Source organism: Pleurodeles waltl, chromosome 1_1, assembly GCF_031143425.1.
Source record: "Pleurodeles waltl isolate 20211129_DDA chromosome 1_1, aPleWal1.hap1.20221129, whole genome shotgun sequence".
Lineage (NCBI taxonomy): Eukaryota > Metazoa > Chordata > Amphibia > Caudata > Salamandridae > Pleurodeles > Pleurodeles waltl.
Genome location: NC_090436.1, coordinates 610,148,165 through 610,436,522, shown reverse-complemented (window position 1 = coordinate 610,436,522; position 288,358 = coordinate 610,148,165).

Genomic DNA, 288,358 nt, shown 5'->3' with positions numbered 1-288,358 from the left:
GGTTTCCCCAGGTGCCGGCTGAGCTAGAGGCCAAAATCTACATGTAGGCACTTTGCAAAAAACACCTCTGTTTTCTGTCAAAAAATGGGATGTGTCCACGTTGTGTTTTGGGGCATTTCCTGTAGCAGGCGCTAGGCCTACCCACACAAGTGAGGGATCATTTTTATAGGGAGACTTGGGGGAACTTTGGGTGGAAGGACATTTGTGGCTCCTCTCAGATTCCAGAACTCTCTGTCACCGAAATGTGAGGAAAACGTGTTTTTTTAGCCAAATTTTGAGGTTTGCAAAGGATTCTGGGTAACAGAATCTGGTCAGAGCCCCACAAGTCACCCCATCTTGGATTTCCCTAGGTCTCTAGTTTTCAGAAATGCACAGGTTTGGTAGGTTTCCCTAGGTGCCGGCTGAGCTAGAGGCCAAAATCTACAGGTAGGCACTTTGCAAAAAATACCTCTGTTTTCTGTCAAAAAATGGGATGTGTCCACGTTGTGTTTTGGGGCATTTCCTGTCGCGGGGGCTAGGCCTACCCACACAAGTGAGGTATCATTTTTATCGGGAGACTTGGGGAAACGCTGGGTGGAAGGACATTTGTGGCTCCTCTCAGATTCCAGAACTCTCTGTCACCGAAATGTGAGGAAAACGTGTTTTTTTAGCCACATTTTGAGGTTTGCAAAGGATTCTGGGTAACAGAACCTGGTCAGAGCCCCACAAGTCACCCCATCTTGGATTCCCCTAGGTCTCTAGTTTTAAACAATGCACAGGTTTGGTAGGTTTCCCCAGGTACCGGCTGGGCTAGAGGCCAAAATCTACAGGTAGGCACTTTGCAAAAAACACCTCTGTTTTCTGTCAAAAAATGGGATGTGTCCACGTTGTGTATTGGGGCATTTCCTGTCACAGGCGCTAGGCCTACCCACACAAGTGAGGGATCATTTTTATCGGGAGACTTGGGGGAACTTTGGGTGGAAGGAAATTTGTGGCTCCTCTCAGATTCCAGTACTCTCTGTCACCGAAATGTGAGGAAAACGTGTTTTTTTAGCCAAATTTTGAGGTTTGCAAATGATTCTGGGTAACCGAATCTGGTCAGAGCTCCACAAGTCACCCCATCTTGGATTCCCCTAGGTCTCTAGTTTTCAAAAATACACAGGTTTGGTAGGTTTCCCTAGGTGCCAGCTGAGCTAGAGGCCAAAATCTACAGATAGGCACTTTGCAAAAAACACCTCTGTTTTCTGTCAAAAAATGGCATGTGTCCACGTTGTGTTTTGGGGCATTTCCTGTCGCGGGCACTAGGCCTACCCACACAAATGAGGTATCATTTTTATCAGGAGACTAGGGGGAACGCTGGGTGGAAGGAAATTTGTGGCTCCTCTCAGATTCCAGAACTCTCTGTCACCAAAATGTGATGAAAACATGTTTTTTTAGCCACATTTTGAGGTTTGCAAAGGATTCTGGGTAACAGAACCTGGTCAGAGCCCCACAAATCACCCCATCTTGGATTCCCCTAGGTCTCGAGTTTTAAAAAATGCACAGGTTTGGTAGGTTTCCCCAGGTGCCGGAGGTAGAGGCCAAAATCTACAGGTAGGCACTTTGCAAAAAACACCTCTGTTTTCTGTCAAAATATGGGATGTGTCCACGTTGTGTTTTGGGGCATTTCCTGTCGCGGGCACTAGGCCTACCCACACAAGTGAGGTATCATTTTTATCGGGAGACTTGGGGAAACGCTGGGTGGAAGGAAATTTGTGGCTCCTCTCAGATTCCAGAACTCTCTGTCACCGAAATGTGAGGCAAACGTGTTTTCTTTAGCCAAATTTTGAGGTTTGCTAATGATTCTGGGTAACAGAACCTGGTCAGAGCCCCACAAGTCACCCCATCTTGGATTCCCCTAGGTCTCTAGTTTTAAAAAATGCACAGGTTTGGTTGGTTTCCCTAGGTGCTGGGTGAGCTAGAGGCCAAAATCTACAAGTAGGCACTTTGCAAAAAACACCTCTGTTTTCTGTCAAAATATGGGATGTGTCCACGTTGTGTTTTGGGGCATTTCCTGTCGCGGGCGCTAGGCCTACCCACACAAGTGAGGTATCATTTTTATCGGGAGACTTGGGGGAACGCTGGGTGGAAGGAAATTTGTGGCTCCTCTCAGATTCCAGAACTCTGTCACCGAAATGGGAGGAAAACGTGTTTTTTTAGCCAAATTTTGAGGTTTGCAAAGGATTCTGGGTAACAGAATCTGGTCAGAGCCCCACAAGTCACCCCATCTTGGATTTCCCTAGCTCTCTAGTTTTAAAAAATGCACAGGTTTGGTAGGTTTCCCTATGTGCCGGCTGAGCTAGAGGCCAAAATCTACATTTAGGTTCTTTGCAAAAAACACCTCTGTTTTCTGTCAAAAAATGTGAGGTGTCCACGTTGTGTTTTGGGGCATTTCCTGTCGCGGGCGCTAGGCCTACCCACACAAGTGAGGTATCATTTTTATCGGGAGACTTGGGGGAACGCTGGGTGGAAGGAAATTTGTGGCTCCTCTCAGATTCCAGAACTCTCTGTCACCGAAATGTGAGGAAAACGTGTTTTTTTAGCCACATTTTGAGGTTTGCAAAGGATTCTGGGTAACAGAAGCTGGTCAGAGCCCCACAAGTCACCCCATCTTGGATTCCCCTAGGTCTCTAGTTTTTAAAAAATGCACAGGTTTGGTAGGTTTCCCCAGGTACCGGCTGAGCTAGAGGCCAAAATCTACAGGTAGGCACTTTGCAAAAAATACCTCTGTTTTCTGTCAAAAAATGGCATGTGTCCACGTTGTGTTTTGGGGCATTTCCTGTCGCGGGCACTAGGCCTACCCACACAAATGAGGTATCATTTTTATCAGGAGACTAGGGGGAACGCTGGGTGGAAGGAAATTTGTGGCTCCTCTCAGATTCCAGAACTCTCTGTCACCAAAATGTGATGAAAACATGTTTTTTTAGCCACATTTTGAGGTTTGCAAAGGATTCTGGGTAACAGAACCTGGTCAGAGCCCCACAAATCACCCCATCTTGGATTCCCCTAGGTCTCGAGTTTTAAAAAATGCACAGGTTTGGTAGGTTTCCCCAGGTGCCGGAGGTAGAGGCCAAAATCTACAGGTAGGCACTTTGCAAAAAACACCTCTGTTTTCTGTCAAAATATGGGATGTGTCCACGTTGTGTTTTGGGGCATTTCCTGTCGCGGGCACTAGGCCTACCCACACAAGTGAGGTATCATTTTTATCGGGAGACTTGGGGAAACGCTGGGTGGAAGGAAATTTGTGGCTCCTCTCAGATTCCAGAACTCTCTGTCACCGAAATGTGAGGCAAACGTGTTTTCTTTAGCCAAATTTTGAGGTTTGCTAATGATTCTGGGTAACAGAACCTGGTCAGAGCCCCACAAGTCACCCCATCTTGGATTCCCCTAGGTCTCTAGTTTTAAAAAATGCACAGGTTTGGTTGGTTTCCCTAGGTGCTGGGTGAGCTAGAGGCCAAAATCTACAAGTAGGCACTTTGCAAAAAACACCTCTGTTTTCTGTCAAAATATGGGATGTGTCCACGTTGTGTTTTGGGGCATTTCCTGTCGCGGGCGCTAGGCCTACCCACACAAGTGAGGTATCATTTTTATCGGGAGACTTGGGGGAACGCTGGGTGGAAGGAAATTTGTGGCTCCTCTCAGATTCCAGAACTCTGTCACCGAAATGGGAGGAAAACGTGTTTTTTTAGCCAAATTTTGAGGTTTGCAAAGGATTCTGGGTAACAGAATCTGGTCAGAGCCCCACAAGTCACCCCATCTTGGATTTCCCTAGCTCTCTAGTTTTAAAAAATGCACAGGTTTGGTAGGTTTCCCTATGTGCCGGCTGAGCTAGAGGCCAAAATCTACATTTAGGTTCTTTGCAAAAAACACCTCTGTTTTCTGTCAAAAAATGTGAGGTGTCCACGTTGTGTTTTGGGGCATTTCCTGTCGCGGGCGCTAGGCCTACCCACACAAGTGAGGTATCATTTTTATCGGGAGACTTGGGGGAACGCTGGGTGGAAGGAAATTTGTGGCTCCTCTCAGATTCCAGAACTCTCTGTCACCGAAATGTGAGGAAAACGTGTTTTTTTAGCCACATTTTGAGGTTTGCAAAGGATTCTGGGTAACAGAAGCTGGTCAGAGCCCCACAAGTCACCCCATCTTGGATTCCCCTAGGTCTCTAGTTTTTAAAAAATGCACAGGTTTGGTAGGTTTCCCCAGGTACCGGCTGAGCTAGAGGCCAAAATCTACAGGTAGGCACTTTGCAAAAAAAAAACACCTCTGTTTTCTGTCAAAAAATGGGATGTGTCCACGTTGTGTTTTGGGGCATTTCCTGTCGCAGGCGCTAGGCCTACCCACACAAGTGAGGGATAATTTTTATCGGGAGACTTCGGGGAACTTTGGGTGGAAGGAAATTTGTGGCTCCTCTCAGATTCCAGTTCTCTCTGTCACCGAAATGTGAGAAAAACTTGTTTTTTTAGCTAAATTTTGAGGTTTGCAAATGATGCTGGGTAACCGAATCTGGTCAGAGCTCCACAAGTCACCCCATCTTGGATTCCCCTAGGTCTCTAGTTTTCAAAAATACACAGGTTTGGTAGGTTTCCCCAGGTGCCGGAGGTAGAGGCCAAAATCTACAGGTAGGCACTTTGCAAAAAGCACCTCTGTTTTCTGTCAAAATATGGGATGTGTCCACGTTGTGTTTTGGGGCATTTCCTGTCGCGGGCGCTAGGCCTACCCACACAAGTGAGGTATCATTTTTATCGGGAGACTTGGGGGAACGCTGGGTGGAAGGAAATTCGTGGCTTCTCTCAGATTCCAGAACTCTCTGTCACCGAAATGTGAGGAAAACGTGTTTTTTTAGCCAAATTTTGAGCTTTGCAAAGGATTCTGGGTAACAGAATCTGGTCAGAGCCCCACAAGTCACCCCATCTTGGATTTCCCTAGCTCTCTAGTTTTCAAAAATGCACAGGTTTGGTAGGTTTCCCTAGGTGCCTGCTGAGCTAGAGGCCAAAATCTACAGGTAGGCACTTTTAAAAAAACACCTCTGTTTTCTGTCAAAAAATAGGAGGTGTCCACGTTGTGTTTTGGGGCATTTCCTGTCGCGGGCGCTAGGCCTACCCACACAAGTGAGGGATAATTTTTATCGGGAGACTTGGGGAAACGCTGGGTGGAAGGAAATTTGTGGCTCCTCTCAGATTCTAGAACTCTCTGTCACCGAAATGAGAGGCAAACGTGTTTTTTTTAGCCAAATTTTGAGGTTTGCTAATGATTCTGGGTAACAGAACCTGGTCAGAGCCCCACAAATCACCCCATCTTGGATTCCCCTAGGTCTCTAGTTTAAAAAAATGCACAGGTTTGGTTGGTTTCCCTAGGTGCTGGGTGAGCTAGAGGCCAAAATCTACAAGTAGGCACTTTGCAAAAAACACCTCTGTTTTCTGTCAAAATATGGGATGTGTCCACGTTGTGTTTTGGGGCATTTCCTGTCGCGGGCGCTAGGCCTACCCACACAAGTGAGGTATCGTTTTTATCGGGAGACTTGGGGGAACGCTGGGTGGAAGGAAATTTGTGGCTCCTCTCAGATTCCAGAACTCTCTGTCACCGAAATGTGAGGAAAACTTGTTTTTTTAGCCAAATTTTGAGGTTTGCAAAGGATTCTGGGTAACATAATCTGGTCAGAGCCCCACAAGTCACCCCATCTTGGATTTCCCTAGCTCTCTAGTTTTAAAAAATGCACAGGTTTGGTAGGTTTCCCTAGGTGCCGGCTGAGCTAGAGGCCAAAATCTACAGGTAGGCACTTTGCAAAAAACACCTCTGTTTTCTGTCAAAAAATGGGATGTGTCCACGTTGTGTTTTGTGTCATTTCCTGTCGCGGGCGCTAGGCCTACCCGCACAAGTGAGGTATCATTTTTATCAGGAGACTTGGGGGGACGCTGGGTGGAAGGAAATTTGTGGCTCCTCTCAGATTCCAGAACTCTCTGTCACCAAAATGTGATGAAAACATGTTTTTTTAGCCACATTTTGAGGTTTGCAAAGGATTCTGGGTAACAGAACCTGGTCAGAGCCCCACAAGTCACCCCATCTTGGATTCCCCTAGGTCTCGAGTTTTAAAAAATGCACAGGTTTGGTAGGTTTCCCCAGGTGCCGGAGGTAGAGGCCAAAATCTACAGGTAGGCACTTTGCAAAAAGACCTCTCTTTTCTGTGAAAATATGGGATGTGTCCACGTTGTGTTTTGGGGCATTTCCTGTCGCGGGCACTAGGCCTACCCACACAAGTGAGGTATAATTTTTATCGGAAGACTTGGGGAAACGCTGGGTGGAAGGAAATTTGTGGCTCCTCTCAGATTCCAGAACTCTCTGTCACCGAAATGTGAGGCAAACGTGTTTTTTTTAGCCAAATCACCCCATCTTGGATTCCCCTAGGTCTCTAGTTTTCAAAAATGCACAGGCTTGGTAGGTTTCCCTAGGTGCCGGCTGAGCTAAAGGCCAAAATCTACAGGTAGGCACCTTGCAAAAAACACCTCTGTTTTCTGTCAAAAAATGGGATGTGTCCACGTTGTGTTTTGGGGCATTTCCTGTCGCGAGCGCTAGGCCTACCCACACAAGTGAGGTATAATTTTTATTGGGAGACGTGGGGGAACGCTGGGTAAAAGGAAATTTGTGGCTCCTCTCAGATTTCAGAACTTTCTGTCACCGAAATGTGAGGAAAACTTGTTTTTTTAGCCAAAGTTTGAGGTTTGCAAAGGATTCTGGGTAACAGAACCTGTCAGAGCCCCACAAGTCACCCCATCTTGGATTCCCCTAGGTCTCTAGTTTTCCAAAATGCACAGGCTTGGTAGGTTTCCCTAGGTGCCGGGTGAGCTAAAGGCCAAAATCTACAGATAGGCACCTTGCAAAAAACACCTCTGTTTTCTGTCAAAAAATGGGATGTGTCCACGTTGTGTTTTGGGGCATTTCCTGTCGCGGGCACTAGGCCTACCCACACAAGTGAGGTATCATTTTTATCGGGAGACTTGGGGGAACGCTGGGTGGAAGGAAATTTGTGGCTCCTCTCAGATTCCAGAACTCTGTCACCGAAATGGGAGGAAAACGTGTTTTTTTAGCCAAATTTTGAGGTTTGCAAAGGATTCTGGGTAACAGAATCTGGTCAGAGCCCCACAAGTCACCCCATCTTGGATTTCCCTAGCTCTCTAGTTTTCAAAAATGCACAGGTTTGGTAGGTTTCCCTAGGTGCCGGCTGAGCTAGAGGCCAAAATCTACATTTAGGTTCTTTGCAAAAAACACCTCTGTTTTCTGTCAAAAAATGTGAGGTGTCCACGTTGTGTTTTGGGGCATTTCCTGTCGCTGGCGCTAGGCCTACCCACACAAGTGAGGTATCATTTTTATCGGGAGACTTGGGGGAACGCTGGGTGGAAGGAAATTTGTGGCTCCTCTCAGATTCCAGAACTCTCTGTCACCGAAATGTGAGGAAAACGTGTTTTTTTAGCCACATTTTGAGGTTTGCAAAGGATTCTGGGTAACAGAAGCTGGTCAGAGCCCCACAAGTCACCCCATCTTGGATTCCCCTAGGTCTCTAGTTTTTTAAAAAATTCACAGGTTTGGTAGGTTTCCCCAGGTACCGGCTGAGCTAGAGGCCAAAATCTACAGGTAGGCACTTTGCAAAAAAAAAACACCTCTGTTTTCTGTCAAAAAATGGGATGTGTCCACGTTGTGTTTTGGGGCATTTCCTGTCGCAGGCGCTAGGCCTACCCACACAAGTGAGGGATAATTTTTATCGGGAGACTTCGGGGAACTTTGCGTGGAAGGAAATTTGTGGCTCCTCTCAGATTCCAGTTCTCTCTGTCACCGAAATGTGAGAAAAACTTGTTTTTTTAGCTAAATTTTGAGGTTTGCAAATGATGCTGGGTAACCGAATCTGGTCAGAGCTCCACAAGTCACCCCATCTTGGATTCCCCTAGGTCTCTAGTTTTCAAAAATACACAGGTTTGGTAGGTTTCCCCAGGTGCCGGAGGTAGAGGCCAAAATCTACAGGTAGGCACTTTGCAAAAAGCACCTCTGTTTTCTGTCAAAATATGGGATGTGTCCACGTTGTGTTTTGGGGCATTTCCTGTCGCGGGCGCTAGGCCTACCCACACAAGTGAGGTATCATTTTTATCGGGAGACTTGGGGGAACGCTGGGTGGAAGGAAATTCGTGGCTTCTCTCAGATTCCAGAACTCTCTGTCACCGAAATGTGAGGAAAACGTGTTTTTTTAGCCAAATTTTGAGGTTTGCAAAGGATTCTGGGTAACAGAATCTGGTCAGAGCCCCACAAGTCACCCCATCTTGGATTTCCCTAGCTCTCTAGTTTTCAAAAATGCACAGGTTTGGTAGGTTTCCCTAGGTGCCGGCTGAGCTAGAGGCCAAAATCTACAGGTAGGCACTTTTAAAAAAACACCTCTGTTTTCTGTCAAAAAATAGGAGGTGTCCACGTTGTGTTTTGGGGCATTTCCTGTCGCGGGCGCTAGGCCTACCCACACAAGTGAGGTATCATTTTTATCGGGAGACTTGGGGGAACGCTGGGTGGAAGGAAATTTGTGGCTGCTCTCAGATTCCAGAACTCTCTGTCACCGAAATGTGAGGAAAACGTGTTTTTTTAGCCACATTTTGAGGTTTGCAAAGGATTCTGGGTAACAGAAGCTGGTCAGAGTCCCACAAGTCACCCCATCTTGGATTCCCCTAGGTCTCTAGTTTTGAAAAAATGCACAGGTTTGGTAGGTTTCCCCAGGTACCGGCTGAGCTAGAGGCCAAAATCTACAGGTAGGCACTTTGCAAAAAACACCTCTGTTTTCTTTAAAAAAATGGGATGTGTCCACGTTGTGTTTTGGGGCATTTCCTGTTGCAGGCGCTAGGCCTACCCACACAAGTGAGGGATCATTTTTATTGGGAGCCTTCGGGGAACTTTGGGTGGAAGGAAATTTGTGGCTCCTCTCAGATTCCAGTTCTCTCTGTCACCGAAATGTGAGAAAAACGTGTTTTTTTAGCCAAATTTTGAGGTTTGCAAATGATGCTGGGTAACCGAATGTGGTCAGAGCTCCACAAGTCACCTCATCTTGGATTCCCCTAGTCTCTAGTTTTCAAAAATACACAGGTTTGGTAGGTTTCCCTAGGTGCCAGCTGAGCTAGAGGCCAAAATCTACAGATAGGCACTTTGCAAAAAACACCTCTGTTTTCTGTCAAAAAATGGGATGTGTCCACGTTATGTTTTGGGTCATTTCCTGTCGCGGGCACTAGGCCTACCCACACAAGTGAGGTATCATTTTTATCGGGAGACTTGGGGAAACGCTGGGTGGAAGGAAATGTGTGGCTCCTCTCAGATTCTAGAACTCTCTGTCACCGAAATGTGAGGCAAACGTGTTTTTTTTAGCCAAATTTTGAGGTTTGCTAATGATTCTGGGTAACAGAACCTGGTCAGAGCCCCACAAATCACCCCATCTTGGATTCCCCTAGGTCTCTAGTTTAAAAAAATGCACAGGTTTGGTTGGTTTCCCTAGGTGCTGGGTGAGCTAGAGGCCAAAATCTACAAGTAGGCACTTTGCAAAAAACACCTCTGTTTTCTGTCAAAATATGGGATGTGTCCACGTTGTGTTTTGGGGCATTTCCTGTCGCGGGCGCTAGGCCTACCCACACAAGTGAGGTATCGTTTTTATCGGGAGACTTGGGGGAACGCTGGGTGGAAGGAAATTTGTGGCTCCTCTCAGATTCCAGAACTCTCTGTCACCGAAATGTGAGGAAAACTTGTTTTTTTAGCCAAATTTTTGAGGTTTGCAAAGGATTCTGGGTAACAGAATCTGGTCAGAGCCCCACAAGTCACCCCATCTTGGATTTCCCTAGCTCTCTAGTTTTCAAAAATGCACAGGTTTGGTAGGTTTCCCTAGGTGCCGGCTGAGCTAGAGGCCAAAATCTACAGGTAGGCACTTTGCAAAAAACACCTCTGTTTTCTGTCAAAATATGGGATGTGTCCACGTTGTGTTTTGTGTCATTTCCTGTCGCGGGCGCTAGGCCTACCCGCACAAGTGAGGTATCATTTTTATCAGGAGACTTGGGGGGACGCTGGGTGGAAGGAAATTTGTGGCTCCTCTCAGATTCCAGAACTCTCTGTCACCAAAATGTGATGAAAACATGTTTTTTTAGCCACATTTTGAGGTTTGCAAAGGATTCTGGGTAACAGAACGTGGTCAGAGCCCCACAAGTCACCCCATCTTGGATTCCCCTAGGTCTCGAGTTTTAAAAAATGCACAGGTTTGGTAGGTTTCCCCAGGTGCCGGAGGTAGAGGCCAAAATCTACAGGTAGGCACTTTGCAAAAAGACCTCTCTTTTCTGTGAAAATATGGGATGTGTCCACGTTGTGTTTTGGGGCATTTCCTGTCGCGGGCACTAGGCCTACCCACACAAGTGAGGTATAATTTTTATCGGAAGACTTGGGGAAACGCTGGGTGGAAGGAAATTTGTGGCTCCTCTCAGATTCCAGAACTCTCTGTCACCGAAATGTGAGGCAAACGTGGTTTTTTTAGCCAAATCACCCCATCTTGGATTCCCCTAGGTCTCTAGTTTTCAAAAATGCACAGGCTTGGTAGGTTTCCCTAGGTGCCGGCTGAGCTAAAGGCCAAAATCTACAGGTAGGCACCTTGCAAAAAACACCTCTGTTTTCTGTCAAAAAATGGGATGTGTCCACGTTGTGTTTTGGTGCATTTCCTGTCGCGAGCGCTAGGCCTACCCACACAAGTGAGGTATAATTTTTATTGGGAGACGTGGGGGAACGCTGGGTAAAAGGAAATTTGTGGCTCCTCTCAGATTTCAGAACTTTCTGTCACCGAAATGTGAGGAAAACTTGTTTTTTTAGCCAAAGTTTGAGGTTTGCAAAGGATTCTGGGTAACAGAACCTGTCAGAGCCCCACAAGTCACCCCATCTTGGATTCCCCTAGGTCTCTAGTTTTCAAAAATGCACAGGCTTGGTAGGTTTCCCTAGGTGCCGGGTGAGCTAAAGGCCAAAATCTACAGATAGGCACCTTGCAAAAAACACCTCTGTTTTCTGTCAAAAAATGGGATGTGTCCACGTTGTGTTTTGGGGCATTTCCTGTTGCGGGCACTAGGCCTACCCACACAAGTGAGGTATCATTTTTATCGGGAGACTTGGGGAAACGCTGGGTGGAAGGAAATTTGTGGCTCCTCTCAGATTCCAGAACTCTCTGTCACCGAAATGTGAGGCAAACGTGTTTTTTTAGCCAACTTTTGAGGTTTGTTAATGATTCTGGGTAACAGAACCTGGTCAGAGCCCCATAAGTCACCCCATCTTGGATTCCCCAAGGTCTCTGGTTTTGAAAAATGCACAGGTTTGGTTGGTTTCCCTAGGTGCCGGCTGAGCTAAAGGCCAAAATCTACAGGTAGGCACCTTGCAAAAAACACCTCTGTTTTCTGTCAAAAAATGGGATGTGTCCACGTTGTGTTTTGGGGCATTTCCTGTCACAAGCGCTAGGCCTACCCACACAAGTGAGGCTAGAGGTCAAAATCTACAAGTAGGCACTTTGCAAAAAACACCTCTGTTTTCTGTCAAAATATGGGATGTGTCCACGTTGTGTTTTGGGGCATTTCCTGTCGCAGGCGCTAGGCCTACCCACACAAGTGAGGGTTCATTTTTATCGGGAGACTTCAAGGAACTTTGGGTGGAAGGAAATTTGTGGCTCCTCTCAGATTCCAGTTCTCTCTGTCACCGAAATGTGAGGAAAACGTGTTTTTTTAGCCACATTTTGAGGTTTGCAAATGATGCTGGGTAACCAAATCTGGTCAGAGCTCCACAAGTCACCCCATCTTGGATTCCCCTAGGTGTCTAGTTTTCAAAAATACACAGGTTTGGTAGGTTTCCCTAGGTGCCAGCTGAGCTAGAGGCCAAAATCTACAGATAGGCACTTTGCAAAAAACACCTCTGTTTTCTGTCAAAAAATGGGATGTGTCCACGTTGTGTTTTGGGTCATTTCCTGTCGCGGGCGCTAGGCCTACCCACACAAGTGAGGTATCATTTTTATCTGGAGACTTGGGGGAACGCTGGGTGGAAGGAAATTTGTGGCTCCTCTCAGATTCCAGAACTCTCTGTCACCAAAATGCGATGAAAACATGTTTTTTTAGCCACATTTTGAGGTTTGCAAAGGATTCTGGGTAACAGAATCTGGTCAGAGCCCCACAAGTCACTCCATCTTGGATTCCCCTAGGTCTCGAGTTAAAAAAAATGCACAGGTTTGGTAGGTTTCCCCAGGTGCCGGAGGTAGAGGCCAAAATCTACAGGTAGGCACTTTGCAAAAAAGACCTCTGTTTTCTGTGAAAATATGGGATGTGTCCACGTTGAGTTTAGGGGCATTTCCTGTCGCGGGCACTAGGCCTACCCACACAAGTGAGGTATAATTTTTATCTGAAGACTTGGGGAAACGCTGGGTGGAAGGAAATTTGTGGCTCCTCTCAGCTTCCAGAACTCTCTGTCACCGAAATGTGAGGAAAACGTGTTTTTGTAGCCAAATTTTGAGGTTTGCTAATGATTCTGAGTAACAGAACCTAGTCAGAGCCCCACAAGTCACCCCATCTTGGATTCCCCTAGGTCTCTAGTTTTCAAAAATGCACCGGCTTGGTAGGTTTCCCTAGGTGCCGGCTGAGCTAAAGGCCAAAATCTACAGGTAGGCACCTTGCAAAAAACACCTCTGTTTTCTGTCAAAAAATGGGATGTGTCCACGTTGTGTTTTGGGGCATTTCCTGTCGCGGGCGCTAGGCCTACCCACACAAGTGAGGTGTCATTTGTATCGGGAGACGTGGGGGAACGCTGGGTGAAAGGAAATTTGTGGCTCCTCTCAGATTTCAGAACTTTCTGTCACCGAAATGTGAGGAAAACGTGTTTTTTTAGCCAAAGTTTGAGGTTTGCAAAGGATTCTGGGTAACAGAACCTGGTCAGAGCCCCACAAGTCACCCCATCTTGGATTCCCCTAGGTCTCTAGTTTTCAAAAATGCACAGGTTTGGTAGGTTTCCCTAGGTGCCGGCTGAGCTAGAGGCCAAAATCTACAGGTAGACACTTTGCAAAAAACACCTCTGTTTTCTGTCAAAAAATGGGATGTGTCCACGTTGTGTTTTGGGGCATTTCCTGTCACAGGCACTAGGCCTACCCACACAAGTGAGGTACCACTTTTAACGGGAGACTTGGGGGAACATAGAATAGCAAAACAAGTGTTATTGCCCCTTGTCTTTCTCTACATTTTTTCCTTCCAAATATAAGAGAGTGTGTAAAAAAGACGTCTTTTTGAGAAATGCCCTGCAATTCACATGCTAGTATGGGCACCCCAGAATTCAGAGATGTGCAAATAACCACTGCTCCTCAACACCTTATCTTGAGCCCATTTTGGAAATACAAAGGTTTTCTTGATACCTATTTTTCACTCTTCATATTTCAGCAAATGAATTGCTGTATACCCAGTATAGAATGAAAACCAACTGCAGGGTGCAGCTCATTTATTGGCTCTGGGTACCTAGGGTTCTTGATGAACCTACAAGCCCTATATATCCCTGCAACTAGAAGAGTCCAGCAGACATAACGGTATATTGCTTTAATAAATCTGACATCGCAGGAAAAAGTTACAGAGTAAAACATAAAGAAAAATGGCTGTTGTTTTCAGCTCAATTTCAATATTTTTTTATTTCAGCTGTTATTTTCTGTAGGAAAACCTTGTAGGATCTACACAAATGAACCTTTGGTGAATTCAGAATTTTGTTTATTTTTCAAAAAAAGTTAGCTTTCCGGGATCCAGTATTGGTTTCATACCCATTTCTGTCACTATCTGGAAAGAGGCTGAAAGCACAAAAAATAGTAAAAATGGGGTATGTCTCAGATAAATTCCAAAATTGTGTTGAAAAACGTGGTTTTCTGATTCAAGTCTGCCTTTTCCTGAAAGCTGGGAAGATGGTGATTTTAGCACCGCAAACCTTTTGTTGGTGCCATTTTCAGGGGAAAAACTACAAGCCTTCTTCGGCAGCCCTTTTTTCAAATTTTGTTGAAAAAAACTGCATTTTTGCTCTATTTTGGCAAATTTCTTGGTCTCCTCCAGTGGAAACCACAAACTCGGGGTACCTTTAGAATCCCTGGGATGTTGGAAAAAAAGGACGCAAATTTGGCATGGATAGCTTACGTGGACAAAAAGTTATGAAGGCCTAAGCGCAAACTACCCCAAATAGCCAAAAAAGGGCTCAGCACTGTGTGGGGGGGGGGGGGGGGTGAAGGAGAAACGGCCCAGCAGCTAAGAGGTTAAACTACTCCTAATGAAATGTTGTTTTTGTTTTCTTTTTTTCGTCAAAATGTATTTGCCAGATTACATGGCTCTTTGCCTGCACCTGTGTGGGGGTTTAAAAGGAATGTCAATGTAAGTCTCGTAGTCCACAAGGTATGGTGCATAGTACGTAAAAGTGTAGATAAGTAAAGTTACCATGTCCCCCCAGTGGCAAGACAGTGAATGGCTAAAATATTGGATTAAAAAAACTGTGTGAGATCCTGCATATTGTAATATCATGCACATTGCGTCAAAAATATTGTGACTACTAAAATATTGTGGAACAGAATGCCAAAGGTACGAATATGATAGTTGGTATATAATATTGTTTTTAAGAATATTGTTTTATTCAATATTTATTACTTTAAAATAATTTGTAAAGATATTGTTTTACATTTTATATTAGTATATTAATTTCTACTGCTGGTATTGCTAATTTAGTTTTTTTTTTTTTTTTTAATATTGGGCCTCATTACGACCCTGGCGGCTGGCGGTTAGCTGGCGGAACACCACCAACAGGCTGGCGGTGTTCCAACAGCTATTGTGACCGTGGCGCAATAGCCACAGCCATACTGCCGGCCCCTCCAAAATACTGCCAGGCGGAAGCCTGGCGGTCATAATCCCCAGGGCAGCGGTGCAAGTAAACACCGCCATGGAAAGTCTGGCGGTAAGAGGGACTTGGGGTGCCCCTGGGTGCCCCTGCACTGCCCGTGCACTTGACATGGGCAGTGCAGGGGCCCCCAGGCATAGCATTTCCATGTACGATCATTCAAATTTCATGATATTGCTTCTGGGAAGAAGGGAATCATAGAAACACTTGTCGATTTTAACCAATCATATAAAACACAGTTTCTGTCCTTCTCCCATGATCTTCATGATGTGATTTTAGGAAAGGCATAGAAAGATGCCTAAACACAAAACTGTGGGGTTCTACAGTATTTCTATGCTTCCTCTTCATCTCCAGAAAAGCATAGACCGGAGACAGAGAAGCTTAGATGGTTGAAACACCAGTAACATGTAATTGACAAATTATGAGAATTATGTACCCTGCTGAGTGCCTGGATCTCTGGCTGACCCAGACAAAACAGGTAAAATTAGCACCTGAATGTCAGGTCTGCAGCTCACAGGACAAAAGCAAGAGTCCTGATCTCCCTAAATAAGTGCCAGTGAAGATCACCATCAACCACAGGCACAAATTAAGTACTGGTGGCAGACTGTTGTAATGGGCCATTGAACATTATAAAAGCAATTCATATGAATTACAGGGCTTTGCACTGGTCCCATTGTTAGACCTTAGCAGTCGAGTTGGTATGGCTGTATGGGCTCTGTCACAGGGATGCGGTTCCATTTTCAAGTCCTGGGAGGTGTCCACCAAGGGGTGCTTCACAGGAAGTACATCATTCACAAGTGCTGTAATTTTTCATACACTCCATGGCCTGGAAGAGGAGGGATGTGGAGGCCTTAGATGCAGTGACTGCAGTGTCAACTAGGACACTTCACTGAAGGGGCTTCTGTACAGTGAATGGTTCTAACAGACACTACTGGGTCCAGCCCTTTCAAAGTTTGAAGCATAACAGCAAACTGCTCAAGTCCTTTCCATTTGCCATGATCAATTTCCAGATGAGTGATGTTGTGCCTGTGCTTTACTCTTTCAACCTTGAGACTGAAAGAGCAATGACAGTGATGAAGTGTTGTTTTAACAATGCTCCTTGAGGATTGTTGGGAGCCTTCAGGATATAAAGGTCCCCCACCTCTACTGAATCCTAGAGGAAAGATAATTGAGGTAGATAATATGTAATATTAAGAACTGCATACATATATATATAGCATTTAACAATTCAGTATGATTAGAATCAATGATGAGAGTTTGGGTTCTATTTTCAAGATTGTATTAAATCATTAGTTCATCAATATCCTTGTGAGAAAATCATTTAATCTCAATGCAAATTACAGAACAGGGCATATAGCATGTCCCATAAAGATCTGTCCCTAATCTAGTCTAGTTTTGGGCAATCAAAGTTCAGTAGAGCCCATTAAGACTTCTTGTCTCAGATGTGAAAGCATATTATTTCTAATAGAGCATCTCACTGAGAATTTTCAGTAGAATCTCTCAGCAATAAGTTCAGGCAAGATAACGTTAGTCTCAGAAAGAATCCAAGACACATCCTCAAAGAGAATAGGACAGAATGTGTCAGAGTCAGAGTGCTCTCTCCCAGAAGCTAAGTAAAGAGTCTAGTGAGTTCTGCTAGTCTAACAAGTATGGTGAGTCTAGGCCCCATGGAGAGGAGACTGCCGCAGTGCTTGCGGTCCCCCCCCCAAGACCGATTACAAGGTTTCTACTGGGCTGAATGGCAGAAACCTCAGAAATCTGAGGTTACCGCGGGTCAGCCCAACAGAAACTGTGCGGCAGCAATGGCCTTTGTTCCCAGTACCCTCTCAATACACACTGTCTGCCATAGAAGACAGTGCTCATTCTGAGGGTGCTGGGTGGGGGGAGGGGCAGCACTGGCTTTCTGCCAGCCTTTACATGGCAAGGACCCTGCCATGAAAAGGCTGGTGGTAAGTGCACCATGGCAGCGCTGATCCCAGTGTCGCCATGTCTGACCACGAAGCTGAACAGTGCCACCCCGCTAGGAACCATGGGCCAGATGTAGGAACCGTTTTGCATGTTGCAAACTGCTAAAATCGCAGTTTGCGCCATGCAAAACGTCCATCGCGATGCTCATTCACATTTTGCGAGTCGGTACCGACTCGCAAAATGTGAATCCGACTCGCAAATAGGAAGGGGTGTTCCCTTCCTATTTGCGACTCGCACCGCGATGCAGAATTGCTTTGTGACCGCGAAAGCGGTCGCAAAGCAATTCGCAGTTAACACCCACTTGAAGTGGGTGGTAACTCATTCGCAAAAGGGAAGGGGTCCCTATGGGACCCCTTCCCCTTTGTGAATGTCGCTAAAAATATTTTTTCAGAGCACGCAGTGGTCCAATGGACCACTGCCTACTCTGAAAAAATGAAACCAAATGGTTTCATTATTTTTTTGTATTGCAACTCGTTTTACTTTAAGGAAAACGGGCTGCAATTAAAAAAAAAAACTGCTTTATTAAAAAAGCAGTCACAGACATGGAGGCCTGCTGTCTCCAGCAGGCCACAATCCCTGTGAGTGCAGGGACTCGCTATGGGGTCGCAAAATGCGACCCACCTCATTAATATTAATGAGGTGGGTCTTTGCGACCCCATAGCGAGTCGCAGACGGTGTCTGAGACACCGTTCTGCATCCGAGATTGTGACTCGGAAATTGCGAGTCGCACCGACGTCGCAATTTCCGAGTCGCAATCTCGGACCTTGCTACATCTGGCCCCATGTTCCTCGCAGTGAGGGTGGTCCCCTGATGGTCGGACTGCCAGGGTCGTAATTTGGCAGTCGGACCGCCAGGAGTGCAGTAGTCCGACCACTACCGCCACTCTGGCGGATGAGGCCCTTAGTCTGCTAACACACTTTTATAACATTATACACTTCAACAAATTATAAAGCTTGAGTAGATAATCTTTGGCTCCAACCAATCAGACCCTGAAGTCTTCACGTGAACAGGGCAGCTTCCCTTGAGATGGCAAGTTTTAACAAAGAACATTCTAAATACAAGATACATTTATCTTTTATCTAATTAGCAATGAGACACTCAAGTTTCTTTCCACCAGTTAATGTCGCTTAAGCAAATAACAGTTAGGTGACCATGACACATATTTCACATAACGTTATTTCCATTCTCACATATCTTTCTAACAAAGCCTATTCATAAAGAAACAGGTTTAAGATTAATCTAACATTGCAGTAATTATTTTCATAGGTTAAATGGTCATGAAACAGAGATCTAACACTGTCTCTATTCATTTATTTGTGACCATAGAACATTTGAGTCATGAAATGTTATGCTTATGACCATGACACAGGTCAAAACTAACAAAGAGGAAATAAGGAAGGAAAATAAAAAAATAAGAATTTGTCCTTGTCTGTAGTTCAACCAAGTACATGTGGTTGTGCAAGCTTCAAAAGCAAAACCCATGTTTAAATGGAGTGTTTAGTTAAGACCTACAAAAGCCTTTCATACAAGTTAATAATATAATGTTTTTAATCGTATAAAAGACTTTCTCTCAGCAGTATAAGGTTTGCTGGTGTTCAAGTTATGTGTCAGGCTTACATTTGATGTAAAAGGGTAGTCGGACTCTCATTTCTGCTGAGTTTAACAGTATTCTACGTAAATGGCAGAGCAGCCGATAGGCCTAAGGAGTTTAGGGCCACATGTACAAAGTTCTGGTTTTGTGACTCGGAAACTGCGAGTCTTAGCGACTCTCAATTTGTGAGTCGCAAAACGGGATGTACATAAGTGTACTTTACACTGTTTGTGATTTCCAATGGGGTCACAAATTACCTACCTCATGAATATTCATGAGGTAGGTCGCAATTTGTGATCCCATTGGGAATGGCCGCCCTCACAGGGATGGTGGCCTGCTGGAGACAGCAGACCACCATGTCTGTAACTGCTTTTAAATAAAGCAGTTTATTTTTTATTTTTTATGCAGCCCGTTTTCCTTAAAGGAAAACAAGATGCATTTCAAAAACAAAAATGAAAAGTTTTATTTTTCATTTTTTCAGAGCAGGCAGTGGTCTGTGTCATTTTGTGACATAAAAGTGGTGCAGGTTTACAAAATATAATTTTATTTTGTAAGTTTGCACTGCTTTTGTTTTAAAAAATGATGCAAAGGCTACACAAACTTTTCATAAATCAGGCCCCTTGTACTTGATCTTTTGTCTTTGTTGCACTAATGCACAGAACAAGACTTCTCTGTAGATGCTAGACAAAAGAGACACCTTTCAGTTCTGCTAAATGTCACCTTGCTGCACTAATGCACAGACCTGATATTTTGTCAGTGCACTGTATAAGGTCCCATAGATGCCAGGCTTTGTTCATGTGTGATAGCGGCAGACCTGTATAGAAACATTGTATGTCACCTTTTGTTCTTGCGCTACACTTATGTACAGGCCAGGGATTCAACCCGTGCACTGCACGCAGTCCACTGCATGCAAGGCACTGCATATTATTGTGATCAGCAGAGCTGTACAAAGCCCTTGTAGTTCATCAGATGCCTGGCACTGTACTGCACTACCGCTCTAGCGCTGGGAGGCCTTCAGGTAGCCATGCTCTTTACAAACTCCTAAACTAAACTACTGGGACCATGAATTTCCATGTCAAAATGTGGTTGTACATGTAGTAGCTTGTTTATATTTTTTTAAAAATGATTTGTATAGAATATTTCAAACTGCAGTTTTCTCATCTCTAACTGCTCAGGGGTTAGTTATTATTAACGCATTAAATAGTACTCAAGGTACAAACCTCAGAAAGAAGCATGCCTGATTTGACCTTGTTGCTATTCAAACTCATGATGAGTTTCACAGCATATGTTGGAGGTGAGCGTCTGATCAGCATATTTTTCACATGTGATATGTGATGCTTAACCATTGAGCCTTTTCTATGCATTTGAAACTTTGTTAGATAAAGATACAGTGGCACCAGGAGCTAAAGTGATTTGCCTAAGATCCTGCAATGTTGTCAAATGAGGAGTGCAGGAATTGAGCTTGTTTGCCATCAGTTTACCTTTTTCCCCTAACAGGCATTCTCAGCAGCAAATAGGAGATTGTTCTAGCGTTTGACCTTTTTTGTTCTTAACAGACATCCTCAGCAGTAATATAGGGGATAGGTGATTTGGGAGAACAAGTCATAAAGCCTGTGATGCCACCATGGGGTTTCAAAATGTGGGTTATCTAACTTCTGCTACCCAAGGCCTTGTGGTGAATCAATGGCTTTACACATTATAAATATCAACAGCAGGGTATTCTAAGAGCTGCCGCGTGCAGCTCCAACTGCACTGCGAGTTTAGATTTCACATCTTCCAAAAAGACTGTTGCATGTATCTAATGAATACATTGTCTTTGTAAAATATCCTAGTGGTCTTCTTGGAGAGATTAGAGCTAAGAGCTCAGTAATGCCTCACTATTGATCTCTAACCTGACCATACTCACTACATATTAGTGCAGTCACCTAGGTCCCACCATCCTTCGTTCCTTTTTTCCACAAGTGACATGTTAGTGTTGCAATTAGCCATAGGATTCCAGTATAGTTACTCATGACAAACTTCACACGTGGGACAAACGTGTTCTGGTCAGCCGGATGCAAGTAATTTTTCAAATTATATTCTGGGAAAGTTTAAATTATTGCTGTAGCTTCACTACTAACATAGCTGTAGAAAGAGTATGTTTTCCAAAAACCGTTAAGATATATAATCAGAAGACAATGCGGTTTTAGTGATCCATCAGTGGTAAGATGCAGGATCAGCTAGTCCAGTGGGAGTGGTACTCACTTCAAAACTTAAGGATGAGTGGACAGACGGATGGACGTATGAATGGACAAACCACATTTGCACAGAGCCTTTCTTGGAATAAGCTAGATCTTACTTTTCATGTTAAACTCGTTATCAGAGATTTCTAAAAGTAAGCCAGTCAAAAATCATTATTTGGGTGAATACCTCGCTCCAGGTTATCAGAGACACTATTTCCAGTCCTGGACTTTTAACCCACAAAACATTGCTATTAGGCGTGTTCGTCTAATAGGCTCAATGCAAGCTAACCAAGACCACGACACTCAAAATGTATCTGTTCATCACGCGAAGGCCAAGGAATAGAAATAGCGTTTGTGATAACATGGATAGAAGTGGCCAACCAATACATGATTTTCCAGGGCCTTGAACTGCTCTCGACTGTACTCAGAGTTAGCAATGGGCTGTTACAGACAGCACTTCATAATTTATGATTCATAAATCAGCAAACATCAAGCACATAGTTTTAAAGTCCTTCCATATGTAATCCCTTTTCAGCAGGCAAGATATTGCAAGCAGAGCTGACTGGGGCAGACTAATGCATCTTCTAAGCATGGCCATGTAGAAGTTAATGTGGTTCAGCCTAGAGCATAGTGCAGTTCACTGGGAATCACATTTATAAATGTATGTTGAATAGTCCAGAACATATTTCATAATTGTGGTTAGAATCACTTTTCCATCACAAATCACTTCGTGGTTCTGGTTGAGTAGCTTTTTCCACACTTACCCTCGATGTAGCTCCTTTAGCTTTTTGTTCAATTAATTGAGAGGTAAATCAAACCTACATCTGCAGAGAGGAGATTGTTGAAGCTTCTGCCTGTAAGGTTCAATTAAGAAAGTACCTTGTTTACAATTAACCTTTTCAGGCGTGGTTAAGCTTTCACAAATACGATTCTGATTAAATAAAGGGCACTAACAAAACTTAACTGAGTGGTTATGGGATGCCATTGTATAAATATACTTTGATTGTTGGAGACTAACTGAAGGGAAGTGAATCAGATTGAGACTAAGCCTAACGTTTGTTGAAATGTGCATTTCACAGGAATATGACGTCCTTTTGTGCTCAATCACCTAAAACCGTCCTGTGCCCCCATCTGAACCTTTTGTCCCTCAAATAATCAAGCCATGCAAAGACTCTTGCTGCACACTAGTCAGAGCTGTTTAACTCTTTAACGATCTCTACTCCCTCCTACTTCAAATTGACATGCTGGAAACCATTGCTCAAGAAAATGACAACTAACTCTCCTCTGTCAGCTACATTTTTTTGCTCAGTATCCTTTCTTCGCAGATATTTGAACACCCAACCGGTACATCCACTATGTTACTTTCTAAAACTATGCAACCTACTGACAGTCAGAATGCTGTGCACTCTTCTCCATCAAGGCCACTGTTAGAAATGGGGTCTTTGGTTGACAGTCAGGTTACCCCCTGGACCCTCACTCTAGTCAGGGTAAGTAAAAGAGAATCACCCTCAGCTAACCCCTGCTTACCCCCTTGGTAGCTTGGCAGAGCAGTAGGCTTAACTTCAGAGTGCTAGGTGTAGATTACTTGTACCAACACACACAGTAACTTACTGAAAACACTACAAAATGACACAACACTAGTTTAGAAAAATAGGAAATATTTATCTAAACAAAACAAGACCAAAACAATAAAACTCCGACATACACAAGTCAAGTTATGATTTTTTTAAGATTAAACTCAAAAATAGCATTTAGAAACAAAAAAATGCTTCGATGAGGTGTTAACACAGCGTCGTGACGGAGTCATTCCCAACAAGCCGACACCAGCGGCGCCAGACACGGAGTCACGTAGACCCCCAAGTACAGTACCTTTGGTGAAGAGTGAAGACAAGTCGATGCGCGAAGTCGGGGATCGTGGCATCTGTGCGAAACGTTGAATCCGCGCACTTCGAGCGGCGTCGGTCACGACGTGGTGCGGCAACTTCCACGGAGTCGCGGACTTTAGCGGGGTTGCAGCGGCGTCGGGCCTGCGAAGGTCTTCGCGTTCCAGCAAAGATCACTGAGTCGGTTGCAGGCGGCGTCACCGGATTCAGCAGCCGGTCCGAAGTCATCCGAAGTCGATTTCCTTGGATTTCCACCAGCTTTCCTTTCAAGGGCCCAGGGACTGGATAGGGCACCACTAATCAGAGCAGGAGTCTCTCCAGAGACTCCAGGTGCTGGCAGAGAGAAGTCTTTGCTGTCCCTGAGACTTCAAACAACAGGAGGCAAGCTCTCAATCAAGCCCTTGGAGATTTCTTCACAAGATGTAAGGCACACAAAGTACAGTCTTTGCCCTCTTACAGCAGCAACTGCAGGATAGCTCCACAAAGCACAGTCACAGGCGGGGCAGCACTTCTCCTCAGCTCTTCTCCAGGCAGAGGTTCCCCTTGTTTCCAGAAGTGTTCTAAAGTCTGTGGTTTTGGGTGCCCTTCTTTTACCCAATTTCTCCCTTGAAGTAGGCCTACTTCAAAGTAAAGTCTCTTTTGAATGTGAAATCCTGCCCTTCCCAGGCCAGGCCCCAGACACTCACCAGGGGGTCAGAGACAGCATTGTGTGAGGACAGGCACAGCCCTTTCAGGTGAAAGTGACCACTCCTCCCCTCCCTCCTAGCAAGGATGGCTCATCAGGAAATGCAGACTACACCCCAGCTCCTTTTCTGTCACTGTCTAGTGTGAGGTGCAACCAGCCCAACTGTCAAACTGACCAGGACAGGGAATCCACAAACAGGCAAAGTAACAGAAATGGTATAAGCAAGAAAATGCTCACTTTCTAAAAGTGGCATTTTCAAACGCGCAATCTTAAAATCAACTTTACTAAAAGATGTATTTTTAAATTGTGAGCTCAGAGAACCCCAACTCCACATGTCCATCCGCTCCCAAGGGGAATCTACACTTTAATCAGATTTAAAGGTAGCCCCCATGTTAACCTATGAGCGGGACAGGCCTTGCAACAGTGAAAAACGAACTATATGTCCTACCTTAACCATACACTGCACCCTGCCCTTGGGGCTACCTAGGGCCTACCTTAGGGGTGCTTTACATGACGAAAAGGGAAGGTTTAGGCCTGGCAAGTGGGTACACTTGCCAAGTCGAATTTACAGTTAAAACTGCACACACAGACACTGCAATGGCAGGTCTGAGACATGATTACAAAGCTACATATGTGGGTGGCACAACCAGTGCTGCAGGCCCACTAGTAGCATTTGATTTACAGGCCCTGGCACCTCTAGTGCACTTTACTAGGGTCTTACTAGTAAATCAAACATGCCAATGATGGATAAACCAATTACATACAATTTACACAGACAGCATATGCACTTTAGCACTGGTTAGCAGTGATAAAGTGTTCAGAGTTCAAAAGTCAACAGCAACAGGTCAGAGAAAATAGAAGGCAGGAGGCAAAAAGATTGGGGATGACCCTGCATAAGCAAAAAAGTCCAACAGCCCCCCTTAAGCACGCATCTGACATTGTCACCTTTACACATCATAGCTACCTCTCCTATCCGTATGCCCTTTGACATCTAAGCAGAAGTATAGACGGCCTATCAAGCGTGTTAGCTAACCTTGTCTACCTAAGCATCTCTGGCATTACAATGCACTAATATTTCTACCTCTCTAATAGTTCCTTCCTGACATATTAGTATTCCATTACCTTCCTGCCTATGCCTTTAGGGTTGTCTGTTCGACAAGACCGCATCCTGGGTCATCTCTTTTTTGTGACATCTGTTGCTGCCTTTCGAGACCCTATGTTAACAATACAGCATCCAACCTCAATATATACAACTAGATAGTAGGCTTTGGGTCAGTCCCTTTCAGTCATTGGCTGTTGGCATATTTTAAGAGTTGGCATTGCCTGGTGGGCTATCCTTAAGCCATGGAGTTTTATGGAAGGTTACATGAGGTTTTATATAGTCCCATATGTAACCTCTCCACTGTTGTGCCCCTGCTGTCCCACCAATGTGTCTCGGAACATCCTTCAGTGCAGAATGTGCCACTGACACCATCCGCTGTTGCCACTGCATACAGGGGCATAACTTACATTAGTGCAACAGGTGCAGTGACACCAGGGCTCAGAGGCCTAAGGGGGCCATTACACACTCATTATTGTATTTTATCATTTAACTAGCAGTCAATTAGGCCATTTCCTTACTTGCACTAGGACCCATGACACATTGGCTACGCTGCTGACCTTGTGCAGTGAACCTTCATCACTTTGCGGATGCTTGTTGAATTGAATTACAAGCATTGGTGTAGTCAAACAATTTCAAACTGGTGGCTGTGCATATGCACATTTTTACTCTGGCCATCTTGTAATGGAGTTTTCTTGTCCTGACAAACTGATCTAATAAGAGAGAGCATACCATCATCTACCAACTCATGGTCAATAAATCCTTTGAATAAAAATACCCACTAAGTTAAACTCAAAGGTAACTTTATTCATTGGGCTCAACCTCCATTGCCTAGGTTCCTTTCATACTCCACTCCCCAGAAGAGACCTGCCCTGCTAAGACTTCCACAAAGATACCGGAGGCTCAATTTTTATTTTCATTTAGGCAAAGCAAATAGCCCTGGCGGTGTATTAAAAGAAACACTTCCTTTTGTAGAATGCATGTGTTTTAACCCTGATTATTGAGGCAAGTGGAATATGATAGGATTGTGAAAGACAGTACTATGATGTCAGGCAGATAAGGCTGCATCATTCACTTAGTGGTCGAGGAAGAATACTGAGGATTCGCTGGGCCTTTGGAGTTTGCAGAATTTATGGTCTAACCTGCATGATGCATGTTGTGTTGTGTAAGGTAGATTTGCAGGGCGCAGCTTGTCACCAATGAGGTTATCCAGATGCTGGAGCAGGACCGTAGGCCCGGCAGTGCTCCTAGTTGAACAGTCAGGTATTTAGTTTCTTGTGAAGTTGAGAAGAGGATCGGCAGTCCTGATGTATACAGGAAGTTCATCCTAGCTTTTGGTGGTGACGAAGGAGAATGTGTGCCCTCCTGTCTTGCTTCTGTGTATATAGGAGATTTGTGCAAGGTAGAGAGACTGTAGCTATCTAGAGGGTTGGTAGAGTTGGAGGTGGTCATTGAGGTACGCTGGTCCTGTGTTGTGGAGGGCTTTGTAGGCATAGATGAGCAGCTTCAATTTGCAACGTTTCTAGGTTTGTCAGTGTAATTCAGTGAGGTAGGGAGTCATGTGGGTGCTTCTGGGGACATCTAGTATGAGTCTGGCTGAGGTGTTTTGGATGGTCTGGGGTCCTTCCTTGAATTGGTTGATGATGTCAACATAGAGTGTATTGCCATAGTTGAGTCTGCTGGTGATGAGGGCCTGGGTGACTGTGCATTTTGTGTGTTTTGGGAGCCATTTAAAAATCTTGTGGTGGCAGCAGGATGCATTCAAAATGTTGACCTGTTTGTTCATCGTGAGTTTGGCATTGAGGATAATGTAGAGGTTTCTGGAGTGGTCTGTGAGTTTGGTATGGGACTCAGGTCGAGTGGTCACCAGGAGGACTCTGAGAGGTACTCTTACCCCCGAAAATCACGATCTCTGTTTTGTCCATGTTGAGTATGAGGTAGTTCTGTCGCACCCAATTGGTCAAGTTGGACATGCAGGTGGTGAAGCTGTTCCTAGTTGTGTTGTTCTTGTCGGTGAGGGAGAGGATGAGCTAAGTGTCATTGGCATAGGAGACAATGTTGCTGCGGTGGAGTCTTATGATGCAGTCATATAAGTTGCTTTCAGTTCCCCTGGGCCTACCATACGCCCGGGACATTCCCTCGGTTTTACCTATCAGTACAAAGATTCAAAACAGCAACGGAAAGAATCCCCTTGACGATCAATGGCCCCATCCCTGCATCTAGAGTATGCCAAGGGCTCTCTCATCCAGCTTGCAGAACAGTCATGAAAGAATAGAGCAAACATACGATTGTATCCAGGAATAAGGAGGTACACTAGAGGATTCTGTCTTCTTATATGGCAGCCCCACTCCACACATTTAATTCCCATTTACTGGCTGCCACAATTAAAAAGAAGGAAATCATGTTCTCCTCCCTGATCTGCAACTGTAGGCACACTGCAGATCAGATATCACTGATCATGCTTACACTCTCTACCCACATCTGGTTCTCAGTCATTCAGTTATTAAACAGAAATATTTTTGGAAAGAGTTTCCTTTCTTGTATCACCAAAGTGTAAAGTTGGAGTTGGTAACTGCACATTGAAAGCGTGCTTCTCGGCAAAATATATGTTAAGTGCTATCCAAAAGTGTCATGCTTGCAGACATTATAACACATCAACTTAAAATGACAGGCTACCATGGCAAAAATATGTATTAACAATGAGAGAATTATTTTTAGGTATCTCCTCCGAACAGCGTTTGCTCTCTATTGGCGACTAATGTTTATAATACTTCACATATACTCAGAGTGGGCTTTAGGACAGCCCTTTACTCACTCATAAATGGGTGACTTTGTTGTCTATCTTACTTCTGTTTTATTAATTTGAGAACATTTCATCTATTCGTGTGTTTGTCCAACCTAGGAGAATTTTGGTGTCACAGTGTTTTGCTTATATGATGTATCTTTCCACTGCTGATGTCAGACCTTAATTTAAAGTGCTTGGAAGGGCCTATCACCCTGCTCCTCCTTCTAATCCTCCCCTATAGCCCCTCTATTTCTCCCCATTCTCTAATTTTTCCAATTATTTCCATTTTATGGCATTTTAAGAAATCCCAATAATCTATGATGGCAACCGGAGTTGAGAATTCACCATGGTTACCAAGGAGGCAAAAAATATTGGCAAAGCTATTAGCTTTTATAGCCGAGACCTATTGGCTTTGCCAATGTTTGTTTATATTTGTGCTAGAAAATGTTCCCACCTTTGGTAGAACAGGAAAAGGCTGCTGCTTGTTTTCCGGATTAGACTTGAAGAAATAATTTGCAAACAAGAAAAATAATGAATCACTGTGCTTTAAGACGAATAAGGAGTATGAAAAAGTGGAATAACGAATTGATATGTGATTAACGAGAAGGCGTACCTCCTTCTGGGAAAATATAACTGTTAACACACTGGTGGGAATGGGTTTGAAAGGACAGGCTGTTGATCCTTGTACCTCTATTTTTGATTCCAGCTAACTAAATGCCTACCTCGAAACGTCTACTAAATCAATCTCATGAAGGCAAGGTTACCAGACAAGTTCAGTGGCACACATAACAACATAACTTGTCTAAGACTATCAGTGTGGTTTATAACTTGTAGGAGGTACAGAAACAATGCTAGCTGTATCACAGACCAAATCCTAGACACCATGGACAAGTGCAACACAGTAGCGCATTAAGAGGCACATTTACAAGAAAGTGGCACAACAGTACAGATGCGCCACTTTTCTTGCGTCGCCGCTTCCCCAACTAATGACACCATGGTTGTGCAGTATTTAAACTACGGAGCACCATGGGAGTCGTTAGGACAATAGCATCAACATTTTTTAGGCTATTGTGGCGCTTTGCTACTAGCGTCAAAAAATGTAAAGCTATTGCAGCAAAGCACAGGGTGGCCCATTGCTTGAAATGGGTGCGTCATTTTAACGCCTGCTCTGAGCAGGTGTTAAAAATGATGGAAAAAATGGTGCAGTGAAATGTTGTAAATTTCACTATGCCATTTTTTAGGACCTCCCTACGTTGGAACACACTCCTTGCATACATTATGCCTGGGGAAGGCATAATGTGGCGCAAGGGTTTACAAACAGGCGCAATGAAAGAATTGCGCCACTTTGTAAATATGGCGCCAGAGAAAGGCCTCCTTAACGCTGCCCTAACGTAGAAAAACATTACATTAGGATGGCACAAGGTGGCGCTATGGGCTTGTAAATATGACCCTAAGGCCCATATTTATACTTTTTGACGCTAAACTGCGCTAACGCAGTTTAGCGTCAAAAAATTTTGCGCCGTCTAACGCCATTCTGAAGCGCCATGCGGGCGCCGTATTTATGGAATGGCGTTAGCCGGCGCTAGCAGACCGGCGCTGCCTGGTGTGCGTGGAAAAAACCCACGTAGACCAGGCAGCGCCGGCGTAGGGGGGAAAATGGCGTTAGGGCGTCTTAAAATGGGGCAAGTCAGGTTGAGGCAAAAAAATCGCCTCAACCCGATTTGCGCCATTTTTTTCGACGCCCAGACGCCAATTAAATGACTCCTGTCTTAGTAAAGACAGGAGTCATGCCCCCTTGCCCAATGGCCATGCCCCGGGGACTTATGTCCCCTGGGCATGGTCATTGGGCATAGTGGCATGTAGGGGGGCACAAATAAGGCCCCCCTATGCCACCAAAAAAAATTAAAAAAAAAAAAAAATTATACTTACCTGAACTTACCTGAATGTCCCTGGGATGGGTCCCTCCATCATTGGGTGTCCTCCTGGGGTGGGCAAGGGTGGCAGGGGGGGTCCCTGGGGGCATGGGAGGGCACCTGTGGGCTCATTTTGAGCCCACAGGCCCCTTAACGCCTACCCTGACCCAGGTGTTAAAAAGTGGCGCAAATGTGGGGTTTTTTGACCCGACCACTCCCGGGCGTGATTTTTGCCCGGGAGTATAAATACGACGCATTTGCGTCGCCGTCATTTTTTTCGACAGGAACGCCTTCCTTGCATCTCATTAACGCAAGGAAGGCGTTCACGCAAAAAAATTACGCTATTTGCCCATACTTTGGCGCTAGACGCGTCTAACGCCAAAGTATAAATATGGCGTTAGTTTTGCGCCGAATTTGCGTCGAAAAAAACGACGCTAATTCGGCGCAAACGGAGTATAAATACGGGCCTAAGTCTATACAGAATGCGCTCAGAAGAGATGAACATGGTATTCTGAAGCAGAGGGTGAAAAACTGGTCGGGAATCTTGGGATTAGTACCTACAAGGGCCCAGCTTTTTCTTCATAACAGTAGCAAGCAGGACAGGATTGGCAGACCGGAGTTAATAAGTCTGAAGATCTAATGTGCCATTTCACAGGGCTCAGCCCTTTCATCCATGTTCTGCAACTCCAACATGTTTCCTCTAGCCAAAGTGATTGAATTCTACAATTGTATATTCCACTTGGAAGCTAGTAATACTGAAATATATAAATGCATAGACGATGGATCAGGACCTCGAGGCCCAAGAGCAAAGTGCCTTGCCCATATGCGTTTCTGAAGAAAAATCTCATGTGTCCCAGCACATCCATAATTGAGATATTGCTACTGCGTGACACCAGTAACAATGGGATTCCTTTCAATTGTTCAACACAAGAAGTGACTTTGATCTCCTCGATAAATTGAAACACCTTGGTACATTGTTTAGTTCAACCTGACATTTTAACCCCACATCAACGAAATGGCCAAAATGCTAATTTCAAACTTTCAATGTTCAGAAAGTTCATATGTTTTTTTGAGAGGCGACACCAAACTCCTTTGATTGAGACATTTAAGTAAGGAGTGCTAGTACATAGGATAAATGACTTCCTTTTATTTCTTATTGACTCTAATCAATAGAGTAACCTAAACATGACCTCTGCTTACCACTACCTACCAGCACTCCTCAAGAGATACTCCTTTTTGCCTAGCCTCCCAACCTGTACCGCTACCTACCGTCTCCACCCTCATGTGTCTATACATAGTGACACATTCAACCAGTATTCTTTCTCCCCAGGTCCCTCTCCCCTTTCTGTCTCTCGAATGCAGAGTAACATATTTATGTGAAGTCCTTTGAGTGGCCACAAGGATGACACACTAGTGCTATTTAACACTACTGTAAATAGGTAAATAAATGAATCCTACGAGGTGCACCTGCGCAATATTGCTTACACAGGTGCATGGTACAGAATGCTTTTGAGACATTAATAAGGCTGCCCCCACAAGGGCATTCTTCTTCAGGTCAAGAAAGGCTTACCCCGTCCAGCAGCCCACCACACCAGCGACAACAGCTCGCATGTGTCATGTTTCTGACTCATTATGTAATGAGCAGGCGTGGCTGCCTGCTGTGAAAGATGGAGCCGCAGTTTGGATGTTATCCATATTTCACTGCTAAACATGCACAGGTGCCGGAGAGCGCAGGCTTGCTGTGCCTGGTCACTCTGTAAGGGATCACACCCGTGCAATCCAGGACTCTGCACTGATCGGTAATCGGCCTCCTTGTCTGTTTCAGTTTTTAGTAACAGCCATTCCCGCAATAGCATATAAAACCCATTGCACATCTATTTCACTTTCAAAGAAAATATTCCTGTATTCTGCTTCGCAATGTGGAGCCAAAACGGAGCACCAAGTATCCTCTCTTTTTAAGTGCAGTCATGAATTTTTGTTTAACTGTCATATGTCAATGCATTTTATTCCACGCAATATGTGTTAAAATATTCTGAAATACGTTTATCCGCATCGTACTTTACATTTTAAGTTGACTCTCGAAGTGGAAAGTAGTCTATTTTATACCTAGTGGATTTGCTTTAACAGCAAAACGGTTCTCACATTTATGATTTCTGTGTAAGATTGGATCTCCGTCGACCTGTATATATTTAGCCGGGTTGTATTTTTTATACATTGCTGAAACATATAATGGTTTATTTCAATTTTTCCCGAGCCTTTAAAATAGACGGCCTATAGCCTGATCCTCTTTAAAATTCATGCCTCACATGCGCCCCTGACTTCAACTGCTAGAGAAAGGTAATGAAAGAAAATGAATTTTCCAGCAGGAGCACTTCCAGGATCTCGGAGACAATTGAACTTGAGATGCAACTTCGGATACAGTGCAAGGAGTGAACATGAACTATGGAGGTGCTGCGCCTTCCATAACTATTTTCTGAAAGGTTGTAGTCGGATGCTGCAGTGTTAAAAGGAATTGCATGGGGGCAACCGCATTAGTATATAAGGCACAAAGTAATTGCCGTCATAATGAGGAAAGTGTCCCTGTTGCCTCTATTGCTGCAATGACTGAGGTCATGTTTTAGGAATTACGCTTGCGCTCTTTGCAATTCTGTATGTGTGCCAGAGCCATGGGAATAATATTTTTTCAAAAAAATAAAACGAAAAATACAGTGTGTAAGTGGCTATAACCTGGTACTGGGGCGTTAGCCAGTGTCGGAAAGGCGTTGACAGCAGAGCTAGATTTTTTGGTTGTTTTTTTGTCCTTATTTATATTGTAGTGGGCCGTTTTCATTGTCGATTTCTCTGATATTACCACAAACGTTGCCTGCAGCAGATACTAGTGCATGTAGTCTCCCATACTTTGCAAACCCCCCATCCATCTGGTCTTTTCAAGCCCAAAACTGCTCCGATTTGCAAATGGCCTACTTTTTTACCAATCTGATTCGTTAATTGGGGCAATTTTATATTGGTGCAGAGTCCTATTTTTCTGTTGCAGTCCGACTCTGGTGCTAGCCTGGAGTAATTATTCAAATCAATGTGTCTGCCACATTACTGGAAGTTATTTTGCAACATGGGTTGGCAGGTTATCAGTGAATGTGGACGAGCCTGAATTTCCAGAACGCTCACTAATTAACACACAGACATTGTCACAGAATTCTTTCTCTGTGAGAACTATATGGTATACCAGAGAAGAATGCTACTGAAGAGAACTCATGGTAATCCGGGGCCTACAGTGCAACATATGCCATACAATACTCGGATAGGAAAATGATATAAATGGGAGTACTCAACAGTGGATTGTGCAACCCAAATGTTGTTCTCACAAACAGCACTGCAGGTTTTATGTGTACATTGTGACAGCCTAGAATTAAAGCTATAATCGCAACATCAGCCCCTTAACATAGTCATAATGTCTCAGCTGAACCGCTGCCCTTTTGTAATAATGAGCATTGTATTTTAGGCCTATAGTAAATATGATACAAGAGCTCTTCCTTACTGTTGAGTTGTGAGTGGTGGATTGCGTTAAAAAGAGCATATCCAAGTTAGATGGTATGTGGGGAAATCCACTGTGTGGTGTGGCCTGTGGTGTGGGCTTCCAGCTCTGCATCATTTGGAGGGGGAGCAAGCTGTGCATGTTAACCTGGAGACCACTATAATGGGTATGGTCCCCGGGTGTGTGACTGGATCCTTAAAGACCCAACGGTTGGGTGGATCATACTAGACTGACCCCAACCACCAAGCAGCTTCCTTAGGGCTCACCTAGTTCTTCATCCATTCCTGCGGTTAAGACATTGGACGAATGTTGCAAAGTGACCCCTTGAACTCTATCATTGAGACACACTGCAATCTAGGCCCGATGTAAATGCTCCTACCACTAAAACAAATTTAAGACTGGCTTAAAATTATATTTGCCATATTTAGTTTTACTAAACAACCATTGTATACGGTGTTAAAACTACACCTATGGCATGCAAAGTTAAATGTTACATTTGGATTGAAGCACTATATTGTGCCATAAATTTTGTGACCCTGGAAACATGACACAGGCCTCCACTGGGCCCTCATCTCTTGCAAGCCCTCATGTCAGCAGACAGACTTTTAAAAATAAACTATTTTACCGGCCTAACAACCTGCTAAATAAGTCACTCCAAAAATTACCTTATTGTCCATAAGTTAGAGTGGATAGTGCCCAGAAGTAGTGCATGCCTTAATTAATGTTAGCATATACCTATAGTGAATGAATTACCAAAATATATTTTCACTGTTTTCAATGGTTTATAACCTTTCCCATAGGAAATACTGGAAAAGCAGGTTAAATAGCTATTTCTGCATATTCCTGTTTTTAAAATCAAGTTCATTGGTGAAGTCAGATTCTTTCTAACTAGTTAGATAATATAACTTACAGAAAAAAGAAAATTCATTTGCCTGAGTCACTAATGGCTAATTAGCTATAGTCTGCAGTTGCTGACTGGGCCGGTCCTGCCTGTATTGAGTGATGAAGGTCCTTCCAGGTGACATATATTAGACTGGTTTGATTGACAGGTTGACCAGAATGAAACCCATCTGAGCTCAGCAGAGTATTTAGGGTGCGGGCTGCTGCCCCTCCTGTTGGCACAGCAAACTCACATCCTGCATGACAGGCCTATCTGTGGCACATGCAACACCCTTGAGACCTTGACAGGGATCAAAGAGACCTAGATCACAGTTCTTGTGTATCTTTGATTTGGTTGCTGAAGGACCCTGTTTGTCTTACTAGATGTCTGTAGTGTTTTCTGTTATGGGTCCAGGTCCATTTCAAACTGGATTTTATGTTAGATGTTGGCGGGGGGACTAGTAATCCCCACAGTAAACTCCTCTACACAGCTCTACATGCCTCCAGCCCTCAGAGTCCAAGTTTTGTATAGCTGAAGATTTTTGCCATCTTGGATTTGCCTTGATGCAATATATTTTGGGCATGTTTGCAGTAAGGCAAACAGCAACTACTGAAATATTATAGTGGCCTGAGAATATTTACTCCATTGGTCAGTGTGGGGCTAGCACTGTCTTAGAGTGTCCTCCTCTCACAGGTTTGTGAGCTTTGCAAAGCTGGAACCTCAGCCAACCTTCCTCAGAACACTACAGGACGTGTGAAAGGACACCAGGTGGACTGAAGCAGGTGCACTTGGCATCTCTGACCCATGAGAAGGACCAGAGGGGGTTGGACATCCTTCCACTTGAAATCCAAAGACCGATAGAGTTCCAGAGATCATAAGGCTGAACCCCTGGTTGGCATCATAAACATAAACAAGCTGAACAAGACATGTGTGTGAAGAATCCCAGTGGACAAGTGGAAACAGGACTACAACTGGACTTTGTTGTTGGCCTCTGCCTGACACCCGAGAGTCTCTAAGTTTATTCCTCAAGTGACCTGGGGGATTTAGAAGTGTACTTTTGTGCTTGCTTGGACATCAGAAGAAAGTATTTGAGTAGCAGTTCCCCAGCAAATGATTGGAATTCTGCTTTGTCTCACACAGAGATCTCTGCCCTTTGAAAAAATGACTAAGCCCCTTTCTGTGCTCTGTTGTGGTTGTCCTGAAATTGCACCTTGGTCCTGTTTTACTGCATCTATTAACATAGATAGGGCGACTTATTTTTCTTGGCACTTTTTCACTTCATTTTTTAAATAAGTCACATCTCTGTTTCCCCTCATTGAATTTTCTTTTAATTTTAAAATTGGTTGTGGAGTTCTAATGTGTTTTGTGTGGCTTTTTGTAAGGTTTATGCACTGCTTAAATATTTAGGGCCATATTTATACTTTTCGACACACAACTGCGCCAAAGCAGTTGTGCGTCAAAAAAGTTAACGCCGGCTAACGCCATTCTGAAGCGCAATGCGGGCGCCGTATTTATTCAATGACGTTAGCCGGCGTTAGCCGGCGGAGCTGCCTGGTGTGCGTGAAAAAAAATGACTTATACCAGGCAGCGACGGCATAGGGGAAAATGGAGTTTGGGTGTCAAAGAATGGGGCAAGTCAGGCTGAGGCAAAATTTTCGCCTCAACCCGATTTGCGCCATTTTTTTTGACTCCCAACCCCCATTGAAATGACTCCTGTCTTAGCAAAGACAGGAGTCATGCCCCCTTGCCCAATGGCCATGCCCAGGGGACTTATGTCCCCTGGGCATGGTCATTGGGCATAGTTGCATGTAGGGGGGCACAAATCAGGACCCCCTATGCCACACAAAAAAAAAAAAATACTTACCAGCACTTACCTTAATGTCCCAGGGGTGGGTCCCTCCATCCTTGGGCGTCCTCCTGGGGTGGGCAAGGGTGGCAGGGGGTGTCCCTGGGGGCATGGGAGGGCACCTCTGTGCTCCTTCCGAGCCCACAGGTCCCTTAACGCCTGCCCTGACCAGGCGCTAAAAAACGACGCAAAAGCGGCTGGAAGTCATTTTTTCTTTGACCCGCCCACTCACGGGCGTCAGTTTTGCCCGGGAGTATAAATACGGCGCACATGCCTCAGAGTCACTTTTTAGACGGGAACGCCTACCTTGCATATCATTAACGCAAGGAAGGTGTCCACGCTAAAAAATGACACAAACTCCATGAACCTTGGCGCTAGATGCGTCTGACGCCAAAGTATAAATATGGAGTTTGTTTTGCGTCGAATTTGCGTCATAAAAAACAACGCAAATCCGGCGCAAACAGAGTATAAATATGGGCCTTAATACCTTTCCTTAGATTTAAGTCTCAATTCTTTACATGACATTAGCAGGGATTGAGTACAGGCTTATTTCTTTTCATTTGTGTGACATTTAAGAGTTGGTGGCCTTATCCTTTGAGGTGGACGCTTGTTCATCCCAAAAATAATCTCCTTCATGGGGGAAGGCAGAGAAGAGAGGTGGCAATATGGACACTTTCGACTCCTAGCTGTAAGGTAAATAGGCAGCATATAATGGGTCACCACAATAAGGCTAACCAGAGTGGGTGACAATAGATTAGATGAAACTCCACTGTTTTACAGAAGATGATCCACCACACATGCAGAATCTGCCATCATCTTCTCACAGGGAGAGTTGATTTACCAACAGAATTTCTAAGGGCCTCTTGATCACACAGGCTCACATAACTTTTCCAGCGTGATACATTTACTGGATCGAACACTGGAGCAGGTAAACATACATTGTTTAGGATTTATCTGGACGGTGGTTGTGCCCCAGTCCTAGGGTGAATGGATAAAATCAAAGGAATTCACCATTCTCAACAGTCATAAAGCAAAGAGTGCTAATTTGATTGCAGAAGTAACAATGCAAACTAAGATATGGTTGCTTTTGCTCATGACAAATTAATAATATGAAGACATAGTGGTGGTGGACAGATCCAATTGCAAATAGTGACCTCAATGATATAGGATAATCAAAACGGGATTGGGATATTATTTCTACAAAGAATTGTCATCGAGAGTTGGTGATGGAAACTGACATGTCAGAAAGAAAGAAAAGAAAAGAGAAAAAAAACCTGCCATATAGTCACATTCTAAATCTAGTAAAGTTAACCGCACACAGAAGAATCTCACGATAATGAGGCAAGGGAGAATGCTGGTGCATCTTCCTTATTTGCTGAAATCAAATTGCCCTATCAAAAAGTCACACTTAAATATGCTTTGACCAGTAATTGGAGTTACTGGCCTACTTTGGAATTTGAGTGTTGCGGGCTCACCGTAAGAGTGATATTTTCACCCCCAGACAGTTCACCTCCTAAAAACAATTAAAATGTGAGAGGGCGAAATGGGCCAAGACACTGAAAACCTGAAGGAACTGGTATGGAAATAACAATTTTCACAAGTTATTCACTATTTTCACTATTTTTCAAGGGAAATCACGCTGATATTACAGCAATGTGTAAGAACTAGCACCTGAGATATTGGTACTTTTCGGTCAGAGAATGCTGATTCTACAGTCCTACATCAGTCATAACCAGACATAGATGTCTCACCCTTTTCTCTCTGAATGCCTGAGAAAAAGGTTGGGATTCATGCATCATTGTCCAACTATTCCCCTTTGTTCCCAAAAGAAGAATGGGATATCTAAATATATCAGAAACCTCAGTATAGCAAATAATTTCCATGTGTTCAGGATTGTCACTTCAAGAGTTTTGATACTCGTCTCTATTTAAAATGCCAGTTGAACTAATGTGGAATGGACAGATGGATTTTGTCTCATCATTCACCATGGATTTTGTGGATTTACATCTTGAGATATTTAGGACATTGTGCTATTATTGGTTCCCAGGAAAAGTGACAAATTAGCAAATATTGAAAAGCTGGAATCCAAGTCTAGAAAAGGAAGTGATCTTCAAAAGCTGTATCTATATGTAGAGAAAAAATACGCACATTGCCTTTTAGAGTTCTTTCAAACCTTAGATAAAATCTCTAAGGAGGTAAGAATCTTGAAATATCATGGCAACGACAATTTGGATAATAAAGTGAAGGTGGAAACAGATACTTGTGACAGCCTGTGGCAGTAGATTCCTAGTTTTCGATTTAATTCTTAGAACTTCACGGAGAAATATGCCCCTTTAAATTCCTTTCATAGATTATTTCAGAGCTAGCTTGTACCATTTTGAAAAGTGATATGGTAGCCTATTTTAGGTCTCCCCCACATACATCTTTCACTGTCTGTTGTCAAAGACCTATTGTGTATAGTACAACATGTACAGGGGGCTTTAGGTCAGCCCCTTCTTCAAGATTGGATGAGCTTCTTGTCTACCTCAGTTCCATACTCCCGATTCAAGTGCTTTCCTCTTTATTCTTGTTTTTATCCTGCCCTTGGCCATAGCTTCTTTACCATTGTTTTAATTGGATAACGTGTATCCTCCCAATGCTGACATCAGGGAACTTTATCATCTTTTAGAACTCCATCGGAATACATTACTTTCTCGGCTCTCTCCCCTGACAGCTGTCTTTTTCGCTGCAGCACCCCTTCGCTCATTCGTTGCTCTGCCATCCTCATCATCCCACACCCATTGTATTGTGCTTTTTAGATAGTTATGGCCATTGCCCAACAGCATCAAATGACTACTAGTCGCTTACTGCTTACCACTTATCAGTTCTCCTCAGTCCATCCTCTTACTGTCCCCCCACTTTGCTGCCTTTTACTTTTTTGTGTACATGCTTTTGCTGGGGTCTGGCCCCTCCGCTCTGACAGTGGACCTCTTCAATCTCGTTTTTGATGTGGCATCACAATGCATACTTTATTTGCAGTGATTAATTTCTTGAGGTATGTATTGTGAACATTTTGGGATGGGGAAAATACGAAAGAGCGTTGATAAAGAAGGGTTACACAATTAATTCAGTATGATAATAGTGAACATTATTCCTGCATATTGTAACAGCCCTAAGAATTGGCATAGTGGAGCAAAAGATTGAGAATTGTTAAATAATTAAGGAACTTAAAAAAAACTCTGCAGAACACTGCTGAAGGAGCGATGTCTGCGTTTTAATTGCGTAGTAGGCTTATAGCTAAAACATCATCCCCGATGTTGGTTTGATGTATTAAGTGAAAGTTATGAGAAATCAGATGTAACGTATGGAGGGAAGTGTAATCAGTTGAGATTGAGGGAATTGTAAGTGATTTGGACAGAGGGAAGTGTGAATGGTTGGGATTGAGGGTAGTGTAAATAGTTGGGATTGAGGATAGTGTGAATGGTTGGGATTGAGGCTAGTGTAAATGGTTGTGATTGAGAGAAGTGTGAATGGTTGGGTTTGAGGGTAGTGTGAATGGTTGGGACTGAGAGAAGTGTGAATGGTTGGGATTGAGGCTAGTGTAAATGGTTGGGATTGAGTGAAGTGTGAATGGTTGGGATTGGGAGAAGTGTGAATGGCTGGGGCAATTTGATGAGATGCCCAATTAGAATAAATACGTAAGAGTGAAAAACATTTTGCAACACAAAAAGCACCTTTCACTAAAAACCATTGTCTGCATGTATAAGGGCATTCAAACAAAGGTTTTTGGATAATAGTTATTATAGGAGCCCTGTAGAAGAGATATCAGATATTGTCACTGATATCACTGATATTTCTGTTGAAAATGAAAGCTGCAGAATTAGTCTAGTTAATGGGGGTGTGGGTGAGCGCCAGCCAAGATGGCCGTCAACTAGTGGAGCTCCACTGCTAATGAACAATTCCCCCTTAAAATCCGACATTATATCCTCTGGGTGTGGTAGGGATGAAGGGGCACTGATGTAAGTGGCCCCTGGGACTCCAGGGCCGCCAAAGCCAGGAACGAGCCCAGCGGCCTCTTGCCGGCATCTGCCACATGGAACCTAACATGCGGGCGGATGGCGTGCTGCAGCACGACAGGGCAGTCAGCCCTTGGTGGGACCAGAGGACGGTGGAGGGGAGAGCGCCAGATCCGGTGACCTGTGAGTAATGGGGCCCCCGTGGCCCACAACAGGCGCAGAAAATGAAGGAGGCCTGCGGTGCCCCTCACCCCCACGGCCAACACCAGCGGCTGCCGCAGAGAAAGGGTGAGTGGAGGAGAGGAGGGCCCAGAAGCACGCTGGACGATGGCAGTGGACCGGTAAAGGTAGGGGAGAAAACTGAGGTGCCTGTGTCAGATGCCTACCCCTGGAAGAACTAGCTGGATCCCCCAGGGGCTGTCCCACCCTAAGGGGGGTCCTGAAGATGGTGGCAGTGGACCAGGTAACAGCGTGACGGATGCGAAGGAGGTGGCAGGTTTCTGACTTGGAGGGAGTGGCTGGGCCCTGCACCTGGACCATGCAACTTGTGACAGAGGGGCCAGGGCCCTGCTGGCACTAGCGGTGGAGGAGGTAGGACGCTGCTGGGCCAGAGCGGAGTGATCTCTCCAATGTGGAGGACCAACATTGGACATTGACAGTGAGGGCTGAGAGTACAGGAGGAATCCCAGCCGGAGAATCCTACACATGCCCTAAATGGGCCACGACACCGGGGTCCTCCAAATATGGTCAGAAACAAAGGGCAGCTGCCGCCGCAGAATAATAAAATGGACAAGTACGCTGTCCCGAAGCAGGCACGGGGCCCGCAACACTGAAGGAGGTGGGGGGACAAGTGGCGGAAGTTGCCCTCCTGAGTGAACCCTCGCTGATCTACATAATGGCAGCCATTCAAGACCTGAAGGGAACGTTGAAACCTAAACTCAGTGCAGTAACTGTGGATGTGACTCTCCTGTGGGCAGACCTCCAGAAAGTAGTGGAAAAAGTCACAACTGCGGAGACGGATATTGCCTGCCTGCAGTCTACATCCAAGAGATTCGCAGACCAGGTACAATTTCTCTCTACGGAATATGAGAGAATGGTGGCACGCTTGAAGGATCAGGAAGGAAGGACACAAAGAAATAATATCAGAGTGGTGGGGGTAACAGATGGGGCTGAGGGCCCGAGTGTTCAGTTCTTTCTGGAGTCCCTAATCACAGACCATCTATGCCCTAAGAGACTATCTACATATTTTACTGTTGAACGGGCACACAGGACACCAGTCCCCACCCTGAGACCGGGAGCCCCTCCGAGGACAAGATCACTGACTAAATGGGTGGCCGGTCCGGAATGGCCCAGAGTAGGGACTGGTGAGCTTGGACACTGAGGGGGGGGCAGTTTGCCTTCAACTGGAGGTAGTCTGGAAAATGTGTCTCCTTGATCCCCGGGCTGTGACAAAAACTGGAGCTAACGGCTGAAATCTGATGGTGGCTTCCAGCACGCTTGGACTGGCTTGCGGCCGTGAGCTGGGGCCTGATCAGGACAGGTGGTGGTAATTTAAAACAAGAGATATGCTGAGTGGGGGATTGAGTTGAATTTAATTGCTACTGGTTGGCTGTGATAGTCAGACTTGGTGGCGCAAGCACACCCACACAGCAGTTTGAGTTCTTATGGGCGACAGACACTCCATGGGTTGGGGGTGGGCAGTTCAAAGCCTACTTTGTGGGGTCACAGGGTAGGGAAGTTTCTAGAAGGAGAATGTTAATCAACAGTTCAATGTTATATGGCGTTTATATGCTTTTGCACAGCAGTATGATGACCTGGGACACTACTTGGGATAGAGGGACATTTAAGGAACATGTGGCGGGGGCCCGGTGCTGCAACCGTCTAAACTAAAAATGTTTCCCAATGGCAGGTACTTCAGTGCGCATCTTTACAGTCCTGATGTGGAATGTGAATGGGCTGAGTAATCGTATTAAACACACCTTATTTCTTCAATACATGTGCTGACATAGCCCAGATCTTATCCTGCTACAGGAAACGCATCTTAAAGGGAATCAATACAAGTCCCTAGATAGATTCGGCTCTCAGCTAATTGCGCATGTGGGCTATATAGCAGATTCTAGGGAAGTAGGCATCCTCCCAAAAAAATCTATACCATTTATACTGAGTCATACCTGGTGGGACACAACGGGGCAATATGTAGCAGTTGCGGGGGACTGGGAGGGGCAAACACTCAATTTATGTTCAGTCTACGCCATGCCACGACTACAGGGCCCCACCCTGGTGGATCTAGGGGCACTGTTGGTGGGTCTCCCAATGGGACTACTACTAGTGGGAGGCGATATGAATCTTGTGGTTGACCCGCGATTGGATAGAGTCTCACATGCGAGTGCACCGGACAATTCAGTGCTGATGCAGTCCATTTTGGACTCGTATGGCTTGGTGGACCTGTGAAGGGAGCGCAACCCATAGAAGCAGCAATTTACGTACTCCTCCGTGCCCCATGGTGGCTCTTTGAGGCTGGACTACCTGCTCACCGCACAGGCTCACATTGAGAGGTTTAGGGAGGCCACGCACTACCGTAGGGGCATCTCAGATCACTCCCCGGTGGGAGTCACTCTGCTGGGACCAACACGGTCCCACCTTCTGCTGCCTAGACTGGACCCCTGGCACTTGACGGATAAGTCCTTCAGTGATAAAATAAGGGAGAGGGCTATGCAATAGTTTGAGGACAATGTGGGATCTGTGAACCCAGGCGTTTGTCTTGTGGAAGGCATTCAAAACTGTAATCAGGGGACATGCACAGGATTTTATAGAGGGCAAGAGAAAGGTGCGTAACCTACAGTGGGGAAAACTAGAGAGACAAATTGAGGTCCTTGAGGCCTGCTACGACACAGAGGGGGATGCAGTTGGTGGACTACACCACCAATTGCGCCTAAAACGGCAGGAACTGCCTACACTAGCCGAACAACATGCGCTGGCTTATGCTTTAGCATCCCAGCTCCGGCTATATGAGGTGAGCGACAAAGCCAACAAGTCATTGGCCTAGTTAGGTAAGAGGGACTGTGAACAAACATGGGTCAGGGAGATTCGGTCCAAAGAGGGCGTTACCCATCGGTCAAAAGAGGCTATAGCGGAAGCCTTCACTACATATTATGAGGGAGTTTATGCCTCGGCAACACAAATGACTGGGTAGATTGCAGGGATCTTCTGCGAGACTTACCGCTGCTGGAGCTTTCAGAACAAGAAAGTGGAGTATTAGACGCTGAGTTAAGGAGGAAGTTGTCTCGGCATTACGGGTGTTGCAGGTGGGTAAGGCAGCGGGACCAAATGGACTCCCAGCTGAGCTGTTTAAGTGCATGGGGACTAAGATTACCAAGCACATGCTGGCTATGTTCCGGGAAGGAAGGGGGGGTGGGTGTCTGTCGACAGATCAGAGAGGAGTAACTATTGTGGTGGTTCCAAAAAAAGGCAGGCCCCCAGAGAAATGCACTTTTATAGGCCCATCTCCCTTCTCAATACAGAGGTTAAATTCCTGGCGAAGGTCCTAGCCACTAGATTACGTGCAGTTATTGTAAAATTGGTCCATCCGGATCAGTCCGGCTTTATGCTGTCCCGATGCACGCGCCTGAATCTGCCAAGGCTACCTAGGGTCCTCCATATGACACAAGACCAGACTGGTGAGCAGTCAGCGGTCTTGTCACTGGACACCAGGATGTCTTTCGATAGAGAGAAATGGCCTTATATTTTTGCCACTCTCAAGAGGTTTGGTGTGTGGCCGGGGTTCTTAGACTGGATCAGACTGTTATATTGGGACCCGGTAGCCAGTTAATGCCGCGCTCTCCCGGCCCTTTGCCCTACATAGAGGCACACCAAAGAGCAATGCAGCAGGGCAACAGCAGGGCAGCAGTCCTTTGCAGAAAAGCAGTCAGGTGAGTCCTCTGGGCAGCCAGGCAGTTCCTCTTGGCAGGTTGCAGGTTCTGGATCAGAGTTTCTTTACCAGTGGTATCTTGTCCAGAAGTGTCTGAGTTGGTAGGGTCAGAGGCCCTGTTTAAATACCCAAATGTGCCTTTGAAGTGGTAGAGACTTCAAAGAGTGGCTTAGTAATGCACCAGGTCCCCTTTCAGTTCCATCCTGTCTGCCAGGGTCCCAGTAGGGGGTTTGGCAGTCCATTGTGTGAGGGCAGGCCACTGTTCTTTGACATGTAAGTGTCAGGTCCTCCACCCTCCCAGCCCAGGAAGACCCATTCAGTATGCAGATGTGTGCAGGTGTCACTGAGCATCCTGTGTTTGGGGTTGTCTGAGTGAAATGCACAAGGGAGCTGTAAAGTAACCCAGCCAGGCGTCGATTGTGAGGCACAGAAGAATTTAAGTGCAAAGAAATGCTCACTTTCTAAGAGTGGCATTTAAAAAATAGTAATATTAAATCCAACTTCACAAGTCAGTAGGATTTTGTATTACCATTCTGGCTATACTAAATATGACCTTGCTACTCTTTTCAGATCAGAATCTACCACTCAAACAGTATATGAGGGTAGCCCTAATGTTAGCCTATGAAAGGAGCAGGCTTCACAGCAGTGTAAAACGAATGTAGGAGTTTTACACTACCAGGAGATATAAACTACACAGGTATGTCCCGCCTTTTGTCTACAGAGCACCCTGCCCTATGGGTTACCTAGGGCCTACCTCAGGGGTGACTTATGTGTAGAAAAAGGGGAGTTTTGGGCTTGGCAAGTACTTTTAAATGCCAAGTTGAATTGGCGGTAACACTGCACACACAGGCCTTGCAATGGCAGGCCGGAGACATGGTTAAGGGGCTACTAATGTGGGTGGCACAATCAGTGCTGCAGGCCCACTAGTAGCATTTAATCTACAGGCCCTGGGCACATATAGTGCACTTTACTAGGGACTTATAAGTAAATTAAATAAGTCAATTGGGTATGATCCAATGTCACCATGTTTTAAGGCAGAGAGCATGTGCACTTTAGCACTGGTTAGCAGTGGTAAAGTATGCAGAGTCCTAAAACCAGCAAAAACAGTGTCAAAAAGTGGAGGGAGGCAGGTGAAAAGTTGAGGGTGCCCACCCTTATGCTGTCAGGTTTAACAGTCACCAACCCTCGATGGTCCGTAGACAGGGTAATGCAGGGTCTCTGAATATTTGGGGAACACTCTGACTATCAGATCAATTGGGAAAAGTTGCTGGTCTTCCCCCTAGCCAGGCCCCCTCCCGTCCTGCCTCTTGATTGTCGGGAACTGATATGCTGGAATGGTTTTGAATATTTGGGGATATATGTTACAAGGACATAGGAGGTCTTCCTCCCAAAAAATCTCCAGCCACAACTGGATAGATTCGACAGAGACGTGGCTCATTGGAGGACGCAACCACTCTCCCTGATGGACAGAGCCGCCTTATACAAAATTATGACATTGCCACGACTTTCATATGTGTTTCAGAATACTCCATATAGCATACCGGCAGCAGTGTTTCAACAACTGGATTGAGAGATTAGACTGCTCTCATAGGACGGTGGCCGTTCCCGCGTAGCATTGCAGAATTCCCTGTCACTGATATGGCCTACCGCCATGGTTTTCCTGGCATTACAGACGCCACAGAAACCATGGTGGTAGGCGGGGTCATCATCCCGCAGGCGGAACAGTGACTGCCGCTAGGCTGGAGATGGATATCTCCAGCCCAGCGGCTGTTACCGCTGTGGCGGTTGGAGTGGTACATTGATGAGTTGGCTTCAGCCAACCCGCCAATGTCATAATATAGCGGTACGTACCCCCAGCCTGTTGGCGGTACTTACCGCTTATTAGCGCTGACCGCCGGGTCATAATGACCCCCAATATGTCTTCGAGCATTTTGCTGTCCGCTGTGTTGTGGAAGGATAGCACCCAACCCAACTGGGCTAGCATCAACAAAAACTTCAATATGTAGCTTTGGATCAAAATATGCCATTTCAGTAGCGTTTTCAATAGTTTGAATGAACATAACATGGAAACATCTTGTGGGAGACTGGCAGTTGACAATGCATGTACCTTAGCTGGATCGGGTGTCATGCCCCCATTAGAAAAGATATGGCCAAATGACTTTAGCTTTATCTCATTGAATTCACATTTCTTAGCATTTAGCGTTGAACCTGCATCAACAAGTAAATGACACAGTTGTTTAAAGCTTTTTCATGGTCCCTCTGTGTAGCTCTGAAAACTAATGTGTCATTGAGTTGAAAGCATTTACAAAAGGTTGTATGATATGTCTATTGACATCTTGAAAAATCTCAGCAGCTGATAGCTGTAGGAGGCTGGCCTGGCTTATAGTGGGTGCCTTGTGATACTTACACCCTGTGCCAGTTCCAGTTATCCCTTAAGAGTAGATTAGAGGTGTTCTAGCAACTTAGTCTGATAGAGGTAGCTATAGCAGAGCAGCTTAGGCTGAACTAGGAGACATGCAAAGCTCCTACTATACCACTTATATCACTTAGCACTATATCATAAGAAGACACAATACTCAGAGTTACTAAAAATAAAGGTACTTTATTTTAGTGACAATATGCTAAAAGTATCTCAGAGGATATACTCCCTTAGGAGGAAAGTAATATCCACAAAATATACACACACAACCAAAATCAGGTAAGTAAACAGTTAGAAAAAGTAGTGCAAACACTGTAGAACACACTAGAATGCAATAGGAGAAAATGGGCCTAGGGGCAACACAAACCATATACTCCAAAAGTGGAATGCGAACCACGAATGGACCCCAGACCTAGTGTAGTATGTAGAGGGTCACTGGGAGTGTAAGAAAACACTAAGGGTGTCCAAGATACCTCATACCAAGACCCTGAAAAGTAGGAGTAAAGATACCCTAATACCCCAGAAAGACAGTAAAGTCGAGATAAGGGATTCTGCAAGGACAACAACTGACTGCAAAGCACTGAAGACGGATTCCTGGACCTGAGGACCTGCAAAGGAAGGGGACCAAGTCCAAGAGTCACGCAAGTGCCCAGGGGGGCAGGAGCCCACTAAACCCCGGATAAAGGGCTGCCACCGGGTGGAAGAAGCCAAAGATTGTGCAACGACGGAAGGTGCCAGGAACCTCTCCTTTGGTCAGAAGATGTCCCACGGTGTGCTGGAGGATGCATAGTTGTTTCCATGCAGAAAGACAGAAGACAAGCTTTGCTAGCTGCAAGAGTTGTGGTTGAAGGTTTTGGATGCTGCCAGAGCCCAGGAAAGACCAGGAGGTCGCCTCTTGGAGGAGGAAACAGAGGGGGCGCTCAGCAACATGGAGAGCCCATGCAGAAGCAGGCACCACCTGCAAAGCACCTGAACAGGCATTCAGAAGATCTGAGCATGACGGTCGACTGAGCACAACAAAAGGGAGTCCCACGAAGTCGGAGTCCAACTCAGCGAGTTGGGCAATGCAGGGCGGAGTGCTGGGGACCTGGGCGAGGCTGTGCATGGAGGAAGTCCTGCAAAAGTGCACAGAAGCCTGAGCAGCTGCAGTTCACACAGTACACATGATTACTGTCTGGCGTGGTGAGGCAAGGACTTACCTCCACCAAATTTGGACAGAAGGGCCACTGGACTGTCGGGGACACTTGGATCCAGCTCCTGTGTTCCAGGGACCATGCTCGTCAAGATTAGAGGGGACCCAGAGGACCGGTGATGCAGAAGTTTGGTGCCTGTGTTGGCAGGGGGAAGATTCCGTCAACACACAGATTTCTTCTTGGCTTCCAGTGCAGGGTGAAGGCAGACAGCCCTCAGACTATGCACCACCAGGAAACAGTTGAGAAAGCCAGCAGGATGAGGTGCTACAATGTTGCTGGTAGTCTTCTTGCTACTTTGTTGTGGTTTTGCAGGCATACTGGAGCAGTCAGCGGTCGATCCTTGGCAGAAGTCGAAGAGGGAAGTGCAGAGGAACTCTGGTGTGCTCTCGCATTCGTTATCTGGTGAGATACCCACAGGAGGGACCCTAAATAGCCCTCAGAGGAGGACTGGCTACAGAGAAAGGTAAGCACCTATCAGGAGAGGTCTCTGACATCACCTGCTGGCACTGGCCACTCAGAGCTGATCATTGTGCCGTCACACCTCTGCATCCAAGATGGCAGAGGTCTGGCACACACTGGAGGAGCTCTGGGCACCTCACCTGGGAGGTGCTGGTCAGGGGAGTGGTCACTCCCCTTTCCTTTGTCCAGTTTTGCACCAGAGCAGGGCTGGGGGGATCCCTGAACCGGTGTAGACTGGCTTATGCAAGGAGGGCACCATCTGTGCCCTTCAAAGCATTTCCAGAGGCCAGGAGAGGCTACTCCTCTCAGGCCCTTCACACCTATTTCCAAAGGGAGAGGGTGTAACACCCTTTCTCTGAGGAAATCCTTTGTTCTTCCTTCCTGGGACTGGGCTGCCCAGGCCCCAAGGGGGAAGAAACCTGTCTGGGGGTTGGCAGCAGTGGTAGCTGCAGAGAAAACCCCAGAAAGTTAGTTTGGCAGTACCCGGGCTCTATGCTGGAGACCCGGGGATGCATGGAATTGTCCCCCAATACCAGAATGGTAGACATGTTACATGGCCATGTTCGGAGTTACCATGGTGACGCTACATATAGGTACTGACCTATATGTAGTGCACACGTGTAATGGTGTCCCCGCACTCTCAAAGTCCGGGGAAATTGCCCTGAACAATGTTGGGTCACCTTGGCTGGTGCCAGGGTGCCCTCACACTAAGTAACTTTGCACCTAACCTTCACTAAGTGAAGGTTAGACATATAGGTGACTTATAAGTTACTTAAGTGCAGTGTAAAATGGCTGTGAAATAACATGGTCGTTATTTCACTTAGGTTGCAGTGGCAGTCCTTTGTAAGATTTGTCTGAGCTCCCTATGGGTGGCAAACGAAATGCTGCACTCCATAGGGATCTCCTGGAACCCCAATACCCTAGGTACCTAGGTACCATATACTAGGGAATTATAAGGGTATTCCAGTGTGCCAATCAGAATTGGTAAAATTAGTCACTAGCCTGCAGTGATAATTTTAAAAGCAGAGAGAGCATAAACACTGAGGTTCAGGTTAGCAGAGCCTCAGTGATACAGTTAGGCACCACACAGGGAACACATGTAGGCCACAAACGTATGAGCACTGGGGTCCTGGCTAGCAGGATCCCAGTGACACATATGAAACACACTGACAACATAGGGTTTTCACTATGAGCACTGGGCCCTGGCTAGCAGGATCCCAGTGAGACAGTAAAAACACCCTGACATATACTCACAAACAGGCCAAAAGTCGGGGTAACAAGGCTAGAAAGAGGCTAACTTCCTACAACAGCACATCAAAACTGAGGGCCTGATTTAGATCTTGATGGTAATACCACCCTTCCACCAAGGCGGCAGTCCCAAATACTTTGTCAAGCTAACGGTGCTCCAACCTCTGTATTTAGATCTATGGTTTTTCAACTGCCGTCTGCTTCGAAGGAGTGTATTCCGTCGCACTAGCTGTATCCCGCCGGAGACGCAGTGGACTCCAAGGCTGGTGAGTATTACTCCATCACCATCGGCACTGCTACATTGTGCCAACCATATTTAGATAACACAGTCGAGCTGGCTGTGTACCAGCGATGGTCCCATGACAACGAGAGTCCATTGCAGGACCCGTTCAGCATTGCACTATGGCTGTGGCTATTGACTGGATGCTAGCAGTCCACACCTTATGTATATTGGATAATTGTGAAAACCTGCAAAACACACTATCAAACACACTCCATTTCAGACCATGATCCTCTGCTGTTCCACTGCAGAGCACCATTTTGCTTCTTATTTTGTCACACAAAAGTCAGATTTTGTTGTCTATTTTTCTCCGTCTGTTTTATATTTTACTTTTCTCACGTGTGTTTTATTTTTCATCAACTTTTGGGGCACTATTTTTTTTTTTAGACATTCACTATGGCAGGGAGGAGGAATACATGTTTACAGAGGGCGAATGATCAGTCATGGTGGATGAAATTATTAGAGTTGGACCACACTTGTTACAAGTACAAAATACAACCATATCCCAGAAAAGAGAAATGTGGACCAGAATAGTTAATAGAGTGTATGCTGTAGCTCACTATCTGTGCACACAGAAGAACATTAGGAAGAGGTGGAATGACTTGCAGAGGAGAGTGCACTCTCAGGTCTCCAAGCATCACCTAGAGGCCCAGAGCACTGGTGGTGGTTTTCCCAACACCCACTTACATTTCTTTCCCTAGGAGGAGAAGGTCATGCAGATCCTACATTCTGAAGGCTTGACAGGAATCCCTGGTGGATTGGAGACTTGTAAGTTGAACTTTGCAATGTCTCACTAATCACATAAGGACTTTTTGTCCTTAAGTTAGCTGTTCAGAATGTTCAAGACCCTTATCAAAACATAGGTATCTAAACACGAGTCTCCAAAATAGCTTGTTTCATCCTAATTACTAGCATCATGGTTGTATATCTCTTGTTAACAATAAGCAATATGTTTTGCCAGATTGTGTGTTGTTCTCCATGGATCATCCCTTTGCATTTGCCTAGTCCCTTGTTTCATCTCAATGTAGGCTGCTGTACTCCAAAAACAGGTTCCAAATTCCATCTATTTACACATGAAGGTATAATGCATGTAAGTGGTATTTTCATCTATTCACATTATACACATATGTGTATACAGTTGTAAATGTGTGTTCATCTCCACTTAAGTAATTTAAATAGGTATGTGTAACCCACTGTTTAACACGTATTATTGATGGCATTAACTGATGAGTACAACTATCATGATGCTCTGTTTTTATTTCTGGAAAACAATATTGCAATGTGATGTTGCTCAAATTCCCTTTTCTTCCATATGTGCACAAATGTCAAAGTTGTATGTATATGTCTTTGTCCATTTCATGGTATGTATGAAAATTCATCTGCTGTGTTGATCCAGTACGTTTTCACCTTCTTGTTGCTCCATTGAATTGATCTACATGCTCGCATACATCATAGTTTGTTGATTCAAAGGTTTCAAATCATGTCCTGTGGCATTGTGACTATAAGTAGTATGGATACACAATTTACTTTGCAGTGTTCATATGGTGACCAATGCCACTAATGCTAATATGTTGTGTCATAGCTTCTTTTTGAGGCTGCTAGGCTTTGAAATGGCTGGGATCTCCAATCTCCACTCTAATATGTTGAGTTGCATGTCTGGTACATGTACTGGACACTTTCTAAATAACAGTTCACATTTTAGGACATCTCTCCATCATTGTTGTTGAAGTTTGCATCTGTGTAAATTAACATACATGTGTAAAAGAAAAGGTAAAAATCACATAAAGGACTAATCATTTCATTAATTATTTTTTTTAGGTTGCTTCATTTGCAGTGAAAACACATTTGAGGTACAATACAGGAGTAGCCTCTAACCCCAGTCTCTGCGCCTCCTCTCCCAACTGCCACTGCCCAGCTACTTTTGTCTACTGCCTTGTTTGGAGCCCTTAAAGCTGCTGGTCCAGTCCTGCTGTCTTCCAGTCTAGTTATACTAATATTTTTAAAATTATAGGTTTTGTTCTTTGAAAATCACAATTGTATTTCCATTTGGTATTTTGTTATGTGCTTTACCATTTACTTTTAATTTGGCATCCTACGTTTGATTTGGCAATTTATTGCTCTCACTGTTTTTTCCCCAGTGTTCCTTTTCTCCCGCCTCCCGCCTCCCTACCAGCCCCATCTACCTTCCAGGACTACTTATGCTGGCTGCTGCTCAACCTCCAGTGTGTAGCCTCTGACCCCAGTCTCTGCACCTCTCCCACCCCTGCCACTGCCCAGCTTGTCTGCTACCTTGCTTACAGCCCTCAAGGTCACCAGTTCAGCCCCACTGTCCACCAGGCCAGTTATATTGATATTTTTGAAGTCACACCCAGAGAGTCCACCTTTCCCTTCACCTCGCAAGCCAGGAACACCATCTTCAGCATCCCCCAAGAATCTTCCCACAGCCCAACCCTCTTCAATATCTACATGACACCACTCGCAGACATCGTCAGATCACGTGACATCAACATCGTCTCCTACGCCTACAACATGCCTACCTTGACGAAGACCAACTTCCAAAACAGTATGAAGAACATTTCAGCCTGGATGAGGGACAAATGCCTGTAGCTCAACATGGACAAGACTGAAGTTCTGATCTTTGGCAGACACCCATCCCTCTGGAATGACTCCTGATGGCTGTCAGAACTCAGGCCCACCCCCACGCAGAAAGACAATGTCCGCAACCTCAGCATCATCCTCAACAGCAAACTTTTAATTAAAAATTAAAAATCAGGTCATCGCAGACCCCTAAGCCTGCTTCCACATGCTCCGTATACTCCGCAAATTTTTCAAGTGGCTCCCCATCTGCACCAGCAAAATAGTGGCACAGGCTGTCGAAGGCAATGCACTCTATGCAGGCAGTACCACTGAACTCATGCTAAGACTCCAGAAGATCCAGAATGCAGCCGTCAGAGAGGTCTTCAACCTACCCAAGAGAACCCACATCACCCAGCACTTGAAGGACCTCTACTGGGTTCTGATCCAGAAGAGATGCCATTTTAAATTCCTCACTCACGCTTACAAAGCCCTCCATGACCAAGTATCCACCTTCTTGAACCACCACCTCCACTTCCACTGACCTCGCAGGAACCTCAGCTCTGCACACCAGGCCCTTACGAGCTTCTATAACAGCTCAACCTCAGGACACCTCCACTTTTAGTGTTCAAAGGAATATTACACCCATCTTGTGCCCCCTAGACCTGCCTATGGTTGAGCAACTACCACCACCACCTCCAATTGTGCCAAAACCCGGTGGGATTGCCCACACTACCTCAAGGGCACAGGGTAGTGGGGGAGGGGTCATCGGAGGAAATCTGTGGGCCAGCAAAGTGAGGCCACTGGCATCAGTGTCACCCAGACCACCATCGACAGAGTCTCGGGAGCACTGCATTAGTCCCAAGATGTGATGGGCCAAGTCGTAAGAGAGCTCCGGATCATTAAACAGGTGCAGAGGGAGCACAATGTTGAGATGCAGAATATCAACTCCAATTTGTGCTCATTACCTGGGGTGATGTTTGACATCTATCATATGTGCAGGACTTTTCCTGTAGCATCAATCCCTGTCAGAGGTCCTTCAACATTAGAACAAAAATACACCTACCTCAGCCACAGACTGGGAGGTCCTGCCACAAAAGGAGACTGCTCCACCCACCCCAGTCTCTGAACCTCTACCCTCCACCATAGGAGGGGACTTTGAGAAAGTAGCCTCTTTCTAGCATGCTTACCCCCACTTTTGGCCCGTTTGTGATTGTGTGTCAGTGTGTTTTTACTGTCTCACTGGGATCCTGCTAGCCAGGACCCCAGTGCTCATAGTTTGTGGCCTATGTGTGTGTTGTCAGTAGTGCTTAACTGTGTCACTGAAGTTCTGCTAACCAGAAATCCAGTGCCTCTGCTCTCTCTACTTACCAAATTAGTCACTATAGTTTAGTGACTCCATATTCCAACTCCAATTGGCACACTAGACCCCCCTTATCAGTCCCTAGTATATGGTACTTAGATACCTAGGGCATTGGGGTTCCAGGAGATCCTTATGGGCTGCAGCATATCTTTTGCCACCCATAAGGAGCTCAGATAAACCTTTCTTCAGGACTGCCATTGCAGCCTGAGTGAAATAGTACCCACACTATTTCACAGCCATTTTCACTTCCCATAAGTAACTAATAAGTCACCTATATATCTAACCTTAATTTATTGAAGGCTTGGTGCAAAGTTACTAAGTGTGAGGGCACCCATGCACTAGCAAAGGTGCCCCCAAGCCGTCCAGGGCCAATTCCCTAGACTTTGTGAGTGCGGGGATACCATTACACATGTGCACTACATATAGGTGAAAACCTATATGTAGCTTCACAATGGTAACTCTGAATATGGCATTGTAAGGGGTCTAAGATCATGGAGGTGTCCCCCCATTCCAAATTTGGTATTGGTTGGCCAATCCCATGCATTCTGACGGGGTTCCTCCATGGACCCCCAGTACTGCCAAACCAGCTCTCTGAAGTTTGCACTGCAGGTCCAACTGCTGCCACCTCACAAACAGGTTTCTGCCCTCCTAGGGTCTGAGCAGCTCAGTCCCAGGAACGCAGAACAATGCATTTACTTTGAGAGGAGGGCGTTACACCCTCTCCCTTTGGTAAAAGGTGTTACAGGCTTGGGAGGGGTAGCCTCCCAGGAGCCTCTGGAAATGCTTTGAAGGGCACAGATGGTGCCCTCCTTGCTTAAGCCAGTCTACACCTGTTCAGGGACCCCCAGTCTCTGCTCTGACGCAAACCTGGACAAAGGAAAGGGGAGTGACCACAGCTCCTCCAGTGTGTCCCTGGCATTAGCCATCTTGTTTTTCAAGGTGTGGGGACACTCTGGAGATCTCTGAGTGCATATGATAGGTGCATACCTGGGTAGGTAGACAATCACCTTCTCAGGACTATTTAGCGTCTCTCCTGTGGGTGTCTTTTCAAATTCAGCTTGCAAGACTCCTCCAGGAATCCTCTGCATCCTCTGTTTCAGCTTCTGACTGTCGGATCAACTGCAGAGTGCTCCAACAACTGCTGTAACTGCAACAAAGTACCCAGGACGACTCCTGTGACCTGCAACTTCAGCTCTAGCCAGCACTTGCAACAGTTTCCAAGGTGTGCATGCTCTGAGGATTCCATGTCTTCACCCTGCACCAGAAGAACTGAAGGAATCTCCCGTGGAGTGCCAGAGTCACTTCCCTGTTTCTTCAGGAACCTTCTGCGATGACGACCGGTTCTCTGGGACTCCTCTTCTGATGACAAGCATGCTCCCCAGAACACAGGTGGTGGACCAACACGACCCAGTCTGTCCTAAGGTCCAGCTGTCCATGTTTGGTGAAGGTAAGAGCTTGCCTTCCCGCTTTGTAATAGTACCCCTGTACACCACGTCATCTCCAGCTCCTTGGGCTTCTGTGCACTTCTTCCAAGAATCCTTTGGGCACAGTGTAGCCGAGATCCCAAGCACTCCATCCTGCGACGCACAACTCACTGGCGGCGTGAGACCTTCTTGTTGTGCTGCAACAACCATACTTTGCATCTTCTTTGTACCCGTGTCCTGTGATTCCTGTTGGTGCTGCCTGGTCATCTGTGGGCTCTCTCCAGTGTTGGGAGCCCACTCTGCCTCCTCAGTCTGATTTCAGGCCCCCAAGTCCCTCCTGGGACACAAGCCACAATTTTGCTTGAGCCAAGGCTTGCTGGATGAATCCAGCCACGCAAAAAAACCTGCATCCAACCTCCCAACGTGGGACATCTCCTGCACCATGCAGGAACCCGCAGCCATTTTCTTTGGTGCTCTTCTGCAGACTTTTTCTAACCGGAGAATCCTCTTTTGCACCACCTCCTAGGTTGGCAGGAGCTCCTGTCCCTGGACCTGGTCTCCTCTCTTCACAGGTCTTCAGGTCCCGGAATCCACCATTTGTTGCTTGGAGTCTTGCTTGGTTCTTGCAATAACTCATTTCACTACTTGTAGTGTATCCTGAGGAAACTTGCAGTACTTTACTCCTACTTTCCTGGGCTCTGGGGGTATTTTACTTACCTTTGGTGTTCTCTTATCCTCCCAGTACCCATCTACACACTACACTTCTCTAGGGGGGAATTCATGATTCTCATTCCGCTTTCTTATTACATGGTTTGTGTTGCCTAGGTCTATTGCATTCTATTGTATTTTCTACTGTTTGCACTATTCAATGACTTTTACTTACCTGATTTTGGTCTCTAGTGTATATATTGTGTGTAATACTTACCTCCAGAAGGAGTATTGTCTCTAAGATACTTTTGGCCCTTTGTCACTAAAATAAAGTACCTTTATTTTTGGTAACACTGAGTATTGTCTTTCATTGTGCATAAGTACTGTGTTACTATAGTGGTATTGCAGGAGTTTTGCATGTTTCCTAGTTCAGCCTAAGCTGCTCTGCTACAGATACCTCTAGACAGCGTAAGCTGCTAGAACACTGCCTACATTTCACTAATAAGGGATAACTGGACCTGGTATAAGGTGTAAGTACCACAGGTACACACTACAAACCAGGCCAGCCTCCTACAGGGATGTTCAACCAGACCACCAGTAGAGGATGGCAACCACTACCACTTCCAAGAGATGCCGAACCTAATTTCCTCCAGTGTGTGTCTGCTATTCACACTGGACTATTTCATGAACACATGAACCTTTTTTGAGGACAGTTGTATTTTGTACATTGGACTCCAAGCTATTTTTGCTCAACGAATATAGGCCCTCATTACAACCCAGGCGATAAGTGCCGCCTACCGCTGTGCTGACGGCCACCAAGATACCGTGACCGTGGCGGTATACCGCTACAGGTATTATGACCCACCAAGAGAAATCTGCCACTGTACAGACACCTACACAAGTCTGCCATACCAAAGGTCAGTGATAAATTGGCAGCCTCAAAACCCACACCGTTACGCCAACAGGAATACCCCCACAGTATCACGACCCACGAAATTACCGATGCAGTATTTCAACCGCGGTAAACCATTGGCGGTACATACCGTCAAGCTCAAAATACACACACACTTACAAAACAACACCACATTGGACAATTCAAACTACACACACCTGACACACATACACACACCACATACCCAATCCAATATAGAACAAACACCCACATTACCCACAACACTTTCAATGAAAAAAAAAGTTTGCCAACAGAGTGAAACACAAGCCATGGGCACCCACTCAATCAGAACCACAGAACATCATCACCCATACACCATACACGCATCTCACAGCACATCACCCCATACACCACCCCACACATCCGCACACATATCACTCACACCACATCCATGGCAACCCAAAGACACCCCAGGTTTTCAGAGGAGGAGCTAAGGGTCATGGTGGAGGAAATCATCCGGGTAGAGCCACAGCTATTCGGATCATATGTGCAGTAGACATCCATTGCTAGGAAGACGGAGCTATGGCAGAGAATCGTGGACAGGGTCAACGGCGTGGGACAGCACCCAAGAACAAGGGATGACATCAGGAAGAGGTGGAACGACCTACGGTGGAAGGTGCGTTCCGTGGTTGCAAGACACCAGTTAGCTGTACAGTGGACTGGTGGTGGACCCCCAACTCCTTCCCCACAGCTAACAACATGGGAGGAGCAAGTCTTGGCGATCATGCATCCTGAGGGCCTCGCAGGAGTAGCAGGAGGTCTGGACTCTGGTAAGTCAAATCTTTACTACAATATCCCCCACCCTACCTGCATGCCATCACAAACTCCTACCCCTACCCCCATCCCATCACTCCACCACCTCACATATACCCCACTATCACAACCCACCCATCCCAATACCAAGCCGTGCATGCCACAACAATCCATGGACCCCCCTCACAGACCTGCATGGACACCCATCACCACAGCATGCCCATTAGAGAGAATCACCTAGGCCACAAAATCACCACTTACACAAGGCAAGGCTGACAGGGCAAATCATACAGGGAAACACACCCATGCACAAGATGGCACACGCAGACACAATAACAATGCATTTGCATCCCCATAGGACCCCTACTCAATGTCACCGGAGAGGATTTGCCAGCAACATCCAGTCGCCCACAGTGATGACGGCAGCTCTGCACACCTGGAGCTCGATGATCAGCCTGGCCCATCAGGGACCTCTGGACAGTCGGTTACCCTACCACAGTCCCAACCCACCACAGAGCATCCCCCCTCAGGAAACACCACCACAGCACCCACCCAGCGGACCCATGTCACTATCCCCAGGACACGTCAATCAGCAGTGTGTCTACCACTACAGGGACCCAAGGCAACCCCAAAAAACACAGGAAGATCAGGGACCTGGGGTTAGTGCCAGTGGGTACACGGTTCAGGGGACAGAGGCACAGGACAACAGGGAAGCTGGCAGTACTAGTGTGCGACAGGGGGAGGACAGGCCCAGGGAACCCACTCTCCAGGAGGCAGTCACCAGCATCCTGGGAGTATACCACCATTCCAATGAGACAATGGGCCAGATACTGGCCAAGTTGCAGGAGACCCAGCGGCTGCAGGAGGGATGGTACCTGGGGATCAGGGAGGACCTCAAACACATCTACACCATCCTGGGCACCAGTGCAGGGGTGCTGGCTGACATGACCAACACCATTTTGGAGCCACTGGCACACAAACGGGCCCTTGACACTGGCCACACCGAAGAACAGCCCTCCACCTCCGCCAGCGCTAGTGGGCAGGAGGCCTGCCACAGGAACAACAGGCCACCAGCACCCCACCCCCTGCAGAAGGAGAACCACCCTGCAAACGGTCCCTGCAATCCAGGCAGAAGCGAGAGAACATTGCCAAGAACCCCACCAGGAAATAAGACTGTCCTGATTGTCACCCTTCTGTCCCACTCTGTCACCCTGTCCAACTTGAACTTCCATCACTCCCCTTCCAATGCCCCATTAGACAATGCACCCTTGATACCAAGAGACTGGACTCTAACTGGACATTCCTCCACCATCACCCCAGCCCATTGCACATCCCCCTCTACTTATGAGGACTTAAATACACACCCTTGGAACAAATACAAATCTGGAGTCAGTCAAGTGATTGAAATATGTATTAGTGCAACATTGTGAAAACATTGCAAGTCATATGTACAGTTATATATACATTGGTGAGACCTTTAGTGGGCAGCAGTAAACATACCAGGAGCCAGAGTGGGCCACAGAGACCAGAAAATAGAGATGCCAAAGGGTACAGTAAGTGGCCATAGACATAGGGAAAACAGGCTGCCATGTTCAATGTTCAACAGAAAACTGAAAAGTAAAGTGAAGTTACAGTGTCTTACCTGTGTGTAACTGGAAATACTGCTGTATGATAATACTTCTGTTGTCCACGTCTTCTTCCTCTGCCTCCTCTTCCTCACTGTCCACAGGCTCCACCGCTGCCACAAGACCATCTCCAGGCTCATCCTCCTGCAGAAAAGGCACCTGGCGTCTCAAGGCTAGGTTTTGCAACATGCAACATGCAACGATGATCTGGCACACCTTATTGGGTGAGTAGTACAGGGATCTACCTGTCAGATGGAGGCACCGGAACCTGGCCTTCAGGAGGCCAAAGGTTCCTTCAATTATCCTCCTTGTTCACTCATGTGCCTCATTGTAATGTTCCTCTGCCTTTGTCCTGGCATTCCTCACTGGGGTCAGTAGCCATGAGAGATTGGGGTAACTAGAGTCACCTGAAAACATCGAGGGACAACTATTAGACACACACTAGCCCTTAGGGACAACCACATACCCAGACACCAACATATACTGGGTAGGGACTTTGGACACACCTATTAGCCACCCCCGGTGCCTCTGGAGTTGGCCCATCACATATGGGATGCTGTTATTCCTCAAGATAAAGGCATGATGCACAGAACCAGGATACTTGGCATTCACATGGGAGATGTACTGGTATGCCAAGCACATCATCTGTACATTCATAGAGTCAAAGCTTTTTCTATTCCTGAACACTTGTTCATTTCTCCGGTGGGGGGACAAATGCTACATGTGTACCATCAATGGCACCAATGATGTTGGGGATATGTCCCAGGGCATAAAAGTCAACTTTCACTGTGGCCAAATCCTCCACCTGTGGGAATACAATGTAGCTGCACATGTGTTTAAGCAAGGCTGACAACACTCTGGTCAACACGTTGGAGAACATTGGCTGAGACATCCCTGATGCCATGGCCACTGTTGTTTGGAAGGAACCACTTGCCAGGAAATGGAGCACTGACAGGACCTGCACTAGAGGGGGGATACCTGTGGGCTGGAGGATAGCTGACATCAGGTCAGGCTCCAATTGGGCACACAGTTCTTGGATTGTGGCCCAGTCCAAGTCTATAGGTGAGTATAATATGCCTGTCCTCCAATGTAGCCAAGTACACAAGGGGTCTGTACATGGGGTTTGTCTTCTCCTCCCATTCATCCGCAGCGGTGGGTATCTAAGGGTCACAAGAGTGTGTAGGCTGTCACAATTAGAACAATGGAAACACAACCTCAGTTTACATGTTGCATTTATGTGATGGGACAGTGGTAATGACAGGTATTTGCAATCTAGGCAGTGACGCAGCAAAGGTTAATCTGATGGTTGTCCATCTCCATGACATGGCTTCCGCCTGTCCTGTATATAGGGACAGGTGGAAGTGAGGTAACTCCGCTGACATTGGGCGTCGTGGCAGAAGGCGCTCTTGCACCCCTGTGCAATTCCTCATTGGATTATATGGGGCTCTATAGAGTACAGTGGCCTATGGGGATCAGCACTGGTGGCGACGGTGTACACCACCGCAGACGTGACCGCCATTTTCATCTGATTCCTCACTTGTTTCCTGACCTTCAACAGGAGAACACCTACACTGTGTCTGCTGCTGTGACATGTGTCTGGAACCTACCATGGCCCGTGTGACCGGGGAAAGGGCCCCTGCCTTCACTTTGGAGTAGTTGGAGCGATTGGTGGATGGGGTCCTGCCCCAGTGCAGACTGTTGTATGGGCCTCCAGACCAACAGGTGGGTACACCTTGGGTACGATGCATGTGGGAAGGATTCATGGAGATGTATGTGCAAACATTGTGTCATCGGGGGGATGTAATGTGGTGGTGTACATGGTGTGTGCCAGCCGATGTTTTTACCAATGGTGACATAATCAGGATTGGTGGGCCATATGTGTGACAGGCTAGATTGTATGTGTAATGGTGTCCTCCCATCTGTATCACCTCTGCAGGTCAGAGCCCATCAAAAGAAGGGATTATGGCATGCCATTGCCAAGGACATGCAGACCCTGGGGGTCTATGGCAGGCAGAGTTCCCACTGTAGGAAATGGTGGGACGACCTGAGATGCTGGGCATGGAAGACTGCAGAGGACCAGCTGGGGATGGCCTCCCAACGAGGAAGAGGTGCCCATCGGATCCTGACCCCCTGATTGCCCGGACACTGGCGGTAGCCTACCCAGAACTGGATGGGTGCCTGAGGGCATCACAGCAGCCACAATGGGGTGAGTACCGTGGTCATTACTACAATAATTGGTAGGTGGCATGGGATCCATGTGGTGGGTGTCAGTTAGTGGGTGGCCCTTAATGCCAGGCCATACTTTGCAGTGTGATCCAGCTCATGGGTAATGGTTTAAAGGGAAAATAAGGTAACCTAGCGTGGTTGCATTCCATGTCACACAGGGCTTAGTGGGACCCAGGAGGCGTGCAGTTGGCGGTGTTTGGCCCTCGTCTTGCTGTGATATCTAGCCAAATCAATGGCAGTGCAATGCATAGTGCTCGATCCTGATCCCTGTGTGTGACGGAGCTTTGTATGATAACAGTGGTGTTGGTGCAGTAATTGATCCTGTGTTCACTTGTTCTCTACCCCCCTTTATCTTCTGTCATTCTGTCCATGTGTGCATTAGCATCATCTGGCGGAGGAGCAGGGGCACCGGTGACAGAGGGAGATGCATCCCACAGGACCCAGGAGGCAGACTCTACTGACGCCAAGGGAACCAGTGGGACGGAAGGCGAGGGGAGCCCCACGGCTGAGACAGGAGGTGACAACACAGACTCAGATACCTCCTCCAATGGAAGTTCCCTAGTGGTGGCGGACACCTCTTTGACCACCCCAGCTGCAGGTTCAGCCGCCACCCCTGTACCAGCACCGCCATCCCAGTAGCCCCTCAGCGAGTTGCCCATGCCCACTCACCCAGGAGGGTGGGCATCTCCTTCGCCCCAGGCACCTCAGGCCCTGCCCCGGTGAGCCCTGCTGCCCTGAGTGAGGAGGCTATTGACCTCCTGAGATCCATCTTTGTAGGGCAGTCAACTATCGTGAATGCCATCCAGGCCTGGCATCCCAGATGCAGCAATGCAATGCATTCCTGGAGGGCATCCACAGTGGATTGACAGCCCAACAGAGATCGATTCAAGCTCTGACCTCCTCTCTGATGGCAGCCATTGTCCCTGTCCCTACCGTCCCCCCCCCAACTAACACTTCCCAGTCCCAGTCTCCTCAACCCCAACCCATCCCATGTACACATACAGATGAGCACAAGACAACACACAAGAGTAGCATAGTCAAACACAGGCAATGCACTTCAACACACAAGCACTCACACAAACACCATACATTTGCAGACACAACCACAACCACTGCCACCACAGTCTCCCCCCTCCTCCTCCTCCACCTTCCTCACAGTCACGTCCACACTCAAACCTGCATGCACTGCTTCAACATCCACCACCAGCATCACCACACCAAGCAGCACACACACCTCAATAGCAGATACCTCCACAAAATTCATGCATGCATCCCCTGTATCCTCTCCAACACTGTCTGACCCCCTCCTAAAGCACAGAAATGCAAGCACTCAGACACCCAACAGCTATCCACCTCACATCAGCACACTCCCCATGCGCCTGCACCCAAGTCCAGCAGACGTACTCCTCCAACAACCACTCCTTCAAACTCCACTCCCATCCCTCCTCCCTCTTCCCACCCCACTGTCCCTAAAAAGCTTTTCCTTGCCCAACTTGACCTCTTCCCTCCCCCTCGTCCTGCTTGTAGGAGCAGGGTCACAACAACTCAGCCCAGCACCTCAGCCAAGCAGTCCACGCGGACAGTGGAGGCGCCTCCTAGTCGTGGAGGCAAGACAGTGATGGTTCCCACTCCACCAGCCAGGAAGGGTAAGGATCCCACAGCCACTGCTATGAAGGAGAATAAGCCCTTGACTCCTGCCATGAAGGGGAAGGAGGCCGCACTTCGTGCCATGAAGGGGTAGAAGCCCTCGACTCCTGCCATGAAGGGGAAGAATCCAACACCTCCTGCCATGAAGGTGAAGAAGCCCTCGATGTCTGCCATTAAGGGGAAGAAGCCCTTGACTACAGCAGAGGCTGGCAGGGTGACAACACCATCACTGCCACCAGTAGTTACGGAGCCCTCACCTCCAGCTGAGGCAGTGCAGCCCACTCCTCCAGCAGAGGCTGCCCGGGAGGCACCTTCACCTGCTGATACAGTGCAGCCCTCACCTCCAGATGAGACAGTGCAGCCCTCACCTTCAACAGAGGGCATGTAGGCTACACTCCTGTGACTGCTGTACAATGAGCCCTCTGCAGAATCAGTGGGAGAGTCACCCACCTCATAGACTGTGGCCTTGCAATCCCCAGCACAAAGAAATGGGCATGGAGCCCCCTCTAGAACCAGTGGGAAAGTCACCCATCTGAGAGACTGTGGCCTTGCACTCCCCAGCACAGAGAAATGGGCATGGAGCCCCCTCCAAAGCCACTGGGAAAGTCACTTACTCCAGAGACTGTGGCCTTGCACTCCCCAGTACAGAGAAATGGGCATGGAGCCTTCTCCAGAACCAGTGGGAAACTCACCCACTCCAGAGACTGTGCCTTTGCACTCCCCAGCACAGAGAAACGGGCATGGTGCCCCCTCCAGAACCAGTGGGCAAGTGCCCCAACTCAGCTCAGGTGCCCCCACTCACTCCAGAGACTGTGGCCTTGCACTCCCCAGCACAGAGAAATGGGTATGGATCCCCCTCCAGAACCAGTCGGCAAGTGCCCAAACTCAGCTAAGGTGCCTCTCACCCTTTGCCCCTCCCCCCTGAGGTGTCTGCCCACTTACAACATGATGCCTCTGCAGAGTTATGTGCAGTTGATGTCAGGAGACAAGTTGAGCCTCGGATTGTGCCCTGTGGCTATTTGGGCCCTTTGTACTTTTGTCAACACCAGAGCAGTACGCGCTCTATTGGCGACATAAATGCAAAAACCCAGCACTCTCAAAACAACGTAATTTATGCATTGTGCTGATATGTTGTGGTTTAACCTTTTGCATTGCAGAGTTCAATCCTGAAAACTTATTTTTAATATGCTTACAAATACTGTTCCTTTGCAATGTATTGCTTCAGGTTTCAGAGTGTGTTAGGGTGTGGCCCCTTTCCAGGGCCTTCCAGAGACTTTCCCTGCAACATGCCTGGGGTGGTTCTGGGCTGGGCCAAGACTCTACAAAAGAGAGCCAGCCCAACTCCCAGTGCTCACTATTCAGAGGTCCCGGTGCAGAGCAGCAGCTTCTTCCTGAGCTCCTGTCCCGGTGGCCTATTTGGATCTTCCAGTCTTCTGCCCTTCATCCTTCATTGGTGATCATTGTTCCAGGCGGTAAGACGGTGGTTGGACTGTTCCGACACCATTATTGAGAATTTTCATATTCTTAGTTTAATTCTTAAATGAGTAACAGATTACTTGCGCGTTACCATTTCTTGACATTTATATGGTAGTTTACAAATAGGCAAGACACGCGATTTGTTTCATAAAGGTTTCACTTTGTTATTCATTGCGTGCTACCATTTCTTGACATTGGCATGGTGGCTTAAGAATCGGCAAGGCTTATAATGGTGTTGGCACCGCCCCGGAAATTGTGGCGGTGTGCTGTTTCATATGGTGGGCGGTACTTTGTTTTCCGCCTGGCTGTTGATGGTTACCGATGTGGTCAGTGGTGTTAACGCCCTGGGGAATGGTGTGGTACATTGGCTGTCTATGTTCTCACTGCCATGGTCATAATTTGGTGGTAATTATTGCCGGGCTGTTGGCGGCATTTCCACCACTTTATCACTCACCGCCAATATCATGATGAGGACCATTATAGACACCAACTTGCTTATAGGTTTTCCAATTAATAGAAAAGCTAGAAAAAGAAACAATGAAATCTCAATTTATTGGTGTCATACATTTGTAGGTAGAAAGTCTTTGACAAAATCATAGGTAATTTTCACAAACCATGCATAACTCAAATAGTCTGTGCCATTTAGAAGTTGACACTCCAAAACCTTGACACCATAGAAGAAAGGGAACATTTCATAAAGCCAAATTAAATAGGTAAACTATTATTGATTTGTGACCTCAGCTGGAACCAGACATCCTGCCCTCACTATAAGAATCCTACTTAAATAACACCAATAGTCTACATCATGGCAGTGGCAAACTATGAGGTCACACACCCATTTCAGTACACTGTGGCAGTATCTGGTAGAATGTCACAACCACCTTTAAGTTATCTGCTGCTAAAAGTTCTTTCATCTATGAGGACATATCAACAGCTTCACACAATGAACACAAATTGAAGATTTAGCCAATGTGAAGGGGGATCAGCATGCTATTGCTTGATATACACATGTGGTTAGACCAAGTTAAGCAGCACATATTGGCTGGGGGGCAACATTCAACAAAAAGCAGGTCCAGTACAATCTCAAGAACTTCCATTCAATCACAGTGCAAGTTGTCTCTGTACAAGATCTGTACACCCAAAGTGGGTGTCTGTCCCAGGATCAACCCATGTTCCCTTTCTGCTTTCCACAGCAACTTATCACTGCAAATGTCATAACTTTGAAATGTCCAAATGAATTAAAGATAACATGGTGAAAGATCCTAAAACAGAATAACAAGGGTAAAATGAATGATTTCACATAAAAAATTTGACTCAAATGATAAGTTAGGAGGACACCTCTACTTAGCCAAGCAAAGATAAACTATTACCATCACAGACTGACATGTTCACTATGTCACAAGTTGTTCTGACATTGGATCTTACAATATGTAAAGGTACACTTGCACTGAGGTGAAGAAGTGGTCAATAACATCTTGACATAGGACAGTTCCTTCCTCATCACCACTGTCATCTTCATTGAGCATTTCAATATTCACACCCCGTGGCTGTTTCTGGTCTCCATCCTCTGTGATGAGTGGGATGTTTGCAACATGCAGCAGGCATCTGTGATTTGTCATGCCTTATCCGCTGAGTAAAGGAGGAGGGCTTCACTGGTCATGTCCGGACAGTAAAATCTGGCCTTCAGGAGCCCAAAAGCCCACTCCACTACCCTCTGTGTTCTTCCATGGCCTCATTGAAGTGGATTTCCACTAGCACTGTTGGCCCTCTAGGCAGTGCCAGGAACCATGGTCAGTTATCATATGTTTAGTCTCCTACATGGAAGCAATACTCATGTCATGCCATTGTACTTCCCTAAACTAGGATTCAAGCAAATGATTTTTTAGTCACATTGTACTTACCAAGAAGCCAGGCCCTCTCAGGTCCATGTTGTGACATTTGCAGGGGTTTGGTGCTGTTCAATAGTACACAGGGATCATGTGTTGTCCCTGGAAAGCGGGCACACACAATTGACATGTAGAAATCAGGTATGTAGACAACTTACACATTGATGTAATGGAAGTTCCTCTGATTCCGATAGACCTGTTCCCTGCCTTGTGGTGGCACAAAGGCAATATATGTCCCATCAATTGTTCCAACCACATGTGGAAGGCCAACCAAAGCATAAACATGTCCCTTCACATTGGCCAAATCCTGATGACTTGGAAACTGAATAAAGTTGTTGATGTCTCTCATCAGTGAAGCAATGACTTCTTGTAGCACACCGCTGAAGGTTGCCTCCAGATACTGCTAAACTGTATTTAAAAGATTCAGTGGCCACAAAGTGAAGTACTGCAATGAAGTTCGCGATTGGTGTTATTGCTGTTGTATTCCTATTGTAAGGTAGGAGGTAAGTGTAGGAGGCTGGCCTGGCTTGTAGTGGGTACCAGAGGTACTTACACCTTGTGCCAGGTCAAGTTATCCCTTATTAGTGTAGAAGAGGTGTTTATTGCAGCTTAGGCTGATAGAAGGTAGCTATGGCAAAGCAGATTAGACTGGACTAGGAGACATGGAAAGCTCCTACTATACCACTTATATCATATGCACAACATCATAAGAAAACACAATACACAGAGTTGCCAAAAGTATCTCATTGAGTACCCTCAGTAAGAAGGTAATATATATACACAAGTTATATGTACACAAACCAAAATTAGGTAAGTAATAGCAAGAAAAGTAATGCAAACAGTGTACATAGGTATGGGGCAACACATACCATATACTCCAAAAGTGGAATGCGAACCACGAATGGACCCCAGACCTATGTGAGCTTGTAGAGGGTCGCTGGGACTGTAAGAAAACAGTGAGGGTTAGAAAAATACCCCAACCCAAGACCCTGAAAAGTAGGAGTAAAGTGCACCTATTACCCCCAGAGAGCACAGACGTTGTGATAGGGGGATTCTGCAGGAAGAACAAACACCAGCAGTGCACTGACAACAGATTTCCAGACCTGAGTACCTGTAAGACAAGGGGACCAAGTCCAATAGTCGCCACAGTGTCGAGAGGGGGCAGGAGCCCAGGAAATGCCAGCTGAAATGCAAGGAAGCTGCCACCAGTTGGAAGAAGCTTGGAATTCTGCAAGAAAGAAGAGGACTAGGAACTTCCCCTTTGGAAGACGGATGTCCCATGTTGTGATGAAGCTTGCAGAGGTATTCCCATGCAGAAAGACCCAAACAAGCCTTGATAGCTGCAAGGGTCGCGGTAAAGATTTTTGGGTGCTGCAGGGGCCCAGGAGGGATCAGGATGTTGCCACTTGGAGGAGGAGACAGAGGGGTCGCTCAGCAACTCAGAGAGCCCTCGCAAAAGCAGGCAGCACCCGCAGGAGTATCCCAACAGGCACTTAGAAGAAAAGTGAACTGGAGTCCACGTGAAGTCACAAAAGGGAGTCCCACGATGCCGGAGGACAACTCAGAAGGTTGTCCACTACAGGTCAGAGTGCTGGGGACCCAGGCTTGGCTGTGCACGAAGGAAATCCTGGAAGAGTGCACAGGAGCCGGAGCAGCTGCAAATCACGCAGAACACAGCTTTGCAGTCTAGCGTGGGGAGGCAAGGACTTACTTCCACCAAACTTGGACTGAAGAGTCACTGGAATGTGGGAGTCACTTGGACAGAGTTGCTGTGTTCCAGGGGCCATGCTCATCAGGATGAGAGGGGACCCAGAGAACCAGTGTTGCAGTCTTCTGGTGCCTGCGTTAGCAGGGGGAAGATTCCGTCGACCCACAGGAGATTTCTTCAGAGCTTCTGGTGCAGGGTGAAGGCAGGCTACCCCCAGAGTATGCACCACCTGGAAACAGTCGAGAAAGCTGGCAGGATTAGGCACTACAATGTTGCTGGTAGTCGTCTTGCTACTTTGTTGCGGTTTTGCAGGCGTCCTGGAGCAGTCAGAGGTCGATCCTTTGGTAGAAGGTGAAGAGGGAGGTGCAGAGGAACTCTGGTGAGCTCTTGCATTCGTTATCTAAAGAATTCCCTAAAGCAGAGACCCTAAATCGCCAGAAAAGGCGGTTTGGCTACCAAGGAAGGAGGATTGGATGCCAAGAGAGGTAAGAGCCTATCAGAAGGAGCCTCTGACGTCACCTGCTGGCACTGGCCACTCAGAGCAGTCCAGTGTGCCCCCAACACCTCTGTTTCCAAGATGGCAGAGGTCTGGGACACACTGGAGGATCTCTGGGCACCTCCCCTGGGAGGTACTGGTCAGGGGAGTGGTCACTCCCCTTTCCTTTGTCCAGTTTCGCGCCAGAGCAGGGCTGGGGAATCCCTGAACTGGTGTAGACTGGCTTATGCAGAGATGGGCACCATCTGTGCCCATCAAAGCATTTCCAGAGGCTGGAGGAGGCTACTCCTCCCCAGCCCTTCACAGCTATTTCCAAAGGGAGAGGGTGTAACACCCTCTCTCAGAGGAAATCCTTTGTTCTGCCTTCCTGGGCCAGGGCTGCCTGGACCCCAGGAGGGCAGAAACCTGTCTGAGGGGTTGGCAGCAGCAGCAGCTGCTGCAGTGGAGACCCCGGAAAGGCAGTTTGGCAGTACCTGGGTTCTGTGCTAGAGACCCGGGGGATCATAGAATTATCCCCCCAATTCCAGAATGGTATTGGGGTGACAATTCCATGATCTTAGACATGTTACATGGCCATGTTCGGAGTTACCATTGTGACGCTATACATAGATAGTGACCTATGTATAGTGCACGCGTGTAATGGTGTCCCCGCACTCACAAAGTCCGGGGAATTTACCCTGAACGATGTCGGGGCACCTGGGCTAGTGCCAGGGTGCCCACACACTAAGTAACTTTGCACCCAACCTTCACTAGGTGAAGGTTAGACATATAGGTGACATATAAGTTACTTAATTGCAGTGGTAAATCGCTGTGAAATAACGTGGACGTTATATCACGCAGGCTGCAGTGGCAGGCCTGTGTAAGATTTGTCAGAGCTCCCTATGGGTGGCAAAAGAAATGCTGCAGCCCCTAGGGATCTCCTGGAACCCCAATACCCTGGGTACCTCAGTACCATACACAAGGGAATTATATGGGTGTACCAGTATGCCAATGTCAATTGGTAAATTTAGTCACTAGCCTGTTAGTGACAAATTTGGAAAGCAGAGAGAGCATAACCACTGAGGTTCTGGTTAGCAGAGCCTCATTAAGACAGTTAGGCATCACACAGGAAACACATACAGGGCACATACTTATGAGCACTGGGGCCCTGCCTGGCAGGGTCCCAGTGACACATAGACTAAAACAACATATATACAGTGAAATATGGGGATAACATGCCAGGCAAGATGGTACTTTCCTACACAACCCCCCCCCCCACCCAAATGAAGGACAATAAGACTAGCCGTGACCTGATGAGTCTTCATTGTCTAAGTGGAAATATCTAGAGAGTCCATCTGCATTGGAGTGGGTACTCCAAGTTCTATGTTCCACTGTATAGCCCATTCCCTGTAGAGATATGGACCACCTCAACAATTTAGGGTTTTCACCTTTCATTTGTTTTAGCCAAAGTAGAGGTTTGTGGTCTGCCTGAACAATAAAGTGAGTGCCAAACAGGTATGGCCACAACTTTTTCAGTGCCGAGACCACAGCAAAGGCCTCCCTCTCTAATGGCAGACCAAAGCTTTTCTCTATGGGTCAACCTTCTGCTGATAAAAGCAACTGGTTGATCCTGGCCCTCAGAATTCAGTTGTGATAAGACTGCCCCTACCCCTAATTCAGATGCATCAGTTTGAACAATGAATTTCTTGGAGTAACATGGGCTTTTTAGGCCAGGTGCAGAGCACATGGCCTGTTTGAGCTCCTCAAAAGCTTTCTGACAGCTAGCTGTCCATAATACCTTTTTAGGCATTTTCTTACTTGTGAGATCATTAAGAGGGGCTGCTATGGAGCCATAGTTTTTAATGAATCTCCTGTAATACCCTGTGAGGCCTAAAAAGGCTCTTACCTGGGTCTGAGTTGTAGGGGAACCCAATCCATGTTTATCTGGCGGAGAACAGATTGCACCACTGCAGAGGAATACCCTGCAGTGGTGCAATCTGTTCTCCACCTACCAGGTGTCCCAGATAAACCACCTTACCCTGCCCTATCTGGCACTTTGAGGCCTTGATATTGAGGCCTGCCTTTTGCAGGGCCTCCAAAACTTTCCAAAGGTGGACCAGGTTCTCATCCCAGGTGGAGCTAAAGACAGCTATATCATCTAGATATGCTACAATAAAAGCCTCCAACCCTTGCAGGACTGTGTTCACCAACCTCTGAAAAGTGGCTGGTGCATTTTTCAAACCAAAGGGCATCACTGTAAATTGGTAGTGCCCTCCTATAGTTGAAAATGCAGCTTTGGGTTTAACATCTTCTGCCAATTTGATCTGCCAATACCCGGCAGTCAAATCAAAGGTGCTAAGATACTTGGCAGATGCCAATGCATCAATGAGCTCATCTGTACTGGGTATAGGGTGAGCATCAGTTTTTGTTACCTGATTGAGACCTCTGTAGTCTACACAAAACCTCATCTCCCTTTTTCCATCTTTTGAGTGAGGCTTTGGTACAAGCACCACAGGACTCGCCCATGGGCTTTCAGAAGGTTCAATCACTCCCAGATCAAGCATTTTCTGTACCTCTTGTTTTATGCAGTCCCTGACATGGTCAGGCTGGCTATAAATCTTACTCTTGACAGGTAGGCTCTCACCAGTATCAATTGTGTGTTCACACCAGGGTGTTGTACCTGGCACAATTGAAAAGAGGTCAGAAAATTGTCTAAAGAGATTTATGCAGTTGTCTTTCTGTTCTGCAGTCAGACAATCTGCCAAAACTACTCCCTCCACTAAAGCATCAGTTTCAGTGGTGGAAAAGAAATCAGGGAGAGGGTCACTCTTTTCTTCCTGTCCCTCATCTGTTGCCATGAGCAGGGTGAGATCAGCCCTGTCATAGTAGGGTTTTAGGCGGTTGACATGAATCACCCTAAGGGGACTCCTGGTAGTGCCCAGGTCTACCAGATAGGTAACCTCACCCTTTTTTTCAACAATGAGATGGGGTCCACTCCATTTGTCCTGGAGTGCTCTTGGGGCCACAGGCTCCAACACCCACACCTTCTATCCTGGTTGGTACTGGATCAGAACAGCCTTCTGGTCATGCCATTGCTTTTGCGGCTCCTGGCTGGCCTCAAGGTTTTTACTGGCCTTTTTCATGTACTCAGCCATTCTGGATCTTAGGCCAAGTACATAGTCCACTATGTCCTGTTTGGGAGCTTTTAAAGGTTGTTCCCAACCCTCCTTCACAAGAGTGAGTGGACCTCTTACATGGTGTCCATAGAGGAGTTCAAAGGGGCTGAATCCCACTCCTTTCTGGGGTACCTCCCTGTAAGCAAAAAGGAGGCAAGGTAACAGGACATCCCATCTCCTCCTGAGTTTTTCAGGGAGTCCCATTATCATACCTTTGAGAGTTTTACTAAACCTCTCTACCAGTCCATTAGTCTGTGGGTGATAAGGAGTGGTGAACTTGTAGGTAACACCACACTCCTTCCGCATTGCCTTCAAGTATGCAGACATGAAGTTGCTACCTCTGTCTGATACAACCTCTTTTGGGAAACCCACCCTGGAAAAGATTCCCAGGAGGGCTTTTGCCACTGCAGGTACTGTAGTGGTCCTTAGAGGAATTGCTTCAGGATATCTTGTGGCATGGTCCACAACCACCAAGATAAACCTATTGTCTGAAGCAGTAGGAGGGTCAAGGGGGCCAACTATGTCAACCCCTACCCTTTCAAAGGGCACCCAAACCACAGGTAGTGGAATAAGGGGAGCCTTTGGAGTGCCACCAGTCTTGCCACTGGCTTGGCAGGTCACACAATACTTGCAAAAATCTTTAGTGTCCTCTGACATCCTAGGCCAGTGAAACAGGGGGACAAGTCTCTCCCATGTTTTGATCTGGCCCAAATGCCCAGCCAAAGGAATGTCATGTGCAAGAGTTAGGAGGAACTCTCTGTACTGCAGGGGAATGACCAATCTCCTGGCTGCTCCAGGTTTTGGGTCCCTTGCCTCGGTGTACAAGAGGTTGTCCTCCCAGTACACTCTATTTGAGTCACTGACATCCCCATTTTGCAGCTTGACAGCTTGCTGTCTGAGACCCTCTAATGTGGGACAGGTCTGCTGTGCCACACTCAGCTCTTCCCTGGCAGGCCCCCCTCCACCCAAAAGCTCATCAGTGTCTGCTGCCGGCTCATCTGGTGAAGGTTCTGCACAGGGAGGAAATTTTTCTTCCTCAGAAGGAGAATCATCTGTAGAGGGAGGGATAGTGGGTAGGGATTTACCCTTGCTACCCCTAGCTTTAGGGAGCACTTGGTCCATTCTTCCAGGATCCAAGTTACCCTGTCCTTTTTGCTTTTTGGCCTGAGCCCTTGTCAAAGCAAAAATATTCCCAGGAATGCCCAGCATTGCTGCATGAGCCTCCAACTCCACTTCTGCCCAAGCTGATGTCTCTAAATCATTCCCTAGTAGACAGTCTACAGGTAAATCTGAGGCAACCACAACTTTCTTTGGACCAGTAACCCCCCCCCCCCCCAGTTGAGATTCACAACAGCCATGGGGTGGCTAAGAGTGTTGTTATGAGCGTCTGTCACTTGGCACTGCTGACCAAGTAGGTGTTGTTAAGGGTGGACCAGTTTCTCTATCACCATGGTAACACTGGCACCTGTGTTCCTGTAGGCCTGAACCTCAACACCATTTATTAGGGGAACTTGCTTGTACTTATCCATATTAAGGGGACAAGCAACCAAGGTGGCCAAATCAATGGCACCTTCAGAGACTAACACAGCCTCTGTGGTCTCCCTAACAAGACCAACCCCAACTACATTGCCAATAGTGAGCCCAGCTACACCCGTGGATTGGCTATTTGTAGGTTTGCTCCCACCACCACTGCTATTACTAGGGGCACTAGAATTTACAGCGGGGTTGTGGTAGTGGGAGGTTTGGTTTTTTTCTTTGAACAACTGGAATCAGTTGCCCAATGGCCTTTGACTTTACACAAAGAACACCAAGGCTTTTTAGGCTGATTATTGGAAGAGTATTTGGACCCACCACCCCTACCAGAGGATTTTTGTGGGCCTGATGAAAACTCAGTTTTACTTTTGTCCCCACCCTTGTCAGAAGACTTACCATCCTTCTCCTTCCCATCCTTGTCACCCCCTGTATGAACGTTTCTGTTCCCCCTTGTTCTGACACACTTGTCTGCCTTCTTTCCCAATTCTTGGGGAGAGGTCATATCCGAGTCCACTTGGTATTGGTGCAACAAGTCAGACACACAGTTATTCAGAATATGCTCTCTCAGAATAAGATTATACAGGCTTTCATAGTCAGATACCTTACTGCCATGTAACCACCCCTCCAAGGCCTTCACTGAACAGTCCACAAAGTCTGTACAGTCTTGAGAGGACTCGTTTCTGGTGTCTCTGAACGTAATCCTGTATTGTTCAGTGGTTAAACCAAATCCATCCAAGAGTGCATCCTTCAAATCTGTAAAAATGTTAGCTTTACTTTCTCTAACAGTAAGGAGCCTATCCCTACCCTTTCCATTGAAAGATAGCCACACAATAGCAGCCCACTGCCTTTGAGGGACCCCCTGTACCATACAGGCCCTCTCAAGTGCAGCAAACCACTTGTTGATGTCATCCCCCTCCTTGTAAGGGGGACTATCTTGTGCAGATTCCTGGAATCATGCTTTCTAACAGGATTACTATCAGGAATACTGCTGCTGCCACCATGGGGTCCTAACCCCAACCTCTGTCTCTCCTTCTCAATGTCTAGGGATTCCCTATCTAAGGCCAGCTGTTGCTGTATAAGCTTCAGACTGGTCTCTTCAACCCTCAACTTTTTGAGTTCCCTTTCTAACAAGTTATCCTCAGGGTGGGTGGGTTGGGAATGCTTTGACACAGAAGGCAAGTTGGAAACTACAGAGGGGGATCTGTCCCTAACTGACTGAACCCTAGAAACATGGCCTCTAGGAATAAAGGCTTCCCTACTGTGATGGGAACCTCCATTACTACCAACATTACTGGGTGTCCTGCTAAGGGGCAGACCCTGTTCAGAATCCTCCCCACCTTCCTCAAGGTGTAACCTCTCATCTGATGGGCCTGCTTGGGACTCATCATTTACAATAAGCATGTTAAACAGAAACTCTTTTGTAGGGTTCTTTCCTATAACTAAACCTCTATCTAAGCAGAGACTCCTTAGGCTCTTGTAATTTAAATTGTCATAAGTTGTATTGACAGTTTTAAGAGCTGAATCTACCACAGACATGATAGCAAAAGGTTTAGAGATAGTGAGAAGGAAGAAAAAGTTTCAGAACTTTTTTAAAGAACAGAGAAAACAACTTTTTCTAACATTTAGAAAACTTTTAGAAGTTTTAAGAAACTCTTCAGAACTTTTGTAAAAAGTTTGAGAGAAGAAAAGCAAAACTGTTTGGTTAAGTGTACATACACTGAACTGTTTTGTATATGATTCTCTTATGAAAAGTAAACAATGACAAAGTGGTAAATAGTTACAAGTACTTATCCCACCGCTGCACAACCAATGTGGGAGGCTGGCCTGGCTTGTAGTGGGTACCAGAGGTACTTACACCTTGTGCCAGGTCCAGTTATCCCTTATTAGTGTAGAAGAGGTGTTTCTAGCAGCTTAGGCTGATAGAAGGTAGCTATGGCGAAGCAGCTTAGGCTGGACAAGGAGACATGTAAAGCTCCTACAATACCACTTATATCATATGCACAATATCATAAGAAAACACAATACACAGAGTTACTAAAAATAAAGGTACTTTATTTTTATGATAATATGCCAAAAGTATCTCAGTGAGTACTCTCAGTAAGAAGGTAATATATATATACAAGTTATATGTACACAAACCAAAATTAGGTAAGTAATAGCAAGAAAAGTAATGCAAACAGTGTAGAATCACAATAGGTTGCAATAGGAGCACATAGGTATAGGGGCAACACAAACCATATACTCCAAAAGTGGAATGCGAACTATGAATGGGCCCCAGACCTATGTGAGCTTGTAGAGGGCCACTGGGACTGTAAGAAAACAGTGAGGGTTAGAAAAATACCCCACCACAAGACCCTGAGAAGTAGGAGTAAAGTGCACCTACTACCCCCAGAGAGCACAGAAGTCGTGATAGGAGGATTCTGCAGGAAGAACAAACACCAGCAGTGCACTGACAACGGATTTCCGGACCCGAGTACCTGTAAGACAAGGGGACCAAGTCCAATAGTCGCGACAGTGTCGAGAGGGGGCAGGAGCCCAGGAAATGCCAGCTGAAGGTGCAAGGAAGCTGCCACCATTTAGAAGAAGCTTGGAGTTCTGCAAGAAAAAAGAGGACTAGGAACTTCCCCTTTGGAAGGCAGATGTCTCATGTTGCGCTGAAGCTTGCAGAGGTGTTCCCTCGCAGAAAGACCACAAACAAGCCTTTCTAGCTGCAAGGGTTGGGGTAGAGGTTTTTGGGTGCAGCAGGGGCCCAGGAGGGACCAGGATGTCGCCACTTGGAGGAGGAGACAGTGGGGGCACTCAGCAACTCAGAGAGCCCTTGCACAAGCAGGCAGCACTCGCAGAAGTACCCCAACAGGCACTTAGAAGAAAAGTGATCTGGAGTCCACGCGAAGTCACAAAAGGGAGTCCCACGATGCCGGAAGACAACTCAGAAGGTTGTGCACTGCAGGTCAGAGTGCTGGGGACCCAGGCTTGGATGTTCACAAAGGAAATCCTGGTAGAGTGCACAGGAGCCGGAGCAGCTGCAAATCACGTGGTACACAGCTTTGCAGTCTAGCGTGGGGAGGCAAAGACTTACCTCTACCAAACTTAGACTGAAGAGTCACTGGACTGTGGGAGTCACTTGGACAGAGTTGCTGTGTTCCAGAGACCACGCTCGTCAGGATGAGAGGGGACCCAGAGGACCAGTGTTGCAGTCTTTCGGTGTCTGCATTAGCAGGGGGAAGATTCCGTCGAGCCACAGGAGATTTCTTCAGAGCTTCTGGTGCAGGGTGAAGGCAGGCTACCCCCAGAGCATGCACCACCTGGAAACAGTCGAGAAAGCCGGCAGGAATAGGCGCTACAATGTTGCTGGTAGTCGTCTTGCTACTTTGGTTTTGCAGGCGTCTTGCAGGCGTCTTGGAGCAGTCAGCGGTCGATCCTCTGGTAGAAGGTGAAGAGGGAGGTGCAGAGGAACTCTGGTGAGCTCTTGCATTCGTTATCTAAAGAATTCCCTAAAGCAGGGACCCTAAATAGCCAGAAAAGCAGGTTTGGCTACCAAGGAAGGAGGATTGGCTACCAAAAGAGGTAAGAGCCTATCAGAAGGAGCCTCTGACGTCACCTGCTAGCACTGGCCACTCAGAGCAGTCCAGTGTGCCCCCAACACCTCTGTTTCCAAGATGGCAGAGGTCTGGGACACACTGGAGGAGCTTTGGGCACCTCACCTGGGAGGTACTGGTCAGGGGAGTGGTCACTCCCCTTTCCTTTGTCCAGCTGTGTAGACTGGCTTATGCAGAGACGGGCACCATCTGTGCCCATCAAAGCTTTTCCAGAGGCTGGGGGAGGCTACTCCTCCCCAGCCCTTCCCACCTATTTCCAAAGGGAGAGGGTGTTACACCCTCTCTCAGAGGAAATCCTTTGTTCTGCCTTTCTGGACCAGGGCTGCCTGGACCCCAGGGGGGCAGAAACCTGTCTGAGGAGTTGGCAGCAGCAGCAGCTGCAGTGGAGACCCCGGAAAGGCAGTTCAGCAGTACCCGGGTTCTGTGCTAGAGCCCCGGTGGGATCATGGAATTGTCACCCCAATACCAGAATGGTATTGGGGTGACAATTCCATGATCTTAGACATGTTACATGGCCATGTTCGGAGTTACCATTGTGACGCTATACATAGGTAGTGACCTATGTATAGTGCACACGTGTAATGGTGTCCCTGCACTCACAATGTCCGGGGAATTTGCCCTGAACGATGTCGGGGCACCTTGGCTAGTGCCAGGGTGCCCACACACTAAGTAACTTTGCACCCACCTTCATTAGGTGAAGGTTAGACATATAGGTGACTTATAAGTTACTTAAGTGCAGTGGTAAATGGCTGTGAAATAACATGGACGTTGTTTCACACAGGCTGCAGTGGCAGGCCTGTGTAAGAATTGTCAGACCTCCCTGTGGGTGGCAAAAGAAATGCTGCAGCCCCTAGGGATCTCCTGGAACCCCAATACCCTGGGTACCTCAGTACCATATACAAGGGAATTATATGGGTGCACCAGTATGCCAATGTGTATTAGTAAATTTAGTCACTATCCTGTTAGTGACAAATTTGGAAAGCAGAGAGAGCATAACCACTGAGGTTCTGGTTAGCAGAGCCTCAGTGAGACTGTTAGGCATCACACAGGGAACACATACAGGGCACATACTTATGAGCACTGGGGCCCTGCCTGGCAGGGTCCCAGTAACACATAGACTAAAACAACATATATACAGTGAAATATGGGGGTAACATGCCAGGCAAGATGGTACTTTCCTACAGTAAGGCTCCAACTGGTGACATTAATCAAGTATAGTTTGCCTACTTAAGCTGAATTTCTTTGTGATGTCCCTTTCCTTCATGATAGCAAGGTCTGGGAATGGACTGAAGACTTGAGGGTGTCATCTTCCACCCCTTCCTGGGTTCATATGTTTCCATTTAAGGAAAACAAGCTATCACTTAAAATAGTCACAATACATTGATAATTAGCACACATCTTTTGTCTTAGTAAAACTAGTAATCTTATTGCATCATATATGCACACACAATTCACGCATAATGTTGCATTTGAAACCTCAATTTTAACATATATGACATTTTTATCAGACATTATTTTTAAATAACGCATAAATAATACATTTTAAATGTATTAGTTGCATATAATTATTTTTTAAGTATTTAAATTACCATCAACGGAAGTGCATACTGTCACCACACTAGGCTGGATGTTAGATTGCTTTGAAGAATTAGGTAAGAATGGGCTACAATGAAGATGATTTAAATTATTATTTTTTTTTTTCATAGACATGAAATCTCCATTGCTTAAGTGGGTTGACAGTTTCTTTTCCCTTCTTTCTTTCTTACTTTCTTCTTTCTTTTCTCTTGATAATTGTCTTCTTCCTCTGTTTTCTTTCTCTCCAGGGTGTCTGCAAGTGGTCTCCTCGGGCTTCCTGGACATCACAGGTGACCGTCCCTCAGAATAATCAAGAAACGCCCATCAGGAAAGGTCTCTTTCTAAAAAGAGGGGGTTGAGATTGAAGGGTTTTGAAGGATAGTGACATCCTATGTCGGAAGGACAGAGGAAAGTGCTCACAAGGGTGGTCACACAAGTAATATGTGCCAAAATGGGGGGGGGGAACCTCCTTAATGCTTGTAGTGAGACTAGGTGAGGAAGGTTTGGCATGCACTTCCTTTTCCTTCCCTGTTATCATCCTGATGACCCCCCCTTCACATTGCATCCTACTCCCCCTCTCCCACCAGTGCCCCTGAACACTGACCATACCTTTGTCAGCCACGTCTATCCTGAGAAGTGGCAGGAGGGTTGGTCCTTCTGTGGCTCCTGAGGGGTTTCCTCCTAGGCTGGTCTCTTCTCCACAAGCTTTCCGATGCTCTCGGCTTCCGCAGGGGGAGTTCTATCTTCAGTGTGGTCCACACTACTCCTCCACGCTGTGGTCTCCTCATCGGGTGATGATGCTGCCAGATATGCTTTTCTTCCAAGTCTCACTCTCCAAGATCCATCGGGTTTCTCTGCCGACGGCTCTCCCTGGCTCCTTCCCGCATTCTCCTCCATCGGCTTGCCCTGGTTCCTTCCGGCATTTGCCTCCTCTTATGACCCAGATGTTTATAGGAACATCGGGGAACAGGATTTCTGTAGATCCCCCGAGGTGCATTTGGGTGTCCGCTGGTTGTTTTCTTCAGTGTGCAGGGATCGCAGCGGCACACTGCAACACTATCAGTAATGGTCCACTCTTTAATGTGTCATATTTATTGCAAAAACAGTGTTGCACGTATCTGACATTGGTAAACAACTAGTCCATTGTGAGTGGTGGTGATGCACAAACAATTTGAAAATTCACAGCTTCACATCCTAAAATGGTAGCTGCCTGACTTTCACGTCAGGACATTGGTTATCAATGGCCCTCTGCAGAAGTTGACCGCATAGTAGGTGTAACACTCCACTTCAGACATAGCCATAGGCTCTTCCCTCCCACCTCCCCTTCTTAATGGCGGCCGCTGCGCGCTGCAAAGTATGACCCCCTGACCTGCCTTTGGCCAGGAGTACACTCGGCTCCACCAGCCTGGCTCTGTGCCCCTGACTCACCTTTGCTGCAGAAGGAAGTTCGAGGCCCTCTACCACCCGCAGGCACCCGCCTGCACCTCATCCCTGGTGCCTAGTGGTAGGCATATCTAGTGTGCATTCTACCTTTGTTTTTGTAAATCGCATTTCATTTTTTTAATTTGTATTTCGTTTTATGCACTGTTTTTAACTTTATCAGTGCCCATTTTCTGCTCCGCTTCGTTTTACTCTCTGATTGTGCCAGTTTTCAATTCTGGCTTTTGCCGGTTGTTCTGACCATGCCGCTGCGTCCCCTGCGGTCCCGCCCACCGCGTGCCCCCATTGGCCACTCCCTCCCGCGACCTGCCTCCCGCCTCCCAGCTGCTCCTCCATCCCACTTCCCCTTCTTAATGGCTGCTGCACCGCTGGTGCGCCGGAGGCGTGCCTAAGGCAAGCCCGTCTGCAACCATCCACGGCTGGACCGCGCCTAGCGCCCATCCCCCTGGCCACGCTCCTCTGGCCCCCCCATGCACCACTACTCCTCCACAGAGCTCCTTGCTCTCAACCCCGGCCGGCACACCGCCTGCACCCAGGCCAACCCCAGACACACACACAGACCTTTCACATGCCACTCATGCCACTTCTCCTGCACTCACACCAACAAGCACCACAACAACACCAAACACCCCAATCACCTCAACTGCATACTCCTTAACACCCGCTCCATCCACAAGCACGCCATCAAGCTTTGGGACCTACTCGCAACAAACTCTCCTGACATCGCCTTCCTCACTGAAACATGGATGAACTCCTCATCGGAACCGACATCGCCATAGCCGTCCCAGAAGGATACAAAATCACCCGTAGAGACCGTATCAACAAACCAGGAGGAGGAATCGCCATAATACACAGAAATTCCATCAAGATTTCCACCAACACCAACAATACCATAGACACCGCAGAGCACCTACACTTTCAGGTACACTTCAATGCCAACACCACCCTAAGAGGAACCCTCATCTACAGACCACCAGGTTCCCTCCCCCCATTCTGGGACACCATCGCCGACACTATCATCTCCCACGCCCTCACCTCCTCGGACAACCTACTCCTCGGTGACCTTAACTTTCACCTGGAAAGCACCCACGACTGCAACTCCACGGCACTGCTGGACAACCTCACAAACCTCTGTCTCAAGCAACTGGTCACCTCACCCACTCAGCCAGGCACACGCTAAACGCCATCTTCACCTCAAGCAGCCACATTGCTTTCACTCACACCACCCAACTCCACTGGACTGACAACCACTGCATTCACTTCTCCTTCCTGAAGCCCACCACCCACCACCAACAACATCCTACCCCCTACCGCAAGTGGAACAAGATCTCCAAAGAACAACTGATCTCCAACCTCGCACAAGCTCCACCTCCCAGTACCAACGACCCCAATGCCGCCACCGCCCTCAACCTCACACGATGGCTAGAAGCATGCGCAGACTCCCTCACCCCACTCAACATAACCAACAACACCCGCACCAACAAGACAGCTCCCTGGTTCACCGCAGAAATTCAGTCTTCCAAACAAGAATGGTGAAAAATTTAGAAAGCCTGGCACCAAGAACCCTCAGTGAGTAACTTCTCCACCCTCAAATCAGCCATGAGCAAACATCACCAGCTCATCCGGACCACCAAACGATCCTTCTACAAAGAACGCACAGACGACAATGCACACAACAGCAAGGAACTTTTTGCTATCATCAAATAACACACCAAACCCAAACCCTGCGCCATCGACCCTCCACACTCCCAAGACCTCTGCAACTCCCTTTCCAACTATTCCCACCGCAAGATTGCAGACATACACAACAGCTTCACATTGTCATCACCCACCATCACCAGTAACGACACAGCCAATACCACAGCACCCTGCCGCACCAACGTACTGAACACCTGGCCCCCCACCAACGACGAAGAAACCAGCAAAACCATGAGCTCCACCCACTCAGGCTCCCCAACAGACCATTGCCCCCACCACATCTTCAACAAGACCAGACAAATTATCGTTCCCCAGCTCCAGGCCGTCATCAACAGCTCCTTCGAGACCGCAACCTCCCCAGGTATTTGGAATCACGCCGAAGTCAACGCTCTTCTCAAAAATCCCAAAGCAGACCCTGAAGACCTCACAAACTAACAACCTATCTTTCTACTCTCCTTCCCCGCAAAGGTCATAGAGAAGATAGTAAACATACGACTGTCTTGCTTCCTAGAAGACAACAACATGCTCAACGTCTCCCAGTCTGGATTCCGCAAAAACCACAGCACTGAGACCGCCCTCATCGCCTGTACAGATGACATCAGGACCAGATTAGAGAAGGGTGAAACCGTTGCACTCATCCTCCTAGACCTCTCCGCAGCTTTCGACACCGTATGCCACCAAACCCTTCGCACACGCCTCTTCGACGCCGGAATTCGCCACAAAGCCCTGGACTCGCTCACCTCCTTCCTCTCCAAAAGAACCCAAAGAGTTTGCGTCCCTCCTTTCCGGTCTACAGCAACCAAGACCATCTGAGGGGTCCCCTTAGGATCCTCCCTCAGCCCCACCCTTTTCAATATCTACATGGCTCCACTTGCCAACATCATCCGCCCCACGGCCTCACCATCATTTCATATGCTGACGATACCCAGCTCATCATCTCCCTCACGAGGAACCCATTTACTGCCAAGAATAACCTACACGCCGGACTCCTCGCCATCGCTAACTGGATGACAGCAAGCTAACTCAAATTGAACTGTGAAAAAACTGAGATCATCATCTTTGGTCCCAACAAGACAGCATTGAATGACTCTTCGTGACCCATCACCCTTGGACCACCCCCAACACCCACCACCCACACGCGCAATCTCAACATCATACTGGACTCATCTCTCTCCGTGACTCAGCAAATCAACACCATATCATCCTCCTGCTTCAACACCCTCCGCATGCTACGCAAGACTTTCAAATGGATGCCTTTAGAAACAAGAAGAACAGTCAACCATGCCCCTATGAGCAGCAGACTGGACTACGGCAACACCCTCTACACAATGACCACAGCCAAGCTTCAGAGAAAACTCTAGCGCATCCAAAACGCAGCTGCACGTCTCATACTCAACCTCCCTCACCACGAACACATCTCCGCCCACCTCAGATCCCTACACTGGCTGCCCATCAACAAAAGGATAATTTTCAAAATCCTTGTCCACACTCAAAAAAGCCCTCCACGACACCGGACCGGCCTACCTCAACGAATGAATCAACTTCCACAAACCAACCCGACAGCTCCGCTCCACCGACCTCACCCTCGCTACAGTCCCTCGCATCCAACGCACCACCTCTGGCGGCAGATCCTTCTCCCACCTTGCCACCAAAACCAGGAACTCCCTCCCCACCAACCTACGCAAGACCCAGGACCACCTAACCTGCAGAAAGCACCTCAAAACATGGCTTTTTTGAGCAGTAACCCCCCTTTCCCCTCCAACCCCAGCGCCTTGAGACCCTACCGGGTGAGTAGTGCGCTTAAGAAATTTGTTTGATTGATTGATAGATTGATTGTGATGGCTAAGCACGAAAGCCAAAGCCTATTTCCGTCTCCTTTGCACATCGCAATTCTTTGAAGTTTTCCACAGCATCTGGAAAAAAGCTCACTATCCTCCTAACACTGCAGCCAACAACACCTCCTTGACTTTTGCTGCTGTTACTGAAATTTGGGAGCCAGGATGGTGGGCAAAGCAGAAGACAGGGCCCCTGCCTTCTCCCATGAGGAGTTGGATCACCTCATCAATGTACATTGAAATGAAAAATCACCTGAAAGAATAAGCTGACTTTTCTGTTCAGGTAACTCACAATTCCAGATTTATTAGACAAACTGCAGGCCCCTTACTTCCAGTAGACACTGTACCACCAATATAAGCGAAAACATACAGCCTCTGTCAAAATGAGAAATGTAAAGTGCAAGAAGAAACTTTTAAGTTATGGGGTTGTCAAATGATTATCTTTCAAGTTAAATTACAGCCCATATTTTATAAGAAGAGTTACTGTATGTGTTCAACATCTCATGGTGCCACATATGGGGAACAGTATTTCCTGTCCTGCAAGTCTACATGGCACAGGCTCTCAAACACCCATACAAGTATGCCCATTACTATACATACTTGTTCATACATCCCCAAACACCATAACTTGACACCTTGACACATAGCAGCCCTTCCATACTGCTCTTACTCACTTTGTGTGATTCAAACCATAATATGTGACTAATAAGATTAAGCATTTAGCCACTGTAGCTGTGCGTGGAGGTATGTACAAATAATGTACACATTGTTTATCCTTTAGTAGCTCACAATGATTTGGGCTGATCAGGAATGGGGGTCATTACAGGGAAGGTTTCATAGCCCTGGCCTAGATGATGTTTGTCGCCTGGATTGGCAACATGAGGAGATAGAAAGCGCTGAGGATACCCAACATATTACTGCAAATTAGTATTTCCTAGGAACTTTCAAATGTTTGCAAATAATCTGTACTGATTGTTTTAAAAAGGCATATGAGTAATGCAATAAAATTGTGTCACCGCACTACAGACAAACAAAGTCCCTCAAAATATATTTTGTTCCTATTTTTTACTCATCCATACAGGTCAACTCCCATCAAAAGCATGAAATATGGAAGGCAATTGCCAAGAAGGTACGGACCCTAAGGGCACATAAGCGGTGCAGTCTGCATTGCAGAAAGAGGTGGGAAGATCTTTGGTGCTGGACCAGAAAGTCAGCAGAAGACCATCTTAGCCAGTCCTCCCAATGAGTCAAGTGCATGTACCACACCCTGAACCCCACTAATGACCCTCAACCTTAATGCGGCCTTCCAGGAGTTAGGTGGGCAGTTGTGGGCCCAACTGCTCAATTGAGCGGGTGAGTTGTTTGTAACCATTCTTGTTATTTAATCCCTTGGCAGCAAAGGACGTAACAGTTACGTCCTTGGCTGCGGCGCTCTGGCACCAAGGACGTAACCATTATGTCCTTGGACCGGCTCATGGGGGAAGCGCTAGCGCTCCCCTTATTAGCCTCACCTCGGCGTCCCCAGGGCAGGGATGGAAGGGGAATTGCTTCCACTTCTATTTCCGCGGCGCCTGATGACGTCAGCACCCCATCACGCGCTGACCTCATCAGAGGCCTACCCCTCCCAGCAGAAGCATTTCTCCTCCGATCACGTGGAGGGGGCGAGAGAAGAATGAAAGGAGAGGTACGTGATACGATCGGGCAGCAGAAATGTCCACTAGACACCAGGGAGTTTTTAATTTTTTTATTATTGAATGAGGGGAGCAGCCCCTTGGGCAAGGGCCCCTCCCCAGGTGAGAAATTTATTTTTAGGCAATTTATAATTAGGCCGATCTGCCCCCGGGTGGCAGAAACCGCTACATACCAGGGATATATATTTTTTGGTTTATTTAATTTTTTTAGGCAAGGATCGCTCCCCTGGGGGCAAAATTACTTTTAGGCCATTTTTGCCCCCCTTTGGGGCAGATCAGCCTATTTCTATTAGGCCAATCTGCCCCCAAGGGGGGCAGAAACCACTAGACACCAGGGATTTTTTATTTATTTATATTTATACATAAGGGGAGCGGCCCCTTAGGCAAGTGCTGCTCCCCGGGGGGGAGGGCAAAACATTTTTAGCCCTTTTCTGCCCTCCCTGGGGGCTGATCAGCCTATTATAATTAGGCCGATCTGCCCCTGGGGGGGGGCAGAAACCCCTAGACACAAAGGATTTATAGATATAGTTTTTTACTTTATTTTTTTATATATGGGGAGCGACCCCTTAGGCAAGGGTTGCTCCTGTGGGGGGGCAAATTGTATTTAGGCCATTTCTGCCCCTATTTTTATTAGGCCGATCTGCCCCTCTTGGGGGCATAAACCACTCAGGCACCGGTGATTGGTGTGTTTATGTGTGTGCTTTGTTTGGGGGGCAGCCCCTTGGGCAAGGGTCACTCCCCATGGGGGCACATTCCAAGAGGGGGCAGAAAGCCCACCAGAGACCAGGGAAGATTTTGTTTTCAAAATAAGAGGGTGGGGGTATGGACATACCCCCACCCCAAATAAATGGGGCCACAGGTTTTGTTCCCACCAGTGGGCAGATGGGGCAATTACCCCAGATCCACACCCCGGGGAGGCAGAAAGTCTACTAGATGCCAGGGAATAAAACAAAAATAGTGTGGTGGTGGCTCCCAACCAGTATGGGCATGGTTATGCCCCCACCCTAACTGAAGGGGGTAACAGTCTTTCAGCTCTCCCCCCACACAGTAAAACATCTTATCCAACAGCAAGCAAGAGGACATTTAATTATTTTGGGTTTTGGTTTTACATTTGGGTAACTCTCAAAACCGTCCCACTTGGAATGGTGAGGGCTACACTTTTTGGACTTTGGGATGCTGCCATGTAGAAAAATCCACAAGTCCTAGACACATCTGAAAACGAAACATCTGGGTGAGCCCAGGGTGCTGTGCTTCACATGCACCTCTCACCATTTTCTTACCCACAATGCCCTGAAAACCTCCAACTTTTCTGGAAATCACACATTTTTTCCACATTTTTGTGATGGAACCTTCCGGAATCTACAGTAATTCACAACATTCCTACCACCCAGCACTGTCTCATCTATACTGATAAAAATTCTGCCCCACTTGTCAGCCTAAAAATGTTTTTTTTTCAAACTGCCCTTTTGGACCCAGTTTGGTTCCCCCTCAATTTCGACATGTTTTTGGCTCTTCCCTGTCACAGGCACTTGGCCCACCTACACAAGTGAGGTATCATTTTTACCGGAAGACTGAGGAAAATGTTGGGCGGTAGGAAATTTGTCCCAGTTTGGTGATCCCACACAGAAATGTGGGAAAAATGTGATTTTTTTTAGCTAAATGTGAGGTTTGCTGAGCATTCTGGGTAAGAAAACACCGGGGATCCATGCAAGTCACACCTCCCTGGACTCTCTCGGGTGTCTAGTTTTCAGAAATGTTTGGGTTTGGTAGGTTTCCCTAGATGGCTGCTGAGCCCAGGACCAAAAACGCAGGTGCCCCCCACTGCACAAACAGGTCGTTTTGTATTTGATAATTTTGATGTGTCCAGATAGTGTTTTGGGGCATTTCCTTACACGGGCACTAGGCCTACCCACACAAGTGAGTTACCATTTTTATCGGGAGACTTGGGGGAACACTGAGTGGAAGGAAATTTGTGGCTCCTTTCACATTCCAAAACTTTCTGTCAACGAAATGTGAGGAAAAAGGTTTTTTTTTTGTGACATTTTGAGGTTTACAAAAGATTCTGGGTAACAGAACCTGGTAAGAGCCCAACAAGTCACCCCATACTGATTCCCCTAGGTGTCTAGTTTTCAAAAATTCACAGGTTTGGTAGGTTTCTCTAGGTGCCGGCTGAGCTAGAGGTCAAAATTCACAGCTTGGCACTTTGCAATAAACAGCTCAGTTTTCTTTGGGAAAATGTGATGTGTCCATGTTGTGTTTTGGGGCATTTCCTGTCACGAGCACTAAGCCTACCCACACAAGTGAGGTACCATTTTTATCGAGAGACGTGGGGGGACGCTGGGTGGAAGGAAATTTGTGTCTCCTCTCAGATTCCAGAACTTTATGTCACCGGAATTTGAGGAAAAAGTATTTTTTGGCCCAATTTTGAGGTTTGCAAAGGATTCTGGGTAACAGAACCTGGTGAGAGCCCCACAAGGCACCCCCATCTTGGAATCCCCTAGGTATGGAATGGTCGGATAAAGGAAACAGTCCTTCAGTTCATAGACATATTGGTTTAACATTGCAGTATTTGTCGACACACATTGTTCCTTAATAAGCTTTTGGTGAGTGTAAATAATGCAGATTATTTAAAATGTAACCACAAAGTACAAATGCATTTCTGGTTACTGTAATTTTTGGGGACATAGGTTCAGTGTTCTAAACAACAAAGCCCTAGCAGTCAGAGGAGTGAAACAGTTCATGCAGAGAAATAAAAGTGGGCAACATACAAGGACATGCATGATATAGGAGCTAGCATATGGAATTTCAAAACTGTAAGCAAATGGTTTCAGAAAATGTTTCCTACATGCATGAAAAGATGATGATAAAGAAGCCAAGTTTGAGAGCCCTGAAGCTGGGGAAATGTGTAGACTGGGCAATTGTTTTGTGAGCACAGTTCATGTACAAATCTGTTTACACAGATATACTCAACTGTTGTATCTGTCTTTTCAGCACCATTGGGAACAGGAGGCCAGCTGCTTCCCCATGTGAATGGGGAAGCAGCTGACCACTGTGATTCTAGTGCTAACACCACTGACACTGAAGGACCCAGTACCAAAGAGGGTAAGGAGATCGGTATGGAGGCCACTAGTTCTTCTACATTATCTTCTGAGGCCTCCGAAAAAGACCAGTCCCTAGTGCTGGTGGACCACACTGCAACTTTACCATCTGCATCCTCATCCGCCACTCATGTTCCCATCCCCCATCCCTTATGCTCCCACCAGTTGGCCAAACCCATCCCCCTAAAAGAGGGTGCGTCTCTTTTACTGCAGGCACCTCCCCTCTGCCCCTGTCCCCGTGGCTGTGACCAGTGAGTAGGCTATTGACCTCTTACATTCTATCTCTGTAGGCCAGACTGTACTCCTGAATGACATCCATGGGCTTAGTTGCCAGCTGCAGAAAATGTGGGCTTACCTGGCAGGCATTCACAGTGCAACACCTGGCCTACAGAGGTAATTCCAAGGTCTGGCCTCCTCACTGACTGCAGCCTCCCAACCTTCCCACCCTTATGCCACAACTCCCATGCCTTCCCCATCCAAATTATCTATTCCCAGACCTGTCCAAAGCACACTCATTCCTTTGCATGCACCCACTCCAACACACACAAGCAGCACATCCACACATAGACACAAAGATGCCAAAAAACACAGGCACACACATAAACATACAGTCACTGCACTTACCATCACAACAAACCACTACCACCAGCCTACCTGCAGAAACCTCACCAACCACCATACCACTTGCACCACCACCATACCATATGCACCACCAGCACCCCTGCAGACACCACACCCACCACCACACACGCATGCACCACCACACCCACAGACACCACACGCACCACCACATCAACATGCATCAACACCATGACTCCTGCAGACACCACAACCACCACCACATCCACATGCACTACAACATCCGCAAGCACCATATCCACACCCACGGGACACAAACACCCACACTGACCAGACCAACAGATACACAGCAAAAACACACACACTCAAACATACACCACATGCACCAGACCCACAGGCAACTGCACCCTCAACAGGCACACACATATCCCTGACTACCACTCCCTCTAACTCACAACCCCAACTCCCTGCCAACCATTCTTTTGAGTTTACTAAAGAAGACCTATTATTTGCCCTGGCTCTGACCCCTTCCACATCCTAAACCACCCCTCCCAAACATAAACCCACCCCTCCAAAACACAAACCCACTCAAAACCACCCCTCCCAAGCCCAAACCCACCCCTCTCAAGCCCAAAACCACCTCTCCCAAACCCAAACCAACCCTCCCAAGTAAGAGGATTGAGGTCCCTTCTCTGTGCTCGATAGATGCCTCTTACTGAGGATGTTGTATTTGGCAGTGCATTTAGGAGGCAGTTCCAGGCCTGTAGCCCAATGTTCCAAGGCTGGACACCAACAAATATGTTTATATATTTAATTTTGAAAATGTTAATTGATGGAAATCTCATTGTCGTTTAAAAATGTATTTTATTTTCCATACCTTTGCCCTGGCATCAATAGATTATTAATAATTGATTGCTGATGATGTTATTTATGTCAATGTGTGTGACATACACTTATTCTCATTTCTGACAGTGACATGCACAGGCTATAGTTTTAACATATTTATATAGTGCATATATCAGTGTTGTACATTTGTGATGGACATGTTGATTTTGGTGCAAGCATTCATCATGTTACTGGACAGTTACACCAAAGTATATACGGTTATACTTTTGTGACTTGAGAATGCATGTATGTTTATTTCAACATGATGTGTTGGTGATATGTACACATGCATTACGTAGGGAATCTGAAACTTTAGAGTTAAATGACATCTAATGTTTAAATGAAATCGCACAAACCAAGGGGACATGTGACATTATTACAACTCTGACATGTTGAAGTTTAAAGGTTGCATTGGTTTTACATTTTGTGTAACCCTACTTGTATCATTCTGTAGTGCAAATACCACCTTATATTGGATTTATGTATGCAGTGTTTATGTATATGAAATGGTAGTTTGTTTTAAATAATTACACACACCTGTATGGAAACATTCCCATTTAGAGACTGTTGTGCCTTTTTGTGTAGGTGCCCATTGGCATGCAGGTAGTTGGCACCAGATTGGTGAGTGTTAATGATATGTTGAGGTGTTTTATTTTAAGTTTTTGTAACTACCACCTTACACACATATGCAGTGCACATCATTGTACTGTTGCTTGCACATACTTATTTTTTAAACATGCACAAGTCCAGTGCTAATGAACACAGGTAATTCTGAGCCTGACAGGTAAAATTGTGACTTACCTTGGGTTTTGGCAATGACAGGGTTGATTTTTGCTTTGGTCCAGTAGCAGGAGCAAAGGTAGAACTTGTACAATCTGATTCATGGCTGCACTAAATGAGCAAAGTAGAAAAATGTATGTTTCCTGCTTTTATCCCTTTCAAACCTCTAACTCAGATGTGGTGGGTTAGCCGCCACAGTTGCATTGGTGGGGAGGCATATTGTGATTGGCTTGGCAGTAAAAGTGACTGGAGTCCAGCACCAGCAGCTTTCGGCTATGGCACCATCAATGTGGGTGAAGATTCCTGGTGTGATGGCTGTTCGCCAACGGTCTTTTGTCTACGTGACCACCAACATTTAAATAGAGTTGGCTGACCCCCAAGGCCGTAGACTGCTTTTCTGATGGACCATTATCACCAAGATCTAAATCAGGCCCTATGTCTTTTGTATCGAAACAGATCAATATGAGTAGAAAATGTTGTAATGTACCTCAGATTCTCCCTGAGTTCCAACTGATGATATCCTTTATTTAAATCAAGGCGAGAAGCCTTTAATACAGTTCAATTGTGTTATCAGGTAAGCAATTTGCAGACCTGGATGTCGTTTTATTTTAATTGCCTTGTTCAAATGACGCACATCCACACAGATGCGCACAGCTCCTTTGCTGTCCTTTTTTGGGCACTACCACTATGGGAGATACCCATGATTTGAGTTCCTTTAGAACAGATTCTTGTAAATTAAATGCAGATCTTCTTTGTCTTTGAGCAACAGGACAAACATCCTCAATGATATGCAGCTGGACTTTCATAGTCTTCAATTAAATATTCCTAATCCATAAATTATGAAGGGAACTGACCTACTATTTTATGATGAGCATTCATATCGTAACTCACTGATATCAGCCCCATATCAGCAGCTGTGATGAAACTGAGTAGACAGGCACTTGACGCTGTACCTTGAAGAATGTGAATGTGTGTTTGCACTTTTGCTTTCTGTGCTTCATTGTCGCTACAAACAAACCTTTAATTTTCAAAGGCGTTGATGCAGCCCATGCATATACTTTTGTTTTTGGTTGTATCAGTCATGGTAGTGGATATAGTTCATGATATTTCCCCTCAGGCATAAAATGTATTGCAGCAACACTGTGAATGATAAAACGTATTGCACAACCATTCATTTTCAGTGTAATCTTTGGACAATGTTTGAATGACTTAGGTGCTTTTCTTTCACTGGTAGTTCTCTTCACATGCAAATAGTCCAATGTGTGGGCATTTCTCTGAGGTAAACATTAACATTGCACAATCATCTTTGTTCACTTTTACTAGATACTGATGAACTTTTCAACAGTGATTTGGATAATGATCAACTTTGTTTGATGTTGATTTGTCTCAACTGATGTTGCTGCTTGGCCTTGTGTGCGCACATCAAACATCGCTTCTGGAACGATCGGTCAGCTATTTTGTCTTCTCACCATGATGCACTTACTTTTTCTCTTGCTTTGCAAACCTCTAAAAAATGGTTCTCTTTACCACAGCCTTTGCATCTCTGTCCAATGGCGGGACATTTATCTCAACGTGGAAATGACAATCCACATCTGAAACATAACTTCTTTTTCTATGAGACATCATATTGTGTCATTCAGATTTGTTTTCCTGCTTACTTTTCATGTTCATGACTGACTCAGTTGGGCCCCTCTGGTCTCTATGTCAGCAGGTTTTCAATCAGCCCACTCTTCAGCTCTGACAACCATGACAACTCACCTCACTTTTCATGACACTACAGTGGCGCCAAGCATTGTTCCATATTTACAAGGAGGTGTGACACAATTTTTTTGTGGCGTTACATCTCCTTGTAAATATGGGTCCCTTCGATGCAGTTTTCTGCGTCAGAGGGGCGTGCAATGGGTGTTGCGGTGGGCGTTCCACCACAACACTCATTGCTTTTGATGCTGCCTTAGATTTACGAGTTGTCGTAAACCTGAGGCAGCCTAAAAAACTAACGCCACCCCAGGGATGGTGTCAGCATGGGAATACGAGGAGGAATGCTTTTATTCCTCCTTGATTTTTGCTTTTTTATGTGTGCTGCACATAGAAGAAGCAAAATGTCATTGACGATTGTTTACATGCAGGAAGGGACAACTTCCTACACATAAACAATCATTCAAAATGATGCTTTGATACTTCTATCTGTGCTGCATTTTGCAGCACACATAGGACTTAGGAGACCTAAACTTAGGACCCATCCCAGAGGCTCATATTGCAATCAGTAAGCTACACATCCATTACTGTAGCTGATAAGAAGTAATGTCAGTATGTAGTATATGTTTTTTTTTGTATGATGTAAAAAGGTTAGTCGAACAGTGTCTTCGTGAAAATGCCTTGTCTCTCCAACTTTAATAATTTTAAATTTTACATTTTTGGCTGTCATACATTGTTAAATTGTAATGTCCATTCAATGATCTATTATTCACTTATGGGGCTGGGCACAATTGTTTAGAGCGGAGGGGTGGCAGCAACAAAATATGCCAAGAGTGCCAAGCAGTTGAATGATTGTGGCATAAACAAAGGGAGGAGAGGCACTTTCCTTGCTTGCATTAAAGCCCTAGGCAATCTTATTATAGTACTGTTTAAAAGTAGTCAGATTTATGGTCTGTGCCTTTGCAGGGTAAAGAAATCTGAAATTCTAAATCTCCAAGAAAACTGGATGGAGCTCGGTGGTCTGTTTTCTAAGTTAATTAAAATGAATATTTTTGCAAATAAATATAGAGAATGTAAGGAAGGTGGGGTTCCCAGTGGTATAGTATGATAAAGATCAAGGAATACTTACAATGTGCTTGGGAAGAACTAGCAAGAAGATTGCCACAACAGGGTGCAAGTAGATAGAAAAGCCTGAAAAAGCTCCAAAAAACTCTAAACAGATTTTTTGTTTGTAAATGCTGGGAAGAGTTGGATAGGATTATTAAAGGTGGTGTAACTAGAGCTTTCTGGTCATTAACATCAGTTCAGACAAATCTGGGAACAATGACTGGCAATTGGCAATATGGAAAACTTTCTTGGGGAACTACTTAGTGAACTAGATAGTAAACAGCCAGAACAATTTGGAGCTTCTGAACTATTAAGGAGGTTGCTGTAGTCTATCTGGAATGCCAGAATAGGCATTGTTTAGAGCAGTAATAATCTCACTAAAAAAAGTCCCATGGTGGTGGGCAAGGGTCTTGAACAAAGATGACGGACTTTAAATCACACTGGATATGTTTGGAAACTATTTGTGCTCAACTAACTTTCTTTTAGTTGACATTGGCTCAGTGGCATAAGAAAGGCCTCTGCAGCCCCTCTGAGTACACTGTGCACAGGCAACAGGCCCCTGACTTTGTCCAGGGTGAGGGGACCCCCTTCAGGGACTTCACACAGGGACCTCCTTAAGTTTCGTTATGCCACTGCATTGGCTGAAAATAATAATATTCTCACAAGGCTTGGACTGGTTTCCGAGTGTTCTGGAACATTGAACTGTTTTTGAAATACCTGGTTTGGAAATCCAAAGTAAGCAAGAATGGAAAAATAAACTAATGTGGTGTTCAGGGCTACATTTGATGAAGTGGATGAACCCTATGCACACCTTTTGTCCTGTTAACAACTATTCATGAAGGGCACACTCACTACAGACAGTGAAAGCTCTTTTGGAGGCAAACACATCCCAAACACTTTAACTCATTAGCAGTTCAAGATATTGAATCTTTCTAGTAGTAGTGACTCACTAAATATCATTAACAGTACAGTAAATGTTCAAATTACTTTAGATGATGACATCACTGATGTCCTCAATTATGTCATTTGAGATGTCTTCAGTGACGTCATCAATGATGTTATTGAGAATGTCATGACTGATGTAATATATATCAGAACATAAGCAGTATATGGCAGGGGCGGGAGTTATAGTTACATCACCAAACTATAAGTGGTGAAGGTCATTGCTTTTTTAAAATTTGTGTGCTTTACCTGACATGTTCATCTAACTATACTGACATGTTCATCAAACTACACTGTCCCTTTAACCTTTAAGTGTTTTCAATGCATTTCTAAGGGCCTGATTATGAGTTTGGCGGGGTGACCGTTGGCCCGCCAGACCAATGGGGAAGAGACCACAGCTTCCCACCCGGCCCAGTTACAATGTTTCCACCGGGCTGACCGGCAGAAACCTCGGTATTAGGAAATTTCTGCCGGTCAGCCCAGTGGAAACAGTGTGGCACCATTTACCTTGGCTCCTCAGGGAGCCGAGACCAATGCTGTCGCACAGAGGGTGCCTGCAGCAGACAGTGCGCATTCTGAGGATGCTAGGCAGGAGCGCTCATGCACTGACAATGACATGGTTGTGGGCAGTGCAAGGCCCCCCTCTGGCCCACAGCACTTCCTTTCCACTAGCCTTTTCATGTCAGGGACACTGCAATGAAAAGACTGGCAGAAAGGGAAGTCATGGTAAGAATGGTGGTGCGTAACTCAGAGGTGCCGTGGTTGAGCACAACTTCGACAGCTGCCAACCCATCGGGATCCCTGACCAGGGTACTAATCGGCTGGTCAGACCGGCAGGAGTGCGCCAGCCTGACCGCCACAGTGAGTATAGCAATGACAAGACTACCAAACACATAATTAGGCCATAAGATTTTCTTTTTCAAATTGTGAATTATTTTTTACATTATTTTCTTAACTATAACGTCCCTTCAACATTTAGATGTTTTCGGCGAATTTCAAAGTTTTTTTAATGTGGATTGTATTTTTGTTTTTTTTAGTTAACTTTAATGGTAATTTTTAAATGTATAACTTAAAAAATATATGAAATAGTATGAGATCTGAGATAAGTGTGTTTTTTTCTCTTTCTATGGCATCAGGGTACCATTACAGTACTTACGTATCAAATGGCAAGGCACTGTAGGAACTCTGACATACAGTCTACCTCAAGTTCTGGGTTTCATGAACATACCATGATATCGCTGTGTTTTAAAAAGTACAGTATGTTTGCAATAAAATATAAATTTTCAAATTAGCTACAAGCAAAGGCCTTCTACCTATGTTACTAGTGGTAAAACCCTTAGGTTTTTTTAATAACCACATTTTCTTACAGTTCTGAGGTCTCCCGTGAACATAGCAATTGCTGCATCCAATTGCAAGGCTCAATGGTACTTCCTTTTTGTGGGCTTGCCGTAATACCACAAAACTGCAGTAAAATCTAAAAAGTTACCTTTGGTATAAAACACAATTTATTGTTGAAATTTGAGGACAGTGCTTTACTTAATAGGTAATATTATGAGTATTCTTTCTGTATTTTTACATCATATGCAATTTGTTTCTGTGTTTTAAAGTCCTGCTGTAGTACCCTGGTTGTCTTATGCAGTAATATAGAAACAAGAGTTCTGATTAGTTGAAATGGCTGTCTTCCATTATTTCTGAAAATACCATACCATTTTAATCCCATTTGAGAGAACCACTTAGCTGGGAACAGTTGTTGTGCACCTCTCTGCCATTTGTTGGATACTTTTAATTTTTTAGGGCATATTAAAAAAAACAAAAAGAAGTATGGCATCTTGAGAAGACATACCAGACCAGACGGAGGAGGAAGAAGAGGAGACTGCCGGGCCTCAAAAGGAGTCACTAGTTTGAGAATTCTTCACCATACCAACTAGGCAAAAAAATGAATCCTAAATTTGTGACATGAAACATCTGTCATAGGTAATTTAGCAGTAGCAGTGCCAAAAATGACTCCGTAGATATGACTGGGATGAGAAAACATATTAGGGGCTATACATCTCAGAAGTAGTTTGCCAACATCAAGCTCAACTAGATGAAGAAGAGGGCTCAACATCAGACACAACACCATCTGTGCAAGCTGGAGACAGTTTCCCATACACTGTCCTATAGCAAACTAGTGACATGTTCTGAGCCTATCAGCACATAGTTATTTACAGCAGTCAATGCTTGAAGGCAGTGGTAGGAGAATTAAAAAGTACTGCTGTAAGAAATAAGGTTGTTAATGCAAATCTGAACAAAATATAATTTTAAGTTATAATGTCAAGTTCAAATGTCTGCGTTTCTGTTTACAGTTAAGATCCCCCCAAAAAAATGAAAACCATTTTTTTTTCTTAAAATATTTTTTTTAGCTTCTTTTTAGAACCAAATTTACTGGTTTAAAATAGGAAAAACGTTATGTTGTTTCTTATGTGTGTGTATAAGTGTTTATCTGTAGGAGTGTGTCTTTATTTATGTGTGTGGGTGTCAATTTGTGCATGTATCTGTGTGTATGTTGTAAGTGTGTGTGGATGACTGTGTGTGTGAGTGTATGTATGTCAGTTTTTGGTGAGTTTGGTATATTGTGAGACTTTATGAGTGCTGAGAGTAAGTGTTCAGTGTGTGTCTCAGTGGTACCTATCAATGTGTTTTCCTGCAAATGTTACTGTGGATGTGTCTGTGTGTCTAGGAGTTAATAGTTATGTGTGTGTGTTAGTAGTGTTGTACGTGCATGTGTTTGTGTGGTTGTGTATGACTTAGCGTTGTGTATGTTTGTGTGTGACTCTCTATGGATGTGTGTGAATGTGTGTGGGGTGCTGAACGAGTGCTTTGTGTGTGTGTATCTTTTTGTGTTGTGTATGTATCTGTGTGTTATATGCGTATGAATGTTGTGTGTATGTGTTGTGTGTGTATATTTGTGTGCATTGATGTGTATGTTTCAGTGTTCTGTGTGTGTAGGTATTGTGTGTGTGTTTGTGCATATGAGTGCAGAGTGTGAGTGTTGTATGTGTGTTGTATGTGTTTATCTGTGTTGCATGTCTGTTTGTGTGGTTGTATCTGTGATGTGTGAATGGGTGTGTGTGTGTATGATTTGATGTGTCTGTATTTTTATGCTTATGAGTGTTTTTGTGTGTGTGGGTATTATATTTGTGTGTCAGAGACTGTGTGTAAGTGTTGTGAATGTTTAGGTGCTTGTGGGTATGTGTGACGGGATGTGTTACATGTGTGGCTGTTGTGTATGTATGTGAGTGTGTGTGGTGGAGTTGAATATGTATGCATGTGTATATGCGTGGGAGAGCAGGTGTTGTTTGTGTAAGTCTCATTGTTTATGTGTGTATCTGTATGAGTATATGTTTGTCTATGTACATATGTGCACATCTCTGTGTGTGTATGTGAATATGGATGTGTGTTTTTGCCTATGTTTGTATGTAAGTGTTTTTTTATTGGATATGTGTGTGAATGTTGCGTATGTAATTATATCTGTGTGTGTATGTATGGGTATTACTGGTTTGTTTGTGAATGTTTGTATATGAAGGTGCCCTGAAACGTTATGTACACCATCACCACTACACAGAGTAACACATTGAACACCTAATGCAGTGTACATGCATGAAGATATTTTACTGAGTTTGAGCATATATATATTTCTCCTTCTTTCCCTCATTTTGAAGGAAAGACGCCACTCAGGGTCATCCATTTATTTCCTAAAGCACATCAGAACAGGAACGCATTTTGGCATTGGCTGTCAACGCAAACTTTGTCAACCTGAAATGCGCCATTTTGTATACCTATATATATATATATATATATATATATATATATAATCCTCAATAGATGGAACAATAGCCATCCAATGGCTGCGCCAATCCCGCAAATTAGATCCAGACCATCGGAGAAACGTCGCACTGAGCAAGGCCGTGTAGAATTCATCAATTTTTATTAAATATTAAGGTTTTTACAGAGTCCGGGAAATAAATGTCTATATATACGATGCTTGGCAGTCAAACTGCAGAGCGGATCATGTACACGTACAAAATTACCATTAAAGTTAACTAAAAAAAACAAAAATACAATCCACATTAAAAAAACTTTGAAATTCGCCGAAAACATCTAAATGTTGAAGGGACGTTATAGTTAAGAAAATAATTTAAAAATAATTCACAATTTGAAAAAGAAAATCTTATGGCCTAATTATGTGTTTGGTAGTCTTGTCATTGCTATACTCACTGTGGCGGTCGGGCTGCCGCACTCCTGCCGGTCTGACCAGCCGATTAGTACCCTGGTCAGGGATCCCGATGGGTTGGCGGCTGTCGAAGTTGTGGTCAACCACGGCACCTCCGTTCTTACCATGACTTCCCTTTCTGCCAGTCTTTTCATGGCAGTGTCCCTGACATAAAAAGGCTAGTGGAAAGGAAGTGGGCCAGAGGGGGGGGCCTTGCACTGCCCACAACCATGTCATTGTCAGTGCATAAGCCCTCCTGCCTAGCATCCTCAGAATGCGCACTGTCTGCTGCAGGCACCCTCTGTGCGACAGCATTGGTCTCGGCTCCCTGAGGAGCCAAGGTAAATGGTGCCACACTGTTTCCACTGGGCTGACCGGCAGAAATGTCCTAATACCGAGGTTTCTGCCGGTCAGCCCGGTGGAAACATTGTAACTGGGCCGGGTGGGAAGCTGTGGTCTCTTCCCCATTGGTCTGGCGGGCCAACGGTCACCCCGCCAAACTCATAATCAGGCCCTTAGAAATGCATTGAAAACACTTAAAGGTTAAAGGGACAGTGTAGTTTGATGAACATGTCAGTATAGTAAGATGAACATGTCAGGTAAAGCACACAAATTTTAAAAAAGCACTGACCTTCACCACTTATAGTTTGGTGATGTAACTATAACTCCCGCCCCTGCCATATACTGCTTATGTTCTGATATATATTACATCAGTCATGACATTCTTAATAACATCATTGATGACGTCACTGAAGACATCTCAAATGACATAATTGAGGACATCAGTGATGTATCACGTACCGTAGACCGCGTTAAAAATAATCCTCAATAGATGGAACAATAGCCATCCAACGGCTGCGCCAATCCCGCCAATTAGATCCAGACCATCGGAGAAACGTCGCACTGAGCAAGGCCGTGTAGAATTCATCAATTTTTATTAAATATTAAGGTTTTTACAGAGTCCTGGAAAGAAATGTCTATATATGCGATGCTTGGCAGTCAAACTGCAGAGCGGAATATAATCTCCACCCGCGGGCGTTCTCCAACCCCCCCCAGAGGAAAGAAATACTCCTACTGTGTCAGCTCGGCTGCACACACATCCAGAGTCTCGAAGGCACGGTGCTGCCTGTAAACAATTTCAAAACGCCTCCAGTTGTGCAATCCACGCACACTCAACCGGCGTGCCAGCCGTATCGCTTACCGGAGACCGCGTTAAAAATAATCCTCAATCGATGGAACAATAGCCATCCAACGGCTGCGCCAATCCCGCAAATTAGATCCAGACCATCGGAGAAACGTCGCACTGAGCAAGGCCGTGTAGAATTCATCAATTTTTATTAAATATATATATACCCACGTGATAAACACAAATACTGTCATGTTTTTGTTGGCAGCAACCATTATTAACTGCATCATAAAACAATCTTTAACGAGTGCAAAATCGTTTACGCATTGTCTTCTTAAATGTGTGCAGTATCATTGGAAATGTTGTTAAATCTGTGTTGTTCACAATGAAAAGTTACCACTGTTCTGAGTTCTTTTAACATAGTATTGTGTGTACCAAATGCACAAATACGATTGATGATTTGACTGCTCGCTATTGATTGTCCCAAAATTAATAACAATCACTTTAAAGTTCATACCTGCCTTGTAAATCAATCTCCTTTAACTATCCCTTGTCATAAAAGTTTAAGCACACAAAATAGCTGCTTCTAATATCGCGCATCAAACTCATTTCACTTGCGTTGCTTGTATTTCAGCAAGGGATATTCAAACGAGATTGATTTTCAAGGCAGCTATGAACTTTATACTGATTTAATTAATTTTAGGACAATCAGTAGCGAACAGTTATTTTGACTGCGGATAACTTTTTCTCAGCAGTGAATAAAGACGATTTAATGAAGTTGATTTACAAACATTCAGCTGGCAAAATACAAACAACAACAAGAGTCTTGTTTACTGTTAGAAATGGGGTCCTTGGTTGACAGTCAGGTTACCCCCTGATCAAGCAAGGACCCTCACTCTAGTCAGGGTAAAAGAGAATCACCCTCAGCTAACCCCTGATTACCCCCTTGGTAGCTTGGCAGAGCAGTAGGCTTAACTTCAGAGCTCTAGGTGTAAAGTATTTGTACCAACATACACAGTAACTCAATGAAAACACTATAAAATGACACAACACCAGTTTAGAAAAATAGGAAATATTTATCTAAACAAAACAAGACCAAAACAACAAAAAATCCGACATGCACAAGTCAAGTTATGAATTTTTAGAGATTAAACTAAAAAATAGCGCTTAGAAACAAAAATGCTTTGATGAGATGTTAACACGGCGTTGTGACGGAGTAATTCCCAACAAGCCGACACCAGCGGCGCCGGACACAGAGTCGTGTAGACCCCCAAGTACAGTACCTTTGGTGAAGAGTGAAAACAAGCCGATGCACGAAGTCGGGATCGCGGCGTCTGTGCAAAACGTTGAATCCGTGCACTTCGAGTGGCGTCAGTCACGACGTGGTGCGGCGACTTCCACGGAGTCGTGGACTTCAGCGGGGCTGCAGCGGCGTCGGGCCTGCGAAGAGTGTCGCGTTCCAGCGAAGGTTACGGCGTCGGGTGCAGACGGCGTCACCGGATTCAGCAGCTGCGTTGGTCCGGAGTCGCCCGAAGTCGATTTCCTTGGATTTCCACCACCTTTCTTTTCAAGGGTCCAGGGACTGGATAGGGCACCACTTGTCAGAGCAGGAGTCTCTCCAGAGACTCCAGGTGCTGGCAGAGAGAAGTCTTTGCTGTCCCTGAGACTTCAAACAACAGGAGGCAAGCTCTAAATCAAACCCTTGGAGATTTCTTCACAAGATGGAAGGCACACAAAGTCCAGTCTTTGCCCTCTTACTCTGGCAGAAGCAGCACTGCAGGAAAGCTCCAAAAAGCACAGTCACAGGCAGGGCAGCACTTCTTCCTCAGCTATCAGCTCTTCTCCAGGCAGAGGTTCCTCTTGGTTCCAGAAGTGTTTCTAAAGTTTGTAGATTTGGTTGCCCTTCTTATACCCATTTTAGTCTTTGAAGTCACCTTTCCTCAAAGGGGACTCACACCTACTTGTGAAATCCTGCCTTGCCCAGGCAAGGCCTCAGACACACACCAGGGGGTGGAGCCGGCATTGTCAGAGGCAGGCACAGTCCTTTCAGATGAGAGTGACCACTCCCCCCTCCCTCCTAGCAGAGATGGCTAATCAGGAAATGCAGGTTACACCCCAGCCCCCTTTGTGTCACTGTCTAGTGCGAGGTGAAAAACAACCCAACTGTCAAACTGACCCAGACAGGGAATCCACAAACAAGGCAGAGTCACAGAATCGTTTAAGCAAAAAAATGCTCACTTTCTAAAAGTGGCATTTTCAAACGCACAATCTCAAAATCAACTTTACTAAAAGATGTATTTTTAAATTGTGAGTTCAGGGACCCCAAACTCCACATGTCCATCTACTCTCTAGGGGAATCTACACTTTAATCATATTTAAAGGTAGCCCCCATGTTATCCTATGAGAGAGACAGGCCTTGCAACAGTGAAAAACGAAGTTGGAAGTATTTAACTGTCAGGACATATAAACCAAATTACTATATGTCCTACCTTATCCATACACTGCACCCTGCCATTGGGGCTACCTAGGGCCTACCTTAGGGGTGCCTTACATGTACGAAAAGGGAAGGTTTAGGCCTGGCAAGTGGGTACACTTGCCAAGTAGAATTTACAGTGTAAAAATGCACACACAGACACTGCAGTGGCAGGTCTGAGACATGATTACAGGGTTACTTGTGTGGGTGGCACAGCCAGTGCTGCAGGCCCACTAGTAACATTTGATTTACAGGCCCTGGCACCTCAAGTGCACTTCACTAGGGACTTACTAATAAATCAAATATGCCAATCATGGATAAACCAATCAACAATACAATTTACACAGAGAGCATATGCACTTTAGCACTGGTTAGCAGTGGTAAAGTGCTCAGAGTTAAAAAACCAACAGCAACAGATCAGAAAAAATAGGAGGCAGGAAGCAAAAAGATTGGGGATGACCCTGCATAAGCAAAAAAGTCCAACATTTACAACATTTACTATCTGTAAACTTCACCTAAATCCTTTACTTACTTACCCAGCAGCAAGCTAAGGGGCTAGTGGGGGTATACAAAGTCAAACCTGTGATGTCTTTTGTGTCAGTGGGTTCGTCATGGAACTTCAGAATCTCCGGATAGGTAGGTGAATTGACCTCAGTAGGCCCCGGACTATTCTCCAGCAAAATTACTATTGTTATTGGGTATAAGGAGGAAAGTTAAAGATATCAATTATTTCTGTAAGTTTATTCAATGATGTTTGTTTATCTTCTTTGTTAGGGAAAAATACTGGAAGGAAATTGTATATTTTTTGGCCTGCATGACCTCATTCTACTTTTATCATGTTGCTAGCTGCATGCTTGACTGTGTCATGTCGAGCATAGACAACACACTACAGAGTAAGCAGAAGGATCCTGAGAGCACACCAGCTGACTGTTGGGACACTAGACACCACTTCTATTCAAGGGAACAAAGGAAAAGGAAAGAAGGACAAAGAGAGCACTCTTGAGGCAGTGTTGGTGAATTGATGTCTGTGGGTCCCAGACGGAGAAAGAATAAACGTCCATTTTTGTGTTACTTTATTTAATTATGTATGGAAACAGAAAGCAACACAGGGAGAGAAAAGTCCACAACCAGGACAGCATACACTTGGACATAGTGCTTTACATAAAAGAAAATGTGGTGTTTCAAAGGCAAGCACTGGAAGCAGAGGTGCCAGCCATTCACAGAGATTGTAAAGAGGTAATGCTCCATGGGAGTGACATCACAAGCTGGGGAACAAATAAGAAGCAGGCAAATGAGATTGAAAAGAAAAGACAACCAATGGTAAGCAATGGACCGGCTCTGGGTGCATCTCTGTTGTTGGTAAGCCACAAGAAGCCTCCCAAGAGACAAAGTATGTATTTCTAGTGGACTCCACCTACAAAATGTAGCAGAGAGGGTTTGGTAGTGTAAGTTTAAGGTGTCTGTGTTAAGTGAAGGGCACAGTATCCTAGTGACTCTTGGGCGAAAAGAGTACATCAAGAATATGCTCATCAAACCAATACATGACAAACTGGCAAATTACGTGTGCATGTTTATGTGTTTACAGATCTTGATTGTTGTCTTCTAGGGATAAATTACTTATTTTTATATTCATTTCTGTAGTGTCTGGTGGTACAGATCCACACTGCTTAACTATATCTGTGAAACAGCAATATATTGCATGATGTAGTTGCTGAGGAAGCATAATATGTGATGTTTGAAAACACTTGCTAGTAGGCACAAAACACTTTCCTGCTTAAAAAGCCTGGTTAAAGTTGTGTTCGATCTTTTAAAGGAAGCATAAGCTTCTTCATTCCTTCCTGGATTAAGTACTTTAAGGAAACTAATACTGCTGACAAATACAGTCTGCCAGATCGAGTCAGCAGGATACACATTTCCAACCCAATTTATTTTGGAAACAGCGCACGGAGTTAGAATAAAAAAAAGAATCCTAAATGCCTTGCTGCTGTTTGTCTGCAGACAACTGGAATGAACGAGGTTAACTTTATTCGTCAGCTACTTTTATACTCACATACTGTACAGAGGATGCTGTGAGACTTTAGGTTACAAGGCGTGTGAAATTTGAATAACTGACATAACAATTCAACTCCTGAAACAGCTAACCTATTCAGAAATAATCATGGCAAGAAAATACAACACAAGAAAATGACTTTTTACAATGATGCTTTCCCACAACATATTTACTTTTATACAATAAATGGATACACTATATAAGCAATAGGTCTGTCCATGCCAAATCAAATCATTCTCATACGGTACATTTCTGTAAACTGCTTGTAAATACAAAAAATATCTATTTCACATTGGAAGGCTTTCCCTGTACAACGCAAAATGAGCCTGCTTCAGTTCTGAAATTGTTTCAGGTTGCTGTCCAGAGGAAGTTTGGATTGAGCTGAATGTTCCCTTCAACAAAATATTTTGGTGGTCTTGAATTCATATGCTGACACGGATAGTCTGCCTTCAATACTTCCCAGTAGCTAACCAGAGCACTGTAAATTGGTCATCTCTGATTTACACCTACTGTCTCCTTGCTGGACCTAGCCTTCTCTGCAGGGTTGTTAGAAATGTCCCTTTCTACAGGGTCATTCCCAGACATGTTGCCTTCCTCCTCCTCATTTTCTGACCTTGGTTCTGTTGCCTATAGGACTATGGGCACCTTACCACTGCTAACCAGTGCTAAAGTGTATGTGCTCTCTGCATATTTAATTTACTAGTATATCCGTAGTAAAGTGCACCATATGTACCCAGGGTCTGTAAAATAAATGCTATTAGGCCTGCAGCACTGATTGTGTTACCCACTACAGTTGTCTTTCATATATGTCTCAGGCCTGCCACTGCAGTGCTTGTGTGTGCAGTTTTAAACAACATATAATGTAACTTTAAGGTAAACCCTAGTTAGCCCAAAGGGCAGGGTGCAGTGTATTTAAAAGGTTGGGCATGTACGTTTAAGTTTAACGCGTCGTGGTGGTGAAAAGCTGTTAAATTAGTTTTTTACTACTGCATGAGCTATCTCTCGCATAGGTTAACATTGGGGTTACCTTGAAGCATCATTGAAGTGTAACTTCCTACTGGGAAAAGATAGAAATTTGGAGTTTGGGGTCTCTGAACTCACAGTTTTAAATCACACCTTATGGTGAAGTCGCATTTTAAATTATAAGTCTGAAAATGCCACTTATTAGAAAGTTGGCATTTTCTTACTTCAACCATTCTGTACCTCTGCCTGTGTCTGAATACACATCTGGGGCTGGTGACAGCTGGGCTTTGTGCATTCCCTCTAGACATTCACACACAATGGGAGCTTAGGTGTGACTTAATGGGCCTTAAGGGCCACTAACTGGCTTGATAGGGGGTGGAGCTTAGCTATATACTGCCTCACACCTGAATAGTGCTGTACCTCTCCCCACACAAAGGGCTACATAACCCCCTGTGAAGTGTCTGGAGCCAGGGAAGGAAGGGCAGGAATCTTATAATCTTCAAAGGCATCTTTGAAGTCTCCCCCACTTCAAAGGAACATTTGGGCATAAGTACTGGACCCCAAGCCCCACCATATCATAATTCTACTGGAACCAAGGATATTCTGCCAGTAAGAAGGGCTGTTGTACTTCCAGGAGGGACTACCACTCTGCAACTGCATTACTGTGTTGGCTTACTGCTGCTGCATGCTGTGCTGTAGGATGGACTGCCACTTTGCCATTTGCTCTGCTGTGTTGGCCTGCTGTCTGCTGCTTCTTGCCTGCAGTGAGAAGGACTGGACCTGTTCTCTTCATCCTTGAACCCAAGATTCTCCAACAGCTTGTTGGTTTGCCCCTGTTCACTGCAGTCTCAGGGACATCATAGACTGCCTGCAACTCTCCAGGTGCTGCTGGACTCTGCCAGCTGTGGGTCATGCCCATGTTTGAGGTGCCCCTCTAGTCCTGGGCCTCAGAAGTGGGTTCTGCAGCTGAATTCTGTTAAAACCAACACATCATATCCTCGATGTTGATGCTTTGCTCCATCAAAGGTTCTGGTTCAGCCGACCCTGCGTGGGTCCTGTAGCCGGCCTAACCTCCATGGTGGTTGGCCTGAACTTGGATTTGCATGGTTCCTTGCAAAGATACATTACCTTTTGACCTGTAGTGATTTCTAAGGACTGTTTTCACCTTTAATATTTAAAAATTCATATCTCCACTTCCACTTATTGGATGTTTGTTGTTTTGGACTTGTTTTACTCAGTTAAGCCTAACTGCTGTGTTTGAAGCTAACAGAAGGTGATCCCAGTTAATTTAGGGTGTGTATGTGACTTACCCTGACTAGGATTGGAGTCCTTACCTGGACAGGGTGCATACTTCTGCCTACTAGAGACCCAATTTCTAACAAGGGTCACTCCCAAATGTTTTCCCTTTACCCTCCACCTTTTTTGTGTGCAGAATTTGTTTTTGTTGGCCTTAGGTCTCTGTGCACTTTACCACTGCTAACCATGATTTGACTGGCTTACACCTGATTGGCAATTAATTTACATATAAGTCCCATGTAGAATGGTACACCATATATTCAGGATCTGTATTTTAAATGCTACTAGTAGGTCTGCACACATATTGTGCCACCCACTTAAGTAGCACCTTAAAACATGTCCCAGCCCTGCCATTGCAGCCTGAATGCAGTTTCAAACTGCTAATTCGAGTTAGTAATAAAACTTCCTTTGAAAAGCCTGAAACTCCCCTTTAATTGCATAAAAGACACCTCTAAGGAAGGCCCTAGGTAGCCAGGGTGAAAAAAGGTTGTACATGTACCTTTAAGTTGTATGTTTCCTAGAAGTGAAAAACTCCTAAATTAATTGTCCTCTACAGTGAGGCCTTCCCCTCCCATATAATAATATTGGGTTGCCTTATTACATTTATTAAGTGCTAACTTTTAATTGGGGCTAGGTATTCAGTTCATGTTTGGTATCTATGAATTGCAATGAAAATTCCTCCTTAGTGGTAAAGTCAGATTTTTACTTACAATTTTGAAAATGCCACTTTTATAAAGTTGGCATTTTCCTGCCCTTAGCCTCTTTAAGCCTGCATCCTGTCTTAGGTCACATGACTTGGTGTAAATGACAGTTAAACATACCGAGTTTCTCTGAGACAGTCACACAATAGAGGGATTAGGTGTGCCAAATGGGCCATTTGCTGGCAGGATGGGTGAGCAGAGCTGAGCACAGCCCCACCTGCAACTGAATAAGGTGTGCCCTGCCTTTACACAAAGGACCTATCACCTCCACATTGTCACTGCATCCAGCTTGGAGCCAGGGCAGGGGAGATTTTAGAAGCTTCTCCCTTCTTCCAGAGGAAGGCCACCAGGGTATAAAAATAGGACCTTCAAACTCACTCTTCAGTTCACTCCTGGATCTGTGAAAGGACTCTCAGAGAATTGACTGCTGTTGTGACCTGCTGTGTACTCTGCAAAACTGATTTGCTGTACCTGGAAGGACTACTTTGCTGCCTACAGCCTGCCTTGATCCCTCAGAGTCCAGTCCTGCTGTTGAGCCCTACATCTTCACCTGAACCCAGGAAAACCAGAGTGACTTCAAAGGCTAGTTTGTGGTATCCTGTTCTGAGGCACAGGGACACAAAAGACTCCCATCATCTTGCACCAGCATCTGGAGTCAGCCTGAGTGAGTCCTTAACCCCCATGTGGTGCTAAAGGAGACCTGAACCAACCTGCTTACCTATTCATCCAAGGTGCATCGCTGGTTGGATTGACTTAGCAGCTTCTCCCTCCACGTTCTTCTCCACAGCAGCAAATCCTTTTCAGCGGTCCTTCACGAAAGGGGTATCCAAACCCCTAGACATGTCTTGGGCTACTGCCTTCTGCCTCATCCTGCTGGATATTTTCAACTTACATTAAAATGAGTAAGTCCAAACGTAGAAATCTTCCCCACAGCTTTGACCCAAGGCTCCCTGGTGATGGCTGTCCTCTGACACCTCCTGCAACCTTGCCCTGCTTTTCCTTACATTCTCAGAAAAAGTTTCACAAAATGTCTTCAAATTCTGAGGGTAAGCACTAACCGGGCACTATCCACTTCTTGTATCCCAACCATGCTCCATCGCAGTCAGCCATATTTTTTTACTTTGATCCAATCTTGTGCAACTAGATGTCTATAGTTGGTGCTTTCAGCTTTTAGGCTCTTGTTTTTACTAAAACTTTTAAATATTTATAAACCAGGTCTACTGATTGGATTTTTGCTGTTTTAACACCAATTCATTTATTAAAATTTACTCTATTTTTCTAATTGGTGTGGGACTTTTCTTGTGCTGTTTTTACTTTATTACAGTTTGTGTGCTGCAGAAATATTTTACACATTGCCTCTAAGTTAAACCTGACTGCTTTGTTTGCTAAGCTATTCAGGGTTAATCGCAGGTTCATTTAGTGACTTTTTGTGGTTCCCCCTACAAGGAATTGTGGCTGTTACTTGACCAGGGTCACACCTCAGACAATCAACAAACCAACTACTCATACTCCTCAATATCAGTTGCCTGGAAAGTGGGCCGGTATTTCAACACACAAAGAGTTATTAATTCCAGGAATCACAGTAACTTCAAGGGTGAGAAAAATCTCAACAGTTATGTGGTTATTAGTTGCAACCTGAGGGTCCACTAAGAAATAAGGAATTACTGAAGAGAGTAAGTAATTCTTGACTTGACTACTGCTGTTGCCGGCCCCATTGAAATTAAGAAGCCACTCATAATAAGGGCCTTAACAATGTGGTGTGGAGTGATATATTGAAAAACGTTGTTAATACAATTTCTTTATTTATAAAATAAATTAGTCTCCTTTTATTTCACTGCAAAACGTTTTTTTACAATTCAAAATCCATATGCATGGCATTGTGTTTTTGAAGATTTGAAACTGAATTATTTCTGTTCTTATCACTCATGTTTCCATATATGGGAGGAAAAGAACATGGTGGCAGGCTGAAGCCGGTTACAGGATGGTGATGATGGCAGGGAGTTAAACTGCACTCAGTGATGTGTTAGGAGTTGAGGACCATCAACCATGACTTGCTGACTACTCACTAGGAGGCCGACCGCAGCTAAATATCTCCTGCATTTTCCTGTTTTCCTCTCTTTTGTTGCCCAGCGGCTCCAGATGTGTGGGCTGCGATGAGAGAACCTGTCTCCGATGCCAAAGCTCACACCTGGAGAGCAGAGCTTTTCCTACCCCTGGGCTTGCAGAACAGCACTATTACGGCACTGTAGGCACGGCGTGAGCAGACTGTGCTTCTGTGACACAAGGAGCTCAGCCAGCACAAACAGCTCTGACAGCAGCATTGGTACTGCCAGCACTGACAAAGGGTCATCCCTTAACATGAGTGAGTTTGTTCATTATTCTAAGGCATGGTGTAGGGGCCTCTGCTGCAAACACATGCCCCAAAGTCAGCTTGAGAGGTCTGGTTCTCTCCCCTTCATCACACAAGGGCTGACAGCAGGCAATGTGGAGGAGAGTATAAGTCGTTCAAATTGAAAGTTGTCTCTCACTAGTCACAGTCTTTCATGGGCCCTCTGCTAGGAAAAAACGTGCTGGAGAGATTTGCTGAGTTCTGGGTTGGAGAAGACAGTTCTCTGAGCAGATATGCTTTGAGGTCTTCCATCCTGCCCAAACAGACCTGTGAGGCAGATGCTGTGCCCGTAGATGTTGATTGTGTCCTGAGTACCTCCCATAGATGTCTGCACTCTCAGAAATCTGCAAAGAAGAAACGTGGGTTCAAAGGCGGTAGTGGGGGGCATTTTGCCCTGCCTTCACAATTTAAACCTTACAGGAGGATTACCCCAGCGCTAAATTCCTTTTTTCAAGGTAATGGTGAACAAAACTAAGCCAGGTCTGCTCTTAATTACCGATCTACCACAACCCCAAGGGGTCTCTAGACCAACTTCACCATCTAATTCAGCAGTGATTCTGCGGCCTCTATGGGAGATTCCCTTAATGTGCCCCCTGTGGTTACCATCTTCTCTGCTGAGGTGTCCACTCTCAAGGACACAAACAGATGTGTCCCTTTGACATCTTTTGGCGACCCAGAGATTGGCAGCGGGGAGTGGGCAGAATATCACACCCTGGAGGTAGAGGAGTCTAATCCCATTGATCTGAAGAACAATAACTTTTCCATCCAAGAAATACTGTTGCAATTAAAATCTCAGATGCTGGAGAAATTAAGAGCATTGGGATGTAACCAGAGGGAGATACATCAGGCCTGTGAGACGCTTGAGGGAAAACTAGATGCCCTAGCAGAGCATCCCAGGGTACTTGAGGGTGAGATGGTAGCCGCAAACGCAACTCTTAAGGAGAATGTGCAGGACATTAAAGCTGTGAAAGAAGTTAACCGCTGGCTGCGGCAAGAATTGGAAAGGCTTGAGATTCGCTCAAGAAGGAATAACCTTAAGCTATTGAATGTACCTGAATACTTGGAAGGCACCAACTTAAAGGGTTTCATAAGCAAATCCTAATGGAAGACTTCAAGGAGAAGATTGGTAAATTCATACTGGAAGACGACATCCAAAGAATCAAAAGGGACCCATTTAAATGAAACCTTTCTCACAAAGGCCCTAGAAAGAAACTGGTCAATTTTCTTACTTATACCTTGAAGGAAAGAATACTAAGTGCAGCTTTGAAAAAAAAGACAATACAACGTGGCCCTTTCATGTAACAGATCAGGTTGGATGTGGTGATGGGCTACCGCTAAGCGACAGTGGGAGCTGGGTAGTAAAATGACTGAACTAAAAGCTTTGGGTGTTCCAGTCCAATTTAAGTTTCCGGTCACATTGAATTCAATGTGGCAGAATGAGATGCATATTATAGGAGAGGGAGAGGAGGCTGATGATTCATTAAGCAAAACTAAGTGGAATTCATAAATATATTTAGTACCTGCTTGGTGCGTACTATACAAGCCAGTGTTCTTCTATCCCAAATGCAATTAGATTGGTCTCTGAGCGTCAGATTCTACACTTTGCTTAGTCTCACACAGCCATGGATCAACTTCAGTCTCTTTTGCTCCATTCATTTCTCCTTTTTTTTTTCATTCTTGTTTTTCACTTTCATTTTTCTTTCATCACAACTTGACTCACACTTTTTATTTCTCCCTCTGTCTCTAGAAGTCCCAATGATGACAAGATATTGTCAAAGGTAAAGGGGTGGGTTAATCAGGGGGGGACCACTTGGGTGGAGAACATGGGGGAAAAAAAGAAAAAAAAGACACTCAAATCGTTGAACTATAACAAAAGTCTTTGATGTCATTTCTGACGTGTCCCACCCATGGTGGAGTCAAAAATCATGGATAAGACAATAAAGATTTTAACTTGGAATATTAATTTAATGCGGAAAAAGAGGAAACAGATCATTCTAATTCAATACATTAAGGATATGAATGCTCAATCATTTTACAAGTGACACATATAGAGAGAAGGGTGTGTCAACCATGCTTCTCCAAATTCCATTTGGCCCAGGAGGTCAATACCTCTGAACAACTGAGAATGATGAAGGGGGTGGCAATCATAATAAAACAAAATCCATACATGAGGTTGTTAGATTATTGGACAGATGCTTCAGGGAGATGGCTACTTGTAAAAGTGGCTTTTATGGACAGAGTTTCTATGCTGTGGCTATTATGGCCCCACTACGTACGACCCCACCTATTAAACCTCATTGAACAAAAATTCTTGGAAGCCAATGTATCAGTTTTAATCGGTGGTGACTTTAATGTGGTTCTTAATGAGGCACTAAATGTAAGGTCCAGGTACAGGGGGAGCCCAGTGAAGAAGCTATGACTAAAAATCATCGATATGCAGAAGGAGCTCGAAGGGAGCTGGGCTTACATTACATTTTCACCTATTATGACAAAAAGTATGGTTCTCACTACGATATTAATTGCTTTCTCCTAAATAACACTCTACTGGATCTAGTGCAAGCAGTAATCCATCACCCTGCTGCAATCTTAGACCATGGGGCAGTTACCCTATCCATCTTCTTCCTGATACAAAGGGTACGACCCAGGTGGACTTTTGATAGAACTTTGCTAAAGGATAAAGCCATACTTTGTGATCTATCTACCCAGACCCACTTCTATCTTAAAGGAAACCTTGGCTGTGCTGGTTTTGCTGTAGCCTGGAATCCCTACAAGGCTTATATGCTGGGGGTTCTAACTAATGCACCATCAGTAAAACACTGCAAATAATATATAAAGGAAGAGGACCTTATATGTGTCTTGGCTTCCTAAACCAGAACACTCTAAGAAAACGCCTCCTCCCCTTCTTACACTCTTGATCCACTAATTATCAGGTTATCAAATAAATCCGGCTAAAACGGATGTGATATCATGGAAGAAAGGGGACTATATACCTAACTTGAAGACCCAAATAAGATAATTGGGGATCATGATAACCGAGAAACTGGAGGACTTAGCTTCGACTAATCTAGTCAAAGTAGCTATTACTCAAGAAATTAGGAGTCCTCCCATAAACATGAATGGTAGAGTAAATCTCATAAAAATGACAATCCTCTGTAAACTGACTTTCTGTTTTAGTTGCATTCCTTTAATGTATCCTAAAAAACAGATCAATAGGCTCCAGGGTGAAGTGAGCTCCTTTATCTGGGTATATAAAATGCCCAGACTCTCTTGGAAAAAGCACAGGATTGAGCTAAAGAATGGCGGCTTGGCTTTGCTGGACTTTCGTGTCTATGCAAGTGAACTCCAGTTTAAGAACGTCCGGACATTAAGCGGACCTCCTAAGCAATCCACTGCTGGCTCTCTCTTTTCAACAATGCTGGTCGATAATGGGCAAAAGAATTTCCTTCACAAATTCGGGAACCGCTAATTTTTTTAGAAAGGTTTTGTTGAATGTTTGTGTATCAGCTCTTTCTTTATGGTGCCTTTTCAGGAAATATTTTGGCCTACCTTATTACTCTAAGTCTGCCACAATTTGGTACACACCCTAGGCACACCTGAGCATATGAAAGACACTCTCTCCATTCCTCTGAGAGAGGATGGATTTCCTTCTTGGGGAAATTTCAGAATAGGGCCCAACTTGTTGTCCTGGCAGGAGGCTTCAGATAGAGCAAGTGGTACGCTTTCTAAATTCAAGTACCTAAAATTACCTTATGGTGGTCATTTCAAGTATGGGAAGTGAAGGATGTGAGTTACTTGAGGATAAGATAGGATAAGATAGGAAAGAAGTAGCTCTTTAGTACTGGGAAATAATTGAGGCATAGAATGTTAAAACCAGGCACCTATGTTTGAAATGGACAGACCTAACCCTTTTTCCATTTCTGGAAGACGCCTAGTTAAAATCTTTCAAACTGTTATATAAAGAAGTTAAACCCGCCTCACCGAAGTGTATTCACTTGTTTTACACTCCAAAGTCTGTACTAGCCACCCAAAAAATTGGCAAAAGTTACAAAACAAGTTCGAGCATGCCCTAGGTGTTCCGTAGAGAGGGCAGATGACAAGCATCTCTTTAGCACCTGTCCAATTTGTAACTAGATTTTGTTGCAGGTTCTCTAACAGCAGGTCAAACTGACTGATGTCCTAATACTCTTTGGCACTGACCCTGTACTCAAGGAGAAAGTAAGCAAACCAGAGGAAGAACTGCCCTTCTATCTGATTCTTCTAGCACATAGAGAGATATGTAGAAAGTAGATATCTCCAGAGGCTCCATGTGGATTACTCTGGGTCAAGGCAGTGAATCAGGTCTCCCAGAAAGATATTGCAGTTGATCGCAGAAGAGCTAAAACCTTATGGGTGAACCTTTTGACTCAGATAGGGGCCGTTATCCAATGATTATGCCACTGTTGCACTGAGGGTGGTAACATCCGTTCAGTAAAACATATGTCAGTCTGGTGGGGCATATCTAGTTAGACTACATTATATAGCTACTTCCTATAGGGTTGAAGGTGAAATGAGGATAAAAAAACCTCACGTTTTCTTATGAGATTGCACAGTTACCACATGTTATTTTTGGAGAACAGATAAACTGTTCCAAACTTTCATCCAGATTTTTGGGAGGACCGAAAAAGGCCATCTCACAACAGTAGTCTCTTTGAAGCTCTGTCATAGTTACATAAATCAATGAAATCCCAAACTGAGTTGGTGCTCTTTTCCATTTCTGTCCCTACTGTCCTGCTGACCGATGTGTTTGTCCCAGTGAGAAACCTGTATGCGGTCTAAAGAAAGAATCATTTAGGTGCGATGGATGTGGATTGGCATCACACACCAGCATGGGATCTTTTGCCAGTGCACATTTGCCTTGAATGACCTGACAGGTTTCTTCTTTCCAGACCCTCTAGATCTCCACAAGAGTGCCTTTTTTTATCAGCAGTAACAACAATTACCTATCAGATGGCAGTCACAAGTGGCCAGACGCTGGAACCATTAGCGAGGGGGTATCATAAACAGGTTAATTGGTACCCATTTTTACATCTGGCTTGACAGAGCAGCTATTTGCAAGATCTAGTCCTACAAGTTTTTCAAAATATAGAAAGACCGGGCTGTGGCTTTACCCAGTGGAGTATTTCTTCCCAACCTCATACTATCAGCTGTCTGGTGCTGTTCTTCTGCTTCCTGTCTCCGTCCTGCATCGCCATTTATGTGCATGGAAGTGTGTGCGTCTTGCTTGCTTTGATGGAAAATTGCCTCTAGTAGCAGAACAGGATCGCACCCTTTATCTTCTATCATGGGCAGAACATAAATATTGTGTTATAGTATATTAGTTAATAAAGTGCCCTGCTATCCAAACAGGGTGTCCTTGTCCTGAGAACTAAAGAAGGAAGGAGACGAGAGTTTCAAAATCCAGTGGCAAACAACCAGGTTATCAATGTTACATGAGGACAGACAATTTTACATCTGGGAAGTACACAGATTGCATTCTTTACAACGTAAACACATTGTATGGATAATTTAATTGTTTTTTTCTTTTTTTTCACTGCAAAAGGCTTTTATTTAATGCTTTAGTCAGGGCTCAAAATGAAAGACGCACACTCCCGGTGGACACGATGATGGACCATATTGAACATACTCGATCACTGTAAGCACAACTGCGCAGGGTTCCCATAAGAACTCCACCGATGCACTGTTGAAGAGATAATGACAAGATTGGAACACAGAGACCTAAATAAACACACAGATCCTATAAAAGGAGTTGTGTTTAGTTTATTTCTTATTTTGATTTTCAAGGACGATTCACTAGAAGACATGTGTTCTGTCCAGATTTGAAATTGAGGTTTTAGCATTTAGACTGCAGGGGAACGTTTTACTCAATATTTCTTGGGTTCATTTTCAGTGGAGGTAATACCAAAATAGTGGGGAAAACTGGATTTCCATCTGAGGTATGTTGAAGTAGATTCATTTGATGGTCGGGCAACATGAAAGACTCAAACTGTCATGGGTAATTAGCATTGGTATTTGCTATTATCCTGTTTAGATAGGTAGGGTTTTCACACCACTGTCAAACGTTTGGTCTCATATAGATTTTGGAATTATTAATGTGACAGTGCTGGACCAGTGTGAGGTACAGCTGCAGGCTGGAAGAATACGCCATCTCACATGCAAGACTGTAGAGCAGGTTCACTTTAATAGTACAAATTCCAAGATGACCACTGTTGGACTTTTTGCCTTACGCAGGTTCATCCCCAGTCTTTTTGACTCCTTCCTCCTGGTTTTTCTGACCTCTCGCTGTTGACTCCAGGACTCTGAGCACTTTATCACTGCTGACCAGTGCTAAAGTGCAGGTGCTCTCCCATCTAAAGTTGGTATGATTGGCTTATACCTAATTGGCATATTTAATTTACCTATAAGTCCCTTGTACAGTGGTATCTCTATACCCAGGGCCTGTAAATTAAATACTACTAGTGGGCCTGCAGCGCTGCTTGCGCCACCCACTGAAGCAGACTTTCAAACCTGTCTCAGGCCTGCTAGCGCAGGGACTGTGTGCGCAGTTTTCTGCCACAGGGACCTGGCATCTAAACTTACTTGCCAGCCCCAGAACTCCCCTTTTACTACATGTAAGTCACCCCTAAGGTACGCCCTAGCTAGCCCTATGGGCAGGGTGCCATGTATGTAGAAAGGCAGGACATGTGCCATATTGCATGGCCTGTCCTGGTAGTGACAAACAGCCTAACTTGGTGTCTCACTGCTGTGAGTGCTGCCTTCTCATAGGATTGCATTAGAAATGCCCTGCCTTATGTGTAAAGGGTATTGTCTGATTTATGAGGGGTAGCGTAGGCGTGTTTGGTATGGTTGTGACGGTGATAATAAATGCTGATTACTGGTGTGGGTGTATTTTTTATTACTATCACAGAAATGCCACTTCTAGAAAGTGCGCATTTATCTGTGCTTATGACTTGCAGCTTGACTCCAATCCACGTCTGGGCAGAGTGACAGTTGGGGCTTTGTGCATACTTTTCAGACAGCCTGTACACAGGGAGGGTGGAGGTGTCACAGAGGTGCATCTGCATACTGAATAGTCTTCCTGGGCTGAGAGAAGGGAGAGGCGGGGCACACCTACATTTGTAAAGGCTGTGCCCTGGTCTCACACAATAGGGTCGTTAACCCCCCACTGATGTTTGGAGCCTGTGCTGAAAGGAGAGAGGGGGCACTCCCAGAACCAGTTGTAACTGGCTGGAACCTCCTCTCCCTACCATTGTAAAACACTGTAAGAACTGACTATAAGTACATGGGAATTTTCCCCACAATTTGGAGACTCTTTGAACACCATGGAACTGGACACAGAAATGCTGGAAGGACTTACCAGGGACCGCCATGGACTGCTGCTGATGTGCTGACCTGTGACCTGCTTGGTCACTATAAAGGACTTGCCACTTGCTGCCTTTCCCTTGTGCTGGCCTGTTGCTAGGGCCCCACCACCTGTGGGCCTTTTCCGGAACCTTGACTCCCCAAGGGCAGGGTGCTGTGGCCTATGACCCCTGCAGTGACTGTAAAGCACGAGAGGTGCTTCGCTGGATGCTTAAATCTAGCGCTTAGGAAAGCGCTCCTTTGGGGATTTCTCTAGCGCTTGAAAGCACTTCCCCTTAGGCAGTGATTCTGGTTAAAGAAATCACCGCCGCAGCCCGGGAGAAGTTGTGGCCCCAAGCGCGAGTGAGCGCGCTGCTTTGTGCCCCCAGGGCACCCGAAGTAGCTGTGTTTCTTAACTCGGAGCACAAGTGCTCCTGTCGTGCCCCCGGGGAGAAGTGCGCTCCGTGGAGCACCCCCCAGGGCACTGGCAGGCACCGACTTTGGTGCCTGCCTCTTCTCCGACGGCCGGACGGGCCGCACCTGCAACTTGATGCCGGGCGGGGGGAAGGAAACCTCATTGGAGGTTCCCTCCGGCCCCAACGAGGCCGTCCTGCTGCTTCTTGGACCGCTGGTGGGGTGGGAGCCTTACCAGAGGCCCCCTGTACCGCTGGTCCTTGGTGTGGCCAGTGTGTGGCCAGTTTGGGTCTTTTTCGGCTCCCCCCTTCGTGGAGGGCCAGTCAAGGCCCAGGGGTGGCCATACAAGGTTTGCGGGTCCCAGGAGGGGCCTGCCCTCGAATCGGAGAGGGTGCGTGGCGCCCCCTCCTCCCTAAAAGTAGTGGGCGACCTTGGCCCCCCTCGTGAGGGCCGGTGGAGGCCCAGGGGGGCCTCCAGTGATCGTGGGCCCCAGGAGGGGCCCGTCAGTAGTGCAGAGGGGGTGCGTGCCGCCCCCTCATCCCCATGATTGTAAAGAGGCCCTCCTGTTTCGCAGAGGAGCACCGGGGGCCCCTTTCTTCTTTATCTTCTAGGCACTGAAGGTGCCTTTATCATCAACCAGGTACTCCTAACTGACAATATATAGAACCTAAGTTCTTACTATAGACTTTGCGCATTTATATATTGCCTACCTGTCTTTTGATGGTGTCTTTTATACATATGTATGCAAATGTTCCTTTTATGGGCATGACTTGCTAATATGTTTCCCTAACTTGCCATATGTTTTCTAATTTTCCTACTATGGGCGGTTTATGATATTCTTATGATAAGTGTTCTAATGTGATAACGTGTTTCCTGACTACTGCTTCTGTTGCAGCATACTGAGTAACCTATGTGTTATGTGTGATTACTGCTAATTTGCAGAGTAACTAATGTATAACGTTCTGACAACTGCTAAGGTAGCAGGATGGTACTGATATGTGATGTTTGGTCTGATAATTGCATTGTGTACAATACAGTATATTTTCATATAATCTGGTGTTGTGTTTCCTTTGTGGTGGGGATATTGCGTCACATGTGTTGTGTGTGTTGTGCAAATAAATGCTTTACACATTGCCTCCGGGTTAAGCCTGACTGCTCGTGCCAAGCTACCAAGGGGGTGAGCAGGGGTTATCTTGGACGTGTAACTCCCTTGCCCTGACTAGAGTGGGTAAGTTCTGCCTGGCTGAGGTGCATACCCTAGCCAACCAGAAACCCCATTTCTAACAACCACTTAACCCTTTTCCATTATGTCCATTGTTATGATCAGTACCTGTTTTCTGCTATTCAACAGCTCTTTCCTATCAGTTGGTCCCTTTTCTTCCAGTATGGAAAAGGTCTCTAATGAGCCTAACAATGTGTTGCAGCTCCTCATAATTCTTAATTGTGCTTTCTTTACATGTACTCACCTGGCCAACATCTACAATTCTTCTTCAGTCCGTGAAGATGACGTTCTGCTCAAGTGATAGATTGTCCAGAGTGACGTTTGGAAGCAGTCACCTCTTGCTCAGATCCTGAAAAGGCAGAGAGGACGACTGCTATGCTGTAACTTAAGAGTGACAGTGCATTGCTTGTTCAAGAGGAGTAAGCATTTTGACTGCTCAATAACAGACAACATCAATTTGTTGGAAACCTTATCAAAAAGAGTGGTGATGAATCAAAGTTTGCGAAGGAGATCGATGATAAACAGATTTGTAAGAAACTTTTAAAGTATAAGGAAATGTGAGCATAGTACTTATATCAGCAACCAGCATAATAAGGCCAATGCCACCTTTGCTTGGTTGGTCGGTGAATCGCTATACTAACAATCATATCAGAGGAAAATAACAGGAGGATGATTGTTCTGGGTCTAACTCTAACAGGTATTAACTCTGCTTCTTCATTGTGGCCATTACTAGACGTTTGGTATAAGGCTGAAATACATATTAGGTTAACAAGGCTATATGCATCTAAAGAATGATCCTAACAGTAAAAGGTTATGGTTATCAAGCATGCATCATTACACTTCATGTTTGAAAATCATAGATATGTATATACTTCACATTTCAGGGTGAAGCCAGAAGAGATAGCAGGCTGTCAGATCAGGCAGTAGTTCATACATTCTGCAGAGGAACCTGTTGGGGAAAATGCTATAAGGTGGCTGTGATATTTGCACTGCCTGCTTTGATTTACTGACACCTTTGTCAGCTATTTGTGATGAAGTTGGTATGTTTCACAACTCCATGATTTCATATTACCTAAGAACGAATAAGAACATGCTGAACTGTGTGTCATATTTTCCATTATGGATGCTGAGGACCAGGCTAGTATTAATAATTAACTGGGCGCCACTATACAAATGCTTTACCCAATGCAGCACAGCATCCAAATTTGCTACACCGTGTTGCACAAGGGAGAGAACACAGCGCAGCACCATATCCACAAAGATTGGCCTGATACAGGTGCACAACCAGACTGCCTACACAATACACATTCTTGCACCAATTGCAGAGGTGAGTGTGCGCTGTCAAGCATGAGATTTGCAATTGAGGCATACCCTTCCAGAACAAATTCCTAGGTGTAGACATTCTTATGCATAGATAAACTCAGAAGGCTCCCATGCATTGGATCTGTGATGTGCACTACAGCAAACATGCAATGGTTTGGGTTTTTTTTGGATAAAAGAACACATTTACTTGTTTGATAAAAGCCCAAAAATCAGGGGCATATTTAAGGAAAGTGGAGCTGCACGTAGTGCAGCGCCGCTATCCTTGCGCCCCTTCGCTTCCCCCGACCACCACCATGTATCTAAGATATGCCACACCATGGTGCAGGGTAAACGGCAATAGTGTCATTTTTCATGACTCTATTAAGGTTCTCTGCAGGAGTAGTGCCAAAATATTGTCGCTACTCTTGCACAGTACACACGGGCCCATTATAAATTATGGAAACCCCCTTTTAATGGCTGCTCTCAGCAGGCGTTAAAAGTGCTGTACAAAATAACACAAGGAAATCTGTTAGATTTCCATGCACCATTGTTTTGGCCCCCCTAATGGGGGAACGCCCCCTTTGCATACATTATGCCTGGCACAGACATAATGAAGTGCAAAGGGTTACAAAGTGGCGCAATGCATGCAATGCTCCACTTTGTAAATATGGCGCAAGGATTTTGGCCTCGTTGGGCCACATTAGCATAAACAAAATGTACGCTAATGTGGCGTAAGGTGGCGCTAGGGGCTTGTAAATATGCCCCTTAATGTCTATGATTTTAGCAGATTGAGTTTGCATCAAAACTAAAGGGTAATTGTGGCTCTAGCCAAGTAATGCTTCTCTAATGCAAAGTGACTCAAAGTGTTGAAAAGCAGATTTTGTGCTGTGAAAGGTTTACCTTTCCAATGCAAAACACCTTCTGTGCTGTTTTAGTAGCTAGCATGCACCTGTTTGCACAGTTGTTCTCTTGGAAGCGCAGCTGCAAAGCCTTAGTAAATCTGAGCCTCAGGCACTTTGCATATGTTAGGGCTCACATACTATCACATGTTGAGCAAGACCTGACACCCACAAATCCTCTGCTTGCATCAAGTGGTATAATATATTCAAAACACTTAAGACTTTTGTATTGGGTGAATCCTTTACTTAGCATGTTTCGATGCAATGAGTCTCAGTGATGTGCAGAGGTATGAGTATGAAACTATCTGCCTAAATGCTGACATTTAGAGACACCAGGCAGAATGCTATATATGTTCCCTAAATATAAGGACATGATAAAAACATTTTCAAAACACTTTTTTTCTATAAAAATGTTGTTCTATATAACTTCTTAAAGACTGTTTCAAACATAAATAATTAAAACATATTTAAAATAAGTAACAGAACAATTAGGCTTTTTTTTTTTTTTTTAATTGACAATTCTCATGGACTCAAAAAATTCCGCAGTGGAACAATTTAAATATCTAATACAAGCAAATGACTAGGAATTGTACCGGGGGCTAATTTATTTCAGGATTTGTAGCAGCAGAGGTAAGACATGTTCATGTACATATTCAGCCAGCTGCATAGAAATGTGAATTATTGTAAAATGTCTTTGCCAGTATTATGCTTCATAGTGTTGGAACATTCTGTGAACAAGTTTAGCATTTTAGTTCTTTATCAAAACTCTGTGACCTTCACAGGCATCTCCAATGGGAGGAAAGCATACTGATATGTAATTTGATATTGTAGTGAATCTTGTTTCAGATACCAGCTATGAACAGCAGCATTTTTGGTAGTGTGCAACTGTCAGATTTACGATATTGTTTTCACATGGCTTCATATACCTAAGTGGAAGTGTGTACGCATAGGCATGTCATGAGCCCATTTCGATACAAGTTAAAACTCCACCAATCCTCACACATAGATATGCTGCCCTGTGAGTGTTGTTTCGGCACAAATACAGGAAACAAAGCTGCCAACTGGTGATCAGTGCCCAGCATGTGCATGTGTCAACTCTAGCTGAAGTTAAAAAGTACATTGATAAGGCACCAGAGAAGGCTGATAAACTTCGAAAAGATAATAACATGGAACAAAGTGCATAACTAAATTATTCACAGGAATACTATTCTCTAAGCTGCCTTTCTCGCAAATAGAGGGAGGCTTGTAGGATAAATTTTCCTGGAACACACAGAAAAACCCGTGCTTTTTAACCGTTAATTAGGTTATGATTAGTAACTCTGCCACTTATAAACACTTCAAAAGCTTTAGCTGCTTTCGGATACTCAAGCGCTAGAGAATGCAAGGGCACACAATGTATCCACTAGAGCATGGACACTGTCAGCTGTATCAGAAAGGTATCTGACAGCTGAAATCTTTGAAGATGGCCACTTTGCTTGCTTAATGAAAAGTAAGAATCATGTACACTATTTTAGGGTGTCTCCTGTAGATAACAAATATTGTGTTAATATTCATTGTAAGTACTTAGCTGTTTCATTATGTTTTCAATACGATTTACTTATTCCCTTGTTGTTTTGGAAGTGCTAAATAGTAGCTGTGTTATTCATCTTTATTGCATATATTTTTAGAGGCCCTCGGGATTCAGTTTATTATCCTTGGATAATCTTTGCTCATCATTTTAACTTACACACTTAAGCCTTTTCAATGCCAATTACTGTTTACAGTACTCGACTAATGACTCAAAGTTTCAATCTTTTCTAACCATTACAGTGTCTTCTTTAATGTTAGAGTTGGAATTAGTGTGTTCGGGTCAATGGACACAACTCTTGTTTGTGATTTAAAAAAATAATCAACTGTGTTAGTTTATATTTTCTCAGATTATATATTGCTATTGTGCAGCCTTATTTGCTTCACTTTGTATCAGCAACTACCTCTTCCCACTTCTTAACGTGTATTAAGGCGTGTTACACCATTTAAGAATTGTATTTAATGTACATAGTTGATAGGATACCCCGATTTCGGTCTGCCTTCCAGCTTGGACTGAAACCTATCCAGGATTCCTTCTGCCCATCTGCTTTAGAGGACAACAGCGGTTCCCATCCGGAAACTTCGTTATTATTACTACATCAAGAAGTTATCAAAGGGTATTTACTCATAAATTTGGAAAATGTTGTTGATAATCAGCTGATTTATTTAAATGTTAGAAAACTGACTAGCACAGAGGTCCACACGAAGAAAGGCCAGAAACAACAGCCACCCGGGCCAGCAGCAGTAAAAGAAATTGAGACAGTAATCCCTAGGAGAGGGTGCAGAGTAGGAGTGTGAGAGCTGCGGACCTGGCTCCTGCAGAAGAAACATCAACTCAGGCAGAGACGGAAACATTTGTATTTGTAGAACAAGAGTTTGTGTGCGTGGGGAGGGGGAGGAGGGGCTGGGAGAGGTAGGTGCCCTGAGTGAGTACATAAGATGGACCGTAGCAAATGCACACGTGTTTCACGTTCTTGAGAAGAGAAGAACGCAGATAAATGTGAACTTGAGAATGAAAACTTGAAACTAGAGGAAAACCCATAAGTAGGTGATACACAACGTTCTAACAAGGCAAGCCCAAACAGAAAGAATTGGAAGAGTAATAAAAGAGAAGGTAAGAAAAGGTAAATCTTGCACATTTTCATTACGGATAAAATGTGGAGAGGTGTACATTTTATTCCTTAAACTTTCTGGGCGGTAAAGGAGCAAATTATAACTATAATAATTATATAAAAGGCTGCTAGACCTGGTATCCTTGTTGTGGTCTCCCTTAACTTTTTTAGTCTTCTGACCTCCTGTTTTGCTGACCTCGATTTTGTAGAATTTAAGACCTTGGGCACTTTACCACTAACCTGTCCTAAAGTGCATGTGCTCGCTGCTTAAACATGGTAACATTGGCTTATCCAGAATTGGCATATTTATTTTACTCATAAGTCCCTAGTAAAGTACACCACCTGTGTCCAAGGCCTGTAAATTAAATGAATGCTACTGTTGGGCTTGCAGCACTAATTGTGCCACCCACTTCAGTAGCCCTTCAAACATGACTCAGGCCTGCCATTCAGAGCCTGTGTGTGCAGTTTTAAACTGCCATGGTGAGCTGGTGCAGTGCATTTAAAAAGTAGGACATAAACTTTTAAGTTTTACATGCCTTAGTAGTGAAAAACTCAAACTTGTTTTTCACTACTGCAAGGCCTATGTATCCCATTAGGGTAAGATTGGTATTGCCTTATTACATTTTGTAAGTGTAATTTCCAGCTGAGAAGTGATGGGACCCCCAGGTTTGGTGTCTCTGGAATCACAATTTAAAATCACAAATTATGGTGAAGTCGGATTTTTAATTGTAATTCTGAAAATGCCACTTTTAGAAAGTGGCATTTTCTTACTTTAACCATCTAGGGCCAAGTGTATCATGCATTTTTGCAGTCACAAACGGCCCGATTGGGCTGTTTGCGACCACACAAATGCATTTTGGTATGTATAAATTCCAATTTGCGATTCAGTAACATGTTACCGACTCATAACTTGGAATTGCGAATACATACAAATTCAGTATTACGAAGGGGTGTGTCCTAGACGTCCCTTCCTAATACCAATTCACAGTGGTATCTAGGAATGTTTTGTGACTGAAATGGGGTATAAAAACATCCACATTTTACCACCTACTTCAAGTAGGTGGTAACCCATTTGCAAATGGGATGGAGTCCCCAAGGGACCACTTCCTCTTTGTGAATGCACGCAAAATAATTTTTTAAGAGCACTAAACAAATGAAAAGAAAACGTTTCCTTTTTCCTTTTCAATTGCATCCCGTTTCCCTTTAAGTTAAAGAAAAAGGGTCTGCATTAAAAAAAAAAAAGATTGTCTTATTTAAAATTAATCATAGATATGGTCGTCTTCTGGGGCCAGCAGGCCACAGTCTCTGTGATCTTAGTGTTTCCCAATGGGCTGCAAATTGTAACCTATCTCATGAATATTAGTGAGGTAGGTTGATTTGCGTGCCATAAAAAAACACTAAATGAAACTCATTGAGTTTCATACATTTAAATAGTGATAACCTAATTGCAATTTGCAGAGAAATGCAGTTAGGTAATCACTATTCAAAATAATGATACATCTGGCCCCTAGGGCCTTCTGCCTGTCTCTAAATAAACATTTGGGTGGGTGCCAGCTGAGCTCTTGTGCATTCCCTCCAGCCACACACACACACACACACACAAAGAAGCCTTAGGTGACTGATGGGCAATTCACATCCTAGTGGCCCATCCTAGGCAAGATGGGAGGGAATAGCTGACATTTACACTTTATTGGGTGGTATCCTGATAGTACACAAAGGGCTGCATAACCCCCTGAATTGAGTCTGGAGGAAGGGCAGGAAGGTCAGGGACTCTGTGCTCTTCAAAGGCCACTCTTTAAAGTCTCTACCACTTCAAAGGCACCACTGCGTATAAAAACTGGACCTCAGATGCCAGGAAGGACTGCTGTGCTGCTAAAAGTACTGTCACCTCTGCAGTGCTGACCTGCTGACCTCTTTGCCCTGTAGTGAGAAGGACTGAACCTGAATCTCTCCCAGAAGCAGAGTGGCTCCACGGGCTTGCTGGCTTGCCTCCTATTCTTCTGAAGTTTGAGGGACACAAAAAAATTCCAGTACACCTGTTACGGCTCTTGGACCCATCTTCAACCAGCTGCTGATCCCCAAGAGGCACCCCTCCAGTCCTTGGCCCCTGAAATGGTTTTATGGCTCTTGAAATCAAATGTTTGGGCTCTTTGTGACTGTGAATGAGCCTACCTGCATTAGAACCGAATCGCTTGCATGAAAAACCTTTGTGAGCCACCGCAAGTTTGTCTCTTCGCACAGCAATCATCAGCGCTCAACAGTAAGGCTCTCGTTCACCCATCCGAGAAGCCTGCCCCAACTGCCAGGCCAGGTCCTCCGTGGACCGGAAACAAGCATCCTTGGGCCAGTTTTGGGATATCACCCCTCATCAGCGAGGCTAGCGTGAATCCAGTAGCACAGGGACGCACATCTGGGCATAACCTTGCCACTAAAGAATAAGTGATTTAACCCAGATCTGTGACTGGGGTTGAGTATTTGAAAAGCTCCAGCACTCCATACGTTGTCTTGATGTGTTGCTATGTTCGCCCTTAGTGGCAAGAGTATGCCCAGACATGTGTCACTTGCTCACTGTGCCACTGGATTCAAGCTAGTCTGGCTGATGAGGTATGATACCCCGAACCCGGTCCCAGGATGCTTGTTTTCAGCCCAGGGAGGACCTGGCCTGGCAGTTCGGTACGGACTGTTCCCAAGGAAAACATAGTCAAGACTGATTTTCATATGGCTGGGTCCAAACTGGGTGGCATGTGAGCAAAAGAACAATGGATTTAACCCAGATCTGTGACTGAGGGTGAGTGTTTGAAAAGATTCAGCACTTCGTCCATCATCCTGTTGTGTTTCTGTGTATCTGAATTACCCTGACTAGGATTGTGGTTCCTGCTTGGCCAGGGTGCATACCTCTGCCAACCATAAACCCAGTTTCTAACATAGGCTAACTACATATTCAGCAGACTAATCTATTTAACATACTTTAAAAAGTTGTGAGATACTTCTAAGAATTGAGACTGTTTTCTTTTCCATTGCACACTGGACATAAATTAGAAATTGACATAGTCTTCTGATACTACCCACAATACTGCTTTGTTGTTTTACAATCACTGTTTGCTATGGAGACTGATTTATTTACTATCTGTTTTCTGTATCTTTGAAATAAATGGTTAATGCTGTGATTCTACCAGGCTACTGATAAATGTATTTCCCCGTTCGTTCTATTATGCAAACAGTACCCACTATTCAAGCACTAATAGCCAGTACACCTTTCTGAGAAATGCTGGTGCTCTCCCATGGGTAGCAAGGGATCGCTGCTGATTAGTGCTGATACGTTCCATAGCAAATATAAAAGTGATATTCCTCATGTAGCTCAATTCACAAAGGTGAATTTGGGCCTAAATGTAACTTTGCGACCAAATTCCTTTGTTTTCTGTTTGGCAAGAACCCACTGAGGGATTTTTGGTTGGTGTAAATCCAATTACCTTTGAGGGATCTCGGCCATGAGCGCGGAGGTCTTGGCACCAGTAAATCCAACTCATGGGGTAGAAAAATCATATGCTGGATGAGGACGGTCTGAGCCACAAACATTGGCTGCTTCTTTTCCCTTTATTCTCCTCTGCATTTCGTTCTTTTTCTCCCCTCTGTTCTTGTTTCTATTGTCTTTCCTCTTTCTTTACCTACTGTCACTTCTTTCTCTCTCTCATTTTTACTAATTGCCCTTCTCTTTCAACCTGTTCTCTGCTCCCCTTCAGCCATAGTCTCTAAGTCTTGACAGGTCAATTTCTTATCCAGATTACTTGTGGTGCTTTGATTGTGTTTCTTTACATAAAACAGTAGAGGTACCGCACAAAAGTAACTGTGCAAGCTTCTTGCTAATCCCTACACAAAATTGGCAGATACATTGCAAGTCCTCTTCACATACAGACACACATTGCTTTTTATAGGCAACATCTTTGAAAAACACCCTCACAACAAGAAGCTATACTATAAGGTACTCGCGCTTTGCATCGCGTTATGCGCCTCTATACTGCGATATTATTTTAAAAGCTACCTTTATAACTATTTGTGTTCTTTTTTAGTTGTTTATTGCCCTGATTTTATAGGACTTATTGTAACCCCCTTACACTCTGATCGGTTCTCCCACCGCTGTTTGGCGGGTCCGGTCTCTGGGGTATTGATTTTGGGTGCCATCTTGGAGTGGTGGTCACTTTGGGCGCCATCTTGGAGTGGTGGTCACTTTGGGCGCCATCTTGGAGTGGTGGTCACTTTGGGCGCCATCTTGGAGTGGTGATCACTCTGGGTGGGGTTGCTGACGAGCGGTCTAGCGCTCCGGCTGAGTGGAGGGACGCCTATTTAAGGCGACCTGCCCTGGGGGCTGCCCTGAGAAGGTACTCGCGCTTTGCATCGCGTTATGCGCCTCTATACTGCGATATTATTTTAAAAAGCTACCTTTATAACTATTTGTGTTCTTTTTTAGTTGTTTATTGCCCTGATTTTATAGGACTTATTGTAACCCCCTTACCTGCACTCTAATCGGTTCTCCCACCGCTGTTTGGCGGGTCCGGTCTCTGGGGTATTGATTTTGGGTGCCATCTTGGAGTGGTGGTCACTTTGGGCGCCATCTAGGAGTGGTGGTCACTTTGGGCGCCATCTTGGAGTGGTGGTCACTTTGGGCGCCATCTTGGAGTGGTGATCACTCTGGGTGGGGTTGCTGACGAGCGGTCTAGCGCTCCGGCTGAGTGGAGGGACGCCTATTTAAAGCTCCCCCCAATGCGCAGCGGATACGCGCAGCGGGCGTGCCTTCGCTGTGCCGGAGTCGTGCCAGAGTCCTGCCCGTCTGCGCCCGTCTGCGCTAAGGAAGCGCGGCTCGTGGCAGAACTCTGGACCTGGTAATCATGACTGTTCGTTTGAGAACCTATAGTAGGTACGATTTACTGGCCCTTCGGGGTCAATGTACACGTTGCGAGTGTTCGCCTGTAGGCCCGTTGTGTGGCCCATATCACTGTAGGTGCGGTGTATGGTCATTGGAACCCCCCTCCCTTATACGCTCCTTAGGGCCTGCTGTAAAGAGGATAGGACAACGGGACTTGAGTATCTGGAGCTTAAACGTCAGATCTGTGGTAAAGCACTATCAGGAGATTTACGACCTTCTTGCTGATGGTTCGCCGGATGTGCTTTTTCTGACGGAAACGTGGCTCCAGGACTCTGACTCCTCGATAACTAACTTAGCTTTTCCCCCAGAATATGCTATTTTTACTTTAAATCGTACGACTAGAGGTAGAGGTATTGCGATGGTCACCAAACGGTGTTATCCCTGTCAGTGGAAAGCCGCTGAACTTTTGGGGTGTGAGGGTGCCCTATTTAAAATAGCGTTTAGTCATCAGTTTACCTTCTCTGGGTTATTAATTTACCGGCCTCCAGGCTGTGATTCTGTTTTTAGGGCTACTCTTCCTGAGTATATTAGCATAGAGGCACTAGGATGCGCAAATTTTAATGTTGTGGGAGATCTTAATCTCCATTTGGACTGTCCTTCCTTACCTACTATTAGGAGTTTTTTGGCGGATCTTGAGGCTTTACAGCTCTCGCAGATGATTACCTTCCCCACACATAAAGGTGGTCATATTCTTGACCCGTTCTTCACAAATTTAGAAGGTCTCAGAGTTCTTGGTTCCTCTCAGTTGGTCTGGACAGACCACATGCTGGTGAAAATGGCATGCTCTCTGTCTGACTCTCCTTTTGTATCTCAGGATAGATTTGTTCTTAAACGACACTGGAACAAATTAAGTCTGGAGGATTTTTATCATCAGCTCGAGAAGGCTCCTTTAGGTCCGCTCACCGAGGTCGATTGTGGATACGACTCCTTCTGTGAGTGGATTTCTGGTGCCCTTGATTCTCTGATTCCTATGTGTTGGTCTAAGTGTCACCGGAAGGAGCCGAGCCCTTGGTATGACACTTCCTTGGCATCTCTTAAGAGGGTCTGTAGACAGGCCGAAAGATTATGGAGGAAGTCATATGACTCTGATCTGAAAATATGTTATCTTGCTAAAATCAAGATTTATCACAGGGCAGTGTGTCAAACTCGTGCCTCCTTTTATGCTCAACAGTTTCAGAATTCTACCAATCCATCGAAACTTATTTTTAAAGTATTAAAGGACCTGATGGCGAAGAGAGTAATTGCAGGGGAAATATGCTCGGATTCACATTGTGAGGGTTTGGCCTCTTTCTTTCATGAAAAAGTGCAAGCCATCTATCGCACTTTCCCAACGGGTTCCCTGATGCTAGAGCAGGTTGGTCGCACCTTAGGTGAGGGGGAATGTCTTTCCATCTTACCCCCCTTATCTCTGAAGATGTTTGACTATCTCAGTGCCAAAATTAAGTCTGGCTCTCCGGCTGACCCGTTGAAACCGGCCCAACTTAAGACTCTGGCACCGGTTTGCCGCTCCCCGGTACTGTCCTTGATCAACCTGTCTCTTTCTTCTGGAGTGGTTCCCGTTAGATGGAAGCAGGCAGTAGTTACGCCAATTCTGAAGAAGGCGACCCTTGACCCCCTTAAACCTGAAAGCTACCGCCCTATCTCCCTTCTTCCTTGGGCCACGAAAATAGCAGAGGCCCATGTGAATGCCACTCTTACAGACCACCTTGGTAGGTTTAACATTCTTGATCCTACCCAGAACGGGTTCCGCGCGGGTCATAGTACGGAGACGGCCCTCCTCTCGATGGTCGAGCATCTGCGCTCCGTGATGGATTCCGGTCGGACGGCGGCACTGTTGTTATTAGATCTTAGTGCCGCCTTCGACACGGTCTCGCACGGAATTCTGATTCGGCGTCTTGAGGAGGTGGGCGTTTCTGGCTCCGCCTTGCACTGGTTTCGTTCCTTCCTTATGGATAGGTCATTCCAGGTGGCGATCCCGCCCGGTAAGTCGTCACTCTACCCGTTAGACCAGGGAGTCCCACAGGGGTCTTCACTGAGTCCCACCCTTTTCAATCTGTATGTGAGACCGTTGGCTGCGGTCGTCAAGCGGTGGGGCCTAACCTTGGTATCCTACGCAGATGATACGCAGCTGGCGGTCACACTGAGTGGGGACTCAGACCTGGAGGCTCCCAGGTTTTGTGATGGTCTGCGGGAAGTGGCTAACTGGATGAAATCCAACTGTCTCCAGTTAAACACCAAAAAGACGGAGATTATGGTGGTTGGTAAACAGGTGGTTTTGTGGGATGATAAATGGTGGCCTTCGGAGTTGGGTGTGACTCCCCTCCCAGCGGCAGAGATAAAAAACTTGGGGGTATGGTTTGATTCTTCTCTGAGTTTCATCTGTCATACCAAGAAGGTGGCGGCTTCTTGCTATGGCATCATCAGAGGACTTCGACCTATCCTCAAATTCTTTGATGCACCTACAAGACAGCTGGTGGTTCAAGCATCAGTGCTGTCTAGGTTGGACTATGCCAACTCCCTACTGGCGGGGATAAACCAGTCAGAATTTCGGCGGCTCCAGCGGGTTCAAAACGCTGCGGCCCGACTGGTGACTGGTCTCCCCAGGCGACGTTCGGTGTCCAATACTCTGCGCTCTCTCCACTGGCTCCCTGTGCAGCAGAGGATTAGATTTAAGGTTCTCTGTTTTGCATTTAAAATCTTAAAGGGTACTTCCCCGCAAATCATGGAGAAATTGCTGATTCCTTATGTTCCCTCTCGCACTCTTAGATCGTTAGGCCAGAACTTAGCAGTGGTTCCGCGCTTTAAGCTGAGCAGAATTGGGGGCCGCTCCTTTCGAGTCCTGGCAGCGAGTTGGTGGAATTCTCTTCCTCCACAAATCCGGGCCATTGATGAGCTCCTTCAGTTTAGGCGGGCTATTAAGACCTTTTTATTTGTTTAAGCTTATCTGTTGTGTTTTGTCTTCTTTTGCCCGCTTTTAGTGCTGTGTTGTGTTTACCTTCTCAAAGCGCCGGGACGCCCCTTTGCTGGGGCAGCTGTGCGCGGTACAAATAAAAATAACATAACATAACATAACATATTGGAATTAGGCGTGCAGGCATCTCTCACAGAACACATGTACATCACAGTAAACAGCTGTGCAAGCCTCCTTCACACTTATAGGATGTAGCAGTGGACACCATGCACAAAATACCTTAAGGATTAGTAAGATCTGTGAAGTCCTTCTTTACACAAAATGTGAACATCATGTGCAGCAGCTATTGGGGCAGCACTCTCAAAACATGTACATGACTTGGCGCATGCGCCAGTTCAAGCGTTCCCAAGAAAACAGGTGCTGTAAAGGCTACTATTGTATAGATATCCCTCACATGACATAGGTACAAAATCTGCAGCAGCAAAGCTCATTGACTTCACAAATTGTTGCAGGACAGAAAGGAGTCAACACTGTATCTCTCCTCGACAATACATGTACCCATCAAGGCTACTGAGTGGCATCATTCTTCAAGCAGTCCTTTAGTTTTATCCAACTGCACTTTATATGCCTTGCTTTTTACATGCTTGACTATTTTAGTAAGTACTCAAAGTCCCTGAAAGCAAAGTGCTGAACACCAGGCACAGTCATCTTGACTTGAAGTGTTATTCAAGCACTATGTTTACAATTCATGTTGAGTCCAGCAATAGGTTTGAGAGCTTTAACATACAAAGATCTCAGGGTCTGGCCTAAATGGCTAAAACGTTTAATTTCATGCACACTGCACTGTATATTGATCAATGCACACTGCAACACGCAATGTTGTTTCATCTGTACCCCCTTGCACGTTTAGTTTACTGAAAGGAATGAAAAACCTACAGTTTACAGGAAGTGTTGTGGTCTGGGGAGACCGATCTGAAACAGCTGAAGAGAACAATGTATCCCAACTGAAGAAGGTAACATCACAGAGGAACACAACATGGACAAGGCAGCCAGTTTTGTTTTTATGAATTTGCCCCTCTTAAGGAGGCAGTAGAAAATGATCCAACAGGAAGGTAGAGGAGGAAGAGAAATAAGAGGAGGAGGAAGTAGAGAAAAAAGAAATGACAACAAAGAAAACTCTAACCCTGACACAGGATGACTTATGGATGTTTAGTTTTGGGCTTTCATTCTGTCCAAATTCAGATTTCAATTATATCCAGATATGCACTGGTTTATCTAAGTGGTTAGGAGACTCAAGCTCAAGAAATTTCATTATCTCAAACTATGGATGTAGATAGATGACATGAGATCAGAAAAACTGGGAGGGACAAGTCATTGTTGATGTAGACATGCCTACTACCTTTCATAAGCGCAAATAGACAATACCACATTGGAAGGGATTATCTATGTTGAGGATGTTTTGGACAATTTGGGAATTTCATTTGACAGATTATAATCAACTTTTATACTCCAAGTGCCATATGATGCAATAGCCATTTTTCATGACAACAGTACTAACGAATGAAAAAAGAAATCGAGGCATGATGACCAGAATAGAACTTGGAATATGTCAGGAGCAGGTATCCATATCTCAGGCAGACCATATGACTATCTGGTTCAGGCTCATAGTTGATTTATTGAACATTTGAAAGGGTTGGGGGGAATCAGCATTACAGTTTGCACTGAAACTAAAGTTCACATGCACAATCAGCAAAGACAAAATTTAATTTCTGGATAGACTAATTGAAGTTAAAGGTAACTGACAAAAAACTGTCTATATAGAAAACCAACAGCAGGTAACAGTCACCTACCTGCTAATTTGGTTCTCTGCTTGCTCCCCTCCCACCCAATCCAGACGCTTCTCTCATGCTGTTACTCAGCATGAGTGAAGCACTGAGATTGCCCTGAGCGGGCTGAAATGCTGCTAAGTTAGAGAGTGGGAGCCTGCCCTTGTTCTCCACTAGGCTGTGAAATACAGCTTGACTGGAGACTTCTAAGTGTGCATGGCAATTTGGCTTGCCTTAGATGGCCGCCCAAACCGACATGCACATTTAGGCCCATTTTTAACATATTTAGCACAGTTGTACGTCAAAAATATTAGCACCTGCTAACACCATTCCTTAGCACCATCGGTACGCCATATTTATAAAATGAAGCACAACGGCGCTGAGAAAGGGTCAGCGTAAAAAAAAATGATGCTAACCTTTGCGACATGCCACAAGTAAAAATGACGCTAATGCTGTAAATGCAGCTTTACCATGATTAGCGGCACTTTTTTTACACTAAACATGTTACTGCTATATTTAACAGCATTAACGTAAAAAAAAAGTGCAAACAACAAAACAAAATTGGGAGACAAGATGGAGAATGCAGGCCAGGAGAGATCCCGAGAGATCCCAATCAGCCCACTGCCAGCCAGGAGGGACCAGAAAAGCCCCAGGAGAAGAAGAAGAGGAAGCAGTAGTGTCGCTTTAGTGAGGAGGAGAATGACATCTTGGTCAGAGAGGTGACTGAGCACTAACACCAGCTCTTTGTCACCACCAAATTGTCAATAAGAAGGAAAGAGGCTATATGGCAGGCAATAGTAGATAAAGTCAACAGCGTGGCAGAGATGCAGAGGACTTTCACTGACTGTAAGAAGCGGTGAAGAGGACTGTCACTGACTGTAAGAAGCTGGCCAGGAACCAAAAGGAATCACTGAAGACTGGAGGTGGAAGTCCTGCACCCCAGGAGGACCTGGATGAGCTGGAAGAAATGGTGGCATTGGTCATCCCGGAGGAGCTGGTCACTGGAAACGCAGGACAGCGCAGATTACCAAGAAATACCACAAGTGCATGGTAAGTTGCAGGGGGGGCTATCCGGAACTGTACAAATAGCAGAAGGGGAGGCACATAGGACACACTGAATGCAGGCAAAAGGATTTCATCAGGACACATAGGGCCAGAATCAACTGGCCGATTGTCACCAGTGGCACTATGCACTCGGACATATACACAACGTGTTGTTAAGCCACTTACTGTGGTTTAACACCACCTTGTAAATATTTAACCGACACATGCAGCACTTTGCCTGGAAGGGTCATGCAATCAGTGTGGCTGTGCCACAACAACACCCATTGCATATTGTTGTTGCCCCAGATCTAAGACTGCATGTTAAACTGAGGCTGTGACTAAAGTCAACATCATCCCAGGGATGGTGTTAGGATGGCGCAATAAGGCAAAATGCTTTCCTTCCTCCTCGTGTCGTTGCCCTTCTTATGTGTGCTGCATTCTGCAGCACACATAGATATGCCAAATCACAATAAAAGATTGTTTACTGGCAAGAAGGGACACCTTCCTGCATATAAACAATCTATCCCCTCAACGCAGGCACCTTTGCACTATGGTGCAAGAATGTCTGCGTTGGTATAACGAGCTTAATTATGAGCAGGCGCAGGGGTAAACACAGGGGTCTGCCATATTCCTGTAAATACAGAGCATCCCTGCATTTCAAAAGTGGCGCAGTGTGGTGCAGCTATTTTTGCCACTGCACTGAGCTGCGCCAGTTTAGAAAAAATCAGGGCCTCAGTGTGCAACATGTCCTATGCAACTTACACACGGTGGCCGAACAACAACTATCACACACCTCCATGCAGCAGTTGGGAATGGGCATACAAGTGAACATATACAACATATGGGGCATGTCTGTGATCCTCATTTGTGCTGCTGTACAAGTAACTTCAATTTCACAATGTATCAAGGTTGCCTATGTTGTGGGAATGGTTGGCGTTGTGCACAAAGGGACTCCTTCATGCGTAAGAACAGGCACAAGTGGCATCAATGTTGCACTACAGGCACAATGTCACTAGTCTGTAATGCAAGAGAACCATCATGCAAATAGCTGCCAATGTGGATCCAAGCTGCCCATTCCCCTCGTGCCACATTAACAAAGTCTTAAAAATACATGCACTGTTCCACATTGAATATCCTTACACCAACATATGCCAGTGGCAAATATGCTGCATGCAAGGAAATGTCCCTAATGTAGGAAGGGATGAACTAATAGGGCTGACAATCCATAAAGGTTGCACTGTGCCATCAAATGAGCATGTGTGGGGCCTGCTAAAGGCACATGACAAAGTTACAAAGCATTGGAAGCAATGGACCTTTGCTGCACTAGTGCCATCATACATCGTGCAAATGCAGTAAAGCACCAAAATAGTGACAACACTCATTACACTAATGTGGGAATGTTCACCGTGGTAAATAGGAATGCAAATGACATGCTACCATGGTGTCAGTGGCTGGGGCAAGGGGCCTGCAAGGAATATGGTGGTGTGGGATTAATGCACAAAATACCTTGAAAGGTTGCACCGTGTGTGATGCACAATGCAACACAAAAAAAATGTAGGAGGCTGGCCTGGTTTGTAGTGGGTACCTTGGGTACTTACACCGTATGCCAGGTCCAGTGATACCTTACTAGTGAAGTAGTAGTCTTCTAGCAACTTAGGCTGATAGAGGTAGCTATAGCAGAGCAGCTTAGGCTGAACTAGGAGACATGCAAAGCTCATGCAGTACCACTTATAATTACATGGCACTTATACACAAGTAAAGACAATACTCAGTGTTACCAAAAATAAAGGTATTTATTTGGGTGACACAGTACCCAACATATCTTAGAGACAATACTCCTTCTGGAGGTAAGTATTATACACAATATATACACTAGACACCAAAATTAGACAAGTAAATAGTCATAGAACAATGCAAACAGTAGGAGATCCTCTAGAATGCAATGGGAGAAAACAGGTCTAGGGGCAACACAAACTATTTACTCAAAAAGTGGAATGTGAATAACAAATTCCCCCCTAGACAAGTGTAGTGTGTGCAGAATCGCTGGGTGAGTAAGAATACAGTAAAGGTAAGTAAATTACCCCACCCCAGAGCCCAGAAAAGCAGGAGTAAAGTACTCCGTTTCCTTAGGACACACTTTAGGAAAGTACCATCTTGCCTGGGATGTTACCCCCATATTTCACTGTATATATGTTGTTTTAGTTGTATGTGTCACTGGGACCCAGTGCTCATAAGTGTGCCCTGTATGTGTTACCTGTGTTATGACTAACTGTCTCACTGAGGCTCTGCTAACCAGAACCTCAGTGGTTATGCTCTCTCATTTCTTTCCAAATTGTCACTAACAGGCTAGTGACCAATTTCACCAATTTACATTGGCATACTGGAACACCCTTATAATTCCCTAGTATATGGGACTGAGGCACCCAGGGTATTGGGGTTCCAGGAGATCCCTATGGGCTGCAGCATTTCTTGGCCACCCATAGGGAGCTCTGACAATTCTTACACAGGCCTGCCACTGCAGCCTGAGTGAAATAACGTCCACGTTATTTCACAGCCATTTTACACTGCACTTAAGTAACTTATAAGTCACCTATATGTCTAACCTTTACCTGGTAAAGGTTGGGTGCTAAGTTACTTAGTGTGCGGGCACCCTGGCACTAGCCAAGGTGCCCCCACATTGTTCAGGGCAAATTCCTCGGACTTTGTGAGTGCGGGGACACCATTACACGCATGCACTATACATAGGTCACTACCTATGTATAGCTTCACAATGGTAACTCCGAATATGGCCATGTAACATGTCTAAGATCATGGAATTGCCAATGCCATCCTGGCATTGGTGAGACAATTCCATGATCCCACGGGTCTCTAGCACAGACCCGGGTACTGCCAAACTACCTTTCCCGGGGTTTCACTGCAGCTGCTGCTGCCAACCCCTCAGACAGGTTTCTGCCCTCCTGGGGTCCAGCCAGGCTTGGCCCAGGAAGGCAGAACAAAGAACTTCCTCAGAGAGAGGGTGTTACATCCTCTCCCTTTGGAATAAGGTGTCAGGGCTGGGGAGGAGTTGCCTCCCCCAGCCTCTGGAAATGCTTTGATGGGCACAGGTGGTGCCCATCTCTGCATAAGCCAGTCTACACCGGTTCAGGGATCCCGCAGCCCTGCTCTGGCACGAAACTGGACAAAGGAAAGGGGAGTGACCACTCCCCTGACCTGCACCTCCCCTGGGAGGTGCCCAGAGCTCCTCCAGTGTGCTCCAGACCTCTACCATCTTGGGAACAGAGGTTCTGCTGGCACACTGGACTGCTCTGAGTGGCCAGGGCCGGCAGGTGACGTCAGAGACTCCTTCTGATAGGCTCCTCCAGGTGTTGCTTGCCTATCCTCTCTCCGAAGTAGCCAAACCTCCTTTTCTGGCTATTTAGGGTCTCTGCTTTGGGGAATTCTTTAGATAACGAATGCAAGAGCTCATCAGAGTTCCTCTGCATCTCTCTCTTCACCTTCTGCCAAGGAATCGACTGCTGACCGTGCTGGAAGCCTGCAAAACTGCAACAAAGTAGCAAAGACGACTACTGCGACCTTGTAACGCTGATCTGCCGCCTTCTCGACTGTTTTCCTGGTGGTGCATGCTGTGGGGGTAGTCTGCCTCCTCTCTGCACTAGAAGCTCTGAAGAAATCTCCCGTGGGTCGACAGAATCTTCCCCCTGCAACCGCAGGCACCAAAGAACTGCATCACCAGTCCTCTGGGTCTCCTCTCAGCACGACGAGCGAGGTCCCTTGAACTCAGCAACTCTGTCCAAGTGACTCCCACAGTCCAGTGACTCTTCAGTCCAAGTTTGGTGGAGGTAAGTCCTTGCCTCCCCACGCTAGACTGCATTGCTGGGTACCGTGTGATTTGCAGCTGCTCCGGCTCCTGTGCACTCTTCCAGGATTTCCTTTGTGCACAGCCAAGCCTGGGTCCCCGGCACTCTAACCTGCAGTGCACGACTTCCTGAGTTGTCCTCCGGCGTCGTGGGACCTTCCTTTGTGACTTCGGGTGAGCTTTGGTTCACTCCACTTTGTAGTGCCTGTTCCGGCACTTCTGCGGGTGCTGCTTGCTTCTAAGTGTGCTCTTTGTCTTGCTGGACGCCCCCTCTGTCTCCTCACGCAATTGGCGACATCCTGATCCCTCCTGGGCTACAGCAGCATCCAAAAACCCTAACCGTGACCCTTGCAGCTGGCAAGGCTTGTTTGCGGTCTTTCTGCACAGAAACACCTCTGAAAGCTTCTTCACGACGTGGGACATCCATCCTCCAAAGGGGAAGTTTCTAGCCCTTGTTGTTCTTGCAGAATCCACAGCTTCAACCATCCAGTGGCAGCTTCTTTGCACCCACATCTGGCATTTCCTGGGCATCTGCCCACTCCCGACTTGATCGTGACTCTTGGACTTGGTCCCCTTGTTCCACAGGTACTCTCGTCAGGAAATCCATCGTTGTTGCATTGCTGGTGTTGGTCTTCCTTGCAGAATTCCCCTATCACGACTTCTGTGCTCTTTGGGGAACTTAGGTGCACTTTGCACCCACTTTTTAGGGTCTTGGGGTGGGCTATTTTTCTAACCCTCACTGGTTTCTTACAGTCCCAGCGACCCTCTACAAGCTCACATAGGTTTGGGGTCCATTCGTGGTTCGCATTCCACTTCTAGAGTATATGGTTTGTGTTGCCCCTATCCCTATGTGCTCCCATTGCATTCTATTGTGACTATACAGTGTTTGCACTGTTTTCTATTGCTATTACTGCATATTTTGGTATTGTGTACATATATCTTGTGTATATTTGCTATCCTCATACTGAGGGTACTCACTGAGATACTTTTGGAATATTGTCATAAAAATAAAGTACGTTTATTTTTAGTATATCTGTGTATTGTGTTTTCTTATGATATTGTGCATATGACACTAGTGGTACTGTAGGAGCTTCACTTGTCTCCTAGTTCAGCCTAAGCTGCTCTGCTAAGCTACCTTTTCTATCAGCCTAAGCTGCTAGACACCCCTCTGCACTAATAAGGGATACCTGGACCTGGTGCTAGGTGTAAGTACCCCTTGGTACCCACTACAAGCCAGGCCAGCCTCCTACATTGGTTGTGCAGCGGTGGGATAAGTACTTGCAACTACTTACCACTTTGTCATTTTGTACTTTTCATAAGAGAAAAATATACAAAACAAATTCAGTGTATGTACACCTAACCAAAAAGTTTTGCTTTTCTCCTCTTACTCTTTTTGCTAAGTGCTGAAAAGTACCTCTAAACTTCCAAAAAGTTCTTAAAAAGTTTAAAAAGTTTTTTTTCTGTTCTTTAAAAAGTTCTAAAACTTTTTCTTTCTTTTTCTATCCCTTAAACCTTTTCTATAATGTCTGGTACAGGTCAAACTGTTGATCTGACTAAACTTGCTTATGATCACCTTAACTGGAAAGGAGCAAAGGTGTCTCTGCATTGAAAGAGATTTAGGGGTAGGGAAGAATCCCTCAAGAGAACTGTTAGTTAATATGCTCATTGAACAGGATAAGACCTTAGTTGGCACATCTGTTGAGAAATTAGCTGATGGTTCACACTCTGACTCTGGGGCACCCCCAGTAAGAGAGTTAGAAGGGAACCTTCCCAGCCTGCCCCCTAGCAAGCCACCTAGCATGGCTGGTACTAATGTGAGTTCCCATCACAGTAGGAGTGTTACTTCTGTAGGCCAGAATGTTAGAGTGCCATCTGTTAGGGACAGGTCTCCCTCTGTTCATTCACACCATTCTTCTGTGTCAAGGCATGCCCAACCCACCCTCCCTGAAGACAGAATGTTAGAAAGGGAACTCAATAGATTGAGAGTGGAAGAGTCCAGGCTGAAGCTTAAAAAGCAACAGCTGGATCTAGACAGGGAAGCATTTGACTTAGAAAAAGAAAGACAGAGGTTGGGGTTTGGACCCCATGGTGGCAGCAGCAGTATTCCAAATAGTCATCCTGTAAAAGAGCATGATTCTAGGAATCTTCACAAGATAGTTCCCCCTTACAAGGAAGGGGATGACATTAACAAGTGGTTTGCTGCACTTGAGAGGGCCTGTGTTGTACAGGAGGTGCCTCAAAGGCAGTGAGCTGCTATCCTATGGCTATCTTTCAGTGGAAAGGGTAGGGATAGGCTCCTTACTGTTAAAGAAAGTGATGCCAATAATTTTACAGTTCTTAAGAATGCACTCCTAGATGGTTATGGCTTAACCACTGAAAAGTACAGGATCAAGTTCAGAGAAACCAAAAAGGAGTCTTCACAAGACTAGGTAGACTTTGTTGACCATTCAGTGAAGGCCTTGGAGGGGTGGTTACATGGCAGTAAAGTTTCTGAATATGAAAGTCTGTATAACTTAATCCTGAGAGAGCATATTCTGAATAATTGTGTGTCTGATTTGTTGCACCAGTACCTAGTGGACTCTGATCTGACCTCTCCCCAAGAATTGGGAAAGAAGTCAGACAAATGGGTCAGAACAAGGGTGAACAGAAATGTTCATCGAGGGGTTGACAAGGATGGCAAGAAGAAGGATGGTAAGGCTTCTGACAAGGGTGGGGACAAATCTAAAAATGAGTCTTCATCAGGCCCACAAAAACACTCTGGTGGGGGTGGTGGGCCCAAATCCTCTTCAAATCAAAATAAAGAAAAGAAACCATGGTGCTATTTATGTAAAATAAAAGGCCATTGGACAACTGATCCCACTTGTCCAAAGAAAAGCACCAAGCATCCTACCACTACAACCCCTGCTGCTACACCTAGTGCCCCTAGTAATAGCAGTGGTGGTGGGAGCAAACCTACTAATAGCCAATCCAAGGGAGTAGCTGGGCTCACTTTTGGTAACTTAGTTGGGGTTGGTCTTGTTAGGGAGACCACAGAGGCTGTGTTAGTCTCTGAGGGGGCCATTGATTTGGCCACCTTGGTTGCTTGTCCCCTTAATATGGATAAGTACAAGAAACTTCCCCTAATAAATGGTGTTGAGTTTCAGGCCGACAGGGACACAGGTGCCAGTGTTACCATGGTAATAGAGAAACTGGTCCACCCTGAACAACACCTACTTGGTCACCAGTACCAAGTGACTGATGCTCATAACAACACTCTTAGCCACCCCATGGCTGTTGTGAATCTCAACTGGGGGGGGTTACTGGTCCAAAGAAAGTTGTGGTCGCCTCAGATTTACCTGTAGACTGTCTACTAGGGAACGATTTAGAGACATCAGCTTGGGCAGAAGTGGAGTTGGAGGCTCATGCAGCAATGCTGGGCATTCCTGGGCATATTTTTGCTTTAACCAGGGCTCAGGCCAAAAAGCAAAAAGGACAGGGTGACTTGGATCCTGGAAGAATGGACCAAGTGCTCCCTAAAGCTAGGGTTAGTAAAGGTAAAACACTACCTACTATCCCTCCCTCTACAGTGGATTCAACTTCTGAGGCAGAAGAATTTCCACCCTGTGCAGAACCTACACCAGAGGAGCTGGAAGCAGACACTGCTGAGCTTTTGGGTGAAGGGGGGCCTGCCAGGGAGGAGCTGAGTGTGGCACAGCATACCTGTCCCACACTAGAGGGTCTAAGAGAGCAAGCTGTCAAACAAGCAAATGGGGATGTCAGTGACTCTCACAGAGTTTACTGGGAGGACAACCTCTTGTATACTGAAGCAAGGGATCCAAAACCTGGAGCTGCCAGGAGATTGGTGATTCCTCAGCAATACAGAGGGTTCCTCCTAACTCTAGCCCACGACATTCCCTTAGCTGGACATTTGGTCCAAATGAAAACTTGGGACAGGCTTGTCCCCTTGTTTCATTGGCCTAGAATGTCAGAGGACACAAAGGAATTTTGTGAGTCCTGTGAAACCTGTCAAGCCAGTGGCAAAACAGGTGGCACTCCAAAGGCACCCCTTATTCCACTGCCTGTGGTTGGGGTCCCCTTTGATAGGGTAGGGGTTGACATAGCTGGCCCCCTTGACCCTCCTACTACTTCAGGCAATAGGTTTATTTTGGTGGTAGTGGACCATGCCACCAGATATCCTGAAGCAATTCCTCTAAGGACCACTACAGCTCCTGCAGTGGCAAAAGCCCTCCTGGGAATCTTTTCCAGGGTGGGCTTCCCAAAAGAGGTGGTATCAGACAGGGGAAGCAATTTCATGTCTGCTTACTTAAAGGCCATGTGGAAGGAATGTGGTGTGACATACATGTTCACCACACCCTATCATCCACAAACAAATGGACTGGTTGAGAGGTTTAATAAAACTCTCAAAGGAATGATAATGGGACTCCCTGAAAAACTCCGCAGGAGATGGGATGTCCTGTTACCTTGCCTCCTTTTTGCTTACAGGGAGGTACCCCAAAAAGGAGTGGGCTTCAGCCCCTTTGAACTCCTATTTGGACACCCTGTGAGAGGTCCTCTAACACTTGTTAAGGAGGGTTGGGAACAACCTTTAAAAGCTCCTAAGCAAGACATAGTGGACTATGTACTTGGCCTAAGATCTAGGATAGCTGAGTACACGAAAAAGGCCAGTAAAAACCTTCAGGCCATCCAAGAGCTTCAAAACCAATGGCATGACCAGAAGGCTGTTCTGATTCTGTACCAACCAGGGCAGAAAGTGTGGGTCTTGGAGCCTGTGGCCCCAAGAGCACTCCAAGATAAATGGAGTGGTCCCCACATTATTGTTGAGAAAAAGGGAGAAGTCACCTACTTGGTTGACTTAGGCACTGCCAGGAGTCCCCTTAGAGTGTTCCATGTCAATCGCCTGAAACCCTACTGTGACAGGGCTGATCTCACCCTTCTCATGGCAACAGATGAAGGACAGGAAGAAGAGAGTGACCCTCTCCCTGATCTCTTCTCTTCCACAGAATAAGATGCTCTAGTGGAAGGTGTAGTTTTGGCAGCTTGTCTTACTGCTGAGCAGAAAGACCACTGCATAAATCTCCTGGGTCAGTTTTCTGAACTCTTTTCTACTGTGCCAGGCACCACTTCTTGGTGTGAGCACACTATAGATACTGGAGACAGCTTGCCTGTCAAAAGTAAGATCTATAGGCATGTCAGGGACTGCATAAAACAAGAGGTTCAGAAAATGCTTGAACTGGGAGTGGTTGAGCACTCTGAAAGTCCATGGGCCTCTCCTGTGGTACTTGTACCAAAACCACATTCCAAAGATGGAAAGAAGGAAATGCGGTTTTGTGTAGATTATAGAGGTCTCAACCAGGTAACTAAAACTGATGCTCACCCTATACCCAGGGCAGATGAGCTAATAGATACACTGGCATCTGCCAAGTATCTAAGCACCTTTGATTTGACTGCAGGGTATTGGCAGATCAAGTTATCAGAGGATGCTAATGCAAAAACAGCATTTTCAACCATTGGAGGGCACTACCAATTCACAGTAATGCCTTTTGGGTTGAAAAATGCACCTGCCACTTTTCAGAGGTTGGTGAACACAGTCCTGCAAGGGTTGGAGGCTTTTAGTGCAGCATATCTAGATGATATAGCTGTCTTTAGCTCCACCTGGGATGATCACCTGGTCCACCTGTGGAAAGTTTTGGAGGCCCTGCAAAAGGCAGGCCTCACTATCAAGGCTTCAAAGTGCCAGATAGGGCAGGGCAAAGTGGTTTATCTGGGACACCTGGTAGGTGGAGAACAGATTGCACCACTTCAGGGGAAAATCCAAACTATTATAGATTGGGTTCCCCCTACAACTCAAACCCAGGTGAGAGCCTTCTTAGGCCTCACTGGGTATTACAGGAGGTTCATAAAGAACTATGGCTCCATTGCAGCCCCTCTTAATGACCTCACATCTAAGAAAATGCCTAAAAAGGTATTATGGACAGCTAGCTGTCAGAAAGCTTTTGAGGAGCTGAAGCAGGCCATTTGCACTGCACCTGTCCTGAAAAGCCCCTGTTACTCCAAAAAATTAATTGTCCAAACTGATGCATCTGAATTAGGGGTAGGGGCAGTCTTATCACAACTTAATTCTGAGGGCCAGGATCAACCTGTTGCTTTTATCAGCAGGAGGTTGACCCCTAGAGAAAAGCGTTGGTCTGCCATAGAGAGGGAGGCCTTTGCTGTGGTCTGGGCACTGAAGAAGTTGAGGCCATACCTGTTTGGCACTCACTTCATTGTTCAGACAGACTACAAACCTCTACTTTGGCTAAAACAAATAAAAGGTGAAAACCCTAAATTATTGAGGTGGTCCATATCCTTACAGGGAATGGACTATACAGTGGAACATAGACCTGGGAGTACCCACTCCAATGCAGATGGACTCTCCAGATATTTCCACTTAGACAATGAAGACTCATTAGGTCATGGCTAGTCTTATTGTCCTTCGTTTGGGGGGGGGGTTGTGTAGGAAAGTACCATCTTATCTGGCATGTTACCCCCATATTTCACTGTATATATGTTGTTTTAGTTGTATGTGTCACTGGGACCCTGCCAGCCAGGGCCACAGTGCTCATAAGTGTGCCCTGTATGTGTTCCCTGTGTTATGACTAACTGTCTCACTGAGGCTCTGCTAACCAGAACCTCAGTGGTTATGCTCTCTCATTTCTTTCCAAATTGTCACTAACAGGCTAGTGACCAATTTCACCAATTTACATTGGCATACTGGAACACCCTTATAATTCCCTAGTATATGGTACTGAGGCAACCAGGGTATTGGGGTTCCAGGAGATCCCTATGGGCTGCAGCATTTCTTGTGCCACCCACAGGGAGCTCTGACAATTCTTACACAGGCCTGCCACTGCAGCCTGAGTGAAATAACGTCCACGTTATTTCACAGCCATTTACCACTGCACTTAAGTAACTTATAAGTCACCTATATGTCTAACCTTTACCTGGTAAAGGTTGGGTGCTAAGTTACTTAGGGGGTGATTCAGACCTTGGCGGACGGCGGAGGCCGTCCGCCAAGGTTCAGCCGCCGAATGACCGCACCGCGGTCAAAAGACCGCGGCGGCCATTCAGACATTTCCACTGGGCCGGCGGGCGCTCTCCAAAAGAGCGCCCGCCGGCCCAGCAGAAATGCCTCTGCAACGAGGACGCCGGCTCAGAATTGAGCCGGCGTAGTTGCAGGGGTGCGACGGGTGCAGTTGCACCCGTCGCGTATTTCAGTGTCTGCAAAGCAGACACTGAAATACTTTGCGGGGCCCTCTTACGGGGGCCCCGCGGCACCCCCTACCGCCATCCTGTTCATGGCGGGTTTCCCGCCATGAACAGGATGGCGGTAGGGGGTGTCTGAATCCCCATGGCGGCGGAGCGCGCTCCGCCACCATGGAGGATTCATTGGGGCAGCGGTAAACCGGCGGGAGACCGCCGGTTTACCCTTTCTGACCGCGGCTGAACCGCCGCGGTCAGAATGCCCTCTGGAGCACCGCCAGCCTGTTGGCGGTGCTCCCGTGGTCGGTGACCCTGGCGGTCACCGGCCGCCAGGGTCAGAATGACCCCCTTAGTGCACTAGCCAAGGTACCCCACATTGTTCAGGGCAAATTCCCCGACTTTGTGAGTGCTTCTTCACGACGTGGGACATCCATCCTCCAAAGGGGAAGTTTCTAGCCCTTGTCGTTCTTGCAGAATCCACAGCTTCTACCATCCGGTGGCAGCTTCTTTGCACCCACATCTGGCATTTCCTGGGCATCTGCCCACTCCCGACTTGATTGTGACTCTTGGACTTGGTCCCCTTGTTCCACAGGTACTCTCGTCAGGAAATCCATTGTTGTTGTGTGCTCTTTGGGGAACTTAGGTGCACTTTGCACCCACTTTTCAGGGTCTTGGGGTGGGCTATTTTTCTTGCCCTCACTGGTTTCTTACAGTCCCAGCGACCCTCTACAAGCTCACATAGGTTTGGTGTCCATTCGTGGTTCGCATTCCATTTCTAGAGTATATGGTTTGTGTTGCCCCTATCCCTATGTGCTCCCATTGCATTCTATTGTGACTATACATTGTTTGTACTGTTTTCTATTGCTATTACTGCATATTTTGGTATTGTGTACATATATCTTGTGTATATTTGCTATCCTCATACTGAGGGTACTCACTGAGATAATTTTGGCATATTGTCATAAAAATAAAGTACGTTTATTTTTAGTATATCTGTGTATTGTGTTTTCTTATGATATTGTGCATATGACACTAGTGGTACTGTAGGAGCTTCACTCGTCTCCTAGTTCAGCCTAAGGTGCTCCGCTAAGCTACTTTTTCTATCAGCCTAAGCTGCTAGACACCCCTCTACACTAATAAGGGATACCTGGACCTGGTGCAAGGTGTAAGTACTCCTTGGTACCCACTACAAGCCAGGCCAGCCTCCTACACACACTACACCTCGTTTTGGGGATTTTGCAGCAGCCAGCCAAGTCTGCAAAGAACAACTGCTGGATTATTGGACCTGAAGACCTGCAAAGGAAGAGGAACAAGTCCAGAAGTGGGAAAGAAGTTCCAGGAAGGACAGGAGCCCCTGCCAACCCAGTAGAAAGCACAAAAGAAGAGTGTCTGATTAGTCAAAGACTGCAGAAATGCACCCTAGAAAGATGCCAGCAGGTTCCTATGTGATGCAATAGATGTCCCACGGCGTGAAGATCATTGCAAACGAGATTTCATGTTGGAAGGCGCCAACAAGCCTTGGCTATGGCAAAAGTGTGTTTTTCATCAAAATTGCATTGGATGGACCCAGGAAGGATCTGGGGGTCTCACCTCTGTGTGAGGAGGAAGAGGGGGCTCTCAGCACTTTAGAGAGCCCTCAGGATGCTATCCATCACCCCCAGAGGCCACAGGATCCAGGTTTAAAGGAAGTGCAAAACGCAGTTGATGCAGCACAACAAAAGAAGGTCCCACCCCGCCAGATAACAACTCAGCGAGTTGAGCATCGCAGGGTGGAGTGCTGGGGTCCTGGGTGTAGTGTTATTTGAGTATAGACCACTGATGTAATGTCACACCACTTTGCACCTGGCTTAGCTGCCTATTGTCACTTTAGTAGTCACTGGTTACAGTCTCCATTTTGTATTCAGTCTAGACTCCATTTTGTGTTCAGCTTAGCTTTGCCTCCACGTTAAAATATTTTTCTGTGCAAACAGGTTATGCAATTTGTTTTTCTACTTCTACATGTTTTTCTTCTCACTGAAGAGTCAGGGCTGGTACATGACATGTAGGAGGAGAGCAGTTAGTACGATAAGGCCGTAACAACCTAGTGTTTATCATAGGCAAGAAAACAGTGCATGTCTCGGGACGATGGCCAGCTCCCGACACATTCCTGTCAAGGTATACCTAAATAAGCCTGCTTTTTTGAATATTTCTGTCTGAGAGGGAGTGGTTTCTAGAAGGTTCTCTTGTGGTTGTTTAAGATATAAAAAGATGGCCATGCTCAGTGGCGATGAATTCTGAGACCTCAGTCAGGATTGGACGTTAAATGCCTGACATTTTCCTGTGAGGATCTCTTTCTCGCAGTTGAACAGGGGTCGTCTTCTTGCAGGCATGAGAAAGATGAAGCATCTGGCAGGCCCTACGGTGATGAATTTTTATTAATTATTTGCTTTGCATTGCATTTGAATATATATCTATATATCAATATATAAGTGTTTGTATCCTTGCATGTATATATTTGTTGTTTATAGATTGAAGCCTTTTTATACATAGTATCACGTTGTTGTTGCACATTTCGGAAGTACACTTTTTACTGTTCAAACCTTCCTTCACGAACCTTGCAGAAAGCTATAATAAATGTCTTCTTCAGATTAAGAAGTGCATTCAAGAGAATCTTTTCAACTCCTTTCAGTGTGTATATCTTGGCGCAGTCGAAAGTAAAGCAAAACACCGGGCCAGGCTGTGCACAAAGGAGTGCACAGAGGCCTCAGGAGGCGAAGAAGACACAATACACAAGGGTACGGTCGTTACCTCCTCCAAATTCCGTCAGCAGGACCTCAGGACAGTCTATGTCGATGATGTCTACCCTCTGTGTCCTTAGGAGCACGCTCGTGGCCGTGAGAGGAGTCCCAGGGTACCGGTCTTCGCCTTAGAAGGTGCCTGCTTGGAGCAGGGGAGTGACTCCGTCACTCCACTGGAGATTTATTCGGTCCTTCTGGTGCAGGCTGAAGACAGGGAGTTCCGAGAGCATGCACCCCATGGAAACTGTTGCAGTTGCTGACTTGGAGCTGAGGTTGCTGAAGAAAAGTGTTTCTTGTAAACACTTTGTTACAGCGTTTCTTGGAGCAGGCTGCGGTTGATCCTAGGTCAGAAGAGTCTGAAGTTGTTGCAGAGGATTCCTGAAGGAAACTTGCAAGCAGAATCTGAAGAGAACCCACAGGAGAGACACTAAATAGCCCTGAGAGGGGGATTGGCTACCTTATCAGGTATGGACCTATCAGGAGGGGCCTCTGACGTCACCTGCTGTCACTGGCCACTCAGAGGCCTCCAGAGTGCCCCCACACCTTGGAAGGCATGATGGCTGAAGTCTGGGACACACTGGAGGAGCTCTGGGCACCACCCCTGGGTTGGTGATGGACAGGGGAGTGGTCACTCCCCTTTCCTTTGTCCAGTTTCCCACCAGAGCAGAGGAGAAGGGGTCCCTGAACCGGTACTGGGAGTCCATGGTGGAGCCCCCAGGATGCATGGAATTGGCTCCTCAATACGAGATTTGGAAGGGGGGACAATTCCATGATTTTAGACATGTTACATGGCCATATTCGGAATTACCATTGTGGAGCTACATATAGGTATTGACCTACTTGTAGTGCACACGTGTAATGGCATCCCCGCACTCACAAAGTCTGGGGAAATGGCCCTGTACTATGGGGTGGGCACCTCTGCTAGTGCAAGGGTGCACTCACACTTAGTGACTTTGCACCTAACCTTCAGCAAGTGAAGGTTAGACATATAGGTGACTTATAAGTTACTTAAGTGCAGTGAAAATGGCTGTGAAATAGTGTGTGCACTATTTCACACAGGCAGCAATGCCAGTCCTGTGTAAGGGTTTGTCTGAGCTCCCTATGGGTGGCAAAAGAAATGCTGCAGCCCATATGGATCTCCTGGAACCCCAATGCCCTGGGTACCTAGGTACCATATACAAGGGGCTTATAGGAGGGGTCCAGTGTGCCAATTGAAATTGGTAAATGAAGTCACTGGCCTACAGTGACAAATTTAAAAGCAGAGAGAGCATAAGCACTGAGAGTCGTATTTATACTCTGTTTGCGCCGAATGCGCGTCAAAAACCGAGCCGGCGGACGTCAAAATTCCTCCGTGTGCGTCATTTTTTGGATGCGGGAAACTGCCTTGTGTTAATGACAGGCAAGGTAGGCGTTCCCACCCAAAAAATGACTTAAAGGTCTGTGCGCCTTATTTATACTCCTGTGTCATTTTGACGCACAGGAGGGGGCGGGCCTTAAAAAACGGCGCACAGCCTGATGTGCGCTGTTTTTTAACGCCTGGGTGAGGGCAGGCGCTAAGGGACCTGTGGGCTCACTTCCATGGTCTCTGACCATGGAAGGAGTCCAGTGGTGCCCTTCCCTGCCCCCAGGGACACCCCTTTCCACCCTTGCCCACCCCTGGAGGACACCCATGGATGGGGGGGACCCATCCCAGGTAAGTACAGCTAAGTTCAGGTAAGTATTTTTTTTTTTTTAAAGTTGCATGGGGGGCCTAATTTGGGCCCCCCTACATGTCACTGTGCCCAATGGCCATGCCCAGGGGACAGAAGTCCCCTGGGCATGACGATTGGGCAAGGGGACATGACTCCTGTTTTTGCTAAGACAGGAGTCATTTTAATGGGGGTTGTGTGTCAAAAAATGGCGCAAGTCCGGTTTGAGGCATGATTTTTGCTTCCAACCTGATTTGCACCATTTTTTGATGTACAACCCCCATTTTCCCCTACGCCGGCGCTGTCTGGTTTGAGTCATGTTTTTTTTTTTTACTCTGACCAGTCCACAGTGCCGGCTAACATCATTCCTTAAATAAGGCGCCCGCATGGCGCGTAGGAATGGCGTTAGCCGGGGGTAACATTTTTGACGCAAACCAGCGCTGGTTTGCATCAAAAAGCATAAATATGGGCCTGAGGTTCTGATTAGCGGAGCCTCAGTGATACAGTTAGGCACTACACGGGCATACACATTAGGCCACAAACTATGAGCACTGGGGTCCTGGCCAGCAGGATCCCAGTGAGCCAGGCAAAACACACTGACATGTAGGTTTTTATCTACGAGCACTGTGGTCCTGGCTAGCAGGATCCAAGTGACACAGTAAAAACTCACTGGTACACACTTACAAACAGTCTCAAAGTTGGGGGTAACCATGCTAGAAAGAGGCTACTTTCCTGTAACATGTCACTGAGCCATCAGTAGCAAGTTTATTATGAACCATGTCAACAGCTGCTACAGTCAAAGATTGACATTTCACTATCCCATTGCAGAGAATGATGCCTTACCTCCTGCCAACCTGCCTATCCTGGATTTCTGGATTTTACAGATGACATGGATGTCAAGCTCCCGACCATCAATAAAGAGACCCTCCAGGATGTCCTAGTTTCCTTCCAGACACCACCTCCAGTCACAGGAAGGATATCTTGTGGTGTCTCCAATTGAACCGTTCAACTACCAACACACAGCACCAACCAGTCCTGCCACAGCCCTGGACTTTGAGGACCCAGACATCACAGTTCAGAGGACAGTGGTAGGAGTCCAGTTGGAGCTAGCCAATCCGGTGCAGGTGCGGATGAAGAGAACAGCAACCTAGAGGGAATGCAGAGGTGCCTTGGTCCAAATAAAGACAACTCAGCTGCCCTCAGAGGCACCCACTCACCACTACGTGGACTCCAACCGACATAAATGCTGTTATGAGGCAGAGGCTTTAACAATTGCCCTTGCAAAGTGACAGCAGCATGATAGATAACAGGCTTGGGGTGATACAAAATATCCTGGAGTTCATACATCGGGAAGAGGACTTCCTTAGGGAAAACATGGCTGCTTATCACTGTGATGTTGCTACGATGTTAAAAAATCAGCAGTTCCTCTTTGCTGCAGTGATGCCTTATGTGTTCCCACAAATGGCAGCTGCCAGGACCTTTGATTCCACATCTCTATCTCCTGATGTGTCTGTGGCCCCTTCAACTTCAACAAAAGTACCACCCATGACACAGGAGGCGCCACACACATCAGAGGATGAAGATGTGGAAGGAACAGCATTCACACATAAAACCACCCGGTAGCACCATTCTGTGCCACATGGACAGTATCTCCTTAGTTCTGTACTTAGATTATGCCAGTGTTGTGACAGCTGGCAATGTGCCCTCTTCACTCAACCACTGTTGACTTATCTGCTGTGGACTGTAATTGTCTCAATTCCTACCTATTGTCAATTTGGACACCTCCTCACTAATGCACACGTCTCCTACTCATGGCATGTTTCTCACCCTTGGACTTTCAATGTACATTAAGTGGCTGAGGATCTCTCATGGGTTCAGTGAACTGGACGTTGTACTGCACTGGAAAATAAACTTGCACTTCTAAGTAAATCTCTATATTCACATGTTCCATGCCATCTTTTACTGTGAGCCATCAACTCATCTAAATGTATGCATTTTGTGAACCTAAGTCAATGTGAACAGAACCTAATTACATGTGTGGCTTACTGTCAGACACAAAGCCATACACTAGGACTCTAACATGAAAAAGGTGACTGATAGTGTTGTGGACTACAACCAACTTACAGAGCCTTAACAGCATGTATCATACAGATATCTATGCAAGTTGACATCTAGTATGTATGGGTCAGAACTCAAGTGTGTGGAAATTTCCCTGATGATGGCACTAGTACAACTAATATATGAGGAAAGAAATAGGCAAAATTGATCAGTGAGGGGCAGCTGTCAGTGTGCCAGGATACATACCCCAAATAAGGTGAAGTCAAATGTGCTACACTTTACAATAATAATTGTAACATACCTCAGCGATGACAGTTGATGTTGCATTCCTACCAGTCAAAGGTTTTGTATACATACACAATGGGGGTCATTACAACATTGGCGGTAAAAGCCGCTTACTGCCGTGCAGAAGACCGCCAATACACTGCCGCGGCCGCGGAATTCCGCCACAGCTATTATGACCCACATCTCAGAATCTGCCGAAAATCAGACACCCACACAAGTCCGCCACACCAAAGGTAAGTGATAAACTGGCGAAAACAAATCCTCCACCGTCATGCCAACAGAAACACGCCCATGCTATTACGACCCACGAGTCCACGCGGCGGTCTTTCAACCGCGGTATTCCATTGGCGGTACACACCGCTGCGCTCAAAATACACACACATCTCCAAAACACTGCCACATTGGACAATTCAAAATACACACACCTGATACACATACAAACACCACTCCCGCACACCCAACACAATATAAAACACACACCCACATCACCCACAAACCCCTACAACCAAAAATTTGAGACGAAGGCGACAGACAGAGAGCACAGCAATAGACAACCCGACCACACAGAGGCACACAACACCATCACCCACACAACATCCACGTACAAAACACCACACACCACTACACATCACCACACTCATCACCACATACACCACCCCACACATCACCTACACCACCCCATGGCACGCCAAAGACACCCCAGGTTTTCGGAGGAGGAGCTCAGGGTTATGGTGGAGGAAATCGTACGGATAGAGCCACAGCTATTTGGATCACAGGTGCAGTACACCTCTATAGCTAGGAAGATGTAGCTATGGCGAAGAATTGTGGACAGGGTCAACGCAGTGGGACAGCACCCAAGAAATCGGGATGACATCAGGAAGAGGTGGAATGACCTATGGGGGAAGGTGCGTTCCGTGGTCTCCAGGCACAACATCGCCATTCAGCGGACTGGCGGCGGACCCACTCCTCCTCCCCCCACAATTAACAACATTGGAGGAGCAGGTCTTGACCATTATGCATCCTGAGGGCCTCGGAGGAGTCGGTGGGGGAATGGACACTGGTAAGTCAAATCTTAACTATCATATCCCCCACCCTACCTGCATGCTATCACACACCCCAACCCTCACCCCCTCCCCTATCACTCCAACTCCTCACTAATGTACTAATAACACAAACCACCCATCCCAACACCAATCCCTGCATGACACAACAAAGCATGGACACCCATCACTAAAGCATGCCCACTGCACATACCCATACCAACCTCTAACCATCATCACACAAGCCCCCACACAGGAATGCTAGCACTGGGGTACACGCTCACCCACCCATTGCACACCATGACACACACAGATGCAATAATCATGCTTTTATACCCCTGCAGGACCACTACGTTACGTCACCAGACAGGAGGGTACAGACATCTCTACCCCACCCACAGAATAGGCCCACAGTGATGACAGCAGCTCTGGCCAACTGGATCCAGATGACCAGCCCGGACCATCGTGGGCCTCGGGACAGTCGGGTCCCCTCACACAGGCACAGCCCAACACTGACCTTCCACCCTCTGGTAACACCAGCAAAGCACCCACCCAGCGGGCCCATACCTCCGTACCCAGGACACATCAATCAGCTGTGTGTCCACCACTACATGGGACCCAGGATAACCCACCACCCCAACAACAACAGGGACCTGGGGGCAGTGGTAGTGGGCACACGGTCCAGGGGACGGAGGCACAGGAACACAGGGGAACTGAGAGAGCTGCTGTGCGACAGGGGCCGGACAGACCAAGGGAACCCACTCTCCACGAGGCCCTCTCCTCCATCATGGGAGCATACCACCACTCCCAGGAGACGATGGCTAGGGTCCTGGCATAGCTTCAGGAGACCCAGCGCATGCAGGAGGAACAGTATTTGGGGTTCAGGGAGGAGCTCAGAACCATTAGCTCCGCCCTGGGCACCATCGTAGGGGTGCTGAAGGACATACAGAACACCATGAGGGACACCGTGGCATTCCAAGGGGCCCCTGACACTAGCCTGGACGATGAACTGCCCACCACCTCCGCTGGCACTAGTGGACAGGACGCCCCGCCACAGGACCACCACACCAGCACCTGACCCCCTGCAGACGGAGAACCACCCCGCAAGCGGTCCCTGAGATCCAGGAACAGGACAGAGCATGATGGCAAGACCCCCACCAGGAAATGAGACCACCCTGATTGTCATCCCACTGTCCCACTTTGTTACCCTGTCCATATTCGAACTGCCCAGCTCCACTTCCTATGCCCATATGGGCAGTGCACCTGTGAGACTAATAGACTGGACTCTGCCATGGACATTCCTCCACCATCACCCATCACCATTTTGCCACCCCCTCCAATAATTAGCACTTCAATAAACACCCTTGAACCACAAAACAATCTGGAGTCAGTCTGTGATTTTTAAAATGTGTATTATCTATGACAATGACAAAATCCTTTCGAAAATGTAATGTCAACATACCTATGTCACACATCACAAGTCCATGAATTATGCAAGCAGATGACACACGTTGGTAACCACACCTGTGAAACCGTAATGGAAATGTAGAACTCAGTTACCAAATACTGCTTCAAATTGACAGACAGGATAGAGGTAGAATTGTGAAAGTAAATGTACTAGTAAAGAAATTGTTCTTACCTGTGTGTCACTGGAAATATTGCTGTATGACAGAGTCCCTGTTGTCAATGTCTTCTTCCTCAGCTTCCTCCTCATCACTGTCCACAGGCTCCACAGCTGCCACAACACTGTCATCGGGACCATCCTCCTGCAGAAAAGGCACCTGGCGTCGCAAAGCAAGATTGTGAAGCGTAGAGCAGGCGATGATGATCTGGCACACCTTCCTTGGTGAGTAGAATAGGGAACCACCTGTCATATGCAGGCACCTGAACCTGCCATTCATGAGGCCGAAGGTGCGTTCGATCACCCTCCTAGTCCGCCCATGGGCCTCCAGAACATGCACCTGCACCCAAAGCATCCAAAGTTACACCTCCTACAACCACCTCCTCTTCCTCCACTCCCAGACCCCCTCCAGCTACCCGTCCCAGTGTTCGTCAGAAACTTTTCCTGAGCAAACTTGACCTCTGTCCCACCCCCCCCCCCCAATTCATAGGTCCCGTACTAGCACCTTAGCCAAAAAAAGTCTGGTACCAGTGGTGCATGTTAGAGGTATGTGGAGTGCACCGGGCACCAGGGCAGCCAGTGTGACACGGAGCCAAAGCACTGCCAGTCCACCCCCTGTGAAGCACCAGAAGTTGGACAGTGCCCGACGGGAGAGGGTGAAGACTCCTGCCGGCAAAGCCGCTCACAAGGGTCCCGGGGGGAGTGTCGAGTCAGCTTTGACTCCTCCCAAGGTGGGGAAGGGGCAGAAGAAGTTGCCAAAGTCTGGGAAGAGCAGCACGGCTGAGAAGGCCGCCATCCTCCCCGCTGCCCAGGGCGCCACGCCAGCCCCATCGTCACTGGTCCGGAGACCACCGCCAGAGTCAGTGCCCAGGAGGGCAGCACAATCATCACTGGTCCGGAGACCACCGCCAGAGTCAGTGCCCAGAAGGGCAGCACAATCGTCACTGGTCCGAAGACCACCGCCAGAGTCAGTGCCCAGAAGGGCAGCACAATCGTCACTGGTCCGGAGACCACTGCCAGAGTCAGTGCCCAGGAGGGCAGCACAATCGTCACTGGTCCGGAGACCACCGCCAGAGTCAGTGCCCATGAGGGCAGCACAGTCGTCACTGGTCCGGAGGCCACCGCCAGAGTCAGTGCCCAGGAGGGCCCGGGCAGCCACAGCCCCGCTGGGCAATGAGGGACCGCCATGGCACACACCGCTGCACAGGTCAGAGACAGCAAAGTCAAGCACCGCTGAACAGGGCAAGCACCGCTGAACAGGGCAAATACCGCCATGGCAAGCACCGCTGAACAGGGCAAGCACCGCTGAACAGGGCAAAGACCGCCATGGCAAGCACCGCTAAACAGGGCAAGAACCGCTGAACAGGGCAAAAACCGCTGAACAGGACAAAGACCGCCATGGCAAGCACCGCTGAACAGGGCAAGCACCACTGAACAGGGCAAAGACCGCCATGGCAAGCATCGCTGAACAAGTGCAAGCACTGCTGAACAGAGCAAAGACCGCTGAACAGGGCAAAGACCGCCATGGCAAGCACCGCTGAACAGGGCAAGCACCGCTGAACAGGGCAAAGACCACCATGGCAAGCACCGCTGAACAGGGCAAGCACCGCTGAACAGGGCAATGACCGCCATGGCATGCACCGCTGAACAGGGCAAAGACCGCCATGGCAAGCACCGCTGAACAGAGCAAGCACCGCCAACTCAAGCATCGTTAGCCCATGTGCGGCTGGGGCAGTGACAGAACTGGGACTGTCACGGGGAGCATGATGCACTCTGGGCACCAGTCCCCCTCCAGAACCAGTGGAGAACAGCATCCACTACCTGAGTCCTTAACAGGATGAAGCACTCTGGGCACCAGTCCCCCTCCAGAACCAGTGGAGAACAGCATCCACTGCCTGAGTCCTTAACAGGATGAAGCACTCTGGGCACCAGTCCCCCTCCAGAACCAGTGGAGACTGTTATCCACTTGAGAGTCTGTGGCTTTGCACTCCCCAGGATGGTACAGTGGGCAAACCACCTACTGCAAAGACTTGTGAGACTGTGGCTTTGCACTCCCCAGGATAAAGCAGTGGACAAACCACCCACTGGAGAGACTTGTGAGACTGTGGCTTTGCACTCCCCAGGATAAAGCAGTGGGCAAACCACCCACTGAAAAGACTTGTGAGACTGTGGCTTTGCACTCCCCAGGATGGTACAGTGAGCAAACCACCCACTGCAAAGACTTGTGAGACTGTGGCTTTGCACTCCCCAGGATGGTACAGTGGGCAAACCACCCACTGCAAAGACTTGTGAGACTGTGGCTTTGCACTCCCCAGGATAAAGCAGTGGGCAAACCACCCACTGGAGAGACTTGCGAGACTGTGGCTTTGTACTCCCCAGGATAAAGCAAGGGGCAAACCACCCACTGCAAAGCCTTGTGAGACTGTGGCTTTGCACTCCCCAGGATAAAGCAGTGGGCAAACCACCCACTGGAGAGAATTGTGAGACTGTGGCTTTGCACTCCCCAGGATAAAGCAGTGGGCAAACCACCTACTGAAAAGACTTGTGAGACTGTGGCTTTGCACTCCCCAGGATGGTACAGTGGGCAAACCACCCACTGAAAAGACTTGTGAGACTGTGGCTTTGCACTCCCCAGGATACATCAATGGGCATGGATCACTGTCGTGGATCTGGCGTGGTGCTGTCATCCGGCTGAGGTGCCCCCCTTCCCTTCCCCCTGAGGTGCCTGTTGTATTTCTATCTGATGCCCATGCAGTGTTCTCTCCGTTTCTGGACAGGTATCGTGTGTGGGCCTCGCCCATGCATTTTGGGCCCAGTGGTCCACGACCATTGAAATGTGCATACCTGCACTACTAATCGTGATGTATATATTTGGAATGTGTATATATTTATGTATATATGAGCTTACTGTATTTTGATACATTACAATGGTTGTACTGAATTCCCTTTTGTCTTTGCATTCTTCCAGGGGGGTTGGGGGTTGTTACTGTTATGTTTGGAAATGCATTGGTGTGTGTGTTGTAGTGTGCGAGGGTTGTGGTGGGGGTGTTGCGTGTGTGCGTCCCTGACTTTTGCCTCCCTCCTGCCCTATGTCGTAGGTGCAGTACTCACCATTGTCTACGGCACCGCCGTTGCTGATGTTCATAGAGGAGCAGGAAGACTATGGCAGGGAGTATTTGGACTTCCGGCTCCATGGTGCCCTCCTTCCTCGTGGAGTGTGTTAAGGTGAGGGTTTTCCCATTGCAAAAGCTGTTTCCGCCGTGTTTTTATCCACGGTGAATCCGCCCCGGAAAAGGTGGCGGATTGGCCTGTTGTAATACTGTGGGCGGTACTTTGTCTTCCGCCTGTCTGTTGGCGGTGACCGCCGCGCTGCTTGTCTGTACCGCCGTGGCGGTCGGAGTGTTAAAGTGGCTGTCTATGTTGGCGGTTTCCACCACGGTCATAATTCCCTTTTTTGTTCAGCCGGCCTGTTTGCGGTATTACCGCTGCTTTAACACCGTCCGCCAGGGTTTTAATGACCCCCAATGTGATTGTCAGGAATTGAGGATAAAACATGTTTTGAGTAGCTGATGTCATATTGCAGCCAATCAGACAGCTCCTTTGTCATATAGGATACACGTAGTCATACATGTAAAAAAATACAGAAAGCGTACCCTAAGGTATTCCTCTAACTTGGACAGTGCACACATGAGAACACTCAGTCACTCAATCATCATGGGAACAAAATTTTCTACAACTAACAGGATTTATTGGTACTTAAAAAGAAGACCTGATAAAGACCTAAACTAAACACTATCCTACACTAAAATATGCTTTACTGACTTATCTAAATTTACCCTTACAGCTATCTATCATAATATAAACTTATCTTATACATGTTGTGCCACACACTAAACATTGTCTTCCCACCCCCTTTAATCTATGCTTCCTAACCTATTACTACCCACCTAAAACCCACTAATACTAAATACAAAATACAACAAGAGAAGGGAATGAAGTGGGAGGCTGTGCATATACCGGATTCTAGCTTCTTCAGCTTCTTTTTACAAAACCTTAAGAGTTTGAAATTGTGAGCATTTTCCTGCTCCAGTCTGTCCAACCTGGATATAATAGCTGCCATATCCCTCCTCATGTCCACCCCAAAGCTGGAGGATGTGGCTTCTGCAGGTGGCTGATGCAGTGCTTGTGTTGCCATTGGTGCTGTGGACGTGGAGAGGGTTGGACCAGCTGAGGCACCCATGACCCTTGATGTGGTGCTTGATGTGCTCTGCCCTGTTGTGGCCTGTTTAGGAGGTCCCCCATGGGATGGCAAGCCAAGACTCTGATGACCTCTCCTGACGATATCGCCTGGACATCTTCCTGTACCCTGCTTGTACCTCCATAGTGTGGTGGAAATGCTCAGCCCTCTTATTGAAAGCACGCTTCTTTCTGCTGGGGTCATAGTGGCAAGTAGAACATGAGGAGAACTTGACATCAAATACTGCATTGGGTAGAGGTAGAACAACCATGTAATGTACACTGCTTCATCAGATGACACATGCTGTCCACCAGATATTCCACAACAATGTCAATTACTAAATCAAGACAAAACTTCCTACCAGCCATCTTCGGTATCATGTTCATGTTACAGTGTTAACCGCTATTCAATGTTGACCCGTTGGGCCCAGAGGTAAGATGTACTAGTTTCCTCCTATGCGCCTCTAATGCGTCATCATATTTGTGACGATCGAGTGACCCAACAAGACCCAAATCTCTGTGCCATAGTCACAAAGTAGTGCAATGCATGCATTCCCCCACTTTGACACTCCTTGCGCTACATTATTGCGTGGCCAGGCATCATGAATGCAAGGTGGGGTTTACCTGGTGGGGGGCAGCAAAAATGGCACCAGGAATTCTAAGAGATTCCAATGCATCACTTATGTTTTCTTCAGTTACCACCAGCTCAGAGCAGGTGTTACAAGGAGGCACACCATTGCTTGCAATGGGCCCCTATATACAGTTCAGGGTTATTGCCAATATTGTTTGCCTTAAGCCTGAACAATACATATATATTGTCTACAGATTTTGTATCTTTTGCCCCCTACCCTGTGGCACAGTGTGCAAAATTCCTTATGCAGCGCACACATGGTGGAGGTAGGGGTGCCCTAAGGGGCACAGGAAGAGTGGTGCTTTACTGGGGGCAGCAACAGTTTTCCTTATTATTGAGCTACCTGTGCAAATGCATGTTTTACATCTCCTAAATACCAGGTAAACACCCACATCCACCTTCTACACACTTGCGACCAAGCTCACTCACAATTATGAGATAATGTAGGTTAATCTGCACACATCTTGTTTGCCACAATCCATAGACATGTCCCACATTCATCTGGAGCAGTGTTGAAATCTCAGTCTGTTCTCAAATGACTGTTGCCCAGAACAATAAATCTCCTTGCACGGCCGCTGCCTCACTTCATTTCAGAAGAGTAGGGAGGCACCAGTGGTGCAAGTGTCTGCTTGATAAGCACCCTAGAGACCTCAACACATGTACATCATTTGTAACATGTCCTGAGTAAATTAAAGCAACTTGTGGCACACAGTGCTGTAACATGTGCTGTGACAAATATGTTGGCAACAGGCATGCTAATCAGATAAACAGCACTTCTGACACATATCTTGACTGACATCACTGTGTATGTGGGCATGCTTTCCTTTTCCAACTCCACAAATCCATAGCAGCACACGTTGGCACTCGAGCAACAATCAACTTAATACATATTCACAAGATTGCATCAGACATGATGTCAATACCCAAACTCAGATGTTGTTAACTTATTGGTCACACATGCCATTTTAACATTGCATTGCACACATCAAACCCTCTCACACAAAACCATGGAATGACACATGTGATGCACAAGGTGACACTTACTGGCTGCATCGGGGTCTTCAAACTGGGACACCTCTTCAATTGTGTGGGGTGGAGGTCAACCTGCAAGACATAATGGGAACACATAGCTTTGTGATTTTTGAACATTTATGAGCGTGGATAATTGTTACACATTCAACGTGTTTAGCTGAGTAAGCTAGTCAACTTTGTGGTAGGAATGAACAACTAACAACCATTACATTCACACACATGACAGTACACTAGCCACAGCACTTGTGTAGTGTCAGAGTGACTTCCCCATGTTGTATCTCCAAGTGTCTGAGGTAGTCTCTCACCTGTTCTTCCACATCCTTTGGTGTACATGGGTATGCACTCACATCTGCATTCCACAACCTATGTCACTTTCACCATGAGTGTATTGTGTTAGTGTGTGAGTCATCTCAGATATGATTATGTCAAATGCCACATACAACATTTCTGTTTCCTTCTTCACCCACACAATTTTGGATGGGTCTGTGACATGTTTGGACATTGCTAGACTTACATGCACACCCAAAACAGGATTGGCTGTAGGAGACCGAGACATTTTAGGGTTTTGGTCCCAGTATGTCAATTTCTCTTGTTCAGACATGTGAGTGTCATTGAGAGGTATGTTCTTATATGCCACGTGTGATTGTGTCATACAGACATTATTGGGTTACCTTGCAGACACAAACCAACCATTATAGGTAATTGCTAACACTTTCAGGCCTATGCCATACACAGGTACAGCAGTCTTCACATGTATTTCCGGATTAGCTGCAGACATCTGGCAAGACAACACAATTGTGTGACATGTGTCTAAGAATGTATATTGGACATGCTACAAACTATGGCCCTCATTACATCCCTGGCAGTCGGTGATAAAGCGGCAACAGGCTGGCAGTGAAAAAAAGGAATCACAACCATGGCGGAAACCGCCAACACAGAGAGCCACTTTAACACTCCGACCGCCACGGCAGCAGCAACAAACACCACGGCGGAAACCGCCAACAGAGAGGCAGAAGACAATGTACCCCCCACTCTATTATGACACACCAATCCACCAGCTTTTCCGGGGCACTACCAACGCCATCAAAAGCACGGTGGAAATAGTACACAGAAGGGAAACCACTCACCTCACAATCCCCAACGAGGAACCAGAACACCATGGAGCCCGAGTTACAGGTGTTCCCAATGTTGGTTTACCTCCTCTTCTACCAGGAACATCAAAGACAGTGGCGACGACCATGGTGCGTACTGCACCTAGCACACAGGTGAAGGGGGAGGAAAAAGGGAATGACACACACAAACAACACGCAACACCCCCACTCCCAACAACACACACATAAACACATGCAGCGACATTACATTGACACCCCGTAAACCCCTGGAACAACGCAAGGACCAAATGAAATGATTGTAACAAGTGTAATCATTGAAAATCCAGGTAGGCCAACATAAATGGAAAAGATCAGTATATACAAATATTCACAGTAAGTATACAAGTCCGAATACAGTTCCATTACATGTCCGTGGACCAGTGGTCCCAAAAAGCATGGGCGAAGCCCACACATGACACCGGCCTCAAAACGGAGAGAACACTGCTGGGGCATCAGGTCGAAAAAAACACAGGCACCTCAGGGGGAAGGGGAGGGAGGGCACCTCAGTCGGATGATGGGACGACGTCACTGCTCCACGAGGGGACTCAATGCCCACTGCTTTATCCTGGGGAGTGCAAAGCCACAGTCTCTCAAGTCTCTCAAGTGGGTGGTTTGCCCACTGCTTTATCCTGGGGAGTGCAAAGCCACAGTCTCTCAAGTGGATGCTGTTCTCCACTGGTTCTGGAGGGGGCTTTGTGCCCAGAGTGCTTCATCCTGCCAAGGACTAGGGGAGTGGATGCTGTTCTCCACTGGTTCTGGAGGGGGCTTTGTGCTGAGACTGCTTCATCCTGCCAAGGACTGGGGGAGTGGATGCTGTTCTCCACTTGTTCTGGAGGGGACTTTGGGCCTGATTCTAAGCTTGGCGGGCGGCGGGAGCCGCCGGGCAAGCGGGAACCGCCAGAAGACCGTACCGCGGTCAAAAGACCGCGGCGGTCATTCTGGGTTTCCCACTGGGCTGGTGGGCAACCGCCAAAAGTCCGCCCGCCAGCCCAGTGGGAAACACCCTTCCCACGAGGAAGCCGGCTCCGAATGGAGCCGGCGGAGTGGGAAGGTGCGACGGGTGCAGTTGCACCCGTCGCGAATTTCAGTGTCTGCAAAGCAGACACTGAAATTCTTTGTGGGGCCCTCTTACGGGGGCCCCTGCAGTGCCCATGCCATTGGCATGGGCACTGCAGGGGCCCCCAGGGGCCCCACGACACCCCATACCGCCATCCTGTTCCTGGCGGGTGACCCGCCAGGAACAGGATGGCGGTATGGGGTGTCAGAATCCCCATGGCGGCGCAGCAAGCTGCGCCGCCATGGCGGATTCCCATGGGCAGTGGAAAGTCGGCGGTACAGCTTCGGCTTTCCGCTTCTGGCCGCGGCTGTACCGCCGCGGTCAGAATGCCCGGCAGAGCACCGCCAGCCTGTTGGCGGTGCTACCGCCGACCCCGGCCCTGGCGGTATTTACCGCCAGGGTCAGAATGACCCTCTTTGTGCCCAGAGTGCTTCATCCTGCCAAGGACTGGGGGAGTGGATGCTGTTCTCCACTGGTTCTGGAGGGGGCTTTGTGCCCAGAGTACTGCCCGTGGGGTGTGGCAGTTCTCATTCCCTCACCTGGGTGTCTGAGCCACAAGATGTTCTGTGAACAGGTAGCAGGATACTCTATGGCGGCAGAGACACACTCCTCCCTGCGGCGACTTAGCCTGCCAACTGCTGGTACTGCCTGTGCAGGTTGTGGTGCCTCATGTAGTGTGTAGACGGTCCAGGACGTCTCCTGCAGCCTTGGACGACTGCCCACTAGGGATGATGCTGATGTTGGCTATGGTCGAAACTGGCTGGGCACCTTGCGGGGCAGGTGGCGGTGTCTGCGACGCTGTCTGTGGCAGAGATGCTGCTAGTGGTGCTGCTGTCAGCACCTGTGGAGGGAGACAGCAGGATGTCTCCTGCAGCCTCGGACGGCTGCCCACTGGGGATGATGCTGGGGACTGTAGCAGAGGCAGCAGACGTGAAGGTGGTGGTGCAGGTGGCGGTGCAGGTGGCAGTGGCCACCGCTGTATAGATTGCTGTTCTGTTTTGCAGAATGGGTGACACCAGTCCCTCACCCGGAGGCTCCGTGCCCTGAGCTGACACTTTTGATGAACACCTGGAACCCACAGGAGCCTGACTAGGTGTAGATGGCCACTACCACTTTTGGGGTTGGAATGTCACAGAGCCTGCCTAACCGTGGACCTACCCTAAAAAGTTTGCCCTGGCCTAGGGGAGCCCACAGCCCAACTTCCCCCACCCAGACACCTCATAGAGCGTGCATAGTTACCTGAATGTGATTGTACTTACCCCTTGTGGCTGCTGTGATGCCCTCAAGCACCCATCCAACTCAGGATATGCCACCGCCAGGATCCGGTACATCAGGGGGGTCATGGTGCGACGGGCACCCTTTCCACGTTGGGAGGCCATCCCCAGCTGGGCCTCCACCGTCTTCTTGGTCCAGCGGTGCAGGTTCTCCCATCTTTTGCAGTGGGTGTTCTGTCTATGGTAGACCCCCAGGGTCCACACTTCCTTGGCGATGGCACACCAAATACCCTTCTTCTGGTGGGCGCTGACCTAGAGGAAAAGTGAAGTAAGAATGGATCTTCTTACTCATTGCCCACAACTTCCCACCCCAGCCCATGAACACATACACTGACCATCCTCACATGCTGGCCTCAGCCCACCCCCCTGTATCTTCCATCCATCCCACTCCATACATTCATGTCCTATCCATCACGCTCACAGTGTACTCACCTGTTTGTCTGGAGGACCGTAGAGTAGCGTGTACTGGGGGAGGACCCCAGCCACCAGTGTGTCCAACTCCTCTGCGGTGAAGGCAGGGGCCCTTTCCCCAGACACTGTAGCCATTGTCGCTTCCAGACTCAGGTCACATGAGCACTTGCAGTGTAGGTCCTTCCCTGTTGAAAGTCATTTATCAAGTGAGTGAAGAGATAGAAAATGGCGGTTACGTCCGCGGCGGTTCGTACCGTCACTGCCGGCATACATCGTCATTGGCACCTGGAACCCATAGGGCCCACTGATAACCAATGCGGAATTGTGCTGCGGTCTTTGTCCGCCTACCGCAACGCTGCACAACACCAGCACAGTTACCTCATTTCTCCTTGTCCCTCCTTATAGGTAAGGCAGCCACCATTTCAGGGGGCCACATGGCAGGTCAACTAACTGCATCACAGCACTGTTGGGCAGGAATACGGACAGACAGCACCACACACCGATTACATCACAATTGTTCTAAACACCCTTGTGCAAACTATGTGGTTTCTGACCCTCCGTTCACCCTTCTCCTCCATAGGGCTCATGCTCTGGGGCAGCTGATGAGATGGTGTGATCCTCCAGTATACAGACCCCTGGTGGACCTGTCGACAATGGAAGACAGACACATCATTATCACCTACAGACTTGATCGTGCCACAATCCATGAACTGTGTGCCCAGGTGGAGCCAGACCTGATGTCAGATATCCGCCATCCCATAGGAATCCCCCCTCCTGTGCAGGTCATGTCAGTACTCCATTTCCTGGCCAGTGGGTTCTTTCAAACAACAGTGGCGATGGCATCAGGGATGTCACAGCCAATGTTCTCCAATGTGTTGTCCAGAGTGTTGTCTGCCCTGCTGAAACACACGTGCAGCTACATCGTTTTCCCTCAGGTGGAGGATTTGCCCACAGTGAAATGTGACTTCTATGCCCTGGGACATATCCCCAACATCATTGATGGTACACATGTGGCATTTGTCCTACCTCGCAGGAATGAACAGGTGTACAGAAACCGCAAAAGCTACCATTCCATGAATGTGCAGATTGTGTGTTTAGCAGACCAGTACATCTCCCATGTCAATGCCAAGTATCCTGGCTCAGTGCATGACGCTTACATTTTGAGGAATAGCAGCATCCCTTATGTGATGGGGCAACTCCAGAGGTACTGTGTGTGGCTAGTAGGTGAGCCCAAGGTCCCAACACAGTTTGAATAGGTGTCTGGGTATGGGAGAGTCCCTAAGGGTTGGTGTGTGTCTAACAATTGTCCCTCGATATTTGCAGGTGACTCTGGTTACCCCAACCTGTCATGGCTACTGACCCCAGTGAGGAATGCCAGGACAAGGGCAAAGGAACGCTACAATGAGACACATGGGCGAACTTGGAGGATAATAGAGCAGACTTTCGGCCTCCTCAAGGCCATATTCCGGTGCCTCCATCTGACAGGTGGCTCCCTATACTACTCACCGAAGAGTAGTAGGATGAAGGTGTGCCAGATAATCGTGGCATCTTGTATGTTACACAACCTGGCGTTGGCAGCTGTGGAGCCTGTGGACAGTGAGGAAGAAGAGGCAGAAGAAGAAGATATAGACAACAGTAAACAGCATCATCATGCAATACTTCCAGTGAGACACAGGTAAGAGACTGGAACTGCTCCTCTCAGATCATACTACTGTAGGACATTGTATGATTCTGCCTATTTACCTCTGTGTATGAACCCTGACAGTTCACTTTGGCTTTCCATTTCACAGATCTGGGTACCACTTTCTGCCTTCTGCTATGTTTACTTCTGCCCAACAACTGTCGTACATTGGTATGTGAAAATGAACATTGACATTACTATTTGTCAGAAAGGTTGCAATAACACACTTGTGAAAGTACAGACTAACTCCAGATTGTTTTGTGATTCAAGGGTGTTTATTTAAGTGCTGTTCAGTGGAGGGGTATGTGCAATGGGCTGGGGTGATGGTGGAGGAATGTCCATGGTGGAGCCCAGTCTATTGGTATCACAGGTGCATTGTCCAAGGGGGCATAGGAAGGGGAGCAATGGCAGTTCAAGGTGGACAGGGTGACAGAGTGGGACACAAGGGTGACAATCAGGAGAGCCTTATTTCCTGGCGTGAGTCTTGGCAATGTTCTCTGACTTCAGCCTGGATCACAGGGACCGTTTGCCGGGTGGTTCTCCTTCTGCACGGAGTGGGGTGCTGGTGGCCTGTTATTCCAGTGGCGGGGCCTCCTGTCCACTAGCGTCAGCGGAGGTAGAGGGCTGTTCATCGCTGTGGCTAGTGTGGGGGGCCCGTTGTTGTGCCACTGCCTCTCTCATGGTGTTGGCCATGTCAGCCAACACCCCTGCAATGGTGACCAGGATGGTGTAGATGTGTTTAAGGTCCTCCTTGATCCCAGGTACTGTTCCTCCTGCAGCCGCTGGGTCTCCTGCAACTTGGCCAGTATCTGGACCAAGGTCTCCTGGGAATTTTGGTATGCTCCCAGGATCCCTGCAAGTGCCTCGTGGAGAGTGGGTTCCCTGGACCTGTCCTCCACCTGTCACGCCACAGTCCTCCCAGCTTCCCTGTTGTCTTGTGACTCTGTCCCCTGAACCATGTGCCCACTGACACTGACCCCAGGTCCCTGATTGTCTTGAGTTTGAGGGGTTGTCTGGGGTGCCTGTAGTGGTGGACACACTGCTGATTGACGTGTCCTGGGGACAGTGGTATGAGTCCTCTGGGTGGGTGCTGTGCTGGTGTTTCCTGAGGTGGGAGGCTCTGTGGTGGGTTGGAACTGTGCCTGGGTACCCGAGTGTCCAGAGGTCCCTGATGGGCCAGGTTGGTCATCGTGATCCATGCGTGCAGAGCTGCAGTCATCACTGTGGGCCTCTTCTGTTGGGGGACTGGATGTTGGTGGCACCTCCGGTGACGTTGAGTGGGGGGTCCTGTGGGGATGTAAATGTGGTGTTATTGTATCTGTGTGTGCCATCTTGTGCATGTGTGTGTTTCCCTGTATGGTTGTGATAGCCCTGACAGCTTTGCCTTGTGTGTTTGGCGATTTTGTGGGCTAGGTGATTCTCTCTAATGGGCATGCTTGAGTGATGGGTGTCCATGCAGGTCTGTGATGGGTGTCCATGCATAGGTGTTGCATGCAGGGCTTGGTATTGGGGTGGGTGGGTTGTGGTAGTGGGGTATTTGTGAGTTGGTGGAGTGAAGGGGGTGAGGGTAGACCCCTGCCCCCACCACATCCTCAACCAGGCCAGCAAAATCATCTCTCCCCAGCTCCGGGCCGTCATCAACAGCTACTTCGAGACATCAACCCACCCGGATATGTGGAAACATGCCAAAGTCAACGACCTGCTAAAGAAGCCCAAAGCAGACCCCAGAGACCTCAAGAACTACCGGCCTATCTCCCTCCCCCCTTCCCTGCGAAGGTCATAGAGAAGATCGTCAACGGCTAACTGACCCACTTCTTGGAGGACAACAACACGCTAGACATCTCCCAATCTGGATTCCGCAGGAACCACAGCACGAGAACGCACTCATCACAGCAACTGACGACATCAGGACCATGCTTGCCAAAGGTGAAACCGCTGCCCTCATCCTCCTAGGTCTCTCGGCAGCCTTTGACACCGTCTGTCACCACACCCTGCGCACACGCCTCTACAACGCTGGGATCCGCCAAAAGGCCCTGGACTGGATTACTTCTTTCCTCTCTGACAGAACCCAGATAGTCCGCCTCCCTACGTTCCTGTCTGAAGCCACCACGACCATCTGTGGCATTCCGCAAGGATCCTCTATCAGCCCTACTCTCTTCAACATCTACAAGGCTGCGCTCGCCAACATCGTCAGATCCCACAGCCTCAACATCATCTCCTACACCGATGATACCCAGCTGATCCTCTCCCTCACCAAGGACCCCGCCACCGCTAAGACCAACCTCCACAACGGACTGCATGCCATCGCCAACTGGATGAAGATGAGCCGCCTCAAACTGAACTCAGACAAGACTGAGATCCCCATCCTCGGCTCCAACTGCTCCGCATGGGATGACTCCTGGTGGCCAGCCACCCTAGGAACCTCACCAACACCCACCACCCACGCACACAACCTAGGTTTCATCCTTGACTCATCTCTCACCATGACCCAGCAAGTCAACGCCGTCTCATCTGCCTGTTTCAACACCCTCTGTTTGCTCCGCAAGATCTTCAGATGGATCCCCACCAAAACTAGAAAGACAGTCACCCACGCCCTTGTCAGCAGCAGACTGGACTTCGGCAACGTGCTCCACGCAGGATCAACGGCCAAGCTCCAGAAGAAACTGCAACACATACAGAACGCCTCCGCAGTCCTCATCCTCAACATCCCTCGCCACAACCACATCACAGCTCACCTCAGAGACCTACACTGGCTTCCCGTCAACAAGAGGATCACTTCCAAGGTCCTGGTCCACGCTCACAAAGCTGTCCACAACACAGGCCCTGCCTACCTCAACAAGCAACTTACCTTCCATACTCCCACCCCTCAGCTATGATCCACCAACCTCACTACCGTCCCCCGCATCCATCGGACCACAGCTGGCAGCAGATCCTTTTCCCACCTCGTCGCCAAGACGTGGAACTCCCTCCTGGTTCACCTACAACAGACCCAGGACCTCCTGACCTTCAGGAAACTCCTCAAGACCTGGCTATTCGAGCAGTAGTAGCCCCTTTCCCCCCCTTCAGCACCTTGAGACCCTAACGGGTGAGTAGTGCGCTTTACAAATTGATTGATTGATTGATTGATAGGGGTAGGAGTTTGTGATGGCATGCAGGTAGGGTGGGGGATATAGTAATAAAGATTTGACTTATCAGAGTCCAGTCCTCCTGCTACTCCTGCGAGGCCCTCAGGATGCATTATTGCCAACTTGTTCCTCCCATGTTGTTAGTTGTGGGGGAAGTGGTGGTGGTCCACCGCCAGTCCTCTGTTCTGCTACCTGGTGTCTCGCAACCACAGAACGCACCTTCACCCGTAGGTCGTTCAACCTCTTCCTGATGTCATCCCTTGTTCTGGAGTGCTGTCCCACAGCGCTGACCCTGTCCACGACTCTCCGCCATAGCTCCATCTTCCTTGCAATGGACATCTGCTGCACCTGTGATCCGATTAGCCGTGGCTCTACCCGGATGATTTTCTCCACCATTACCCTTAGCTCCTCCTCTGAAAACCTAGGGTGTCTTTGGGGTGCCACGGATGTGGTGTGAGTGGTATGTGTGAGGATGTGTGGGGTGATGTGTTGGAGTGTGTGCTGTGAGGTGCGTGGGTGGTGTATGGGTGATGGTGTTCTGTGGCTCAGATTGAGTGGGTGCTCCTGGCTTGTCTCTCTCTGTTTGCTACCTTTTTATTCATTTAAAGGGTTTCTGGGTAATGTGGGAGTGTGTTCTATAGTTTTGTGGGTGTATGGGTGTGGTGGGTGTATGTGTGCCAGGTGTGTGTAGTTTGGATTGTCCAATGTGGTGGAGTTTTATTAGTGTGTATGTATTTTGAGTGGGCGGTGTGTACCGCCAGTGGTTTACCGTGGTTGCAAGACCACCGCAGTGATTCATGGGTCCTGATACTGAGGGCGCATTCCTGTTGGCGGAACGGTGTGAGTTTTAGTACCGCCAGTTTATCACTGACCTTTGGTCTGGCGGACTTGTGTCGGTGTCTGTATAGTGGCGGATTTCTCTGTGTGGGTCATAATACCTGTAGCGATATACTGCCGTGGTCACGGTATGTTGGCAGCCGTCAGCACGGCGGTAGGCGGCATTTACCGCCAAGGTTGTATTGAGGGCCTTAGTGACCCTTTGTGGCAGATTATGTCTGTGCCAGGCATCATGTGTACAAAGAAGAGATTCACACAATAGGCGAACGAGCAAAATTGGTGGAGAGGATTCTCCAATGTTCCTAGGCATGTTTTTTCGCAGATACTTTCAACACCTGCACAGAGCAGGCGTTAGGAGTGGCCACACCAATAATTTGAATGGGTCCCTATGCACTGTGTATGAAATGGTCAGGTATGTTGTCAGTACTCCTAGAGAGTCCATCAATGGCATCCATTATCTTGACACTATTGCACCTACTCTACACCATGTTGCGTCATATATTGTATACGGCGCCTACTTAGTGGCAGTAGGGTATGGCAAAGGGCACAATTACAGTGGCGCTGATGTCACAATGCTGCACCACTTTTCTGACATGCAGCCTTCAGTCCCTTAAGACTTAAGACCTGCTGAAGAGTGATGTTCTGGGACTTTTAACCTATTTTGTGTATGGTGTGCCATGACACAAGTGTTGTGTCCCGTGTGTAGCATGTGAATCCCCCCCTTTTTCCCTTGGAAAAGCTCCCTTGCACAAAATGTTGTTGTTGACAATTGCCAGCTGACATACGTATATGCATGTGGATCAGGGGCCCAGTGTAGCACAGTTGAATGGTATGTTGTGTGATGTATGAGTTTTAAGACACCTGTGTGACAGGAGAGGGAATGGTGTGGTTTTCTGCAATGCCCTGCATCGCATGACCAGTCCTGCTAAGTCCCATGTCCCCTCATTCACATGCATCTCTGGCCTCTCCCAGTACATTATCAGTAATCCAACTGCCACAGTCACTTGTTGGTATCCTGGTATTATGTTAGGACATTGTGGAATTACCTCGTATGAATGTAGGTAAGCTGTGAGGTGTCCAACCCTACACATGGTCTTTCATGGCTGGTGATGTATTCCTATGTGTGAGGCACAATGCACCAGACAGGTGAAGGTGAATGCAATGGGTACCTCTGTTATGTTTTGGTGATATGTAGTTGGTGATGGAAATGCTGGATGCTTCTATACCATGACAAGTGTGGGGTTATGCCTATATGTGACTTTCTTTATGTTGACATGGCCAACAGCTGAGCTATTCCTTGTTAGGTGTTATATGTGAGGGATCTGTATTTAGCTGTCAACCTTTGGACACTTGTAGTGGTTTGGGCCCAGCTTTTGTATGCAAAGGGGACATAGCGCCACCTGTCCTTCACGTCGTGTGCCAGTCAGGTTGTGCCTGTATTATGTACATAGGGGTGTATGTGTGTTGGATGTGCAATTAATGTAGTATAGTGTGGCATGTGGCATATGTGTTGTTGTCTGTACATCTATGTTCCCGTCTGTATGTGTTTAGTGTGGTGTATGTATTGTTTGTCCTACAAGTTTGGTGTGCTGTCTGTGTAATAATTGGATGGTGGCTTAACTACCATTAGCCCATTGCCATATTGCCCTTCCTGGAACCACTCGTTGATAGTGGAGTGCCAGAATATGTAGGCATCATGGAGGCTGCCAGGATTTTTGGCTAGGATGTTTGTAAAGAACCCATTGTGGTCCACAATGGCCTGCAGATTTATGGAATGGGTGTGTTTGTGGTTCCTACAGAGGTATTCTGTTGCAGCAGGTGGCACAAGTTGGACATGGGTGTAGTCCATTGCACCCAACACATGCGGGAACCCAGCGATTGGGTAGAAACCTTACTTGGTCTCCTGCTCCATTTGCTGGGTGTTGGGGAGCTGGAAGTGTTGGGGTGTGAGGTGGATGATTGCGTCCAGAACCTTTGGAAGGAAGGCTGAGAAGGATGGCTCGGAGATACCACCCACTTGTGCCCCAGTTGTCCTGCATGAACCTGACCCCAGCATATTAAGGCCAGCCAGCAGTTGGGTCATGGGTGGAATAGTTGTTGGAGTTTTCACCCTTGTCTGACGCAATGTGTTGCAGCAAGCGTACCACTGACTCCCACTTCAGGTGGTAGAGTCTGATGACATCTTGTTCCCTAAGCGCAAGGATGGTTGTGCACTGTCAAAATATCCTCTCCCGCCTTCTGTGCTGCCTTTGTGGCTGCTGTGGTGGTGTTTGTGGTTGCTGCAGTGGAGCTGGTAGGAAATGTTTTCATTGCTGTCGTCTATAGCATGCACCAAGCTGGAGTAATAACAGATCCATGTTGTACAGGGGGTGGCCAATGCTCCTTCTGTGTGTTTTCCTTATGTAGTAATGTATGGGCTTCATTGTAATGCTTGCGCAGACCAGAAGTTACATTTTGATACTAATCGGACTTTGCGTAATTTTTTGGGGCGGTTCCTTAATGTGTGTGGTTTTTACGTCGGGCAGTAGAGGGTTAACGTCATTTTCTAGAAGGGAACTCAAAACGACTCAAGGTGGGGTAGCTCTCCCAAGAAAATGATGCTAACTCTGAAATGTTGTCACTAGACGGGTCTAGCGACAAAATATAAATATGGTTGTAGATTAGCACCAATTTTGTGTCAGTAAAAATGGCGCAAAGGCAGCGTTAAGTTTTCTTAAACATGGGCCCTTGAGTGCTCCTACCACTCCTCCTCCCTGCTGATGCAGAGGATGCTGGTCCAGCCCCGCCCTAGACTTGGCAGACTGGCAGTGGCTAAGCAGAAAAATAAAATGGTAATAAAATATTTTTTATATAATTTTATTTTGCGACTCGCAATTTCCGAATCGCAAATGCGGATGCAGAACGGTGTCTCAGACACCGTCTGCGATTCGCTATGGGGTCGCAAAGACCCCATAGCGAGTCCCTGCACTCACAGGGATGGTGGTGAAGACAGCAGACCTCCTTATCTGTGACTGCTTTTTAAATAAAGCAGTTTTTTAAATTTATTTTGCAGCCCGTTTTCCTTAAAGGAAAACGAGTTGCAAAACAAAAAAAATAACGAAACCATTTGGTTTCGTCTTTTTAGAGCAGGCAGTGGTCCTTTGGACCACTGCCTGCTCTGAAAAAAACTTTTTGGCAACATTCCCAAAGGGGAAGGGATCCCATGGGGACCCCTTCCCTTTTGCAAATGGGTTACCACCAGTGTGACACCTCGTTCGCGGTCACAAAGCAATTTGGCATCACGATGTGAGTCGCAAATGGGAAGGGGACACCCCTTCCTATTTGCGAGTCGCATTCACATTTTGAATGGTACCGACTCGCAAAATATGAATGTGCATCGCAATGAGCATTTTTCATGGCGCAAACTGCGATTTTCGAAGTTTGCACCATGCAAAATGCTTGCTACATCTGGCCCTAAATTATTTTTCACTCCAGTGGTATGGCTAAGGACGAGGAAGGGAGAGAGACTAGACTTATCACCACTTATCGCCGTAGTTCCAGGAAGACCAAGAACATCTCAAAGAAACATTAGAAAATCCTTTGAAGTGACCATACATTGGGAAAGGTTCTCAGTGAAAGGCCCAGCATTACATACTGCGATATCACAGAAAGATGCATTGTGAACGAAAGCGAACCTAAGGGATTCACCCCTGTGGAAAATTTGAGACATAGGAATAACAAGAGTAGAAAGGAATTTCCCATGCCTTACGGTAAGAGCATCAAGGACATTACACAATTTCACAAACTAGCAGAAACCTTGTAATTTATGGTTTGGTACGTCCTTACAGCACAAGGTATATCAAGGGTACTATACATCAGGTCAAAATGAGGAGCCTTGAGTACATGACAGTGATTCACAGCATTGACCCACACTACCCAGGGAGAGGCACTTCAAGACGGTACAATTCAGTGACAGATACAAACCTTTGCACTGTGCCATTGAAGAAATCCCATACAACATAAGGGGAAGCAATAGAACTTTGAACGGCAAAATATAGATGTGGGGACCAAGCGTCCCTTATGTTGGAACACAAAGGTGGAATTGATGATCCATTTAGGAAAGACTGAATATTTGCCCCCTTTTGCTCTGCGATAATTATCTAGGTCACTGAAGTGTTAACCCTTTGTTTTTATTTTTCAAATGTAGGAAGGAAAGGAAGGGAATATCACAACAGCAAAGAGCTCGTTGTCAGAGATGCGGTGAAGCCAAATGGCCAGAGTCCCTGTACCCTTCGTGTAAGAACACTGTGCACCTGGTGGAGGATAATTTTCACAGATACGATTTTGTTGGGTTGCCATTTTTATCTGGAATTTGACATACTATTATGAGACTACCCTGATGCATTGGACCTCAATACGTCATTGCCTACCTGGGCTATATAGCACAACAGGCCTTTCATATGCAGAAGCCATCAGGCTCCATTTACAATTTAATCTACATCATCAAATTAGAGTATTACCTACATGGGGTGATTTTATCTCACACACCTGGCGAGAGTAAACTTGATATTTGTACCAGGCATGGGAATGCGACATGTGGAAGGAATGTTGCCTAAACCACAGAATACAGTTATGAAGCAATACAGGCACTAGAAGTTACGGGATACTGGGGTTAGACTGGTTTATATATTGTAGAGTGTGGTTATCTTTATGTTTTTCATTGTGTAAGTGAGATCACAGTGCAGCAATGTTTATGCTTAAAGTACTGTATGATGAAAACTGAGGGGCATATTTATGAAAAGTGGTTCTTCACCTAGTCAGACATTTTGACACTAGCTTGGCACTTTGCAGGATTAGTGTAAAAAATGTGACGGTAATCCTGCAAAGCACCCAGAGGCCCATTGAAACTAATGGGAGCCTACTTTCTGCAGCACACATAGAAAGAGAAAAAAAAATGGGGGATTGGTTTTGTGCACATCCACAAAAGCAAAACTGCATGCAATGGAAGCACCCTTATAACATAGTGCAACAATACCTGCGTTGGAGCTAGGCAGCCAATTGTTCGCTAGTGCTGGGGAAAGGACAGTAATGCGCCGTATTGGGAGAACTACAGCGCATTCCTGCCCTGTCCCTTTGACGCAGCGTAGCAAGGTGACTTGCTGCGCTGCAGCCAGGGGTGTAGGTCTAGGGGGGGGGGGGTATTTGGGGTGTTACACCCCTCTCAAAAATGTAGTCTGTGGTAAATAGTTGAGTATACTGTAAATTCTTTCAGTTGGGCAATGGGAATTATCAGTCAGATTTCACCTGGCATTTTTACAAGTCCCCAATGACTAAAACACACACATTCTCTCTCGGCTGTTTTGAATGCCTTAAAATGTTGATTAGTTTGAAAACGATTGTTTTTTATGTACCCCTCACAATCCACGTTCCTCCCTCTTTCCACTGCTCCTTAAGTCCCTCAAAACCTGCTTCTCCTATATTTTTTAAAAAGATGTCCTAGCGTGATTGTTGGGAAATCTGAAACTCACACCTCCCAATCCCACCCACAGTCATACTGACCAAGCTACTCCCCTGGCTGCACAATGGATTCATAAATATGGCCCTTAGATTGAAACATATGTGTCAAACGGAAACAAAGAACACATTTTTACAAAAATGTCTTTGGAAGTTTTACACCACCCGACTAGAGGACTTTATCTCATAAAATGTCCTCTTCTTTCTTAGCACAGTCATTGTTCCAAGCTGGTGTCTGCAGGCTGAGGATACAGCCCGGCAATTCCACCTCAAACGTATCTCCAGCACCACGAGTTGCAGATGAGCTGGTCTTAAAAGATGGGTTTTCATCTTGTTTCTAAGTAGAGGAATAAAAGGGCACACCTGATCTGTGATGAGCGCGGTTCCATCTCCAAAGTGCACAGCTTGATGAGGCTTTCTATTGGATCTTTCCCTTTGTAATTCTAACAATTTTACTCGTATATGAGCCTTAAAGATGATGTAATCCTGTCAGGACACTCATTGCAGCCCTAAATAGTCTCTTCACTATGTAGTTAAGAATGTATCATTGTAAAAAACACTTTTTGCTTTAAAAAAATTTGATAGTAGGAGGAGAATGTCGAATATACTCCCTGCAAGGTAAAGCTAATTAAGGAAACGGATTGAAGTTACAATGTTAGAGCTGCTTTTACCTTTCACGAATGGAAACTGATTAAAACAATGGGTAATGGTAAAACTGTGCTGAGTGGGTTGGGGGCTGGCATTATGAAGATGAAACCCATATTTCACAGGCACCGGTAAAATAGTGAACATATTCTACAGGTCTTTGTGAACTATGGGTTTTATTACACTGCTATTATAGCATTAAAAATGCGTTCGATTTTGTGGAAATACGGATTTTACAAGCAACTTCACAATTTAAATAAAGCTTGCCTTATGGATCTCGGCTAATTCTGAGCAAAAGCTAAAACAGTCTTGGCATTCATATAGTATGTATGTAGTGATCCAATTTTGTACCGCAAGTCAGAAATAGCAAGTCAATGTACACAGCTGTAGGAAAGCAATCACTCAATATTACAGTGCCATGCTGCTCGTGTAGACCAGCATGGGAAAACTGTGGCTCAGAGAATGTGACATGACACCGCTGAGAGGTGTGATTGTTGAGATGAAGGGGAGTTGTGTTTCATCATCGGAATGTGTACAACTGGCAATTATGCCACCACTTACGCATTGAGGCCTGGATGCCAGCGTTGCAACTACCACAGAACAGAAAAACTCCCAGTAAATACAAATGACATTCTCTAACGCTATTTAAAAGGCCACAAGAGCAACCCTTAAACCCATGAGAACCTGGGTATAATACAATTACTATACAAGAATGGTTCTTACATGTATTATTTCAGCCCAAATCTGTATTTGGAGGTTAAATGACAATAAGCAAACAGAAAACCACCATAAATAAAGGAGCAGTCTATTCTCCTCTTTTATCACTCAAACACAGTAGCATACAGAAACCACAAAAAATAATACATAAAAGTGCAGTGTGACCACAGTGTATCATCCATCACAAAAATGAAACAATAGACCTCCGAACACAGTTACAAAGGGGCTCACTATGTCTACTAACAAACGACCACCTAAAGTTTCAATCACGTCAATCGATAATGATTCCTTTCCTGGTATGGTTGTTATATGTCAATGACGTTTCAAACGTTAGTGGGCTACGAGAGCCTCATCAGGACAATTGTGGTATGGGGACATCTGTGAAACACGGATACATGAATAAAGATCAATTGGATATGGCGGTGGGTGACCTGTACTGCACCCGAATAAGGAGTAATTGTAAGTAATATTACCAGAAGTGTCCTAATGAGTAGGACAGAAAATTACCATGTGTAAACCAGACCATAACAGTGGCTAAAATGGTGGCCATTTGCAATATGTAAAAATGCACTTGGTTCATAATTTTTTATGTCTAGAGCTTTTTAAGGGTTGATGTCACATGGTTGGTTATGTGATCAAGGCCCTTAGAGGCCAAAATGCTCATCATGTTTTGCTTTAATAAACACAGCTTGGAATTTGAAACTACAGAATGAACAATATATTGTTGTCCATATATATGTGTTTTTTGGTTTACATATATATTAATTAATAATAATACTTAAGCGGTCTTTTCAGAAGACCGCCAAAGCCATGGGCGCCAGAAGACCACCAGTGCTGATGGTCTTCCGACGACCATATTAGCAGTACTGAAGGATTTCTGCCACAATTTGGGTGGAAATCCTCTAGTAGTTGTGCTGGCGGTCAGAGGCGCAGGGGCGGTTCCACCACCGGCCCGCCCCACCAAAAGGACTCCACCAGCTGTATTACGACCTGCAATATGGCCTGGCGGTGTCCTGAAGGCGGGGTGCTGCCAGCAGTGGAAGCGCATGTTCCATTCCCTGCGGACGACCTCCTCTCCGGACAAGGTAAGTCGATCGTCCAACAGGGGAGGGGGGGTGGGAAGGTGTGGGGTGTTGTGTGTACGTGTGTGAGTGAGTGTTGTCTGCATGTGTGAATGTAAGTGTGTATGCATGTGTGTATGGGTGTTTGAATGCATGTATGATTGCTGAAGTGAGTGCTTGTTGCAATGTTTGTGTGAATGCGAGTATGGATGCGTGTGAATAAATGTGAGTGTGGATGCGTGTGAGTGAATGCGTCTATCGATGTGTGTGAATGAATGCGTGTATGTAAGTGTTGGTGAATTCTTGGATGCGGGGTGCGTGTGGGTGTGTGTGCATGTGAGTGTATGTGGGGAGGTGGGTTGGGGTGGGGAGGGGGTGCTGTACTGGAAGAAGGGTGGGGGCTTCTTGTATGGAGGGGGATTGGAGGAAATTGGGATGCAGGGGGGGATGGGGGAGTTGTCTGCCTGTGACACGAAAGACATTCCTGTCACCGGTAACCTTTCCGCCAGGGCTTTTGTGGCGGTGCTACCGACGTGGGAACCCTGGTGGAAAGCCGACTCATGATACTGCCGGCGGTCTTTAGTGGACCGCCGGGTCAGAGATGCTAATCTCCTGCCCAGCTGTCCAACTGCCCTGATGGTCTTTCCACAACCAGAGAGTCGGGGAGAGAGGAAAGACTAACAACCCATACTTTCTCCCCAGAAACAGAACCGTATACACAGGAAGTATGGGGTATTTGTGTGGGAACCACTGGAAACAACTTTTACCGTGGACCCTTTTATCTGAGATTTTGAGATTTATTTTGCAGGCTGCTGAAAGCTATGTGGTAGGGGACATTTCCTTTACAGACTAGGTGGTCTCACACACTATATAGTGTCTTGCTTCATCATAGCACCACCTAGCCCCATCTGGGTAGGACAATGCCACCTGGACGGACTCAACCTCACCGTTTAAAGACCTCGGAGGGAGTGCAGAGATTAAAGTTATCTGGATAGATGTGGGATCCAGTTGTGCTAGGGAAATAATAAAAGCACCTAGCGCCTGTGTAATAGTACACCTTTATTCGTGGTGACTGCTGGTGAGATTAAGAACAAATGATGGGACGCGTATTTGAGAGTAATAACACGAAGGGTCACCTATCTATTGATTAGTGGCTGACATGTTTCTGCCCACTACTACAAGCCAACGGAGGTCTAGGGGCATTCTTCAGGGCCTAGGATCCCTCAATATCATGCGCTACAGAAGCTACCTCAGTAGGAGGAACTATGATGCTAAAGATGAGGAGATGGCCTATCTGTGGAAGGCTAAACCACAGAGGCCCTATTCCTGTAGGGCAATTAGCCCCAGGTCTATCGGAGGGGGAGGGCCCCCTTTTAGTCACACATACTCCAATCACACTGTGATTACAAGCGGTCGGGGAGGGGAACGGAATAGGTGTCAAAGCAAGCGCCTCCTTTCTTCCAACTGTTTACCTTTGATGTGTGTTTGGATGATATTGTTGAGCAGACTAATTTGCATGCAGAACACGTTTTGAGGAACAGCAGTGCCACAGTTTAGACCCCCTCCAGAGCTACCCATGGACTCCCACAAATCTCCATGAGATTATGCAGTTCTGGGTTTTAACTTTCCTGATGGAATTGATAAAGAAGCTATCAAGGTCTTTATACTGGTATACTAGTCCCTTGTTGGCAACTGCTATATTTCCATGAACTAAGAGTCAAGATTGGTATTTGCTTCAGCAGCGAATGCTGCATTTCATGAATAATGCTACGGCATAAAACAAGATCACCCTGATTGTGACCATCTCTTCAAGATTCAGCCTGTCCTTGACCAGTTAATAGATTTGTTTTCAGAGATTTATGTTCCAGGGAAATATATATCTGTGGATGAGTCTCTGGTCTTGTTCAAGGGGGGTTTGGTTTTCAGACAATACATTACCAGCAAGAGATGACATTATGGTACTAAGCCTTATATGGTGTGTAAGTGTGCCACTGGATTGGCATATGATTTGAGGGTCTACCCTGGGAGGGACTCTTCAGTTGACACCGTGGATGTCCTTCGACTGTTGGAGTCAGTGACAAAATTGTGTGGGAACTTGCCAGAGCACTTTTACACAGAGGTCACCATTTATATGTGGGTAATTTCTACACAGGCATGCAAATATTTAAGGAGTTGTTCAGAGGGGGCACTGTGGCATGTGGCAAGTGGCATGTGGCACAATCCACTCTAACCATTAAGGTTATCCTAAAGCACTTAGGTGTGAAAAACCTGAAGGGGAACAGAGCAGTGCTTTGCTTAGTAATGAGCTTCTTGCTGTAAAGATTTCAGACACAAGAGATATTCACATGCTGACAACTATTCATGATGAAATTACTGTACCTGTGAATGTTTGGGGTCAAGCTGAAGAAGTGAACAAACCAGTGTGCATTCTAGACTACAACAAGCACATTGGAAGTGAAGATAAAGTAAGGTAATGGCTGGAGCCTCACAATGCTGCTTGAAAGTCCTATATCCGGCACAAGAAGCTGACTGTTCTTCTATTTCATGTAGCATTTTTCAATGCTTACGTTGTTTTCAAAGATGGTTCTCCAGAATGCAAGATTATTTTTGTACAGTTTCAGCAGCCTGAAATAGACAGTAGTTATGCAGGAAAGTGTTCTTAGAATTGGAGTGTTAGAGGATGAGGCTAGATTGAAAGATTGACACCTTCCTGAATACATGCCCCCAACAAGCAAATAAGACTTTCCTTCATCGGAGATTAGAAGCCTGTGTCTGAAGAGGGGTACGAAAGGAGAGTCACCTGTGCTGCCTGAGTGTCCTTCTAATCCTGGCCTGTGAGTGCTAACATGTTTTAAATTGTACCATAGAAAACGTAAGTGTTGGGAGCAACCATGACAGTGAAAAGGAATGGACTGTATATTGCTATATATTTTCTGTTAAGGTGGCTGATTGGCAGTAGTTTGATGTGCTCAGTTATAACTGTTGTGTGTGCAGTCATAGTTGGTATTTTATATTCTATCAATAGGTTGGTTCTTTCAATTCCAAAAAATGTGCTCTTTTTAGTTGGATGTTTTATTTTTTCTTCGTCTGTTCTTTGTGGGTGCAATCTGTTCATTGTGGGAGCGTTTTAGAAATGCAAGCTTCATGTGTTGAGCTTCACTGTGATGTCCGAGTAGCATTTGGCTGGTGGTGTGTGTGGCTGGCATCTAGCTGGTAGTGTGTGTGGAATGGCATTTGGCTGCCAGTGTGTGTGTTGTGACCAGCGGCAAGTCACTACACACACACCCTCACTGAAACACCAGTCCACACATTCTGCCAGCTGTCAGGCCGTGTGATGGCTGTGTCTGAACGGAAGTCTTTTTGGCAGTGGCTGTAGTGGCCATATGGATGAACTGATGTTTGGCTGGTGGCATGTGTGTGCAGTCCACACACCCTGCCAGACAATGTGATTGCTGTGTCAGTTTTGTTGGTATATGAAAGTGATGGGCCTTTGAATGGCACTGTTTGTTGATGTGAGTGTTCTAAGGTGCTGGGCCTGTGGGTGGCAATGTGAATGGTTTTGTGTGTGTGATGCAAGAAAGGTGTGTGAGTGGCCTGTGAAGCAGGTCATGCCTTGTCGTGGCTTTACAGCTCATGAGTCTTGAATTCCTGGTTGAGTATTTAATAATTCTCTTATTAACAGTGATTTCCATATTTTAATTCTCATGAAATTGTTGGTTAATACAATTTACACTACAGTTTCTAAGCCAATTTTTAAACATTGTAAGTGCAGTGTGGCCATATTAGGTACATGGGCTGGGAGTTTGTCATTATGAACTTCACAGTTCAGCTCCATGATGGCTTCACTGAAGACTGGGAAGTTTAGTATTAAACTTCTCAGTCCAATAAACCCACACTGATGCCAGTGTTGGATTTATTGTAAAATGGACACAGAGTGCATCTCAAGTAGGTCCCCAGGCGATTCGTACCTCGAGTCCACTCTGGGTTGACCCCGCCTGGCCAACACGATGATGCCTGCAGCCTAAATCCAGAGGACAGCCTGACTGTGAAGGATCTGATGAAGATTCCCGATACCCAAAGGTACCCCTGCACCTGCAGCCCCCTTTGCCTTGGGAATCCAACCAATGGTCCAGCAACATCCAACGGGCACCTCTCCTACCTGTCCAGCCATTGGTTTTCCTCAACCGACCCCCTGGACCCAGCCTGCAGCATCTTTGTGACGTCAAGGGTTCCCCCATTGAAAAGCATAGGGTGCTCGATGCTGAGTTTGTACCCTGCACCCACCCCCCCCCTCTGCCACTGATGGTTTGTGTTTGGTGCTGACCTGTGACCCCCCCAGTGCTCATTAAAACCCCCAGGTCTGTGCCCTGACATCGCTGGTACTTACCTGCAAGCAGTGCCCACAGACCTCATATGATTCCATTGAAAACCCAACACCAACTTTGACCTCTGCCCCCGGCCGGGTCAACTTGCACTTCGACCTGTGGAGATCCTAACCCCCGGAGACTGGGATCATAAGTTGAGTAGTTATCTGTTAACTGTACTAACACTTTTCCTCCGCTAGGACTGCATTGACTCCTATGAGAAATTGTACTGTGTCAACTTTTGAAATTGAAAAGTGTTACTTTCTTGTAAACTGTTGTATCTGCAAAACCTAAACAAAGTGCATATAAGCTTGATACAAACCTACAACTGTACTTACCTGCAACAAAGATCCCTTTGGTTCTAGAAATAAGGTAACAAAATATATTGTTGATATATAAAACCAATGGTCTGGAGTTAGTCATTGAATGTGTGCCTAATTTCTTGACTGTATGTCTATAACAAATCCTTTGCACTATTCTCTGATAAGCCTAACTGCTCGAGCACATTACCACAAAAGAGAGCATTAGTATTATCTATTTTAGCCTCTGTTCAGCCTTTGTGGATCCTCTGATCTCTGTACACACTATACCTCATTTTGGTATAGTATATTTAGAGCCAGTGTCGTACAATAAGCTGTTAGTCTTAACTGAGTTTATCCAAGGTCTCTAAAGAAAGTGTGAATTGGCACTCCAGACACTTTATATCAGTGTCTGGAGGTTGGCCCTCTATGTTTTCCATTTGGTGGTCAGTTAGTGGGATCCACTGCAGGCAGACCTTTTCATACCTTCAAAAGCTCTTGAAGTTTGTAAATGGCATATATATAATAAAGCCTAGGATACAGAGGCCTTACTCCTGGACTGGATAGATCTATGATACTGTGTCTTTCTACTTTTTGCCTCCTCCTGAATATCCTCTTCTTTATGATTATATAAATGTCCAAATTAATCCAAATTGTTCCAGACTGGCTCCCCATGCCTGTGTATCTCATTTCAAGAACCTAGCAACAGATTTTCCTATCCTTCTAGTCCCTTCTCTTATACCCAGAGTGCCTGCCTCACTATCTGATCCTTAAAGAATATCTCTGCCTCCTTCCATGGCAAATCTCTGGAAATGCGTGAGATCGTCATGTATATTGCGAAATGCAAGTCCAGATGTGGACCAGATGTGTCTACAAGTCTGGGCAGCTTGGTTATGTTGGTGCTGGGACCTGATTGAAGATCCCTGGTCTCCCTCTTCTCTGCTCTGGGTGAGCTGCTTTTCTAACTTCTTTTCTAAGGGTTAGTTTCATAAACACTCAATAGCTACAATCCGGCAATTGAGTCACACATGCCCAATTTAAATAATACATCCATTGGGAAAGAACATCTAGCACTCTAAGTCATTAAGAGCATCCAGCTAATGAGAGGTCCTTTACTATGGCTGATCAGCCCATCGTCCACTTCCAGAAACCACACAAACCTGATATGTGTCTGGTCCACTAGATCTGGAGGTCATGGTTTCACACGGTATTGATATATCCTCTTCAGAGCTCACTCAGCACAAAGTGATAATTGCCTCCATAGTGTACTTCATGGGTTCTAAATTAAAACATCCTCAAGTTTTGGATTGATCATGTGCCACAACTTTTGGTACCTCCTTCCTAAGCAGGCCTGAATGGACTTTGAACAAGCGTATAATTGCACCCTCTTTAATTGCCTAAAAATTTTGAATTTTCTAAATGTTGAGCAGAGAAAATGTAATATACTATATTGATAAAATAAATATATGGGTATTAGTTAACCTTGTACTGGATTTTTTTTACCTTAGTTATGATGGTAAATTGTAGAATCAGTTGAGGGGGTAGATACCCACCCTAACTAATAATCACAGTCCCTGCCAGAGTGAATCAATAAAATCATTAAATACACCTGAGTTCAACCCCCTGGCAGCTATGCACAGAGCAGATAGGTTTAAATTAGAGGCAAAATATAGAGCATTTAGCAGTACCAAAACAGTAAAAAGGTAAAACACAACCCAAAACAAATCCCTAACCAATTTAGAAAAATAGAGTACATTGTATGACACCAAAATGACCACAATAAAATGAGGGGACCAGAGACATGATTTTTTCAAATTTTAAATAAAAATAGCACGAACAAAGTGTGAATCACTAAGCGCCGTCAACTGATCACCAGGGCCTAGGTATGATTTGAGGCCCAATGCAATGGAGCATGGGTTAGCTACAAAAACTAAGTTTTGCACAGTTTAAAGTTTGGCCCTCAAACAGAGGCCCTGATTTACTAACATTTTGCATCTTGGTTGCACCACTTTTTTGGCACAGCCATGACGCAAAATGTTGGTGGAGATTTATAAAGCCACGCAAGGGCAAATTATGTCACTTTGTGTGGTATTGTCAAAAAAAGTCCTTTGGTCTGCATTGTATTACATTGAGCCAGGTAGGCATTACATAGGTGGGGAATAGGTGTTCCCATGTACCCACCCATGTATTTTGGCACTAACCCAGATTTACTAAAGGCAGTGAACCTGGGTTTGTGCCAAAATGGGGCGATTCCATGAGAGAGGTGTAACAAGGAGAAATGTATTAATTTCTCCTTGTTACTGCCTCTTTACATTTGTGCTGCATTCTCCAGCACACCTAGAAGAAGGAATGTGCATCCCTTACAGCACAAAAGAGATCCTGATCACAACATAGGCACCCTTGCAATATGGCAATTATTTTGAACAGGAGGGCATCCCTTCAAGAAAAGGGGCACTGTGGCATTGTGACTTTATTGTAATCATATTGTATACTTGATCTATCTCTTGCTTTGTTCCTAATGCTCGCTGTTTCTCTTTTTAATGGTGTGTTCCAAATGAAATGCTTATGGTCAAAGTAGAACTTGTGAAGTCAGTTTAGATTGGCAGCCTTCCTTAAGTGGCTGTGACTGGACTTTCGTGCAACCTAATAAGACTTTTTCTTTCACATCTAATGATGTGGCCTGCCTCATGTTTGATAGGATTTCTCAGGTGCCTTTGAAAATAATTATGTTTAAGGGCACTGCCCCATAGGCCATCTTACATGTTAACCAGAAACAACCCCTCACACCCAAGCCTTTGTCTCCTACTCTGCTGCATTTCACTAGTGACATTAAGTTTACAGGCCCTGGGTACATGTTGCAGTATGTATTAGGGATTAGGGACTCATAGATAAGTTAAATATGCCCATTAAAGGTATCCCAAAGCATCATGTCCAAAGGGCAATCACCGTTGTTTTCTTGAATTTCGGTATAAAAATAGTTCTTTTATAATTTACAATATTGTCTCCTTCTACAATTACCTCTGTGGTGACATTTCACAGTTTCTAACGTACTGAACTGCATGCATTAAATATCTGTGACAATGCAAAAACAAGCATTTTCAATGCAATAGGTCTCCCATTTACTTGAGTTGGAGCTATTGGCATTGCAAATGCATAGCTAGTTTTTTTTTGCCACATCAATTGGTCAACTCTGCCACATATTTTGGCCCTTTCTGCCACATAATTTCAGTGGCCCTGTATATAACTAAAGGGCTAGTAGGCCTAGTGGAATATTTTTTTTAAACAAGGCCCTTAAAACACAAACTACTCCCAGGTGCAAAACATATTCACTTGGCAGTTGGTACAGGTGACATTGCCCGCGGGGCAACGCATAAATAATTGTACTACAGATTTTGCATAGGTGAAACATTTTGACTTTGCCATTGCTTGTTGATTTTAGGCATAGGGAGATTAAAGTGTTTGGCTTAGAATCCCAAGATAGTAAGGGGATGCTGAGACTCGAACATGATTTTGAAGTTCCTTAGTTACTCTGGCTGTTATGCCCTATCTTCTCCAGAATCAAGTTGCTTTTCGGAATTTATGAGATGTTGTGATAACCTGAGTGCGTATGCAACAGTATGTGTGACTAGGCGAGGGCAATTGTGTCTGTATACAACTGCATTCCATCCTGCAAAAACTTTAGCACCAGTGGATTAGGGGTGTGAGATTTAACAATGCACGCCTGGTTGAGCAGTGATATTGATTTGGACTTGATATGGGTTAAACACACTTTGAGTTTGGGGTTTCTTTCCCTAAGGGGTTTTCAGAAAGTTCTTTACATTGGTGCAGAGTTCTGAACTCTGTCAATGATGCACTGCACTCTGTTCCTTAATTGTTCCACAATGCTTTGCGCATCCTGTGCTTTTCTCGCAGAGCTCAGTGAATGATTTTCCCACAATGCTTCACTCTCCAGGACTGCCATCGTCGACCTGTACCCTCGAATCTGACAAAGAATCATTCACCTAGTGCTGCGCTCACTCCATCAAAGATATTTTTACAATACTGAATTTTGTTTACGATTTACTCTGATCATTATATTTAGGCAAAGTTGCACTCAAAGTAGACTTTCCCTATCCCCTATTGGACTATTTGTAAACTTCCCAACACTGTTGTACCTGCACTGTGTTTATTATTCCCACATCACTAATGCAGCACTTGTCATGACCTTTCCATAAAGCTGGGGTACTTCCTTTAATCACGAGTTGAAACAAAGCGCGAAATGAAACGAAACAGAATAAGGAAACAAACATGCGAACGAAAGGCAGCGCAGAAACACTGAAGGAAAAAAAATGTTTATAGTAGAAGCATGCAGGCGAAGGGTGAGAGTAGTGTGCAGGTTATGTGAATGGGCTTCTAAGCAGCTAGGAAGTTTTGTCATCACAAGTGAGTTTCAAATGGGTGCCGCATAAATACTAGGGGGTAACTTTTCTTTCATCGCCATCTTACCAGAGGCTTAAGAAATCGCCTGAAAAAGCTGACGCGTGTGCAGTGTTTGTAAGACTGTCGCCGGAGACATACACAATAAAAAATATATTTAAACCAGTCCCCTCTTTTCTTAATCACTGGCTGCATCATCTTTCCAGAAGGATGACGTTTTTAATTAGAGTTACTGGGAATAAGCTGGCTTTGGTTTCCTGTAATACGTACGAAAGTGTTAGTCCTTTAAGTAGCCGCTGTGTAATGATTTAGAGTCTTTCGATCATTCTGCTCACCTTTGCGGCTGGTTCCTCTTACGCAACAACAAACATATTTCTGTCCTATTTAATCCCCTGTGCGCAGCCCCCACTGTGTTATTCCATCAATGATTCCAAGGGAAGGAATAGAATGAATTGCCCAATGGAAGACGTTACCGTATATCTTGTTCTTTAAACGCGTGCGTGCTGCCGAGCTTTGGAATTATTAATTCAAATTAGATTTTTGTTGAAGCCCGCGGATGCCTCACCCACTTGGTATAGAAAACGGTATATTCAAACATAGGGATATCCCAGCCACTTTTATATACGAACATGTTTTAAACGCGATGCCCATCACCCCGTGAGAACCCTACACAGTGAACGCACCGTGCAATCCAACAGCCCTGAGTCAGCAGACAAGAATTTGCTAACTTTCCTCTTTCCCTTGCGCACAGTAAATACGGACAGAAGAACAACAAGCAACAGCGAAGAAAACAGACAGCCTCGTCATGACGTAAATTACGTCATCGCGCATGACGTGCGGCGGCCATTTTGAATTGGCGGAATGAATATTGTACCGGTAGTGATTTTCTCTACGCATCAGCAGTGCGTAAGAAAATCAATTGTCTTTGCATGAGAGAGGCAGGGGGCAGAAATAGGCGCCCTCAAAAAACAGCCTCTAACCTTTGACCTCGGTTTTTAAATGCACAGCACATGTAACCAGAGAAGAACATGATTCAGAGCCCTGTTAACAAAAACAGACTGGAGCCACTGGAAATATCCAGCGCTCTTGTCAAATGCTATTAGCCTCAGAAAAAGTAGTCCCCAAGCACATGCTACATTGGCACAAGTGGAACGGTACAAGTACTGGGGCCATGCTCCAGGGGAGTGTACAACTGTGGAAAAGGTGGGACAAAGAGCAAGGATTGACCACTAGCAAGCAAGGATTTTTTAAGGATGCTGAAACAAACCAATAAAAAGCAGAGAGCCCACAAAGAAGTATAGAAGTATATACTAAAGTATATACCAGAGGTCTCGAATGCTCCACCTAACAAGCGCTGTAGCGAGTTGCTTCTCCTTCTAGTGCAATATCTGTAGAACTTCCGGCGCGTCATTCTGAATAACAAAATGGATTTGCCCTCTATTGCATATCATTACAAGATGACCCCTCTCAGTGATGTGCTGCACGATGGAGTTTAAAAATAACTTGTATCTGCATTGCTTCTTCTGATGTACCTGTTTGGGCTTATGGCAACAACTGCAAAACAATATGTGAATGACCCGATTTTGGGTCGTTTACATATTATTTTGTAGTTTTGAGAGAATATGAGATCCTGAGAATGAAGAAGCCAGGAAGTAGGGAAATTACCAGTCCGTTGTCTAAATTTAAATGCAAATAAGAGCTGAACAATGTAAGCAGGCTCACGACTTTCCATTTGTTTTGTATTTTCCTTCAAGGTTCCTGAGAGTGCTGGAGGAGAACAGAATGGTTCATTCCTCTCTTCGTATGTCTATTCTGTGCATCAAAGATGATTCAGACACTGCATACCTTACAGACTGTAGCTGTCTGATTCTAACTCCATAATATGAGTGCACAATTTTATCTGTACAGTCCTCACAAATTTCTGTCAGCATCATCATATGTGTTGTAAATCATTTCATTCCATTCATGCTTCATTAGATATAATCAGATAATGTAATTATATAAAAATAGATATAGTTTTATTGCTGCACACAGAAAGAATATAGGCCCTCATTATGACATTGACGGTAAATCCCACTTACCGCCGCGGTGACGGCTGCCAACATACCACTGTGGTGGCGAATGTACGTTTGCCATATTATGACACACACACACCAATCCGACAGAACACAGCCACATACACAAATCTGCCAGCCCAAAGGTCAGTGATAAAGTGGCTGTACCAACACCCATACCATTACGCAAACAACACAACACCCCCAACGTTATGACCCAAGAATCACCACAGTGGACATTCAACAGGGGTAAACCATTGGGCGTACATACCACTGCGCTCAGAATGGACACCCACATACAAAACAACATCAAATTGGCCAATACTAAAGACACACATCTGACACTCATACACCCAACACACCCACAGCTCTATAAAACACACACCCACATTACCCACATCCCTTTATGAATACAAATCATTGCCACAAGACTGACACCAAGACCACTGCGACAACTAGGCACACACACCACTTACAACCATACTACCCACATGCCCCCCACATCACACACCCCACCACATTACTCAACATCCTCTCACCAACACACACCACACAACACCCAAGTCCCCACAAAGTCACCCCCTTTTCACTGATGAGAAGTTAAGGGTCATGGAGGAGGAAATTGTCAGGGTAGAGCAACAGCTGTTTGGAGCACAGGTATAGCAGATATCCAGTGCAAGGAAGATGGAGTTATGGTGGGGAATCGTGGACAGGATGAACGCCATGGGACAGCATCCAAGAACAAGGGACAACATCAGGAAGAGGTGGAACGACCTACGGGGATGGTTCGTTCTGTGGCAGCAAGGTACCAGGTCGCCATCCAGAAGACTGGCGGTGGACCCCCACCTTCTCCCCCACAGCTCACAGCACGGGAGGAGCAAGTCTTGGCAATATTGCATCCTGAGGGACTCACTGGAGTAGCCGGAGGACTGGTCATTGGTGAGTCAATATTTACTACTTATCACCTCCAAAACTTGCATGCCATCTCACACCCTCACTCCCATCACTCCACTCCATCCCACATACTGCACCTACACATATGAATACCCCCAATGCCAAGCCCTGCATGCTCTACCAATGCATCTACAGCCGTCACAGCCCTGCATGGACACCCATCACAAAAGCATGCTCAGCTTGGGGAAACTAACAATCAGACAATACATCACCATACACACGCAAAAGGTGGCTGGGCAACACCAACGATAGAGGGGAAGCCAGGGATGTACAATATGTCAAACACATGAAGCATAATACATCATTCACATCACCACAGGTACCCCAGCCAATGTCAGCTGAGAGGAGGTGCCACTACTATCCAGCCCCCCAACAGAAGATGCCCCCAGTGATGACAGTAACTCTGGACCTCATGATCTGGATGACCTACCTGTCCCTTCAGGGACCACTGGACAGCCGGTCACCCAAGCCCACTCACAGACCACCACAGAGCCTTCCCCATCAGGATCCAACACCACAGCACCCACCCAGCATACCCACACCACTGTCCCCAGGACACATCAATCAGCAGTGAGTGTGACCACCTGTACAGGGGCACCAGGCAACACTTCATACCCAAGACAGTCATGGACCTGGGGTCAGTGGGCACACTGTTCATAGGACAGAGGCACAGGCCAACAGGGACATTGGGAGGCCTGCTGTGCACCAGGGAGAGGACAGGACCAGGGAACCGACTCTCCAGGAGGCACTCTTCAAGATCCTGAGAGCCTACCAACATTCCCAGGACACGATGGGCCAGATCCTTGACAACATGCAGGAGAACAGGTGGCTGCAGGATGTACAGTATCAGGGGCTCAGGGAGGACTTGTAGGCCATTTACACCACCCTTATCTCCATAGCAGGGGTGCTGCAGACATGGCCAACATCATGAGGGAGGCAACAGCACACCAGCGGGCCCCTACCACTAGCCAGTCCATTGACCAGCCCTCCACTTCTGCTGCTGCTAGTGGGCAGGAGGCACCGCCACAGGACCCAGAGGCCACCAGCAGCCCTCCCCCTGCCAAAGGTGAACCACCACGCAAACAATCCCTGCAAACCAGACAGAAGACAGAGACACTTGCCAAGACCACTGCCAGGAATTGATACTCTCCTGATTGTCCCACTTGTGTCCTACTCAGTCACCTTGTCTACTTTGAACTGCCTTTGCTCCCCTTCCCATGGCCCCTTGGACACCGCACCTGTGCTACAAACAGACTGGAACAATACCCTGAACTTTCCTCCATCATTACCCCATTCCATTGCACTTTCCCCTCAATTTCTTAGCACTACAATAAACACCCTTGAACACAACATGACTACTAGTATTTTATGTATTGAAAGTGTGTATTTATGGAAACAGTCACATCTAGTGCCAATGAATTGTACATTGTGAGAGCATAGAAAAAAAGACCTGTAGCTGTCTGTAGTCAGCACATCAGAACACAGTTGTTATATCACCAACATCTGTAAAATGACAAACCATAGGTGACAGTCAGTTGAAATACAAAGGAAGTTAATGCCATCATGCTACAGCCACACAGAATACATCAATAGTCATAGGAATGTACAGTTGCACTGTCTCACCTGTGTGTCATGGGAATTACTGGCTGATAACTAATGATCTGTTCTCCTCATCCTCAACCTCTTTATCCTCACTGTCCTCAGGGTCTACTGCTTCCACAGGAGCATCTACAGTTTCCTCCTCCTGCAGAAAAGGTACATGGTGTCTGAGGACCAGGTTGTTCAGCTTGCAGCATGCCACTACTATCTGACAGACCTTCCCGGGTGAGTAGCACAGGGATCCACCTGTCAGATGGAGGCACATAAACCTGGCCTTCAGGAGCCCGAAGGTCCTCTTGCTGATCCGTCTGGCTGACCCATGTGCCTCATTAGAAAGTATTCCCACCCAACACCCATGGAACCTGTTGGAATCTGACACATCCCCAAATGTACAAGGTTGGGAATGCGTCAGATTCCTATGGTGGTGCAATGTGGAAAAATAATATTTCTCCCCGTTTTGTCCTCTTTCTACGTGTGCTGCATTTTGCAGCACACATGGAAACAGGAAAACACCATTGATGGTGTCCCTTCCTGTACATAAACAATCATCCCTCAACAATCATCCCTGCAATACAAAATTCTTGCACCATGGTGCAAGGGTGCCTGCATTGGTGCTACGCAGCAGTTTGTGCGCAAGTGTGGAGAAAAGTAAAGGGATGTGTCGTATTTTTGTAAACAAAATGCAGACCTGCAGTTTCAAAATTACACAGCGCAGAGTAGCAAGCTGGCTTGCAGCGCCAGACTGCATCATTTCTTTGTAAATGAAGCCCTAAGTAAGGAGGTAGCTAAAGCGGCTGAAGAAAAGCAATCCGTTGGAGATAATCAGACTAAAAAAGTGTTTGAAATGTAGATTTGATAACTACCGTTAATGACTCCTGTAGCTCAAAAATGATTATTTATATAAAGAACTTACTAAAATTAGGAAAAGCAACCTAATCTCTACCTTGATGTTTGTGTTAGTTGGAATATGCAGTTAGGGTTAGCAGCTGCCTTTTTTTAATATTCTTTTATTTCTAAAAGTCACATATAAGATCTCACTAGTTGCAGATCTTAGGGCCAGATGTAGGAAGCCGTTTGAATGGTGCAAACTGTGAAAATCGCAGTTTGCGCCATGCAAACAGCCTTCTGCGATGCACATTCACAATTTGCGAGTCGGTACCGACTCGCAAATTGTGAATGCGAATCGCAAATAGGAAGGGGTGTTCCCTTCCTATTTGTGACTCGCATCGCAATGCAGAATTGCTTTGTGACCGCGAATGCGGTCGCAAAGCAATTCGCAGTTACCACCAGTGTCACACTGGTGGTAACTCATTTGCAAAAGGGAAGGGGTCCCCATGGGACCCCTTCCCCTTTGTGAATGTTGCCAAAAAGGTTTTTTAGAGCAGGCAGTGGTCCAATGGACCACTGCCTACACTGAAAAAACGAAACCAAATGGTTTCGTTATTTTTTTTATTTTGCAACTCGTTTTCCTTTAACCTGTTCTGTGCCTTGGACGAGATGATCTCGTCCAAGGCTACAGTTCCCCTGTGCCTTGGACGAGATCATCTCGTCCATGGCACAGGGGAACTTAGGGGTGCGCTAGCGCGCCCCCGTGCACCCCCCTCCCCCCCCCAAGTCGGGGATGGAAGGGGAAGACCTTCCCCTTCCACCCCGACCCCCCCCCCCACCCCCCTGTGACGTCAGCGCGCAAGCGCGCGCTTATTTTTCACAGGGGCCTCCCTCGTCGCGCTGGAAGCTCTGCTTCCAGCGCGATTGAAAGAGAAATGCAAAAGCATTTCTCTTTCAATCACTGGGGAGGCCCGGAGGGGCTTCAAAGGGAAGGAAAAGTATTTCCTTCCCTTTGAAGTCTCTCCGAGGGTTTCAAAAGCCGGATTGCTTGCAATCCGGCTTTTGAAACCCCACTAGACACCAGGGATTTTTTTTTTTTACTAAAATTCACATAAGGGAGCGACCCCTTGGGCAAGGGTCGCTCCCATGGGGGGCATTTTTTCTGGAAGGCCTTTTCTGCCCCCCCTGGGGCCAGATCGGCCTATTATTAGGGCGATCTGCCCCCGGAGGGGCAGAAACCTCTAGGCACCAAGGACCATTTCTTTTTTTTTTTTTTTTAATGTTTCATTTTATTTTTTTTGGTGGGGAGCGACCCCTTAGGCAAGGGTCGCTCCCCTTGGGGGAAAATTATATTTTGGCCATTTCTGCCCCCCTTGGGGGCAGATTGGCCTATTTTGATGAGGCCAATCTGCCCCCAAGGGGGGTAGAAACCACTAGACACCAGGGAGTTTTTTCTTTGCATGAATTTCACGCAAAGGGAGCGACCCCTTAGGCAAGGGTCGCTCCCTGGGGGGGGAGGGCAATTTATTTTAGGCCATTTCTGCCCCCCCTGGGGGCAGAAACCTCTAGGCGCCAGGGCAAATGTTTTTTTTTGTGTTTTTTTTTTTTTGTTGTTTCTTTTTTTAGAGATGGGGAGTGACCCATCAGGCAAGGGTCGCTCCCCTGGGGAGCAAATTGTAGTTAGGCCATTTCTGCCCCCCTTGGGGGCAGATAGGCCGATTTTAGGTCAATCTGCTCCCAAGGGGGCAGAAACCACTAGGAACCTGGGATTCTTTTTTTGGCGCCAATGTCACGCAGGGGGAGCGACCCCGTAGGCAAGGGTCGCTCCCGGGGGTGGGGTGGGGTCTGGGGGGGCAAATTTATTTTAGGCCATTTCTGCCCCCCCTGGGGGCAGATCGGCCTATTATTAGGCCGAACTGCCACCGGGGTGGGGCAGAACCCTCTAGGCACCAGAGCAAATTTTTTTTGTGTGTTTTTTTTTGTTTTTTTTTTGTTTTTTTGAGATGGGGAGCGACCCATCAGGCAAGGGTCGTTCCCCTGGGGGGCAAGTTGTATTTAGGCCATTTCTGCCCCCCTTGGGGGCAGATTGGCCGATTTTAGTTCAAACTGCCCCCAAGGGGGCAGAAACCACTAGGCACCTGAGATTTGTTTTTTTGGCGCCAATGTCACGCAGGGGGAGCGACCCCGTAGGCAAGGGTCGCTCCCGGGGGGGTGGGGGTTGGGGGGCAAATTTATTTTAGGCCATTTCTGCCCCCCCTGGGGGCAGATCGGCCTATTATTAGGCCGAACTTCCCCCAGGGGGGGGGGGCAGAACCCTCAGGGCACCAGGGCACATTTTTTTGTTGTGTTTTTTTTTTGTTTGTTTGTTTGTTTTTTTAGAGATGGGGAGCGACACCTGGGGGCAGATCGGCCTATTATTAGTCCGAACTACCCCCGGGGAGGCAGAACCCTCTAGGCACAAGGGCAAAAAAAAAATTGTGTTTTTTTTTTGTTTGTTTGTTTTTTTAGAGATGGGGAACGACCCATCAGGCAAGGGTCGCTCCCCTGGGGGGCAAATTGTATTTAGGCCATTTCTGCCCCCCTTGGGGGCAGATTGGCCGATTTTAGGTCAATCTGCCCCCAAGGGGGCAGAAACCACTAGGCACCTGGGATTTGTTTTTTGGCGCCAATGTCACGCAGGGGGAGCGACCCCGTAGGCAAGGGTCGCTCCCGAGGGGGAGGGTGGGGGCTGGGAGGCAAATTTATTTTAGGCCATTTCTGTCCCCCCTGGGGGCAGATCGGCCTATTATTAGGCCGAACTACCCCCGGGGGGGCAGAACCCTCTAGGCACAAGGGCAAAAAAAAAATGTGTGTTTTTTTTTTTGTTTGTTTGTTTTTTTAGAGATGGGGAACGACCCATCAGGCAAGGGTCGCTCCCCTGGGGGGCAAATTGTATTTAGGCCATTTCTGCCCCCCTTGGGGGCAGAAACCACTAGGCACCTGGGATTTGTTTTTTGGCACCAATGTCACGCAGGGGGAGCGACCCCGTAGGCAAGGGTCGCTCCCGGGGGGGTGGGGGTTTGGGGGGGCAAATTTATTTTAGGCCATTTCTGCCCCCCCTGGGGGCAGATCGGCCTATTATTAGGCCGAACTGCCCCCGGGGGGGGGGGGGGGGCAGAACCCTCATGGCACCAGGGCAAATTTTTTTGTTGTGTTTTTTTTTTGTTGGTTTGTTTTTTTAGAGATGGGGAGCGACCCATCAGGCAAGGGTCGCTCCCCTTGGGGGCAAATTGTATTTAGGCCATTTCTGCCCCCCTTGGGGGCAGATTGGCCGATTTTAGGTCAATCTGCCCCCAAGGGGGCAGAAACCACTAGGCACCTGGGATTTGTTTTTGGGCGCCAATGTCATGCAGGGGGAGCGACCCCGTAGACAAGGGTCGCTCCCGGGGAGAGGGTTGGGGGGGCAAATTTATTTTAGGCCATTTCTGCCCCCCCTGGGGGCAGATCGGCCTATTATTAGGCCGAACTGCCCCCAGGGGGGGGGGCAGAACCCTCATGGCACCAGGGCACATTTTTTTGTTGTGGTTTTTTTTTTGTTGGTTTGTTTTTTTAGAGATGGGGAGCGACCCATCAGGCAAGGGTCGCTCCCCTGGGGGGCAAATTGTATTTAGGCCATTTCTGCCCCCCTTGGGGGCAGATTGGCCGATTTTAGGTCAATCTGCCCCCAGGGGGGGGCAGAACCCTCAGGGCACCATGGCAAATTTTTTTGTTGTGTTTTTATTTTTGTTTGTTTGTTTTTTTAGAGATGGGGAGCGACCCATCAGGCAAGGGTCGCTCCCCTGGGGGGCAAATTGTATTTAGGCCATTTCTGCCCCCCTTGGGGGCAGATTGGCCGATTTTAGGTCAATCTGCCCCTAAGGGGGCAGAAACCACTAGGCACCTGGGATTTGTTTTTTGGCGCCAATGTCACGCAGGGGGAGCAACCCCGTAGGCAAGGGTCGCTCCCGGGGGGGGGGTTGGGGGGGCAAATTTATTTTAGGCCATTTCTGCCCCCCCTGGGGGCAGATCGGCCTATTATTAGGCCGAACTTCCCCCAGGGGGGAGCAGAACCCTCAGGGCACCAGGGCACATTTTTTTGTTGTGTTTTTTTTTTGTTTCTTTGTTTTTTTAGAGATGGGGAACGACCCATCAGGCAAGGGTCGCTCCCCTGGGGGGCAAATTGTATTTAGGCCATTTCTGCCCCCCTTGGGGGCAGAAACCACTAGGCACCTGGGATTTGTTTTTTGGCACCAATGTCACGCAGGGGGAGCGACCCCGTAGGCAAGGGTCGCTCCCGGGGGGGTGGGGGTTTGGGGGGGCAAATTTATTTTAGGCCATTTCTGCCCCCCCTGGGGGCAGATCGGCCTATTATTAGGCCGAACTGCCCCCAGGGGGGGGGGGGGGCAGAACCCTCATGGCACCAGGGCAAATTTTGTTGTTGTGTTTTTTTTTTTTGGTTTGTTTTTTTAGAGATGGGGAGCGGCCCATCAGGCAAGGGTCGATCCCCTGGGGGGCAAATTGTATTTAGGCCATTTCTGCCCCCCTTGGGGGCAGATTGACCGATTTTAGGTCAATCTGCCCCCAAGGGGGCAGAAACCACTAGGCACCTGGGATTTGTTTTTGGGCGCCAATGTCATGCAGGGGGAGCGACCCCGTAGGCAAGGGTCGCTCCCGGGGGGGGTTTGGGGGGCAAATTTATTTTAGGCCATTTCTGCCCCCCCTGGGGGCAGATCGGCCTATTATTAGGCCGAACTGCCCCCAGGGGGGGGGGCAGAACCCTCATGGCACCAGGGCAAATTTTTTTGTTGTGTTTTTTTTTTTGTTGGTTTGTTTTTTTAGAGATGGGGAGCGACCCATCAGGCAAGGGTCGCTCCCCTGGGGGGCAAATTGTATTTAGGCCATTTCTGCCCCCCTTGGGGGCAGATTGGCCGATTTTAGGTCAATCTGCCCCTAAGGGGGCAGAAACCACTAGGCACCTGGGATTTGTTTTTTGGCGCCAATGTCACGCAGGGGGAGCGACCCCGTATGCAAGGGCCGCTCCCGGGGGGGGGGTTGGGGGGGCAAATTTATTTTAGGCCATTTCTGCCCCCCCTGGGGGCAGATCGGCCTATTATTAGGCCGAACTTCCCCCAGGGGGGAGCAGAACCCTCAGGGCACCAGGGCACATTTTTTTGTTGTGTTTTTTTTTTTGTTTGTTTGTTTTTTTAGAGATGGGGAGCGACCCATCAGGCAAGGGTCGCTCCCCTGGGGGGCAAATTGTATTTAGGCCATTTCTGCCCCCCTTGGGGGCAGATTGGTCGATTTTAGGTCAATCTGCCCCCAAGGGGGCAGAAACCACAAGGCACCTGGGATTTGTTTTTTGGCGCCAATGTCACGCAGGGGGAGCGACCCCGTAGGCAAGGGTCGCTCCCGAAGGGGGGGGGGGCAAATTTATTTTAAGCCATTTCTGTCCCCCCTGGGGGCAGATCGGCCTATTATTAGGCTGAACTACCCCCGGGGGGGCAGAACCCTCTAGGCACCAGGGCAAACAAAAAAATTGAGTTTTTTTTTTTGTTTGTTTGTTTTTTTAGAGATGGGGAACGGCCCATCAGGCAAGGGTCGCTCCCCTGGGGGGCAAATTGTATTTAGGCCATTTCTGCCCCCCTTGGGGGCAGATTGGCCGATTTTAGGTCAATCTGCCCCCAAGGGGGCAGAAACCACTAGGCACCTGGGATTTGTTTTTTGGCGCCAATGTCACGCAGGGGGAGCGACCCCGTAGGCAAGGGTCGCTCCCGAGGGGGAGGGTGGGAGCTGGGGGGCAAATTTATTTTAGGCCATTTCTGTCCCCCCTGGGGGCAGATCGGCCTATTATTAGGCCGAACTACCCCCGGGGGGGCAGAACCCTCTAGGCACAAGGGCAAAAAAAAAATGTGTGGTTTTTTTTTGTTTGTTTGTTTTTTTAGAGATGGGGAACGACCCATCAGGCAAGGGTCGCTCCACTGGGGGGCAAATTGTATTTAGGCCATTTCTGCCCCCCTTGGGGGCAGAAACCACTAGGCACCTGGGATTTGTTTTTTGGCACCAATGTCACGCAGGGGGAGCGACCCCGTAGGCAAGGGTCGCTCCCGGGGGGGTGGGGGCTTGGGGGGCCAAATTTATTTTAGGCCATTTCTGCCCCCCCTGGGGGCAGATCGGCCTATTATTAGGCCGAACTGCCCCCAGGGGGGGGGCAGAACCCTCATGGCACCAGGGCACATTTTTTTGTTGTGTTTTTTTTTTTGTTGGTTTGTTTTTTTAGAGATGGGGAGCGACCCATCAGGCAAGTGTCGCTCCCCTGGGGGGCAAATTGTATTTAGGCCATTTCTGCCCCCCTTGGGGGCAGATTGGCCGATTTTAGGTCAATCTGCCCCCAAGGGGGCAGAAACCACTAGGCACCTGGGATTTGTTTTTGGGCGCCAATGTCATGCAGGGGGAGCGACCCCGTAGGCAAGGGTCGCTCCCGGGGGAGGGCTTGGGGGGGCAAATTTATTTTAGGCCATTTCTGCCCCCCCTGGGGGCAGATCGGCCTATTATTAGGCCGAACTGCCCCCAGGGGGGGGGCAGAACCCTCATGGCACCAGGGCAAATTTTTTTGTTGTGCTTTTTTTTTTGTTGGTTTGTTTTTTTAGAGATGGGGAGCGACCCATCAGGCAAGGGTCGCTCCCCTGGGGGGCAAATTGTATTTAGGCCATTTCTGCCCCCCTTGGGGGCAGATTGGCCGATTTTAGGTCAATCTGCCCCCAAGGGGGCATAAACCACTAGGCACCTGGGATTTGTTTTTTGGCACCAATGTCACGCAGGGGGAGCGACCCCGTAGGCAAGGGTCGTTCCCGGGCAGGGGGGGCTGGGGCGGGTGGGGGGGGTCATTTTAGGTCATTTCTGCCCCCCCCTCCTGGGGCGAGCTGAGCTAGAGGCCAAACTCCACAGGTAGGCACTTTGCAAAAAAACCTCTGTTTTCTGTGAAAAAATTTGTTGTGTCCACGTTGTGTTTTGGGCCATTTCCTTTCGTGGGCGCTAGGCCTACCCACAGAAGTGAGGTACCATTTTTATCTAGAGACTTAGGGGAATGCTGGGTGGAAGGAAATTTGTGGCTCCTCTCAGATTCCAGAACTTTCTGCCACAGAAATGTGAGGAACATGTGTTTTTTTAGCCACATTTTGAGGTTTGCAAAGGATTCTGGGTAATAGAACCTGGTCCGAGCCCCACAAGTCACCCCATCTTGGATTCCCCTAGGTCTCTAGTTTTCAAAAATGCACAGGGTTGGTAGGTTTCCCTAGGTGCCGGCTGAGCTACAGGCCAAAATCCACAGGTAGGCACTGTTTTCTTTCAAAAATTTGGATGTGTCCACGTTGCGCTTTGGGGCGTTTCCTGTCGCGGGCGCTAGGCCTACCCACACAAGTGAGGTATCATTTTTATCGGGAGACTTGGGGGAACGCTGGGTGGAACGAAATATGTGGCTCCTCTCAGATTCCCGAACTTTCTGCCACAGAAATGTGAAGAACATGTGTTTTTTTAGCCAACTTTTGAGGTTTGCAAAGGATTCTGGGTAACAGAACCTGGTCCGAGCCCCGCAAGTCACCCCTCCTTGGATTCCCCTAGGTCTCTAGTTTTCAGAAATGCACAGGTTTGGTAGGTTTCCCTAGGTGCCGGCTGAGCTACAGGCCAAAATCTACAGGTAGGCACTTCGCAAAAAACACCTCTGTTTTCTTCCAAAAATGTGGATGTGTCCACGTTGCGCTTTGTGGCGTTTCCTGTCGCGGGCGCTAGGCCTACCCACACAAGTGAGGTATCATTTTTATCGGGAGACTTGGGGGAACGCTGGGTGGAAGGAAATTTGTGGCTACTCTCAGATTCCAGAACTTTCTGCCACAGAAATGTGACGAACATGTGTTTTGTTAGCCAAATTTTGAGGTTTGCAAAGGATTCTGGGTAACAGAACCTGGTCCGAGCCCCGCAAGTCACCCCTCCTTGGATTCCCCTAGGTCTCTAGTTTTCAGAAATGCACAGGTTTGGTAGGTTGCCCTAGGTGCCGGCTGAGCTAGAGGCCAAATTCTACAGGTAGGCACTTTGCAAAAAACACCTCTGTTTTCTTCAAAAAATTTGGATGTGTCCACATTGCGCTTTGGGGCGTTTCCTGTCGCGGGCGCTAGGCCTACCCACACAAGTGAGGTATCATTTTTATCGGGAGACTTGGGGGAACGCTGGGTGGAAGGAAATTTGTGGCTCCTCTCAGATTCCAGAACTTTCTGCCACAGAAATGTGAGGAACATGTGTTTTTTTAGCCAAATTTTGAGGTTTGCAAATGATTCTGGGTAACAGAACCTGGCCCGAGCCCCGCAAGTCACCCCTCCTTGGATTCCCCTAGGTCTGTAGTTTTCAGAAATGCACAGGTTTGGTAGGTTTCCCTAGGTGCCGGCTGAGCTACAGGCCAAAATCTACAGGTAGGCACTTCGCAAAAAACACCTCTGTTTTCTTCCAAACATTTGGATGTGTCCACGTTGCGCTTTGGGGCGTTTCCTGTCGCGGGCTCTACGCCTACCCACACAAGTGAGGTATCATTTTTATCGGGAGACTTGGGGGAACTCTGGGTGGAAGGAAATTTGTGGCTCCTCTCAGATTCCCGAACTTTCTGCCACAGAAATGTGAGGAACATGTGTTTTTTTAGCCAAATTTTGAGGTTTGCAAAGGATTCTGGGTAACAGAACCTGGTCCGAGCCCCACAAGTCACCCCTCCTTGGATTCCCCTAGGTCTCTAGTTTTCAGAAATGCACAGGTTTGGTAGGTTTCCCTAGGTGCCGGCTGAGCTACAGGCCAAAATCTACAGGTAGGCACTTCGCAAAAAACACCTCTGTTTTCTTCAAAAAATTTGGATGTGTCCACGTTGCGCTTTGGGGCGTTTCCTGTCGCGGGCGCTAGGCCTACCCACACAAGTGAGGTATCATTTTTATCGGAAGACTTGGGGGAACGCTGGGTGGAGGGAAATTTGTGGCTCCTCTCAGATTCCAGAACTTTCTGCCACAGAAATGTGAGGAACATGTGTTTTTTTAGCCAAATTTTGAGGTTTGCAAAGGATTCTGGGTAACAGAACCTGGTCCGAGCCCCGCAAGTCACCCCTCCTTGGATTCCCCTAGGTCTCTAGTTTTCAGAAATGCACAGGTTTGGTAGGTTTCCCTAGGTGCCGGCTGAGCTAGAGGCCAAAATCTACAGGTAGGCACTTCGCAAAAAACACCTCTGTTTTCTTCCAAAAATTTGGATGTGTCCACGTTGCGCTTTGGGGTGATTCCTGTCACGGGCGCTAGGCCTACCCACACTAGTGAGGTATCATTTTTATCGGGAGAATTGGGGGAACACTGGGTGGAAGGAAATTTGTGGCTCCTCTCAGATTCCCGAACTTTCTGCCACAGAAATGTGAGGAACATGTGTTTTTTTAGCCAAATTTTGAGGTTTGCAAAGGATTCTGGGTAACAGAACCTGGTCCGAGCCCCGCAAGTCACCCCTCCTTGGATTCCCCTAGGTCTCTAGTTTTCAGAAATGCTCAGGTTTGGTAGGTTTCCCTAGGTGCCGGCTGAGCTAGAGGCCAAAATCTACAGGTAGGCACTTCGCAAAAAACACCTCTGTTTTCTTCCAAAAATTTGGATGTGTCCACGTTGCGCTTTGGGGCGTTTCCTGTCGCGGGCGCTATGCCTACCCACACAAGTGAGGTATCATTTTTATTGGGAGACTTGGGGGAACGCTGGGTGGAAGGAAATTTGTGGCTCCTCTCAGATTCCCGAACTTTCTGCCACAGAAATGTGAGGAACATGTGTTTTTTTTAGCGAAATTTTTAGGTTTGCAAAGGATTCAGGGTAACAGAACCTGGTCCGAGCCCCGCAAGTCACCCCTCCTTGGATTCCCCTAGGTCTCTAGTTTTCAGAAATGCACAGGTTTGGTAGGTTTCCCTAGGTGCCGGCTGAGCTAGAGGCCAAAATCTACAGGTAGGCACTTCGCAAAAAACACCTCTGTTTTCTTCCAAAAATTTGGATGTGTCCACGTTGCGCTTTGGGGCGTTTCCTGTCGGGGGCGCTAGGCCTACCCACACAAGTGAGGCATCATTTTTATCGGGAGTCTTGGGGGAACGCTGGGTGGAAGGAAATTTGTGGCTCCTCTCAGATTCCAGAACTTTCTGCCACAGAAATGTGAGGAACATATTTTTTTTAGCCAAATTTTGAGGTTTGCAAAGGATTCTGGGTAACAGAACCTGGTCCGAGCCCCGCAAGTCACCCCTCCTTGGATTCCCCTAGGTCTCTAGTTTTCAGAAATGCACAGGTTTGGTAGGTTTCCTTAGCTGCCGGCTGAGCTAGAGGCCAAAATCTACAGGTAGGCACTTCTCAAAAAACACCTCTGTTTTCTTCCAAAAAGTTGGATGTGTCCACGTTGCGCTTTGGGGCGTTTCCTGTCGCGGGCGCTAGGCCTACCCACACAAGTGAGGTATCATTTTTATCGGGAGACTTGGGGGAACATAGATTAGCAAAACAAGTGTTATTGCCCCTTGTCTTTCTCTACATTTTTTCCTTCCAAATATAGGAGAGTGTGTAAAAAAGACATCTATTTGAGAAATGCCCTGTAATTCACATGCTAGTATGGTCACCCCGGAATTCAGAGATGTGCAAATACCCACTGCTCCTCAACACCTTATCTTGTGCCCTTTTTGGAAATACAAAGGTTTTCTTGATAGCAATTTTTTACTCTTTATATTTCAGCAAATGAATTGCTGTATACCCGGTATAGAATGAAAACGCACTGCAGGGTGCAGCTCATTTATTGGCTCTGGATTCCTCGGGTTCTTGATGAACCTACAAGCCCTATATATCCCCGCAACCAGAGGAGTCCAGCAGACGTAACGGTATATTGCTTTCGATAATCTGACATTGCAGGGAAAAGTTACAGAGTAAAACGTAGAGAAAAATTTATGTTTTTTTCACCTCAATTTAAATATTTTTCTTTTTCAGTTGTTATTTTCTGTAGGAAACCCTTGTAGGATCTACATAAATGACCCCTTGCTGAATTCAGAATTTTGTCTACTTCTCAGAAATGTTTAGGTTTCTGGGATCCAGCCTTGGTTTCATGCCCATTTCTGTCACTGACTGGAAGGAGGCTGAAAGCACAAAAAATTGCAAAAATGGAGTATGTCCCAGTAAAATGCCAAAATTGTGTTGAAAAATTGGGTTTTCTGATTCAAGTCTGCTTGTTCCTGAAAGCTTGGAAGCTGCTGAGTTTAGCACCGCAAACCCTTTGTTGATGCCATTTTCAGGGGAAAAATCACAAGCCTTCTTCTGCAGCCACTTTTTCCATTTTTTTTGATAAAAACGAAATTTTCCCTGTATTTTGGCCAATTTCTTGGCCTCCTTCAGGGGAACCCACAAAGTCTGGGTACCTCTAGAATCCCTAGGATGTTGGAAAAAAAGGACGCAAATTTGGCTTGTTTAGCTTATGTGGACAAAAAGTTATGAGGGCCTAAGCGCGAACTGCCCCAAATAGGCAAAAAAAGGCCTGGCACAGGAGGGGGAAAAGGCCTGGCAGCGAAGGGGTTAAGGAAAACGGCCTGCAAAAAAAATAAAAAAACTGCTTTATTGAAAAAGCAGTCACAGACATGGAGGTCTGCTGACTTCAGCAGGCCACCATCCCTGTGAGTGCAGGGACTCGCTATGGGGTTGCAAAATGCGACCCACCTCATTAATATTTATGAGGTGGGTCTTTGCGACCCCATAGCGAGTCGCGGATGGTGTCTGAGATACCGTTCTGCATCAGGATTTGCAATTCTGAAATTGCGAGTCGCACCGACTCGCAATTTCATAATCGCAAATTCTGACCTTGCTGCATCTGGCCCTTAGTTCGCTAGCCACAAAATAGTATATCACAGATATTGTTGGATTCACACTTGAGTAATGTGTGTTCAGAATGGAAGAATGCTAACCAGCCTGTCAAAACAAAGAAACATATGAGTAGTAAGGATGAACCATTTCCCGGTGGTTTAGGTGCCACTAGTTTAGTCTGCTTTAGCACACTGTGATGGTCTTATAGGTTGTGATCTGGAATCTTCGAAACGTTAGAACACATTTTTGTTTTCTTCAATTTACATCGATCCCTGTTTATTTAGTAATATCAATGCTCGTGACAAATTCTGTATTAGGGGGTGAACCAGCACTTTTCCATTGGATTAGCTCATAGATTATGGTGACAATGTTATCAATATTGCTAGTGCTTGACAAAAATATGAGCGTTTTAATAGCTATTGTTTCTGCATTTTCTTAACCTAGAAATAAACATATTTACAAATAATGAGAGATTGCTTCTTTTGTGTAGATGAAAAAACACCAAAAATGTATTTGCTTGGAAATACACTGCAGTAGTCCCTGTATAGATAGATTCCTGCTGCAAATTTGTCTTTCTTTTAATGTCTATTGGCGTTGATACTCAATCGGGTATATTTATTTCTTTGTTACCTGATTCCTGCTGATTGAGGTTACAATAGAAGTGGTCAAACCACACCTCTTATTCTAGTTTTGAGGGATTTCTTGGTGTTTTCACCATTCCTGTTCTGCTTGTGCAGGGCATTCGGGCTTGGCCAAAACTGGTTGGCAATGGATGGAAGTTCTTGATTTCAATGTATTGTCTATATCTCCGCCAAGATGGTTGAGCAGAAGAAGGGCTGTGCACTTGTGTTTTCATGGGTCAATCACTGGCATCAGCGGATAACAGCCGGCTCAGCTTAGTATTGGCAAGTGCCTAATATAAAAGCTTGCTGCGTAGAGCTTGCTAAATATGGAAGTTTATCGAGCTCTTTCTGACAGAGCACTGGAGCTGGAAGTGAAACTGATGCAGAGAATATATGGCTTAGGGAGGCAATTATTAGATGCAAACGCTTAGCTGCTTCCACTAAAGTGACTGTGAACTTTCTCATGTCCTGGAAACCTTATTACTCATTTCTTTGTAAGTCCAATTAATCCAGCAAATATTAATGTTTTAGGGAGTAGAGGTGAGGAGGGATGACAATTTGACGTGGGTGGTTAAATGCATCTACCAGAGTTACTGCAAGTTTGGTTCCTTGAGGTTACTGGTGTTTTGTTTGTGCCATTTAACATGTCAACTGGCTGACCCCTGCTCTTTCACTGCTGTTCTGCAGTATAGACTGGGTTCTACAAAGTTAACTCACTCGACTGAGAAATGGCGAAGGAGCAGGAAAACTATGTCAGGGATTTCTATGGGGCAGAATGTGACATCTCTGCTAATAATGCCCATATGGAAAATTAGTTTACCAGTGCTCATCTAAACTTCGATGCTCGGCTTCAATTACACACAAAGGCCCTCATTACGACCCTGGCGGTCGGTGTTAAAGCGGCGTTAATACCGCCAACAGGCCGTCTGTAAAAAAAATGGGATTTTGACCCTGGCGGTAACCACCATCACAGACCGCCACTTTAACACACCGACCGCCAGGGTGGTAACGGCCACTGGGCTGGAGACTTTGGTCTCCAGCCAGATGGCCGTCACAATCCCACCCTCGGGATTACGACCCGGCCTACCGCCATGGTTTTCGTGCCAAACTTACCGCCATGAAAACCATGGCGGTAGGCACTATCAGCGCTGGGAATCCCTTCTCTAGCACTGATAGGGGTCTCCCCTACCCCCCTCCCCAGAGTCCTCCCTCACCCTTCCCCTTCAGCTCCTGCCCCCGTACATGTACACACCTACACGAGCACCCATATACACACACGCATACCCACCACCACCCACGCGTGCACACATACATACCCACACACCGCAACACACACCAACATACCTTGTTGCACACATGCATTCACAACTCACAACATACACTCACATTCAGTCATTCATGCACGCATTCAACGTGACTCATGCCCGCATGCACGCATTCCAAAACATTCACACACACACACACCGCACATACACACAAAACTCCCCACACCCCTCTCCTGTCGAGAACCTGACTTACCTGCTTGCAGGGGGTCCTCCGGCTGGAGACGGTCCGTGATGCTGCTGTCAGCAGCAGCATCCGCCAGCAAAGCACCGCCAGGCCGTATCATTGGTCATGATATGGTCGGCGGTGTTTTGCTGCCGTGGCAGTGCTGCTGTCAGCAGCGCTGCCTTACCGCCGCCATGACCGTCGGCGGTATTCCGCCAGCATTCTGGCAGAATACCGTCAGTGGTCATAATACGTGTAGACAGCTGGTAGCCACCGCAGCGGTATGTTGCCGGTCGCCACCGTGCCGGTAAATGGCAGTTACCGCCAAAGTTATAGTGAGGGCCAAAGCTACTGCCAAATTATATTTTTTTTTTACCTTTGGGTTGGCAGCAGATAAAGACCAAACTCTAGAGACACTAGCTAACATTTTATACCTACAGCTGATCTGTAGGTCACCATCAACAGATATTTTATCTGTGGCCCCAATAAATTCACTACTTGCCTCATTGAATATTTTTCCTGCCCATTGGCTCACTCCTTCAGTTGACTCTGTGGCAAGTGCAGTACTGCCTAGGCCCGCAAAAGCATTAGCATTGTGTTGTCTTTGTCAGCATGTTTCAACCCTCATATGCATGTGCTGGGCTGGCTATTTGCTCCTTTAAGGGATTCAGCTTGGCATTTGCAACTCTCTTTGGTGACAATCAGTCATCACAGCTTTCACATTCCACTGTTGTTTTGATAAATAATTGCATTGTTTGATCTGTCATACATTGGTGGCTAGTCTCTCTGTATTGTGATTCAACCTCTATCCTCCCCTTGGTCAGATAATATGTGTCTATACTGTTGTGACCAATGAGATTCACCAGGATTTTCAAGATGTCTAGATGCAAGACATAAACATCTTAAATTAACTGCTTATTCAATAGGTCCCACAATCTACACTTTCCACTTCTACTGTACTCAAGTACACAAAATAGGCAAGATCTATTTTCTAGAAGGTCACTGTCTGATCTATATTAGAACTTGTTATTATCAAAAGATTAGACACCTTGTCCTTTAGATGACATGAAGCTAATTTCTCAGAATCTGAATCAAACTCGGGGGCTGAGTAATCATATTCTATGTTGGGCAAGATGCTACAGAAGGTGTGAAAGGCAGTTGTGGAAGATCTCATAATCGGAATGCTTGTGCAGCTGGCGAAAAACTGCACCAAAAATGTGAAACATCAAAGAAAAACAAAGAAAATATAACTGGTCTTTCTAGTGAGCTAGGCCTGATGCTCACGGATCTACGGCTGAAAAAGGACAGCCTATAATGTCAGATGTTAGAAACCAACGGAAACGTTTAATCTCATTGTATCTGATCCCTTCTTTGGATCACCAGGATTTTGAGAAAGGTTATCCAATGTATTTGCACGGCCAGAGTGTATGTATTAATAGTAGAGAAGGGGGTGAAATATCCACAGGTGTGAAGGAACTAAGGCCCTCATTACAACCCTGGCTGTTGGTGATAAAGTGGCAGTAGTAATGCCAACAGGCTGGTGGTAAGTACAGCCAAATTATGACCATGCCGGTGATATCTCTGAAGGACAGCCAATGTACCACACGGACTGCCAGGGCGGAAACAACAGGCACCACGGCGGTAGCCGCCTACAGCCATGCAGAAGACAAAGTTCCGCCCACCATATTATGACATGGCAAACCGCCACCTTTTCTGGGGTGGTACCAACGCCATCAAAAGCATGGTGGAAACAGAGCTCAGAAGTCAAAGGACTCACCATTGGAGACACAGAGAAGAACCACGCTGCCATGGAACAAGAACTGCAAGTCTTTCCGATGATCTTCTATGTTATGCTTCACCACAAACACCAACGCCGGTGAAGATGATGACGCTGAGCACAGCCACCTAGCACACAAGGGAGGGTGGGAGGAAAACGAAAGCAACACACACAACACACACCCTACACACACACACACCATACACACAACCAGCTGCACAAGAAAACAATTTATCCCTGAAAATTGGCTGAATAATGCAGGGACAACAGGAATTGACTAAAGTGATTGTAATAAGATCAACATAAAAAATAATAAGTCAATGTGGCAATGCAACAGATATGTACAAATGTATAAAAAAGGTAAACTGCCCAGTCCACAGTTCACAGGGGTGACATGGCCACAGAGCAAAGTCCAAGGCCCTATTCGATCCCTGCACCAATACGGAGAGAACACTGCAGGGGCATCAGTTGGCAAATAGGCAGGCACCTCAGGGGGGGGGGGCACCACAGCCGGATGCGGAAACAAGACTACTGGTTCTGGAGGGGGCAACATGCCCTGTGCTTGGTCCGGGGAGTGATGGGCCGCAGTCCCTGGAGTAGGTGAATACCCCACTGGTTGTGGAGGGGGCAACATGCTCTGTGCTTGGTCCTTGGGAGTGCAAGGCCACAGTCTCTCAGGTGGGTGAATACCCCACTGGTTCTGGAGGGGGCAACATGCTCTATGCTTGGTCCTGGGGAGTGCAAGGCCACAGTCTCTCAGGTGTGTGACTTGCCCACTGGTTCTGGAGGGGGCAACATGCTCTGTGCTTGGTCCTGGGGAGTGCAAGGCCACAGTCTCTCAGGTGGGTGACTTGCCCACTGGTTCTGGGGGGGCAACATGCTCATTACTTTGTCTTGGGGAGTGCAAAGCCACGGGCTCTCAGGTGGGTGACTTGCCCACTGGTTCTGGAGGGGGCAACATTCCCTGTGCTTGGTCCTGGGGAGTGCAAGCCCACAGTCCCTCAAGTGGGTGACTTGCCCACTGGTTCTGGTGGTGGCACGCTGCACAGCAGCCCATGGAGGCTGGTTCATATGGCGTCCGCCAGCGGTGATGGCTGCACTGTGGGGGTGGTTGTGGGAGGCTCCTGCTCAGCCCCTGCACCCTCTGATTGCTGCACTCTGGTGGTGGTTGTGGGAGGCTCCTGCTCAGCCCCTGCACCCTCCGTAGGCTACACTGTAGTGGTGGTTGTCAGAGGCTCCTGCTCAACCCCTGCACCCACTGATGGATGCACTGTGTTGGTGGTCGTGATAGGCTCCTGCTCAGCCCCTGCACTCACTGATGGCTGCACAACCACGGCTGGCAGTGGGGGCTCTGTGACACTTTCTGGTGCAGGCTCCTTCCCCTTCTTGCTGGCTGGTGCAGGCTCCTTCACCTTCAGTATTTGTGGCCTGGAATCCTTTCTGCCAGGAGTAGGTGCTGCTGAAACTAGGCCCGTGGCCTGTTTGGCTGAGGTGCTTGGCTGGGTTCTTGATACCCTGGCCATACGTGCAGGATGGGGGGGTAGGGAAGAGGTCAGTCTGAGAAAAGAAAAGCTCTTTAGGAACATTGGGGCGGGAAGAGGGAGAAGTAATGGGAGTGGAGGATGGGGGAGTGTTTGTTGGAGGTGTTTGTCTGCTGGATTTGGGTGCAGGTGCATGGGTTGTATGCTGTTGTGAGGTGGATGGCTGTTGGGTGTCTGACTGCTTGCGTTTGTGTAGTTTAGGAGGGGGGACACACACGGTGTGCGAGGACACAGGGGACGTGCGCATGGATGTTGTGGAGGTGTCTGCCAGTGAGGTGTGTGTTCTACTTGGTGTGGTGTGGTGATGATGCAGGTGGTGGATGGTGATGTAGTACATGCAGGTGTGAGTGTGGATGTAACTGGGTGGGAGGTGGAGGAGGAGGAGGAGGGGGAGACAGTGGAAATAGTGTATAATGTAGTGTCTGCAACTGAATGGTGTTTGTGTTAGTGCCTGTGGGATGAGGTGTGGTGCTTGTGTTTGCCTGTGACACTCTTGGGTGTTGTCCTGTGTGCATGCTCATCTGGCTGTGTGCTTGGGATGGGTTGGGTTTGAGAAAAATGGGACTGGGAAGTGGAAGTTGGAGGGGGGACGGTTGAAACAGGGACAATGGCTGCCATCAGAGAGGAGGCCAGAGCCTGGATCGATATCTGTTGGGCCGCCAATGCATAGTGAATGCCCTCCAGGAATGTATTAGATTGCTGCATCTGGGCTGCAAGCCCCTGGATGGCATTCCCAATGGTGAAGTGCCCTACAGAGATGGATCTCAGGAGGTCAATAGCCTCCTCACTCGGGGCAGCAGGGCTCACTGGGGCAGGGCCTGTGGTGCCTGGGGCAAAGGAGATGCCCACCCTCCTGGGTGAGCAGGCACGGGCAACTTGCTGAGGGGCTGCTGGGAGAGCGGTGCTGGTACTGAAGCTGGCAGCTGTACCTGTAGCTGGGGTGGTCACAGAGGTGTCCGCCACCACCAGGGACCTCCCATCGGAGGAGTTATCAGAGTCTGTTTTGTCCCCTCCAGTCTCCGCGTGGTGCTCAGCTCTCCCTCCATCCCACTGGTGCCCTCAGCATCTGTGGACTCTGCCTCCTGGGTCCTGTGGGATGCAGCTCCCTCTATCGCTGGTGCCTCTGCTCCTCCGCCAGATGATGCTAGTGCACACAAGGACAGGATGACAAAACATGAAATGGGGGAGAGAGACAAAGGATACACTGGGTCAATGACTGCAGCAACACCACCGTTGGTGTACACAGCACCCTCACACACAGGGGAGAGTCCTACGCACTATGCATTGCACTATCAGTGATATTGCTAGCCTCCAAGGCATGAGGAGGAGCACACACTGTCAACTGCAGCACACCAGGGACCCATGCAGCCCTGACTCGTAGTGGATCCTAACAAGACCCTTAGCCACCAGAGGACCTACACTGCTATGTCTGGCCTGGACTAGGGGCACCCACTGACACACAACCACCACCCGGATACCACCCCTCCAGCCGTTTCCTTCAATGATGGCCACTGTGCTCATCCCCTTGTGACTGCTGTGATGCCCTCAAGCGCCCATCCAGCGCTGGATAGGCCACCGCCAGTATGCGGGCCAGGAGAGGGGTCAGGGTTCGACAGGCACCCCTTCCTTGTTGGGAGGCCATCCCCAGCAGGGCCTCCGCGGTCTTCCGTGCCCAGCGTCTCAGGTCCTTCCACTATTTGTGACAGTGGGTGCTCCGGCTGCCATAGACCCCAGGGTCTGCACCTCCTTGGTGATGGCATGCCATGTACCCTTCTTTTGATGGGGCTGACCTGCAGAGGCAATACAGATACGAGAACACCATTAGACAAACAGTCCAGCATGTAACACAAATGACCCACCATACCTCTTTTCATCACTAGTGGCACACACATAGCCCAGCACTCAATGTGTACCCAGCCAAGAGGACCTCCCTCCCCCCTTACACGATGCCTTCACACACACCTCCATACATTCATGCCACATGCATCATACCCACAGTGTACTCACCTGTTGGTCTGGAGGCCCATATAGCAGTCTGGACTGGGGTAGGACCCCATCCACCAGTCTCTCCAATTCCTCTGAAGTGAAGCCTGGGGCCCTTTCCCCGGTCACATGGGCCATGGTAGGTTCCAGACACAGGTCACAGCAGCACATGCAGTGTAGGTCCTCTCCTATGGAAGGTCAGGAAGCAAGTGAGGTATCAGATGGAAAATGGCGGTCACGTCCGTGGCGGTGCATACCGTCACCGCCGGCGTAGATCACTATTGCCCACTGTACCTCATAGGGCCCAATATTAACCAATGAGGAATTGCACAGCGGTTCCTGACCGTCTCCCGCCACGGCACATACGGTCAGCAACATTACCTCACTTCCACTTGTCCCTCCACACAGGACAGGCGGACGCCATTTCAGGGGGGCAGCCCTATTGAATAATGCTGCGTCACAGGATGAATAGGCACCTATTTGACAAATCACACTGTCCCATAACATGTTTACAGATTGCGGACAACTGTTGTGGCTCCATTGTTATCTTTGTGACAGCCTCCTCACTCTTTTGTCCCTTAGATACCTACCGCTGTAGAAGAATAGGAGATGGAGACATTCCCTCGTGTACAGACCCCTGGTGGACTTGGCTACACTGGAGGACAGGCACATTATCCTCACCTATGGACTGGACAGGGCCACAATCACAGAGCTGTGTGCCCCATGGAGCCTGACCTGATATCTGCTATCCGTTATCCCTCTGGGATCCCCCCTCTTGTGCAAGTGCTATCAGTTCTCCATTTCCTGGCAACTGCTTCTTTCCAAGTGACAGTTGGCTTGGCAGCAGGAATCCCACAGCCAAAGTTCTCTGTAGTGCTGACAAGAGTGTTGTCTGCCCTGATAAAATACATATGCAGCTACATTGCATTCCCCGAGGTTGAGGATTTGGCCACTGTGAAGGCCGGGTTTTATGCAATTGGACATATCCCCAAAATAATAGGGGCGATTGACGGAACACATATTGCATTTTGTGCCCCCCGCCAGAATGAACAGGTGTTCAGGAATTGTAAGAGTTTCCACTCTATGAATGTGCTGATGGTGTGGTTGGCGGACCAGTATATCTCCCACGTCAGTGCTAAGTATCCTGGGTCAGTGCATGATGCCTTTGTCCCAAGGAATAGCAGCATCCCAAAGGTGATGGCCCAATTACAGGAGCACAGGGCCTGGCTAATAGGTGAGCCCTGGTTTCCACCCAGTATATGTTGTTGTATGCCTATGGTGTTGGCCATATGGGATAGTGTGTGGGTAGATGTTGTCCCTCAATATTTGCAGGTGACTCTGGTTACCCAAACCTATCATGGCTGCTGACCCCTGTGAGGAATGCCAGGACAAGGGCAGAAGAACGTTATAATGAGGCACATGGGTGAACCAGAAGGATAACTGAAAGGACCTTTGGCCTCCTGAAGGCCAGGTTCCCGTGCCTCCATCTAACAGGTGGATCCCTGTGCTACACACCCAAGAAGGTCTGCAGATAGTGGTGGCATGCTGCATGTTGCACACCTGGCCTTCGGATGCCATGTCCCTTTTCTGCAGGAGGAGGAGACTGGAGATGCCCCTGTGGCAGCAGTGGACCCTGTGGACAGTGAGGATGAGGAGGCAGAGGATAAGGATATGGACAACAGAACATCTGTAATCCGTCAGTACTTCCAATGACACACGGGTGAGACAGTGCAACTTTACATTTCAATGACTTTGGTTATATTCTGTGTCGATTTGGCATGCTGGTATTTCCCACTTCTATGCCTACTTACTGTTACCTCTTGCTATTCATTTTGCAGATGTTGGTGATTTGACAAATACTACCGATGTGATCACAACAGCCACCTACAGGTCATTGATTCTATGCTTATTCTATGTACAGTTCTTTTGCAATGTTTGTACCTGTTTCAATCAATACATTTTTTAAATACATGACATACTCAAAATCGATTCATATCAAAGGCTGTTTATTGTAGTGCTAATATATAGATGGGGAAGTGCAATGCGATGGGGTGATGATGGAGGAAAGTTCAGGATATTGTTTCACTCTGTTCGTAGCACAGGTGCATTGTCCAAGGGGACATAGCAAGGGGAGCAATGGCAGTTCAAGGTGGACAGCGTGACTGAGTGGGACGCAAGGAGGACAATCAGGAGAGTCTCATTTCCTGGCGGGGGTCTTGGCAACTGTCTCTGGCTTCTGTCTGGATCACGGGGAATGTTTGCGGGGTGGTTCACCTTCTGCATGGGGAGGTGTGCTGGTGGCCCGTGAGTCCTGTGGCGGAGCCTCCTGGCCACGAGTGGCACAGTCAGTGGAAGGCTGTTCAGATGACTGGCTAGTGGCAGGGGCCCACCGGTGTGACACTGCTTCCCTCATTATGTTGGCGATGTCTGCCAGAACCCCAGCTATGGAGATCAGGGTGTTGTTGATGGCCTGCAAGTCTTCCCTGATCCCCTGATACTGTCCCTCCTGCAGCTGTCTGTTCTCCTGCACGTTGTCTAGGATCTGGCCCATCGTGTCCTGGGAATGTTGATAGGCTCCCAGGATCTTAGAGAGCGCCTCCTGGAGAGTCGGTTCCCTGGTCATGTCCTCCCCCTGGTGCACAGCAGTCCTCCCAGTGTCCTTGTTGGTCTGTGCCTCTGTCCCCTGAACTGTGTGCCCACTGCCACTGACCCCTGGTCCCTGATTGTCTTGTGTGCGAGGTGTGGCCTGGTGTCCCTGAACAGGTGGGCACACTGCTGATTGACGTGTCCTGGGGACAGAGGTTTGGGGACGATGGGTGGGTGCTGTGGTGCTGGTTCCTGATGGGGGAGGCTCTGTTGTGGTCCGTGACTGGGCTTGGATAACCGGCTGTGCAGTGGTCCCTGATGGGCCAGGTAGATCATCCAAATCCTGAAGACCAGAGTTACTGTCATCACTGTGGGCCTCTTCAGTTTGGGGACTGGATAGTGCTGGCACCTCTTCTCTGGTGACATTGGCTGGCGTACCTGTGGGAATGTAAATGATGTGTTATGGTTAATGTGTATGACATGTTGTGCATCCCTGGCTTCCCCTCCATGGTTGGTGTTGCACTGTGAGCTTTTACTTGTGTATGTTGGTGTATGGTGGGATTGTTAGTTCTCTATGCTGTGCATGCTTTAGTGATGAGTGTCCATGCAGGGCTGTGAGGGGTGTCCATGCATTGGTACAGCATGTAGGGCTTGACATTGGGATTAGAGAGTGGGATGGAGTGGAGTGATCAGAGTGAGGGTGAGGGTATGTGATGGCATGCAGGTATGGGAGGTGATAATAGTAGAGAGATGACTTACCAGAGTCCAATCCTCCTCCGGCCAGGTCCTCAGGATGCAGTATTGCCAAGACTTGCTCCTCCCATGCTGTGAGCTGTGGGTGCCTTTGTGGTCCAGGGGTGTTATGTGATGTGTGTTGGTGAGGGTGTGTTGAGTAATGTGTTGGGGTGTGTGAAGCGGGTGCATGGGGGATGTATGGGTGTATGTGGTGTGTGTATGTAGTTGTAGCAGTGGTCTTGGTGTCAGTCTCGTGACAGTGATTTGTAGTCATAAAGGGTTGTGGGTGCTGTGGGTGTGTGTTTTATAGTGATGTGTGTGTGGTGTGTGTATGGGTGGGTGTCAGGTGTGTGTTGTTTGAATTGTCCAATGTGGTGTTGTTTTGTATGTGGGTGCCCATTGTGAGCACAACAGTATGTATCGCCAATGGTTTACCGCAATTGAATGTCCGCCGTGGTGAATCGTGGGTCAAAATGTGATGGGCGTTGTTCTGTTGGCATAACAGTGTGGGTTTTGATACCGCCACTTTATCACTGACCTTTGGTCTGGCGGATTTGTGTATGAGGCTGTATGGGCCTTATTGTCAAATATGATTGAAAGTTCTGTTCTGTTCTTAAGTGGATTTGATACATATATCACAAATTTCGAGGAGAGCTTAATTTCCATTTTTGTTTTTAGAGAAAATGAACTGTAAGAATAGTTTTTCCATATATATATATATAATATATATATATAGATATATATATATATATATATATATATATATATATATATATATATATATATATATATATAGATATATATATATATACATATATATATAGAAACATAATATATACAAATATATATATATTGAACATGAGTGGAAGCATTTTTAAGTGGCGAAAAGGAAAAAAAAACATTTGACTTGAAGGAGGTGACCTATTTGCCCTCTGTGTATGATTAATTGACTCCCGTGATGGTGAGTCCTGAGATTCCAATTTTCATATTGAATGATTGTCTTTTAACAATTTAGAGCAAACAAAAAAGCTTCAAATGATTCCTTTTATCTTTTATGGATAATGTTATTTTAAGAAGAAATAGGGCGAAGTACATGTGTACATGTAAGGATCTCATGGGTCCAGTAAATGGAAACATAGGTTCCTAGAACAATAAGGTGATCTGAGTAAGCCTTAGCAATTGGATAATGTTAGAAATGGGGTCAGTCAGTTTACACTCTGTCCAAACAGGAACCCTCCCTCTAGTCAGGGCAATGGAGATACACGCTTAAGATAACCCTTGATCATCTCCTTGGTAGCTTGGCACAAGCAGTCAGTTTTATCTCAAAGGCAATGTTTAAAGTATTTGTACCAAAACACACAAAGTAGCACAGTGAAAACCCTAAAAAAAGGACACTGCACCAATTTAGAAAAATAGCCAATAGTTATCTAAATCAAACAAGACCAAAATGACAAAAATCCAACATACCGAAGTCAAGCTACGAATTTTTAAAATATAAAGGCTTACTCCTTAGAAAACATTGGAAACGTTGTTGATACACAAAGTACCTGGTTTGCTTAAAAAATAAAGCTGCAAGGACGAGCGTTCATTGGAAAAGTCCGCGATTCGTCAATTCCTTACTTGCAAGTGAGGCCATATGTCATTTCTTCTCAGGTCGGGTAGGCAATGCATTGATTTCCGGATGGGGCACACTTGGATCCGCGCAGGTTCACGCTGATTTTGACTCCTAGCGATGATGCGTGGGAAATCTGGTCGCACGGTAACGAAAAACCATGCTGCGTGGGGTTTGCGTTATTTTCAGCAGCTGCAAGTAGGTGTTGCATTGTTTCTCCAACTTCAATTCAGGTGATGCATCAATTTCTCAGCCGTGATGCAGGTGGTGTGTCGATTTCAGCCGCAAGGAGAGTGGCGCATGTTTTTACAGCCACGTTGCAGGCGATGCTTCGTAAGTTTCCCAGCACGGCTTCCTGTGCGTAGATTTCAGTCCTTGTTCTACCAGCTTCACCTTTCAAAGGCCTAGGGACTGGATAGGGTACCACTTGGCCGGGCAGGAGTCTTACCAGAGAGTCCAGGTGCTGGCAGAGGAAGTCTTTGATGGCTCTGAGACTTCAAAGCAGGAAACAGACTCAGTCATAGCCCTTGGAGACACTTCATAAACAGGAATATGCCACAAAGTCCAGTCTTTGTCCTCTTTCAGGCAGAAGCAGCAACTGCAGGCCATCCCAGCAAAGCACAGTCACAGGCAAAGGGGCAGTACTCCACCTCCAGCTCTTCAGCTCTTAGCCTTGGTAGAGGTTCCTCTTGGTTCCAGAAGTAATCTGAAAATCTGGGGTTTTTGGTCCACTACTTATACCCCTTTCTCCCTTTGAAGTAGGAAAACTTCAAAGGAAAATCTCTGTTGTTTACAAGATCCTGTCTTGCTCAGGCCTGGCTCCAGACTCACCCCAGGGGGGTGGAGAATGCATTGTGTGAGTGCACAGCTCTTTCAAGTGTAAGCCCATCAGGATATGCAGGCTACACCACAGCTCCCTTTGTGTCACTGTCTAGAGGGGATTCACAAACAGCCCAACTGCCAGGCTGACCCAGACAGGGAATACACAAGCAGACAGAGTCACAGAATGGTTTCAGCAAGAAAATGTGCACTTTATAAAAGTGCAGTTTTCAAACTAACAATTTAAAAAATAACTTTACCAAAAGATGTGTTTTTAAATTGTGAGTTCAGAGACACCAAACTCTAAATTTCTATCTGCTCCCAAAGGGAAACAACACTTAAAAGATATTCAAAGGCAGCCCCGTGTTAACTTATGAGAGAGATAGGCCTTGCAACAGTGAAAACCAAATGTGGCAGGATTTTATTGTTAGAACATGTAAAACACATCAGTACATGTCCCACCTTTAACATGCACTGCACCCTGCCCATGGGGCTACCTAGGGCCTACCTTAGGGGTGCGTTAGATGTATAAAAGAGGAAGGTTGGGGCCTGGCAAGTGGGTACACTTGCCAGGTCGAACTGGCAGGTTAAAACTGTGCACACACAGACACTGCAGTGGCAGGTCTGAGCCATGTTTACATGGCTACTCATGTGGGTGGCACAACCAGTGCTGCAGGCCCACTAGTAGCGTTTGATTTACAGGCCCTGGGCACTTCTAGTGAACTTTACTAGGGACGTACTAGTAAATCAAATATGCCAATCATAGAAAAGGCAACTACACATACAATTTACACAGGGAGCACTTGCACTTTAGCACTGGTCATCAGTGGTATAGTGCCCAGAGTACCTAAAACAGCAAAAACGGAGTCCAACACACAGTCAAAGCATGGGAAGCAGAGGCAAAAAGACAGGGGAGACCACGCCAAGGATGCCAGGTCTAACAGACAAGAATAGTTATCTGATATAGAGGATAGATGGTAGTCCTTCTAAGGGTGTGTGGTGCGATAGCGGATAGAGTGGCATGAGTGTTAGTTTATAGCGCCAACCGAACAGTGTTGTTGAGAAATACTTGATGAAATGACTCACTTTGAGGTGATTCTGCATTTTTTGGGAAGTATGAGTGGATAGTTTAAGGGTCTAATGGCCCACCTATGGGGGGTTGGTGACCTATACGAACTGAACTTATTTGAATTGAAATATTGATGTGATGGTATCACTCCATTAAGATTTTAAACTGAGCTTCTGGGTAACTGATTAATACTAGGGTTAAAGCTGCATCAAGTAAAGTAATATAATGGAAATATTAGTGGTTGAATTGAGACAACAGTTTTAGGAATGCTGTATTGATTTTATGTACATTTTTGTTACAGATTCTTTGTGTTGTTTTTACATGTGAGAGAACATATGTTTTATATCTCGAAGAAGGTGCCAAGAATCTTCAGTACCACCAAAATGCATTGACGCTCTGTGTGAATCTGTTAAATGATTCATATGACAAACTGAAGATATACACATAATTTTGTGGACCTTGGAGGGAAAGTGTAATGAACAAATGGAGCAGCTCCTAATCGATTTGGGCATCTATGTGATGTCTTGTGTGTTTCTCACATTGATTTGTTTTTCACTATTTTATAGTGTGTTGCAATTATATGTCTTTTCTATTGTGCCATGGGGGGGTGGTGTGTTATAACTGTATGCACTTCAGATTAATACTGTTTTAACCCCTACACTGCGGGTGTCGGTCACTGGCCAACACCCTCACTACCTCCCTGGTGCGGGTCACGACCAAGTGGCTGACACCAGGGAGAGGGATAAAAAATCCTCAGGTGAGTCGCCCCACAAAACACCAGACACCAGGGATTTGACTTGAGGGGGCTCACCCCCTCGGCAAACGCCCCCCGGGGCATATTTTATTGCACAAAAAAGGTAGGTGTCCGCTGGGGGGACGCAATCTTGCCCGATCATGCCCCCCAGGGCCTAAATGTTTTTAAAAAAAATAATACATTGACAGGGGTTCGCCCATGAGCAGGGCAACCCCCTGTGGGGGCAATCATTTTTTTTAGTTGTATGGTATTTATATAAATATATATTCATGTATATATTCGCCACCAGTTTTCTTGCAGTTGCAGCTTGCGTCTTCAAAGCAATGCACATACTTAAACTGAAGAGTTTCAACTGTAGCTTGTAGGCAGCAATAAAAAATTCAAGAGAGTCTTGTGATTATGTTTCTGCTACAAAAGGATCAGGCTTTTGTCTAGTGGCAGTTTTGGTGCCATAAAGTAGTGCACTGCAAAGATCAAATCTGTATTTCATGTAAATAGCTGAGTACGTTAGTAAAGTCAGCCATTACCTGCGCTACAATACAAATGAAATGTATATGCGGGGTCTATGGAGAGATGAAGGGCACGTTTGCTGGGTGGTAGTGAGGGAATCCGAGGAGGACGTCATGGGAGTTGGAGCACCAATAATGATGTTTGGACTGGACACTAGAGATGCTAAAGACTGTGATGATTGGTTTGTGACAAGGTGTTTTTTGAGTGTCTTGAAAGAACGTACTGATTGAGGGAAAAGGCGAAGGTAATGTGACCTCTGCTGTTGCACATATCACACACACCCACCAGCAATGTTGTGGCTGTCTACATAGGCTAGTGTTTTAGAGCAACAGTTTAGCCAGTAGCAGAGATGGCATCTCGTTGGATGACTGCTGCTCAAGCCCTCAGTGGGGTAACAGAGGACAGCTCTGACGTAGGATCAGAGACTGAGACAGCAGATAGTGAGACAGCATCTGAGGGATAGGACAATGGTGTAGACTCTGGGAAGGATTCCTCAGTCGGAGGAGTCCCATTCGATGACTCCTCTTCCAGTGATTATGAGGGAGGTGATGAGGACAGTCCTGCTGTCCCTTCACAAGCACAGTCTGTGCAACAGGACAATAGCAGGCTAGCCCATCCCAGAGAGCACGTGCATGTGGCGGTAAACACAGAGCGAGAGAGTGCTCTCTTGGGAGCTCCCCAAATTTAGTTCAGCCCCACATTCCACCACCCAAATTGTATTGTGGAGACATCAAAATTATCTATCACAAAACAAACTGTTTTTTAAGGCAGGCCCCTGTGTTTTTGGTCCTGGGCTCAGCGGCCATATAGGGAAACATACTAAACCCAGACATTTCTGGAAACTAGACATCCGGGAGAGACCACAGATGTGTGACTTGTGTGGATTCCCCAAAGTTTTCCTACCCAGAATAAGCTGAAATGTTTAATAAAAACTCTATTTTTTCTTGCATTTCTGTCACACAAACTACAGGAATATGTTGGGATCCACAAAATTCCTACCACCCAGTGTTTCCCCACCTGTCCTGATAAAAACACTACCCTACTTGAGTGCGTATACCTAGTGCCTGCGTCAGGAATGGATCACCTCATGGTCAACAGTTGCCCTCATGTAAGGACCAACATTGACCGTTATGTGATCTATTCCTGTCGCGAGCACTAGGCCTACCCACACAAGTGAGGTAAATTTTTATCGGGAGACTTGGGGGAGTGCTGGGTGGAAGGACATCTGTGGCTCCTCTCAGATTCCAGAACTTTCTGTCACTGAAATATGAGAAAAAAGTATTTTTTTCCCAAATAGTGAGGTTTGCAAATGATTCTGGGTATCAGAACCTGGCGCGAGCCTAACAGGTCACCGCATCTTGGATTCCCCTAGGTGTCTAGTTTTTAAGAATGCACAGGATTAGTAGGTTTCCCTAGGTGCCGGCTGAGCTAGAGGCCAAAATCCACAGCTAGGCACTTTGGAAAAAATAGCTCTGTTTTCTTTGGGAAAATGTGATGTATCCATGTTGTGTTTTGGGGCATTCCCTGTTGTGAGCACCAGGCCTACCCACACAAGTGACGTACCATTTTTATTGGAAGACTTGGGGGAACACTGGGTGGGAGGAAATTTGTGGCTCCTCTCAGATTCTAAAACTTTCTGTCACCAAACATAAGGAAAAAGTGTTTTTTTGGCCAAATGTTGAGGTTCGCAAAGGATTCTGGGTAACAGAATCTGGTGAGAGCCCCACAATTTACCCTATCATGGATTTGCCTTGGTGTGTAGGTTTAAAATGCACAGGTTTGGTAGGTTTCCTTAGGTGCTGGCTGAGCTAGATGCCAAAATTCACAGCTATGCACTTTGCAAAAAAAGCTCTGTTTTCTTTGAGAAAATGTGATGTGTCCATGCTGTGTTTTTGGGCATTTCCTGTCGCGGGCACTAGGCCTACCCACACAAGTGAGGTACCATTTTTATTGAGAGACTTGGAGAAACGCTGGGTGGAAGGAAATTTGTGGCTCCTCTCAGACTCCAGAACTTTCTGTCACCGAAATGTGAGGAAAAAGTGTTTTTTGCCAAATTGTGAGGTTTGCAAAGGATTCTGGGTAGCAGAACCTGGTGAGAGCAACACAAGGCACTCCATCTTGGATTCCCCTAGGTGTCTAGTTTTAAAAAATGCACAGGTTTGGTAGGTTTCCTTAGGTGTCGGTTGAGCTAGAGGCCAAAATCCATGCTAGGCACTTTCGAAAAAAAGTCAGTTTTCAAAGTAAAAATGTGATGTGTCTATGTTGCGTTTCCTGTCGTGGGCAGTGAGGTACCATTTTTATCAGGAGACTTGGGGGAACACACAATGGCAGAACACGTGCTATTACCCCTTATCTTTTTCTTCATTTGTTCCTTCCAAATGTAAGCCAGTGTGGAAACAAGACGTCTATTTGAGAAATGCCCTGTAATTCACATGCTAGTATGGGCACCCCTGAATTCAGAAATGTGCAAATAACCACTGCTTCTCAACACCTTATCTTGTGCCCATTTTGGAAAATCTAAGGTTTTCTTGATACCTGTTTTTCACTCTTTATATTTCAGCAAATTAATTTCTGTAAACCTGGTATAGAATGAAAACCCATTGCAAGGTGCAGCTCATTTATTGGCTCTATGGATACCTAGGGATCTTGATGAATCTACAAGACATATATATACCCACAACCATAAGAGTCCAGCAGAAGTAGCGGTATATTGCTTTAAAAAATCTGACATTACAGGGAAAAGTTACTGAGTAAAACATGGAGAAAAAATGTTGGTTTTTTCAGCTCAATTTCTTTTTTCAATTTCTTTTTCACCTGTTATTTTCTGCAGAAAAACCTTGTAGGATCTACACAAATGACCCCTTGGTGAAATCCGAATTGTGTCTACTGTTCAGAAATGTTTAGCTTTCTGGGATCCAGCATTGGTTTCACACCCATTCCTGTCACTAACTGGAAGGAGGCTGAAAACACAAAAAATTGTAAAAATGGGGTATGTCCCAGTAAAATGCCAGAATTGTGTTGAAAAATGTGGTTTTCTGATTCAAGTCTGCCTGTTCTGGAAACCTGGGAAGATGGTGATTTTAGCACCGTAAACCCTTTGTTGATGCCATTTTCAGGGAAAAAAACACAAGCCTTCTTTGGCAGCCCTTTTTCCCCATTTCTTTTAAAAAAATGAGTTTTTTGCTGTATTTTGGCTAATTTCTTGGTGTCCTCCAAGGAAACCCACAAACTCTGGGTACCTTTAGAATCCCTAGGATGTTGGGAAAAAGGGACACAACTTTGGCGTGGATAGCTTATGTGGACCAAAAGTAATGAAGGCCTAAGTGCGACTACCCCAAATAGCCAGGGGGGTTAAGGCCCAGCAGCTAAAGGGTTAAATATAGATCTGTTTCCTGTACTGTTTTGAAATATATATATTGCTATAGAAAGGGGTGTTGCTTGATACCCCATTAAAAATTGGTTTGTAACCTCATTGGAGTTGTACTGATTGAATATTGTGAATTTACTGGGAGTAAGTTGGTATAAAGTGAAATGGCACATGTTTGAAATATTTTGAGTTCTGAATGAGTAGTAATAATTCGAGGGGGGAACTATAACTGTAGTACTAACTTGTAACCAGATCTGAATAACATGAAGTTTAATTTATCAAATGCTTTGCCAGAGTTTTGTTTTTCTCTCTTCTGCAGGTGTCTTATTGTGTGCCTCATCAGCTAGACTAGGCTTACAACTAAACAACTGTACTAAACTGATAGGTAGCTGAAACCTAATTAGAAGCTGGCTTCGAACATGGAGATTGAGATGGTGGGGAACGCTTGTTGTACCAGACATTCTGGACCTATGTTACATCCAAGGCCGTGCAGCTGTTTACTCCATTGTTAACAGATGGGAAACTAAGAAGTCTATTTATCTCCCATAGTATATTGTCCCTGGATTTGTCCTTTCGGTGGGAAATGATATGGAGAATCTTACAGAAGTTAGTTCTCTGCTTTGGATAATGTGTTTTTAAAATAGGTTAGAGCAGATTCTGTCCTGACATAGTTGAGAGAAGACCCTCTTGACACCTCTGCTGATATCATCTGCCCAGAGTACTGAGCTTCATGTTCAAGCACTCTTGTTTCTCCTCTGAACCCTAATTTGTTTTAGTTAATGTTGACACCTTCCTCATAGAAATCCCATTGCCAATTTTGAGGCTTTATTTAGAATAGAGAAGCTCCTTTATGGGACATTTCTATTTAGTTGTTTTCCCTGTCCTATGTGATTATATTTTGCGCCTATTTCCTCTAATATGCAAATTTCAATTGTATGATCATTTTAAGTTGTAGGTTCTTATGGTATTTTTACTGAAGTTTGACTAACTGATTTGGACTGTAATTTGACTAACTGCTAATAAACCTCTTATGATTTGGACATCATCCTTGCTGTTATTTTTGTGGAGCCTCATTGGTTTCACTGTTTTTGGAATGTGTTACTGATGGTAGCTCCTTAATTATGCTTCATGTCAACAGTCACAGGGCCATTAGGTCAGTGGAAAGTCGTATTAATCCTAGCCCCCTGATATACCTCCGTAAAAAAAATTGTTGTCTAGAGATTTTCATTTTTTAATTCTGTTTTGGGATCATTAGAGATGTAATTTAGGTTAGGTAGACATAAATGATCCAGGCCAAATTGTTATGGACGATATTTTTAAAAATCGGCACGGATATGTTGAAGTGATGATGTAACATTTAAGGAACCATGAGACCTATATATTTCATTTTGGTGTCAAAACATAGGTTTTGGGGGATGAGTAGTCTTATGGAGACAGAAAATAACTCCTCAGAGCAACCCTTTTGCCATTTTCCAAAATGGTGGCTATAATAAAGGGAGAAGAGACATATATAGAAATGAAACAAATACTCATGGTTTTTAATCCTTTTATAAATACACCAAACAATTTTTATTATCTGAATATAAAAAAACGAATGTTTATCACTCATAGACACATTTGCATAGCTCACTTTATTTATTTGTTTTGGCAATCGCTCGTGGTACATTACATTTGCAGAATGTTGAACATTTGAGAAGAGCATAATGACAGGGACATCTTTTTGTAGCACAGGTTTTGCAAGTACATGTATGTGTAAATTCTTTGGGTGGAGTCTTTAGAAATTTCCAAGGTTTAGCATCCCATCAATATCTTCCCAACCACATTCACATGGATCTTTCTTTACATATGCATGATCCAAAACATTTACACATCTTCTGATCAAGTAGACACAGAATATGATGTTGGTGGAAGGTCACTTAGCAGGACTGATCTCTTGAACTCACTGTACCTAAGATCATCAAATGTGTGACAGTCAGAACTTGTTTTCCACACATGCACAAGGTATTTTTCTACATCTTTAAAGTCACATTCTTCTTGTGTCTCAGCAAATTATTTTAGAAACTTCACAGGTTCAGCAGTTAAGCTCAAGGCTTTGTTTCAAATTTGTTCATAGTGTCATCACCCATAAGAACATGCACCTCGATAGGATCACTGGTCATCTCTGGCTGAGGTTTCTTGTACAGAATATGAAGCGGGATTAAGGGCCTGATTACGATTCCGGCGGGCGGCGGAGGCCGCCCGCCAGAATTCCGCCCTCCATAATACCGCTCCGCGGTCAGAAGACCGCAGAGGGTATTATGAGTTTTTCCCTGGGCTGGCGGGCGGTCTCCAAAAGACCGCCCGCCAGCCCAGGGAAAAACTCCCTTCCCACGAGGATGCCGGCTCGTAATAGAGCCGGCGGAGTGGGAAGGTGCGACGGGTGCTGTTGCACCCGTCGCGTATTTCTCTGTCTGCAAGGCAGACAGTGAAATACATTTTGGGGCCCTCTTACGGGGGCCCCTGCAGTGCCCATGCCGTTGGCATGGGCACTGCAGGGGCCCCCAGGGGCCCCGCGACTCCCCCTCCCGCCATCCGGTTCCCAGCGGGAGAACCGCCAGGAACTGGATGGCGGGAGGGGGAGTCGGAATCCCCAAGCCGGCGCAGCAAGCTGCGCCGGCTTGGAGGATTCCTTGGGGGCAGCGGGAAACCGGCGGGAGACCGCCGGTTTCCCTTCTCTGACCGCGGCTAAGACGCCGCGGTCAGAATGCCCCGCGGGGCACCGCCGGCCTGTCGGCGGTGCCACCGCGTCCCGCGGCCCTGGCGGAAGTAATCCGCCAGGGTCGTAATGACCACCTAAGTGTCTTTTCTGGCCAGTTCCATAATGTGTCTATAATTCTGACAAACTTTGTCTTCTGAATAATGAAAACCAATCTAAGTAGCACAATAATAACATACGTGTCATTTGGCAGTGTAATGACTCGATTGGAACCATTTCGAACAGCCCACTCAACATATGGCACAACATGCAGGTCAGCTCCCTCTAATTTGCTATTAGGTTCTTGAAAAATATGGCCCATACCTTTTCAATAAATCTCTGCAGGAACCAACTGCTCATTGACAATCATTTGACTTGCAGTAATTGGAAATTCAGTGTTTCCTGAAGCATCAGCAATGTTTTGGCAAGTTAACATCTCCAAGTCCATCCTGTTCGATGTTGATGACCAGAATTTATCACATTACACAGGTGTAGGTTTTGAATTTTTTATGCAGGCAAGGTCAGTTGTTCCACTTGTAGACATTCATTTGTTTCTCTCACATTCTTTAACAGATAGTTCAAGATAACTGTCAAAGACAAAGTGCGTTCTTGAAAGGTGCACACTGACTTTGATATCTGTAGAACAGTCTGAAAGACCTCTCTGAAGTTTTGCATGGATGAAATCTTGACCATTCCCAATTGTGACATATAGTCCACAACAGCTGTAGTTTTCAATGAAGACACCTTTTCAAATTGAAAGTTTTCTGGTGAAAGTTTTTTTGAGCCCTTGTACGAGTTTGTGCTTCAATGGTTTGGTCAAATATTGCGCTTGTTTGAAGATTATGTGACTGTATGTCCTTGATATATTCACCCCTTTCTTTTGCTCTATCCATCTCTCTATGTGCTTGTGAAAGTTTTTTTTTTGTAACCTGTTTTGTAGTGGCTGATTGGACAAAATACTTTTTAAGGCAGTTAAAGCCTGGACGTTTAGCTTTAGTGATTATATCAAACAGACTTTTGTCTTTCAGTACAAACCTCTCCCTCTTCTGTTCTGAGAATAGTTTCGATCTCTGTCCCAGGACATCTAGTAGATGTGTCTTTATATCGTTATCCACATATCATTTGGTCACAAAGTTGTGTAGTGACAAAAGACTCAGGCGGTCATTCCGACCCATGCGGGCATTGACCGCCAGGGCCGGGGACCGCGGGAGCACCGCCAACAGGCTGGCGGTGCTCCCAAGGGCATTCTGACCGCGACGGTACAGCCGCGGTCAGAAACGGAAAACCGGCGGTCTCCCGCCGGTTTTCCGCTGCCCTGAGGAATCCTCCATGGCGGCGCATCTTGCTGCGCCGCCATCGGGATTCCGACCCCCTCACCGCCATCCTGTTCCTGGCGGTCGTGACCGCCAGGAACAGGATGGCGGTGAGGGGTGTCCTGGGGCCCCTGGGGGCCCCTGCAGTGCCCATGCCAATGGCATGGGCACTGCAGGGGCCCCCGTAAGAGGGCCCCTAAAAGATTTTCAGTGTCTGCATTGCAGACACTGAAAATCGCGACGGGTGCTACTGCACCCGTCGCACCCTTCCCACTCCGCCGGCTCCATTCGGAGCCGGCTTCCTCGTGGGAAGGGGTTTCCCGCTGGGCTGGTGGGCGGCCTTCTGGCGGTCGCCCGCCAGAGTTAGAATCACCCCCTCTGTCATTTCCAAGGGGTTTTGTTGCTGCTGCATGAAATGAAGAAGGCTGCCAACATGTTTATTGAAACGTTCCCCTCCATTTCCTACAAGTTCATGGAGAGGAACAGTTTCAGGATGGTCCATTAATTTTGAATTTGTCATCTCTCTGAAAATATTGTAACTAGAAAGGACTTCATGGTAAACCAGCTGCATTGAGCAACATATTCACTTTTACATGTCTGACCAACTATTCCCTTGGAGCTTTACTGTCATCTCTGGATCGTCTGTTCCAGTTCCATATCTGGAGCCATAGCATTGAATCTTCCCTCTCTGTCTTTCACCACAAAATGTCTTTGGATGAATTTTCTGTGTTTTTTTCCACCTCTGGCTTCTTTACTCTTTCCAAATACCAGGACCCATATCTCAGGTAGTTTATGTAATTAAATCCACTAAACACCGTAATCAGTGCCTCCACAGCCTTAAAGTGCAGCTTCCAATCACCTTCCCAATCAGCATGTATCAAGTTTTTCACTAAAGACTAGAGCTTTCATGTGTGAAACATTTCCTGAGTACTTGCAAAGGTCTGATTTTCCTTTACGTTCTTTGACAAACTATACAGACATGTTTTTCAGGTTTCCTGATTTTAAACTGAGTGTATTGAACATTGCCTGGCTTTGCATCATGTTTTTTAAATTAGGTTCACCCTGTGCCTTGTACACTTCTGAGATAAGATATCCAAAACCTAATTTGTCATTCTTGTTCTTGAAAGCATTCCAATGCAATGTTTTATAGCCTCAGATACAATGAGCATACATTGTAATGAATGAACATAATGAGTTCCACTCAATACTGACAGGACAGTTTTGCTTCCAAAGATTTCAGCCTCAATAAGTGCATTGTCTGTGCCACATTCACTGAGATAACGTCCTGCACACCACAAAGCAATTGTTGCCATCATTGGATGAAGATCATTAAATTCTACTGGATTGCTCATAAAAATGTCAGCTACAATATGGAAAAAACCTTCATTGCAAAAAATTAGCACCATAGGCTGGTCTTAAAGCTGGGCAAGCATTTTTTGGAAATTTGTTAGAGCTGTGTATACTGTTACGTAGTTTGTGACTGGGGATGGTATTACTGATAAAAACCCTTCAGTGGGAGATCAGAGCATGCATTCCAGCCCACAGAGGTACTGGCTTTTGTTCATCCTTCAGTCTGCACTAAATAAGCGATATGATACATTCAGTTAAAGCAGCTTTGCAGACGACAGCATCAGGTAGAAGTCCCAGTCTACCAGCATTCTGGTAGAGTGGGACATGTTAATGGCTTGTAGTGATTTTGCACATTTGGCATGGTGGTTGGATTATAAGTTTGTAGCTTCACTTGTTTATGCCTACAGCTGATAGAACTTGTTCTCCAGCAGCTACTTCATTGGTACAGTCTTGAAAAAAACACTATGGCAGTGCAATGAGTGCTGGATGTTCCAGACACAGGAGAGCTGGCTTCAAAATCAAAATTATCAAGAGCAGCAATTGTAAATACTAGTAAAGTGACTTGAAAGTGGTGTGCTGTTGGACTCAAAAGATTTTACAGCATGAATTGCAAACAATTCCTACTCCATAATATGTCATTATAACTTTTTGATACACCAATCCTATTCCTTGAAATTATATAGCTCACTACCTTTGCACTTGTCATAGATTGTGTGCACAGTCATTACGTGTAGCAGAGTTGTCTTTCTGCCGTGATGTAATTCATAAAACCTGATTTGGAAAAGACAGTACATTTGCACAGCATGAGTCTGTTCATGGAATTATCTTCCACTTCCACTTTTTAACAATTTCTGTCCAGGTTTTTCTCCATTGTATACTACTTATAGCACTTGTTGTTACAATGATAAAATATTTGATCTTCTTTACCTATCAGTTTCAATCTTTTGTGAACTTCGCCTTGTCATATTTCTGCAGCATCTCAAACTCACTTCTGTCCTGCCATCTTAGCTTTTCTTTAAGATTAGTATAGGACACATTTTTATTTGTTGAAAGAGCCCTCAGTTTATGTAATTAGCAAACCTCTGTCAGGAGGTAAAGATCTTCTGCTGCCACATGCTTTGCTCCTGTTTACAAATTTGAATCAATGGAAAACCTGAAAGAAAACCAATATTAAAATAAATTACCAATATAATGGCTAAAATACATCATTATAGAGCCGCATTTTGAAGTTTGGTGGATGGGTTGCACTGAGGAGTTTTCTTCTGTCTCTATAAGACTACTTGACCCCAGAATCCTATGTTTTGACACCATAATGGAGTATATAGGTCTTATGGTTCCTGAAATATTACATCATCACTGCAACACATCCGCCAAGTTTAGAACTGTCCTCCAGAAAACAATTGGCAATGTCTGCCCAAGCTAAATTGCTTCTTTAATGATACAAAAAAAATCTCTGGATTTTTTTTTTTACAGAGGTATATCAAGGGGCCAGGACAATATTTGATGTTTTTACTAATTGACTGGGATACATCAGCACACCACCTAACCCCACCACACAAAAAAGGCTATTGGTCATTGGTCATGTGGTCATGTTATTTGTCATGGCCAGAGCAATCAAGTATAATTTTCTTATATTCTCTGAACAGAATTATTATTACTATCAGTATATTTGTGACCTTAAATAACATATTTTGCATAGTTACATTTTTATTTGATCCTTTGGCATGTAGAATCATGTATGAATGTACAATCAGTCAATCAGGATTTGTATAGCGTGCTAATCGCCTGTGAGGGTATCCAGGCACTAGATCTACGCTGCTCAGGGTCTTCAGTTGAAAAAGAAGGTCTTGAGACCCCTTCTAAACTCCTGGAGGGAGGGAGAGGTTAGAAGGTGGCTGAGAAGGCTGTTCCAGGAGTTTGCAGTGAGGTAGACGGAACAACCTCCATTGTTGCTGCGGCGGATGCAGGGATTGGGATTGGAGGGTAGGTGGAAGCTCAGACTCTGGTACTTGGTTGTTGAGGACTTTGTAGACCTGTGTCAGATTCTTGAATTGGCATCTCTTGCAGACAGGGAGCCAGTGGAAGTCCTTCAGGTGGGGAGTGATGTGGGTCCGTCTGGTGAGGTCAAGAATGAATCTGGCAGCTGAGTTCTGGATTGTCTGCATTCTTTTCAGGAGGTGATATGTGATTTCAGCATACAGAGCATTGACATAGTCCAGGTGGCTGGTGACAAGGGCTTGAGTGATGGTTGTCTGGTGGAGAGTGGGAGCCATTTGACAATCTATCAAAGCATGCAGAGTGTAAGGAGGAAGGTGGTGGAGACTGCATTGACCTGGCTATTTATAGTGAGTTTGTTGTCTATTATGATGCTGAGGTTCAGGGCTTGGTCCGTTGAGGTGTGTGGAAGTCCCAGGCCAGCGGCTACTAGAAATCGTTCGGTGAAATGGTGTTCCAGAAGATCAGAACTTCCGTCTTGTCTGTGTTGAGTCTGAGGCAGTTGTCTTGCATCCAGTTACTGATGCTTGTCATGCAGAAGTATAGGTTTGCCTTTTTGCTGGAGGGTTCGTTGGATAGCGAGAGGCTGAGCTGGGTGTCGTCCACATAGGAGATGATGTTCAGACTGTTTTCTGATGATGTTGGCCCGGGTGGTCATGTAAGTGTTGAACAGGGTGGGGCTGAGAGATGAAACGCACAAACATGTGGAGCATCCCCTCTCAGACTCACTGTAGCCACAATTGGATCTGCTACAGAACCACTGTCCAAGTAAGTAGACACTTTTCTCAGACCCATGATCCTGAGGTTCATACCTCATGTAAAGGACACTTGCCATATGATTTCAAAAGAAGGGGCCTTCCCTTTGACCCCTAATAAGGAGTGGTTGGTGACAATGGATATAGAGGCCCTCTAAACACATATCCCCGGATGGAGGCATTTGAAGCAGATAAAACATTCCCCTTCCAAGAATCACTGAATCTTCCAAATGGGTTTATTCTTCAATGCTTGGAAATTGTTTTAAAAGAGAAGTACTTCAAATCTGATGGTGGCATCTGCAAACAGATAAAGGATGTAAGCATGGGGATGACCTGTGCCCTGAGTGTGGCTAATATATACATTGGTCTGTTTGACCAAACGAGCATCTATAATGAAATTGCCCCTTTCTTTGAAAATATCATGAATCGGGCTAGATATATTGGTGACATTTTCTTTATTAGGGAATGGGACGTGGATACCTTGAGAGAGTTTGTCGAATGGGTCCATGCTTGTGATGCGAATCGTAAATTTAGCCTAAAACTTGATAACCAAAGAGTGGAATTTTTAGATATTTGGATCTACGAGGTGGATGGAAGACTGCAGGTATCACTCTATACAAAACGCCCTGCACAAAATACTTTATTACATTTTAAAAGCTATCACCCGTTGTGCCAGCATCAGGCAATTCCGTTTGGCCAAGTTGTAGTTCTTTATCAGAATATGAATGGAACGCACATGTTTTGAATGACAAACTCCTCAAAAGAGGATACCCCAGGAGTCTCATCAGGGATCCTTATAAGAGAGCAAAATGCTTCAACTGCGAGAGCATGTTTATTAACCAGCAGAAGAATGATACAGCCAGTCTAATCTGTATAGTGAGACACTTGAATATTAACAACAAAGTGAGGCAAGTGATCAATGCCCAGTAGCATATTTTGAACAGCAAAGAGGAGGGTCTCATTTTGTCCAAACCAGTATTCGACTTCAAACGTAACAACAATATACTGGATCACTTGGTTAAAGCTAAGGTCAACAACTTCTCTCATTTCGTACAAAATCCATCATGGGGGATAACCCCATTATAGGAAATCACAGATGTGGACAATTTCATGTGTGTGACAGTGCCATAGTTTCAGATATATTCATTTATGGGGAAAAAGAGTGGCAATCAAGAGCATGTCTAATTGTAAGAGTAATAACATCATTTACTTTATCATTTTCCCATGCAATTTAGGGTATGTTGGTGGGACTGGCAGGTAGTTGAGAGTAAGACTGAGTGAGCATAAATCAGCTATCTGCAATCAAGGAGTTCAAGCACTTTTTATTGGAACCATGCTTGGAGTATACACATACAGAGACTGACCTTATGTGGACAACCTTGGAAAAGATCACCACTTGTGATAGGCTAGATTTGGAAAGGTATAGTAAAAAAGAGAGGTGTTTTGGATTTATTTCTTGGATTCAGTTGCTAAGGTCCTCAATGATAGAATACCTTGGGAGAGTGCATTATAGGATATGGACAGTGGGGTGGATACATACCTCTCCTCACATGTGGGTGTTTCATACAAGGTTTCCCCCCTCCTTTTGAAATGCTGTCCTGTCTCTATTTAGCAGGCTATGTCTCCGTTTTTTGTGTAGCTTGTTTATTTGAAAGATCTTTTGAATGACAGGAGTAGGAGTGGAGTAGAGGTGGGGTATTCTTTTTATATATTTTTATATATATTTATTTGCAGTTGTTTATAGAAATTCAGCATATATAGTTATTCTCAGCAGTTGTAATTTGGGGACTGGTAATTCACAGCATCATATCTGTTTTCTTTAGTACATTCCACCATGGTGTCCCCGAAATTTCTTCTGAGGCATCTTCTTTCTTTTTGGGACCTGCCCCAGCATTTCAGATGACACGATCTTGCGCGCTATGGGTTGGGCATTCGGGAGGCCCACATTGAGTTCAAAAGTGCAACTTTTTACCCAGTCGACCTCGGCATTGCTTTGAGAGTGGCATTAATGCGTGTCAGAACCTTCTCCCTTTTCAGGTCGAGCTTGGCAGTGTGCAGCGATGTCTGCAAGATGTGTTATATTCAATATGGCATTTAACCACACCAACTCCTGCTATTCGCTCTTTGTTGTGCTTGTCTTAAATGCTTCACTTGTATTGGTGCATTGTGCTAAATGTCCCTCCTTTTAATGCTACGTTCCCGCCCAGGGAGCTTTTACTAAGAAAACATTTTGTTGGCCATCACACTGCGTTACGCTTCCTCCAGTTACAGCGTGTGATAGCCCCTCCCCCTGCCAAGTTCACTGATTGATTCTTTTTGTTGGCCATCTGTTGCACCCTAGCTCCCCCTCCCTTCCTTCATTGCTGCTGTCCTTCCTGCGCGAACATGCGCTTTACACTTCATCTACTTTTGAGTAAGTTTATTTATTTTTTGTGGTTCACTGACTCTGAGTTACCGCAGTTGGGCTGAGAAGTCCGTACATAAAAAATAGGCCTGTCCTATGTGTTCTATTCAAGTTTTCCCAAAAAGGAAAAATAAAATGATAATAACGTACATTACTTTATTATCCTTTTATTTTTCCTTGTAGGGCAGGGCGGGGCTGGGCTTGAGGGAGGAGGCCCACGGAGGGCTATGTGTTCGGCCGGCCAATATCACATGCACAGGCTCCCCTTTCCAGTCTGAGCGGCAAAGCTTCCAGCAGTGTCGTCCTTGGCCTGGAGCCTGTGCAGCTGGGAAGAGAAAGACGACGGAGAAGAGATGAAAGCATCTCCCCTCGAAGGGAAGTGTTTTTTTTATTTATTATTATTTATTTGTTCGTTTCAGCTGTTTCTGTTTAGATATTTTCTTCTGGAGTTCTTCTTTATTGGTCGTACAGCATGTTCATGAGTGGGATGATCTGTACATTACAATGTTAGATTCCATCTAGACAAAGTTCCAAGTATCATTAGTATATAGGAATGCCTGTCTAGTGTCTATTGACTTATTACATTGATCTTTGAAATTTTAAGACATCTGCACCATTTGTTTATAGGCGGTATTGTTTTCACCAAGTAATCTTACTCTCTACCTTTCACTGGAATGATCTGCGGCGTGGTTCATTGTCCAGAACCTGTTTTTGGGATCAGAAAACCCTCTCTCTACAATATGTTAGTAATACCATTAGTGACAAGCAAATTGCTCCTTGTGGGTGAATTCCCCCCACATGAGTTTTGTCTTTCATCCTATGTTCTGTGTCTAGATTGAAAAGGAAGTCTGAGACGGAGAGCCTTTCCTCTCTCGCTGGGATGGAGTTTACCTAATGTGCTGGTAGATATGTCAGTACACTGATGAAGGTGCATGGTAGTATTTTCCAATGGATACCAAAATGCGCATTGTCACTAGTACACCAACCCCTCTGATTCAGATTAGAATTTTTGTTTCAAGAATATACTGCATTTTCATGGTCTCATCGACATTAAGTATTCATGTGTTTGTACAGCATTATGATACTGTCAATAAGATTTGTTGAAAATATAGAAACATTTACATAAGTGCAAGTAGTACTATCACTGTATTTTAAATGTTTGGCCCATGATTTGTTAACGCATATATTTTATCTTGGAGAAGACAGTAATATTGGATGGAGTTGTTATTACAATGTTTTATTGAGATTGAGGAATGTTTGGCATGTCTGATAAGCGTGACTGACAGTACGCATGTGAATTTCTTGTAATGATGTTGTGCTTCTGGGAGGAAGGGTCCTTCTCATTAACAATTTTGAATGTTGTGTTTCTAATATTATACAAATACATATGCTTTGTGAATGTGTAAACAAGGGAAAGGATTTGTAAGTGAACTGATGTTTCCAGGTCTGATGGCTTAGTGCAGTGGTCTCCAAACGTTTTAATGTTGCACCCCCCCTGTTGAAAAATAAAAATCATTGCCCCCCTTCAGAATTTTTCACAATTATTTTATAAAGATGGCAATGTTTAAATATGTCTAGATGTATTTAACCTCTTAGCTGCTGGGCCTTTCCCCCCCCCAGTGCGGAGCCCTTTTTTGGCTATTTGGGGTAGTTCGCACTTAGGCCTTCATAACTTTTTGTCCACATAAGCTATCCACGCCAAATTTGCGTCCTTTTTTTTCCAACATCCTAGGGATTCTAATGGTATACAGAGTTTGTGGTTTCCCCTGGAGGAGACCAAGAAAATAGCCAAAATACAGTGAAAATTTCATTTTTTCCAAAAAAATAGGAAAAAAAGGGCTGCCGAAGAAGGCTTGTGGTTTTTTCCCTGAAAATGCCATCAACAAAGGGTTTCTGGTGCTGAAATCACCATCTTCCCACCTTTCAGGAACGGGCAGACTTGAATCAGAAAACCACATTTTTCAACACAAATTTGGCATTTTACTGGGACATACCCCATTTTTACTATTTTTGGGGCTTTCAGCCTCCTTCCAGTTAGTGACAGGAATGGGTGTGAAACCAATGCTGGATCCCGGAAAGCTAAACATTTCTGAAAACTAGACAAAATTCTGAATTCAGCAAGGGGTCATTTGTGTAGATCCTACAAGGGTTGCCTACAGAAAATAACAGTTCAAATAAAGAAATATTGAAATTGAGCTGAAAACAACAGCCATTTTTCTTTATGTTTTACTCTGTAACTTTTTCCTGCGATGTCAGATTTCTGAAAGCAATATACCGTTTTGTATGCTGGACTCTTCTGGTTGCGGGGATATAAAGGGCTTGTAGGTTCATCAAGAACCCTAGGTACCCAGAGCCAATAAATGAGCTGTACCCTGCAGTTGGTTTTCATTCTATACTGGGTATACAGCAATTCATTTGCTGAAATATGAAGTGTGAAAAATAGGTATCAAGAAAACCTTTGCATTTCCAAAATGGGCTCAAGATAAGGTTTTGAGGAGCAGTGGTTATTTGCACATCTCTGAATTCCGGGGTGCCCATACTAGCATGTGAATTGCAGGGCATTTCTCAAATAGATGTCTTTTTTACACACTCTCTTATATTTGGAAGGTAAAAATGTAGAGAAAGATAAGGGGCAATAGCACTTGTTTTGCTATTCTATGTTCCCCCAAGTCGCCCGATAAAAATGATACCTCACTTGTGTGGGTAGGCCTAGCGCCCGTGACAGGAAATGCCCCAAAACACAATGTGGACACATCCCATTTTTTTTATAGAAAACAGAGCTGTTTTTTGCAAAGTGCCTAGCTGTGGATTTTGGCCTCTAGCTCAGCCGGCACCTAGGGAAACCTACCAACCCTGTGCATTTTTGAAAACTAGAGACCTAGGGGAATCCAAGATGGGGTGACTTGTGGGGCTCTGACCAGGTTCTGTTACCCAGAATCCTTTGCAAACCTCAAAATCTGGCTAAAAAAACAAGTTTTCCTCTCATTTCGGTGACAGAAATTTCTGGAATCTGAGAGGAGCCACAAATTTCTTTCCACCCAGCGTTCCCCCAAGTCTCCCGATAAAAAATGATACCTCACTTGTGTGGGTAGGCCTAGCGCCCGCGACAGGAAATGCCCCAAAACACAACGTGGACACATCACATTTTTTGACAGAATACAGAGCTGTTTTTTGCAAAGTGCCTACCTGTAGATTTTGGCCACTAGCTCAGCCGGCACATAGGGAAACCTACCAAACCTGTGCATTTTTGAAAACTAGAGACCTAGGGGAATCCATATGGGGTGACTTGTGGGGCTCTGACCAGGTTCTGGTACCCAGAATCCTTTGCAAACCTCAAAATGTGGCTAAAAAAACACATTTTCCTCACATTTCAATGACAGAAAGTTCTGAAATCTGAGAGAAGCCACAAATTTCCTTCCTCCCAGCGTTCCCCCAAGTCTTCCGATAAAAATGAAACCTCACTTGTGTGGGTAGGCCTAGCGCCCGCGTCAGGAAATGCCCCAAAACACAACGTGGACACATCCCATTTTTTGACCGAAAACAGATCTGTTTTTTGCAAAGTGCCTACCTGTAGATGTTGGCCTCTAGCTCAGCCGGCACATAGGGAAACCTACCAAACCTGTGCATTTTTGAAAACTAGAGACCTAGGGGAATCCCAGATGGGGTGACTTGTGGCGCTCTGACCAGGTTCTGTTACCCAGAATCCTTTGCAAACCTCAAAATGTGGCTAAAAAAACACATTTTCCTCACATTTCAGTGACAGATAGTTCTGGAATCTGAGAGGAGCCACAAATTTCCTTCCACCCAGCGTTCCCCTAAGTCTCCCAATAAAAATGATACCTCACTTGTGTGGGTAGGCCTAGCGCCCGCGACAGGAAATGCCCCAAAACACAACGTGGACACATCCCATTTTTTGACAGAAAACAGAGCTGTTTTTTTCAAAGTGCCTACCTATAGATTTTGGCCTCTAGCTCAGCCGGCACATAGCGAAACCTACCAAACCTGTGCATTTTTTAAAACTAGAGACCTAGGGGAATCCAAGATGGGGTGACTTGTGGGGCTCTGACCAGGTTCTGTTACCCAGAATCCTTTGCAAACCTCAAAATGTAGCTAAAAAAACACATTTTCCACACATTTCAGTGACAGATAGTTCTGGAATCTGAGAGGAGCCACAAATTTCCTTCCACCCAGCGTTCCCCTAAATCTCCCAATAAAAATGATACCTCACTTGTGTGGGTAGGCCTAGCGCCCGCGACAGGAAATGCCCCAAAACACAACGTGGACACATCCCATTTTTTGACAGAAAACGGAGCTGTTTTTTTCAAAGTGCCTACCTGTGGATTTTGGCCTCTAGCTCAGCCGGCACCTAGGGAAACCTACCAACCCTGTGCATTTTTGAAAACTAGAGACCAAGGGAAATCCAAGATGGGGTGACTTGTGGGGCTCTGACCAGGTTCTGTTACCCAGAATCCTTTGCAAACCTCAAAATGTAGCTAAAAAAACACATTTTCCTCACATTTCAGTGACAGATAGTTCTGGAATCTGAGAGGAGCCACAAATTTCTTTCCACCCAGCGTTCCCACAAGTCTCCCAATAAAAATGATACCTCACTTGTGTGGGTAGGCCTAGCGCCCGCGACAGGAAATGCCCCAAAACACAACGTGGACACATCCCATTTTTTGACAGAAAACAGAGCTGTTTTTTGCAAAGTGCCTACCTGTAGATTTTGGCCTCTAGCTCATCCGGCACATAGGGAAACCTACCAAACCTGAGCATTTTTTAAAACTAGAGACCTAGGGGAATCCAGATGGGGTGACTTGTGGGGCTCTGACCAGGTTCTGTTACCCAGAATCCTTTGCAAACTTTCAAGATGTGGCTACAAAAAAAAACGTTTTCCTCACATTTCAATGACAGAAAGTTCTGAAATCTGAGAGAAGCCACAAATTTCCTTCCTCCCAGCGTTCCCCCAAGTCTCCCGATAAAAATGAAACCTCACTTGTGTGGGTAGGCCTAGCGCCCGCAACAGGAAATGCCCCAAAACACAACGTGGACACATCCCATTTTTTGACCGAAAACAGATCTGTTTTTTGCAAAGTGCCTACCTGTAGATTTTGGCCTCTAGCTCAGCCGGCACATAGCGAAACCTACCAAACCTGTGCATTTTTTAAAACTAGAGACCTAGGGGAATCCAAGATGGGGTGACTTGTGGGGATCTGACCAGGTTCTGTTACCCAGAATCCTTTGCAAACCTCAAAATGTAGCTAAAAAAAGACATTTTCCTCACATTTCAGTGACAGATAGTTCTGGAATCTGAGAGGAGCCACAAATTTCCTTCCACCCAGCGTTCCCCTAAATCTCCCAATAAAAATGATACCTCACTTGTGTGGGTAGGCCTAGCGCCCGCGACAGGAAATGCCCCAAAACACAACGTGGACACATCCCATTTTTTGACAGAAAACAGAGCTGTTTTTTGCAAAGTGCCTACCTGTAGATTTTGGCCTCTAGCTCAGCCGGCACATAGGGAAACCTACCAAACCTGTGCATTTTTGAAAACTAGAGACCTAGGGGAATCCAAGATGGGGTGACTTGTGGGGCTCTGACCAGGTTCTGTTACCCAGAATCCTTTGCAAACCTCAAAACGTGGCTAAAAAAACAAGTTTTCCTCACATTTCATTGACAGAAAGTTCTGAAATCTGAGAGGAGCCACAAATTTCCTTCCACCCAGCGTTCCCCCAATTATCCAGATAAAAATGATACCTCACTTGTGTGGGTAGGCCTAGCGCCCGCGACAGGAAATGCCCCAAAACACAACGTGGACACATCCCATTTTTTGACAGAAAACGGAGCTGTTTTTTTCAAAGTGCCTACCTGTGGATTTTGGCCTCTAGCTCAGCCGGCACATAGGGAAACCTACCAAACCTGTGCATTTTTTAAAACTAGACACCTAGGAGAATCCAAGATGGGATGACTTGTGGGGCTCTGACCAGGTTCTGTTACCCAGAATTCTTTGCAAACCTCAAAACGTGGCTAAAAAAACACGTTTTCCTCACATTTCAATGACAGAAAGTTCTGAAATCTGAGAGGAGCCACAAATTTCCTTCCTCCCAGCGTTCCCCCAAGTCTCCCGATAAAAATGAAATCTCACTTGTGTGGGTAGGCCTAGCGCCCGCGTCAGGAAATGCCCCAAAACACAACGTGGACACATCCCATTTTTTGACCGAAAACAGATCTGTTTTTTGCAAAGTGCCTACCTGTAGATTTTGGCCTCTAGCTCAGCCTGCACATAGGGAAACCTACCAAACCTGTGCATTTTTGAAAACTAGAGACCTAGGGGAATCCAAGATGGGGTGACTTGTGGGGATCTGACCAGGTTCTGTTACCCAGAATCCTTTGCAAACCTCAAAATGTGGCTAAAAAAACACATTTTCCTCACATTTCAGTGACAGATAGTTCTGGAATCTGAGAGGAGCCACAAATTTCCTTCCTCCCAGCGTTCCCCGAAGTCTTCCTATAAAAATGAAACCTCACTTGTGTGGGTAGACCTAGCGCCCGCGTCAGGAAATGCCCCAAAGCACAACATGGACACATCCCATTTTTTGACAGAAAACAGAGCTGTTTTTTGCAAAGTGCCTACCTGTAGATTTTGGCCTCTAGCTCAACCGGCACATAGGGAAACCTACCAAACCTGTGCATTTTTGAAAACTAGAGACCAAGGGGAATCCAAGATGGGGTGACTTGTGGGGCTCTGACCAGGTTCTGTTACCCAGAATCCTTTGCAAACCTCAAAATGTGGCTAAAAAAACAAATTTTCCTCACATTTCAGTGACAGATAGTTCTGGAATCTGAGAGGAGCCACAAATTTCCTTCCACCCAGCGTTCCCCTAAGTGTCCCAATAAAAATGATACCTCACTTGTGTGGGTAGGCCTAGCGCCCGCGACAGGAAATGCCCCAAAAAACAACGTGGACACATCCCATTTTTTGACAGAAAACAGAGCTGTTTTTTTCAAAGTGCCTACCTATACATTTTGGCCTCTAGCTCAGCCGGCACATAGCGAAACCTACCAAACCTGTGCATTTTTTAAAACTAGAGACCTCAGGGAATCCAAGATGGGGTGACTTGTGGGGCTCTGACCAGGTTCTGTTACCCAGAATCCTTTGCAAACCTCAAAATGTAGCTAAAAAAACAAATTTTCCTCACATTTCAGAGACAGATAGTTCTGGAATCTGAGAGGAGCCACAAATTTCTTTCCACCCAGCGTTCCCCCAAGTCTCCCGATAAAAAATGATACCTCACTTGTGTGGGTAGGCCTAGCGCCCGCGACAGGAAATGCCCCAAAACACAACGTGGACACATCACATTTTTTGACAGAATACAGAGCTGTTTTTTGCAAAGTGCCTAGCTGTGGATTTTGGCCTCTAGCTCAGCCGGCACCTAGGGAAACCTACCAACCCTGTGCATTTTTGAAAACTAGAGACCTAGGGGAATCCAAGATGGGGTGACTTGTGGGGCTCTGACCAGGTTCTGTTACCCAGAATCCTTTGCAAACCTCAAAATGTGGCTAAAAAAACAAGTTTTCCTCTCATTTCGGTGACAGAAATTTCTGGAATCTGAGAGGAGCCACAAATTTCTTTCCACCCAGCGTTCCCCCAAGTCTCCCGATAAAAAATGATACCTCACTTGTGTGGGTAGGCCTAGCGCCCGCGACAGGAAATGCCCCAAAACACAACGTGGACACATCACATTTTTTGACAGAATACAGAGCTGTTTTTTGCAAAGTGCCTACCTGTAGATTTTGGCCACTAGCTCAGCCGGCACATAGGGAAACCTACCAAACCTGTGCATTTTTGAAAACTAGAGACCTAGGGGAATCCAGATGGGGTGACTTGTGGGGCTCTGACCAGGTTCTGGTACCCAGAATCCTTTGCAAACCTCAAAATGTGGCTAAAAAAACACATTTTCCTCACATTTCAATGACAGAAAGTTCTGAAATCTGAGAGAAGCCACAAATTTCCTTCCTCCCAGCGTTCCCCCAAGTCTTCCGATAAAAATGAAACCTCACTTGTGTGGGTAGGCCTAGCGCCCGCGTCAGGAAATGCCCCAAAACACAACGTGGACACATCCCATTTTTTGACCGAAAACAGATCTGTTTTTTGTAAAGTGCCTACCTGTAGATGTTGGCCTCTAGCTCAGCCGGCACATAGGGAAACCTACCAAACCTGTGCATTTTTGAAAACTAGAGACCTAGGGGAATCCCAGATGGGGTGACTTGTGGCGCTCTGACCAGGTTCTGTTACCCAGAATCCTTTGCAAACCTCAAAATGTGGCTAAAAAAACACATTTTCCTCACATTTCAGTGACAGATAGTTCTGGAATCTGAGAGGAGCCACAAATTTCCTTCCACCCAGCGTTCCCCTAAGTCTCCCAATAAAAATGATACCTCACTTGTGTGGGTAGGCCTAGCGCCCGCGACAGGAAATGCCCCAAAACACAACGTGGACACATCCCATTTTTTGACAGAAAACAGAGCTGTTTTTTTCAAAGTGCCTACCTATAGATTTTGGCCTCTAGCTCAGCCGGCACATAGCGAAACCTACCAAACCTGTGCATTTTTTAAAACTAGAGACCTAGGGGAATCCAAGATGGGGTGACTTGTGGGGCTCTGACCAGGTTCTGTTACCCAGAATCCTTTGCAAACCTCAAAATGTAGCTAAAAAAACACATTTTCCACACATTTCAGTGACAGATAGTTCTGGAATCTGAGAGGAGCCACAAATTTCCTTCCACCCAGCGTTCCCCTAAATCTCCCAATAAAAATGATACCTCACTTGTGTGGGTAGGCCTAGCGCCCGCAACAGGAAATGCCCCAAAACACAACGTGGACACATCCCATTTTTTGACAGAAAACAGAGCTGTTTTTTTCAAAGTGCCTACCTATAGATTTTGGCCTCTAGCTCAGCCGGCACATAGCGAAACCTACCAAACCTGTGCATTTTTTAAAACTAGAGACCTAGGGGAATCCAAGATGGGGTGACTTGTGGGGCTCTGACCAGGTTCTGTTACCCAGAATCCTTTGCAAACCTCAAAATGTAGCTAAAAAAACACATTTTCCTCACATTTCAGTGACAGATAGTTCTGGAATCTGAGAGGAGCCACAAATTTCTTTCCACCCAGCGTTCCCACAAGTCTCCCAATAAAAATGATACCTCACTTGTGTGGGTAGGCCTAGCGCCTGAGACAGGAAATGCCCCAAAACACAACGTGGACACATCCCATTTTTTGACAGAAAACAGAGCTGTTTTTTGCAAAGTGCCTACCTGTAGATTTTGGCCTCTAGCTCAGCCGGCACATAGGGAAACCTACCAAACCTGTGCATTTTTTAAAACTATGGACCTAGGGGAATCCAGATGGGGTGACTTGTGGGGCTCTGACCAGGTTCTGTTACCCAGAATCCTTTGCAAACCTCAAGATGTGGCTAAAAAAACACGTTTTCCTCACATTTCAATGACAGAAAGTTCTGAAATCTGAGAGAAGCCACAAATTTCCTTCCTCCCAGCGTTCCCCCAAGTCTCCCGATAAAAATGAAACCTCACTTGTGTGGGTAGGCCTAGCGCCCGCAACAGGAAATGCCCCAAAACACAACGTGGACACATCCCATTTTTTGACCGAAAACAGATCTGTTTTTTGCAAAGTGCCTACCTGTAGATTTTGGCCTCTAGCTCAGCCGGCACATAGCAAAACCTACCAAACCTGTGCATTTTTTAAAACTAGAGACCTAGGGGAATCCAAGATGGGGTGACTTGTGGGGATCTGACCAGGTTCTGTTACCCAGAATCCTTTGCAAAGCTCAAAATGTAGCAAAAAAAACACATTTTCCTCACATTTCAGTGACAGATAGTTCTGGAATCTGAGAGGAGCCACAAATTTCCTTCCACCCAGCGTTCCCCTAAATCTCCCAATAAAAATGATACCTCACTTGTGTGGGTAGGCCTAGCGCCCGCGACAGGAAATGCCCCAAAACACAACGTGGACACATCCCATTTTTTGACAGAAAACAGAGCTGTTTTTTGCAAAGTGCCTACCTGTAGATTTTGGCCTCTAGCTCAGCCGGCACATAGGGAAACCTACCAAACCTGTGCATTTTTGAAAACTAGAGACCTAGGGGAATCCAAGATGGGGTGACTTGTGGGGCTCTGACCAGGTTCTGTTACCCAGAATCCTTTGCAAAACTCAAAACGTGGCTAAAAAAACAAGTTTTCCTCACATTTCATTGACAGAAAGTTCTGAAATCTGAGAGGAGCCACAAATTTCCTTCCACCCAGCGTTCCCCCAATTATCCAGATAAAAATGATACCTCACTTGTGTGGGTAGGCCTAGCGCCCGCGACAGGAAATGCCCCAAAACACAACGTGGACACATCCCATTTTTTGACAGAAAACGGAGCTGTTTTTTTCAAAGTGCCTACCTGTGGATTTTGGCCTCTAGCTCAGCCGGCACATAGGGAAACCTACCAAACCTGTGCATTTTTTAAAACTAGACACCTAGGAGAATCCAAGATGGGATGACTTGTGGGGCTCTGACCAGGTTCTGTTACCCAGAATTCTTTGCAAACCTCAAAACGTGGCTAAAAAAACACGTTTTCCTCACATTTCAATGACAGAAAGTTCTGAAATCTGAGAGGAGCCACAAATTTCCTTCCTCCCAGCGTTCCCCCAAGTCTCCCGATAAAAATGAAATCTCACTTGTGTGGGTAGGCCTAGCGCCCGCGTCAGGAAATGCCCCAAAACACAACGTGGACACATCCCATTTTTTGACCGAAAACAGATCTGTTTTTTGCAAAGTGCCTACCTGTAGATTTTGGCCTCTAGCTCAGCCTGCACATAGGGAAACCTACCAAACCTGTGCATTTTTGAAAACTAGAGACCTAGGGGAATCCAAGATGGGGTGACTTGTGGGGATCTGACCAGGTTCTGTTACCCAGAATCCTTTGCAAACCTCAAAATGTGGCTAAAAAAACACATTTTCCTCACATTTCAGTGACAGATAGTTCTGGAATCTGAGAGGAGCCACAAATTTCCTTCCTCCCAGCGTTCCCCCAAGTCTTCCTATAAAAATGAAACCTCACTTGTGTGGGTAGACCTAGCGCCCGCGTCAGGAAATGCCCCAAAGCACAACATGGACACATCCCATTTTTTGACAGAAAACAGAGCTGTTTTTTGCAAAGTGCCTACCTGTAGATTTTGGCCTCTAGCTCAACCGGCACATAGGGAAACCTACCAAACCTGTGCATTTTTGAAAACTAGAGACCAAGGGGAATCCAAGATGGGGTGACTTGTGGGGCTCTGACCAGGTTCTGTTACCCAGAATCCTTTGCAAACCTCAAAATGTGGCTAAAAAAACAAATTTTCCTCACATTTCAGTGACAGATAGTTCTGGAATCTGAGAGGAGCCACAAATTTCCTTCCACCCAGCGTTCCCCTAAGTGTCCCAATAAAAATGATACCTCACTTGTGTGGGTAGGCCTAGCGCCCGCGACAGGAAATGCCCCAAAACACAACGTGGACACATCCCATTTTTTGACAGAAAACAGAGCTGTTTTTTTCAAAGTGCCTACCTATACATTTTGGCCTCTAGCTCAGCCGGCACATAGCGAAACCTACCAAACCTGTGCATTTTTTAAAACTAGAGACCTCAGGGAATCCAAGATGGGGTGACTTGTGGGGCTCTGACCAGGTTCTGTTACCCAGAATCCTTTGCAAACCTCAAAATGTAGCTAAAAAAACAAATTTTCCTCACATTTCAGTGACAGATAGTTTTGGAATCTGAGAGGAGTCACAAATTTCCTTCCACCCAGCGTTCCCCTAAGTCTCCCAATAAAAATGATACCTCACTTGTGTGGGTAGGCCTAGCGCCCGCGACAGGAAATGCCCCAAAACACAACGTGGACACATCCCATTTTTTGACAGAAAAGAGAGCTGTTTTTTGCAAAGTGCCTACCTGTAGATTTTGGCCTCTAGCTCAGCCGGCACATAGGGAAACCTGCCAAACCTGTGCATTTTTGAAAACTAGAGACCTAGGGGAATCCAAGATGGGGGCGTGGCCACGGAGCTGAGCATGGCGCACGCTTAACCGCTCGGCTCCGGAGGGGCCGACTTCAAACGTATGCCTAGACGCGCTGGGGCGGGCAGTGTCGCGCTCAAAGTGGAGCGGAACGACTGCTGAAGACGTGGGGAGACGGTGGCGGCGCGGCTTGGCCCCCGGGGTGAGCGCCTGGGTTCCCGGGGCCGATCGGGGCTGCGGAGCGGCTGCGGCCTAGCTGACGGGCGGGGCCGCCCCGCGCTGAATTGAGGTGCCGCTGGCTCGGAGCGAAGGAGGAGGTGAGCGGCGATTGCGGGTGGGGCCACTGGCGAGGGCCCGTTGCCCCGGGGGTGGCCCCCTGCGGATTCGTGTGGCCCGGCGGGGATCGTGCCCGGGGGCCTGCTGGCGGGCTGCGGCCGCGGTCCTGGGACGTGCGGCGTGCCGCGCCGGCCGCGGAGGCTGTGCGCGGGCCCGCCCCGAGGTGTGAGGGGCAGATCGGAGTGCCGAGTGGGGACGCCGGACGGAGTGAAATTGGCCTCCCACCCGGGAGACGGGGCCTGGTGCTTCCCGGCTGCTGGGGCACGGACGGTGAGGAGACAAGGGGACAAGAGGCGCCCCGAGGAGGACTGATAGGGAGCCCGCTTCTCCTGTGCCCCCTGGGGGCCGTACGACTGCCGTTGCCCGGGTGCCCCCTGTATGGTGGCGGGGGGGCCCCCTGTGCCTAGGACGGTTCAAGTTGGACGCTGATCGCCCGTCGCGGGGTGTGGCGGCGAGGGTCCGCCCCGTGCTGATTGCTGTTATCATCCGAAATTTGAGACTGCGCACCATTGTTGCCCGGGGTTGGGGTCCCTCCTGGCTGCTGGAGACGGCGCGGCCTTGGGGGCCTGCCGCGGCTGCCCCTCCCGCGCAGGGCGGCGCGGTCTTGGGGGAGGCACCACCCCCGACCCGATCCAAACCACCTTGTTACCGACTGCGCCGCTGGTGGGGACGCTTGGCGGAGGCGAGCTACACGGCGACATCGAGGATCCTGGGCGCACCTGCTTACTGTGGCCCAACGAGCTGGAGGTGACTGGCTTGGTGGCTGAGACTCCTCCTAGAGCGACCAGAACCTGAGATCTTGACGGCAACAGATTGGGTGAACGAGCAGGCCAACAGCAGGCAGCATAATTACCTGCGCAGCTCGCCGGCCTCGCTGAGACGCCCTCCTCTGCATATCCAATGCCCTCCAAGGGCAGACACAAGAACAAAGCCATGGAACCCATGACACTGATACCAATGGCGGACAACGAGCTGACCACACAGAGCCAGTCACAAACCAAGGTTCAGGACACCCTGGACAAGATACTGGGTGCCATTGAGGACACCAAATCCACTCTACAGCGTGACATTAATCAGGTGGCGATAGAGGTTGGGTTATTGAGAGCCGACCACCACAAATTGGCCGACAGAGTAAAGGAGGCAGAAGCAACACTAGAGGAAGTTGTTCCAAAACAAGCAGAAGTATCAGCGGAGGTGACCTCTCTGGCAGACAGAGTGGCGAAGCTCGAACGGCGAGCTGAGGACGCAGAGGGCAGAAACAGGAGAAACAATATTCGCGTGGTGGGTCTCCCTGAGGGGGTCGAGGGGACTAACATGGTGGAGTTTCTGGAGAAATGGCTAAGCACGGTTGTGGCACCAGGATGCCTGACCCCCTTTTATTCATTGGAACGTGCACACCGGGTGCCGGCTAGACCGCTTGCCCCTGGCAGACCGCCCCGGGCTGTAATTGCTAAACTCCTGCACTATAGTGACAGAGACATCCTCCTGCAGAAAGCCAGGGAATTGGGTCCGTTTAAAGTGGCCAATGGCGAAGCAACACTGTTCCCTGACTTCACCTTGGAGGAACAAAACAAGCGTGCCTCCTTCCTGGCCGTTAAAAGAACTTTACGAGAAGAAGGGATACAGTACTCATTGCTCTATCCAGCAAGACTACGAGTGATTGTGGAGGGGAAAACCACTTTCCTCCAGACTCCGGAGGAGGCATGGGAGTGGCTTGAGAGCTCGGGGTCGGGCCCGGCGCGGCCTGCGCCGGGGGGCCGCGGTGGGGGGGGGTCCCGGCGGGCCCTGAGAGGGAGAAGGCCAGGGGGCAGCCGACGGCTAGCACCCACGCAGGCACAAAGGGAGACTGGAAAGAGAGAAGCCCTAAAAGCGGCAGCCAAGATGGGAGTGGAATCGTCTCCGCCGGCGGTCTCTGAAGAGGAATCAGAAGACATAGTGGTGTCCTCGCCCGAGGGCTCTGGGGGATCGACTAGTGCGCCGGAGGTAACCCCACAAACGGCTGATGAACTGATCTAAACAGAACCCGCACCGGCGCTGAAAGGCGAGTCAAGATAAGAAGTACGGTGGCCCCTCCGGACCTGGCCGCCCCCCCGGACCTGTTTCTCGCCTGTCAACCCTGACCGGCGAGTATTGACTTGATGTGTTTGTGTGATCTGCAGTGTTGTAGGACTTACTGGGCAGCCTACAGTTTTGGAGGCGCCCTGGGGAAGGGGAGTTGGGTTTTTTTGTTATTAGTTATACCGGCTATATGTGCGATGTGGGCTGATCATAATGAAGGTGCAAGCTTCTGGGGGGCTTGGCCGGGGCCGGGGGCGCGTAGACTCCATGTACAACGGGTTCTAAGAATACGATGGGGGGCTACAACACTATGACCTGGAACGTTAGGGGGATGGGCACTCCGAGTAAGCGACATAGAATTCTTTCCTTTTTAAAAAGAAGAGGGGTGCATATAGCTATGCTACAGGAGACTCACCTCGCGCCCGGAGAGGGGGAGAAATTACGGAGGAGATGGAGGGGTCAGGTATTTGCCACAGAATATTCAGCTTACGCAAGAGGAACCCTAATTTGGATTAGAGCGGGAGTTCCATTTGTGCTAGATTCCTCCAACATAGACAGGGAGGGAAGATTTGTCATTCTAGAAGGGAAACTACAGGGGCTCCAGTTGACCCTGAGTTGTATATACGCCCCCAACCAGGAACAAGCATTATTCATGACGGGCCTGTCTGGGCATCTCACTCGTCAATGCACGGGGGAAGTACTAATAGGAGGAGACTTTAACGCAGTGCTTGATATCGACCTAGATAGGTCTAACCCCCCACTGCAGGGAGCAACATCAATTAAAGCAGCAAAAAAACTAGCAGAGTGGCTGGACGCCTGGGGACTGGTGGATGCTTGGCGGCTACAACACCCTGTTGCCAGGGATTATTCGTTTTATTCGGGCCTCCACCAGGTACATACTAGAATCGACAGAATAGTTTGCACAGCAGGGCTGGCCCGAAATATGACCCACGCGGAGTACCTTGCCCGCACAATATCTGATCATAATCCTCTATTGATGACATTGAATGTATCTCGGGACAGACCTCCTATACCGGCATGGAGAATGCTTCCGTCGGCCTTGGAGGACCAAGCGTACAGGGAGGGGGTACAAAGCTACTTAGAGGAACACATAGAGGATAACCGGGGATCCACTTCCTCCAGAGGCATAGAGTGGGAGACACTCAAGGTGGGGACGCGGGGTCATTGTCTGGGACAGTCAGTGGGGATAAAACGTACACTTGAGAGAGAACTAAACGCACTGGAGAAGGTCATCCACGAGGGGGAGTTGAGACAGGGCCCCACAAGACAAGCGGATGAAGAGTACGAGAGTGCGCGTAGGGAGCACTCCCGAATAGTAGAGCGTCTTAGATGCCACAGTGTGCAAAGATACTTGGTATCCATGCAATCAGAGGAGGGGAGATCCGGTAGACTTTTGGCATGGCTAGTGCGCCCAAATGGTGATAGTGGTCCTATTGCAAGTGTATTGGACAGGGGTGGGACACGCAGAATTAGTCCAGAATCCATTAACGACGCATTCAAAGATTATTATACGTACTTGTATAGGAAGCCCACAGACTTGGAGGTGGGGATCCTTGATGGTTTCCTAACTCGGATGTCTCTGCCGGCTTTGAGCCCGGAGGACGGGGCCGGCCTGGGGGGTCCAGTGACTGCAGAAGAGATAAACGAAGCAATCACGCAGCTGGCTCCTGGGAAGACCCCGGGCACAGATGGTCTCCCGATGGATTTTTATAAAAAGTATAAATCCTTATTAACTCCCAGACTGAAGGAAATGTATATGGAGGCGGTAAAGAATGGGGTGCTCCCTTCCACGCTCCGTGAAGCATTGGTTGTGCCGCTCCCAAAAACAAACATTAGTGATCCATCGGTAACAGAATTTAGACCACTATCAATGCTAAATAGCGACTTTAAGATCTTGAGTAAGATACTAGCTAATCGGTTACTGCCCCTTATGCCGACCCTGGTGCACCCTGACCAGAATGGTTTTATTCCTGGTCGCAGCACCTCCTTGAATCTTAGGCGGATTTTCTCTATAATGCATATGCCTGATGAGGCGAAGCCACCAGCCGGGACCTTGCTAGCTGTGGACTTTGAAAAGGCCTTCGACTCGATCAGATGGGATAACTTGAGGGCGACAATGTTAAAAATGGGCCTGGGTGGTGGCTGGGTTGCCTGGGTGGACCTGTTATATTTGTCCCCATTGGCAAGGGTCAAGACGGGTAGGACGGTCTCAGCTGCTTACCCAGTGCATCGGGGAACTAGACAGGGATGCCCCCTGTCCCCATTGTTGTTCGCGTTGGCGATGGAACCCTTAGCGGCGTGGGTGCGAGGTGAAGGAGCGGGCAGAGGGATTCGGTGGGGACCAGGGGATCACATTATCTCGCTATATGCAGACGACATTTTGATATACCTTAGAGACGGGGCGAGTGGACTCCCCTGGGCCCTGAACGTACTTGAGGAATTTGGTTTAGTATCAGGATTAAGACTTAACCGTAATAAAACATATGTGTTCCCCCTGACGTCTGGATATGGTCGCCCCATAGCGTGCCCGGTGGACCTGAAATGGGCTCCGCGTACATTTAGATACTTGGGGATCCAGATCTACCATGGTATGGCTGACCTAAGAGAGGGTAACCTAGGTGGAGTGCTTCATTCGCTGAGATCATCAGTAACATTCTGGCGCTCTTTAAAATTGTCAGTGATGGCTAGAGTGGCGCTATCCAAAATGATCATGCTCCCCCGACTGCTCTATTACTTTGCCAATCTACCGCTGCTAATACCCCGGGCATGGTTCCGTGATCTGAACACATTGCTTAGAGAACTAATTTGGGATAGTGGGCGAAGACGTACCACTCTCGTGACCATCTGCAGGCCTCCCCAAGCGGGAGGCCTGGGGGCACCTGACTTTGAGGCATATTACCTTGCATCCCAATTGCAGTGGATAGCCGGGTGGCTTACGGGTCGGGGCCAATTGGATTTATATACGGCCCAGGGAGTGATTGATACGGCGTGGATTGCGGCAAACATGGCAAACAGGAAGATAACTCTCCCTGGGAACAACATAATGATAAAAGTGGCAATAGGATGTTGGAAAAGATGCACGAAAAGAGTAGGAGTTGGTCACCCGTATTCTCCAGCTCTGCCGCTGGCAGTACTTGCTATAGAACCCAGGGGGAGGGGGCCGGGAAGTATGGGACTCAGTCATTGGCTAGCAGCGGGAATAGAAGTAGTGGGAGGACTTTTCAAAGAGGGAGTCCTGAGGGGATTTGTTGACTTGATGGAAGAGGGTGTTCCCGGTGGACAGTTTCTACTGTACGGGAGACTGGTACATACCCTTAGGGCTCACTGGGACACGGCAAATGCGGAACCTGACACACACGGGGTCTTGCACTCACTGATGACATTAGGTGAGGAAACACGTCTCATCACCAAGATATATCGGTCCCAGGTTGAGGCAGCTTTAGACCCCCTACGTTCACTGAGAGGAGGCTGGGAGGGCACGGTTGGTCGAGAACTCACAGACTCAGAGTGGAAAAAGATACTGGCTTACCCCCGGATGGTGTCCCGTAATACACGCTTAAGGTACCTTCAATATAATTACCTGCATAGAACATACCTCACACCCCACAGGCTGTTCCGTATATACGGTGGATCTCCAGCGACCTGCCCGAGGTGCGGGGGGGGTGGGGCGAATTTCGACCACATGGTTTGGACTTGCCCGGTGATCCAGACTGGCTGGAAGGAAATGTTGACTACCTTAACTGAATTGCTTGAGGTTGAGTTAAGACCCAGCCCCGAGATGTGCTTGCTGGGCCTTGGACCAACGGCACTCCGTGGAAAAGTGAAGGGGCGCTTTTTGGACCTCACCCTGGCACTATATAAGAGACTAATCTCGAGGGGCTGGAAAGCTGCGGGTTGTCCTTTACTGACTGTCTGGGAGAATGATACATTAACGTGGGCTAGAGCTGAATTACAGGTCCTAAAAGCAGAAGAAGCCAGGAGTATCCGCCGGGTTCCCATAGCTCCGGGGTGGGAGAACTTAGTGACGAATTGGGAGAGTATAACTAGGAGATTGGTGAACCCAGCAAGAGAAACCAGCGACTCCCAACCCACGCCGAGGTCGGAGCCAGGCGAGTGTAGCACATAGATAGGCGCCCAGAACAAACCCGACCTTCACGTGGCTTTCATTAAGTGTAGAGGCCTGAAGACAGCTGGGCCGTGGATCCCCACCTCGCCATCGAACATGATAGGCAGTGTGCGTGCCCCTCCGCCTACACGGCGCGTCCCTGCGCCCTGGGTCGATATCACCCCCTGCTTAAAATTAAAATAAAAAGTGGATCTGACATAGCACCTTCAGTTCAACAACTATAAAAATCATTTGCACATAGCCGCATGGTTGGCCCTGTGTGGCCTGTTCTTTTTTATTCCCGCCTCTTCCTCCTTCCTCCCACACCCAATTGGGTGGCACCTAACCCTCTATATCATTATTCCAAGTTACAAGGAAGAAGGGGTTTAAACCTGTTGCTTGACTATTGCTTATGCAGAACAAAGAGCTGTAACAAAGAAAAGTGATTGAATAAGTAAAAGAGTAACTGGTTGAATAAAGAGAAATAAAACGACTGTTAATAAAGATTGAGCAATAAGCGAAAAAGTACATAATAAGAAACAGATATAAAAGTGCATGTGAAATGAATAAATATGTAACGTTGTAATAGCAAAATGTTAATAAAAATATATTCTAAAAAAATAGGGGAATCCAAGATGGGGTGACTTGTGGGGCTCTGACCAGGTTCTGTTACCCAGAATCCTTTGCAAACCTCAAAACGTGGCTAAAAAAACACGTTTTCCTCACATTTCATTGACAGAAAGTTCTGAAATCTGAGAGGAGCCACAAATTTCCTTCCACCCAGCGTTCCCCCAATTCTCCAGATAAAAATGATACCTCACTTGTGTGGGTAGGCCTAGCGCCCGCGACAGGAAATGCCCCAAAACACAACGTGGACACATCCCATTTTTTGACAGAAAACGGAGCTGTTTTTTTCAAAGTGCCTACCTGTAGATTTTGGCCTCTAGCTCAGCCGGCACATAGGGAAACCTACCAAACCTGTGCATTTTTTAAAACTAGACACCTAGGAGAATTCAAGATGGGATGACTTGTGGGGCTCTGACCAGGTTCTGTTACCCAGAATTCTTTGCAAACCTCAAAATGTGGCTAAAAAAACACATTTTCCTCACATTTCAGTGACAGATAGTTCTGGAATCTGAGAGGAGCCACAAATTACCTTCCACCCAGCGTTCCCCTAAGTCTCCCAATAAAAATGATACCTCACTTGTGTGGGTAGGCCTAGCGCCCGCGACAGGAAATGCCCCAAAACACAACGTGGACACATCCCATTTTTTGACAGAAAACAGAGCTGTTTTTTTCAAAGTGCCTACCTGTAGATTTTGGCCTCTAGCTCAGCCGGCACATAGCGAAACCTACCAAACCTGTGCATTTTTTTAAACTAGAGACCTAGGGAAATCCAAGATGGGGTGACTTGTGGGACTCTGACCAGTTTCTGTTACCCAGAATCCTTTGCAAACCTCAAAATGTAGCTAAAAAAACACATTTTCCTCACATTTCAGTGACAGAAAGTTCTGGAATCTGAGAGGAGCCACAAATTTCCTTCCACCCAGCGTTCCCCTAAGTCTCCCAATAAAAATGATACCTCACTTGTGTGGGTAGGCCTAGCGCCCGCGACAGGAAATGCCCCAAAACACAACGCGGACACATCCCATTTTTTGACAGAAAACGGAGCTGTTTTTTTCTAAGTGCCTACCTGTAGATTTTGGTCTCTAGCTCAGCCGGCACATAGGGAAACCTGGTGCCCCCGACAGGATCACAAAACGGTCAATGTTGGTCCTTACATAAAGCAGCTGTTGACCCTGGGGTGATCCATTCCTGATGCAGGCACTAGGTGCTGGCACTCAAGTGGGGTAGTGTTTTTATCAGGACAGGTGAGGAGTCACTGGGTGGTAGGAATTTTGTGGATCCCAGCATATTCCTGTAGTTTGTGTGACAGAAATGCGAGAAAAATAGAGTTTTTATTCAACATTTCAGCTTTGCAGGGTATTCTGGGTAAGAAAACTTTGGGGAATCCACACAAGTCACACCTCTGTGGACTCCCCTGAATGTCTAGTTTCCAGAAATGTTTGGGTTTAGTGTGTTTCTCTATATGGCCGCCGAACCCAGGACCAAAAACACAGGTGCCTGCCTTACAAAACCAGTTTGTTTTGCCATAGATAATTTTGATGTCTCCACAATACGATTTGGGCGTTGGAATTTGGGGCTGAACTAAATTGGGGAGCTCCCAAGAGAGCACTCTCTCTCTCTCTCTGCTTGCCGCCGCATTCACCTGCTCTCTGGGTTGGGCTAACCCACTATTACCCAGTTGCACAAACAGCTTGCGAAGGGACAGCAGAACTGTCCTCATCACCTCCCTCATAATGTACTGGAAGAGGAGTTATCGAATGGGACTCCTCAGACTGAAAAATCACTCCCAGAGTCTGCGCCATTGTCCTATCCCTCAGATGCTGTCTCAGTATCTGATGTCTCAGTCTCTGATCCTATGTCAGAGCTGTCCTCTATAACCCAAGTGCCGGCAGCAGTCATCCATCAAGATGCCATCTCTGCTATTGGCTAAACTGTTGCTCTAAAACACTAGCCAACGTAGACAGTCACAAAATCGATGGTGTGTGTGAGATACGTGCAACAGTAGAGGCCACCTTACCTACGCTTCTTCCCTCAATCAGCACGTTCTTTCAAGACACTCAAAAAACACCTAGTCATATACCATTCGTCACAGTCTTTAGCACCTCCTGCGCCCAGTCCAACAATCATTATTGGTGCTCCCACTCCCTCCTCCTCGGATTCCCTCATTACCACCCAGCAAAGGTGCCCTTCATCTCTCCATAGCCGCCCTCCACCCCGCACATACATTTCATTGGTATTATTGCGCAGGTAATGGCTGACTTTACTAATGTACTCAGCTATTTACACAAAATACAGATTTGCTCTTTGCAGTAGGCATATAAACCTTCTGCGCTTCCTTATGGCACTAAAACTGCCACTAGACAAGTCTGACCCTTTTGTAGCAGAAACATAGTCACAATACTTACTTGCCTTTTTTATTGCTGCCTAAAAGCTACAGTTGAAAAGCGTCAGTTGAATATGTGCATTGCTTTGAAGACGCAAGCTGCAACTCCAAGACAACTGGCGGCAAATATATATATATATATATACATATATATATATATATATATACATACATACATATATATATAACAGTTTTATATGTGGGTCTGTTTTCCTGGGGGCCGATCGCAGCCCCCAGGGAAACCACACACATATTGACAAAAGTGATATATATATGACAGCCAACCACCTGAAACTCAACTCAAGCAAAACCGAAATAATCCTCTTTGGCCCACACAAAAACACCTGGGACCCCTCATGGTGGCCACCTCGCTAGGCCCTGCACCCACCCCCGCCAACCACGCACGCAACCTCGGCATCATCCTAGACTCCTCCATCTCGATGACCCAACAAATCAACGTTCTCACCTCCTCATGCTTCAACACGCTCTGTATACTGAAAAAAACATTCAAATGGATCCCCACAGAGACCAGAAAAACTGTCACTCACGCACTCATCAGCAGCAGACTTGATTACGGAAACGCCCTCTACGCCGGCACCACTCTAAAACTCAAACGCAAACTACAACGCATCCAGAACTCAGCAGCACGACTCATCCTCGACCTCCCCCGACACAAACACATCTCTCCACACCTCAAATCCCTCCACTGGCTCCCCATTGACAAAAGGATCACCTTCAAGATCCTCATCCTCGCAAACAATTCACTCCACAACACAGGCCCTGCCTACCTCAACGAAAGAGTCTCCTTCCACACCCCCACACGAAACCTCCGCTCAGCTGACCTCTCTCTCGCCTCTGTCCCCCGCATCAAACACACCACCACCGGGGGCAGATCCTTCTCCTACCTTGCACCCAAAACCTGGAACGCCCTCCCAACCCACCTTCGCAAGACCCAAAACCTACTTCTTTTCAGGAAGGGCCTCAAAACCTGGCTTTTCGAACAATGATCCTCCCAGCCCCTTTTCCCTTCCCCCGTCCCCCCCCCCCCCCAGCGCCTTGAGACCCTCACGGGTGAGTAGCGCGCTTTATAAATCTCTTTGATTGATTGATTGATATATATATAGATCTATCTCTATATATATATATATCTATAGATAAATATATATATATATATATATACATATATCTATATATATCTATAGATCTATCTATAGATATATCCATGTACATAGATATATCTATCTATATATATATATATATATATATATATATGTATATATATATCATCCAAAATTCTTCATTAGAAGGCAATGTCGCAGCCACTTACTTGCTTCAAAATGGCCCCCAGGGAAACCCTACAACAACTAAAAAAAATATTGCCCCCACAGGGGGTCGCCCTGCCCACCGGTGACCCCCTGTCCATTTATTATTATTTATTTATTTTTTTGAAGAAAAAAAAATGTTTCCCCTGGGGGGGGGGGCACCTACCTTTTTAAAAAAAAAAATATGCTCCCGGGGCCGGCCCATTTTCCGAGGGGGCCGACCCCCCCAAGTGAAATCCCTGGCGTCTAGTGGTGCTACTGGTCCCTGGCAGCTGTGCTGCGATCGGGGGCCTGGAAACACTTTCAGGAAGGCCTCGTAAGAAAGGGGAGGCTCTCCCCTTTCTTACGAGGCCTTCCCGAACGTGGGGAAGGCGGCCGCTTCCTGCTCCGATGGGGAAATCAACTTTGTTACATCAGCACGCCTCGCAGCGCGCTGACGTCACAAAGGGGCGGGTGGGGGGCGGGGGAGAGACACGGAGGCTTCCGTGTCTCCCTGGGATATAAAGAAAATAAAAATAAATCCTCTGGTGCGACGCACCCGAGGATTTATTAACCCCCTCCCTGATGTCGGCCACTGGTCGTGACCTGCACCAGGGAGGTAGTGCGGGCGTCGGCCAGTGGCCGATGCCCGCAGTGAAGGGGTTAAACATTGCAGTTAAGTACTGTTACCTTTTTTGAAATGCAATAACATGTTTCTGCTTAAAACAAAGCACTGTTATCTGTGTAATGCTTCTTTTGGCCAGAGCCTGGCACCACCCCGGGATCATTTGAGTCCCCCCTAGGGGGGCCCACCCCCCAGTTTGAAGACCTCTGGCTTAGTGCAATATATTATCATTTGGTGAAAATGGACTCATTAGTATGAGGTTTATTCAAAGACGGTTTGTTTTTAATTGTTTTGCTTTGTATTTTTCCCTATCCTGCTCCAATATCTCCGTTTAGTTTTTCAGGGATCCCTTCTATTTTTGGGGGGACTGAGGGATGGACTCTGTGAGTTCTTCCGGAGAGGAAAGATGCAATCCGCTTGAGGGTGTTGTCTTGGATGCTGATCTGACGAAGCCTCTTCATCAGGATTTGGTGGGAAATCAAATTGAAGGACACCAAGAGGTTGAGGTGGATCAATGTAGCCAAATCTCCCGGTTGAGTATGGTTCTGATGTCATCCATGGTGGCAAACAGGGCGGTTTCGGTGCTGCGGTTGTCATGGAATATGGATTGGGATGATTCCAGAAGATGGTTGTTCGCAGGGTATTCCATGAGTTGCTGGTTGATGACCTTTTCTAGGACTTTGGCAGAGAATGGGAGCAGGGAGAAAGGTTGGTAGTTTTTGGGATCAGAGGGGTTGGGGTAGGTTTCTTAAGGAGGGTTTTTATCTCAACGTGTTTCCAGTCATCCGGGAAGATGGCTGAGGTGATGGACGTGTTGAAGATGTCTGTGAGCTTGCTCCTGATGGTCTTGTTGCCAAGGTTGTATATGTGGTGTGGGCAGGGGTCCGTGACAGTTCTAGAGTGAACAGAACTCATGATGTCAGCGGTGTTCTGCATGGTGAGCTGGTTCCAGACAGTGAGTCTGTTGTCGGTGGGGGTGCCTCTGGGGTCTGGGAGGCTGATGGTGGTTCCACTAAGGAATAAAGGCCATTGCCGAATGGATGAAGAGCAGCTTCCTCCAACTCAATTCTGACGAGACAGAGGTCCTCATCTTCGGATCCACCCCCTCCGCATGGGATGACTCCTGGTGGTCTGCCACTCTCTGAGCCTCTCCGACTCCCACCCACCACGCACGCAACCTGGGATTCATCTTGGACTCCTCATTATCCATGACCCAACAAGTCAATGCCATCTCCTCCTCCTGCTTCAACACCCTCTGCATGCTCTGAAAGTTCTATAAAATGGATACCCACTGAAACCAGAACAGTCACCCAAGCCCTCATAAGAAGCAGACTGAACTACGGCAATGCCCTCTTCGCAGGAACCACGGCAAAACTCCAGAAGAGGCTGCAACGCATCCAGAACGCCTCTGCATGCCTCTTCCTGGACATCCTCCGCCACTGCCACATCACAGACCGCCTGAGAAACCTGCACTGGCTCCCAGTCAACAAGAGAATCACCTTCAAACTCCTCACCCACGCTCACAAAGCACTGCACAACACCGGACCGGAATACCTCAACAGACAGTTCTCCTTCTACATCCCGACCCGGCATCTCCGCTCCGCCGACCTCGCCCTCACAACCGTCCCACACATCCGCAGAACTACAACCAGTGGTAGGTCATTCTTGCACCTCGCCGCCAAAACGTGGAACACTCTTCCCACCTACCTGCACCAGACCAAAGACCTCCTTACCTTCAGGAAACTTCTCAAGACCTGGCTGTTCGAGCAGTAGCAGCACCTTCCCCTCCTTCTCTCCCACCTCATCAGCGCCAGTGAGTAGTGTGCGTTACAAATTCCTGATTGATTGATTGGCGGCGGGTTGGGTTCTGAAGTTTCTGTATATTGTGGATATCTTGCCATGGAAGAAGTCAACTAGGGTGTTAAGAGCTCCTGGGAGGGGGTGATGATGTTCTCAGTTACTGCAGGGTTGAAGAACTCCCTGACGATGCTGAAGAGTTCATTGATCTGGTTGCAGCTGGCTTTGCGGTTTGCTAACGTGATCCTTCTGATGTCTTTCACAAGTCTGTGCTACTGGCTGAGGGATGTCTTGAAAGCGTTCCAGTCGGTGAGCTCCATGGTGGTGCACAATCTTCTTTACAGTTAAATAGAGGTTGTTTCCGAGGCTCTCAGTTCTGGGGGAGTACCAGCTTGCTTGTTTGGATGGTCTGTTGGGTTTGGAGAGCTTGCTGGAGATGATTCTTTTGGTGCTCTTAGAGATCCTAGCGGTGAGGTTTTTGACGGCTTGTTTGATGTTCAAGGAGGTGTCAGGGAAGGAGTTGAGGACGTCGGTCCATTGGCTTTGGGATACTCTGTTCCAGCTGCAGTGAGAGGCACTGGATGGATTGGAGGCATGACTGGGGGCTGCTGTGTAGCTGAAGGGGATGATTGTGTGGTCTGGTCAAATGAACTCAGTTCGATGGTGTGGCTGTATTTGACTCTGTTGCTTGCAGTGAATATTGGTTCTAGCTTCTGTCCTGCGATGTGTGTGGGGGTTGTGACTATCTGGGTGAGGCCAATGTTGTTCACACTGTTCAGAAGATTGAAGGTGTTGGTGTTGTTGGGGTCATCCAGTTGGAATTTGAGTTCCCTGTGGAAGATGTAGTGTTCAGTGTTGATGGCTTGGGAGGGTAGGGTGATGAATTTGGGGATGGCGTTGCAAAAGCCAGCATGGAGTCCTGGAGGTCTGTAGGCGAGGGCGACTCTGATGGTGTTTTTTCTGAGCTGGAAGCTGAGGTGTTCATGATTGAGGTGATGTTGCCCATAGCATGGTGCAATGGATGGATTCCTTGTGGATGATGGTGATTCCACCTTTGTGTTTGTTGTTACGGTCCCAGTGAACAATTGTGTAGGCAAGTGGTATGCCCCTGGTGATGTTGGGTGCGGAGGCTGAGTTGAGTTAGGTCTCGATGAGGAAGATGATGATGTCAGGGATGAGGGCAGTGATGGTGTCTCATATGTATGTTGCGTGCTTGCAGAGTGACTGGACATTGAGCAGAAGGCAGTGGAGTTGTTTGAGCACAGTCAAAGCAGGCGAGGTGATGATGGGAGGGTATGCTGGAGTCTCAGTACTGCAGGAGAACTGGCAGAGGCGGCAGCTGAAGGGCCCTGTAGTAGAGCGTGGAGAGGTGCGGCAGCAGTTCTTGTCACTGGGTCTGGAGTCCAGGACTGTGACCTCAGTCCCAGAGTAGCTGTGGATGGTGGGAGATCCAGGGTTCTTGGTGCTGTGCGTGGTCCAGGCTCGGACAGGTGCAGACGGTTTTGCTTTTGGCGCTCCAGTGTCGCATCTGCTTTGTGGCCGCACTGCAGCCTCCATTAAGTAGGTCCTGGGAGGGGCACAGAGAAGGTGGGCAGTGGGAATCTGGTGGTGGGAAGTGGATGGTGGGAAGCAGGATAGCGGGAATGGCACTGGACGGATCACAGACAAAGACGCTCAAAACTAGAGCTAGTATGCAAAAACAACAACTGAACAACAGAAAATAAAACAAAAACATAAACAAAACCGGCTCACCAGGACTGCGCTAGGCAGGACAATTCCTACCAGCTGTAGTATGGTGGGGGCACATTGGAGTAAGGAGGCACTGCGAGTAGCAAGCAGAAACTGGTGACAGCCTTCTCAATAGGGTTGGCCTCTATTAAGTAGCTTCTGGAAGGGGAATTGGGAAGGGGGGAAGTGGGTGGCGGGAAGTGGGTGGTGGGAAAGTGGGATGGAAGGAATGGCACCGGGCAGACTAGGGGAAAAGCAGCTTACAATTAGAGCTAGTCTGCAGAAACAACAACCGAACAACAGATAATAAAACAAAAAAATAAGTAGAAATGCTGTTGATATTTGATCATTGAATGTAAAGATGAGGACACAAGAACAAACACAAATGTCCCAAGTGCCCTCCCTTAGGTTAATACCATTGCCTTAGATGGCAGCCCCCCCTGCCTCCAGCAGCAGAAGCTGCAAACCTTTCACAAGGAAGGGATAATAAACTATGTTTAATAAACTATGTTTATTGTCCCTTCCTTGTGAAAGGGAAGGGGCCATGGGGTGACGAGCAGTGAGGGGAGTGCACTGTGCACTAACCTCACTGCGCATGTATGTTTGTTTGCCAGGCCGTTGTGGGCCGGTCAAACATACATGCGCAGAAGGCTGTCTCCAGACTGGCAACTCAATTGGCGGGCGGGAGAGAGCCTGCACACAGGCTCCCAGTCGGCCTGGGAGCACCCTGGCTTGGTGCTCCCAGCCAATCCTGACACTGCTCTGAGCAGCGTCAGGATTGGCGCAGGGTAGGCTGGGAGCCAGTGCCTGCCTGCAGGATGGAAAAGGAGCAGTGTGTCGAGAAGCGATGCGGAGGTAAGTTTTTATTATTCTTTTTTTTTTTATTAAAATGTCTTTACCCCTCTCCCCCCGTGTAACCCTAGCGAGCCGCTGCTGATGGCAGCACAAAGCGGAAGTAACTATTTCGTTGCTTGCCACAAAGCCTCTGAACCAGTCGGAGTTCGGAGCTCCCAGGTGCCCTAGTTCAGCTGCATTCATTCTGCTGTGAAACTGTACTTCAGCATATTTCCTCTCAACGCACAGCTCATCTCTAAAGTAAAGGTGCATAGTTTTGTATCCCAGAAAAAACGATGCCCGTCAGTATGAAATTTTAAATTGAACTCCATCGGTTGACTTTAGTATTCCCCTGAAATAGACATAAAGTTGAAGTACGTTTCAGAGATCTCCATAGGCCCTTTCGCAAACTGGCCCCTAATGTGAGCATTACTCCTTCATTGCTTCAGCTGCACTGTCATCCTGCCCAAGGAAACAGTAGAGGTCTCTCGAGAATGTCTGTTATCTCAACAGCAAATGTCACCTTATAAAGCAGATTGTATTTCTCGCCTCTAGCCACACCACAGACTGTTTGCAGTTACCGCTCTGTTTTTCCTCAGAGAACAGCAGTTCTTAAATTAGTGTGTGGGAAGAAAAAACGTGTGTAGGGAGGCGATGGCACACTAATCCTAAATCAGCGTTCCCTTTCTATTGTGCATCTTAATTTACCTGTGAACATGAGGCTCTCGGCTGCATCAAATGTGTCTTTCAAGCTCTCGGAGATGATCTAAGCATAATTAAAATTCAGAAGCAGCAGTTTAAAAATATGTTTCTGATTCAGACAATAAGAATTCAGTGTCTCACCTACCAAGCAAAGTGAAAGGAGTTTTAAAAAACATTCGTAACGCCAATACGTCTGATTTTAGCAAGCCTGCATTTTTTAAAAACATGTTTATGTTTTTTCAAACATTCGCAATAGGCACAAAAAAACGTTGTGAAATAAAAAAGTATGAAAATAAAAGAGTGTCCTAGCAGTTCAGGCACACGTGCCCTGTTGTTGAAGTGCACTCTTTTTTTTTCAGTGAGCTGTGAGCAAGTGATGAGGTAAACACCTCTATTCACAGTGCAAGACATCCGAGGGATTCAGTGGGCCGACACATTGCCACATGCTGTATACGGTAGTGGGTGGAAGTAAAATGTGAATGCCACTTTAACAGAACAATGGATAGAGAAGGCTGCCCACAAGCCTCATGTATGTATGTAGGTATTTTCATCACGTTTTCTGTAAAATTTAAGGCTGTTTTTTAGTACCATCTCTCTTGGCATTTTCTCTTAGAAACAGAGTAAACATGTTACTAGTAATAGTGTAGTGGTCAAAGAATGTGTGTTTCAATTTACTGTTAACTTCAATGAGTTTACAACGCTCCTTACAGACAGTGTGGTCTGTCGAGGTATCCACTCTACAAGCACGAGGGGGCTTTTATCATCAGTGACACTTGTTGACAATACATTAGACTGTGACAGGATCTATGCAACATAGGTGTGTATAAAAATCGCCAAAATAGTATTTAATGACAAACAAAGAAGGGAAATTCAAAAATAAGGGATAAACCTTGGCAGGTGAGGCGATGAGCATTGAGGCGATGAGCGCTGACTCAGGGAGTCAAAGTCTGTCTGTAATCAAAGAACGACTTGAGTGAGCACGGTTTGCGTAGAGTTCGATTTCATGTTTAGATTTAGCAAGGCAGCTCAAGGGGCTGCGCGGTTGGAAGAACGGAATATGTTGTGGTAATGTGTAATGTTTTTGTAGGTCCTTTATGTTCGCCCACATTCCGTCCAAATCACCAGCAATCTGGAACCTGGAGTTTGTGGATTGCAGCACTGAACAGGCAGCCCCTATGGAGAACGTTGATGAGATGATGTGTGGGTACGTGATAGCTTTGGCCCAGCCCATAGAAAGCCATTTAGCATGCCTCCAAACATGGCCCACGACATGCACTGATTGAACTAAGGAATGTATCTCCTGTTCTGGTTCTGAGATGGACCATAGAGTCCGAATGGCGTGGAGTAGGGTATGGTGCACTTGGAATTGTCCCTCATGCTTTGTAAACTGTTCTGTCAGTGTATTAAAGGATGGGAGCAGACTATCACGGAAAAGGTCAACTAAAGCTGTGATTGTTAGTTCGAGTCAGTGTTTTAAGCTTGCCTGTGATAATGTGTTTCTGATGTTTGGGGAGACCAAGCAGGCGGACGCCATGGGCATAAGGAATGACGTGCTTGGTGATCAGTAAGCTACTAGGATAACATCTCAGCACCATGTGTAATAGGCGAGACCACCTTCCCTAATTGGAGCACCTTTGAGTATAAGTCATGTAACTTCTCTAGGTGCAACGGCTTTCCATTCATGCAAGTCTCTTCCAATGAAAGGCTGGTAAGCCAACAGCAGAGCTGCTGGAGATGGGCCAGCAATTATTAATGTTCATAATTTGGGGGCCCCAAAGCCCTGGTCTTTCCCGGAAAGCAAACTTAACGAATGTAACTCCATACCAGCTATTATGTCAGATGAGCTTCCCTAGCAGTGTATCTTACATATGAAAAAGCCTCAGTGTTAGAACAACAGGGAGGTTAGCAAAGTAGTATGAGGGTTTGTGGGACCACCATCTTAGAAAGGCCAATGAGTCCCATGGGCATGAGTAGGAGTGTTCTCCAGAAAGCTACTTGAGTCTCGAGAACTGCACCACTCTAGTGAGTTTTCCATCCAGCAAATCTCAATCTGACTGGTATATCCAACATCCTAATATCTAGGTAGCAGAATGAAACCCCTTCCCATTTGATGTGCCCCCTTCTCCCCGGCTTCACTAAGAAGACTATTGGGGCTATACAGAGGGGCAGAGGCAGTGAAACTTCAGTTACTGTTGTTACATACGCAATGGCTAATTTAGGTGCCAAAGCATCAGCACAGGTTGGGTGGACCTCCACTGGAAAGCCACCCATACCTGGATTTCTGCCTAAGGCCAAATCATATATTGCCTCTTTGATATTCTGAGCTGTAAAAGGAGCATCCATCCCATCCCACAGCTCTTGGGAAACCCAGAGTAGGGGTGATTCATCTATAAAGTCTGCTACTGCCTTATTAAGATCTACTGGTTGGTTCTCAGACAAATTATTGTAGTAATCATGGGTAACCTTAAGGATATCTCACTAAGAATGTGCCTTAGAACCCTGTGGATTTCTAAGTAAAGTTGCTAGTGTTTGGGTATTTTCACAGTTGATGAGCCATGCTACCAGCCTACCGGCTTTGTCCCCCTTGGCATGGACTCCAGTAGTGTAAGTGATGTAACCTAAGCATCTGAGTTTTTCATTCAACGTAGTTTCTTCTCTACACGCCACCCAGAGGGGATCTCAAAGAACAATGCCTTCTGCTAATTATCTTTAAAATTAGGCACAGTAATCTTCTGCCCTATTCAATTCCCTTTCTAAATTCTTATCGGGGCCCAACACTACATGTATACAGCAACCAGGTGCGAAAAGCAAATACACCAGTTACTAACTGAATAACTCTCTTCACTCTGGAAGTGGCTCACAATATTACATTCCTCCCCAACATACAAAACTTAGAAAATGCCCCCCAAACATTCATGGGCACCAAATAGAACAGGTTTCACAACTCTCCTCGTTCCCTCTTGTGGTGTCTTCTACACTACAAAGTCTGGAGGGCACCTTGTTTGTTCTTAAAGGATTTTTGGATGGCCATGTAATAAGATTCTCTGGAGGAGGGTACTTTCACCTCACTACATTGAGTGAGCATAGGGACACTGACGTTCCTCTCCTCTGTCTCCAAGTGCTGCAAAGGTGGTCCTGCCTCACCTGAGCACCCTTGTCCTCATTCCACACTGGCCTTGTCCTCATCTTCGGGCACTTGCTCCCCACTGTGGTCTTTTAGTGGCCCCTCTGGACTGTGTCCTAATACGTCCTGAAGAATGGCATGTTGCCTGTAGTCATGTCAGTCCCTTTGTTGGGGGGAGACTATGGTGCCTCCCCACCTCAACATGTGCCACAACTCCAGCTTAAATTCGAACCTGGAGTGGAGAAAGAATACTTTAATTGTATTTTCTTTTGTCTATTTAGCTGCCATTGTATATTTCAATGTCATCCATTTTGTTTAAGTGCTTAGACCTGCTCGAACATTGTGCTAGGTTGTTCCGTTTCCAAGAACTGTTTTGCATACTGCTAAGTTCTTCAGAAAGTGCTCAGACGTACCCACAAATGCAGGTGTTAATCTCACCCATCTATTTGTTCTATGCTACTCAAGACCATTCCTTTGAATGTGTATGTGTAGCACATATTTGCATTTGCAAGTTTAGAAACAGAGGAAATATTACATTCTCAGAATAACTTGTTATCAGAAACAAATCTAGTGTATTGTTCTTAGAAAAAGTACAGATGACTTGGTGACAGATTGTTGAAGATGGTTGGTCTATTTCTAGTAAACTATCTTGCACTCTGCACATGATGTTTGGTTTCGAAATGATGTGTACCCTTCAATGAATTGCAGTAACAAGAATTTTATATGAAAGCTGAGTAGTTTGTCAGCTAAAATAGACTCTCTTGAAAATTGATCCAGAGATTCAGCAGCCAATAAAGGATATTGGAGAATCCCCCATAACTGACTCCTCTTTATTTGAAGATCTTTTAATTCAACTTTTACAAAAGGTGGCCCATCCAGGGATGAACATGGGACACTCCAGTTGGTTCTCAGCACTGTGGTGAAGGGGACAATTAGGACTGCTGCAAATCCCAAAGTGTGCATCTCAACAACGGGTCTGGTTTCCTGAGTCGACATTTGGGGGGGGGGGACAAGCTTTGACTCTGCACATGCTTCATCCAAATGAACTATTGAGACATCAGCCATTGGGTTAGTGTGGTAGAAAGGATAAAGGAGTGAAAACTGCTTTGATAAATTGAACAAAGGAGAAGTTGTTTCTTCTTGAAGGCGGGTCCCCATTTGAAGTTCCCAGGGTTTTTCAGAATTTTTGGGGTGCCCAATGATAACATTAATAATGCGTCAAGCATTTAGTAAATGTAATCAGTTAGACCAGAGTCAGCCTTTAGCACTCGAAGGGTCTCCAGGTCATGAAATAATGACAAAGGTTTCTATGTCCACAGGTTTGTTTTTTAATAATTGGCATGAGTATACTAAGGACAATATTTTATTACAATTTCCCTTTGAGGTAACTTTTGCATTAGCTAGATTACAGTATTTAAGACATTGTACGGCGAAAAGAGACAGGAAAAAGAAGATTAGATTGGCACAGTTTGATTGTTTGAATGGATGGGAGACTTAAGCCATGCAACTAAAGTGCGTGCAACAAATGAAAGGAGTGAAATTGAAGCAAGAATTTCAGGAATTTGGGGAGGTCTGGAGTGTGTAGAAAAGTATTGAATATTGGCATGAGGATTTTTGAAAAGAGAGGAAGGTTTTTGTGGTGCAGCCTTCAGTCCTTCTAGGAGAAGCAGAGATAGATGACATTATTGGAAGGATTTTAGAAAGGAAGCCACCCCCCTTAAGCCCAAGTTCAGTAAGTGATCATAAGGAAGATGGAAGTGGCGTGATAGAGAAAGAGATACAGAGAACCTCAGATATATTTTCTTTTCACAATTACAAGCAGCTAGTGAAAGGGCTATAGAAATATTTGAATGTGGTTGATATATTGACATAAAACAAATGATAGCAGAGCGACCACTGAATAAAAAAGGATATGATTGCAGTCTCAAATTATGGGAATGATAAAAAAAAAGAGGGCCGTGGAGATCTGGTCGGATGCAGTTGAGGCATTATTCAAAGTTCCAGAAAAAATGCAGCTGTCTTTAGCGACCAAACCATCTATGAAACACATTATAGAGCTGAAAGCCCTTGGACGGACAAAATGTTATGATGGCAGACAGTGAAAGATAAAGCTAAAAGAGAGTGGCTGGTTGGCTCCAAAGCATATGACCACTCTTACTTTTACTGTTACAAAAAAGAGAGTGACTACTACTCCGGGACATGGGGATCCAGAAGGGAACCTCTTGGTGAGCCACATTCATCCAATGAGAAAATTCCCTGGGGATGTCATAAATAGTTTGAATATTTCTATACACCATGGACACTTTTAATAAAGATTTTTCTAATTTAAAAGAGTTTCCAGAAATGTGGCAGACTAGGGTAGACCAGGTTCTGAAACTCAGTTATCTCACTTGGAAGGATCTAGGTACAATGGGGTAGATTTATGAGAGTGAAGCAATGCTGCGTTACGACAGAATTGCGTAAAAACATCTTCCACTTTTGGGTGCTATTTCCATGTGATATTGCTGTGTCATATCTATGGAATGGTGCACCATACCGTAAGACTCTAAGCTGCGTCTAAAATTCTGATGCATAAAAATGATGCAGCATGTCATAAAGCAACTGGTTCTTACATGACGCAAAGCTGATTTGCATATCATAAAGTACTTAGAAGGGCCACAAATCAGCATTATGACACATAGAAGTGCTTTGCGTTGTGGGATATGTAAAAAAAAATTGCACATTTCGAAAATCTGAGCTGCAACCCACAATAACTGGATAAAATGGAGGCAACAGTATCCTCAAGTCAGGAGGGCAACAATCCCAACACCAGCCAATATGACCTGGCAGCGGGCCAGGGAAGGAGGAAGAAGAAGAGCAATTTCCGTGATGTGAAGAACCTAATATTAATAGCTAAGGTGACAAAAAGAGAACACTTCCTCTTTGTAACCTCCAAAGTGCCATTAGGGAAAAAGGAAATCATTTGGCAGTCCATAGTGGATAAGATTAACAGTGTGGCCAAGTAAATAAAACAGTGCCTGAGCTGAAAAAGGTGGCATGATTATAAGTGCAGGATATACTGTCCAAGAACCCGAGGGCAGTCATGTGGACCGAAGGAGGAGTTGGACCCATTGGAGGGGCAGGTGGCGTCACTTATCCCAACAGAGTTGGTGGCAAGAGTAGCCAGACAGGACAGTGCAGCATTTGAGGACCAGGATGATCTACAGGGTAAGTGTCATCAATGAACAATACGGTTAAACAAGTCACGTTGTGCAGTGTAGCAACAAACTTTGCATGTTAGTTATTTTACCAAGTGACAATCTGTACAGTCCAGTTCAGCTCAGCCAAGTTTTTCATGCCCATGCATCATATGCTGCCTCATTCCAGGTCAGTATTTGAATACTGCAAAATATGGGCTTATGTTTAACATGAATTACCAGGACTACAAGTCTCACAATACAAAGCAGAAAACCAGGAATGGAGTAGCGCATCATGCAGGACCTTAGAAACCTGACAACCTGACTGTCACAATACAGGTCCTTTTGCTCCATGATACAAATGTGCTTGTTTTTTGCCCACACAGCCAAAAGTGGAGTGTAAACAAATAGAATGGAAAGGGGTTGCAAGAGGATCAACATTCTAGTCAACAGGGGTTCAGTATGTGGAGTATCTCCAAGTAGGATCATATGAAGAGCCATGTGTACAGTCACTAGCATGAAACCACAATTTACAGAGCGGTCCTGATATGCTAGGTCAGATCTAACAGGTGTTGTCTGTCATGTTAGAGACAACACTACCTCCTGTATTGTACAAATGAGTATTTGAGGTGGGGGTGAATGCACATCGGAAGTCCACGAGTGTTTGGAAGAAGCATAGATGAGAGAGCCTAGTGTGTCCCTGGTAGAGTAGTGCCATGTAGGCGAGGCTGAGCACATTGAAGTGGCAGTGAGTGGGAATGGGGAACCATGGGACTCAAAGATGAGAGGAGTGATGTATGTCCCGCATGGTAGCCAATCTGACAGTGATGCAGTGCTTCTTTTCGACAGTGTCATTAGTGCAGTACACTTGGCATGTGATGTGGGCCTGACTGAAGGTGTTGCAGGTGTCAGGAGGGATGCATCACCACAAAAGTATGACTATGTTACATATGTTAAAGCAGGAGGATGTTAGACAGAAAATTGTGAAGTGATAAGATGTCAGTTGAACAGGATGATGGGCAGGTTTTGGGGATGGTTGGAGGGTGAGGTGACTGGGCCAGGTCGTGTTGGCAACCAGGGTAGGTAAATGTTACAGATTATCATTACTACTGTCCTGTGAAGTTAGGCATGAGCCGTGGTTCTAACATGTAGGCAGGCATTATTGGCAATTGCAGATTGTTACTAATGTTGGTTGTGTCACTGTCCACAGAGAGTCAATGTATGATCTGGGTGTTATCAGTCTCTGAGAATAAGTATGAGCCTTGAGCCCAAATGATGTATGACTGAGGAGTCATGTCCACGTACAAGTGATCAGGGCTGAGTGAACATATCTGTGATATTCTGCAGAGGGCCAACTTCGGTAATTGCAAAATATGGAGAACTTAAATGTTTGTATTTTTACAAGTGTGATGGTGCATATTCCCTTCAGAGATAGTTCTCAGTGCCTAGTCATATGGACCCTGAAGATGACTGCATGTGCTAGAAAAACAGGAGTACACACAAGTAAGTAAACCATGACACTTAAATGCCTTTGCCTGTTCCTGCAGTGGTGCAAGGCTGCTTGCAGCATAGAGTTATGTGGATGTGTGTCAAGTATGAGTACTTGGCCACATGACTGTGTAACTTGCAAGCAATACAGCACTGCAAGGCAGATTGGTGTGCTGTACGCTGTGAAAGGCAGTGTGATGTGCAAAAAATAATAGTTGACCAAACTAACATCATGTTGTCAGTAACTGTGGGCCAAGTAATGAGTACAGGGAATGCAGGCACCCTGTTGACAAGGTGCAATGTTCTTAGTAGAAGTGTCAGTAAGTGAACTTACATCAATATAGTTATTATGTGAAAATTAGCCCAGCAACATGATAAATGGCGTCACTACTTAGACCCTTTCAGCCTGGACAGGGCAGCAAGCTGTGTAACTGCCCTGCAATGTGTTCAATGATACACAAATGCGCCCCTTGTCACACAGTGGGTGTTTTAACAATGTACAGATACATCCATTTGGAAAACTAAAATGATGAAACTTTGCTTCATTCATTTTTAGTAACAAAATGTTTAACACATCTATGTATAACACAAAGTAAATGCTAAAGTTTGTTTGTCATCTAAAATACTATTGGCAACATCTTCTCTGGACCTGGCAAGGGGTGACAGCATTGCAGGGTCTCCAGATAAACCGCCACCCACAGAAAATGCCTCATGTTCCATTCCAAGCCCAGATGTGGACTCTGAGGACCCCCAAGTTGTCTTCCAATGGACATTGGCAGGAGTCCAGCTGCAGATGGTCGATGAGGTGTGGGATGGGAACAAGAGCATTGTGGGCCCCCTAGAAGGAATCCAAAGGCACCTCAGTCCCAATAAGGATACATCTGAGGTAATTAAATGCACCTACAGTTGTCTCCATAGGATGGGTGAGTCCCTAGCTGACATTGCTGGTGTCATGAGGCAGAGGCAAGAACAACAGCTTCAAAATCTGACTCCAGTGAGATTTCTAGCAAGCTGGGGACCATCATTAACATCATGGCATCTATAGAGCATAAGTTGGACTCCAGCATAGCAACAATGGGCGCCCTCCATGGAGATGTTGTCACACTGCTGAGAAGCCATCAGACCCTTGTCAGTGCTGTGCTACCTTCCTTGATGGCACAGAAAAATTGTGCTGGGGACAGGGGAGCTACATATTTGGTCCTGATGTGTGTTTGCCTCAGATGCCTTTCACACAAACACCACCAACTGCAGGTGAGGCACAACACCCATCAGAGGATGAGGATGTGGATTTCTCCAATTCCTGTTGGTAAACTGCCAGGTAACATGTGTCTGTGCCTCCGGACAGTTTCCCAGTGGTCCAGTGTCTATCATCATGCTACCTCTTTTGTAACCCAGAGCTGTCACTTTTTATTTGCGCATCTGTTAATCTTATCCACCTGTGGACTTGTGAAGTGGCCTCCCTTCCCTAATGCCAATCTGTATCTCCTCACTGATATTCTCTACACCTCTACATGTCACATGACATGTCTCCCAAATGGACTCTGTCTGGACATCCTTTTCTGACATGTGTGTGTTTGCCTTAAACAAAGTAAAACATGTTCACGAAGACCAACCTACACATGTAAATAAATTCACACCTATAAACCTGAGTGTTGATGTCTGTTCCAGAAAAGATTACTTATACCATGGTTTATGCGTACAACCAAAACCCATGTTTTAGCATCTCAAGGAGATTGAGCTAGTCACTATCACCTGCTCTTTTTGTATATGCTCAAACATCATGTACACCAAAGACATAGCATTGTGCGGAATGAGTTGTCTACCAACAGAAAGCCATGATGTGACAATGAGCTTCAGTTACTGGACTAGCACACAGTGATAAGGCTTTACCAAACACACACATGCCTACATGCTTGAAATCGGAGCAACAAATATAAAGGAGCACACCGGGACTCAATTGTTATGTAGCAAGTTATTAAACTAGTATTTAGTGTAACCATATAAGTAATATAATAAAGTATACAAATTTCACAGAAGAACAAGTAAACAATATCACATATCAATACATAGACATCAGGGTGTGTATTATTTTGTTCCTTTTCTTTACTGGTTTCATTTACTAAAAATACTTATTACAAATATTCACATTCATGATTTCTATTGCCTCATAAGTTTACATAATTTCAGACAAATGAGAACAAGCTTACAGCTTGTACAGGGTATATTATTCTATAATTGAAGATTTTTAGCTGTTCAGCCTGCGCATGTATTTCAGCAAATGTTGGTAAGATTCAGCCTGTGAATACTTCAGCAAATAATGGTAGAATTCAGCCAAACTGCATGCATGAAATGCAACTTCACATCATTAGAGGTCCATTTACAAAAGATAAATGATGTTAACAGCTTCATTGAGATAAGTAGGATACATGTGTTCCTCTGTCCCTGAGAGGTCTCACATGTATTGAATGTGAGTGTAACCACATATTAGTCAATTGTACAAAACACACATATATTACTGATTTGTAGCCAGATCACAGACCCAGGAACAAAGCAATACTTCCCTAAGAAATTGTAGACTTATGGTTAAAAAACATTGAAAGTGGTTCCACAAAGCTATGTGCATGTAGTGTCACGCTTAGCAAATATTCAATGCCAAGAATTATTGATGTTCTCCAGGCAGGTAGGGGCCAAATTCATGATTCAAAACCAGCTAACAACAGGTACCTAAGTGTAGAATGGTGCTAGGGTATATGTGTTAGTGGCAGGCAGGTGTCTCCCAGCACAGCACAGATTCTATAATATGTTGTCACTACATCATCCAAATTATGCATTGTGTATCTCTTTCACACACAGTGCTACAGGGGTATCTGTGTTGGGCTGTATGTCAAATCACACTAAGACAACCACTTATAATGCATTAAGAATGTCAGATAAGTGACTCATATGTGAATACACAAGCTGTTGGCCATAGGCCTCTAACAAAATAACATACACCTTTAAACACTTCAGGGTAATTGCTACATCATGGAGTTAACTAAACATACTCAGTGTTAGAAACTCACAATGATGCACTAATTACAATGTTGGAAAAATATAGAAATGTTTTACTAACAACATATCTATTTAGGGAAACTAAAACTGCCTAACCTACACTACCTAAACAATACCTTATATTATTTAAACTTATTCTAAACTATCTACATCTACCTACCCTAACCTTAACACTACCTAACACTAACTTAACTTATCATACAGTTTCTTAAATGCCTAAACACAAGTAACATGTTACACATCACCAAACCCCTTTAACACACCTAGAGTGACACAAAACAAACATCAACTACACCTGTACATAAACTAACTACACATGTAAACCTCAAGAAATATATATTTTTGTGGTTTTATTTTTACAAAGCCTAAACATCAATCCCCACATACTAAAACCTTATAAATAGGGGAACAATATGAAAATATTTACCTATAAAACACTATCAAAAGCTAAAACCTAACTAGTCTAAACTTATCCTATTCACTAACTATTTCTCTACCTACTAAAAAATATAATCTAAAATTGACCCAGAAGACATTGTCCATTAAAATGTCTATACGAGTTGGTAAACCAACACCATGGCCTCCTCCATGTTGTCCATTCTCTGCCGCAAACTGGCCTGCTCACTCTAAATGATCACAAGTTTTTTTATCTTCCTCAGTTCCTGGATTATGGTGTACTTGAAGATCGAATCCAGTCTTCTTCTGGGCCTCCAGGCCTTTGTGCTACTTGCCTGCGTGGCTACAGGGGTAGCCGGTGGTCTTGGGGTTTGAGGTACCTGTTGCTGGCTTGGTCCTGTTGTGTTCAGGCTTGTGGCAGATGTTGTCCTCGAAAGTGTCATGGGTCAAGGGACATTCCAGGAACCCACTGCATTGGCACACTCACACAGCTTATTCATCTTGTGATAGGCCTTTGAGACATTCTCTGTACCTGTCACAACACATTTCAAAGGACCTTGTCTCTTCAGCAGTCATGTTATCTAGGGTGATAATGGAAAAATATTTAACTCATGCAATACATGTACGTGATGGGTGTGAGAAATAGGCTGGCATTGTAAGCCAATCACATGTGCCTGACCAGACCAACATTAGCAATAGAGATGGATATATGGAAAATATAATATGTAATATCACTAAATAGACATCGCCAACTTAAGCCAAGAAAATAGTCAGGTGCCATCTGTGAAGGTGCACAAAATGTAATAGTTGTCACAATGAGATAAGTACCATGTCATACATGACCAAAAAACACTCATGATTTTGTCCATATTTGAAATTGGACACATGGTCCTGTTTTTGCTAATATTAGAATATGAATTGCATAATGCAAATTTGCTGACCATTGCTCATCAGCCTAAGTGTAAGCGGATGAGGTGATACAGTCCAGGCAGTGTGGCTCTGCATTGCATACACCATCTGAGTAACACAAGGCAGCACATATTGCGAATGGGAATGGAGAAGATAGCTTTTGTCAGTTCTGTGACTGGAAAATAAGGGGCTCAAGGGTGTAAGGACTGTAACAGGGTTGGGCACCACGGGAAATATGGCTGTGCTATGTTATTATTATGTCATGAAGATCTTGCACTACACACCATTTATCAACTTTTGGGCAGTCCTTCTTCTGTGTGGACCGGAAAAGTCAGGGAATTACAGACACTCCCCTTTATTTCTACTAGGACTTCCACCTTAACCAATGGTGAAATAATTTCCTGTAATCCCATCTCTCTCTTTTGCAAAATTTGGTACTGTGGAATTCAAGGCTGTACCGCATTTTTCTTCAAAACAACATGGATAGGCTAAACATTACAATTTCTTCCCACATCAGCTTTGTTTAAACCCCAAACATCAACTTTTACATTATTTCACACACTCTCAGGTAAACAATCCAGATCATCAGATTAAACATCAATATGATGCACACACATTTGAGATATGACTAGATATTTGTCACTGCATTCAAAGAAAACCCCAGCCGGTGTACTTTTTGTGACAGCATTCATCTTTTTCAATAGATCCAGCCCCAACAACAAAAAGGTACTTTAATCAGAAACCACAAAAGAATGTCTGTAGTTTGACCAATGGTTAACATTACAGTTTGGATGTTAAGACTTGTAATGGCAACATTTGAAATTCCTGCGAAGTTGTTCACAAATTCATCGCACATGGTCAGATGGAAGAATCTGGATATGAACTTAACTTTGCATGGCAAGTGCTGTTTACCTTTGACCTGAGTATGCAAGTGTATAGTTCAGGGTACCACAAATCTTGTATTTTCACAAAGGGGAAATGTAATTTGAGTGTGTGCCATTACATATGCCTGTGTCAGGGAATGCTGTATCCTTGGACCAGGAGAAACACAGAAATGACTTCCCTGAGAGTAGGTGTACTGCTATTAACGTTGACAGGAGTAATACAGAGATCATATGTGTTTGGCAGCATTATGCCAATTGAAAATCACAAGTTAAATTGACTGTTTGACCATGTATCAATGCAGTGATGCCTAATGGCTTGGTCACCTATTCTGTAGCACACTCAAAGCCGACCAACATCATGTTTTCTGAAATATGTATGCATGATCACACCATGTGCAGAACACTAGTGCCTGTGAAAGATATACACTACATAAAGGTTACAATGTGGAACAGTGTGCACATTTGCAGAGAGTGTGTGTGCTGCCACAATGTATTCACCTTCAGACACTCTAGCACAGTCCAAATGGAGTGTAGTTATAAACAGTGTGTAATGACTGAGGGAGCATGTCATGATGTTTGTTCCAATCTTACATATGTGAATTACAGTATAGTGACCATAACATCCTGAGACTGTAAACTGAGGGGCATATACTGGCCATGCCCACACAGTGCAGCACAGATAGATGTTTGAAAATAAATTGCGAGAAATTTACTGCATTTAACGAAACACTTTCAAGTCTTGCCTTCTCCGCTGTGCTGGTTCTGTATTAGCTGCCTAGGCCCAATGCAGGTACACTTGCACCATGTGGCAAGGATGCAACTATTACATGCAGGAATGTATGTGAGCATGAAGGTGCATCTTTCTGCTAGCCAACATATCCTATGAGCCATAGTGCTCCATCTATGTGTGCTGTTGTATACAGGACACAAAGAATAATGTAACAAGATGTTAAGGTCTAACTCCATGTAATGTCACTCTTGGGAAGGTACTACTTACTGATGCACTAGGAGAGACTAGAGCAGCTAATGATATAACCACACTGCAAACAGCGGTGGAGATGAGACGAATATCACAATTGTCAGCCCAGGAGCAGAAATAACAGCCCTCAACCGAGCAGGGGAATCAAATGCAGATTTGACAGTGAACATTTACACTGATGCCAATTTGGGGTTCTGCACAATTTTGGTAGTCTTTGTGAGGAGAGAGGATTTCTGACTTTTAGTTGTGCAAAAATAAAACATGGTACCTTAACTGTGTGCCACCTCAATACATTGGTTTTGTCCAAGGCTTTAGCAATAATTAAATGTACTGCACATCAGAAAGTGATTGATGATGTGAGCAAGGGAAATCATTTTACTGATCAAAGTGCTAAAACTGCAACCTTGGCAGAGGCAGGTACTATGTATTTAGTTCAATCAGAGCAAACACCACAAGCAGAATGCAATGTATATATGGATTCCCGTTTGTTCCAACAAAGTTCAACTGAGGATGAAAAGGTTTAATAACAAAAGGAGGGCACTGGTTTTGATGGGATTTGGGAAGGGCTGAATGGAATGGTTATGCTGCCTAATGTTTAGGTGCACAATTTGGCCCTTACAATCCATGGTCCTGCACATTTGGGACACAATACCAGGTGACAACACTTTTCACAACTTTGGTGTGATAAGAACTTTTGAAATAATGCTGAGGTCATCTGTAAGAACTGTGTTACTTCTGGACTATTTAACAGTAGTAAGGGAATACCCACAACATCAGGACTCTTTCTGGCTCCTGAAGTGCCTTTTGAACATTTACAGATAGGCTTTGTGGAGTTCCCACCAACACACATATTTCAGTATGCACTGGTAGTAGCCTGTATGATCTCTGGTTGGAGTGAGGCCTACGCTACAAAAAAGAATGATGCACAAACCATGGCTAAATGCTTGTTGAAGGAACTGATCCAGAGTTTCGGGGGTCCCACCAAAGGATTTCATCAGATAGCAGCCCACATTTTGTGAACAAAGTAGTAGAGAGGATATGTAAGGTCCTGGCGATAAAACAAAAGTTTAATTTTGTGTACCATCCTCAAGGAGGTGGTGCAGTGCAAAAGATGAATGGCATTCTTTAAGCAAAAATTGCAAAGATATGTGCAGAGTCTGAACTGGCTTGGGTATATGCACTACCGAAAGCACTCCTAAGTATGAGCAGTGCAACTGGCTTGGGTATATGCACTACAGAAAGTACTCCTAAGTATGAGCAGTGCACCGAATGCCACCTCTAGGTACACAGATACATCCACAGCCACCATGGAACCCAAACTAGAAGTCTTCCCACTGCTGTATCTCACCATACACCACCAGGACTAGCGACGACAACGAAGATGACAACCATAAATACACCCACATAGCACACACTGGAGGGAAGGACAGTATTACTCACTCACACACACTCCCAGCACGGACAGCAACGGCCACACACACAAGCAAACAAACGCCCATATCAACACACAGAGCTACAGACACTTACACTAACTACACAAACTCATATACAAACTACACACACCACGGCCAACAGACATGTGTCACTCACACAGCACACCACACATGCACACCACTGTCACTGTCAAACACAGCCCTACACAGCACCCCACAATCACACGACAACATTAACACAAACACACAAACGTATAGTCAGAAAGGCACATTGAACAACTCCACCGACAGCACATACTGGCAACAATACATAGCAACAGCACACAATCATAGAAATAGTACAGGCATCCAAACAAGGCCTCAGGTGACACGCCACGTCCAACCAACATTTAAAGGACATCACAGATGCATCACTATAATCATAGACAAACACACCACTACCACACAGTGCCACACACAACCAGAACAACACATCACAACAAGCACATGACACAAGTCATCAACCCAGCGCATGCAGCAACATAGATACATCCCATACACATACAACACACACATCAAAGTACACAGCCATAACAAAACCATGTTGAAGGACATCAAGACAATTTCTCAATCGTGCCAGCCACAGCTATGTGGGCATATATATTAAAATGTTCAAAACAGATAAAACTATATAGAGATGAGGCCCACTGCCCAGTCCAAATGTCTGATGTGCTCCAGGCACATTGGGCAAAGTCACATACCCCAACTTGACTCTTGACTGCAAATTGGCCTCCACATGGCAGGGGCATCAAGGGGGCAAGCAGGTACCTCAGGCATGGGGGGGCAGAGGTGGGGGCTTGGGCTTAGAAAGGGGGGTCTTTGATTTGAGGTTTTAGAGAGGGATTAGGTTTCTATTTTGATTGTGGGGGAGGGGTTTGAATTTTGGGGTAGGAGCAAGGACCTTTGGCTTTGGAGGAGGTGGTTTCTTAGCAGAGGAGGTGCATGAGAGGACTGGGAGGTGGAAGGTCTCGGTTGAAGCTGGTAGACATGGCACGTAGGGGCATCATGGGGTGGGGCAGGAGCAGGGAACAGGTCAGAACTGGCAAGGAAAGCTTTTTTAGGTACACAGGGCAGCCATGGGTAAAAGGTTTAAGAGTTGAGGTAGAGGGAGTTGTTGTAGGAGGTGTAGGTGTGCTGGACGTGGATGCAGGTGTGTGCAATGTGTGTTTGCTTGTGGTGGGTGTTTGTTGGGTGGGTGAGTGAGGGTGTTTATGTTTTTTGGGAGGAGGGGGGAAGAGATGCAAGGAGATGCTCTGCACAGTATGTGAGTGTAGGAAAATACCATCTTGTCTGGCATGTTACCCCCATTTTTACTTGTGTGTCAGTTTGTTTTTGCCTGTGTCACTGGGATCCTGCTAGCCAGGACCCCAGTGCTCATAGTTTGTGGCCTACATGTGTTCCCTGTGTGGTGCCTAATTGTGTCACTGAGGCTCTGCTAACCAGACTCTCAGTGCTTATGCTCTCTCTGCTTTTAAAATTGTCACTGCAGGCTAGTGACCATTTTCACCAATTCTGATTGGCACACTGGAACACCCTTATAATTCCCTAGTAAATGGTACCTAGGTACCTAGGGTATTGGGGTTCCAGGAGATCCCTATGGGCTGCAGCATTTCTTTTGCCACCCATAAGGAGCTCAGACCAATATTACACAGGACTGCCACTGCAGCCTGAGTGAAATGACACCCACGTTATTTCACAGCCATTTTACACTGCACTTAAGTAACTTATAAGTCACCTATATGTCTAACCCTCACTTAGTGAAGGTTGGGTGCAAATATACTAAGTGTGAGGGCACCCTGGCACTAGTCAAGGTGCCCCCACATTGTTCAGGGCAATTTCCCCGGACTTTGTGAGTGCGGGGACACCATTACATGCATGCACTACATATTGGTCAATACCTATATGTAGCTTCACAATGGTAACTCTGAATATGGCCATGTAACATGTCTAAGATCATGGACTTGTCCCCCATCCCAAATCTGGTATTGTGGTGCCAATCCCATGCATCCCCGGGGCTCCAGCATGGATCCCGGGTACTGCCAAACTAGCTCTCTGGGGTTTTCACTGCAGCTACCGCTGCTGCCAACCCACAGACAGGCTTCTGCCCTCCTGGGGTCTGGGAAGCCCAGTCCCAGGAAGGCAGAACAAAGGATTTCCCTTTGGAAATTGGTGCTAAGGGCTGGGGAGGAGTAGCCTCCCCCAGCCTCTGGAAATGCTTTGAAGGGCACAGATGGTGCCCTCCTGCATAAGCCAGTCTACACCGGTTCAGGGATCCCTCAACCCCTGCTCTGGCGTGCAACTATACAAAGGAAAGGAGAGCGACCACTCCCTTCTCCATCACCACCCCAGGGGTGTTTCCAAGAGCTCCTCCAGTGTTTCCCAGACCTCTGCCATCTTGAATGCAGAGCTGTGAGGGCACAATGGAGGCCTCTGAGTCGCCAGTGCCAGCAGATGATGTCAGAGACCCATCCTGATAGGTGCTTACCTGGTTAGGTGGCCAATCCTGCTCTGAGGGCTATTTAGGGTCTTTCCTGTGGGTTTCTCTTCAGATAACGAATGCAAGAGCTCACCAGAGTTCCTCTGCATCTCTCTCTTTGACTTCTGCCAAGGATCGACCGCTGACTGCTCCAGGGCGCCTGCAAAACCGCAACAAAGTAGCAAGATGACTACCAGCAACATTGTAGCACCTAATCCTGCCGGCTTTCTCAACTGTTTCCTGGTGGTGGATGCACTGAGGGCTGTCTGCCTTCACCCTGCACTGGAAGACAAGAAGAAATCTCCTGTGGGTCGATGGAATCTTCCCCCTGCTAACGCAGGCACCAAACTTCTGCTTCACCAGTCGTCTGGGTCCCCTCTCATCTCGATGAGCGTGGTCCCTGGAACACAGGAGCTGGATCCAAGTGAACCCGACAGTCCAGTGGTCCTTCTGTCCAAATTTGGTGGAGGTAAGTCCTTCCCTCCCCACGCCAGACAGTAATCCTGTGCACTGCGTGATCTGCAGCTGCTAAGGCTTCGGTGCACTTTTGCAAGGAATCCCTCATGCACAGCATAGCCCAGGTCCCCAGCACTCCGTCCTGCATTGCTCAACTCACTGAGTTGACCACAAACTTTGTGGGACCCTCCTTTGTAGTGTTGAGACAACTGCCGTGCTCAGATTTCTTGAATGCATGTTCAAGTGCTTCTGCAGGTGCTGCCTGCTTCTGCATGGGCTCTCTATGCTGCTGAGTGCCCCCTCTGTCTCCTCCTCCAAGGGGCGACCTCCTGGTCCTTCCTGGGCCCGGGCAGCACCCATTTTCTTCAACAGTGACCTTTGCAGCTAGCAAGGCTTGTTTGCTGTCTTTCTGCGTGGAAACAACTCTGCATCCTCCAGCACACCATGGGACATCTTCTGTGCAAAGGAGATGTTCCTGGCATCTTCCGTTGTTGCAGAATCTTCAGCTTCTTCCACCCGGAGGCAGCCCTCTTGCACCTTCATCCGGGGTTTAGTGGGATCCTGCCCCCCCTGGACACTTTCGTGACTCTTGGACTTGGTCCCCTTCCTTTACCGGTCGTCAGGTCCAGGAATCCATCTTCAGTGCTTTGCAGTCAGTTGTTGTCTTTGCAGAATCTCCTATTGTGACTTCAGTGTGTTTCTGGGGAAATAGGGTAACTTTACTCCTAATTTTTAGGGTCTTGGGGTGGGGTATCTTCGACACCCTTCGTGTTTTCTTACACTCCCAGTGACGCTCTACACACTACACTAGGCCAAGGGTCCCTAAGTGGTTCGCATTCCACTTTCTTAGTATATGGTTTGTGTTGCCCCTAGGCCTATTGCATCCTATTGTATTCAACAATGTTTGCACTACTTTTCTAACTGTTTACTTACCTGATTTTGGTTTGTGTGTATATTTTGTGTATTTTACTTACCTCCTAAGTGAGTATATACTCTGAGATGTATTTTTAGTAACTCTGAGTATTGTCAATCTTATGATATAGTGCTATATGATATAAGTGGTGTAGTAGGAGCTTTGCATGTCTCCTAGTTCAGCCTATGCTGCTCTGCTATAGCTACCTCTACCAGCCTAAGCTGCTAGAACACTACTAATCTACTAATAAGGGATAACTGGACCTGGCACAAGGTGTAAGTACCATCAGGTACCCACTATAAGCCAGGCCAGCCTCCTACAGTGAGTGTATGTTGGGGTGGTGGCTGCAACTAAGGTGGATGTGCTGCATATGGTCATGATGGTTGTTGTGGTGAGTGCAGATGTGGTGTGTGGTGTGGATGTCTGTGAGTCTGCTCTTGTAGTGTCTGTGGGTATGACAGGACTGGTGGCAGGATCAGGGAGTGTTGGAGTAGTCATGGCAGGTGTGGGTGGTGATGTGACTGTGAAGGAGGAGGTGGAGGGGGAGACAGTGTAGGGAGTGGCTGTTGTCGTGTCTACAGGTGTGTCTTAACTCTGTGCATGCTTATGGTGTGTCCTGTGGTGCATCTGTTTGTCTTTGCACACCTTGGCGGTCATTCTGACCCTGGCGGTCAAAGACTGCCAGGGCGGAGGACCGCGGGAGCACTGCCGACAGGCCGGCGGTGCTCCAATGGGATTCCGACCGCGGCGGTAAAGCCGCGGTCGGACCGGCAACACCGCCGCCCCATTGAATCCTCCAGGTCCGACCGCCGGGAACCGGATGGCGGTAGGGGGGGTCGCGGGGCCCCTGGGGGCCCCTGCAGTGCCCATGCCACTGGCATGGGCATTGCAGGGGCCCCCGTAAGAGGGCCCCTAAATGTATTTCACTGTCTGCTGCGCAGACAGTGAAATACGCGACGGGTGCAACTGCACCCGTCGCACAGCTTCCACTCCGCCGGCTCGATTCCGAGCCGGCTTCATCGTGGAAGCCTCTTTCCCGCTGGGCTGGCGGGCGGCCTGAAGGCGACCGCCCGCCAGCCCAGCGGGAAAGTCAGAATTACCGCCGCGGTCTTTCGACCGCGGAACGGTAACCTGACGGCGGGACTTTGGCGGGCGGCCTCCGCCGCCCGCCAAGGTCAGAATGAGGGCCCTTGTCTGTTGTAGTAGGTGAATGCTGGTCTGTTTGTGCACTCTGGATGCGTGAGGGGAGAGGGGTTGTGGATTGGGCACGGAGGCAGGATGGAAGATGAAGGGACACTGGTTGTCATCAAAGAAACGAATCGCTGAAGGCCAGCCAAGGCACTGTGAATACCTTCCAGATAGGCATTACTTTGTTGCAGGTGGGATGTCAGTCCCTGGATGGCATTCATGATGGTTGAATTCCCCATGGAGATGGACCTCAGGAAGTCAATAGCCTCCTCATTAAGGGCAGCAGGGCTGATGGGGGCAGGGGCAGAGGTTACTGCAGCGAATGTGACGCCCACCCTCCTGGGTGAGCGGGCATGGGCATGGGCATGTAGGTCAGGAGCTACAGGAAAGGCGGTGCTGGTAAGGGGGGTGGTGGACAAGGATGGTACTGGGATGGTCCCAGATGGGTCTGCCCACGCCAGGGAGCTTCCATCGGAGGAGAAATCCAAAGATGATGTTGCTCTACCGGTCTCCCCCGTTGTGCTTCCCTCAATGTCTATCCCACTGGTCACATCGATGGACTCTGCCTCCTGGGTCCAGAGGGCTGCAGCTTCCCCACTTGCTGGTGCCACTCCTCATTTGCCTGATGATGCTGATGTACACAAGGTTAGAAGAGGACAGGGAGAGAGGGTGGGAGAGAAAGAAAGGGAGGATAGGGTCAATACCTACCCATCTAGTACACATACTAACAAGTAATCTACTCCTCCTCTGGCGTGGCAAGGAATGACTATGAAACACTGTCCTCAAACATTTGTCATGAAGACAAAACCCTGTTACCTCCTAATTTCAACAAATTGACTAGTTTGGACATGCTGCATTCTGCCATCAGTCATTCTACTGTGCTAAAAAACTACCAACTCCCCACATATAGTTACCGATCTGACAGTTTTGACACATTGTTTTTCATATGTCTTGGATAGGTTAATTGCACACAATTATTGGACAGATTGGTGAAGGACTCATGATGTACAGAAGTCCATTGAGAATGCAATGATTTCACAGTAGAAGTTCCCTCCTCACAGGACCTATTACCCAATATCAGCACTAACTACATGACATTGGCTATTGAAAGTAGACTCAGGGATATGGAAATAAGGTTTGGAAATCACTCAACATAGGAGTGTGTCTAAACATTACTTGGCAAGGATGTATAGCGCCAACATATTACTGCTTGCATGGTGTTTAAAAGCTAACTTACACCACTTCTAAACAGTAAATAGCCAGGACTATGATCTTATTCAATGTACACACACACCTCCTTAGTACCTACGTAAGCCAAATTACACAATAGAAGCCATTACAACTGACATGAAACAGTCAGTACTCACCCCCTTGTGGCTGCCGTGCTTTCCTCATTACCCGTCTACATCAGGGTAGACCACTGCCAAACTGCGGGCCATTAGGAAAGTCAGGGTCCGATGGGTACCCCTTCCAAATTGGGATGGTGTCCTCAGCTGGGCCTCCACGATCTTCCGGGCCCAGCATCTCAGGTCATCCCACCATCGGCTATGGACCCCCCAAGGTCCACACTTGCTTGGCTACAGCTCTCCATAACCTCTTCTTCTGATGGGCTTGTACCTGCATGGGAGACACAGACAAAAGGAGAGATTCATGTAGAGTTACAGAATGCCTACAGCAGTGGCCTACACACAACATGCACAGCACATGTTCATAGAGTATGCCATGCCATTAGCAGTCAAACAACACAACCCCAGCAGTCAATCATGCCATGTCTAAATTCTTGCACTTTCGCAATCAAACAATACCCTAGCTGATGAGTAAACCACATTGTACTGACATGTTTATCTGGAGCCCCATACTACTGTCCATACAGGGGTAGGACCCCTTCCACCAGTTTCTCGAGTTCCTTCGGGGGGAAGGCAGGGGCCCTATCTCCTGCAGGACATGCTATTATGGCTTACAGACACAGAACACAGCAGCTCACACAGTGGAGATCTTGCATGCTCGAGTGTCAGGAGTCAAGTGAGCCGGGCCATCACCATTGGCGGTAATCATTATTGGACCCAGTTTCCCATAGACATCAATGTTAACCAATGAGGAGTTGCACGGCGGGTCCAACTGCCTACCTCCATGAAGACTAACACCGGCAGAATGAGGTCACTTCCATCTGTCCTCTGCATGTAGGACAGGCAGCTGCCATTTCACATATTCAAAGGATTTCTAGTTCATCCTCGTGCGTCATAATATGAAGTTAAACACTATTTGTTTGATGTACAATGTCAGCCCATGTGAACACACTAATGAAGTGAGTGTCACCTGCCAATAAGTCTGATGTATCATCTTTTCAATGTGTGGACGTTTGATAACCGTATCTGGCTTAGGGACGTGTTTACTATGTCCGACATCCATCTCTGTACAGACCCCCAGTGACAAGTAGATCAATGGACTTGACAGCCAAGATGTTGCAGTCATGTAATTTGTGTATAACTGTTTCCCTGTGTCATTTTTCAAATACCTTACATGACTTGTCCTGGTCAACACTTCTATGGTGTACTTCAGCAACGACAGTGTAACAGATGTTCTGAAATGTGTTTTGTCCTATCCCTAGATACCGTCCAATGGGGAGATTGAAAAAGTACACCAGTCTACCAGCCCCTAGTCGACCTTGCTACCATGGAAGAAAGACACATAATACAGAATTATAGTCTGAACCGTCAGACCATCAGGGAACTGTGTACCCAGTTGGAGCAGGATCTCCTGCCAGCCATACGTAATCCACATGCCATCCCACCAAGTGTACTGGTGTTTTCTGTCCCTCATTGCCTCGCCTCAGGATCTTTTCAGGTGACAGTGGGACTGCCTGCAGGAATGTCACAGCCAATGTTCAGTTGTGTGTTACAGGATGTACTGGATGCCTTACTCAAGCATTTGAACAGCTACATCAGGTTCCCACAATGTCCTCATCTGTACACTGTGAAGTCTGCCTTCTATGACATTGCACACGTTGTCCACTTGTCATAGGGGCCATTGATGACACACACATCACTTTAGTTCCTCCCAGGGACAATGAGCAAGTCTACAGGAACCAATGTTCGATCAATGTGCAGGTGGTGTGTCTTGCCGAGTAATACATACCCCATGTGACAGTAAAGTTTCTTGGAGCTTGAGGAACAGTAATGTCCCACAAATTATGTCATGACTACAAGGAGAGAGGGCTTGGCTCATAGGTAAGTGTACCACAGTCTATATCTAATGTCTATGCTACTTCACTTCACAATCAGCTCTGTGCCTCTCATGGTTCCTAATGATTCGTATCTTTGTGCACAATAGTGATTCCAGCTACCCTAGCCTGCCCTGGCTCCTGACACCAGTGAGGCACCCTACAACTGATGGGGAGGACAGTTACAATGAGGCTCATGGCCAAACGAGGCGAGTAATCAAGAGGACATTTGGGCTACTGGAAGCAAGGTTCAGATGCCTCCATTTGTCATGCAGTGCCCTACAGTACAGACCACAGAAAGTCTGCCAAATCATTGTAACATGTTGCATTCTACACAATCTTACCCTGAGAAGACACATTCCACTGTTGGTTCAGGAGGGGATGGCAGGTGGACTGGTGGTTCAGGCTGATGACTCTGGAAGTGATGAGGAGGCAGATGAGGAGGATGCAGCTGACTCTAGGACTGAGTCGATTCGGCAATTCTTCCAATGAATGCAAGGTATGTGTGGTCTAGAGTTTATGGGACCTGTAACCCTGTCTGCCTAGTGACATTGTCCCTCCTTGTGTTTTGCAATAGGGGATGTGAGTGGACTACATTCGTCCATCTGTGTAATGCCTTTTGATGAGATGCTGGGTTACAATCAGGGGAGGTGAAACTGCTACACTGGAGAGGCATGTGGTACTTGCTTTTGGCATGGTATGTCTTCAGCATAGGTTTTCTGTTGGTGATGTTAGCCATGAGGAATGGTCTTTTACTCTGCATGTGTGTGACCTACAGACCTACCTTGCTGATATGTGGTGACCTCCCCACTGCAACATGATTCCTGAGGATTGCATTGTGTCCTACATGTGTATCGGATGTGAAACATAGGAGACATCCTTGAAGCTTTACCCTATCTTGTTTTATCTTCAAGTCAGCTGTGTGGTCTCACTCTGCTTTCTGACACAACTGTTGGCACCGTTGGCATAGGATTACAGTACAGGAAGGATGTCATGACCAACCTGCTGGACATTCCTGCCACATCTGCCCTTTGGTCAGACTAATTGACACCTATATGTGCATTTGAATTTATATCTTTCACATTAAATAGTGCTAGAGTCAATGATGACATGTAAGTCATTACTGTGCTGAAATGTGTATATTGTGATTTAAAGTGCATTTGCTGAGGAGTGGGGTCAATGGGATTGAATGCAGCAGAGTAAATGGCCCAACTGTTGGTTTCACAGGTCCAGCCTCCAAGGGCAAAGGGGTATGGAGTTTTGGCAGTGAGCATTCAACTGGGTGCCTCAGTGTCACACAAGGGAGAATGTTCAGGAGAGAGATCACTTCCTGGCGGTGTTTTTGGTCTTGGCCTCATGTCCTGCAGGATGACTGGATGGATTACCTTGTTTGCGTGCAGGATCCTCAGCTGCAGAGGCAGGTGTGCTCATAGCCTGTGGGTCTTCTGTCTATGCCTCTTTGCAGTAGCTGTGGCAGGTGTTGATTGGCTACTGGTAGAGGCCTACTGGTGGGCAGGGGACGCACGCAGGATGCTGGTGAGTTCACTGAGCACCCCACAAATGGAGGCCATGGTGGCATTGTGTGTCTGCAACTGCTGCATGGCCTCCTGGTTGTATTCCCCCTGCAGCCTCTGGTTCTCCTGCAAGGTTGTCAGTATTTCACCCATTCTGTCCTGGGATTGCTGGTATGCTTCCAGGACTCTGGAGATGGCCTCCTGGCCAGTCGTGTCCCATTGATACCTCACCCCTTGACCCACTGCTGCCCTTCCACTGCCCCTTTCCCCCTGTGCCTGTGACCCTGGCAGTGTGCCCACTCCCACTGACACCAGGACCTTCATCGCCTTGGATGTTAGGGGGCGACTTAGATCACGGTACTGAGGCACAGTATAGATTGATCTGTCCTTGGGCACAGGCTTGAGGAGGAGGGGTTTCCTGTGCTGGTGTAGCCACAGAGGTGGGGGACTCAGATGTGGGTAGGGTGAGGCTGGTGGTGGTGGACTGACCAGTCATCTCGGATGGGTCAGGTGAGACGTCCCCTTCCAGGCATCCAGCGTTTTAGTCCTCAATTGGGCCTACTTACAGGGGTTGACTGCCTGTCTCTGGCATCCTCTGCTGGGTGGCAGTAGTAGGGATACCTGTGGTTGGAAAAGTGGTGTGTCACATTGTTGAAATGTGCTTGTTGTTCACATGGTTGTTTGCAACCATAGCCTTTACTTGCTTTCCAGTGATGGCAATGACAGCTGCTTGACCATTGGAAATGTTAAAGGGCTAATGGATTGCCTGTTGTGTGCTTGTAGAATAGAAGGTTGTGGTCATCAATGCTGTCATTTCCATGTACTAATGAGCAGTCCAAGTATCCTGTAGGTCAAGGGGGTGACATGGTTATACGTGCAGGTGTCCTAATATGGAGTGAAATTAGCAGTTATACAAGGTTAGGGAGTGTTGCCTTGTGGTAGTTGTAGTGCTTGCTACAGTGGGAGATACCTGTGCACTTGGTGGGCCTGTGTGGCATTAGTGGTAGTGGGGAGGTGTGGCATGCAACAGAGGGTATTGGGTTCAGGGTGGATTGGTGCAGGTAATGGTGCTTTGAGGGGGTATAAAGGAGGTGGGGGTACATGCTGTGCAGGAGTACATGTTGCCCGGGGAGTGTTGTTGACTTACCAGAGTCCAGTCTCTTGGTATTCCAGTCAGGCCTTCTTGGTGCAGGATGGCCAAGATCTTCTCTTCCCACAATGTTAGCTCTGGGGGATGAGGTGGGGGTCCACTGCTACTCTTGTTGATGGCTATCTGGTGTCTTGTTGCCATGGACTGGACCTTCCCCATAGGCCGTTCCACCTCTTCCTGAGGTCCTCCCTTGTGAGTGAATGGTTTCCCACTGAGTTCACCCTGTCGACGATCCTCTGCCATAACTCAATTTTTCTGACTATGGATGTGTGCTGGACCTGTGCTCCAAACACTTGTGGCTCCACTCTGACGATTTCGTCTACCATGACCCTCAACTCCTCATCTGTGATTCATGAGCATCAACGGTTTGGAGCGCCAATGGATTACCTTAATGCAAAGACCGCTGTGCTGATTTGTAGGTCATAATTTGGAGGGCGGTCTTTCCTGTTATTGACATGGCAGTGCTGAGGGTGGTACCGCCTCTCTCCACCATTGGTCAGGCCGACAGTGTTGGATTTTTGGCTGATTTTGGCCAGTCTGCAGTTTGTGACTCG